Here is a 257,387-nt window from a genome sequence, read left to right as displayed (position 1 = left end):
TCTGATGAAACAAAAATATAACTGTTTGGCCATAATGACCATCGTTATGTTTGGAGAAAAAAGGGGGAGGCTTGCAAGCTGAAGAACACCATCCCAACCATGAAGCACGGGGGTGGCAGCATCATCTTGTGGGGGTGCTTTGCTGCAGGAGGGACTGGTGCACTTCACAAAATAGATGGCATCATGAGGCAGGAACATTATGAGGATATATTGAAGCAACATCTCAAGACATCAGTCAGGAAGTTGAAGCTTGGTCACTAATGGGTCTTCCAAATGGACAATGACTCCAAGCATACTTCCAAAGTTGTGGCAAAATGGCTTAAGGACAACAAAGTCAAGGTATTAGAGTGGCCATCACAAAGCCCTGACCTCAATCCTATAGAAAATGTCTGGGCAGAACTGAAAAGCGTGTGCGAGCAAGGAGGCCTACAAACCTGACTCAGTTTCACCAGCTCTGTCAAGAGGAATGGGCCAAAATTCACCCAGCTTATTGTCAGAAGCTGGGTGAAGGCTACCCAAAACGTTTGACCCAAGTTAAACAATTTAAAGGCAATGCTACCAAATACTAATTGAGTACGTAAACTTCTGACCCACTGGGAATGTGATGAAAGAAATAAAATCTGAAACAAATCATTCTCTCTAATATTATTCTGACATTTCACATTCTTAAAATAAACTGGTGATCCTAACTGACCTAAGACAGGGACTTTTTACTAGGATTAAATGTCAGGAATTGGGAAAATTGAGTTTAAATGTATTTGGCTAAGGTGTATGTAACCTTCTGACTTCAACTGTACATATTAATGTTAGCTCTCTGTGTACATACAAGGGCCAGCCGTGCTGCCCTTTTCCGAGCCAATTGCAATTTTCCTATGTCCCTCTTTGTGAAACTGTACCGACTGACTCTCTGTACACACTTTGTTTCAATAAAGTATTTTGTTAGCCAGTAGTCCAGGTGTGACAAATCTAGGGCCTGTTGGACCTGCCTTGTTGATAGTGCTGTGAAGAATGCAGAGCAGTGCTTTATTATGGACAGACTTCTCCCCATCCTAGCAACTGTTGTATCAATTTGTTTTGACCATGACAGTTTTCAATACAGGGTTACTCCAAGCAATTTAGTCTCCTCAACTTGCTCAATTACCACTGTATTCATTACAAGATTTAGTTGAGGTTTAGGGTTTAGTGAATAATTTGTCCCAAATACAATGCTTTTAGTTTTTGACATATTTAGGACTAACTTGCTACTAAGCTTTTTACTATCATTCTTCATGTCATCTATCTTTGTTTTATAGTGTAGTTTCTTCCTCTTTTTATTCAGTTTAGTCACATGATTTCTCAATTTGCAATACATTTGCCAATCGGTTGTACAGCCAGATCTATTTGCCATTTATTTTGCCTCATCCCCCTTAACCATATAGTTTTTCAATTACTCATCAATCCACGGGGATTTAACGATTTTTATCAGTAATTTTCTTAATGGGTGCATGCTTATTAGTAACTGGGATAAGCAATTTCATAAATGTGTCAAGTGCAGCGTCTGGCTGCTCTTCAAAACACACCACGCACCAACAAATATTCTTCACATCAACAACATAGGAATCGCTACAAAACTTATTCTATGACCTCTTATACACTATATTAGGCCCAGCCTTTGGAACTTTGGTTTTCCTAGATATGGTTACTATATTGTGATCACTACATCCGATGTATTTGGATACTGCTTTCAAACAAATTAGTAAAATGTGATCAATACATGTTGATGATTTCAGCCCTGTGCTGTTTGTAACTACCCTGGCAGGTTCATTGATAACCTGAACCAGTTACAGTTTGAGTGAGCAGCCTGATGAAAGCCAGTCAATATTTAAATCATCCAGAAAATATACCTCTCTATTGATATCACATACATTATCAAGCATTTCACACGTTATCCAGATACTGACTGTTAGCACTTGGTGGTCTATAGCAGCTTCTGTTAACACCACAACATGATCAAAACCATTGGATGTAGCAAAGTGAAAAACAGCTAATAATTATGTGGAAAAAACCATTGGTGACACTTTCTGTGGAGCTTCTGTTTCTGTGTCCTATCCCAGCTAGCACATGACGTTCTGAGAACCATATGTTTCTTAGCTTGGTGAGAGTGTGGTTGTCCTATGGTTATTTTGCATACAACCTTCCCACAGTGTTGTGGGAATGGTGCTGGATACACAGCTAGCACATAACATTCTGAGAACCATATGTTTCTTAGGTGGGAATTTTAGGCTACAGGTTTCCTCATGGTTCCATTTAAAGTAATGTTCTCAAATTATTCTGAGAAAGTAAAGAAACAACGTCCTTCTGTAGGGAACATTTTCCGCAGGTTTCCTCACTGTTCTATCTAAATAATTTTCTCAGAACATTAAGAAAACTTTCTGTAAAAACTGCAAGAAAACATTATTAACGTTCATATAACATCCTAAGTATGTTATTTAAAAACATACACATTCCGTTCTCAGCATCAACAAAACTCTCTTTATCCTATATCTTGTTAAGTCTTAATCTTAATGGGTGCTTGTTTCCTTTGAAATGGGGTCTGTTTGAATGAATTAAAATGTGATTGACTGGCTCAAAACGGTCTTATGTAGTAACGTTTGAAATTATGTTTTTTACATTTGGTAAAAGTAGAGACTCAGGGCTACAAAATGGTATATCATACACTACATTTGAGGAACAATGGGAAAGTAATTCTGCTTTGAAAGTTGATAAACTTGTAAACTCACTTTTGAGAAAATTGCCTTTGAATGTTTTGGCACTATTATTGTCTACACCCATTCAGCATCTTTCACACCCTCTTAAGCTTTAGCCCCACCCATCTCTTTAAGGATTGATCCAAGTGTTCTGTACTAACAACAGCAGTCAAGCACCCAAGCTAACTTGCTAGCTGCTTCCAGACACAAATGAGAGAACAGCTCACTGAACATTACTCGCCCTAGCAGAGCTGGTTAGGCTGTTATGTTATCCAGAGCGTTTTTGACTGCAACTGTGCTGTCTGTTCGCAAATTCAATGCATCATTCATGGACGGACACGTCTCCTGTCGGATGCCATGGCGGCCCTTAGTTTGAAGATGTAATCCGGAGACAGGTGTTTTCTCCATCTCTTTAGCTATCATTCTCAAATTCCAGAAAGTGGAGAGGAACACTTGTGCAGTTTTACTATACAATACATTTTTTTAAAAAGCAGCGTTAGACAGGATTACCTAGACATACTGACCAGCTCAAATAGACAGACGCGTGCTATACTCATCTCTCGGCATGTCCAGCCCATTCATTATCTCAGCCAATCATGGCTAGTGGGAAGGTTGCTGACTTCTTCTGTGACTAAACCAACTAGGCTCGTAATTTAACAATTTTATTTGTATTTTCAGATGACATACAAGTTTGTTATTAAGGCGCATAAAACTTCACATGTTTGAGAAGTCATTTCTGCCCAAAAACGCATTTAGATTAAAAAGAAAAAAATTACATTCAAATGACTCTCCTGTGAAGTAGTGACCCGTGAAGTATGACTCTCCTGTGACTCTCCTGTGAAGTAGTGACATACACTTAGTTCCCTGAAACGGGTCACAAATTAACACCTTTGTATATGTAAAAAAAAAATAATACATGGCATGCTAGCTCCATCCTGGTGGCGCAGTGGACTAATTCCATGGATAGAGAATATAAAAAGTTTTAATCATGTCACAATAAAAAATAATTGTGTTTGCATGATTAATTCCTCAGCAAATTAATTTCCATGTTACACAGGCAGCCCAATTCTCATATTTTTTTCACTAATTAGTCTTTTCACATCAGATCTTTTTCAGAGCTGATCTGATTGGTCAAATGACCAATTAATGAAAAAAATATCTGCCTGTGTAAACGCAGCCCATGTGTCCTGTTTGTGCTTGGAGTTCAAAACGGTTAACCCAATCTAAGCTAACAGTCTTATTGAAAGATGTTCTCAGAACATTTAATTATCTTCAAATAACCTATGATTCCTGTTCTCAGAAGGTTAATACAACCTCCTAGGAAAACTTCCAGGGAACCATAGTAAAACGTTCTCAGAACCTCCCTGCAACCAAATCATTTTTGTTCCCAGAACAGGCGTAATTTTCACTTCTGTTCTCAGAACATTTAAAAAACATACCATTTAATCGGTCAGGAAACGTATGGCTTCGTTCCCAGAACCAATGGGAAACCAAAAACGCACATTCCCTCAACTTCCAAGGAACCAAATGTGCTAGCTGGGATGTGACAATCAACCCGCTGGGCACACACTGGTTGAATCAATGTTGTTTCCAAGTAATTTCAATGAAATTATGTTGAAACAACGTGGAATAGACATTGTATTGACGTCTGTGCCCAGTGGAAAATGTAACAACAGGGTTGTATTGATTTGTGCACACCATAGAAAAACATATCAAAATAATTGTTTCTTTTTGGATGAGATAGTTTAGATAGCTCCTCCCTGTTTCAGTCCATTTTCTTCCACTTGGTACCTATTGAATACAACCCAGATGTAATTTTGAGGGTTCAAGAAAGTTGTCACCAAATTCTCGGATCTAACATCATAACAATCACATATTGTTGTGGATCTACAGTGGTGTGTGTGTGTGACTCACTCCAGGTTGTTCAGGAGGTAGTGGAGGACTCGTATGTATGGCTTCAGTCTGTGTGTGTGTAGTGTAATGTATATGTTTTAAAACTGAATTAACTGTGTGTGTATATGTCTCTTTCTGTGCAGTATGGCTTTACTCTGATGCGTCGGCGGGCCCTCCAGTTAGAACAGCTGATTCTAGGTCAAGACCCAGGAACATTTCCCAGTCAGCGTGATCAAAACAATCTTGAAGTGTGGATTCCGATTGGTCAGACCAGCGTTGAATGGTTCTAGTCACGGGTACATCCTGTTTGAGTTCCTGCCTATAGGACCGTAGGAGAAAATGGAGTCTGGGGAAGGCCTTGTATGCGTCGCTGAAGTTATAGCAGTGGTCCAGTGTATTGCCCGCATGAGTGCTGCAATCAATATGCTGATAGAATTTAGGTAGCCTTGTTCTGAAATTTGCTTTGTTAAAATCCCCAGCTACAATAAATGCAGCCTCAGGATATGGTTTCCAGTTTACATAGAGTCCAGTGATGTTCCTTGAGGGCCGTCGTGGTATCTGCTTGAGGGGGGGGGGCATACACAGCTGTGACAAACCAACGAGAATTCTCTTGGGAGATAATATGGTCAGCATTTGATTGTAAGGAATTCTAGGTCAGGGGAACAGAAGGACTGTATGTTGTTATGATTACACCATGACTCGTTAATCATGAAGCATACACCCCCACCCTTCTTATTCCCAGAGAGATGTTTATTTCTGTCGGCGCGACGCATGAAGAAACCCGGTGGCTGTACCGACTCTGACAACATATCGAGAGAGCCATGTTTCCATGTGTTACGTACACCTCTAGGAAAAGGGAACACAGCACCCTGCTACAACTCAACTCCCCGTGGAGTGAAAGGGGTATGGGATTGTAGGCGCGAGTAAGGAAGACAAAAGGCAGAGAATTTTACCAGTTACAAGGAGTTTATTCCATCACATGGTAATTTTGGGGCTAAAGGGGCTGAACGGAACCAAAGCAAAGAAAGTAAATGTCAAAGCCCCCTCTCCTACCTTAACTGCTTACCTAACCTGGTGCACTAACCAAAATACAGGGGGCGGTCCATCCAGGTCTTACCTAGTGTGCATAGACAGTGAATACGACGGGTTATGTATGCCCGCAAGCCTCTTGCCTAAGCACTCCCTAGATGCCTTCCCCTTCCCCCCTTGGAACAAATGAAACAGAATACAAACTACTTCACAAAAAAAACTGAGAAAAAAACTCAGGACATTAAAGAAGCTCTCTCTCTCTCTCTGAGCAACAAACTAACACAGAACATAATCAGCTCACTCAGCAACAACTAACATAGTACATACTAAATCTCTTTCTGCGAAACAACCAACATATGATATAACCCTCAGCTCTCTCTTACAAAGGAACACTGGCTTATATAGCTGGGGAAGGAGTCTGTAACGGGATACAGCTGGATCCTGATGAGGGGGCGGGGTCAGCTCCAATTGCCAATGGGGCCAACCAATCAGCTGCTTGGGGGAATTTCAGGAAGCCATCCTGAAACACACACATACAAAACCACAACACAGAAACTGGGGAATGTAACACCATGAAACAGAGAATGTTACAATCTCTGATGTCTCTCTGGAAGGCAACCCATGCCCTAATTTCGTCCACCTTGTTGACTGGACATTGGCGAGTAATATACTTGGAAGCAGTGGGTGGTGTGCACGCCTTCGAAGTCTGACCAGGAGGCCGCTCCGTCTACCTCTTCTGCGGCAACGTTGTTTTGGGTCGGCCTCTGGGATTAGATCCAATGTCCTGGGTGGTGGTCCGAACAAAGGATCCGCTTTGGGAAAGTCGTAATCCTGGTCATAATGTTGGTAAGTTGACGTCGCTCTTATATCCAATAGTTCTTCCCGGCTGTATGTAATAACACTTAACATTTTCTGGGCTAACAATGAAAGAAATAATACATTAAAAAAATACTGCATAGTTTCCTAAGGACTCGAAGCGAGGCGACCATCTCTGTCGGCGCCATCTTGCTGAAGAGCCAACTTTCCGGGACATAGACATATCTTATATGCGCAGAAAGCTTAAATTCCTGTTAATCTAACTGCACTGTTTAATTTACAGTAGCTATTACAGGAAAAAATAACATGCTATTGTTTGAGGATTGTGCACAACAACAAAACACTTTTATCACGGCAACTGGTTTGATACGTTCACCTCTGAAGGTAAATAATGTAGTCACATTTAGTAATCTTGCTCTGATTTGTCATCCTGAGGGTCCCAGAGATAAAATGTAACAGTTTTGTTTGATAAAATACATTTTTATATTCAAATGTAGGAACTGGGTTCTACAGTTTGACCCCACTGCTGTCTCTGGCTCCACACCCCCATCCCTTGGCCATCTAGATGTGTGAAAGTTAGTGTATTTTCTGTAGGGAAGCTAATGATCCATCATGTATGACATTCTTGGGAGTGTGTAAACTTAAATGTTTTATTACCATAGCGTTTTTGTATGTTCTCTATAGTTATGTACTTGAAAATGTATAAATTGACCAATTCGGCACATTTGGGCAAACTCCTGGCAGACTGATACAAAATATTGTGTAGTGAGGTAATTCTTCACTGGATCAGTCTGAAACTTTGCATACACACTGCTTCCATCTTGTGGACAAAATCTAAACTACAGCTAGGAGCCTATGTTAATGTGTGGCCTTTCTCTTGCATTTTAAAGATGATGAAAAAAAATTAAAATAATAGAAATTGCATGTTTTTTGGTTTGTATTATCTTTTACCAGATCAAATGTGTTATATTCTCCTACATTAATTTCACATTTCCACAAACTTCAAAGTGTTTCCTTTCAAATGGTATCAAGAATATGCATATCCTTGCTTCAGGTCCTGAGCTACAGGCAGTTAGATGTGGGTATGACATTTTAGGGGAAAATGGAAAAAATGGTCCAATCTTTAAGAGGTTCATGGAATTTCCCATACACATTACCCACCCACACCCACACACACTAAAGGCATACTGCAGAATGAGAGTGGCACAGTGCTCTCATGTGTCCTCACCATATGGCCTTTCTGGCGGGCAGTCTTTTGGCGAATCCTCACAGACCTCTCCTCAGTTTTTTGGCTTGCTCAAACCTGTTAACAGATGACTCATCAATCACAAAGCATTATTTCTTATAATACAGCATGCAGATATAACAACTTCACTTGAAACCCATCCACCCACGCACCAGGGTTTCTATTAGCCAGTAATTGTCAGATTTTCTCCCAAAAAATAAATGACAAGCCGATAAATAAAATGTGTAGTTGGCCAAATTGTCCGGGGCTGCCCTGCTGCTTATGAGAAGTAGAAAGCGAGAGAGGAGCCTTGGCCTAGGCTACTGTTGATTGCGAACATTTAGGCCTTTCACATTTAAGTAAAACGAAAGTGTCTGCCTGCCAGCCTCTGTACCTGTTCCGCTGGGGCCTGCTGCTGTGTCAAGTGAGCCACTCCCTCTCTCCTTGCCTGGGAAAAAAATGCTCCTGGAGAAAGAAAAGTGTTCGGATTGTATAACATTTGAAAATCTAATTGCTGGGAAAACACAGCTATCCTGTTAGATACATGGAGAGAGGATGTTCTCAGCTTTCTGTAGTTATACTTTTTATTGTTCAACCCCCATTTTGAGCTCAATAGCAACTATTTTACAAACAAAATATTTAATATGGCTTTGAATGCATACTGTAGGCCTAATAAAAAAAGAGACATATATTAAATGTACTATTAGACTAATACATGGCTACTATGAGTGCGTATTATCTTTAGAGTTAGTGATCTAGCTAATGTGTTTTGAGTTTTCTCTTCCTCATGTGGTGAATTAGCCCCAAATAAATGTGCCTATGATATTAGTGCACATAAAGAGGTAGGCAAGTTCATCTCCATTGAACAACAAAAATCGGAAAATTCAGGAGCCCTAGTTTAACCGTAAAATATAACAACAATAGCATAATTATCTACCCAAAATGCATGACTGTGACGACCCTCCCACTCTGTCTGCTGTATTCTCTCTCTTTGCTCTTGTTTCCTTATTAGGATGCCGGTGGGCAAAGTTGGGAGGGTCGTCAGCGACATGGCAAACACCTGGGCCAGGGTTTTGCATCTGATAGCAAAGATATATAAAACCTTGCAGAGAGCATATTGGAACGAAGACTTAAAAATAACTGATGTTAGCACAAGATGGAGGGAATGTTGGAGCACAACTAATGAAATTACAGTTAAAGAAAATGTACGCTTAATCCAGTATAAACTAATATATAGAATGTATTATACAAGAGACAAAATTCAAATTCTACAGCACAACGGCATGTCTTAAGTGTAAAACTAGCAATGACTCATTAATCCATGCTTTCTAGGAATGCTATAAAGTCCAAAAGTTATGGGTGGACCTAGAAAGTTGTCTGTCAGAAGTATTACAATGTAAACATACTTTGAATCTGTCTGTCTGTATATTTGAAGACATGGCATATGGGGGTGTAGCGGTATACCCAATGGGCTGGATGATTCTCTTCTCATCTTGAAAAGACGTATAATGACAACTTGGAAATCAATCAAATCGGCCATCATTAACACAATGGAAAAATCAAATGATTTATGATTTAAATATTGAGATAGCATGGGCGACCGAGAAAAATAAATTGGTACAAAGTGGCAATCAATAATGCAGGCACTAGGGATGGTGGTGTGAGCATGCGGGTCTGGGCAGGGGAGATGTAGTCATTGTTTGTGTGTGTATGTTTGTATTTGGTGTGGGGAAAAATAATATGCATTCCTTTGGGGGGGGGGGGGGGGGGGGGGGTATGTACGTTACTCAAGGTGATTTGGCCTTTTTTTAAATACTGAACCTCCTGTAATAACAATGGAATATCAGTTTGACACCCGCCTGGTATTTACTGAGTTTGATGTCAGCTGCCAGGCATTATGTGTTGATGACACTCTTCACCTCTCTGGTGTTCTGAGGGTCCAGGTGGAGGGTGGGCCACAGTCTGGAGAACAACATTCATATCACACAATCACTACATAGGCCACAATACATGGAAATGACATAGGCACTACATATTCCCAAAACACAAACTGTAGATACATATTACTATCAGGTTTGAGGTAAGACCCAAGTGCAGACTGTGTTGAAGTATCAATGTTTATTGTAACAACAGGAGCAGTCAAATGACAGGTGAAGGCAGGCAGGGGTTGATAATCCATAGTGGGGCTAAAGTACATGACGGCAGGCAGGCCCAGGATCAGGTCAGGCAGAGGCTGGTAATCCAGAGTAATTTCTCCCATGGGCAAAAAAATTCAAAAGGTGTGATGATATTAATTAACAGTAATTTTGATCCAGATATGCAAATTGTCCAAATAGATCATCAAGGTAGATGGATTATTTTAAATATGTTGTTGGACAATAAACAGATATGGCTTATTAACCTATACAGTACAAATAATGATGATCCAAGCTTCTTTGAAAATATACACTTGTCACGACTTCCGCCAAAGTCGGTTCCTCTCCTTGTTCGGGTGGCGTTCGGCATCACCGGTTTTCTGGCCATCGCCGATCCACCTTTCCATTTATCTTGTCTTGTTTTCCTACACACCTGGTTTCAATTCCCTCAGCATTAGACGTGTATATAACCCTCTGTTTGCCCCTTGTCTGTGTGTGGAATTGTTTGTTGTTTCGTGTATGGACATGCTAGACTGGTTTGCGCCGGGTTATGTCAACCCATATTTTGTTTCGTGTTCTTAGCGCCGTGTGTTTTTGTTCGCCAAAATAAAAGGCTCCTTTGGCTACCCAACTTCTGCTCTCCTGCGCCTGACTCCCTTACAGCCAGTTACGCATACCTAACAACACTACCATTCAAAAGTTTGGGGTCACTTAGAAATGTCTTTGTGTCTAATGTTGTAAGTTACAATTGTAGCTGGAAACGGCTGATTCTTTTAATGAAATATCTACATAGGCCCATTATCAGCAACCATCACTCCTGTGTTCCAATGGCAAGTTGTGTTAGCTAATCCAAGTTCATCATTTTAAAAGGCTAATTGATCATTAGAAAACCCTTTTGAAATTATGTTAGCTATGCTGTAAACTGTTGTCTTGATTAAACAAGCAATAAAACTGACCTTTAGACTAGTTGAGTATCTGGAGCATCAGCATTTGTGGGTTCGATTACAGGCACAAAATGGCTAGAAAAAATACTTTCTTCTGACACTCATCAGTCTATTCTTGTTCTGACAAATGAAGGCTATTCCATGCGAGAAATTGCCCAGAAACTGAAGTTATCGTACAACGCTGTGTACTACTCCCTTCACAGAACAGCGCAAACTGGCTCTAACCAGAATAGAAAGAGGAGTTGGAGGCCCCGGTGCACAACTGAGCAAGAGGACAAGTACATTAGTGTCTAGTTTGAGAAACAGACACCTCACAAGTCCTCAACTGGCAGCTTCATTAAATAGTACCCGTAAAACACCAGTCTCAACGTCAACAGTGAAGAGGCGACTCTGGGATGCTGGTCTACATACATAAACACAGACAGACAGACGGACAAACGCACACACTCGGACAGACACACAAACACACTCTACCAATTACTTTCCAACAAGCTTGCAGCAATTTATCCACAAGGGCTATGGTGTGGGTTAGCGTTCTCTGACGTCATAGTCTATATGATTCTGTACCAGGTGTGTGTGTGGCGTGGCCTAAACAATATCTCTCATCTACTAAAGACTGTACACATGTTCATATACCCAAAACATACAGTACATATAGATTCACAACCAACTGAGACACCAAGGCTCAAATAAATACACGTGTGATGATCCAACCCATGCTTACCTCTGCTGACTTTGGCAAACCGGCCCTCAACATTACACAAGCTGTGGGCAAACTCCGGTGCTCTGAAGGGCTACTGCAGTTGCATCATGCTGCCCATAGAGGGCTCACTGCCCAATACTCCACCACCCCAGTAGTCAAACTGAGTCCCTACAGTTTGAGACAGGCAAAATACAGACAACTGCGTCAGCTTTTTGAGTAACTTACATTCGAGGAATTTAGAGGATTGTTAAAGTGTTACTTGGTTGATACTTTGACAAGTTTTAAGTAAACTGTCCAGCAATTAGTTTTATTTCTGTCAATTCAGGATTTTTTATAACTTGAATTGCAATATTAGTTTCCCAATTTAACTGCATTGAAATACTGGATAAGAGAATTGCCACACTCATTCCTATGTGGCTCTGCAGGTGTGGAATGATAGGTTGGTCTTAAGGACAATAAACACCATAATTAACGATGGCTGTGTGCATTAGATCACCTGCTGCGTGTCGATGAACGGTGGTGAATCAACATGCAGAATTCTCTGGAAATGAACCAAAAATGACACCCGCTGCTTTTTATTTTTACCCTTTTTCACGGTATCCAATTGGTAGTTACAGTCGCTAAAATAGAACTTAGTCCTATTTGTGACGCTTGACGCACTGCAAGTCCCACCTCTCCCATCTCCACATTTGTTTTTAGGAGCATATACCCACGTGGGTGATTGAAAGAGTTGGTAGTGGTAATGCACCTTGAAGTTGGTTGCCAACTGCCACATAAATGCCAAAGAAGAAGAAGAAGCCTGAAGGATGAGAAATTACTAGAAACAAACTCGGTTTACCCTTTTATCTGTGGATTAATTGTCGGAGTAGAGGACCCTGTGCAATTCAGGTAAAATAACAACCCAATGTTTGTGTCCCAAATTGCCATAAATATTTAATGCTTTTCGACCTGTCCCCAAATTAATATAGTTGATTCAGAGTTATTTTTTATATTTCAACCTGTGTGTCCTGACTGTGTCTGGTGTGGCTGGAGGAGATCAACATGTGTGCAATGGCGCACGCGAACGGTCTGGTCAGCATGTAACAGTGCAACAGCTATCGAAAGTATTCAATAAAAACGTAGAAAGAAAAACACAATCCAAGTACAAAAGAGCATAGAAGGCATGCAGGTAAAAAGTACTGTATATGAAAATGTTTTATATGTGTATACACAGTACTGTAAGTACAGTACGTATTTAAACATGTGCGGGGAAGTAGGATAAAGTAGAATAAGTGGACATTTAGAGATTGTTATGGCTTCATAAAGATAAGCCGTAACAGACTTGAGATTTAAAGGTTAATGTCAAGTCCTGCATGTTTTTTTTCAAATGTCTCATGGAATGTAGGCCTATATTGAACACCATACACTGGCAACTAATGTAGGTTAAATGACAGAACAGCTATTTCCATGTTAAAATGTTATGGGATAGGCCTCTGAAGTGGCGCAGCGGTCTAAGGCACTGCATCTCAGTGCTAGAGGCATCACTACAGATCAGGGTTTGATCCCAGGCTGTGTCGCAGCAGGCCATGACCGGGAGACCCATGAGGCGGCACACAATTGGCCCAGCGTCGTCCGGGTAAGGGGAGGGTTTGGCCGGCTGGGTTGTCCTGTAAGGTGTTTCCTCAGACACATTGGTGTGGCTGGCTTCAGGGTTAAGCGGTCAGTGCGGCTTGGTGGGTCATGTTTTTTGGAGGACGCATGGCTCTCGACCTTCGCCTCTCCTGAGTCCGTACAGGAGTTGCAGCATTGGGACAAGATTGTAACTACCAATTGGGGGAAAAGTACACCCCAAATGTTTTTATGGGATGCATTTTCTCCATTGTTTTTGATGGTAGGTGACTCTGGTAGGCCTACATTATGATCAAATAGCCACAGTAACCTACATGGCCACTTTTAAAACTAACTTAAAGCGGGTACAACCTCAGTGTTCTCAGTAAACGCGTGCTGGAAGTTGCACCGAATTTTCAATGTCCAAGTTTGCATTTAGCAGACGTGAAATGTTCTCAGTGCCAAATGTTTTTTGAAGGAACATTGTTTGTGGGTATGATTGATTGACTGATATGTGTTGGTTGATTGATTTGATTCCCTCTTTTGACCTGCAGGAGAATAAACACACAGTGAAAACAAGGTAAGTGAACTGCCTCCTCTCTCTCTCCCTCTCTTCTCTCCCTCCCTCATCTGTGGTTCTGAACCACAGCAGCCGTGACTCCAGAATGTTCTTCCAGTGACCAATGTGCTGCTGTTCCAGATCCAGAGGTGGTCCCGGCAGGGCTGGTTGTGGACAAAGAAGAGCTGGTTGACGAGGCCAAACACCAGGGAAACCTGTGCTTCAGTGTGTGGGGGAAAATGAAGGAGATTGCAACCTATAGTGAGTATCAATTTATAATCTTACTCTGCAAAATGCAGGGTTAACAGATTTAATCATACAACAGAACTGTAGCTTATTCTGTTTGCAGTCTTGCTTAATCCTATGGTTGTTTTCATACGTGACAATGGCGATAGGAGTTGGCAAGACCACACAAACAGATCTGAGACCAGTGGGGTATACTACATAACGGGTTTGAGGCAATAGAGGAGATAACATTGGTAATCTCTGAGTTCAACTCAGGATACCTGGTCATATGAAAGTGGCTCACCTTTTAGCGAGGTAATTTTCTATGGAAATTAAACCTTCAGAACTAACCTGCTCCGGGGCAGGCTACCTTCTATTTGTTTTCCACGTAGATCTTTTTGGGTTGAAATGACGTGGAAACAATGTTGATTCAGCCAGTTGTTGCCCAGTGGGAAGTGTCCAAACTATGTTTTTCAAGCTATTGCATTTTGAAATTTGCCCAAGGCAAACCAACCATAGACATATCATCAATACTGTAGATGGCAGTTCCCATTCAAGTCAGGACTGGCAGCCATTGCTAGTGTACCCATGAGTTTAACAGTCAAATTGACAGGTTTACAATTACCCTTCTATGGGTAATATGTCTATGGCCACCACAACGCAAATATTCCGCATATAGAAGGAGCGATAGGAGTGGGAAAAAGGTGCTTGTGAATTAATAAGTACACCAAAGACGGTATTAACGATAAGTAATAAAATAAAGATGGCACTTCTTCAAGTTTTTCACACAATAGCCTGCTGATTTTGCAAGATAACTTTCCTTTTGATTTTGGCACTGACTTGACCATGGATTGATGTTTTAGCATTGTCTCAATTAATAATTCAGCATTCGACTAGCCTTGTGCGACATGCATGCGCAGTTACAAGCCTGCTAGAGCTCGAGGCAGGTCGGAAGAACAATATCCGCCGTCGTAGTATGGATGAAGCCTGAGATGGAATGTGAAGCTAATTGAAGCTGGCTAGCTTTATAAAAGCCTGAGTAGATCTAGCTTGCTTCGTAGTATACCACTCAGGCTAGAATTACTCTATTACAATCATAGGTTCTAACTCAGCATACCCTCTGATATTTTCCCTCAGCTCCTGTGGTTCTGGACTCCAACACTGCCCACCCATTATATTTGGAGTCTGATGTGCCTGGGATTTACTTCTTCAAATACGAGCTGGGCTCGGAGGGCTATGACTCTGGGACACACAACTGGGATGTGGATGTTGGTGGCCAGGAATACTGGAGGCTGGGTTTGACCGACGGAGCAATGGAAGGGCCAGGGGACCAGCCAGACTGCTGTCTCTTGCACATGCTTTAATGTTGTCAATGCTCAGTTCATGTTAGCAATCAACAAAAAAGATACACAAACTAGCCTAACTAGAGAAAGGGGAAGTAATCAAGCCTTTCCAGTTTCTTTATTCAGCTCTGATGATGGGGATACATTTCTTGCATTCTTCTTTGGAGATTATTTTGACCTCCTTTGCATATGGAATACAGTACCGAATGAACGTATGAAGTTAAGACAATAGACAATATTACATTTGACAAAACTATAAACAGACATTTCATTTGAGCAACATAGCTCCTGCTAAGTGGCCTAGGCTCTGCTGTTTAAATGACCTTGTCAATCTTCTTTTTAGTCCTCTCCTGCGCTGTGTTGTTTGAGGGCATTCATTTAAACTAAAAGGAAAGAAGTGCTCACAGGTTGAAGACATTAAGGAGACTTTTTGTTTGGAGGAAATAAAGTTTGTTTTCTGGCATCTTTTTATGGGATACTTATTATACCCACTTTAACTATTTGGGAGAAAGTAATGCCATGAGTTTTTCATTCATTTTGTTGTTACATTTCACTTTTTCCACATTTTGTTATTACAGCCTTATTCTAAAATTGATTCAATACATTTTTACCTCGTCAATCTACACACAAATCTCCATAATGACAAAGTGAAAACAGGTTTTTAGACATTTTGCAAATGTATTAAAAATAAAAACTGTAAGACAAAAGTATTCAGACTCTATGCTATGAGACTCAGGTGAGGTCAGGTGCATCCAGCTTCCATTGACCATCCTTGAGATGTTTGTACAACTTGATAAAAGTCAACCTGTGGTAAATTCAATTTATTGAACATGATTTGGAAAGGCACACACACACACACCTGTAAATATAAGGTCCCACAGTTGACAGTGCATGTCAAAGCAAAATCTAAGCCATGAGGTTGAAGGAATAGTCCGTAGAGCTCTGAGACAGAATTGTGTCGAGGTGCAGATCTGGGGAAGGGTACCAAAAAAAGTCTGCAGCATTGAAGGTCCCCAAGAACACAGTGGCCTCCATCATACTTAAATGGAAGAAGTTTGGAACCTACCAAGTCTCTACCTAGAGCCGTCCGGCCAAACTGAGCACTCGGGGAGAAAGGCCTTGGTCAGGGGAGGTGACCAAGAACCTGATGGTTACTATGACAGAGCTTCAGCCATCTCTGCAGCACTCCACCAATCAGGCCTTCATGGTAGAGTGGCCATACGGATGCCACTCCTCAGTAAAAAGCACATGACTGCCCGCTTGGAGTTTGCCAAAAGGCACCTAAATACTGTCAGACCATGAGAAACAAGATTCTCTGGTCTGATGAAACCAAGATTGAACTCTTTGGTATGAATGCCATGCGTCACGTCTGGAGGAAACCTGGAACCATCCCTACGGTGAAGCATGGTGGTGGCAGCATCACGCTGTGGGGATGTTTTTCAGCAGCAGGGACTAGGAGACTAGTCAGAATTGAGGGAAAGTTGAACAAAGCAAAGTATAGAGAGATCCTTGATGAAAACCTGCTCCAGAGCACTCAGGACCTCAGACTGGGGCGAAGGTTCACCTTCCAACAGGACAACGACCCTAAGCACACAGCCAAGACAATGCAGGAGTGGGTTTGTGAGAAGTCTCTGAATGTCCTTGAGTGGCCCAGCCAGAGCCCAGACTTGAACCCAATCGAACATCTCTGGAGAGACCTAAAATATATGTACAGTGATGCTCCCCATCCAACCTGACAGAGCTTGAGGATCTGCAGACAAGAATGCTAGAATCTCCCCAAATACATGTGCCAAGCTTAAAGCGTCGTACCCAAGAAAAATCGAAGCTGTAATCGCTACCAAATGTGCTTCAACAATGTACTGATTAAAGGGTCTGAATACTTATGTACATTTTATTTTTCAGCTTTTTATACATTTGGAAAAATGTCTAAAAACCTGTTTTTGCTTTGTCATTATAGGGTATTGTGTGTCGACCGATGAGGGGGGAAAAACTATTTATTCCATTTTTGAATAAGGTAGTAACGTAACAAAATATGGAAAAAGTCAAGGGGTCTGAATACTTTCCGAATGCACTGTATGCACAGCATTTACAAGAATACCTTGCATACAGATGGTAAAACAACCTAGAAAGAAACTTTATTTTCATACAGGGCCATAGGCCTGCCAACCATTCTTATGTACTGAAAGCCTGTATTGCTCAACACCACAATGCTATCATACCGTAGGATTCAACACTGAACATTATCACTGTAATATTAAATTGTCATTGAATCACTTGAAGCATACACTTTTTCCAAGTCTCAGAGCAGGAGGAGTACTGACCTAGGATCTTAATGAATAAGATTATGGACAGGGTGAACCTGACACTAGATCTCCCTTGTCTATACAGTACAGCTGAAGCAGTATACTTTGATAAGTCCTTGCCAGAAAGAAATATATAATAGGATCCAACACTCCACTCACACAGGTTAGTGCGGAAGTGACTTGATTGGCTAGTGCCAAAGCCTTAATGGACGCAGTTCCTATGTCGCTATGAGTGTGTCTCTCAATGTAGATGGAATGGTTCACGTGATAGGGCACAAAAGCAACCAGGAAGTTCACCATGACGAGTATGATCATCCTGATAGCCTTGTCTCCAACTGGTCTCTCCTGTTGCTTGACGCCCTTCAGTTTCAATAGGATTAGAACATAGGAAACCACTATGGTGACCAGAGGAATAGTAAACGCCACCATGGTTGACACCAATGCTTTGGGAGAAGTATTTTCAGCTGGTTACACATGACCACGGTCGTGTTGTCAACCTGAATGGTCATCGTTTGGTCTTTGGAGAATAGCAAGGGAGTCATAGACACCGTCACTGTGACCCACAGGCTTACCACGACTGCTCTGGCATATGCGGTCTTCCTCATTTCCCGCGACTTAAGCGGTAGGACCAGGGCCAAGAGGCGGTCCAGGCCGATGCAGGTCATGAAGTAGAGACTGCAGTACATGTTGAGGTAGAAGAGAAACCCCACCAGGCGACAGGGGACCTCTCCAAAGGGCCACTGGCTGTCGGATAAGTGGTAGACCACCCGCATGGGTAGGATCAGCACGTAGGAGACATCTGCTATGGCCAGGTGCCTCAGGAAGAGTTTGGAGGGTGAGGCGACGGCCTGACGACAGAACACCCACAATGCCAAGGTGTTGCCAGGCACGACCACGAATACCAGGCGACCACGAATACCAGGATGTAAAAGCTAGCAAAAATGATGTTCTCGCGGTGGGATGCTTTGGTGTGTAAGCCATGTATCTCCTCCTCAGTGTAGTTCATAATCGTGCAGTGGACTCTTAGCCTATAGGACATAACAAAGACACAAAGTCAAGACACTGTAGTCTACAGAGATGTGAGATCTCTGCAGTTGCTACTAGTGAGTTGTGAAGGACTCTGTTGTTACACATCACTGTGGTTTCATTTGTGGGGTCTACATTGTTTCAGCACACATACCTACGGTCTAGAGGATTTTAACAGAATAACCCAAGGCTGTTTCTCAAATGGCACCCTATTGCCTATGTAGTGTACTACTTCTGACCAGAATGGAATAGGGTGCCATTTGGGAACCACCCCACGTGATTTCTATAGCATCAACAAGATGGAACAAGTATTTCAGTAATGGGCGCAATAAGTCCTCAATAAAAGATTGGAATAGTTTAGAAAAATGTATGTTACTTATAGTTGAGTAGCATAAGATTCATTCATCAATAAATGTACATGCAAAAACATAGATATTGAAACAAAACAATTCTAAACCTGCAAGAGAGAACGCTGGGAAATATGATAGTGATGGGCGTGGTTTTGGTTCAACTCTGGTTATTTACACCAACACTGGGGCTCTTTTACACCACTGAGTGGTAGTTTAAACATTTTACATTTAAGTCATTTAGCAGATGCTCTTATCCAGAGCAACTTACAGTAGAGTGCATACATTTTATAACATTTTTTAAATACTGGTCCCCCGTGGGAATCGAACCAACAACCCTGGCGTTGCAAGCGCAATGCTCTACCAACTGAGCTACAGTGGGACTAAACCTTTACAGTGTTAATTTAATTCCTGAATCAACACTAGAATGTTACATTGGAAAATGTACTGTGTTATCTTTCACTTTTCCCAGTTCATTTAAATCAATTTAACGAGGCAATCTGCAGTTCAAACAATAACAAAGTGTCAACCCTGTCACTGATTTGGTAAACAGCTGAGGGCTGGTGAAATGTAACCACTCTCATATTCCTAGACAGAAGCTATGGATGTAAGGACTGACCATCCATAAGATCAAAATGATAGTTTTAACAATGTTTTGAGGCCTTACAGTGTTGGTTTACAATGACATTGTTTACACAGCGTATATAGTGGGTTCTTGATTGGTTAAGACAGTTGAACTAAGCTCATGAGGCATTTATAAGTTACATTCTTCAAGTATCAATGGGTACACCATTCATTTAAAAGTCCAAAAAATGTATGTGTCAACTGCAGACTGCCCCTTTAAACTTGAAATTGAAATCAAATGAACATAAACTTTCATTAAAGATAAGAAATGATCATATATGAGTAACAGTAAAGAATAGTAAATAACCACTTCTAATGCATAACTTACCAGTAGGCCCTTTTCCTTCAAGGCGTAATGCTGGATATCTCTTTTCAGTGGATTACAGACACATTAATGTGGTGGTGGTTGTTGCAGACTGGGATGAGAGTCGTTCTGTTGTCTCTACTACTTAGAGATGTAATTCTCATAGGTTAACTTCCTCTTACACAGTTCTCACACCCTCAAAGCACTGGTCACTTTCCAGACTGACCACATTGCAGACGTGGCAATTGCATCAACCAATGGTTACGTGCCACTTCATTGACTGCGTAGTCAAGCATCCGATTGCTATATCATATGATGTGGTTAACTGATACGACAAACACCTTTGCAGGGGTTTTGAGATCTGGCTTGCATCTGCAACTTAGTCAGCCTGGAACGCAGCCATTATGTGGCCTGGACACTCACTGACACCTCCTTGTCAAGTAAATGTAATGAATCAGTTAATACAGAGATCAATTCTGCTTGGTACGTGGTTGAAGCTGTGTACAGAGTTGACAGCAGAACAGGAACTAAACGTGACTAGAACTTAAATGCATTACAAGCATGCAGACCTTTATTGTTTTTATTCCAACACAATTCTTTACCACATCGCTTTTTATGTAGTATGGTTTAAAGCTTTACAAAAATGAGAGCAAACCAAATATTTACAAAATCTATCTGTGCAAACTTATTTCTTCTTTTAACATGATCACTCTCCTAAAGTATCTTAAAGGCATGCATACAAATAAACTTTGGTATGTTAACAAAGCTACTGAAGTTCTTATTAGAAGCATTTATGTACACTTGCTAGACCATTTTGTGAATTTCTTTTGTTTTTAGTACTGTATACATTTAGACATCAATAAACATTAAGTTAAGAAACATAGACCTCCAGTCAAGCTATTGAAGGTAAAGACTTCAGCCATCACACCTTGAGTGTATGTGTAGAGTTTCCACTTGGTATGTCATGATTACAGTAACACAGTCAGGAAATGACATAACTTTGGCAAGTAGGCACAATAACTACAGAAATAACTGTCATACCTCATAAATCTCCTAAAAATACATTGGCAGTGCATGGATAACTATATGAGAAAATATTCTTAGCAAAATAGAAGTCAAGTCAACGCAATTCCACTTTAAACGTCTGTATACTTACAGTATACATTCATAAAAGGCATTTACAAGGGCTATGCTGAATGAGAACACAAGAAATAATGTAAGATGAAGATATACTATGGTTATCCAGTCTCTGGTTTTCAAAAATAAAACACATTTTTTACACGGTAATAGTGATTGTACATCAACTGTTTTTTCTTAGATAGTCAGAAAAATCGTCTTTTTTAAATCTTTAAAATCATTTCCTCAGTACTCTAATACACCTTTTTAAAATCCAGGATTCAAGTTCCACGCATCAGCCAAAGGAAAATGCAACTTAAAACGAAGTCAAAGCATCAGTGTGAGAATGCCAGTGACAAATCAAATTGAAATATGAATGGTTGGGGAAGTGCATCCATTACCCTTTTTACAACAAAATACAAACCAAAACTGAATAGATCTAGCTCCTGAGAGAGAGAGAGAAGAGAGAAGAAGAAGAGAAGAAGAAGGGGAGAGGGGAGAAGGGAGAAGGGAGAAGAGAGAAGAGAGAAGAGAGAAGGGAGAAGAGAGAAGAGAGAAGGGAGAAGGGAGAAGAGAGAAGGGAGAAGAGAGAAGAGAGAAGAGAGAAGAGAGAAGAGAGAAGGGAGAAGGGAGAAGAGAGAAGGGAGAAGAGAGAAGGGAGAAGAGAGAAGAGAGAAGAGAGAAGAGAGAAGAGAGAAGAGAGAAAGAGAGAAAAAGAGAGAAAAGAGAAAGCGAAAGAGAGAGAGAGAGAGAGAGAGAGAGAGAGAGAGAGAGAGAGAGAAAACGGGACTACTGTACTAAGTGGAGTCCTTGGCTGCTGTGGCGGTTGGGATGCAGGATTTGCCGCTGCTGCCATTCTGGGGCCTGTAGCTGGTGAAGCTGGGGGTGTGTATGGTACGGATGCTCTTCACACCCGGGCCCAACGGGGTGGGCGACAGAGGGGAGGGGGAGGAGGAGGAGAAGGAAGAGGAGGGTGCTCGGCCGTTTTGAGTCTGCGAGGAAAACGAGAGAGCTTTACCTGTGTGAGAGGGCTTGGGGAGTTTGAGGGAGGAACCGTTAGAGAGGGAGGGGATGTGGGAGGAGGTGGGGAGGGCTGAGCCAGGGTGGCGGGGGGCGTAAGGGGACGGGATGGAGGACTTGGTGGTGTGGGGGAAGGAAGAGGAGGAGTTGGAAGAGGGGAAAAGGTTAATAGGGTTAGTAGCATCTGAGTTTGGAGCAGACTGGGAGGAGCTGCCTTTAGCAGAGCTAGGATAAAAAGCAGGAATTTTAGAGGCAGGTATAGTAGGGGAAGTAGTTTTATGACCCTCCCCTGCTCTTTTAGCGCTTCCGTTAGCCTGCAAACAGAGATGCCAGAACAAAGACTGGTTGTCAAAATGGGAACTGGTTATTAAAGTAACAAATGTAAAAAAAAAGGCAAGACAACATTGACTTAACTAAAGTTATAGACAAGAAACAATCACAAAAACAAACTTTGCTACTAAGAGAACTAAAAGACACACAAAAAGGCTCAAACTAGCTACAGTATCTATCTTTACTGGGTTACTTGAGGTAACTGAGAAACACACTGTTAATTAAAAAGGAGAAAAGAAAAGATTGAAAGGATGGAAGGAGGGATGAATTAAGTTTGAGTTGGGGGAGGGGGCACTGCTTGGTGATGCCTGTGTGTTAAGAGTGATTGTCAAGCTTTCTGAGAGGTGGAGACAAAAACTGAGGGAAAAAACAGGCATACATCTTGGTTGGGGAGGAAAAAGGAGTATGTTAGATAAAAGAGGGGATATTTTTGAGGGTAAGACAGATAAAAGTGCATATCTGGAGAAGTAAGGGTGAATATTCCACTGACTGGTACTGCAAGTGCAAGGGGGAGAGATGGGTGGTAGAAGAGCATCCTTCAGAGAAGGGCCGGATGCAGCCTGGTGGAACCAGTCTGATTGCTGCATTCACCATTCTATTTAAGTGGAATATAATGGTGAACGAAGCGATCAGGCTAGTTCCAGCAGGCTAGAAGGGAGGGGTATTAAAGTGTGGTTTAGTAGCTGTGCATTGTGAAAATAAAAGAGTGTATCAGGTAGACTGTTTGGGTTTAATAGATGTGCATTGTGGGTAGGAGGGAGTGTGGCTAATCAGAAATATTGGTTTAGTAAAGCATCCTGAGGTTGGTTGGCAACACTGTTTAGGAACTCAGCTGTGATGGAAACTGGGGATGTGATGGAGAACTCAGTCGATGACAGGATGCATCTGGACTATTTTTCTTTCTCTTTTCTTTTTCTCTTTTTTTCTTTTTTCTCGTAACCAACACAGCAAAAGCTGCCATGAGCAGTGTGGACCATGCAGAAGCATACGGTGATGTTATAAGGGTAACAGTCAAGAGTCAAACATGCCTTTCAGTCAGAGCAGATTGAGAGAACATAAACAGAAGCCAAAATGGCCACCTCAATCCCATTTAAACAAAACACTTGAACTCTCGCAGCTTTGGTTGTTTTTATATTTTTTTCCCTTAACACAGGTCTCTTGTTGTCTATACCCTGTTCACTATACAAGTTTATTCCCTCTAGTCCCTATGGTCTCTGGTAAGGCCCTATAGTAAAACTACCTGTCGGAACTGCCTCTGAGCGCTGTCCTGTAGCTTTTGCTGTTTTCCTGCTTTGTCAGTAGTAGTCCCTGGCGACTGCCTGGACTTCGCAGACATGGGCACTGGCATCCGACTAGTAGGGGAAGCGACACTGGTTGCGTTCTGCAAGAGGATCCAAATGAAACAAAACAAGAAAATAAAAGAAAGAAAAAAACAGAACACCATATTGGAGGTATGACAAACTGATAGAAGCAAGGCAATGACAGGTCACAAACCTGTTTGTTCAAGATTACCACTAACCGTTGAAAACTTAACACCAGTAAGAGCACATGCACCGCCTGTACCGTAGTAGCCTATACCAAAATGTACAACCCTACAGTTAATGCAGTCCAAGGACAACAGATTTAAGAAACCAAAAGTGTAATCAACATTGAGTGTCATTGTCTGAGTAAAAGTCTGCCACTCGCTGAAACCCCGGTTAGAGTTTGAGCAGCCAATCGAAGTAGAGATATGAGAGACAGGACGGGACCCACTGAAAATGCCACTCCCCAATCATTTTGGACCATGGAGGGAGAAAGCAACAGAGAAGGGCTCTGTCATTTCCAAAACACCTGGGAAGTGATTAATGAGTGTTTGGTTTGTAAACCACGTGGTTAGGATGGAGTGAAGGGAGGAGTAAAAAGGGGACCCAAAGCCTCCAGACGGACAAGAGCTTAGAAAGAGACCTGTTGGCTGGGGGTGATGGTGGCGGTGGGGAGGGCGGCTGGCCTGGGGAGGAGCTGAGGTTTGGTCTTCTTCCTCAGAGAGGAGGGCTTATTGGGCTGGGGGACCTTGGGGAGTGAACTCTTAGAAGGGAGTGATAAGGACCTCTTCAGGCCTCCACTCTCCCCACTCGAGACACACCCAGGCTGGGGCTCCACGCTGGCTGCACTCCTCACTGGTTCCTCCTGGTGGGGCCTTGCGGGGCCCATCTCACTGATGGTGGTCTCTAGCTGCTTGATGGTCTGCTCCAGGCTGTCCAGGGTCTTGTAGGTGCTCTTCCGGATCTCGTCCGTCCTGCCTTGGGAATCTGAATGCTCCCGCTTTACTACAGCTGGAGCCTGGGCCTTGGGTGACATGTCTGATGGTAGAACAGATTGTTTGGAGCGGCTTTGGATCTCAAACCTCTTGGCCTCCTTGTGCTGTCGGACCGTGCCGTCTGACTCCTCCTCGTCCTCGTACACCACCACCTGCAGCGTCTTCTTACCTGTCTTGGTGCCTGTGCGGATGGCTTGCGACAGAGCGGCCAGCTGCTTCTTGGGAAACTTGAACTTGAACTTCTTCTTCCCGTCTGGCTTGCCGTCGCTGGACGATTCGGTGAGCTCCGCAGACGAGGAGGAAGAGTGCGACAAGCTACTACTGGAAGAGCAAAGAGCGCCGCTGGGGGCCTTGACGGCCATGGGACCAGCCGCCCTCTCTCCCCCCTCGGGCCTGACCTTTACCTGCAGTCCGCCGCTGCTCCCCCATGTCTCTTCCGACTCCTCGTCCTCCTCGTCTATGCGCTCCGCGGCCAGCATGCTCTCCAGCTCCTCCTCACACTCAAACACCGTGGACAGGCGCTTGTAGGCCGAGCGGATGTCCATGGGCTCGTCAAAGATGATGATGACCGGCTTCTTGTTGTTGAAGCTGTCGTCCTGCGACCCCACCGAGCTGCCGCCGTCGCTGCCCGGGGTGGTGTGGGTCATGTCCCGGTTCCCAGGTCCCCCCCCCACAGTCACAGTCTGGATGCCCCGTTTGGCATTGACCAGCTCCTGGTATTCCCCACAGGACAGGGCCTGGACCTTGGTGTTGGTGATCATGAAGGCGATGTTGTCTGGGGGCGGAGGGCCTTCCTCACCAGGGAGGTCAGGGCTCAGGAAGGCCTCCTCTTCCATTTCCTCATACTTGGGTCTGGGCTGATCTCTGGGTTGATTGGTGGCCTCACTAAGGGCCTTCTCTGTGGGAGACACCACTGCCTTAGGAGCCTCTGCTATGGTGATTGGTGGAGAGACTTTAGGCAATGCAGCGGGCAACACAACACTCTTACTAAGTGAAATGCTGGACTCCTGGACGACTGAAGACACATGTCTCTTGACTGTGCTTATCTGAGGCTTATCTACAGTGTTGGCGGTTGGGCGTTTCAGAACCCCTTCTACCACTCCTGGGCTGGTCTTCAACGATTCTGAGCTCACCACCTGTTTCTGAGACAGAGGGCTGGGGCAATTCAAGAACAGAGGCTTGGGAGATATAGGTGGCCCTAACTGCTGGGGTTTCGGTTGCGGCTGCTGTGGCTGCTGTCTTGGAGAATTGTCATTAGCATTCACATTTAACACCTGTGAGGGGGACAGTGTTGGGTTGTCTCTGCATTCAGGAGCCTCCTCCACTGGGGCCAGGGGTGGTGGCTGCTCTTTGGAGATCTGCCCAGTTACGTAGTATATGACCTGCAAATAGCAAAGGAAGGATGAGAGAGTACATGTTAAAAACTACAACACATGACAAGACTATCAATAAGAGAAAATATATCATGACATGTAAGGCACGCGTTTGGCCTTCATACGGCCCATATAACATGCCTTCGTAAGGCCCACATAACCATGCAACATGCCTTCGTAAGGCCCACATAACCATACAACATGCCTTCGTAAGGCCCACATAACCATACAACAGTCCTTCGTAAGGCCCACATAACCATACAACAGTCCTTCGTAAGGCCCACATAACCATACAACAGTCCTTCGTAAGGCCCACATAACCATACAACATGACTTCATACGGCTCATATAACCATACAACATGACTTCGTAAGACCCACATAACCATACAACATGACTTCGTAAGACCCATATAACCATACAACATGACTTCGTAAGACCCATATAACCATACAACATGACTTCGTATGGCCCATATAACCATACAACATGCCTTCATACGGCCCATATAACTATACAACATGCCTTCATACGGCTCATATAACCATACAACATGCCTTCATAAGGCCCACATAACCATACAACATGCCTTCATAAGGCCCACATAACCATACAACATGCCTTCATAAGGCCCACATAACCATACAACATGCCTTCATAAGGCCCACATAACCATACAACATGACTTCATACGGCTCATATAACCATACAACATGACTTCATAAGACCCATATAACCATACAACATGACTTCATAAGACCCATATAACCATACAACATGACTTCATACGGCTCATATAACCATATAACATGACTTCATAAGGTCCATATAACCATACAAAATTACTTCGTAAGGCCCATATAACCATACAACATGACTTCATACGGCTCATATAACCATACAACATGACTTCATAAGGTCCATATAACCATACAAAATTACTTCGTAAGGCCCATATAACCATACAACATGACATTTGTAAACATTTCAAGGCACGTTTGGAACTTTGGATGCCAAGATTAATGTTAGCATCATAAATGCCCTGAGATTTTGACTATGAAGTTTTAGCGGTGAAAATATGGTACTCGTACCCCAGGGCTCTGACGAAGAGGGGTGGTGTTTCCGTTTTCATCCGTGTTGGGATCTTTGTCCTCACGGGTGTTCTCAGAGCTCTGCTAGGACAGTTTGTGAAGGGACAGCATTATTGTGCAATTGCACTCTATGGGTGAACTCTAACATGGATTCTCTCTACTATGCAACAAAGCCTATTTTGATTGAGTTTCAAGATACGTGCTTATAACATATTAGATACCTTATAGGATCATACATGCAGACACAAGTGAATAGTTATGGTATGTTATGGCTATTATGTAAAACCTTTAAAGGGACAATCTGGGATTCAAACAACAAAGCAGTCTATATATCATTGATTTAAAAGTTTAAAAAAATATCTACCAATCCCAAATTGGCCCCTTTTACTAAAGAATTAGTTACCAAACTAATACTCTAATCTGAGGTATAGACTGACACCCATTTTACCAACAGACTAGCTAACATACTACGTTCAGTGTTGCGTCACGTTTTTATATATTCTCAACGTTGTTGGTTTAAAAGAACGTTTAATCAATCATTCCCATTTGGTGAGTGGAATGCAATGTTGTATGACTGAAAATGTGTATGTAGGAATAACATGACCAATGCATTGCTGGTGTGTGAGCTGAACATTGTGTTTACCAGGAAAAGATCTTATCTGACCCACAGAATAACTGGATCTCTCATACAGTCCATGTACAATATCTTGTGACATGATTTCTGAGCGAGTTAGAGAGGAGCATGAGATAAAGGGTGCATCCAAAATGGCACCCTATTCCCTTTGTAGTGCACTACATGCACTCTTAGAAAAAAGGGTTCTAAAGGAGTTCTCCAGCTGTCCCAGGTAGAACCCTTTTTGGTTCCAGGTAGAACTCCTTTGGGTTCCATGTAGAACCCTTTGGGAAAAGGGTTCTACAGTGCATGGAAACAAATAGGGTTCTACCTGGAACAAAAAATTGATATTTAAATGGTTCTCCTAGGGGGATAGCCGAAGAACCCTTTTAGGTTCTAGAAAGCACCTTATTTTCTAATAGTGTACTTTTCAACAGGGCCAATATGGCTCTGGTCAAAAGTAGTTCACTATATATGGAATAGGGTGCCATATGGGACGAATGCACTGTAGTTCCCTGTTCTCCTGTGGACAACAACCATATTAGGCATCCGTTTTGGTATTAAAATGAATTAGAAGATAGAGTTAAAGTTATATAGAGATTCAGAGATATAGTAAGGTATCATTCCCAAGAAATAAGTCAGGTAAAGAAATTGGTCCCAGTGACCTAAAGTAAACCAGGTCTGCAAAAACAAGTCTGTGACCTAGGTAACAAGTAATAAAACCTCATTCAAAGTACTTTCCTATAGCAAAGTCTATAAGCAAATTATTATTTGAATAAAGGGCAGTTATTCCCAAGAAACAGACAAGACCATTCGATTAGGTCTGGATGCAAGATAAAGGATTAGTTTATTGATTGGATCAAGCAAGACAAACATAACGTAATCAAAAATCAGTAGCAACAAGACACCATTCATTTGTTGGATACACACAATACACTTTTCCAGACATTTTCTGCAGACTTAGCCAGAGAAAAACAAGTCCAAGCCATGAGTTCCATTGAAATCAAAAAGGGAAAAAGAGAATAAGTCAGAATCAGAAGGGATTTTGGGTAGTGGAGTTGTTACAGTACAGATCTCTTGATGGAGGCAGAAGCAGGGAGGTGTGAAAGGCACAGAGGTGGTTAAGGTACAGCCATCGAGCGTTAGCTGGCATCACACATTGGGCAGAAGCAGACAGTTAGGAGGACGGCTAAACGGCACCACGTCCTTTACCTTTTTCTCTTTGAGGGGCAATAAGGCCTCGGGTCTTAGCTCTCTGATCTGGGGCTCAACTCGAGTAGGGTGTGTCTCTAGCACACTACTTTTCACCCCTACATCCTTAACTGTGCACTTCTGGAACACCTGGGGAGTGAAGATATGTTAGGGGATTAGGGTTTAGGGCCCTGAGGGCTAGAACCTAACTATTCCTGCCATTTGTGAGGTGATAGTCTATTAGAAACACCTACAGTCATGGCCAAAAGTTTTGAGAATGACACAAATATTAATTTTCACAAAGTTTGCTGCTTCAGTGTCTTTAGATATTTTTGTCAGATGTTACCATGGAATACTGAAGTATAATTACAAGCATTTCATAAGTGTCAAAGGCTTTTATTGACAATTACATGAAGTTGATGCAAAGAGTCAATATTTGCAGTGTTGACACTTCTTTTTCAATACCTCTGAAATCTGCCCTGGCATGCTGTCAATTAACTTCTGGGCCACATCCTGACTGATGGCAGCCCATTCTTGCATAATCAATGCTTGGAGATTGTCAGAATTTGTGGGTTTTTGTTTGTCCACCCGCCTCTTGAAGATTGACCACAAGTTCTCAATGGGATTAAGGTCTGGGGAGTTTCCTGGCCATGGACCCAAAATATCGATGTTTTGTTCCCCAAGCCACTTAGTTATCACTTTTGCCTTATGGCAAGGTGCTCCATCATGCTGGAAAAGGCATTGTTTGTCACCAAACTGTTCCTGGATGGTTGGGAGAAGTTGCACTCGGAGGATGTGTTGGTACCATTCTTTATTCATGCCTGTGTTCTTAGGCAAAATTGTGAGTGAGCCCACTCCCTTGGCTGAGAAGCAACCCCACACATGAATGGTCTCAGGATGCTTTACTGTTGGCATGACACAGGACTGATGGTAGCGCTCACCTTGTCTTCTCCGGACAAGCTTTTTTCCGGATGGGGATTCATCAGAGAAAGGAAAGGGGATTCATCAGAGAAAATGACTTTACCCCAGTCCTCAGCAGTCCAATCTCTGTACCTTTTGCAGAATATCAGTCTGTCCCTGATGTTTTTCCTGGAGAGAAGTGGCTTCTTTGCTGCCCTTCTTGACACCAGGCCATCCTCCAAAAGTCTTCACCTCACTGTGCGTGCAGATGCCCTCACACCTGCCTGCTGCCATTCCTGAGCAAGCTCTGTACTGGTGGTGCCCCGATCCCGCAGCTGAATCAACTTTAGGAGACGGTCCTGGCGCTTGCTGGACTATCTTGGGCGCCCTGAAGCCTTCTTCACAACAATTGAACCGCTCTCCTTGAAGTTCTTGATGATCCAATAAATGGTTGATTTAGGTGCAATCTTACTGGCAGCAATGTCCTTGCCTGTGAAGCCCTTTTTTGTGCAAAGCAATGATGATGGCACGTGTTTCCTTGCAGGTAACCATGGTTGACAGAGGAAGAACAATGATTCCAAGCACCACCCTCCTTTTGAAGCTTCCAGTCTGCTATTTGAACTCAATCAGCATGACAGAGTGATCTTCGAGAGAATCACTGACATGATGTCAGCTGGTCCTTTTGTGGCAGGGCTGAAATGCAGTGTAAATGTTTTTGGGGGATTCAGTTAATTTGCATGGCAAAGAGGGACTTTGCAATTAATTGCAATTCATCTGATCACTCTTCATAACATTCTGGAGTACATGCAAATTGCCATCTTACAAACTGAGGCAGCAGACTTTGTGAAAATGTATATTTGTGTCATTCTCAAAACTTTTGGCCACGACTGTAGAGTACCCGGCAGTTAAGTGGAAAAAATGCTTCTCCTAAAGTCACTGAGCCTGGTGCTGGTTTGATACTGCTCGTATACTATTAACCTAGTGCTGTGGTGGCCGAATGGTTAAACTTTCTAGGGGTAAGACCATGGCTAATTCTGATTTTGTAAAGGACTGCGTCCATCCTCTGCCAAGTGAAGGTAACCCAACCACCAGGAAAGGAAGGGAGAGAGGACCCACTCCCACAGTGAAGGAGAGATACAACAGTCATTAGTGTGGATGTGGATGTATTTCCCAGTGGTCCTATTTGATCAATATAGTATCGTATAGTATGAAGTACGTGTGTGTGGGAGTAAATGTACAGCAGCTGTTGGATGTATGGGTCTTACCTGGAGCTCTGCCATGATTTTGTCCCCCTCGTCGTCCTCCTCCTCCTCCTCCTCCTGGTGGATGGCTGAGACAGCAACGGGGGCAGGGGTGGAGGGTGTGGTCTCTGGGGGGATCTTGGTGGGTTTGCGCTGGGCAGCTGGGACTGGGACCTCAGCCTCCTCTTCCTCCTGGTTTAGATGGGAATGGGGAAGCGGGTTAATAGCTATATTTAATATGACTCAAATACTAGCATCACTGTTATTTACCACAAGAGTCAGATCAACAGATCAACATTGCCCATTCCAAGGTATATAAATGATATTGCTTTCAAATTGCTTGATAAAACTGTCCTTAAACTGTCCCCTCTCCCCATGTCGCTTATAGGTCAGGTCTGGACCACACAAGTAGAAGCCATGTCTGTGGTTTACCACTCGCTCTGGTCCAGAACGTTACTTGCGGCTTGCTGATGCTGAAGGCTGTGTTAGCAAACCCCACGTGATGCCCTGGACCAGTGCTAGTTGACCGCAGACTTGCCTGCAGCCAGACTACATGGCAGACTGACCTGTCCCGAGGCAGACTCATTCCTGCTGGTGTAGACCACCTCTCCAGACCGAGTGGTGGTCATTCCAGAGCTGGAGGTGGGGAAGGTCTTTCTGGGCGGAGGAGGGGGAGGTGACTTGCTGGCCTCCAAGCTGACTTTGCCCACTTTGTCTGAAGGGGTGGTGGGCTTGGTGGTGGGCTTCTCTAGTACCGGCTTGGGGAGTTTCTCAGGACCAGCAGGCTTGGCTATGGCTGGTTTGTCTGAGCTGGGCTCAGGCGGAGTCTCTTCTGTAATAGACAAACACATATAAGGTCAACAATAAGGCCTACATGAAAATTACAAAGGGTCATTTTCCTGAAGAACAATTATATGCTTGCATAAAAAAAGATGTCCAAATGTATTTTTATAGTAGTGGAATATGTTGAGTGTGTCAGGTAGCTTCATAAAATACCCCTCCCTACCTGTGGTTGGTGCCACAGGCTTGGGGGAATCCACTTGGTCCTCCAGGGCAGCAGGGATCACTGTAGAGGCCTCCCCCTCGCTCGGCACCTCCAGACAGGGGATGCCCTTCATCATGTTGGCCTGGGCCTCATCCAGGATCCTCTCAAACTCCCTCCCATCATAGTGGCCCATGTTCTGCCTCCGCTCCTCCCACTCCTTCTCTGCTGCCTGTGGAGGGCAAGAGAGAGGAGGGAAGATTGAGAGAGAGAGAGAGAGAGAGAGAGCAGTGGAGGGAAGAGAAACAGACAGTGCTTTCAATAACCCTTAGGGGAAATCTGATATGAGATATCATAGATCATAGATTGAAGACTGAAGCACACTATAACTTCCATAGGGCTTACCTTTATAGACATGGCCCTGTTTTTGCTCTTGCTGCTCTTGGTGTGAATCTCCTCGATGAAGAAGTTCCCTGTCCCATTGCTGCTGTTATTGACCGGAGCCTGGGTGGGCAGCTCTTGGTTGGCAGCAGCAGTGGCAGCAGGGGTCTTCTTCTGCTGGGCAGGGCTTCCCCCCTGGCTGGAGGGGTTGGAGTTGGAGGACGAGGCGGTGCCTGTGGAGCCCTTGGCTGAGCTTGGGGAGTCCCGGCCCTGGCTGTGGGTGGGGGTTGTGGGGGGACTGGGCTGGACCAGCAGGGCTGCAGACTGCTGGGACTGCTGAATATGGACCGGAGCACTCTGAACGTGGTGGATGACCATGGGGCAGGAGGGCATGACCACCTCGGACCTGATGGAGGAGAGCTGGGGTTTGGGCAGAGCCGAGGGGGAGGCTGAAGGCTCCGCTGGGGGGTCGGGGTCCACCATGGTGGTGGTGGCTGGGCTGCTCTCTATTGGGGTTGTAGCACATCTGTAGGGCAGAGAGGGCAGGATAGACTTAATATTAAGGTTACACAATTCAGGTTACTTTCCCAAAATCCTGGTAGCAGAATTCTGGATTATGTGTTCACTCCTGGAATATTCAAACCAGGATTTCTTTTACATTTCCAAGTAGATTTTCCCCCCAGAATTTGGAGAAAGTTTGGGAAGGTATACTGACCACAAACACTAGTTAATCCAAACTGCAACAATTGGTATCCCACTAAGGTAAAACATACCTATGATGACATATTCCATGCTGCCATGAACGAATGCTTCAAATCTCCTAACCTCATAACACAGAACAGCGCATACAGAACTTCAGAGTTTGATAGAACTACTTTACCACCCTGGCTTGTCTAGCCTGAATATACTATAAACCTCAGTGTATTTGGCCCAAATCCAACACCAAAGTGGGTGTAATCATCTCTGACCTGCGGGGAGAGAAGCGCACTAAGGGGACGAGGTAATGTAGATGAGTTTGGCCGCGTGGTGCAGTGTGGTGCTCCCTGGGTAAAACTGATGACGTTTATATTTATATTGAAATGGGATGCTGCAGGGAGTCGCGTTGCGCCCAAATTAATTCACTTATCAGTTCAGAGCTTAATCAAGATGGACGCCACCTCCGTCCATTCCGCATGACCCATCGGATAGGATCGGAGCCAACCCCAGGCCAGCGTAATCAACGGTTAGCGTCTCATACACTATTATCATATGCCCCACTGTCTGACTTCTCTGGAAGCTTCTGTTTTCAATCAACTCTCTCTTAACCGCTCCCCATCACTCCACGGTGTCGGGCCACCAAGTTTTTATTTATTTTCACTTTAATTACTTCGATCTGACCTTTATTTTATTGTTCTGTTTTCATCCAATGTCTGGCTACATTCCAATTCTCTCTATTTTTTGAAGTGTACACTCCTCCTCGTGGATTTAAAAAGAATGGACTGGTGTGAGGAAAGCTTGCACCAGTACAATGCTTTTAAATGCACGAGCAAGGTATGAACGAGTGCACACTTCAGGTGAAGGGTGGAGGATCGGAAGGCCCCCCCCTGCCTCCCTCCCTCCGTCCCGCCCTGGTTCCTGTACCTCCTCAGGCTGCTGAGAGTCTCCGTGAGGCTCTTGACTCTCTTCAGCATGCTGTCCAGTTTGTGGGGCTCCTCCTTGAGGAACTTAACTGCCTCCACCTCCACCCTCAGGACCGAACGCATCCTGGTCTGCAGCGGCGGGAACTCCCCTGTGAGAAAACATGTAAAAAAATATATATACTAGAAAAATATAGAGAGATTTTTTAAATTCTCCACCACCCTTCATTGGAGGACAACTTTATTAATGTGCTGCTTTGGCAGAACGCGACTGCTATTCAACAAAGGAAAATGCACATTTTCTCGTTGTAGTATTGTGTTATTCAGTTAGAAATGATATTATCTTACTTATTACTTTACCTGTAACTGAAAACCATAGCACTTGGAAACCTATGGAATCCATGGCAATGCACATCATCTAAGATATTGTGTCTTTTTAAAGTAGACTACACTGTACGGGCAGTCTTACCTCTGAGTCCTGCCAGAGATTCTCCCACTCTCCTGAGGCTAACAGCCCCCTCTTCCACATGCTTCAGTGTCACAGCTCTGTGAGCCCCCGCCGAGCTGGTCTCCCTCTTCAGAGTGTCCACATAATGCTCCAGTTCCCTACACACACACACACACACACACACACACACACACAGAGAGAGAGAACATTCTAAACACCACTCCTAATTGGTATATCACTCCTCACCTCTCCACTATACTAGCTGATGTGTGGTGAGGTTTGTGGCACAACTGGTTGCCGTGCATCACCCAAGTGGTTGCCGTGCATCACCCAAGTGGTTGCCACCCATTGGTGGTGGATGAGGTGAGTTTCCCTCTTACTATGTAAGCGCTTTGAGCATCTGGAAAAGCCCAATCAATCGTTACCCTAATTTCATCTCCACAGCTACCAAATGAGATAAGATGGCACCAACAAATCCCTGACATACTGGTGATGCTAACATATCACTATAATAGACATGAGATTGCATGCTTGATGTGTCACCTGAAACACTGACTACACACCAACACTAGAGGGCAGACAATACTCATTTAACCTTATTGGCACACAGTGAGCTCTAGTTTGAGCTGAATGACAACTGAAAAGTGAGAGGGCAAACAGATCAAATCCAACAATGTTCATATTCTAAAAACCATCTGGGCCGTAGGGACGTGGGCCCTTTAACCTTAATGACCAAAGTGGACTTTCTCAGTCAGACCACACTGCACGTCCTCTATGTGAGTCCGCTCCGACTGGATTGGGTTACTTCCCAAAACCTCAACTGTGTACACATGGAATCTGGGCTTATTTGTGCAACAACTTTACTACGTAGAGTCCCTATTGTTTTGAGAACACTGTACTCTGTATTCTGAGCAGTCAACTCCAAGAGGAAATGTGTTGGGTAGATGATAGCATTGTGTGGCGCTTTGAACTGCATGAGAACAAAACATTTAGATTCTTTGTGACCGGATTCCCTTGAGAAGAGTACGTTTTTTTTGTACAGCTGCTGTCAAAAGAGAGAGTTCCACTTATGTGAAGAGCCTCTTCATGATGACTATGGAAAAATTCAACTGAAGAGCCAGCGGGGGGCGGGGGGGGGGGGGGGGGGGGCGCGACTCTTTCTTCTTAAAAGAACTATACAGGACTTTAGAAAGTAATGTCTGTAATGTGAGTCGATGAAATGTTGCAGCATTAAAATACACTTCTAAAGATGGCTTGACAAACATGCAAGATATCCCAGGGATCATCTATTTGAGGAAGCTTAATGGGCACTCAACTCTCTCTCATCTTTCTCTATTGCTCAAGGGTAGTAGAATCACCGGCTGAGTGCTGACAGCTGGTTCAGATCTAGACTCCTTGGCAGGCTAATGATAACTGGTGAACGGAACTGACTGGAAATAAATAGGAATGGCTAGGGACAGACTAGGACCAGAAATCCCCCCCCCCCACAATGGGCCCCCCAAACATTTCCCCCCTTGAGGCCTCCATTATTAGACAAATAATGGTCATTCTGTAAAAAATCCCCACCTGAGACCGGCCCAGCGGGCTAAAGATGAACCAGCCCATCTGGCTTTTGCATGAGCCGCCCTATGGCCAGTCGGTTTCGAGCCAAGGAATGGGAATGCAGGAAAAGCACGTGTTCAGAACTACGGAAAACCCTATAGGTCTACTGACATTTGTGAAAAGTAACGCAAAACACAACACCTCCACTGTCCTTCCTTTGAAATCCTCCATGTTAGCAGCATCCTCATGTTACAGCCCCTTAGATTTAAAGGGCCTTGTTACAGCAGTGCTAACAATGATAAACAGTCCTATTTGAACCTTGTCGTTTGTCGCCTCATTTCTTCCCAAAGTATTTTTTTTAGGAGGCCCAGACTCACTCTCCCAGGTCATGTTAAATTGGGTTTTCTCTCCGGAGAAGAAGGCTGCGTCTTTTCTCACCACAGTCCCCCCTCAGCCAAACAGAGCTCATTAGCTAGCCTTATTTAAAATACTACTGCAGGCCTTTGCTGAGTAAGACCTGGCAAAGCACCAAGGAAAACACTGAGCTGAATCCAGCGCTCAACGCCCTGCGCATGTCTGATTCCCCAGAAGACCAACGTTCAGGCAACGCTCCTATCGTGATGTAGATCAGGGAATATGTTTACCACTGTCTACCCAGGCAGGACTCTGACCTTGCCTGTTAAACAACGGAATTAAAAGGATTAAATTAATGTTCCCAATTGGCAAGCTGCGATGAGTGAATTAAATTAAGAGAACGCTGTGAATAATTGCCTGCCCAGGCTGCCTGGTCTTATTGTTCAGTGACTGCTGGGCTCCAATGAGAGACAGACATGGCCTGCCTGTTCAAACCTGTGGGCAATTTGGAGGGTGTGTACTTGCAGTTGCCAATAACACCTGGGTTGTATTCACTACACTGTAAAACCCGTAACTTGATTTTATGTTATCTTACCGGCAGCCAGTTACCTGTAAGTTGCTGTAAAAAAAAGTACAGTATGTTACCGTAAATTTCAAATAAACTTTGCTTTAACAATACATTACTGTAAAGAAGAGTCCAAATCCCAAGTGAGGTTGACTCCTAAGTAATCAGCATCATACTGTCCCTTACATCAATAATACCTTATTCCGGCTCTAAAAAGAAAGTAACTTTTTGTATATTTACCATATTTTCACTGCAACCAGTAGCCGGGACATTTTTTACAGTGTAATGAAGAACCCTCTGACTGGAACAGTGTAATGAAGAACCAGACAAATGGGTATACAAAGGCTTATTCAAATAACCGATATAAAAAGGTTCTCCACAGCCAAAGAAAGGGTTCTCCTACAGCAGTGTGTCTCAATCCTGGTCCTGGCGACCCAAAGGGGTGCACATTTTTGTTTTTGCCTTAGCAGTACACACCTGATTCAAATCATCAAAGCTTGATGATGAGTTGATACTTTGAATCAGCTGTGTAGTGCTATGGCAAAACACAAATTCAAACCCCTTTGGGTTCTACAGGGACAACATTAAACTTTTTTATACTAACAAGCACTTTTTTGTTTTAGAGCATATTATCTGCAGTACTTAATATAACCCAGTAAACAATTCTAAAGCTGTCGTGTGGTAGTCAGGAAATGGGGTTCTAGTGGCTGGGAATGGTTGATGTGTTTGTTGTTGACCCGCCCCTTCCCCCTTACCCTAGCTGGTTGAATACCCTCTCCTCCAAGCCCAGGTACTTGTGTCTGTCCTCCTCCACCAGGGCTCTCTGTCTCTGGACTGGGTCTTCCAGACGTTTCATTGCCTCCACCAGCTTTACACTGATCTCCTGCTCAGCCCGCTTCAGCTGCACACATAGAGCCTCCTGGTTCTGGAGCTAGGTAACACACACATACACATGAATACACACACACACATCTCAAGGAGCGAACACCATTCTATGATTGAATCTGGTGGCATAATTCCCTTCCATTGATTAATGAGAAAGAAAGAGTTCTGTTTCTTAACCAATCCAAATAGAGGGGTGGATTGACAGCTGATATCAAATTCACAGCCAATAAAAGTAGATAGGGGCTCCAGAGTGAAGTTTACCCTAGGTACAGATCTAGGATCAGCTTCCCCTCTCCCAATCCTAACCTTAACCTTTAGTGGGAAAAATGCAAAATGTACCCAAGATCAGCGTCTAGTAGAAACTTAATCCCACTCCTAGATAGAGCATCACTGCTGTTACCTGCAGCTGTCTCATCTGATGGAGCTGCAGCCGAAGGTCCGAGACATTCTTCTTGAACTGGAACAGGTTGGCCTGAAAGGGGGCAGAGCCTGGTAGTGCAGAGGTGGAGCCACTCTCAGAGGGGAGTGCGGCACTTTTGGGTGCTAGGATAGGGGAACCTCCTGAATGACATCAAATCAAATAGCCACATTTAAAACCCCTACGAGCTAGTCAGTTGAATAACGGTGATAACAAAACTGCAAAGAAAATAGAGTTGGATAGACGGCTCACTTTCCATAAAGATGAGCCCTCTATCCAGATTTATGAAAACTGATTTAGAACAATGGAATCAAAACAATGTGAAAATGCATCCAAACCCATATCATTGAATTATTCATAATGTAGGCTATGCTGTATGCATCCACAAGTACAGTGAGGGGAAAAAGTATTTGATCCCCTGCTGATTTTGTACATTTGCCCACTGACAAAGAAATGATCAGTCTATAATTTTAATGGTAGGTTTATTTGAACAGTGAGAGACAGAATAACAACAAAAAAAGCCAGAAAAACACATGTCAAAAATTTTATAAATTGATTTGCATTTTAATGAGGGAAAAAAGTATTTGACACCTCTGCAAAACATGACTTAGTACTTGGTGGCAAAACCCTTGTTGGCAAATCACAGAGGTCAGACATTTCTTGTAGTTGGCCACCAGGTTTGCACACATCTCAGGAGGGATTTTGTCCCACTCCTCTTTGCAGATCTTCTCCAAGTCATTAAGGTTTCGAGACTGACGTTTGGCAACTCGAACCTTCAGCTCCCTCCACAGATTTTCTATGGGATTAAGGTCTGGAGACTGGCTAGGCCACTCCAGGACCTTAATGTGCTTCTTCTTGAGCCACTCCTTTGTTTCCTTGGCCGTGTGTTCTGGGTCATTGTCATGCTGGAATACCCATCCACAAACCATTTTCAATGCCCTGGCTGAGGGAAGGAGGTTCTCACCCAAGATTTGACGGTACATGGCCCCGTCCATCGTCCCTTTGATGCGGTGAAGTTGTCCTGTCTTGCATGGAGCCCCAGGCCGAGGGAGATTGACAGTTCTTTTGTGTTTCTTCCATTTGCGAATAATCACACCAACTGTTGTCACCTTCTCACCAAGCTGCTTGGCGATGGTCTTGTAGCCCATTCCAGCCTTGTGTAGGTCTACAATTTTGTCCCTGACATCCTTGGAGAGCTCTTTGGTCTTGGCCATGGTGGAGAGTTTGGAATCTGCTTGATTGATTGCTTCTGTGGGCAGGTGTCTTTTATACAGGTAACAAGCTCGTTACCTGTATAAAAGACAACTGGGAGCCAGAAATCTTTCTGATTGAGAGAGGGTCAAATACTTATTTCCCTCATTAAAATGCAAATCAATTTATAACATTTTTGACATGCGTTTTTCTCGATATTTTTGTTGTTATTCTGTCTCTCACTGTTCAAATAAACCTACCATTAAAATTATAGACTGATCATTTCTTTGTCAGTGGGCAAACGTACAAAATCAGCAGGGGATCAAATACTTTTTTCCCCCTCACTGTACATAAATCTCTTTCACAATGTGACGGAAACTTGAGCAACACTGCAGACTTTGGAGGAAATAGGCAATACATTACTCCCTCATTAACTGAAAAGGAAATACCACACAGTCAAAAGTGCACAGGCACGTTAAAATGTAATTCATCTCCTCCTCTGCGATTGAATGGAGGGAGTAACGGAGTAATGTTTTCTCTCCTCCTTTCCACCTTCTGCCTTATGTCTGTCTACGTCCCAAATACCATCCTACTCTCTATGTAGTGCAATACTTTTGACCAGGGCCCATAGGGAAGCAGGTAATACATAGGCGCCCAGGTCAAAGGTAGTGCACTATATAGGGAATAGGGTGTCATTTGAAACGTAACCTCTGTGAGTCATTGGCCTGGCTAGCCCTCACCTCACACATCTCCGAACACATTTCCCATGCTCACATTGGGTACTGATTTAATATTTCTAATGTTTAGTAATAAGGGCATGTGCTTCCTGTGGCGTCTGCCAAAAGAAGCACACGGCCGACCACCAAACTCACCATGTCTACATCCCAAATGGCACCCTATTCCCTATGTAGTGCATTACTTTTGACCAGAGACTTTAGGGCTCTGGTCAAAAACAGTCCATTGTATTGGGAATAGAGAGGCATTTGGTACGCAGACCATTTCAATCACTGTGAGTAATGGGAGACAGGAGACGGGTTTGCCCGCCGTTGAAAACAACCACCAGTCATGTCCTCTGGCCTCAAGAGGCTGTCAGACTGACAAGATAATTACTCTTTACATGCTATGCCCTCTGCAGCCTGCATTGACGGTAACTCAAGTTGAATAAAATGACGCTGTTCCTCACATTCAGAGTGTAGTAGTACAACCTTTTAATACTGACAGAGGTCAAAGTGTGTCTCTTGGGCGCTTGTTGTGGGAGTGGCACTTTAAGTTCCAATGCTGTGTTGTAAGCCACTAAAGTCCCTTAGCGGAAGTGAAAAAGTCCCTGTCCAGTGTCAGAACAATGAAAAGACTGGAATGTTGCGAGTGAATGAAAGAGAGAGAGAAAGAGAGAGAAATAGAGAAAGTGCACTCTAAGCTCCCTCCAAACAGAGTAGATCTACATCCCAAATGGCACCCTATTCCCTATATAGTGCAGTACTTCTGACATGGCCCATCAAAAGTAGTGCACTATAAAGGGAATAGGGTGCCATTTACACACATAGTACAGCCCTGCTGTGGGGCTAAAGAACACACTGCTATTGTCACTGTGTAATCCCCCTCCAACATTCACCACAGTCCTCTCATAGTGGATGACACTATCACAGACCTGAAGTGCAGGTTCGGAAGAAAACAGTTCCTGTGTTTTACTGTCTGCGTACCAAGTGGCCCATAGGGCTCTGGTTAAAAGTAGTGCACTTTTTAGGGAATAGGGTGCCATTTAGGATACATCCACTGTTTGGCGACTGAGAGGGTGTTTTTGTGATGGAGATTATGAAGTAACAACAAGAGACTCTGAGGAATCAAGAGAAATATGTAAATTCTTCATGTATTTGATACGGGGGAACGATAAACGAAGGGAAATCCTGTGAGACATGAACAGTCTTTTTGGTGTTGTAGAGATTGAAATTCACTCACACACACACAACGTGACACAGCAGATTGTATCAGCGTGGTGTAAGAAGAAGAAGAAGAAGAAGTGTATCGCTAAGATGTAAGGAACTGCTTCAGCAGCAGACAGATAAATACTGCTCTGTTTTCGTTCCGCCGCCCTCGAGATTGCATTTCTTTTATCGAACCCACATCTGCACAGACTGTTAGCCAGACGAGATTGAATCATCTTGGCGGGGATCGAGAAATAATACATCGCTCTTGTTTTTCAGCAGCACATATTAGGTTTGCTGTTTTTGTATGAGAAGAGAGGATTTGAAGGGAATATGAGTTGGCGAAGAGTAAAGAAGCTGGTCTGTGACTGACTCACTGACAGTTTTAGTGGAGCGGTAGGGGAGAGCATATGGCAGACTGTTGAGTGACATTAACATGAGAGACTTGTCTGTGCAATGCATCATGGGGAAAATGTGGATATGCAACAGAAAACTGTATTGTGAAGTAGATAATGGTTGCATCCCAAATGCCAACCTATTCCCTATATAGTGCACCATTTTTTACCAGGCTCCATAGGAAAGCCCATAGGGTGAAAAAGTGAAAAAGTAGGGCACTATATAGGGAATAGGGCACTATATAGGGACAGTTCATGATGTGATACATGCAGAAGGGTAATAGTGGTCCAGACCTGCACTGTGTGCACTCTGAACCGGAGATGCTTGTCTTGATGTCTTCATGGGTCGTTCGCTACACACACACACACACACACACACACACACACACGCACACACACGCGCACACACACGCACACACACGCACACAAAGAGAAGGAGAGAAAGAGACCTATGAATTATGTTGAATCACGATATAAGAGTTTCAATAAAAACCCGGGGCACTGTCCTTGAGTTAGGGTTGATACATATTAGTAAAAGCCGTATAGACGTATAGACAGCCATACAGTATGGTTGGGCAGACTGACATAGAGGAACATGTTAACATGATGGCTGTTAGGAGCAGTCTGTTCCCATAGTAAGTCATCCCATGTTCATTCCAGTCATCGTGCATTCATTGAGATGGTTAATTGTAAACTCAAGCAAACACAGTTAGCACAAGATCTCCACAGAGTAGGCTGAAATGCAAAGGTCAACTGCAGCCAAATCAACCTATAGAGGCAGCCATTTTGGAGAATAAATGGAGATAATATCAGACCCCTTGTGCACCCTATTTCCCCCTGACAATGTTCTGTTAACCTAGGCTGGCTCAGATGGCTAAAAGTGAGAGCTAGTTTATCTGCTATTATCTTTTTCCACTTTGGCTGGGGCAGCCTGGGCTTATCTCAGAGAACTCAATATCCCAAGCCGCCTCACTTCTTCATCTTCTTGCTTACCTGAGAGCCTCGTTGGTGCCACTAGTGTTTGGGGACTTTAAAAGTGCATGCTGAACAAGACCAGTCAAGCTGGCAATCTGTTGCTCCATAGCCTTCATTCGCTCTCTGCAGGAAACATCAGAAAATCAAGCTTTTAAAAATGGGGCATACTAGGAGGTGGCATTTTTTACATTTAAGTTAAAAGTACTTTTTAAGTTAGGAGTTACTTCCTAAATACTACCTGCATTGTTTCCATGCCAGACGTGGTTGCTTAGAAATCAAATTAGCGATGTAAAATTAAAAACACAAGGAGTAAGTCATGTACTGGATATTGAGAATAAAAGTTAATTTTATGAATACTTTTATAAATACTTAATTGATTTGTCAAATAGGGGCTTCTGCTATATAAACAACAGTTAAATGCACTTTTAAAGCAATATCTGGCCAAAAGTAAGTGTTTCAAGCTGTCAAAATACTGTGCTAAGGTAGTGAAGGCTCCATTCAGGCAAAAATAAACTTTATATCCCAGCTTATACGGTGTAATAAATACAACCACTTTAGAATGCCTGTTTTGCCCTCCCGGAGTCTGCCTGGAATAGTCTAGAAAAACAAGAGTGGGCCAGTCTGAATTTGTGAATACAAGACATGGCTGTCTAGTAGATTTAGCCCAGCGGTTGAGATGAGTTGGACCTTAGTGAGCACATTGTGGATAAAACAATAGACTGTTACTGGTGGCGGGCGCCTGGACGAGAACGAGAAGACAAACTCATCAATTCTCATATTACTCTGGCAGGACCGGTAATGTGAAGAAAACCAAGCACAGGGTTGAATAGGGATCCTTATGCTTGGTGATTGCTTGTTGACCAGTGAGGCTCAGACAGAGGAGCACTGTCTTTTCACATGTCATCACATATCTAATGGCACGGGAGGGGAGGGGAGGTGAGAGCGCTGGATGGGGCTAGATGAGGACAAGAGAAATGACTGTGATCCTGATAGTGCTGTATATTGCGCCCAGGCAAAGTACTGTAGAGAAACAGACACTTAGCTATGTCTCCCCCGGGGGACTGAAATGCAAAGCCAAAGAGAAAAGTTTCTTGTGCCTATATAGCCATTATAGAGCACTGTGCTTATACGGAATAGTCTTTGTGCATGTAAGTACAACTCATGCTTGAAGGCCACTCTGTAGTTATAGAGTATAAAGTAAGTGAACAAAACTACCCTGTTTGTTATACATGAAGTACCTTTCCACAGAAATTCCTTTACTCCTTTTTCCCAGACCCATTTAAGATTGGAACGTCCCAAATGTATGTTACATTTGAGTCTCTTATCCAGAGTGACTTACGGGAGCAATTGGGGTTAAGTGCCTTGCTCAAGGGAACATTGACTGATTCTTCACCTAGTCGGCTTGGGTATTCAAACCAGTGACCTTTTGGATACTGGCCCAACGTTCCTAACCACCAGGCTACCTGCCTATGCGGGCCCTGGTCAAAAGTAGTGCACTTTAAAGGGAATAGGGGGCCATTTGGGACACAGTCATGGTGTTTGTGCCATGCAGGTGGTCCTAGTGATCTCTTCCCCCTGATTCGGCTTTCAGGAAGCCCAGGTCTTATCCAACCTGGACAATATTTGCTTTGGTTTTCCTGAGCAGTACACAAATAGCCCCCTCACCCCCATAGCCATCCGGTCTAATGCATTCCAATGAAACCACAAATTATTGTATGGCTGGAGTATGTCCCTCACGCCCTCTCCTGTGTTTGTGTGTTCTGTCCTTCAGTGAAACAGAACAAGCCAAGTTGAAATAGCCGCAGAGATAACTGCTGGAGTGCAGGGCTAACAGACGATGTACACGGGCATGCAGACAGAGAGTTATTGATATACAGTCTGGATAGGGGGCTTGAAGCGCTATTCCATTACTGCATTGGCCTGGTTTACAGAGTCAACTATGTAGCACTGAGTAAACCAGCCCTCTTCAACTCTTCACTCCAAGGTTTTAGGACTAGGAATAAGCTATTCATATCAACAGAGCTGGTCACACACACGGCCCTAATTGATCTAGATAAAAGACAATAACTATATTCATAACCATAATACAGTGTTATAGCCCACTGTGCTAAATGTGATGACCTTGACAGGGCAGACCAGACACGCAGTGTGTGTGTATCTGTGAGACAGGGCAGACAACTGAGATGTCTCTGCCCTGCAGTGGTGATGATGAGACACAGTCTGAGCTAAGATTAAAACAGAGCAGCCCACGGTTACTGTTAGGGTGGTAGAAGGATGCAGTGTTAGTTCATCTATGTCCCCATGCAGTATCATACCCTTTCACTGAGCCCCCGCCCCACCTCAGGTCCCCCGGGTTGGCTTACCGTGTCTGGGGGTCGTTGGCTGGCGGGATAGGGCCGTGACCACCCTGGAGGTCTGGGACAACTGGAGACGCCATGCTGCTTCTGCTTTTCACCACTTCCTCCTTCCTGAAGGACTGGCGAACGGGCGAGGAGCGCTCTTGGGGAATGCCGCTGGGAGGGGGTGGCGCCCCGTGGATGTCAATCATCCTCACCTCTGCCATCCTGTGGGGTGAGGGGGGTGGGGTCTTGGAGCCCAGCGTAGGCAGCTGGCTGTCTCCGTACTTCCTGGACTTCTGGCGGTAGAGTGACGGTTGTTCCATGGCCTCGGTGGGGCTGGGCCCGCTGTAGGAGCCTGTAGAGCGGATAGAGACACGGTGGTATCCAGCCAGGCTGCCATGGTCCACAATGTCCCCAGCAGGAGGGTGCCCTCCATGGGCAAGGCCGTGGCCCATCCTCCCCTCGTTGAGGAGCAAGTATGGGTCGGCATACAGCCCCTCTCCACCCCTCAATAGGCTGGGACTCATAGCACTCAGGTCCTCGTCGGGCTTGACGTCCCGCCTCTCCAGGATGGCGCTGGGGCAGGGGGACACGGATCGTGCGGGAGGGGTGGCGTTGGAGATGCGCTCCCGTGGCATGGTGGCAGTGCCGGGCATGGACCCCGGGCGCGGGCCGAAGGGGATCCGGGAGGGCGAGGGGGGCAGGGAGTGGGCCGTGGGTGGGGACAGGGAGCCCTGCATGGGGTGGTGTGGAGGGGGGCCCATGGAGAGCTGTCGCATTGGGGGGTGCTGGCCATCTCTGCTGCCATACATCACCTCTCTGTGCATCTGGAGGAAGAGTGGAACCAAAAACACCAAATCACGTTATTACTACGTTACACTTAAGTTAGTTGACCATGTTTACCAAACGTTGTCGAGTGTCACAGCTCTCAGGTAGTCGGCCATGACACCTCCGTCTGAGCGTTTAGAGCTCTGGTCTGTTGTATACCCTGCATCTCTGGAGAGAGGTCACCAAACACACCATGCCTGCATCCCAAATGGCACCCTATTCCCTATGCCCTTCACTAGGACTCCAGTAAAGGTAGTCGAATAAATAGGGATATGGTGGCATTTGGGATGCAGACCATTATGCTCTAAGCCAGCCAGGACGGTTAGTTTTCATGTCTAGAGAAAAAGAATGTCGCATCAGCACATTCTCAGAGTGAGAAAACATCTTAAATCCTGCTAAGGCCACAGGGATACTATCCCCCCCTATCAATATTTTACTAAGATTTCACAGACACCCCACATTGCCTATACCCTTTGGCTTATAAAATATGATTTGACATGATAACAAGTTTTTTTGGATAAGTGTTTTGGATAAAATTCCCCTCACAAGCAGGATATTCACATTAACTTTAAAGCTAGGTGATTACCTTGAGGGTTTCTTTAAGGCTCATACTAGCTTGTGAGCTCAATTGCCACTGGTTTCTGATAACAGTGTACCTTTTAAAACAACCAGCATGTGAAAACCCAGAGAGAATGATTTCAACTATGTGCCTACAGGCAGGAAAGAAGTATCTGGTAAATTAGCAACAGGTTCCGTCGTCTGACACAAAACAGCAAAACAAGCAGCTGGGACTGCATTGAACCACACATAAAGGACCCCAGAGTACCTGTGGACAAACTATGAAATCACTTCATTCAGCTACAGCTGGGTTAAAGGAGAGGCATGACTGGAGCAGATTTAGGGAGTTAAAAGTCAAAACGTGGAGGGCAGAGAGTATGCGGAGATCTTTACACAAAGGAATGCATGGTTAACTCACTGCCAGGTTGTGAGAGTGAGTTCATTTCTTCCCTATGCACTACTTCTACTGTGGTTCAGTGGTTTTTGTGGTCAGCCACCTGCTTCGGTAGAAGCAAAATGTATGGTCTAACCTCAATGTAATTATCTAATCCGTTGCGACCCTGCTATTTGTATACAAGCGTGAAAGTGTTCACAACTACCTGTTTAGTGTGTCAATACCAGCAATCCCAATATTATGCTCTCAGAAGTCATGTTTTGTACACATGGCCAAAAGGGTGGCTATTGGAGCTGTTTTGTATCCAGTGCTTTCTTCGACTTGGCTACTATTGTGATCTCACTCGCCGTGTTTTGTCGTTCGTAATCGAATAATCCACTTTCACCCCCCTGTTATCTTTAATTCATTATGAATCCCACTATTTAAATGATTTCATATGGTGACTGTTTGAATCCCCACCTATGACCATAAAGAGTCAGACAGTTCAAATTTGCCCCTGCCAAGGTGGTAGTCATTGTATAAGAGAGAGAAAGAGATATTGCCCATAAACCGACATCATAACAATGAAAATCCTTATTACCTCATCCAAGGACTGCAGTGGAGACCAATACAAATACAATAAGTCTCACTACTTCTCCATCAGAACTCCTGATTCATGTGGGTGTGTATCTAGCCTGGTGCAGGACTCTAATAGCCTCATATGAAACTGGATTGAGCCGACTTTATGAGACCCTCCTAGACATACTGTCCTTCTAATGAGAACCTTAAGGAGGCAGTGGAAAGAGAGAGGTCTCGGAGCCAAAAGTCCACATGAGCCAAACTCAAACCAAATGTTCCCCATTTTGCCGCTAGTTCTCCTCACATCTTCAGATGTGTTTGTTTATTTATTAAAAAGGCAATGTTTTGTATGTCTGCGGACAAACCTGGACCTCCTGCATTATAAAGTCACGCTATTGAAAATGCAATGTGGTCTTTCAAGAGGATGAAAGGAATGCATAGTTTCAGGTATAACATCTGTTTATGATTGACAAGCCATCCCAAACAGCATAGAACAGCTGTGCTCAACTTCATACAACTACATACCTGTTGCTTTTCCTTTGTTAGGACATATATGCAGTACTATGTCCACCTTGTAATAATCCTATCAAACCAAAACAGTTTTAACATTGCGCATTTCCATAAGAGACGTGTGAAAATATTTGACTTCGAAAGTTTTTGAACTGCTTTTCCTTTCTCTCTATTACTGTTGTGCCACTGCCTTTGAAAAGAAGATTACCGGCCAGAATTTCCTTTAACATATTTATAGAAAGTGGGTTTTCACTAATCAACCAATGAGTTTGTCTTTGTTGTCGCGGTGTCAGATTTTAAAATAGCTTTTCGGCGAAGCACATTTTGCAATATTCTGAGTAGATAGCCCGGCCATCACGGCTAGCTAATTTGACACCCACCAAGTTTGGCCCTCACCAAACTCAGATTTACGATAAGAAAAATTGGATTACCTTTGCTGTTCTTCGTCAGAATGCACTCCCAGGACTTCTACTTCAACAACAAATGTTGTTTTGGTTCGAAATAATCCATAGTTATATTGAAATAGCTCCGTTTTGTTTGTGCGTTCAGGTCAGTATCCGAAGGGTGACGCGCGAGCGCATTTCGTGACAAAAAAATTCTAAATATTCCATTACCGTACTTCGAAGCATGTCAACCGCTGTTTAAAATCCATTTTTATGCGATTTTTCTCGTAAAATAGCGATAATATTCCAACCGGGCGACGTTGTATTCATTCAAAGAGAGAAAGAAAAACATGGACAATTCACATGAACGCGCATCTCCAGTGTCACTGTTCTCAGCCTGACCACTCACAAAATCTCCTGCTGTTTTTCGCCCAGAGACTGGAGAGACGTCGTTCCACTTTCTTGCGCCTTCTGAGAGCCAATGGAAGCCTTAGAAAATGTCACGTTACAGCAGAGATGCTGTATTTTTGATAGAGATGCCCTAGAAGGAGAACAAATTGTCAGACAGGGCACTTCCTGTAAGGAATCTTCTCAGGTTTTTGCCTGCCATATGACTTCTGTTATACTCACAGACACCATTCAAACAGTTTTAGAAACTTTAGGGTGTTTTCTATCCAAATCAAACAATGATATGCACATTCTAGTTTCTGGGCAGTAGTAATAACCAGATTAAATCGGGTACGTTTTTTATCCGGCCGTGCAAATACTGCCCCCTACCCTAGAGAGGATAAGGAAGGTCATGGTATATAAAGAAGTGGTCCAAGGCAGCTGCCCTGCGATATTCCACAGTTTAAAGCATTAGGGGAAGAAAATGAACCATTGATATACAGTTGAAGTCGGAAGTTTACATACACCTTAGCCAAATACATTTAAACGCAGTTTTTCACAATTCCTGACATTTAATCCCAGTACAAATTCCCTGTCTTAGGTCAGTTAGGATCACCACTTTATTTTAAGAATATGAAATGTCAGAATAATAGTAGAGAGAATGATTTATTTCAGCTTTTACTTCTTTCATCACATTCCCAGTGGGTCAGAAGTTTACATACACTCAATTAGTATTTGGTAGCATTGCCTTTAAATTGTTTAACTTGGGTCAAACATTTCGGGTAGCCTTCCACAAACTTCCCACAATAAGTTAGGTGAATTTTGGCTCATTCCTCCTGACAGAGCTGGTGTAACTGAGTCAGGTGTGTAGGCCTCCATGCTCGATTCAGTTCTGCCCACAAATTTTCTATAGGATTGAGGTCAGGGCTTTGTTATGGCCACTCCAATACCTTGACTTTGTTGTCCTTAAGCCATTTTGCCACAACTTTGGAAGTATGCTTGGGGTCATTGTCCATTTGGAAGACCCATTTGAGACCAAGCTTTAACTTCGTGACTGATGTCTTGAGATGTTGCTTCAATATATCCACATAATTTTCCTTCCTCATAATTCCATCTATTTTGTGAAGTGCACCAGTCCCTCCTGCAGCAAAGCACCCCACAACATGATGCTGCCACCCCCGTGCTTCACAGTTGGGATGGTGTTCTTTGGCTTGCAAGCCTCCCCCTTTCTCCTCCAAACATAACGATGGTCATTATGACCAAGCAGTTCTATTTTTGTTTCATCAGACCAGAGGACATTTCTCCAAAAAGTACACTCTTTGTCCCCATGTGTAGCTGCAAACCGTAGTCTGGCTTTTTTAATGGCGGTTTTGGAGCAGTGGCTTCTTCCTTGCTGAGCGGCCTTTCAGGTTATGTCGATATAGGACTCGTTTTACTGTGGATATATACTTTCGTACCTGTTTCCTCCAGCATTTTCACAAGGTCCTTTGCTGTTGTTCTGGGATTGATTGGCACTTTTCCAACCAAAGTACGTTCATCTCTAGGAGAAAGAATGTGTCTCCATCCTGAGCGGTATGACGGCTGCGTGGTCCCATGGTGTTTATACTTGCGTACTGTTGTTTGTACAGATGAACGTGGTACCTTCAGGCGTTTGGAAATTGCTCCCAAGGATGAACCAGACTTGGAGTTCTACAAAACAATTTCTGAGGTCTTGGCTGATTTCTTTTGATTTTCCCATGATGTCAAGCAAAGAGGCACTGAGTTTGAAGGTAGGCCTTGAAATACATCCACAGGTACACCTCCAATGGACTCAAATGATGTCAATTAGCCTATCAGAAGCTTCTAAAGCCATGACATCATTTTCTGGAATTTCCCAAGCTGTTTAAAGGCACAGTCAACATTCTCTATGTAAACTTCTGACACACTGGAATTGTGATACAGTGAATTAAAAGTATAATAATCTGTCTGTAAACAATTGTTGGAAAAATTAATGTTTCATGCACAAAGTAGATGTCCTAACCGACTTGCCAAAACCATACTTTGTTAACAATACATTTGTGGAGTGGTTGAAAAACTAGTTTTAAATGACTCCAACCTAAGTGTATGTAAACTTCCAACTTGAACTGTAGGTGAACTGCTTCATGTCAGTTAGATATGACTGTACCCAATTCAATTGAAATCTAGAATTGGCTTCCTATTTCGCAACAAAGCATCCTTCACTCATGCTGCCAAACATACCCTCGTAAAACTGACCATCCTACCAATCCTCGACTTCGGCGATGTCATTTACAAAATAGCCTCCAATACCCTACTCAACAAGCTGGATGCAGTCTATCACAGTGCCATCCGTTTTGTCACCAAAGCCCCATATACAACCCACCACTGCGACCTGTATGCTCTCGTTGGCTGGCCTTCACTTCATAATCGTCGCCAAACACATTGGCTCCAGGTCATCTACAAGACCCTGCTAGGTAAAGTCCCCCCTTATCTCCGCTCACTGGTCACCATAGCAGCACCCACCTGTAGCACGCGCTCCAGCAGGTATATCTCTCTGGTCACCCCTAAAGCCAACTCCTCCTTTGGTCGTCTCTCCTTCCAGTTCTCAGCTGCCAATGACTGGAACGAACTACAAAAATCTCTAAAACTGGAAACACTTATCTCCCTCACTAGCTTTAAGCACCAGCTGTCAGAGCAGCTCACAGATCTCTGCACCTGTACATAGCCCATCTTTAATTGAGCCCAAACTACTACCTTTTCCCCTACTGTATTTATTTATTTTATTTATTTTGCTCCTTTGCACCATATTATTTATATTTTTAACTTTCTTCAAACTACAAATCTACCATTCCAGTGTTTTTCTTGCCATACTTTATTTACTTTGCCACCATGGCATTTTTTTGCCTTTACCTCCATTATCTCACATCATTTGCTCACATTGTATATAGTCTTAATTTTTTCTACTGCATCATTGATTGTATGTTGTTTTACTCCATGTGTAACTCTGTGTTTTTGTATGTTGTCGAACTGCTTTGCTTTATCTTGGCCAGGTCGCAATTGTAAATGAGAACTTGTTCTCAACTTGCCTACCTGGTTAAATAAAGGTGAAATAAAATAAAAATAAATAAAAAAAATGCTACCTCCTTAAAACCATAATGCATTCATTTTGTCCAAATTATTTCACGATCCACTAAATCAAATGCTGCACTAAAATCTAAAAATAATACACCCACAAACCTGCCATTATCCATAGCATTGAGCCACTGGTCAGTCATGTCAACCAATACAGTGGTAGTGGAATGTTTTTTTCAATAAGCATACTGATTTCATTCTTTTCCATGTACTCCCATATTTGTCTCCTCGCAATACCCTGCAATATCTTACTGAGTGAAGGGAGTAGACTAATTGGTCGATTTTCGGCAGGAGTAATGGGTTCTTTGCTGTCTTTCGGAATAGGACACAGTTTAGCATGGTTCAATACATTTGCAAACATCCCCTTTTCCAGTGACCAATTAAATATGTATTTCAGTGGAGCTGCAATCTGAGGAGCAGCATAGCGAAGTAAAAAATTGTCCATAAGATCATAACATACAGATTTACCATCGGGTAATGACTTCAATAGGTTTAACACCTCCTCTACTGACACCATTTGTAGACTAAAAGAGCAGGTCTTGTTGCTCATAATATGATCATCAATCCATTGGAGAATAGCTTGTTTTGAAGAATGTGTGTTTATATTATTGCTCAGTAAATACATTTTCTTTGTAAAAAAAAAGAATACAAAAAAAAAATAATAATAAATAAATAAAAAAAATAGGCAACATCAGCTGGTTTTGTGATTTTTCTCCTGTCAACCTCCACACTAGATGGGCATGATGGGATAGATGCACCAAGTAAGCCCTTAACTGTTCCATACCTTTTTACAATCATTTTTACAATCAATAAAAGCGTTGTTGTAAAATAATGTTTTTTTCTTACGATTCAATTTAACCGCATAATTACGTAATGTGGCTCAGTTGGTAGAGCATGGTGTTTGCAACGCCAGGGTTTGATTCCCACGGGGGACCAGTACGGAAAAAATGTATGAAATGTATGCATTCACTACTGTAAGTTGCTCTGGATAAGAGCGTCTGCTAAATGACTAAAATGTAATGTGAAATGTTCTATAATTCTGTTCATCAATTTCTAGTTCAGATTCGGCTGCTAAGACTTGTGCCATATTTCTTTGACAAAAAGCCTCACCCAGTTCAACATCAATCCATGGAGACGGACGAGCCCCAACTGTACTCTTTCTTACTGGGGCATGATTGTCCATTTAATCAGTAAGCAAATCAATAAAACATTCTGTAGCGTGGTTTAAATCATCCTCTAGATAAATCAGCTCCCAGGGTACAGCAGCCAAAACCTTTTGAAATAGCTCATGATTAAATGTTTTAAAATTTCTCTTGACCACAATCCTAGGGGGTTTCTTTGGAACCTTGGTGTTCATGGTTATGGTCACAATATTATGGTCTGTCCAGCCCACTGGCATTGATCTGGCTTTTAAGCATCGCAAAGGTATATTACAGGAGATCAGATCAATGCACATGTCTGAACGGTGACCCAACTTTGTTAATGATCAAATAGTATCATTAACCATTTGTTCAAACCACAGTTCTCGGCATATCATCAATTTAGTTCTATTCGAATGATTATGATTCTTCCAATTTATATTAAAATAAAGATAAATACATCTCTGTTGCATCTGTGGCCTGGTCAAACCCAGTGCATAAGTCATCCAGATAGGACACCTTAGAGCTAGGAGGTCTATACACTCATCCTACCAATATAGGTGCCTGGCGAGGCAGATGTACTTGAGCCCATAGTGTCTCTATTTGACATACATTAAGGTCATCCCTCCTCTTAAAAGGTCCTGTCCCTTCTCAGTAGACTATATCCATGGATGTTCATTTGCCCATCATTTACAGACGCATCTAAATGCGTTTTGGTCAAAGCCAAAATATGAATATTATTTATGTTGACCAAGTTAAAAACCTCATGTATTTTGTTAGGAAGGCTACATACATTAACCTGAGCTATATGCAGCCCTTTCCTTGTCAAGAGGAGATCAATAGAGCATGTATTCGTTGTAGTTGAAGTTGTCATGATACACTACAACACACAAACTCTGATTTGAACATTGAATTAATATAGCCAGGGAGTTACTCTAGAGTCCGATACAGTTGCCCGTTGATGTAAAGTTTATCCATCACCATGGAGACTCGTTGATTCAGGCAATGCTTTTCCTTCATGATGGGATAAAAAAAATATATATATCCTTTCATTGATCTCGGTGGGGAAGTGATCATTCATTCCTAAATCAGTGTTTCTGAGTTCTCTGCCCCTGCTGTTCGTCATTTCCTTTCGCTTAAATTTGTCAAAACATGCAATAATAGCCCGTGGCCTATTTCCAGAGGCCTTACCTATTCTATGGACTCTGGAGAAAGTGACATTACGCACGACATCAATGGACAGTTTCAGTTGAGTTGACATAAAGTCTCGAACAGTGTCCTCACAGCCTCTGCTGTTGTCATTCTCCGGTATCCCTGAAAATATTAGATTGTCCCGCATTGATCGACACTGTACATCAAGCAAGGTTTTTTTACATTGTTTGTTCTCCCTTTGAACCACCTCCACCTTGCTATGAATAGAGTCTACAGTACCTGTCAGCTCTGTGTTCTCTTTCCTTAGATCATCAATCTGACGTTGGCTGAATTCTAGACTGGCACATAATGCATTGATGTCCTCTTGTAGTATATCCAAGATATCAAGTTTGGCAAGCCGTTCATTGATGGATTTTAACAAGTCAACATCCAAAAACCTCTCTCCACACGCGCCCTCTTGCTTGGGGATGGTTTGGTGCCATCGTTGATACCGCTGGGCCAACTTGGATTTGGTTCGTTTTGTTTATTAGGTTTGTTGTCCTTAACAATGCTTGAATCCTCCGAAACCAGCGACATGTTTCTTTGAGTTCGTAAGTATCTCTCGTCAATGAATCATTCAAGCTCTTCAATGGATTCTGAATCATCCAGCGTGTTAGCAGGCAGAGTAGAAAAACAAAAAAAACATCTACGTTAACTTAGCTAGCGTCTAGTCAGTATCTCCAACTCGATCTCATGGCAGTTTGTTTGTTGCAATGAGACTCAGCAGAAATGATTTCTCACTGACTTTACTATGGATAGACATAATCAATGCAGTGTGTGTATCTGATTATTTCTTTAGAGAAGACAGGACACTGCTTATCCCTACTGAGGCGTGCAGCAGTGCTCTTCCACTCCAATCAAAACATTTTGTTCGAACAGGTGCACCACTCATTTGGTTATTGTTCTGCATTTGCCCTTTTCCTAGTATGCCAGGTTTTGGTTTCACAGCGAAGAGAAGCTGCTAACGCGAGGAGGCATAAGAAAGGCTCTTTTGTCTCGCAAATGTTCTAGAAAAACATCTGCACTCTTAGCTTCACATCTGTCAGGAATAAAGCCACTGTTTACCTTGCCTGTGTGTGTGTGTGTGTGTGCTTCAGTATTAAAAAATGTATGACTTTGCACAGTCTGCATTTAAAAGGGCAACCTGCCATAAGATAATGGCTTAATGGCATAGAAACAACAGTTAATTCATACAAGCATACAGTCATTATACAGTAATGATACAAAATTGGCATGGATCAATGTTGAATGAATTTGATTACTTTGTCAAATTCAGGCAGAAAGTATTTGCTCACCAGCCACTACAAATATCCACTTTATTTTTCAGAACACTACAGTGCATTCAGAAAGTATTCAGACCCCTTGACTTTGTGTTACATTACAGCCTTATTCTAAAATTGATTAAATTGTCCCCCCCCCCACCTCGTCAATCTACACACAATACCGCAGAATGACAAAGCAAAAACTGGTTGTTAGAAATGCATGCAAACTTATAAAAAAAAACCCCCCAGAAATATCACATTTACATAAGTATTCAGACACTTTACTCGGTACTTTTGTTGAAGCACCTTTGGCATCGATTACAGCCTTGAGTCTTCTTGGGTATGACGCTACAAGCTTGGCACACCTGTATTTGGGGAGTTTCTCCCATTCTTCTCTGCAGATTCTTTCAAGCTCTGTCAGGTTGGATGGGGAGCGTCGCTGCACAGCTATTTTCAGGTCTCTCCAGAAATGTTCGATCGGGTTCAAGTCCGGGCTCTGGCTGAGCCACTCAAGGACATTCAGAGACTTGTCCTGAAGCCACTCCTGCGCTGTCTTGGCTGTGGGCTTAGGGCCGTTGTCCTGTTGGCAGGTGAACCTTCACCCCAGTCTGAGGTCCCGAGCGCTCTGGAGCAGGTTTCATCAAGGATCTCTCTGAACTTTGCTCTGTTCATCTATCCCTCGATCCTGACTAGTCTCCTAGTCCCTGTCGCTGAAAAACATCCCCACAGCATGATGCTACCACCACCATGCTTCACCATAGGGATGGTGCCAGGTTTCCTCCAGATGTGACGCTTTGCATTCAGTCCAAAGAGTTCAATCTTGGTTTCATCAGGCCAGAGAATCTTGTTTCTCATGGTTAGAGTCCTTTAGGTGCCTTTTGGCAAACTCCAAGCAGGCTGTCATGTGCCTTTTACTGTCATGTGCCACTTTTTAGGAGTGGCTTCCGTCTGGCTACTCTACCATAAAGGCCTGATGGGTGGAGTGCTGCAGAGATGGTTATCCTTCTGGAAGGTTCTCCCATCTCCGCAGAGGAACTCTGGAGCTCTGTCAGTGACCATCGAGTTTTTGGTCAACTCCCTGACCAAGGCCCTTCTCCCTGGATGCTCAGATTGGCTGGGCGGCCAGCTCTAGGAAAACTTCTTCCATTTAAGATTGATGGTGGCCACTGTGTTCTTGGGGACCTTCAACGCTCCAGACAGTTTTTGGTACCCTTCCCCAGATATGTGCCTTGACACAATCCTGTCTCAGAGTTCTATGGACAATTCCTTCAACCTCATGGCTTGGTTTTTGCTCTGACATGCACTGTCAACTGTGGGACCTTACAGGTGTGTGTCTTTCCAAATCATGTCCAATCAATTGAATTTACCACAGGTGGACTCCAATGAAGTTGTAGAAATATCTCAAGGATGATCAATGGAAACAGGATGCACCTGAGCTCAATTTTGAGTCTTATAGCAAAGGGTCTGAATACTTATGTAAATAAGTTTTTTTTTTTTTTTTTTAAATACAATTGCAAAAATGGAAGAAAAAAAACAGTTTTTGCTTTGTTATTATGTGTGTGTAGATTGATGAGGAAAAACATTAATTTAATACATTTTAGAATAAGGCTGTAACGTAACAAAATGTTGAAAAAGTCAAGGGGTCTGAATACTTTCCGAATGCCCTGTATACACTATTATAGCTGTATCACTTCATGAGCATGTATTTAAAGGGGTGATCTGGGATTGGTACATCCATTTTGGGACTTAAATCAAAATCAAATCAAATTCTATTGGTCACATACACATGGTTAGCAGATGCTATTGCAAGTGTAGCGAAATGCTTGTGCTTCTAGTTCCGACAGTGCAGCAATATCTAACATGTAATCTAACAATTCCACAACAACTACCTAATACACACAAATCTAAGTAAAGGAATAAGAATATATACATATAAATATATGGATGATCAAATTTAAATGAAATAGAGCCATTGATTGTTGAAGAATCTAACCGCTTTGTTGTTGTTTGAATCCCAGAACAACTTATTGCAAATGTCATATTTCTGTTACATGTACTGTACTTGAAATACATATTTGAATGACTGAGTATTTTTTTCTTTGAATTACACTGGGCTGAACTACACTCCAATGTATTTTGTATTTTCAAAATACTGTAAGTTGTATACATTTTGTGGCCCTGCTTTTCCCCTGCATTGGTATCAAAAGTATTTTTTTTTGGTAACCGTTACTGAGAATGTTGTTGCTGTTCGGGCCAGCTACCTGCAAATGTATTTTTGTATTTTAATTGAATACATTACAAAATACAGCCCAGAGTAATTCAAATGATAGAACACTTGGAAGTAATTAAAATATGTATTTCAAATACAAGTATTTTGTAGTTTATTTTGATACATTGATCTTTATGGCATTTTGTATTTGTATTTTATAATTGTATTTTGTTATTTTTGCCCATCCCTGGATGAGACCATATGAGTTAGGCTATGGACTTTGGTCTGTTAAAGGGACAATCTGGAATTCAAACATCATCAAAGCGGTCACCGCCTTTTAAAGAGACAGGCGGCTTCAACTCAATCGCACACCAGTGCCTAGGCAAGAACAAATAAACTCAAACCTGTGCGGGTGTGTGTGTGCAACCTGTGCGTGAGTGAGTGTTTGTGTGTGGAAGACAATGCCCATAGGTCTCCTGGAGTAGTCCAGTAGTCTAGAGAGACAGAATGAGTGTGTGAATTGCTCCTGAGGGTTAAACAATGACAGAACTGATAAGACAGCTCATGAGAACTGGGTTGCGTATTCATGCAGTGTGTGTGTGTGTGTGTGTGTGTGTGTGTGTGTGTGTGTGTATGTATGTATGTGGGTGGGTGGGTGGTTGAGTGTGTTCACTTTTTACAACACTGCTTCCTGTTAAACAATCAACAGTAGAGCAATCAATGGTTCTTTCTTAAATGTTCTGCCGTGCATGCAGTAGTTGTTATAGAAATGGTGGTTTCTCCTTGGTATCCTATGTGTTCGATTCATTTCAGTAAAATACTATACTATACCACACAGTGTATGCTTATACGGTAGGAAATAGAGGCAGACTGAAGCACAGTTTCATAAATAATAGAGAGAATCAATCAAAAGTAGTCCCTAGACTTAAGACTCAATGATACTTTACTCTGCAACTAAAGCAAAACACTACAGAATCTGACAGCACACTCCACTTCCCATAAAGCAAAGCTGCCGTCTCTCTACAAAGACACAATACATGATGCTGGGCTCATTGAAAGGGTTGTTGTGATTGTAATAACTGCAATAATACTCCTGTTTTGCATCCCAAATGGCACTCTATTCCCTATATAGTGCCCATCTTTTAACCAGGACCCAATAGGGCTCTGGGCAAAAGTACACATGGAGACTCCTCTTGGCTAGATAGATAAAGCATCCAAGAGGACTAGGGAGGATAGGGTTCAGATGATCAGAAAGGATTTGGGGTTAGAACACATGAGGAATGAGGTCTTTGCGCGTTAGTTCCGTTACATCAGCAGGAAACCAACATGAGGAGAGCAGGCAACAGCCTTGTGGGAGAATAGCAGAAGATTTGAAGAAGAATGGACAAGGAAAAGCCCCATGAATGTAGTTAAATTGTTTCCGGAGAACTGCGCTAAAGCACACACAAGGCTCCCTCGATCCCCCCAAAATGAGGCACGGAGAACAGAAGACCCCCATAAACAGATTAAGGAAGACGGGGAGGTTGGGGGGGGGGTCATTCCTCTACGTAGATGCTGAGAGGGAGGGATAATAAGTAGGAGAAGTGGGTAGAGGAGGAGAGGAGGAGAGGGGAGAAAGGGGTAGGGCCCCCATAGACGGTGTTATTTATACGTTAGACTGACTAGAATGGCCTATTCCGTACTGGAGCGGTTTCCGTGGGAATGGCTGGCATGTTGCATATAATTATACCCGTCGTAAATACTGTACTTTTTTTTTTTTTACAAAAGCACCACAGTAGGGATGGACTTAGAAATAGACCCTCTATATTCCTTTGCTCAGACAGGAATTAAAGATGCACTATGCAGAAATTGCTCCTCCATTTCCTGGTTGCTAAAATTATAATAGTTCGCCTAATTTCAGTTTATGTGACAAAACAAGCAAGTATAGTGTAGAGAATCATTGTACCATCTAAACCGCTGTGAAATATATTTTCCATAAACAAAAACATTGTATTTGAAGCTGTTTGAAGCTGGTGAACAAAACCGAAAGTAAAGTACTCACCCTGGCATCGCCGTTGGTGGGTCTTGGGCCGTGACTGAAGGCTTGTGCGGGGTCCTTGTGGTACACCTTCAGGCAGGAGTGATCCGTGATATTCCTGTAGAGAGAAACATCCGAAGTTTGACGAGGTGCCCAGATTATATCACTATCGGACAGTGGTCTGTCTCTAGCTGCGAGACTCCTATACCGAGACATTGGTGTGTACTCTGACAAGGCTATGTCATACACAGTCCGTGGTCTGGTGTACTGACCGTACACTGGCTGAGACATCACGGTGCTGTGTCAAAGTGTCTAATTAGTCCAAAAATGTTATAGTAGTGTTATGGTAAATAGTTTTCCTCTAATAAATAAAGCTCCTAAGTAAAGCTCTCTCTGTCTAGATGTGTTCTGAGTCAGCTAGTACTCCTGCGCTCTACCGTACCAGTCTGCGAGGAACGAACATGTGATAACTTTTACAGCCCTGATAAAAAAAGATGACGGCTAGTCATAAAGTAAACATCCCACCACCGCAAGAACATTACAGATAGAGAACACTTGTTTTTCCATTTGAGCCTTCAAAATTGAGTATAATTGTCCAGTGTGACGAAAGCTTGTACTCTACAGAAATTCAAATATACTAAAATACAATATAGTCACTAAACAGCTTCTGTTTGCACTGTCAAATCATTCACTGGGCAATCTGTATACAGTGCATTCGGAAAGTATTCAGACCCCTTGACTTTTTCCACATTTTGTTACTTTACAGCCTTATTGTAAAATGGATTCAATAGTTATTTTTCCCCCTCATCAATCTACACACAATACCCCATGATGAAAAAGCGCACCCTTTACTGAGTACTTTGTTGAAGCACATTTGGCAGCGATTAGAGCCTTGAGTCTTCTTGGGTATGATGATACAAGCTTGGCACACTTTGTATTTAGGGAGTTTCTCCCATTCTTCTCTGCAGATCCTCTCAAGCTCTGTCAAGTTGGATGGGGGGGCGTCGCTGCACAGCTATTTTCAGGTCTCTCCAGAGATGTTCGATTGGGTTCAAGTTCGGGCTCTGGCTGGGCCACTCAAGGACATGCAGAGACTTGCCCCGAAGCCACTCTTGCATTGTCTCGGCTGTGTGCTTAGGGTTTTTGTCCTGTTGGAAGTTGAACCTCTGCCCCAGTCTGAGGTCCTGAGCGCTCTGGAGCAAGTTTTCATCAAGCATATCTCTGAACTTTGCTCCGTTCATTTTTCCCTCGATCCTGAATAATCTCCCAGTCCCTGCCGCTGAAAAACATCCCCACAGCATGCTGCTGCCACCACCATGCTTCATCTTAGGGATGGTGCCAGGTTTCCTACAGACGTGATGCATGACATTCCGTGATGCATGACATTCAGGCCAAAGAGTTCAATCTTGGTTTCATCAGGCCAGAGAATCTTGTTTCTCATGGTCAGAGTCCTTAAGGTGCCTTCTGGCAAACTCCAAGCGGACTGTCATGTGCCTTTTACTGAGGAGTGGCTTCTGTCTGGCCACTCTACCATAAAGGCCTGATGGGTAGAGTGCTGCAGAGATGGAAGTCCTTCTGGAAGGTTCTCCCATCTCCACAGAGGAACCCTGGAGCTCTGTCAGCGTGACCTTCGGGTTCTTGGTCACCTACCTTGGTCACCTCCCAAGGCCCTTCTCCCCCAAATGCTCAGTTTGGTTTGGCGGCCAGCTCTAGGAAGAGTCTTGGTGGTTCCAAACTTCTTCCATTTAAGAATGATGGAGGCCTCTATGTTCTTGGGGACCTTCAATGCTGCAGACATTTTTTGGTACCCTTCCCCAGATCTGTGCCTCGACCCAATCCTGTCTCGGAAAATTCCTTCGACCTCATGGCTTGGTTTTTGCTCTGACATGCACTGTCAACTGTGGGACCTTATATAGAAAAATGTGCGTCTTTCCAAATCATGTCCAATCAATTGAATTTACCACAGGTGGACTCCAATCAGGTTGTAGAAACATCTCAAGGATGCTCAATGGAAACAGGGTGCACCCAAGCTCAATTTCGAGTCTCTAACGAAGGGTCTGAATACTTTTATAAATAAGGTACTTTTGGTTCTTTTTCATTCACAAAAGTTTCTAAAAACTTGTTTTCGCTTCGTTATTATGGGGTATTGTGTGTAGATGAAAAATGTAATTGAATCAATTTTAGAAAAAGGTTGTAACGTAACATAATGTGGAAAAAGTCAAGGGGTCTGAATACTTTCCAAATGCCCTGTATATATGGTTGGACTTTATGAAGTGTTGTCTCCCATAAACACACCCATAATACCAGGAAGTGGGTGATTGGTGACGTGTGTGTGGGGATGACTGTGAGGGCAAGAAACCCTGGTCAGTGTTGTCTTACAGAATCTCACTGGTGTTTGTTTTCCTCTCTGTGTTAAAAGAAAGGCAGGCTAACGCTAATGCTACATGTGCCTATGCAAAGAGACACTTAATATGCGTCCCAAATGGCACCCTATTCCCTACATAGTGTATTCCTTTTTACCAGAGTTCCTTTGTGCCCTGGTCAAAAGTAGTGCATCAAATAGGGGATATGGTGCCATTTGGGATGCATAATAAGTGTCTCTCTGCACAGACTGTGGCCACCTTTGATACAGCTCTCTCACTCACTTTAAATCTGTGGCTCTGGAAGAAACAAGACTGTTTATGGGTTCCTGTCCAATCCTTCTGTCCTGCCAACTGAGCAGGAAGGACACGTGTAAAAACACATGAAGTCGCCCACAATAGAACTTTCCACTTTCCATCACGTGGGACAAAATTAGAGAAAGTAGAGGCTCTAAAACTATGCTCACGACCCAAAATGGCACCCTAATGTCTATGTAGTGCACTACGTTTGACCCGGGCCCATAGGCAAACCCAAAGTAGTGCACTAGATAAGGATTGGGGTGTCATTTGGGACTGTGTTGTTTGGGTTTGTTTAGGTGTTGGTGGAACTAACGCGTCCACTACAGTAGGGCTCCACATCCTGAGGCCTTTCATCCACACAGCTATTGGGTTGACAGGGACGTGGAGAGGGTCACTTCCTGTGTTGCGTAAGTTGAGCTCATTAGACAGGAAGAGCCTAAGGAGGGGAGAGAGGAAGGCTGCTGGGTAACCCTGAGGACCTTACAGGGGTGAGACTGAGACATAGGGAAGAAAACCCCAAATTACCTGCTCTATCTAACCCAGTTTGGGAAAATAGCGACATAACACACACACACACACACAAACACACATTTACCTGACGTCAGTAAGCTCGTAGTACATGTTCCTCATGTCATCTTTGACATAGACGGCCACACTGGGAGACTCCAACATCTTCATGGTGAGCTGCTGGGGGAAGGCACTCACAAACAGAGCCCTGATGGTGTCGCCACTGGTGATCTCATTGGGCATCCGGATCTGCTTGGTCTCCTCTCCGTACTGCAGGTACAGCACGCCTGGGAAGTAGAGAGGAAGGAAAGAGGGTTACCAAAGAGTTAATGATTGGTTGATGATGATCTGGTGGCTGTTAACCATGTACAGGAACATGACATCAGTCTTACGGGCCACGATTCTAAGTTGTGCACTATATAGTGAATAGGGTGCCATTTGGGACGCATACTTTGTGTACTGTGGGGCCACATGAGTTGTACGCAGTCGGACATACAGCACAAACACTATATCTTCGGTGTATTTCCACTGAGTTAAAGACCAGACGGTTCCGGTAGTATAATAAAGATCCTATAGGCTCCATTAAAGAGAGAGAGGATCCAGGAAATAAAGTGCTGAGCCCCTCTATGGTACATACATCTCCGGCTCTGTAGCTAATAGTAGGGGTTCCTTGTAACAACGTAGTCAGTTGGTGAACTAACTCGCTCTTTCCCTGGTGTACTGTTATGTTAGCAGTTAGCCACTAGCTTTTCATTATGATGAAAGACCTTGCAGATGATCCTAATGCCATGTGTGTTATTTGATGACTGGTCATGCGTTGCAAATGGAACACTATTCCCTTGATAGTGCACTACTTTTGACCAGGGCCTACGGGGAATAGGGTGCCATTTGGGACACACACTGGGCTTCATATTCTATTTCACATGCAGCATTTGTAACATTCCCTAAAAAACAAATTTTATTAGCTCCGGAGACTTTAGACAGCTCCATTCTAAGATAGAGTCGGATTGCAGGACTGTATGTAGTTGCTGATTGTCTGGTTTCACTCTTAAATCAGAACCAAATGGCGTGGCTGCACAGCAAATGGACAGAGAAGAATAGACTTTGTTTGTTTGACAAATGGCACACTAGGAACTAAATTTGAGCTAGATTGCTACAGCAGGAAAATAATCCTTCAGCAACAGGAAATGTACATTATTATGTGGATTATAATTAATTTACATTTCTGTAGGGGTTGATACATATTCTGGGAAAATCAAGTCTGGAATTTCAAAGTGAAAATTACAAACTTCAGATACTCAAATACACTACAAGTTTGACATTTTCTGCATTGCAGGAAAGTTCTCTTGCAACCGGGTGATGAAATTAAGACCGTACATCTGTATTCCCAATATAGTGCATTATTCTTGAGCAGAGCCCTATGGACTCCGGTGAAAAGTAGCTAACTACATAAGGAATGAGGTGCCATTTGGGATGCAGCCTTAGTTTCTAGAGCTTGCAAGGCTTTACCACAGTCAGATCCTATTCAACACTCTACTCTAACGCTTCTCCAAATGGACCCAAATCACCTTAAATTACATTCACTTCAAATGCAGAATAAAGAGAGTTCTTTAAAATTGCCATGCTCCCTCGCTTCCACAAAATAAAACACAGTACAGCAACAAATATCTAAAAGTTATTCCAAAACAACTACTACTATACTGTAGTATAAGCATAATGTTGCACTTCTACATATAAAGCTATATGTAACATTGAGAGAATACAGAAACTCACTTGAATAGAGTAATTCCTAATGTAGATGTCAGCGACCATAGCTCCAATGTTGTGTTAAGGAGTCCTCTGACTGAAGGCACTACTCCTACTGGCACAGGGCTCTTAAGGAAGACCAGATGTCTCTGGGGACAAGACTGTGGGTATGTGTGTGTGGGAGGCTACGGGGTGAAGTTTGCCCTAGGTTCAGATCTAAGATCAGCTTACCCTCGCTCAATTCTAGCCTTAACCATTAGTGGGGAAAATGCCTAACTTGCCTAAGATCAGTGTTTAGGGGCAACTTTCACCCTACTCCGTATGGGACGGCCACCAGAGGAATGCTGGGTAATGCGCCCTTCATCACCCCATCACCCTTGCTGCTAGCATAACGCTTTCTCGTGCGGTGTCCGCAAATGTCTGCATTTCAACCTAAGCAAGAGGCCTCTTTTGGCACAGAACAGCGTGCAAAATGACTTCTATTAATTTTCACGCTGGTCAAAGTGGTGTGGTACCCGAATGTAAACAACACAAATGTATGAAATGACAAATATTCAACCTAAAGTCACTTCAAACTAAGATGTGTCCTTTGCTTACGTTTTCAAAGAACATTTTAAGAAGCAAAATCCTGAGAGGCTGACTTTGTGATTATGAGAGTTGTACTGTAGCACTCTCTCGGTTTAGACCTCCCTGTGACTCAGTTGGTAGAGCATGGTGTTTGCAACGCCAGGGTTGTGGGTTCGATTCCCACGGGGGGCCAATGTATGAAATGAATTGAAATGTATGCATTCACTACTGTAAGTCGCTCTCGATAAGAGCGTCTGCTAAATGACTAAAATGTTTAAAAAAAAAACAGAAAAAAAAGAAGGTCAGCAAAGTTAAATGACTGGCTCTTAGAAGAACCACCGTGACATTGCTACAGCCTATTAATGCAACTATTTCCACCCAACTGAAGGCGTTTTGCATACTGATGCAAATTAAGTGCCCTCTGCCTTGATAGCAAAACACCAGTTCTAATCCTGTCAATACCCATACGAAAAAGAAAAATACATTTCATTTTAACGTCACGTAAAATGATTTTCTAAAATTCATGTAATGCCTTAAAATGTATTCCAGAGATGCATGTACATACATTTGCATCTTTTCTCAAGTGCATGCAATGCCTGACCAATATTACAGAAATGCATAGCTATGACATCTACAGGGGGGGTCAAAGTGAACCTTATTAATTATTTTTACATTTTATTTTACAGGCCATTTTGAGCCTGTAATTGAACCCACAAATGCTGATGCTCCAGATACTGAACTAGTATAAAGAAGGCCAGTTTTATTGCTTCTTTAATAAACATAACAGTTTTCAGCTGTGCTAACATAAATGCAAAAGGGTTTTCTATAATGATCAATTAGCCTTTTAAAATGATAAACTTGGATTAGCTAACACAACGTGCCATTGGAACACAGGAGTTATGGTTGCTGATAATGGGCCTCTGGACGCTTATGTAGATATTCCATTAAAAATCAGCCGTTTCTAGCTACAATAGTCATTTACAACATTAACAATGTATTTCTGATCAATTTGATGTTATTTTAATAGACAAAAAAAATGTGCTGCTCTTTCAAAAACAAGGGAATTTCTAAGTGACCCCAAAGTTTTGAACGGTAGTGTATACTGAACAAAAATATAAAACGCAACATGCAACAATTTCAAACTGAGTTACAGTTCATATAAGGAAATAAGTCAATTGAAATAAATACATTAGGCCCTAATCTATGGATTTCACATGACTGGACAGGGGTGCAACCACGGGTGGGCTTAGGAGGGCTTATTTTGTTGAAAAATTGATGGTTCAGGAAAGAATCTGTCTTTTTAATGCTGGTAACCCGTTGTATAAAATAAATAATATACTCGAGTCCATGTGTTTTGACATTTTTACCATGGCTGCGATGGTCTACGCCACTCGGTTTCGCCACTCGTGCTTTTAATATGCCCAATGATTGCTCAACAATTCAAGTGCATAGGCAAAGGTAGACAGGCGTCAGCGTGTCACACTTTATTCATCGTTAGAACCTTCATAGGGCGCATCATTCAATCTCAGAGCTGTTTCCTAAAACCATCGTTATTAACGTTGCACTAGAACATTTGTGTAATCTAACGCCTGCCTCAGACCACTTGTAGAACAGCTAAGTGTGCCCACTTTATACACAGAACATAGAATCACACGGTTTATCCGTCTCTCTGTGACCACCAATAACTTCCGAACAAAGTTGAATTCAAATACAATGTTGCCAACGCCTTTGTAATTGATTTTTATAAAAGCGACGTATAGGCCTATTTCAATCATATTTAAATATATTTCATGTTCAATCGAGTTGTATTTTGTTGTATTAGGCTGCTGTCTGTAATTTGTCTATATATTTCATGATGTCTAGTCTATCCAGGCTGTATCACTACCGGCCGTGATTGGGAGTCCCATCAATTTGCCCAGCATCGTCCGGGTTTGGCCGGTGTAGGCCGTCATTGTAAATAAGAATTTGTTCTTAACTGACTTGCCTAGTTAAATAAAACATTTAAAAAAGTGCTCAATGATGTGCCAAATCTGTGATTTTGTGCATTTTTATTGGGTAAGCATTAGAACAGTTATTCCAAACCCTGGGGTACACGCAATGCCGTCGGGGGTATGCCAAAGAAAAATGCGATTCACATTAAAAAAAAAAAACTAATAATTTTTGTTCACATTTCAAAACAGTGCATTTATATTTTCCAACGGGGCTATACATTTGGGGAGAGTTTTTTTTCCTCGCCTGAGTAGCCTCGTTTCACTGGCAAAAATGTTATTAAACCATCTAGTTTTGGACTCTACAGTGAAAATGGTTAACTTTGTTAAAGCAAGGCCCCTGAACTCTTGTGTATTTTCTGCACTATGCAATGATATGAGCAGAGACCATGTAACGCTTTTACAACATACAGAAGTGCGCTGGTTATCAAGGGGCAAAGTATTGACACGTTTTTTGAACTGAGAGACGAGCTTAAAGTTCTTCACTGACCATCATTTTCACTTGTCTGACCGCTTGCATGATGACGAGTTTCTCACACGACTGGCCTCTCTGGGTGATGTTTTTTCTCGCCTGAATGATCTGAATCTAGGATTACAGGGACACTCCGCATTACATTCAATGTGCGGGACAGAATTGAGGCTATGATTAAGAAGTTGGAGTGCTTCTCTGTCTGCATTAACAAGGACAACACACAGGTCTTTCCATCATTGTATGATTTTTTGTGTGCAAATGAACTCAAGCTTACGGACAATGTCAAATGTGATAGTGCGCAATTACGCAGGTACTTTCCCAAAACGGACGACACAAACAACTGGATTCGTTATCCCTTTCATGCCCTGCATCCAGTCCACTTACCGATATCTGAACAAGAGAGCCTCATCGAAATTGCAACAAGCGGTACTGTGAAAATTGAATTTAATCAGAAGCCACTGCCAGATTTCTGGATTGGGCTGAGCTCAGAGTATCCTGCCTTGGCAAATCGCGCTGTTAAGCCACTGATGCCCTTTGCAACCACACACCAATGTGAGAGTGGATTCTCGGCCCTCACAAGCATGAAAGCTAAATACAAGCACAGACTGCGTGTGGAAAATTATTTAAGACTGTGATTCTCTCCAATACAACCCAACATTGCAGACCTGTGGTGAGTTATTCACAATTTTTGATGAACAAATAAGATTTTATATGTAATATGGTTAAATAAAGAGCATAATTATTGATTTTTATTATATTATTATTTGTGCCCTGGTCCTATAAGAGCTCTTTGTCACTTCCCACGAGCCGAGTTGTGACAAAAATTCTTATGTTTAATAAATGTATCAACATGAGAGTGCGCTGACCCTGGTGCTAGAGGGGGTACGAAGCTGGAGGTTGAATGTTTGAAGGGGTACAAGACTATAAAACGTTTGGGAACCACTGCATTAGAAGAATAAGCCGCCTCAATATTTTCAGTGGTGAATCTCTCGAGGAGCTGATCCGACGTCAGTATTGTTAATTATTTCCCATTTTAAGGAAATATTTTAATGGAGAAAGCTGATCCGAGAGCAGCGCTTCCTTTCTTTCGATCCCATCAGTATTGACACATGCTCCAACGACGCGCTTATCTGAGTGGTGTTTTGGGAAACGTATGTTACATCTTCGGCCGTTGTAAGAAATATGCATCGTTAAAAACACCTGTAAGCCTAAGTTCCATCGCTATCAGGAAACCGGGCCCTGATCTGTTGCATCAGCCTCATTGCTTTTTAACGTTTTTTTGTTATGTACTGGTTCTATGAATTTGGGATCCATCTTCCCACAACTGTTCCAGAGTCTGTTTGGAATAGGCTATTTCTTTCTCACACTAATGACAAGCTGACCAACAGAATAGGTAAACTTTCGTACCATGGGGGATAGTAGAATGACATAGGCTAGTGATCTTGCTGTTCGTTACTCGTCTTGTCTTCTGAGGAAAAGTTTAAAAAAATCTTCAGCGTGCACATCGGAATTCGGTAAGAAGGACGCACGCTGTTGCATCCTCGGGTTGCATGTTCCGGTAAGATGAATAACCATAATCTAAATGTGAATTCTGTCATTCTGAACACCGTGGGTGGACACCCTAACCATGTTAAGCACCCTATACATGTGGGTCCATTACATTTCTCAAATGTCTGGTAAATTAAAATGCTGCCGGTCAAATGTTCAGAAACCCTGGTAAGTGTGTGTGTGTGTGTTTTCTTTCTAAAGAGATCCAGGCTTGGTTATGCAAGCTGTGCCTATCTGTGTGTGTGTGTGTGTGTGTGAAGCAGTTCATGTTCTGGTCCCCTACCTAGCGAGCGGTCCCTGGTCTGGTTGGTGGAGCGCACTACGGGCAGGCTGGCGCGGGAGCGGCTGCCTCTGGTGAAGGTGGTGGGAGCATCAGCCTCTGACATGGTGTCCAGAGACTCCAGGGAGGCCAGGGAGAGGTGCTCAGCCTGGTCCCCTACACTGGAGCTGCTAAGGCCGTGTTTAGGGCTTCTGCTCTAGAGGGGAGAAGAGGAGAAAGAGGTTCAACAAGAGGGGATCACGATACACAGGAAAAGGGCTAAAAAAATTCCGGTAACTTTCCCAAAATGCCCCCCGCAAAATGTATTCTGGGAAGGTTACTGGAATTTTGCAACCCTACAAAAGAAGCTTACACAAACTGAAATACAATTTCCCAGTGCCATTATGTGACATTCTAGTCATGCATTCCAGTCTATTTGGGTGTCAATTGTTTGTATCAGTGCAGACACACAGACCGACACTGCCTGTTATAGGTTGTCACACAAGCACACACACACACACCATGATTTTCCATGTCACAGTTGCTAAAAATGGAAGAGGGGGCAGTAATTTGGTCATGCTGGGTATCCCCCTCAGTCCATTGACTAATGTGGAGCAGGCAGTGATTTTGGCAGGAGTATACAGATAAGGTGAGGTGAGGCAAACATGACACACCCCACTATATTTCACACAAGCACACACACTATGATTTTCCATGTCGCAGTTGCAAAAAAAACTAAATGGTCCCTAGGCCTTATCACGAAATAGTAATACGTTTCTCTTTTGACAAGCGTCCCACAACTTGAGAAGTGAAGAGTTAAACACACACACAAACACCCATGCTTTTTTCGCTTGTGGTGCAGGTAGTTACAGCCTTCCGGTCAGAGAGATTTTTCAAGCTTTGCACAACAACCAAGGGAAAAGGTGTAGCGAGGCTGATTAAAGCCACTAATGAGTTCACCAGGCAGGCAGTCCTGTGGGCCTGGCAGAGTGTTAAAGGCTGTGGAGCTCATTGAGAAGCCTGGTAATATTGTAAGGTTATCTGTGCCAGGGTGACAGTTTGACTAACATTGAGAGGTCAGCACACAGAGAGCCCTTTATCAAGCTAACCGTTCCTTCGGACACACCCAGGTGCACACACAATGACAATTTTGACATAAATAGCTTCTCCTTTTCCGTTTATTGAGAAGTCATTGAAAATAGACGCCCTTTTTTTTTCAATCATTGAATTGGAATTTCAGTTGTTTACTTCCTGAATTGACTGCCTTCAATTCAAATTGATCCCAACCCTGACAGACAGGTTAGCTGGGATGCAGACAGTCACAGGCCCAATCATGATGCAGATAAGATAAAAATCAGACTAACTGTGTGGAGAAATTGGATTTTCAGCAAGTACCTCTGAATGTCAAGCTCAGAATGGAGAGAAGACAACATGCCCTGTAAGGACTGATGGAAGAGAGAGAGAGAGAGAGAGAGAGAGAGAGAGAGAGAGAGATGTGGGGAAAGGGAGAGGTGTGACAGATGTCAAGAAACATGTCAAGAAAACAAGGCAGCAATTTGAATAGAACTGTGTGAGATAAAAAAAAAAAGAAATTGTTGAGATTATACTGTACTGTACCGTATCTGCTTTCCAATAGATCCAACAAACTATAGTCTACTAATCCTTTGCTATAAATAGCTGTATGATTGTTTTTATAGTCATCGCCCTCCACACCATCGCCCTCATTATTATCCAGACTAGCTCTGTGCCGAGTCTTCTCGCATGACATTGTTGAGTGGATGAGACATGTCACCTTCAGTGTCATCACCCCAGGAGTGACCTGTCACCTGACATTGCAGCAGTATCCTCTGGGCATAGCTGGGGCTGCATCCCAAATGGCAGCCTATTCCCATACGGCCCTGGTCAAAAGTAATGCACTATATATGGGAATAGGCGGCCATTTGGGACGCAGGCCTGATGACCCGAGCACTACAACTCTATTGTGTAGTGAGTGGAAAGGTAAGGTCTTTTGTATGCATGGCCCATGATGGGACAGTCACATGGAGGGCCAAGTTCAGTTGATGTGTCATCCGAAACCAAGGAGCCTGTTCGGTAATTTGAACTGAATTGGAATTATTTATGAGTGAAAAGTAATTATTTATGAGTGAAAAGTAATTATTTATGAGTGTAACCAATTATGTTGAGGTAGATACAGTACCAGGCTACTCTGAAAACCTGGCAGTGTTAAATACATAGTCACATGTGGTAGAATACATACTGAGCAAGATGGAGAGAGACGCTCGAGACAATCGAGGTTCTTCAGTGTGATTGTATTATGTGGACAAAATGTCAAAGACCTACCACCTCCCTGTGGATGGTGGTAATAAAGTTTACACATCAACACCAAAAATGAGGAGGTGTCTATTGGATGAGCTTAGCAAGTTATGCTCCTTCTCTCTCTTTCACACATGCGCACACGCATGCACACATACAGACACACACACACCCTCCCTCTCTCTTTCTGACAGGCACTCCATTTGGCACCCCTCTATCACAGAAAAGCCACTTCCTATCCCAGCTGAAACCACCTAAATTACACATATCACCCTGTGTGGTTTAGTTAGCTATGACAGTCAATGGTAACTATAGAGCACCTATTATTTCAGCACTGAGTAGGCTATCATATCATTCTATGTAGGTCACTTACAACAGATGTGATGAGTTAACATGTGGCACTGAGAAGTGAACATGTTTGAGACAGTTACAGTAAAAGTGATACAAAATAGAAAAAAACAGCTTGAAGGACTTCAGTACACAAGATGATAATGATTATGACCGTTGAGAACAAATTAATCAAACGCATTCCATCTGAATGTTACTACTTTATCAAGGTAATTCGATATCGTTCCTAAACGTTAAACTATTTATTATTCCATGAGAACATGTTCTGTTTAAAGTCTTTACAGTATAATAAAAGATCCAGCATGCCTTTCAGTTGCAGTTTCGCCATTGTTCACGTTTAATTTCCAAAATGGTTTCTTTCCAGGGGTGGTGTCCATTGCAGAAAGGGGGGGGAGGTATCTAGTCAATTGTACAACTAAATGCATTCAATTGAAATGTGTCTTCTGCATTTAACACAACCCCTCTGAATCATAGAGATGCTGGGGGCTGCCATTATCGACATCCACGGCGCCCGGGGAACAGTGGGTTAACTGCCTTGCTCAGGATGACAGATTTTTACCTTGTCAGCTCAGGGATTCAATCCAGCAACCTTTTGGTTACTGGCCCAACGCTGGCCCACTAGGCTACTTGCTGCCTCATTGGGGGTTTGATGTCTGTTTTGTTATACTCATTGAATACGTCCCTTAAAATTCCTTTATTATTCTATCTCCGTCAAATGCATGAACGGTTTAGCTGCTATATGAGTTTTTATTTAGCAAAAGTAATATTTTGTAGAGTAGCATTTTACTTTGTGTGCATAACAGTGCTTCTGTCCCTCTCCTCGCTCCGACCTGGGCTTGAACCAGGGACCCTCTGAACACATCAACAACTGCCTCCCACGAAGGATTGTTACCCATCGCTCCACAAAAGCTGCAGCCCTTGAAAGGGAAACAACTTCTTCAAGATCTCAGAGCGAGTGATGTCACCGATTGAAGCCCTACTTGAAGCCCTACTTGCGCGCACCGCACAGCTTGCGCGCACTGGTTACGTGTGTGTGTGTGTCTTTCGTGCCTTGAAAGATTTTCAGGAGTGTCAAATCAGGTTACATTTGCATACAATTTAGGTACATTTTCTGGATTCACAAATGAGCAGATATTCTTCAAAAACGGATAACATTGTTATCCAACTGAATGTATTCACCTGAAATGTGTCTTCGGCATTTAACCAAACCCCTCTGAATCAGAGAGGCAGGGGGCTGCCATAATCAACATCCACGTATTCAGCGCACAGTGGGTTAACCGCCTTGCTCAGGGGCAGAACAACAGATTTTTACCACGTCAGCTCGGGGATTCGATCCAGCAACCCTCCAGTTGCTGGCCCAACGCTCTAACCACTAGGTTACCTGCCGCCCCATTGTCTAAACATCATGATGGTTGTGGCGTCTTGGTTTCAGACAGATGATCAGAGGTATAGTACAGTGCTGAGACGTGGTGATTAAATTGAATTATGATATTTAAAAATAATCACTGCTTCTATCAAAAGATAGTGGCAGACATAGAACACTTTATGGAAAATATAGCCATGCCTGCCAGGGGGCAGGGCTTATTTCTGCAAAACAGAAGCAACTTCACAAGTAATGTTTTCTAGTCATTGTTTAAGAGCGCTTCAAGCTTCAGGTTGTGTAGCACAGAAATAGACAAACTTAAATTGATCTAATGTCAAGGAATTGTTCTCAATTCCTCATTTTAAGAGTTGAATAAGAAGCAAAGACTATTTACTCCGTCTAGTCGGCAACTAGGTCTTTCTCTCGCCAAACATTAAGGAGTGTGGACTTCTGCCAGGAAGCAAAAGCTCATCATGGTTTAGCCCCCACACTGGTGATGTCAGCAAGCCTTTTCACTTAAGATGCTAATTGTGTTGGCTCTCTCTCTCTGTGTGTGTGTGTGTGTGTGTGTGTGTGTGTGTGTGTGTGTGTGTGTGTGTGTGTGTGTGTGAGTGTGTGAGAGAGAGAGAGAGAGAGAGAGAGAGAGAAGCTACACGGAGTTCCAAATTGAGCAGCAGCTGCTGAAAAAATGAGCTCCTACAAATATTGAAATGTACATGTTTTTTAGAGTGAAGTACATCGGAAAAAAGCAAAATAAAACGGCAAGACTGAATAGGAGACAAAACAAGCAACAAACAAAGACGATAGGCTATTGAAAAAGTAACTATTTTTCATTATCTTAGCTAGCTGAATTGTTTACCAGTTGCTAAGCCGTTGCTAGGGACTCTCCTGGAAGAAGCTAGCTAGCTAACAAAGAATAACAACAAATATCTAGTTAACAGAAGAAAAGAAAGACAAAATAAGGACAGAAGAAAAAGGACATCAAAGTGAAACAGTCCTCTAAAGACACAATAGACAATAATACAAGAAACAATGCTTCTATTGCAACATTGTAGCCAACATCACCAGCGTTGCTATGGAAATTGTTTACCCACCAGACATCCAAACAGAGAAAGCTAAGAAAAGTTTCAAAGGTTTGTTGATGGGACAGAACCATGAATGCCTGTTTGCAGATCTTACCAGTTGCAAAACAAGAGCAAATTTTATTTTTAATACCAAACGAGGGCACATATGGAAAAGGGTTATTTCCCTTTCTCAAAAAAGAGGAATCAGCCAAGGATGTCAGATAAGCATTTTTTTTTTAAAGCTGACCAGAGCAACACGTATCAAACAGTAAACTTATATAATAATGGAACTGTATTGATACAAGGCAATGATTCAAACCTCCAGGCTTTGAGAAAAGGTTTGCTACCCTAAAAGCAGAAGCTGAAATCATCTCAGAAACTGAGGAAAAAGTCAAGGAGGGAGATGGAGAAAAGCAGGCCCCAACGATCTCTGTGACCCAGCAAGAAGTCTCAGTCTGCTCCAGCCCAGGTCAGCCAACCAGCCACCCTGTCTGCTCCAGCCCAGGTCAACCTACCAGCCTCTCAGTCTGCTCCACCCCAGGTCAGAATACCACCCTCCCAGTCTGCTCCACCCCAGGTCAGAATACCAGTCTCCCAGTCTGCTCCAGCCCAGGTCAGAATACCAGTCTCCCAGTCTGCTCCAGCCCAGGTCAGAATACCAGTCTCCCAGTCTGCTCCAGCCCAGGTCAGAATACCAGTCTCCCAGTCTGCTCCAGCCCAGGTCAGAATACCAGTCTCCCAGTCTGCTCCAGCCCAGGTCAGAATACCAGTCTCCCAGTCTGCTCCAGCCCAGGTCAGAATACCAGTCTCCCAGTCTGCTCCAGCCCACGTCAGAATACCAGCCTCCCAGTCTGCTCCAGCCCAGGTCAGAATACCAGTCTCCCAGTCTGCTCCAGCCCAGGTCAGAATACCAGTGTCCCAGTCTGCTCCAGCCCAGGTCAGAATACCAGTGTCCCAGTCTGCTCCAGCCCAGGTCAGAATACCAGTGTCCCAGTCTGCTCCAGCCCAGGTCAGAATACCAGTCTCCCAGTCTGCTCCAGCCCAGACAATCACCCACAACTGCAATCCTTATTGATTGAAATGGGAAGTTCTTAGTCCAGGAAAGATTATTCCCTAGACACCAGGTGTATAAATTCTGGTGTCCTACAACTGACAGTGCAATGCAGCTACTCAGTCAGACCAGCATTGACACCCCCGACAACATCATCATCCACACTGGCACAAACCACCTTCATGCCAAAGGTGAAAATGTATCTGGGGCAGTGAGAAGAGAGGCACAAAGGCACAGGCTATGTTCCCAACAACCAATATAGTTGTGTCCACTCTCCTACCAAGAAAAGACTTCCCAGGACAGTTGATGGACAATATAAATCAAAAGATGACTGTGGACTGTGCCTCACTGCTCAACGTCAGAACGGCTCACCACCCCACTCTGACATGTCAACACTTATACCATAATGTACATCATGATCAGGACAGTATCAGAACCTTTGCCAAGGACCTAAAAGATGCAACACTTGGCAGGGACCCACACACCCATCACCCCAGCAACAGAGGTCCCCCGCCCCACATTCTGAAACAACAGTACCTCCACCATCCCCAGGAGAAAAGAGCCAGACACGGCTTATTACAGCACAGCTCTACTAGACCAGGCCCAACACAGCACAGATTTACCAGACCAGACCCGCCTCAGGCCAGCACGACTAGTCCCATCCCATCACAACACAGCTCTACTAGACCAGACCCGCCTCAGGACAGCACGACTAGACCAGGCCCATCACAACACAGATTTACCAGACCAGACCCGCCTCAGGACAGCACGACTAGACCAGGCCCATCACAACACAGATTTACCAGACCAGACCCGCCTCAGGACAGCACGACTAGACCCATCCCATCACAACACAGCTCTACTAGACCAGGCCCATCACAACACAGCTCTACCAGACCAGGCCCATCACAACACAGCTCTACTAGACCAGGCCCATCACAACACAGCTCTACTAGATCCAGCCCTTCACAACACAGCTCTACTAGACCAGGCCCATCACAACACAGCTCTACTAGATCCAGCCCATCACAACACATCTCTACTGGACCAGGCCCATCACAACACAGCTCTGACCACTACTCCAGGGTCGGACAGAACACTGTCCTTCAGAGTTCAGAGAAGTACACCACATGATGCAGTCCATACCATGTATCACTCAGATCATCAGCCTACATATGCTGAGGTAACCTCTGGCAAAAGAAACCTAGAACAATCAGAGATTGGAGAGGTGCGCTAACTACTGCAACTAATATGCAGACTACTGTGCTAGACAGACCCTTTAATTCACACGCACACACAGGGTTGCAGATTGCACAAATAAGTACAATGCAATCTTATTCCATTCTTATTAATTTGTTTACAACTATTCTTAATTTTATTGGCACCGGGATTATAATAATAATTATATGAAATGGTGTGTGTATGCGCACGTGTGCATGCATGCATGTATATTATTATTATATATTTTTTTCAATGTACTTTACTCAAACCAGTGAATATCACTTATTATAAATGAGATCCTTAACCATCAGCTCTTGGATTATCCAGGGCCTATACTCTTCACATTTTGGTTATAAAACAACAAATCCAGAATTAATTAAAAACATCAAGGGACAGGACATCATAAACCTACTGGAAACATGGTGTCGTGGAGACATAGATACTCAGTGTCCCTCAGGCTATAGAGGAAGTTTACTACCATCAATCTGTCACATCCTGACCAGTAATAGGGGTTATTTGTTATTGTAGTTTGGTCAGGACGTGGCAGAGGGTATTTGTTTTATGTGGTTCAGGGTGGTGGTTTGTTTAGTAGGGTATTTGATTTATGTATTCCGGGGGTTTTTGGGCACTGTTATATGTTTGTGTATTTCTATGTTCTGTCTAGTCTTTTGTATTTCTATGTTTTGTTAATTGGGGTTGGACTCTCAATTGGAGGCAGGTGTTTTCTTGTTGCCTCTGATTGAGAGTCCTATATATATATATATATATATGTGTGTGTTTGTTGAGTACTTTGTGGGAGATTGTTCTGTGTATAGCCTTGTGCCTTACCAGCCTGTGAATAGTCGTTGTGTTTTCTTTGTGTACGTGTTTATTTTGGTTCTCCTTCTTGTCCGAATATAATAAAGAAGATGAGTACACATAACCCCGCTGCGTATTGGTCCGACAATGACTTCTCTTTATCCTCAGACGACGAAGAGTGTGACACAATCAAACATAAAAATGTTAAACGGGGCGAGACTCAGGTGGAATCAAGCAGGACTTAGCACTGAATGAAATGAAAAAAAGGTACCAGTCACATTTGGCGAAAACTTAACAAAGGTACAATCTATTGTGACTAGAGGTCGACCGATTATGATTTTTCAGCGCCGATACCGATTATTGGCGGGCCCAAAAAAGCCGATACCGATTAATCGGCCGATTTTTGGAACTTATTTGTAATAATGACAATTACAACAATACTGAATGAACACTTATTTTAACTTAATATAATACATCAATAAAATCTATTTAGACTCAAATAAATAATGAAACATGTTCAATTTGGTTTAAATAATGCAAAAACAAAGTGTTGGAGAAGAAAGTAAAAGTGCTATATGTGCCATGTAAGAAATATAACATTTAAGTTCCTTGCTCAGAACATGAGAACATATGAAAGCTGGTGGTTCCTTTTAACATGAGTCTTCAATATTCCCAGGTAAGAAGTTTTAGGTTGTAGTTATTATATGAATTATAATACCATTTCTCTCTATACGATTTGTATTTCATATACCTTTGACTATTGGATGTTCTTATAGGCACTTTAGTATTGTAGCAGTATAGCCTCCGTCCCTCTCCTCACTCCTACCTGGGCTCGAACCAGGAACACATCGACAACAGCCACCCTCGAAGCAGCGTTACCCATGCAGAGCAAGGGGAACAACTACTCCAAGTCTCAGAGCGAGTGACGTTTGAAACGCTATTAGCGCGCACCCCGCTAACTAGCTAGCCATTTCACATGGATAACACCAGCCTAATCTTGGGAGTTGATAGGTTTGAAGTCATAAATAACGCAATGCTTGAAGCATTGCGAAGAGCTGCTGGCAAAACGCACGAAAGTGCTGTTTGAATGAATACTTACGAGCCTGCTGGTGCCTACCATCACTCAGTCAGACTGCTCTATCAAATCATAGACTTAATTATAACATAATAACACACAGAAATACGAGCCTTAGGTCATTAATATGGTCAAATCCGGAAACTATCACGTTTATTCTTTCAGTGAAATACGGAACCGTTCTCCGTATTTTATCTAACAGGTGGCATTCATAAGTCTAAATATTCCTGTTACATTGCACAACCTTCAATGTTATGTCATAATTACGTAAAATTCTGGCAAATTAGTTAGCAACGAGCCAGGTGGCCCAAATTGTTGCATATACCCTGACTGCGTGCAATGAACGCAAGAGAAGTGACACAATTCCACCTGGTTAATATTGCCTGCTAACCTGGATTTCTTTTAGCTAAATATGCAGGTTTAAAAATATATACTTCTGTGTATTGATTTTAAGAAAGGCATTGATGTTTATGGTTAGGTACATTCGTGCAACAATTGTGCTTTTTCGCAAATGCGCTTTTCTTAAATCATCCTCTGTTTGGCGAAGTCGGCTGTCTTTGTTAGGAAGAAATAGTGTTCACACAGTTCGCAATGAGCCAGGCGGCCCAAACTGCTGCATATACCCTGACTCTGTTGCAAGAGAAGTGACACATCTCTTGTTGCAAGAGAAGTGACACATTTCATGTTAGAAGGCAATATTAACTAAATATGCAGGTTTAAAAATATAAACCTGTATGTTGATTTTAAGAACGCCATTGATGTTTATAGTTAGGTACACGTTGGAGCAATGTGTACCTAAGCGATTATATGCAACGCAGGACAGGCTAGATAAACTAGTAATATCATCAACCATGTGTAGTTAACTAGTGATTATGCTTGATTGATTGTTTTTTATAAGTTTAATGCTAGCTAGCAACTTACCTTGGCTTCTTACTGCATTCGCGTAACAGGCAGGCTCCTCGTGGAGTGCAATGTAAAGCAGGTGGTTAGAGCGTTGGACTAGTTAACTGTAAGGTTGCAAGATTGAATCCCCGGGCTGACAAGGTAAAAATCTGTCGTTCTGCCCCTGAACAAGGCAGTTAACCTGTTGGGGCTAGGGGGCAGTATTTGTACGGCCGGATAAAAAACGTACCCGATTTAATCTGGTTACTACTCCTGCCCAGTAACTAGAATATGCATATAATTGTTTGATTTGGATAGAAAACACCCTAAAGTTTCTAAAACTGTTTGAATGGTGTCTGTGAGTATAACAGAACTCATTTGGCAGGCCAAAACCTGAGAAGATTCCAAACAGGAAGCGCTCTCTCTGACCATTTCATGGCCTTCTTGATCATCTCTAACAAAAACAGGGGATCTCTGGCATGACGTGACATTTTCTAACGCTCCCATAGGCTCTCAGAAGGCGCCAGAAAGCTGAATCGTGGCTTTGCAGCCCATGGCTGAAAAACATTAGTGCATTTTGATAGTGGTCGATCTGAGGACAATGGGACGGGGCGCGCGTGCCCGAGTCGACTCCATCCCCATTAGCAGACATGTTGGACCATTCTCCAGCCCCAGGACTCACACTATTTGACACAGAGGTGAAATACCTGCTATATGCTGATGACTTGGTACTTCGATCACCAACCAAAGAAGGTCTTCAACAGAACATTAATACTCTAGAGCAATATTGCCATAATTGGGCCCTGGCAGTAAATTTCCAAAAAAACGAAAATCATGATTTTCAAAAAAGAAAAACAATGTCAGAAACACAAATATAAATTCACCCTGAACAACACCATAATTGAACACACTAAAAATTACACCTACCTTGGTCTGACCATATCTGCATCGGGAAACTTTAATATGGCAGTGAATGCAATCAAAGAAAAAGCCCGCAGAGCATTCATTGTATGCAATAAAAATGAAATTATTCAAAATCAACATCCCAGTTAGAATTTGGACCAAAATATTTGACAGTGTAATCCTACCAATAGCTCTTTGCAGAAGTGAGGTTTGGGGGCCACTCAATAAACTGGACTTTAAAATGTGGGACAAACATCCAATTGAAGCCCTACATGCAGAATTCTGTCAGAAAATCCTACAAGTCCAGAGAAATACACCAACTAATGCATGTAGGGCAGAATTGGGACGCTTTCCAGTTATAATGAAAATACAGAAAAGATCATTAAAATTTTGGCTACATCTAAATTCAAGTCCGCAATTTAAAGCACTTCAAACCCGAGAGCTGAGCACAGAAACGAGCCCTCTCAGTCAGCTGGTATTGGACCTCACCAACAAAGCTGACGCCAGCACTGCTTCAAAAGAAAGAATTCAAATAAACAAAATCATGAACCAATCAAAGGACTCATATTTACAACATTGGAAAAACGAAACAAAATCCCAAAGCCGACTAAATTGCTATCTGACCCTAAACAGAGAATATGAATTGGCTGATTATCTCTACTCTGTCAGAGATACGAAGCAGAGACAGATCCTTACCAAGTACGGCTGAGTGACCACCGATTGGCAATAGAAACCGGCAAACATAAAAAGACATGGCTCCCCAAAGAGGAGCGTGTATGTGGTCACTGCACGACAGGGGAGGTAGAGACAGAGATGCACTTTCTTCTTTACTGTGATAAATATTCCTCACAAAGAGATTCATTATTCACAGAAATGACTACATTTATTCAAAATTCAAACTTATTAAACCCAGAGGAAAAACTAAAAATACTCATGGGCGAAGGAGCAATGGCTCCTCTTGCAGCCAAATATGTATTTGCCTGCCACAGCCTGAGGGACACTGAATAATAACACCTGCATAGTAAGCAGTAACTTACTTATTATTACTATTATTGTTATTTCTATTATTATTGTTGTTTATCATTCCAAATAGTAGAGGTATGGGTAGTAATGGTAATGATAGCAGTTTAGTGATGGTGATGGTAGTAGTAGTGGTAATGATGATAGTAGTTGTAGTACTGATGTAATGGTGAAGATGACCGTTATTTAGTTATAAGTTAGTTATAGTTTCATTTTCCATATTTAGATTTTTATATTTATTACATTATACTATTGACTGTTACCATTTTATTATTATTATTTTTGTATTTAATTTTGTATTATTATTTACTGCCATTTTATATTATTATTTGCTATTGTTTATAATTTTATTACAATACAATTGGCAATAATGACACAATGTTTTTCATGCCAATAAATCAGCTTGAATTTGAGAGAGAGAACCATCCCTCAGCCCCATGTAATTAACTGGCCTGATCTGTATGAGTATCACACATCTGGAGTCCCTTAACCATGTACACTCTGTCTATGTACTGTACTTCTACATGCTGCTAACCCTGTACATCATGGGAAGACAGCAAGACACACTGACGAACCACCTTCTCTAACCCTAACCCGAACTGTACATCTGTGTGTTAACAGAGTGGCTCCTCAGATTGGACAGGGTTATCTGTATGTCTACATGGCCCAGCAACAAAAGGATAGACGTTCAGCTGGATATGGTAAGCCACTTTATGGTCCAAATTTGGGGTCCTGAGTTTTTGCTGAATACCCGACGAGGAAAAACGCAAGATCTGTTACTTTATGGTTCACAACCAAACAGACAGACATGGCATTGGTTTACTACTCTAAAGACCGTGGTTTGAATTCCCAGATCATCTCAGAGATGGCTTCATTTCTGCTCACTGCATTCAGTATACTCGTGTCTGTCTGTGGGTCTCCAACTCCTCACGGTCTTTTGTATCATCCAGGCTGTGTCCCAAATGGCACCCTATTCCCTAGGTAGTGCCTACAGGGCTCTGGTCAAAAGTAGTGCACTGTGTTGGTAATAGGGTGCCATTGGAACACAACCCCAGTGTTAATGACATTATACACTAGTATCCCCTTGTCATCCATTCCCATTCATTACGGCTGTGTCCCCCTCCCTAACCCCTCTCCTACTACATTCCACCTCTAATCCCCTCCCTCCAAATCATCACATGACCTTTTACAGACAGACTGCCTGCCTGGGGCTGGACAGAGTGGGCTAATTGGTTCGTTAAAAGGGGTCGACTTTACAGTATCAACAATCAAAGCCAATCACGCGTTCCATGGAGAAGGGCTATAATCTGTGGACTCGAGGCGGTTTGCACTGTGGTTGCACATTACGGCATATGAAATTCATATTTATTCTCTGTTGGCAATAAATATGTTTTTATTAGGTAATAACTGTAGTCAAAACAGACACATCAGACTTACACTGCGACAGACATATTACGGTATATCAAATTCCTATGCCCTGTCATCAATAAATGTTTTATTGTTATGTGATTGCTGTATATAAAAGTACCATGTATGTAAAATGTATGTGTATGCAGCAGCAAAGCAAAATGTAAAATATATAAAAAAATAGAAAGTGGATAGGTTAATGAAAAAGGATAGGTTAATGAGAACACATGACAACAGGTCCATTGACCCCAGAACCTACGTTCAATCGGTTTCAGCAACTTTGAAATGTGCACAACTGATTTGGCCCAGCCATTCGATTAAATTCACTCAGGCAGACCTCAATCAGACTCGCACACAGACCTCCGTGTGCCCTGCACTGAGAGAGCCAAAACAAAACATATTACATTTTAGTCATTTTATATTAGCCTGAGCACACAAACATAGAGGGTTCGCCGACAACAAACTCAGACTACTGTACTTTCACTAGCCAAACGTACTCTTACGAGCGATGCAAATGGAAGGTTGGAGACTTACAGAACGTTGACGTCCTGAAAGTCCACATATTACAATGCGCTTTGTGGCAATCAATATAGTGTCGCTCAGAGGTTACTGTTCATCCGACCAACTTACTACAAATACTGAATCAATATGCTCTCAATTTCCACCTGTACATAAGAGGCATACATGCCCAATCATCATAGTCACAATCCTGATCATAAGCAGAATTAAATAGATTTTAAATATTTCCCTCCTAGTTTGAAGACATTTAATAGAATAGAAGATATTTACAGTGAATTACCAGCACGGCGATTATCTCCCTCCTGCAGAGCTTCCCATATCCTAGTCTAGTGGAAACTCCCCTGGTCTGCTGAACACACACATCCTGCTGTTATTCCAGCCCCACTGTTCTGTTCTGTTCTCCCCTAGACTGGATAGAAGGATGGTGGTGACTTCCAGTCCAGCCTGCCCAGGATAAACTCACATCAAAGTTCTATCACCACCACAGTGTCAGGGGAGAGCAGTCAAGGGATGTGGGTGTGTGTGTAGAACCAGGGCAACCACATACGCATGTGGACGCGCACACACACAACACACACTCATCAAAATCACACTTGTTTTATCTCTAAGTCATGCATTGAAAAAAAAGAGAGAAAATTGTGCACCGAGACAAGATTTATCTGGGAGCAGTAAATCGATTTACAAGTTTGACAGTGTGTTTTAGATAAAATGAATAGCTCTGAAATGTCCCAAATCCCCTTTGGTATTTACAGCCTCCCATCTCATGAGGGCTGGAAGAAGCCAGAAAGATGACACCGGTCCCCAGAACAGATAAGACCTCAGCCTGCTAGGCAAAACCTCACTGGTAATACTGGTAAAACTTAATCAGTGTCTCTGAGAAACAGACTAGCCATAGGGCAGTTTGGGAAAATGCCAGATGGACCAGTCCATCTTTAGCCAAGAGCGACAGTCTAAATATAATTTTTTTGTTGCACAGAATAATCATTTTTTGAATAATAATGGGGGCCTCTAGGGAAAAAAATGGCCTGGCATATTAGAAATGCCCGGGCCGATTTCTGGTCCCAGTCAACCCCTGGTCTCTCCCATCGCAGAATGGGTCAGAGACCCTAACGACCACTCAAACGGTCTCTCTCTTCACCATAGTTGTACAACTAAATTGCTAGTATGTCTCTAAATAGCAAGTAAAGTGGTATTCCCTTACGGAAAAAAAAATTACATTCACGTGAAAAATCCCATGAAGTTTCACGTGAAACCATATGGTTTTGGAACACTTTCACATGTGATTATATTTCACATGAAGTTTAACATGTGGATATTTTTCATGAGATTTCACAGGCGATGCCCTACAAATATTTTTTTTTCCTTAAGATATCATCAATTTACATATCTGATTACATTGTGTAGGCTTATTTATACAGTAATTATTCTTCAACATGTCCTCACGTGGGATTTGAACTCACAACCTCTTGGTTCACAGCATTCCAAACTTCCTGCTATGCCACCATGTCTGTGGCAATAATTGACTTCACCTGTGTCCCTACACTTTGGACTTCAAAGTAAATCTTAAAAAATACAATATTTTTTTTCTTGAGTGTATTGTATTGATCATGGTGATTCAGGAGTAACATTAAAACTGAATAATACGCCCCACCAACATTAAACTATACAGAAAACCCTCAAATTGCTGAAAATGTAATTAATGATGAGAGAATAGTCAGATTATTTGCTAACTTAAATAGCAGTGCAGATGGCACTATTTTTCTAAGTGCAGAGATGTGTTATAGGTAATGAATCTGTAGGGGACTTTGGTATTCTACAGACTTTGTGGCCCAAGGTTGTGAGAGATCAAGTCCCAGGTTAGGGCATATTGAAAAGTCAGCACTAAGTGATCATGTCAAATGTAAATCAGATTGATTAAAGATGTTTACAATATTTTAGCTGAACAGCGTACCACTTAACTTAAAAAGAAACATACCATTTCATTACTTCCCGTAAAAAAAACAAACACAGGAAATGTGCAATTTCACATGTGAAAACATAAGAGACATGTGAGGTCAGTTGTTCACATGTTACATTTTGAGTTCACATGTGAGGAGCATTTTCACATGTGAAAATCTAATTCTCACATGTGGAATTAAATTTTCACGTATGAAAAACATTCACATGTGAAAATAGAATGTGCAATTTTACATGTGAAAAACTGTTGTCAAATGTTGTCACGTGTAGTTTCATGCTATCACATGTTGCTTTTACATGAGATCACATGTGAAACACGTGTGATCACGTGCTTTTTCCGTAAGAGTTATGTTGCACGGCATTTAAGTTACAGGTGATTACATCAGAAGATAAAACGTTGGAAAACCTAGAAAAAGGTTGGAAATAATATGAGATTGTTAGCCATGGAATACCTTGCACGCTTGCAGGGTCATTTTACTGGTTCTGTTTTGCACTGGTGCCTGTAACTGTCATGCAATTTTGGGATTGAGCAAGCCAGAGTTTAACAGGTCTGGGCTAACCAGGTCTTAACAGATAATTTACCCATTACTGTACTTTCCACACACACACACACACACCACAAAGTATTTGCTGACAGAGCTCTGGCATCACGTCCTGTCTAGACTTGTTCTTTAATGTCATAACATTAGTACTCCGAGTATGATTTATCCCTTCTGACGCTTCCGGCTTTCCCGTAATAACAGCTCTGCTGAGTTTCATTCTAAGGGGATCCATACCCGCACACACACACACACACACACACACACACACACACACACACACACACACACACACACACACACAGAGAACACACTCTCTTCCAGAGAGTTTGTCCTGGCCCGTATAACCGTCAGGTCTAATTTGAGCCTCTCTCTCTCTCTCTGTGTGTGTGTGTGTGTGTGTGTCTGGTGACAGTCAGGGAATTCAACTAAGGTATATAAACAACAACATATCAGCCATAGCAAGTACGATTTTTTTGTTACTAAGAATGTGATTGTTGTGAAGGCGTGTAGTTAAATGTATTTTGTTATTCGAACAATAAAAAAAAGTATTCTGTATTTTATTTTGATCCATTGGTAACATTTTGTAATTGTAACAAGATAGTTTCTTTCCCCATCTTTGTCTGAATACATTAAAGACAGCATAGCAAAGAAACGGGAGAAGGTAAAAAGAAATGTGAGATAAGATATTACTTAAGTAACATGTGGTAAGAAAAGTCTTCTTAGCATAACATCTCCCACATTCTCTCATAATTAAGCTAACGTCTGAGTGTAAGTCACAATGGATGCTCCCGCAAATGGCACCCTCCTCCCGATGTGGTGCACTACATTCGACCAGGGCCCAAAGGTCAAAAGTAGTCCACCCATAAAGGGAATAGGGTGCCATTTGGGACAGAGGTAAGGTGTAGTTTCTTCAGAGTGAGGAAGAGTCGCAGGGCCCTGATCTCCATTATGAAAGTGTTATACAGTGAGAGAAAAAAGTATTTGATCCCCTGCTAATTTTGTACGTTTGCCCACCGACAAAGAAATGATCAGTCTATAATTTTAATGGTAGGTTTATTTGAACAGTGAGAGACAGAACAACAACAAAACAATCCAGAAAAACACGTCAAAAATGTTATAAAATGATTTGAATCAGGGAAATAAGTATTTGACCCCTCTGCAAAACATGACTTAGTACTTGGTGGCAAAACCCTTGTTGGCAATCAGAGGTCAGACGTTTCTTGTAGTTGGCCACCAGGTTTGCACACATCTCAGGAGGGATTTTGTCCCACTCCTCTTTGCAGATCTTCTCCAAGTCATTAAGGTTTCGAGGCTGACGTTTGGCAACTCGAACCTTCAGCTCCCTCCACAGATTTTCTATGGGATTAAGGTCTGAAGACTGGCTAGGCCACTCCAGGACCTTAATGTGCTTCTTCTTGAGCCACTCCTTTGTTGCCTTGGCCGTGTGTTTTGGGTCATTGTCATGCTGGAATACCCATACACGACCCATTTTCAATGCCCTGGCTGAGGGAAGGATGTTCTCACCCAAGAATTGACAGTACATGGCCCCGTCCATCGTCCCTTTGATGCGGTGAAGTTGTCCTGTCCCCTTAGCAGAAAAACACCCCCAAAGCATAATGTTTCCACCTCCATGTTTGACGGTGGGGATGGTGTTCTTGGGGTCATAGGCAGCATTCTTCCTCCTCCAAACACGGCGAGTTGAGTTGATGCCAAAGAGCTCAATTTTGGTCTCATCTGACCACAACACTTTCACCCAGTTGTCCTCTGAATCATTCAGATGTTCATTGGCAAACTTCAGACGGGCATGTATATGTGCTTTCTTGAGCAGGGGGACCTTGCGGGTGCTGCAGGACTTCAGTACTTCATGGCGTAGTGTGTTACCAATTGTTTTCTTGGTGACTATGGTCCCAGCTGCCTTGAGATCATTGACAAGATCCTCCCGTGTAGTTACGGCTGATTCCCCACCGATTCCTCACGGTTCTCATGATCATTGCAACTCCACGAGGTGAGATCTTGCATGGAGCCCCAGGCCGAGGGAGATTGACAGTTCTTTTGTGTTTCTTCCATTTGCGAATGATCACACCAACTGTTGTCACCTTCTCACCAAGCTGCTTGGCGATGGTCTTGTAGCCCATTCCAGCCTTGTGTAGGTCTACAATCTCGTCCCTGACATCCTTGGAGAGCTCTTTGGTCTTGGCCATGGTGGAGAGTTTGAAATCTGATTGATTGCTTCTGTGGACAGGTGTCTTTTATACAGGTAACAAGCTGAGATTAGGAGCACTCCCTTTAAGAGTGTGCTCCTAATCTCAGCTCATTACCTGTATAAAAAGACACCTGGGAGCCAGAAATCTTTCTGATTGAGAGGGGGTCAAATACTTATTTCCCTCATTAAAATGCAAATCAATTTATGACATTTTTGACATGCGTTTTTCTGGATTTTTCTGTTGTTATTCTGTCTCTCACTGTTCAAATAAACCTACCATTAAAATGATAGACTGATCATTTTTTGGTCAGTGGGCAAATGTAAAAAATCAGCAGGGGATCAAATACTTTTTCCCTCACTGTACGTGTCTAATGAATGCTTACTGGGGACCACTCACACCCCTTTACTCTACCCACACCAAATGATCCTCTACCTCCCAAAGGAGAGGGAGGGGTGAGCGGGCAACATAGCGGCACAAACAAACACACTCTTAGTCACACACTGAACTTTTCATTAGATTTGACATGACTAAAGCAAATGTTCATCTCTCTTTCATGTGCGTTTTCACCTCCTCTAATCCCAGCATGTACATACACTCGCGCACTCACACATACACTCACATCAACACACACACGTACATCAACACGAAAGGTTCAGACAATCTTATCAGACCTGGATTTGTTTGATTGACCCATGCAAATAGGGAAAATATTGCTCCTTTCAACTCTACAGTTGCCCATCATCATCATGCCTTCCTATCACTGTCCTCCATCTGTTCCTGTCTTCTTTGACCTTTGTCGTGTATGCTCCTCACACACCATTGAGCCTAGCATTGTTTTTTCTTTGACCTCCTGGATGTGCTTATATCAGTTATATCAGATACTACGCCGCACTACACAACTCCAGCACACACGCTGATATTACAGTACACTAAACTCATGACTCGAGCTCTTTCTCACACACACACATACACACACAACCTGCTGGAGAGAGAACCTGTTTGTATGTGGCTGCTATGAAAGTGAACTGTGTTTGTGTGATCAGGGGTGTATTCTTTCCGCCGATTCTGTTAAAACGTTTCTTAAACAGAAACAAACGGAATGAAATGGGGCCAAACATACCTGAATTTGTCTAATAGAAACTCTTGTTTGCCACTGTTGGACTAATGATTACACCCTAGATCAGCTAAATGCAGGCAAAAGTGTACAAAGCAGTATTGAATGTGTCAATGTCTGTCACATTGATTACTCAAATTTCTCTCAACCTGTGCACCTACGTTGTAAACTTTGATTCATAAGCTAGGTTGTAGCAACCTCCTGATGGGTATAGGGAAAATGTGAGAATTACGAGGTAGACTAAACCTATCGATTTTACATTGAGCTGGGTGAATGGAATATGAATGACAGACAGTCATCCAATATGTTGTAATAGAAATAAGGCCATGCTCAGCAAAAAAAAAAATGCTAATCTTAAACGGTACCGACTGCCACTTGTTTTTACGTCATCTCAAGGGAGGGGTTTGGTATGACATACACTCAATTCTAGATGTGCTGGGTGGTACTAGAGGTCGACCGATTATGATTTTTCAACGCCGATACCGATTATTGGCGGACCAATCGATTATATGCAACGCAGGACACGTTAGATAACTACACATGGTTGATGATATTACTAGTTTAACTAGCGATTATGTTAAGATTGATAGTTTTTTATAAGATAAGTTTAATGCTAGCTAGCAACTTACCTTGGCTTCTTGCTGCCCTTGCGTAACAGGTAGTCAGCCTGCCACGCAGGCTCCTCGTGGAGTGCAATGTAAGGTAGGTGGTTAGAGCGTTGGACTAGTAACCGGAAGGTTGCAAAAACTAATCCCCGAGGTGACAAGGTAAAAATCTGTTCTGCCCCTGAACAAGGCAGTTAACCCCCGTTCCTAGGCCGTCATTGAAAATAAGAATGTGCTTTTAATCTGACTTACCTAGTTAAATAAAGGCAAATCGGTGTCCAAAAATACTGATTACCGATTGTTATAAAAACTTGAAATCGGCAATAATTAAATCAGCCATTCCGATTAATCGGTCGACCTCTAGGTGGTACCATCTCAAGGTTTACTATAAAAGTAGGTGACAGTGTGCCTTATTTGGCAATGGTCTTGGTAAGTGGAGTGTGCCAATATATTTTGCATGCTTCCTTGACTAGACTACTGCTTCTACACAAAATTCAAAAAGGCAGTAAGGCACATTTCCGCATATGACAAAATTCAAAGTTTTTGCTTACAGTTTCAAACACATCTGTGCTTTTATGAAGAAAAAAAACATGTAGGCTATGGGGATTATACATTTATGTTCGTAGCTACATCCATTGTAACAAGAAAAAGATGACAATGGTGGGCATGTCAAAAAAATACTTCCTCAACAGTTAAACAGAAATACCTTATTTACATAAGTATTCAGACCCTTTGCTCAGGTGCATCCTGTTTCCATTGATCAGCCTTGAGCTGTTTCTAAAACTTGAAAGGAGTCCACCTCTGGTAAATTCAATTGATTAGACATGATTTGGAAAGGCACATACATGTCTATATAAGGTTCCACAGTTGACAGTGCATGTTAGAGCAAAAACCAAGCCATGAGGTTGAAGGAATTGTCTGTAGAGCTCCAAGACAGAATTTTGTCGAGGCACAGATCTGGGGAAGGGTACCAAAAAAATGTCTGCAGCATTGAAGGTCCCCAAGAACACAGTGGCCTCCATCATTCTTAAATGGAAGAAGTTTGGGACCACCAAGACTCTTTCCAGAGCTTGCCGCCCAGCCAAACTGAGCAATCGGGAGAGAAGGGCCTTTGTGAGGGAGGTGACCAAGAACCTGATGGTCACTCTGACAGAGCTCCAGAGTTCCTCTGCGAAGATGGGAGAACCTTCCAGAAGAACAACCATCTCTGCAGCACTCTATCAAAATCAGGCCTTTATGGTAGACAGAAGCCACTCCTCAGTAAAAGGCACATGACAGCCTGCTTGGAGTTTGCCAAAAGGCACCTAAAGGACTCTCGAACATCTCTGGAGAGACCTGAAAATATCTGTGCAGCAACGCTTCCCATCCAACCTGACAGAGCTTGAGAGGATCTGCAGAGAAGAATGGGAGAAACTCCCCAAATACAGGTGTGCCAAGCTTGTAGCGTCATACCCAAGAAGACTAAAGGCTGTAATCGCTGCCAAAGGGTCTGAATACTTATTTAAATGTGATATTTCAGTTTTTTATATTTAATAAATGTGCAAAAACATCTCAAATCTATTTTAAAATAAGGCTGTAACGTAACAAAATGACTCTGAATACTTTCCGAAGGCACTGTATATACACTTCCTAGTGTTAAAAAACTGAAGTGTTATTGCATAACACTAAACGTGTTAATTCCCTAACACTGACAAAGTATAACAGTGTCAGTACTAAGCAGTGTTAATTTAACACTGAAAAGTGTGGACCCATACATTGAACACTGTCAGTGTTGATTCAACACTGAATCATTTATGTGTACTTTCAAGTGCACACAGAGTAAGACCTTATGCAGGAATTAGTAGAAGCACAGCCATCCTGTCCCTCTGTAGCTTTTAAGACGTAACAAATCATGTCACATCAAAACACTGTCTAATCAAATATATACAGTATATCACCAATGATATCATCCATAAAGCAGTTTAAAACTAACTTCCTTTAAAATACTTTCTCCAAGCTTCCAGGTGTAGCCCCTTTCTTATTCAATGAGAAACGCTTGCTGAAGCGGGCAAGGGGGATTTGGATCAACGGATTTGGATCAACGGGACCAGATGCTCGGAGTAAGAGCTCGGAGTTTGTCAGTGGTGAAATCATCCTGCGTGCTTTGAAGATAGTCAGCCACGTACCTTTGGGCCAAGGTGGAGTCCAGATGTTGGGCTTGCTGCATGCGAAGGCATGCCGGGAGAGGATGGAGGTGGTGATTGGTGAACACCCCTCTACTGCTCACTGTATGGATAGAGGTCAGGTACTGTAGTTGAGAACTGGGAAACTCATCAGCTATACACTGACAACACTGTTCCAAGTGTCACCCTATTCCCTATACCTGGTCAAAAGTGGTGCACTTTATAGGGAATAGGGTGCCAGGTGAGACACAGCCCAGGACAAGGACAGCCTCTGGGGTTCTATCAGGATAGGTTAACGGGCAGATACTGTTGATTTGGTTGTTGACCCTCTTATTTACAGGCTGAATTGATCAACATTTGCAACCTGGACTATTTACATTGACACCCCCTTTGTTTTTACACTGCTGCTACTCACTGTTTATCATCTATGCATAGTCATTTTACCCCTACCTACTGTACATGTACAAACTACCTTGATTAACCTGTACCCCCGCACATTGACTCGGTACCGGTACCCCCAGTATATAGTCTCGTTATTATTTTTTTTGTGATACTTTTTATTTAAAATAATTTAACTTTAGTTTATTTAGTAAATATTTTCTTAACTCTATTTCTTGAACTGCATTGTTGGTTAAGCATTTCACAGTAAGGTCTACACCTGTTGTATTTGGCGCATGTGACAATTAAAATTGGATTTGATTTGAAGATGAGTTGGGTTGAACCTTTGTAACTCTTGCCAACAAGACAGATTGGCAGCTTAGATGGAATATTACTATTGTAACATAATATTATTAATCATCACTACAGTAAATAGCATTCACATTTAGGTCAATTAAAATATGTCATTATAAACCGTAACCTGTCTCCCCACAGACGCATTGTTGAGTGACAATTTAAATTTTTTATAACCTTTATTTCACTAGGCAAGTCAGTTAAGAACAAATTCTTATTTACAATGACGGCCTACCCCGGCCAAACACTCCCCTAACCCGGACAATGCTGGGCCAATTGTGCACGACTCCAGATCACGGCCGGTTGTGATACAGCCGGGGATCGAACCCGGTCTGTAGTAACGCCTCTAGCACTATGATGCAGTGCCTTAGACCGCTGCTCCAATCGGTCGGAAATAACAATGCAATTATTTCATATCCAAACCCATGTGTTAATTTCTGGCTGTGAATATCGATTGCCCTCTTACACATTCCACATAGAGAAATGCTGCAGGAACCTGACCGGAGGTAAAAACACTGAAAAATATTCCTCTGGGGAAGGTTTTGCAGGTTGCGCCTGGCCTGTCAAATAGCCTAATTGTACCCACTGGAATGTATGTGTTTAATATTAAACTTGTTTTTTCTCCCATTTCATTGTCATCTCTTTCGAAAATAAGAAATCTGCTCCTTTTATTCTCTGTCCCTAATGCACTAGACGACCAGTTTTGATAGGCTTTAGCCGTACCCTCACCCTACTCCTCCTCTGTTCTTCTGGTGATGAGGAGGTTAACCCAAGCCCTGTGTGCCAGGCGCTCTCATTTGTTGACTTCTGTAACCGAAAAAGCCTTGGTTTCATGCATCTTAACATCAGAAGCCTCCTCCCTAAGTATGTTTTACTCACTGCTTTAGCACACCCTGCCAACCCTGATGTCCTTGCCGTGTCTGAATCCTGGCTTAGGAAGACCACCAAAAATTCTGAGATTTCCATCCCCAACTACATTTTCCATCAAGATATAACTGCCAAAGGGGGAGGAGTTGCAATCTACTGCCTGCAAAGTTCCGTCATACTTTCCAGGTCTATGCCCAAACAGTTCGAGCTTCGAATTTGAAAAATGAATCGCTCCAGAAATAAGTCTCTCACTGCTGCCGCCTGTTATAGACCCCCCTCAGCTCCCAGCTGTGCCCTGGACACCATATGTGAATTGATTGCCCCCCATTTATCTTCAGATTTCGTTCTGTTAGGTGAACTAAACTGGGATATGCTTAACACCCCGGCAGTCCTACAATCAAAGCTAGATGCCCCCATTCTCACACAAATTATCAAGGAACCTACCAGGTACAACCCCAAATCCGTAAACATGGGCACCCTCATAGATATTATCCTGACCAACTTGCCCTCCAAATACACCTCTGCTGTCTTCAACCAGGATCTCAGTGATCACTGCCTCATTGCCTGCATCCGCTATGGGTCCGCGGTCAAACGACCACCCCTCATCACTGTCAAACGCTCCCCAAAACACTTCTGCGAGCAGGCCTTTCTAATCGACCTGGGCCGGGTATCCTGGAAGGATATTGACCTCATCCTGTCTGTCGAGGATGCCTGGTCATTCTTTAAAAGTAATTTCCTCACCATCTTAAATAAGCATGCCCCTTTCAAAAAATGTAGAACTAAGAACAGATATAGCCCTAGGTTCACTCCAGAATTGTCTGCCCTCGACCAGCACAAAACACCCTGTGGCAGACTGCACTAGAATCGAATAGTCCCCGAAGGACTATTCAGGAACCAATACACGCAGTCAGTCAGGAAAGAAAAGGCTAGCTTTTTCAAACAGAAATGTGCATCCTGTAGCTCTAACTCCAAAAGGTTTTGGGACAGTAAAGTCCATGGAGAACAAGAGCACCTCCTCCCAGCTGCCAACTGCACTGAGGCTAAGTAACACTGTCATCACCGATAAATTTCAATAAGCATTTCTCTACGGCTGGCCATGCTTTCCGCCTGGCTACCCCAACTCCGGCCAACAGCTCCGTACCCCGCGCAGCTACTTTCCCAAGCATCCCCAGCTTCTCCTTCACCCAAATCCAGATAGCAGATGTTCTGAAAGAGCTGCAAAACCTGGACCCGTACAAATCAGCTGGGCAAGACAATCTGGACCCTCTCTTTCTAAAATTATCAGCCACCATTGTTGCAACCCCTATTACCAGTCTGTTCAAACTCTCGTATCGTCTGAGATCCCTAAAGATTTGAAAGCTGCCTCGGTCATCCCCCTCTTCAAAGGGGGTGACACTCTAGACCCAAACTGTTACAGACCTATATCCATCCTGCCCTGCCTTTCTAAAGTCTTCGAAAGCCAAGTTAATAAACAGATCACTGACCATTTTGAATCCTGCTGTACCTTCTCCGCTGTGCCATCCGGTTTCCGAGCTAGTCACGGGTGCACCTCAGCCACGCTCAAGGTACTAAACGATATCATAACCGCCATCGATAAAAGACAGTACTGTGCAGCCGTCTTCATCGACTCTGTCAATCACTGTATTCTTAACGGCAGAGTCAACAGCCTTGGTTTCTCAAATGACTGCCTCGCCTGGTTCACCAACTACTTCTCAGATAGAGTTTAGTGTGTCAAATCGGAGGGCCTGTTGTCCGGACCTCTGGCAGTCTCTATGGGGCTACCACAGGGTTCAATTCCAGGGGCGACTCTTTTCTCTGTAAATATCAACGATGTCGCTCTTGCTGTGGGTGATTACCTGATCCATCTCTACGCAGACGCCACCATTCTGTATACATCTTGCCCTTCTTTGGACACTGTGTTAACAAACCTCCAAACGAGCTTCAATGCCATACAACACTCCTTCCGTGGCCTCCAACTGCTCTTAAAACGCTAGTAAAACTCAATGCATGCTTTTCAACCGTTCGCTGCCCGCACCCGCCCGACTAGCATCATTACTCTGGACGGTTCTAACTTAGAATATGTGGACAACTACAAATACCTAGGTGTCTGGCTGGACTGTAAACTCTCCTTCCAGACTCATATTAAACATTTCCAATCCAAAACTAAATCTAGAATCGGCTTCCTTTTTCGTAACAAAGCCTCCTTCACTCACGCCGCCAAACATACCTTTGTAAAACTGACTATCCTACTGATCGTAGACTTCAAAATAGCCTCCAACACTCTACTCAGCACACTGGGTGCAGTCTATCACAGTGCCATCTGTTTTGTCATCAAAGCCCCATATACCACCCACCACTGCAACCTGTATGCTCTCATCGGCTGGCCCGGTCATCTATAAGTCTTAGTGTCACAGATTATGTCGTGGTGTTGCAGGGAAGACCAAAATGCAGCAGAGTTGTGGATACTCATTATTTTAATTCACAAAAACAAGAGTAAAGCATCCACAGAAAAAACCAAAACAATAAACGATACTCACGACACCAACAGTTTTGCAGGCTATACTAACGCAGTGCATAAACAATTCCCCACAAACACACAGACAAACACACCCAACTAATATAGGACTTCCAATCAAAGGCAACACCACACAGCTGCCTTCAATTGGAAGTCCACCCCAATTAACTCTACATAGAAACACCCAACCTAGACAGAACATAGAAAACAACTTCTTCTGCCACGCCCTGACCAAAACTATACACCTACTCCACCTGCTGGTTAGGACGTGACACTTTGCTAGGTAAAGCTCCGCCTTATCTCAGCTCACTGGTCACGATAACACCCACCCGTAGCACACGCTCCAGCAGGTATTTCTCACTGGTCATCCCCAAAGCCAACACCTCCTTTGGCCGTCTGTCCTTCCAGTTCTCTGCTGCCAATGACTGGAACGAATTACAAAAATGGCTGAAGCTGGAGACTTATATTTCCCTCACTAACTTTAAACATCAGCTATCTGAGCAGCTAACCGATCGCTGCAGCTGTACATAGCCCATCTGTAAATAGCCCATCCAATCTACCTACCTCATCCCCATATTGTTTTTATTTACTTTTCTGCTCTTTTGCACACCAGTATTTCTACTTGCACATCATCATCTGCACATCTATCACTCCAGTGTTAATTGCTAAATTGTAATTACTTCGCTACTATGGCCTATTTATTGCCTCACCTCCTCACGCCATTTGCACACACTGTATATAGACTTAATTTTTTTCTATTGTGTTATAGACTGTACGCTTGTTTATTCCATGTGTAACTGTGTTGTTGTTTGTGTCGCACTGCTTTGCCAGGTTGCAGTTGTACATGGAACTTGTTCTCAACTAGCCTACCTGGTTAAATAAAGGTGAAATAAAAAATTAATAAAAAAATGTCAGTTATGGTGAATCAGCGATTCTGACAGGGAGGTGAATCAGAACAAAAACCTATCTAATAACAACAATGATCTGTTGACTTCCAGTGTGACTCAGACTTGTGTTGTAAGTAAACTATGCCTCTGCAAACAATGCTGTTGTGTATCATACCGGAGAATCCTGCTACATCAGAAGATTAGCTGGCCAGATTAGCTGAACTAGTCTGATTTCCATGTGTGCATTGTGAGACTTGTGTGTGTAAAGACTGTTGTCTGTCTTGGGGTGTTTTCAGGTTTGGTTCTGTCAAAAAGGCTTATTCCACAGCCCTCATCCTGTCTCCCCGTCACCCCCCTTTCCCTCAGGATTAAACCCCCGGCACGGCGCCAATCTATGGGTCACTTGTCCCCTCAGCATCCCATCAACCCCAAACCTCCAGCCCCCACTTTAACACCATCCACCTCCCGGGATGGCAGGTCTGCACGTGTCTGTCGTTAACTCCTCAAGCCCTGCGGCTGTCGTTTGTTTCAGTCCGAGGAGTCATTCTGATCTGAAAGCGGCACTTGTGGAGGAGTGGCTGGAGAGGACCTGAGCAGAGACCAATAAATAGCCTCAGCTCCTGCCTCCTGTTCTGACAGCCGTTGAGACTGCTGAGAGGGGCTGATTAAAAACAGATGTCTGGACGGACACCTGCTACACTGAGGTGATTGTGTGAATGGAGACACACAGGAATTAGAGCCATGACATGTCTCTTTATGAAAATACCACAGTATCTCTGTTAGAGGGTTTGGAGGGATAAGAATGTGTTGCCTTGTCTCATTCAAAGCTTTGGGGAGAAAGTCAAAATATATGTCCAATATGATTGGTTTTAACCAGTCCGTTAACATTTCAGTGTCACAACGAATTTAGCATTACAGCATAGTAGACTTGCAATCGTGTAAGACTTCTGTAAGGGACCTAGATTCCAAACTATTACATCATCTCTGTTGACCGTACATTCACGTTATTAAATATGTTAACACAGCAATAAAACATCTGAAGAACATAGTACACATTCCAACTCTGAAAAACACTGAGTGAATAAAATCACATTTCAACTTTTTCCTGCATGTTGTTCGTGTTAGAGTTGAAGTAAAAAATGCAGAGGAAGCATTTCTTTCGCTTTCAGTGGATGATCGCAAATTCCAGCCAGAGAGAGAGCTGCTTCTCACTGTTATCTAGGTGACCTTGGAGTTAAGGAATAACAGTGTAGCTGGGCCAGAAGCCTGGGGAGAGAGGTATGCAAGGGATCGGCCAAATGTTGCAAACATTGAAGTCTTTCACAAGTCTCTGAGGGAAGGGAGAAGATATACTCACTGGTATGAGTCACTCAATGAGTTTTATGGATTGTGATTCTGAATGTGACAGGTGGTAACCCATGGAGCTTCCAAAGAAAATATACAGACCCTGGCCTGTGTGGTCTAGAGGTTAGTGCCTTAGACCATGCCACACAAGTCTGCATGGGTTTGAATCCAACCTATGCCCGTTATCAAATACTTTTGTATTATATTTTGGTAAAAATTTGTCATGAACTACTCCAGTAAGCCTACCTGTTGATTACCAAGTGGCTGTCCACAGTGTTTATTTTGCCACCAAAACAAACCAGAAGGAATAGAGAGAGTTACTATCACAATGTGTCCACCACGCAACTGTGTTCAAGTCATTTTGTGTCCACCTGTAATGTGACCCCCCGCATCTGCGTCTAAGTAATTTCGTGTCCACCTTGCGACTGTGTCGGAACCATCCAGTGTATCACGTAACGTAGAGTGGCCTGGCCTGGCTGCGCACACAGCTCCAGACAGCTGTCCTAACATGGCGGCTGTAATCTCTCACACTGAGGACCAGGCCAGCCGTGGCCAGCCATGTCACAGGTCAGCTCCCTCATTGGGAGAAGGGTGTGTGTGTGTGTGTGTGTGTGTGTTTGTCTGCATGTGTGTGTTTGCATGAGACTGTGTGGGAAGGGAGAGGAGTGGTTAAGCGTGCTCGTCCAACACCAAGAGGAGAGGATGGGGCCGTGGGCAGCCATCTCATCTCCCTTGGATCTAGGTCTTTAAAGTCCGGATGAGTAGAGGAGGAAATTAAACCCCTCAGGTTTTGTTAGGAATCAGAGAGCGAGAGAGAAATTGAGTGCGAGTCATTCGGTACAGGGTTATCCACTTCCACTGTGCACAGAGAGGTATCTTCCTGACCGCTGTTTAACCTTGAAAAAAGCCCTCCTGTGAAATCTCAACCCAAAGTGAGATTACAAAGTATGTGCTTGCCGCTTCGCTATCCCGCACCGTAGCCACGGTTGTTGCTCTTCTTGTCCGGACAACGATGTGACAACAGTAGCGTGGGAGAGAATGGCCTTAGTGGCTTTTACATTTACATTTTACATTTTAGTCATTTAGCAGACGCTCTTATCCAGAGCGACTTACAGTAGTGAATGCATACATTTCATAGTTTTTTTGTGTGTTTTTTTTCCTGTGCTGGCCCCCCGTGGGAATCGAACCCACAACCCTGGTGTTGCAAACACCATGCTCTACCAACTGAGCTACAGGGAAGGCTAGTGATTTTTCTAGTCTGCACTGCTTTTCACAACAACAGTAATGTCGGACTAAGGTAGAGTAATGACGTGATAGTTAATGAATGAGAGGGTTTGTGGTAGGGATGCACGATATAAAATCGGTAAGCATATCTGAATTGGACGATATTAGCTAAAAATGCCAACATCGGCCCGATGTCTAGTTTAACGCCGATGTCAAAGCTGACGTGCATACCTATATAACGTAGGTATATGAAGTAATGACGCCACGAAAAAGACAGTGCGGCACGTGCAACACAGAATTCCTAACCTAGCCCACAATGTCTGCTATGTGGATCTATTATGAAGTTTCAAAGGAAGATAACAAAAAGGCTATAAGCAACGTTTGTGCTGCTATTACTTCCTGAGGAGGGGAGAAAGTGAAATCTTTCAATCCCACAAACCTAATTACTAATTTGAAAGTGCATCGCCCCCAAACGATCAACGACTACAAACGATCAACGACTAACAAAAGCAGTAAAAAACGAAGTGCACACTTCCAAAAACTAAACAAGTTCAAGTCGAGCAGTCATTTGAAAGAGTAAGAACATTTCAGCGAGACAACTCAAAAGGTGAAATCCATTAACGCCAAGATAATGGAATTCATTGCTCTTGACAACCAACCGTTCTCCGTCGTGGATGATGTTGGCTTTCGCCGACTGGTCGAGCACCTCGAGCCCCGGTACACACTACCAAGTAGGCGCAATTTTTCAGATGTTGCCCTACCGGAGTTACACAGTATTGTTGAAACGCACATCCATGAGCTACTTGCTATGGGCGTCACTGCTATTAGATTCACGACTGACATTTGGACCAGCAATGTTAGCCCCGTGAGCATGTGGAGTCTGACAGCACAGTGGGTCGACGAGGATTTCGTGCTGAGGAAAGCCGTATTGTGTGCTCAAGAATGTGCTGGTTCTCATACCGCTGCTGCCATTTCAATGGCATTTGAGAAAATGTTTGAAACATGAACACACTCCTAGGTCCATTCGAACAATGGACTCGAGAACTAAGCTCATCAACTACATCTGCAGCAGATGTGATACCTTCTGTCATGGAATTGAAATGCCTGCTCAACAAAACTGCCGACACAGACCATGGGATTAAAACTTGCAAAACTACTGTACTAGAGGCTGTGAACAAGCGATTCAGTGACATTCTCTCTGAGCCTCTTTACTGTATCGCTAACATGCTCAATGCTACTTCAATGCAGACAAGGTTTACGTGAAATGTTACAGACGCAGCTGGACAAGATGGAAACGGACACAGTGATCAGTGCGCACCGTGGAAGAGGACCCACAACAGAAGAGGCCAAGGACAGACAGAGCTGGAAGTTCACTGCTTGACATGTATGCTGAAATCCTGGTTGAGAATGAAACAACTGAACATATGAATAACGAAACAGCAAGTAAGTGAAATAAATAGATTATGTTTTAATGGTAATGGAGACATATGTAAATGCCATCAAAACAACTTTGTGGTCAGTATGTGTGTGTGTTTCAACTATTTAACTGTACTAGAATGCATAAAAGGCCACAAAAATTTTTAATATTGGTTATCGGTACAAGGTTTTTTGGCAAGGAATATATCGGTATTAGACAAAAATTGCCTCTTTTAGCTCTAATTAATATGTAGGAGTGGTAGCTCATTAGAATATTTTGGGGCGTGGTTTATGGACAGCTCTTTTTGTGCAACCATGAGGGAGCGTGTCATTCCAGTTTATGTAACCTGTTGTGTTACGCTATTAAATAGTATATATGATTATGGCTAGTGATGGTGATTTGTGAAAGATTAATGTATGGCCTTGTGTTAATTGAGAATAGTTGATTAAGTCAGTAGTTCTTAATTTTCTCTTAAGTGACCCCTGACTGTTCCAGAGGTAACACACTTGATGTAATTAGTTAACAAACACAATAATAAAGACCTATGGAATTGTATATCATACAACAATACAAAACCCTGTATGGTTCTACCAAGAACCATAAAAAAGGGTTCTACATTGCCCCCAAAAAGGTTGTAACCATTTCTTGGTGATATATAGAACCTTTATGGTTCTTTATATAAACATTCAGGTTCCATTTAGAACCTTATAAGCATGGTTCTTAGTAGAAACGTTTTAAAAAAAGGTTCAGCTATGGTTGCAAGCCAAATAACCCTTATTTGGCACTATATGGATCCATTTGATTTTAGAGTGTACTAATAAGTAGAAACAAACACAACACACATATTTGTTGACTTGTCAAAGTTGTACTGAATCAGTTTGACAGATGCGCAACCGCAAGATTGTAGGGCCACAAGTGCATGAATAATTATTCCAATGGTGTAACAGCCAAATTTAACAAGAGTGCACCAAGCTACTCAGCCTGGTCTCATAGACCAGACGTAACACAGTTAATGTAAATCTGGGACACATCATATAATATGTTACATTTGGTATGGTTACATCAGACAGATGGTTACTTAAGGCAAAAACAAAAGTAGGGTGGTTAGTCCTGATGGATGTGTGGGCGTATAACGCGAATGTCTAGCAACCCAAAGGTTGTGAGTTTGAATCTCATCACAGACAACTTTTGAATTTTTTATAATTAGCAACTTCAACTACTTACCACTTTTGATCTAAACTCAGCAAAAAAAGAAACATACCTTTTTCAGGACCCTGTCTTTCAAAGATAATTCGTAAAAATCCAAATAGCTTCACAGATCTTCATTGTAAAAGGGTTTGAACACCGTTTACCATGCTTATTCAATGAACCATAAACAATCAATGAACATGCACCTGTGGAACGGTCGTTAAGACACTAACAGCTTTCAAATGGTAGGCAATTAAGGTCACAGTTATGAAAACTTAGGAAACTAAAGAGGCCTTTCTACTGACTCTGAAAAACACCAAAACAAAGATTCCCAGGGTCCCTGCTCCTCTGCGTGAACGTGCCTTAGGCATGCTGCAAGGAGGCATGAGGACTGCAGATGTGGCCAGAATAAATTGCAATGTCCGTACTGTGAGACGCCTAAGACAGCGCTACAGGGAGACAGGACGGACAGCTGATCCTGGATCTCAATCCCATTGAGCACGTCTGGGACCTGTTGGATCGGAGGGGGAAGGCTAGGGCCATTCCCCTCAGAAATGTCCAGGAACTTGCAGGTGCCTTGGTGGAAGAGTGGGGTAACATCTCACAGCAAGAACTGGCTAATCTGGTGCAGTCCATGAAGAGGAGATGCACTGCAGTACTTAATGCAGCTGGTGGCCACACCAGATACTGACTGTTACTTTTGATTTTGCCCCCCCCCCCCTTTGTTCAAGGACACATTATTCCCTTTCTGTTAGTCACATGTCTGCGGAACTTGTTCAGTTTATCTCTCAGTTGTTGAATCTTATGTTCATACAAATATTTACACACGTTAAGTTTGCTGAAAATAAAACACAGTTGACAGTGAGAGGATGTCTTTTTTTGCTGAGTTTACTTTGCAACTACTTAGCATGTTAGCTAACCCTTCCCCTAACCCTAGCTAACCCTAACCTTAAGGTTCAAACTCACAACCTGTGGGTTGCTAGACGTTCGCGTTATACGCCTACACATCCACACCGAACAACCACCCTACTTTGATTTTGCCTTAAGTAACCGTACCAAACGTATCATAACATACTAATATCGCTTTCCAGATATACATGTACTATGTTACGTCTAGTCTATGAGACCAGGCTGGGCACCTACTACCATACCCCGTTCAAAAGCACTTAAATATGTTGCCTTGCACATTCACCCGCTGAGGCAAGGCTTAAAAATCATTCTTTAACCGGTCTCCTCCTCTTAATCTACACTGATTTAAGTGGATTTAACTGATGACATCAATAAGGGATCATAGTTTTCACCTGGTCAGTCTGTCATGGAAAGAGTAGGAGTTCCTAATGTTTTGTACACAGTGTTTAGCAATTCAATATCAGTCCGCATGATGACGATCTCACGTCTCTTGCGGTCATAAAGGTATTGAGAATCTCCAGCGCACCACAATATTAATACCGTAGCCTGCATTTGCATGAATATGATTAATACAAAACCAAACTAGAACGTCAGAAAATTGCTTGTTCCAGCTTTATTATAAAACTCAAGTGCCAACTTTTTCCAACATCCGATTCCGCCCCCGTGTGAGCACCTGATAACCCACCATTCCTTGTCTTGGTTCAAGTGTGCACCACGGTTCAGATAAAATAACATTAGAATGTTACAAACTATTGCTAAATGAGCGCATTCATAGATTCTACCGTATTCGCATAACATGCAAGTTTCAAGAGGTACAGTGCACGGCCGCATGTTTGAATTGATCTAAGAATGCGAAAAAACGCGCACAAAACATATGAAAGAGAATAAATAGCCTACCTTTGTTCAAACTGCGAAGACGAACGTTTATTGGTGCCTTTGTCAGAATGTGATTATTTGCATTTCCATGAAGAATTCAGATAGGTGAGAAAGAGCCATGATTTCGGACAATCCTCTTCCATGCAACTTCAGTGAGTTCTTACGTTATTTCATTTACATACGAGCTCCACTCTCTCGACTCCAACAGGCACCTACATGAAAACTGAGCCTCTCAAGCTGTAACATCATGAGTCTTCAAAATAATTTTAACTCCACCCATTTCAAAGCTGAATTTACCTGTATGACTGCAATATCTGAAAATGTGTTTCCTTTCCTATTTTAAGTTAATATATATGCAATGTAGGGTTAAATGTAAAAGTTGTAGTGCATTTGAGGTATAAAAAGGTTTCTGAAGTTTCCACTTTGACATTTCAGACTTGATTTTCCCTTATGAAAAATGTCCATTAATTATAATTCACATTTCCTGTTGCTGCAGGATTATCTTTCTGTTGTAGCAAACTGGCTCAAATTAAGATCTTACATCTGTAGATAGGCAACTAGCCTCATGTTGCTGAAATATATATTAGGCTTCGCTCTCTCTCTCTCTCACTCACTCACCCCTTCACCCCCTCACTCAATGACACACACACACACCTGTCCCAGTATTGTAACATTAACCCTAAAATAAAAACAAAGGCCAACTACTTCTAAAAATAAGCGACTAAAACTAAGTGCTCAGATGCATATGATTTCCAGTGGATCAACATTGCTGCTCAGGGGTTGAGTAGAGCTGAAGATGGGACTAAAAACAAACAAAATATAACTATTGTAAACTATACTGTGTCCGTAAATGTATATAGTATGGACAGTGCATTCGGAAAGTATTCAGACCCCTTGACTTTTTCAAGCCTTATTCTAAACTTGATTCAATAGTTTTTTCCCCCCCTCTTCAATTTACGCACAATACCCCATAATGACAAAGCAAAAACAGGTTGTTAGAAATGTTTGCAAATGTATTAAAAATAAAAAACAGAAATATCACATTTACATAAGTATTCATAGCCTTTACTCAGTACTTTGTTGAAGCACCTTTGGCAGTGATTACAGCGGCGAGTCTTCTTGGGTATGATGCTACCAAGCTTGGCACACCTGTATTTGGGGAGTTTCTCCCATTCTTCTCTGCAGATCTTCTCAAGTTCTCTCAGGTTGGATGGGAAGCGTTGCAGCAATGCTATTTTCAGGTCTCTCCAGAGATGTTCAATTGGGTTCAAGTCCGGGGTCTGGCAAGGCCACTCAAGGACATTCAGAGACTTGTTCCGAAGCCACTCCTGCATTGTCTTAGCTGTGTGCTTAGGGTTGTTGTCCTGTTGGAAGGTGAACCTTCACCCCAGTCTGAAATCCTGAGCGCTCTGGAGCAGGTTTTCATCAAGGATCTCTCTGTACTTTGCTCCATTCATCTTTCCCTCGATCCTGACTCGTCTCCCAGTCCCAGCCGCTGAAAAACATCCCCACAACATGATGCTGCCACCACCATACTTCACCGTAGGGATGGCGCAAGGTTTCCTCCAGACGTGACGCTTGGAATCTTGGAATTCAGGCCAAAGAGTTCAATCTTGGTTTCATCAGCCCAGAGAATCTTGTTTCTCATGGTCTGAGAGTCTTTTGGTGCCTTTTGGCAAACTCCAAGCAGGCTGTCATGTGCCTTTTACTGAGGAGTGGCTTCTGTCTGGCCACTTGACCATAAAGGCCTGATTGGTGGAGTGCTGCAGAGATGGTTGTCCTTCTGGAAGTTTCTCCCATCTCCGCAGAGGAACTCTGGAGCTCTGTCAGAGTGACCATCGGTTTCTTGGGCACCTCCCTCACCAAGGCCCTTTTCTCCTGATTGCTCTGTTTGGCTGGATGGCCAGCTCTAGGAAGAGTCTTGGTGGTTCCAAACTTTTTCCATTTAAGAATGATGGAGGCCACTGTGTTCTTGGGGACCTTCAATGCTGCAGAAATCTTTTAGTACCCGTCCCAAGATCTGTGTCTTGACAAAATCCTGTCTCGGAGCTCTACGGACAATTCCTTCAACCTCATGGCTTGTTTGTTTTGCTCTGACATGCACTTTCAACTGTGGGACCTTATATAAACACGTGTTTGCCTTTCCAAATCATGTCCAATCAATTGAATTTACCACAGGTGGACTCCAATGAAGTTGTAGAAACATCTCAAGGACGATCAATGGAAAGAGGATGCACCTGAGCTCAATTTCGAGTCTCATAGCAAAGTGTCCGAATACCTATGTAAATAAGGTATTTCTGTTTTTAATATTTTATACATTTTCTAACATTTCTTAAAACCTATTTTCCCTTTGTCATTATGGGGTATTGTGTGTAGATTGATGAGGAAAAACATGTATTTAATACATTTTAGAATAAGGCTGTAACGTAACAAAATGTGGTAAAAGTCAAGGGGTCTGAATATTTCCCGAATGCACTGTTTAAGCTGGAAGTAGAAGCCTAAGAGTTGTTGTCCATTAGTTTACTCCAATTAGGGGAGCGATGGTAGAGTTAGGGGAAAATAATAAAGGAAAATATATTAAAAAATATATACAGTATAAATATTATATATACAGTACCAGTCAAAAGTTTGGACAAACTTACTCATTCAAGTGTTTTTCTTGATATGTATTATTTTCTACATTGTAGAATTGTAGTGAAGAAAAACTATGAAATAACACATATGGAATCATGTAGTAACCAAAAAAGTGTTAGAAAATATATTTTGATTTGTTTATTTGAATTTATTCAAAGTAGCCACCCTTTGCCTTGATGACAGCTTTGCACACTCTTGGCATTCTCTCAAACAGCTTTATGAGGTAGTCACCTGGAATGCATTTCAATTAACTAGTATGGGCTATGTGGGACGGTAGCGTCCCACCTGCGGGACACAGCCAGTGAAATAGCAGGGCGGCAAATTCAAAACAGCAAAAATCTCATAATTCAAATTTCTCAAACATACAACTATTTTACACCATTTTAAAGATACACTTCTTCTTAACTAATTATTATACTTACTCAGCTGCATCTAGATGTAAGAGGTTAATCCAACCACATTGTCCAATTTCAAAAAGGCTTTACGGCGAAAGCAAAACATTAGATTATGTTAGGACAGCGCCTAAAAAATAAAAGCCACACAGCCATTTTCCAAGCAAGGACAGGCGTCACAAAAAAAACAGAAATACAGCTAAAATTAAGCACTAACCTTTGATGATCTTCATCAGATGGCACTCGTAGGACTTCATGTTACACAATACATATATGTTTTTCTCGATAAAGTTCATATTTATATCCAAAAACCCCATTTTACATTGGCCCGTAATGTTCAGAAATGCTTTTCCTCCGAAAACTTCCAGTGAATGAGCACATACATTTATAGAAATACTCATCATAAACGTTGAGAAAATATTAAACTGTTATTCAAAGAATTATAGATAAACATGTCCTTAATGCAACCGCTGTGACATTTCAAAAAAGCTTCATGGGGAAAGCACACTTTGCAATAATCTGAGTACAGCGTTCAAAAAACAACATCAGGCAATACAGATACCCGCCATTTTGGAGTCATCTAAAATCATAAATAGCATTATAAATATTCACTTACCTTTGATGATCTTCATCAGAATGCACTCCTAGGAATCCCAGGTCCACAATAAATGTTGTTTTGTTCGATAAAGTCTATCATTTATGTCCTTTTTGTTAGCGCGTTCAGTAAGCTAGTCCAAATGTAGAAAGCGCGCAGAAAACTTCACGACGAAAAGTCAAAAAAAGTTATATTTACGTTCATAGAAACATGTCTAGTTCTGTTATACTCACAGACATCATTCAAACAGTTTTAGAAACTTCAGAGTGTTTTCTATCCAAATCTACTAATAATATGCATATCCTACGTTCTGAGCCCGAGTAGTAGGCAGTTTAATTTGGGCACGTCATTCATCCGAATTTCCAAATACTGCCCCCTGTCATTAAAAAGTTAACAAGTGTGCTTTTTTAAAAGTTAATTTGTGGAATTTCTTTCCTTCTTAATGTGTTTGGGACAATCAGTTGTGTTGTGACAAGGTAGGGGTGGTATACAGAAGATAGCCCTATTTGGTAAAAGACCAAGTCCATATTATGGCAAGAACAGCTCCCGAGTGGCGCAGCGGTCTAAGGCACTGCATCTCAGGTGTCACTACTGGTTCGATTCCAGGCTGTGTCACAACCGGCTGTGACTGGGAGTCCCATAGGGTGACACACAATTGGTCCAGAATCGTTAGGTTTTGGCCGGGGTAGGCCGTCATTTTTCTCTTTAGTGACTTGCCTAGTTAAATAAAGTTTTAATAAAAAATAAAAAGCAAAGAGAAACGACAATCCATCACTACTTCAAGACATGAAAGTCAGTCAATCCGGAACATTTCAAAACTTTTAACATTTCTTCAAGTGCAGTCGCAAAAACCATCAAGCGCTATGATGAAACTGGCTCTCATGAGGACCACCACAGGAAAGGAAGACCCAGAGTTACCTCTGCTGCAGAGGATAAGTTCATTAGAGTAATCAGAAATGGCAGCTCAAACAAATGCTTCACAGAGTTCAAGTAACAGACACGTCTCATTATCAACTGTTCAGAGGAGACTGTGTGAATCAGTCCTTCATGGTCAAATTATGGCAAAGAAACCACTACTAAGGGACACCAATAATAAGAAGAGACTTTCTTGGGCCAAGAAACACGAGAGCAATGGACATTAGACTGGTGGAAATTTGTCCTTTGGTCTGATGAGTCCAAATTTGAGATTTTTGGTTGCAACCGCCGTGTCTTTGTGAGACGCAGAGTAGGTGAACGGATGATCTCTGCATGTGTGGTTCCAACCGTGAAGCATGGAGGAGGAGGTGTGATGGTCCTTTGCTGGTGACACTGTCAGGGATTTATTTATAATTCAAGGCACACTTAACCAGCATGGCTACCACAGCATTCTGCAGCGATACGCCATCCCATCTGGTTTGCGCTTAGTGGGACTATAATTTGTTTTTCAACAGGACAATGACCCAACACACCTCCAGGCTGTGTAAGGGCTATTTGACCAAGAAGGAAAGTGATGGAGTGCTGCATCAAATGACCTGGCCTTCACAATCACCCGACCTCAACCCAATTGAGATGGTTTGGGATGAGTTGAAGCTCAGAGTGAAGGAAATGCAGCCAACAAATGCTCAGCATATGTGGGAACACCTTCAAGACTGTTGGAAAAGTATTCCAGGTGATGCTGGTTGAGAGAATGCCAAGAGTGTGCAAAGCTGTCATCAAGGCAAAGGGTGGCTACTTTGAAGAATCTAAAATATATTTTGATTTGTTTAACACTTTTTTGGTTTAACACTTTTTTGGTTACTACATATGTGTTATTTCATAGTTTTGTCTTCACCATTATTCTACAATGTAGAAAATAGTAAAATTAAAGAAAAACCCTTGAATGAGTAGGTGTGTCCAAACTTTTGACTGGTACTGTATTTACAAAAAAATATATGGGGGACTGGAAATGATGCAGACAACTACATTGATGGAAGCCTCAATCTATCTCCAATATTAATGCTGTTCTCCCCCACCCCCCAAAAAAATTAACATTGCGCCTCAAATTGTTGAGGTTTGTTGTCTTGAATTGCAATGATTGCTGTCTCATAAAATCTTATTCATGGAGAATCAATCATAATGGGCAGAAAATGCAGAATGCATACCAACACGCATGCACACACACACACACGCACAGCCAGTACACCCTTATGACTTAGTGCCCGGCTCACATTTATCTCTATTGTTTTGACTATAAAGCCAGGTGACCACGCCCTTTTGTCTCCTCTGAACCAGAAACAGAGAGGCCAGGTGAACCAAAGGTCTGAGTTTCTACTGATCCTTCCCCCAAACCTTCTGCTCGGCCAAGTTGCCCCAAGGGTGATATGGCAACATACATTCTTCATTGTCTAATGCAGGGATGTCAAACCGCATTCGGTCATCACTGAGGTCTGGAGGGCCGCACTTAAAATGTTATATATTTCCTCGCCGTGAAAATGTGCAAAACATTTTCCTCTATCCACCGCGTTTGGAATTTTTGATACTATACAGTGCCTTGCCAAAGTATTCAGACTCCTTGGATTTCTTCACATTTCATTACAAACTGTTACAAAGTGGGATTAAAATTGAGTCCATACAGGTTAGAAACACCTTTGGCAGCAATTAGAGCTGTTAGTCTTCTTGGGTAAGTCTCTATGTGCTTTGCCTATTATTCTTTTAAAAACTCTTCAAGCTCTGTCAATGTTGGGGATCATGGCTAGAGATAAAGGTTCGAGTCTTGCCATATATTTCAAGCAGATTTAAGTCAAAAAAGTAACTTGGTAAGGAACATCCACTGTCTTCTTGGTAAGCAACTCCAGTGTAGATTTGGCCTTGTGTTTATTGTCCGGCTGAAAGGTGAATTCCTCTGCCAGTGTCTGGTGTAAAGCACACTGATTTTGGTTTTGCTCTAGGATTTTACCTGTGCTTAGCCCTATCCCGTTTCTTTTTTATCCTGAAAAACTCTCCAGTATGTGCCGATGTCAAGCATACCCATACCATGATGTTTGAAAATTAGGAGGCAGTTACTCAGTCATGTGTTGTGTTGGATTTGCTCCAAACATAGGGCTTTGCATTTAGGCCAAAAAGCACATTCCTTTGCCATGTTTTTCTTTTTCAGTATTACTTTAGTGTCTTGTTGCATACAAGATGCATGGTTTGGAATGTCTTTATTTTGTATATTATTGTTCTTCTTTTCACTCTGTCATTTAGGTCATTATTGTGGAGTGACTACAATGTTGTTGATCCATCCTAAGTTATCTCCCATCCCAACCATTGAACTCTGTAGCTGTTTTAAAGTCACCAATGGCCTCATGGTAACGTTCATTCCTGTCCTGCAACTCAGTTCAGAAGGATAATTGTATCTTTGAGGTGTCTGGGTGGTTTAATACATAACGCACAGCATAATTATTAAGACATTCAATGTCTGATTTGATATTGTTACCAATCTACCAATCACTTCCCTTTTTTATGAGGCTTTCGAAAAGCTCCCTGGTCTTTGTAGCTGAATCTGTGCTTGAAATGAATGCCAACCCCTATTATTTCACACATAGTGAGACCATGTACTTTTTATGTGATTTTTTAAGCCAATTTGTCAAAGTGGAAGATCTTTTTTTTATTCATAAAAATGTAAATAACTAAAATATAGTCATTGCACAAGTATTTTACTCCTGAACTAATTTAGGCTTGCCTAAAAAAAGGAGTTAAATACTTGTGCAATGACTATATTTTAGTTATTTACATTTTTATGAATAAAAAAAAGATCTTCCACTTTGACATTACAGAGTATGTTGTGTATATTGTTGACCACAAAATTACAATTAAATCCATTTTAATCCCACTTTGTAACACAATAAAATCTGAATACTTTTGAAGGCTGAGAATTGCCAGGGACCTCACGACAATAATGATCACTATACTTTGGTGCTGATACGATATGTATTGCGATTCTCACGAGTCTATACATTATGTATTGCGATTCAATACTGTGATTTTATTGAGATTCCACGGTCCAAACATATTGCTCACCATACAGTATGTCTGTAGCAGAGGGACAAGAGCGAGCCATGAGAAATAAAAGTGCTGAAAACAAATTGGCTCCCTATTTTAAAAGAACATGGAGAACAAGCTATGCAGGAAAGATACTCAAGTTTTGGTGCAGGTACAGCCAACTAGCACATAAAATAATATTGTGATATTGTCTAAATGATACAATACAATAGATTGCCAAAAATAATATTCTGATATGTAACTTTAGCGATTTTTTTCCCCCATCACTAATATATATATATACTGTATACAATTTCTCTTTACTCAAACACCCTGCAGGCCATATTGAATGAGCTTGCAGGTAAAATGTTGAACATTTTACTGCAGTGGGCTGAATCAGGGTCACAGAGTGTTCCTTGGTAGTCTTAAACAAATCTACTTTGAAACAAAAGTATACACCTCACACACATGGTTATGGACTTTAAAAAAGAAGACACCTGTACCATATCAGATATAGAGTTGAAATGTATTACATTTTGAGTTTGCATCCCAATATTACACTTTTTTAATATATATATATATATATATTTTATTTTTTTATTATACATCACAGAAGCCTGAAAAATGAAAAAGAAAATTGACATAGAAAAAATAGATTTTCGTCGTAAAAAAAAACTCTAATTATGGAATTATGACAAATATTACCCATGAGTCTAAAGAGTGTGCTTTTGGTCAATGACAGCAGGAAAGGGCTACCACACCTGGTCTAAAGACTCTCAGTCTGAGTCCCAAAGGGCTACCACACTCTCAGCCGTAGAATAATGCTTATTGAAATTCTCGATTATCGTAGATTTATCGGTGGTGACAGTGTTACCTAGCCTCAGTGCAGTGGGCAGCTGGGAAGAGGTGCTCCTTCTCTCCATGGACTTTACATTGCCCCAAAACTTTTTGGAATTAGTGCTGCAGGATGCACATTTCTGTTTGAAAAAGCTAGCCTTTGATTTCCTAACTGACTGTGTGTATTGGTTCCTGACTTCCCTGAAAAGTTGCATATCGCGGGGACTATTAAATGCTAGTGCAGTACGCCACAGGGTGTTTTGGTGCTGGTCAAGGGCAGTCAAGTCTGGAGTGAACCAAGGGCTATATCTGTTCTTAGTTCTACATTTGTTGAAACGGGCATGCTTATTTAAGATGGTGAGGAAAGCACTTTTAAAGAACAACCAGGCATCCTCTACTGACGGGAGGAGGTCAATATCCTTCCAGGATACCCGGGCCAGGTCGATTAGAAAGGCCTGCTCGCAGAAGTGTTTAAGGGAGCGTTTGACAGTGATGAGGGGTGGTTGTTTGACCGCGGACCCATAACAGACGCAGGCAATGAGGCAGTGATCGTTGAGATCCTGGTTGAAAACAGCAGAGGTATATTTAGAGGGCAATATGATATTTATGAGGGTGCCCATGTTTACGGATTTGGGGTTGTACCTGGTAGGTTCCTTGATAATTTATGTGAGATTGAGGGCATCTAGCTTAGATTATAGGACGGCCGGGGTGTTAAGCATATCCCAATTTAGGTCTCCTAGCAGTACAAACTCTGACGATAGATGGGGGGCAATCAATTCACATATGGTGTCCAGGGCACAGCTGGGATCTGAAGGGGGTCTATAACAGGCAGCAACAGTGAGGGACTTATTTCTGGAGAGATGGATCATTAAAAGTAGAAGCTCGAACTGTTTGGGCATAGACCTGGATAGTATGACAGAACTCTGCAGGCTCTCTCTACAGTAGATTGCAATTCCGCCCCCTTTAGCAGTTCTGTCTTGACGGAAAATGTTGTAATTGGGGATGGAAATTTCAGAATTTGTGGTGACCTTCCTAAGCCAGGATTCAGACACGGCTAGGACATCAGGGTTGGCGGAGTGTACTAAAGCATTGAATAAAGCGAATTTAGGGAGTAGGCTTCTGATGTTAACTCTGTTGGGAACAGAGAATAAAAGGAGCAGATTTCTGGGCGTGGTAGGATAGATTCAGGGCATAGTGTACAGACAAGGGTATGGTAGGGTGTGAGTACAGTGGGGGTAAACCTAGGCATTGAGTGATGATGAGAGAGGTTGTATCTCTGGAGGCGCAGGTTAAGCTAGGTGCGGTCTCCGTATGTGTGGGGGTGGGACAAGGGAGCTATCTGAGGCATGTTGAGCAGGACTAGGGGCTCTGCAGTAAAATAAAACAACGAGAGTTGCCTAAACAACAGTATACAAGGCATACTGACATTAGAGAGAGGCATAAAGCAATCACAGGTGTTGATTGGGAGAGCTAAGACAACAACGTGTGAGACAACAACGAGTAATTGGCGATAAATGGGCAGAGAGGATCAGTTAGCTACACATAGGGCCTGAGTTCGAGGCTGGGGCCGATAGATAAACAAAATGAAGTACCGTGTTAATGAACAGTCCAGCGAGCATCAGTTGTGTCACCGAGTGATCATAGGGTCCAATGAGCAGCAACAGATGAAACAGGGAGCCGTCTAAAGACTCTCAGCCTGAGTCCCAAAGGTCTACCACACCTGGTCTAAAGACTCTCAGTCTGAGTCCCAAAGGGCTACCACACCTGGTCTATCGCCCAAATTGTACCCTATTCCTTGTGACCAGGGACCATTTAGCATCACTTTAACTCTATACTTAAATCACTCTGTTTTTGTGTGTGAGCAGAGGATTCTGATGATGAATCTGTGGTTATTTAGCGGTCATTATTAATGAATGACCAACATGCAATAAGTAGCTAATGGTAGATGCAAAGTTTGTAGAGTTTGTGAAATATTGAATATGAATAGTGGGGGCCAGTTTCCCAGATACAGATACATTTTTAATTTTGGTGCAGACTAAGGAGAAAAAAAGGTGACAACATGATTTATGGAATGGACTTGTGGCAAAACAGGGAGCCTGTGGCAAAACAGGGAGAAATAGTGTTGCAAGTGGACTGTAACCTGACCCAAACAAGACAAATACAAATTACTTGTAACACCCCAGGTATAAAAGAGTAGTCTCACATTCATTGATAATTTGGACCAAAGAAGTTGATTAACTAGGAAAAGTGTCACAATAGATGCCAAGTGAAAGACTGGCAGTAAAGGTAGGAAGAGATGAGAGAGTGTGTGCTAGAATAGCAGTGGGTCGGATTCGGTCCCACGCTTTCACTGGTACATGTATTCTGGTGGCAGTGGCTTAGACCGCCAGTAGGAAACACAAGTAAAAAAATATGTAATGAAATATCTCCACTGTCACTAACCTGTTCGTCACTAACCTGTTCCCGGAGCCTCTCCTGGTGGCCCATGATGGCTGAGGCGTGGTGAGGGTACTTCTGTTTCAGGTGCTCCAGGAAGGCCTCCCTCTTCTTGTCCATGTCCGAGGGCTGCATGGCCAGGATCTCTCGGGAGCTGCGTGTCCCCCCTAACGTGTGCCTGCGGGGGACGTTGCGGCTGCTGTTACCTTTGGGGTCCTGGGCCCGGGTGGGGGTCCCATTCGGGGGGCCCTGCCTCCTGCTCAGGTGTTCGGAGTCCTCCGGGGAGGTCACCTTTAGGTTGCTTTTGGTTTGCTCTGGAGAGAGAGGGAGAGAGGCTGGGTCAACATACAGGTACTGTGGCACTATTCTTACAGTGTGTGGGTGTATGGTTTCTCCTGGGCCAAAAAGGGGCTTAGGAGGTGGGTGTGGCAGTGGGCAGGGAAGTGGCACCCAAGAATGTACTATGCAGGAACAAACAAATGTGTGAGTGTGAGTTTAAATTTTTTTATACATTTGCTAAAATTAAATTACATTTTTTTTTGCTTTGTCATTATGAGGTATTGTGTGTAAATTGATGAGGGAAAAAAACTATGTAATACATTTTAGAATAAGGCTGTAACTTAACAAAATGTGGAAAAAGTCAAGGGGTCTGAATACTTTCCGAATGCACTGTACATACTATACACATTTTACGGACACAGTATAGTTTACAATAGTTATATTTTGTTTGTTTTTAGTCCCATCTTCAGCTCTACTCAAGCTCTGAGCAGCAATGTTGATCCACTGGAAATCATATGCATCTGAGCACTTAGTTTTAGTCGCTATTTAGTAGCTTAGTTTTGGAAGTAGTTTTCCTTTTGTTTTTATTTTCTACAAACTGGGACAGTATTCTTTTACTGTTTATTCTCACACTGTGTGTGTGTGAGTGTGCATGTCCTTATGTGCATTGTCAAACCTTTAGGGCATACACATGACTATAAAACTATAGTCTAAGTCAGAGACCTAACCCTAAACACCAGTGGACCAGCCAGACTGGGAGGGGTTCAAACAGCAGAGGTTCAAACTGTAGAACCCAGTTCCTACATTTAAATATAAAAATTGATTTTATCAAACAAAACTATGCTCCATTTTATCTCTGGGGCCCTCAGGATGACAAATCAGAGCAAGATTACTGAATGTAAGTACATTATTTACCTTCAGAGGTGAATGTATCAAACCAGTTGCTGTGATAAACTTTTTTTTGTTGTGCACTCTCCTCAAACAATATTTTTTCATTGTAATCGCTACTGTAAATTGGACAGTGCAGTCAGATTAAAAATAATTTAATATTTCTGCCCATATAACACATGTCTATGTCCTGGGAAATGTTTTTGTTACTTACAACGTCATGCTAATCACATTCGCACTCTAGCTCAACCGTCCCGTGGGGGGGACACCGATCCTGTAGAGGCGAGACCAAAAATGATGTATCTGCAGATCAGACCTGGGTTCAAATACTATTTGAAATTAGGCCAAATGTTTTATCTGCCGTTTGATTGAGCTTGCCTGGGGCAATGGAACAAAATATTGGCAGAATATTCACCCTCGAACGATACATGTCCCGAATGGACATGTACTGACATAGCCAACCGCTCTTGTTTAGTACACACAGTTCCATCTGGGGCTCAAGCTGAAAAGATCATTAGTTCTCTACTCAATGACAGCATCAGCACAGAACTAAGCATCCAAGAAAATTATGAGAATCATTTTTCTGTTATATAATCATTTATCTGAGGGGAATTTTCAATAAATCTAGCCATAGGAAACAACCTTCAAGCTTCATTGTATGAATTATCATAAAATCATAAAGTGGCATATTGATATCTTCCAGGATAGGAAGCATCCAGTACTGCAGACTAGTCCCCATGTGTGTCCCAAATCACACGCTATTCCCTATATAATGCCCAACCCTGGTCCAAAGTAGTGCACTATAAAGGGAATAGGATACCATTCAAGATGCACCCCCCCATCTCATCACGTAGTCATGTTGTTGCTTATTTCAGTGATCAGAACTCCAGATTTCATGTGACAGAAACAATATCAGTGATGAAAACATCAAACTGAAGCAGCTGTTCACTTTAAACTCTCCCCACTTTCAAAAGCCTGAGCAAATATTCAAAATATGTCTAGGAGAGAGACAGAACGTTATCCAGAGAATTGGGAAATGAAATCATCACAGTGAACAGAAGTCGCTGACTACAAATCATTCGTACGTCAAAGTAAATATTTTCAGGAGGAAATGTTATTCCTTCCAGTAGCACATTAGGATGTTTGAAAAAACGGTGGCCATCTTGAGTTGGAATAACACCATTCTCTAAAGGGATGTCCTGTCTTCCTCTCAACTGTGAACTTTGATACATCATGAACTTCCAGGAAAAACAGAAACCATATGTCTAGTTAAAAACATAAATATTGAAAACCATTCAACTTCATTTTAACACATCAACATAGTGTTAACTACCCAATATATCAACGTGACATTCAATCTTAAAGAGGCAGTCCGGGATCTTATACACTTACAAATTCGTAACATATTGTACAAATTTAATTCGTAACATATCATAGGAATTGCAATTTAAAAAAAATGCATTGCAAGGATGTTGTAGTATATAATTGTGCACAATGATATACTGGCTGAAATTATACAAAAGCTCTGGAGCATCACTAAAGAGAGAATGAGAAACATTTCCTTTAGTTCAAGCTCTAAACACTCTATTATCTTGTTATAAATCAATCTGTTCCTTGGGACTGGGCCATAACACTACAAATCACTACTGTCAATTACTATTTCACTACTACAGTGTGCTATATAGGGAATATGCCATTTGGGATGCATCCAGTGTGTTTGTGACAGCGAGGGGCTTGCTGTGAGACTGAGAGCTATCCCATGGGGCCGTGTGCTGACACAGACTCTTTTTCCCGTGCTGTAATTCTTCCAGGCTGTTGGTTCTGCATAGGGCTGGGGCGTGGAGGATAAGAGAGGACGAGAGGACGAGAGGAGCGGTGGAGTGTGAAAACACAGGGCGAGAGTAATAAAGCATGCTGATCTGTTGGCTTGTTTCTCTAGACTGCAGGTACAGCCATAATGTGTACTTTTCAAAGGCTAATGGGGAAACATAAGGGTCTGGCTATGGCTAGGGAGGTTACCTCAGGATTTGTCTCTTTCTAGGTCAAGCACACAGCAGAGGAGATTAGAAAGCGGGCATTTCAACCGATACTTTTCACTGCTTCAGTTTAACGGGGCAATCTGGGATTGGTACATCAAAATCAAAGTGACAGGATGTTGTTGTTTGAATCCCAGATTGGCCTTTATGTCTTTTCTTTTCAATTATAAAATTCTTAAAAATAATTGTAAAGGGGTGCTTGATCAGCTCAACGGGGAAACAAGCAAAACCATTATTTTCTGTACATCTGTTCACAGGGTCTTGAAATGGGAGATTCCTCAGGCTTTACAGTGAGGCCATACCACGCAGGCATTGAAGAGACGAGGCTTCTCACAAAACACACTGACGGTGGTGACAAAAAGTCATGAATGTCGGGAATGCAGAGAAACGTCTACAAGATGCACTCTCTCCATAACACCAGCTCTCTCCATAACACCAGCTCTCTCCATAACACCAGCTCTCTCCATAACACTAGCTCTCTCCATAACACCAGCTCTCTACATAACACCAGCTCTCTCCATAACACCAGCTCTTTCCATAACACCAGCTCTCTCCATAACACCAGCTCTCTCCATAACACCAGCTCTCTACATAACACCAGCTCTCCCCATAACACCAGCTCTCTCCATAACACCAGCTCTCTCCATAACACCAGCTCTCTCCATAACACCAGCTCTCTCCATAACACCAGCTCTCTCATAACACCAGCTCTCCCCATAACACCAGCTCTCTCCATAACACCAGCTCTCTCCATAACACCAGCTCTCCCCATAACACCAGCTCTCTCCATAACACCAGCTCTCTCCATAACACCAGCTCTCTCCATAACACCAGCTCTCTCCATAACACCAGCTCTCTCATAACACCAGCTCTCTCCATAACACCAGCTCTCTCATAACACCAGCTCTCCCCATAACACCAGCTCTCTCCATAACACCAGCTCTCTCCATAACACCAGCTCTCCCCATAATACCAGCTCTCTCCATAACACCTACAGCACCATCTCCAAGCTCAACGGCAGTCATGTGAAAAGCGTCCAGCCACAGTATATCATCATTGCTGTGTTATGTTCCCTCCCTCACCAAACAAAAGCACATGGGTGTAACACGACTTTCAGTTCCAGCATTGTATTTCAGTCGCTCTGCTTCGCTCCCACACAGTAGTGTAACTTATCACATGGTGTTTTGGTCTGTCAATTACTGTCACCCAGTGTGACCACTTACTTCATCAATTGCTAACACACACATTACTATTTCTATGTCTAAAAATACATTAAAGTGTTCTGTTAATAAGTGCCTTACTAAAAGTCACATCCGAATGATGACTCATTGAACTTGAAACTCTTGTTTGAATGAACAGGAAATACTTCAGTGGAAGGGAAATGGCAATAACTATTTGGACTTGTTTAATTAACATCTGTGATAAAAGATGAAAGAAAACCATTACAACGGTATTTTGGAGACCTTTGTATTTCATTGACAGGATGTCGTCTCAGAGAAGAGATCTAAGAGTTTGACTCTACACACACCCACTCACATACAATCATCATATACGCTGCTGCTACTAAGCATTCAGACCCCTTGACTTCATTTTGTTACGTTACAGCCTTATTCTAAAATTGATGAAATCATTTATTTTTCTCATCAATCTACACACAATACCCCATCATTTGTTTTTTATTTTTTGATCCACTTTAGAATAAGGCTGTAACGTAACAAAATGTGGAGAAAGTCACCGGGTCTGAATACTTTCCGAATGCGCTGTATCTACCTCTATCGATCCAGTATCCCTGCACATTGTAAATATGGTACTGGAATTGACACGGCATATAGTATGCTTACTTACTTTATCGCGTTCCTCTTATTTCTTATTTTATATAATGTGTGTTCTATTCTACCTTGCTTTTTTTTGTCGTCCTATTGATTTCTGTGTTGTTGGAGTTAGAGCTTGCAAGAAAGGCATTTCACTGTACTTGTGACATTCAAACATGAACACCAATAGAACTGGTAACGTGCATTCACATGGATATATCCACCTACACAACTCACAGTAAAGTCTGTCTAGATCAGTTAAGCACTGTTAATGGGGGTGTAATGTAGGTAGGAACATACCAGCAAACCATGCCGCGGGACGGGTAATGAAAGATATCCCGCCGCCCTTACCCTTCCTCTAGTTGAGTGTTGCAACATGGCTGACATATTTACAGGCCTATTTTTAACTCCCAAATTACTTAGCTACTGTATCTACACAGAACACTACAAGAAACGTTAAATCAGCCAATTCTATTTCAGTTTCAGGTTCCTTACCTTCCACAAGACTTGAACATTCTAGAATAGAATAGAATACATCCTCCTCTCCTATCTCTTCAAGTCCTCCTCTCCCTTCTTCCATTTTATCAACAACCTGGGAGCGAGGAAAACGGTTCGGGAGAAATAGAAAAACAACACAGGCAACTGTTGACTTCCAAATTGCAGACAGGGCTCAAATGAAAAAGGGCCTAGAGATCCGCCCAGAACCACACCGGTGACCAGTAGGGATTTAGAAAACAAACTGCATTCTAGGACACACGAGGGACAGCAAGCACCTCTTCTCTGCCTCAGGCCAACCACTCACTGACTGCTTATTTGTGTAAGGTTGGATATGTGTGCATGTGTACGTGAGAGGGAGAGAGAGTTTGCATGTGTGTGCAAGTTGCCTCCTCTCTATAGCCATCTAAAATAGGTTACTGGCATCGTTCAGTGAAGAGAGTGGGCCCCAGCCCAACAGGTGTCTGACCCACTCTCTATCACACATACACGCACGCACACAGACACACACATGGCCCTCTCTGGTCTTTGTCACTACAGTATGTCTTATATGAGCTGACTCCTACTAAGCCATTCCCTCTGATCTCATAGGGAACCTGACAGTGACAGGCTTGTGTCCAAATGGTACCCTAATCCCTTTATAGTGCACTACTTTTGTCAAAAGAGAGATGTAACCAGGAATGTGTCCTACTTCTGGATTACAGCCAGTTTACATTCATCACACAAGGCTCTCAACTTATCTTTGCTCAGCTGCTTTTTAAGTGATCGGCTGCCATTATAAGTACAGTCATGAAAATGGTTTTGTAACATATGCCACACATATGCATAACCTAACAACGCTGACCTGCTCAAAAATCAAAAATAATTATTCTCCATATTTAGATTTGTCTAAATGTGTGAGTGTACTGTTGACTTGAAACATATATGTTTGCTATAAAGGATTGCAAACATATACACAACATTTTGGGACTTGTGTGTGTGCATGTGTGTCTGAGCACACAAAGCTGAGCCAGATAAAAGATCATGTCAAACAAGTGGAGAGAAGTGGAACTGCCACCCACTTACTCCCAGACAGCCATCAAACCGTTGACCCAGAATCCCTATAGCGTAGTATGGACACTGAGTGTACAAAACATTATGAACACCTTCCTCATATTGAGTTGCATCCCCCCTTTTGCCCTCAGAACAGCCTCAATTCGTCGGGACATGGACTCTTCAAGGTGTCGAAAGCGTTCCACAGGAATGCTGGCCCATGTTGACTACAATGCTTCCCACAGTTGTGTCCAGTTGGCTGGGTGTCCTTTGGGTGGTGGACCATTCTTGATACACACTGGAAATTGTTGAGCGTGAAAAACCCAGCAGGGTTGCAGTTCTTGACACAAACCGGTGAGCCTGGCACCTACTACCATACCCTGTTTAAAGGCACTCTAAATCTTTTGTCTTGCCATTCACCCTCTGAATGGCACACATACACAATTCACATCTCAATTGTCTCAAGGCTTAAAAATCCTACACTGATTTCCTACTCACGCACTCAACCAAATAGACCCTATTGTGAACACCCAAACGGAAAATGACCACGTACTCTGAGAAAGTCTTCAGAGGTGGCAAAAAGTGAAATGTGTCTACAGGCAAGTATCTAAAGAATGCCCTCTCTCCCATTTGCCACTCTTAAGTAAATGATAGACCCGTGCTTTTGTCGTCTCCAGTTGCTCCATGTACATGGTCCCAAATGGCACCATCTACTCCCGATATAGTAAAAAAAAAATAGTGCACTACATAGGGAATAGGTTGCCATTCGGGACACATCCCTTAGTCATTTATGGAGGAATGTATCAGGCACTACTCCCACTCTTCTGGTATGACTTATCCATTAACATGGAACAAAGATCTGCAGTGTGCTACGACAGCAGAGCCCACATAGGGCACTACTATGAATACGACAATCTGTAGTCCCCTGATGATATGGGATACACAATGTCCATTCTTACGTGTTGAAAATGTTGAGCATAAGATCTGGATTATCAGTTGTCGAAACCCAATCCAAAGGTATAAGGATGTTTTCTGCCTGTACCTTCTGGAAGAGAATTCTGTTCAAGACCACTGTCCACATGATTCATATCTCCCTCCCCTGCTCTCACAATGCATCCCGGTCACATTTTTCACACACAATCTGACACACACACAGGAAACGTTTGAGCCCTCAACTTTTGGCCCCTGAGTGTATCTGCTTCACTTTGTGCACGTTCCTGTCGTAAAAAGATTTCCGTACATGTCGACACTTCCAACTTTCACAAAGTATTTGATCCCCTGCTGATTTTGTACGTTTGCCCACTGACAAAGAAATGATCAGTCTATCATTTTAATGGTAGGTTTATTTGAACAGTGAGAGACAGAATAACAACAAAAAAATCCTGAAAAACGCATGTCAAAAATGTTATAAAATGATTTGCATTTTAATGAGGGAAATAAGTATTTGACCCCTCTGCAAAACATGATTTAGTACTTGGTGGCAAAACCCTTGTTGGCAATCATAGAGGTCAGACGTTTCTTGTAGTTGGCCACCAGGATTGCACACATCTCAGGAGGGATTTTGTCCCACTCCTCTTTGCAGATCTTCTCCAAGTCAGGTTTCGAGGCTGATGTTTGGCAACTCGAACGTTCAGCTCACTCCACAGATTTTCTATGGGATTAAGATCTGGAGACTGGCTAGGCCACTCCAGGACCTTAATGTGCTTCTTCTTGAGCCACTCATTTGTTGCCTTGGCCGTGTGTTTTGGGTCATTGTCATGCTGGAATACCCATCCACGACCCATTTTCAATGCCCTGGCTGAGGGAAGGAGGTTCTCACCCAAGATTTGACGGTACATGGCCCCATCCATTGTCCCTTTGATGTGGTGAAGTTGTCCTCTACCCTTAGCAGAAAAACACCCCAAAGCATAATGTTTCCACCTCCATGTTTGACAGTGGGGATGGTGTTCTTGGGGTCATAGGCAGCATTCCTCCTCCTCCAAACACGGCGAGTTGAGTTGATGCCAAAGAGCTCCATTTTGGTCTCATCTGACCACAACACTTTCACTCAGTTGTCCTCTGAATCATTCAGATGTTCATTGGCAAACTTCAAACGAGCATGTATATATGTGCTTTCTTGAGCAGGGGGACCTTGCGGGTGCTGCAGGATTTCAGTCCTTCACAGCGTAGTGTGTTACCAATTGTTTTCTTGGTGACTATGGTCCCAGCTGCCTTGAGATCATTGACAAGATCCTCCCGTGTAGTTCTGGGCTGATTCCTCACCGTTCTCATGATCATTACAACTCCATGAGGTGAGATCTTGCATGGAGCCCCAGACCGAGGGAGATTGACAGTTCTTTTGTGATTCTTCCATTTGTGAATAATCGCAACTGTTGTCACCTTCTCACCAAGCTGCTTGGCGATGGTCTTGTAGCCCATCCCAGCCTTGTGTAGGTCTACAATCTTGTCCCTGACATCCTTGGAGAGCTCTTTGGTCTTGGCCATGGTGGAGAGTTTGGAATCTGATTGATTGATTGCTTCTGTGGACAAGTGTGTTTTATACAGGTAACAAGCTGAGATTAGGAGCACTCCCTTTAAGAGTGTGCTCCTAATCTCAGCTCGTTACCTGTATAAAAGACACCTGGGAGCTAGAAATCTTTCTGATTGAGAGGGGGTCAAATACTTATTTCTCTCATTAAAATGCAAATCAATTTATAACATTTTTGACACACGTTTTTCTGGATTTTTTTGCTGTTATTCTGTCTCTCACTGTTCAAATAAACCTACCATTAAAATTATAAACTGATCATTTCTTTGTCAGTGGGCAAACGTACAAAATCAGCAGGGGATCAAATACTTTTTTCCCTCACTGTAACCACATCTCATCTCCTCTCTGACTGTATCTGCTTCCTCTAGGGCTTTTCATTAAAACGTAGTCTCCACCGCCACAACTCAAACTCCATTTACTCTAGCACCCTATTCCCTAATTATTAAACTACTTTTGACCAGGGCCTATAGGGCTCTGGTCAAAATTAGTGCACTAAATACACTGAGTGTACAAAACAACGCCGGTTCTTTCCATGACATAAGACTGACCAGATGAATCCAGGTGAAAGCTATGATCCCTTATTGATGTCACTTGTTAAATCCACTTCAATCCATGTAGATGAAGGGGAGGAGACAGGATGAATAAGGATTTTTAAGCCTTGAGACAATTGATACATGGATTGTGTATGTGTGCCACTCAGAGGGTGAATGGGAAAACAAGATGTAAGTGTCTTTAAACGGGGTATTGTAGCAGGTGCCAGGCTCATCGGTTTGTGTCAAGAACTGCAACGCGGCTGGGTTTTTCACGCTCAACAGTTTCCTGTGTGTATCAAGAATGGACACAACTGTGGGAAGCATTGGAGTCAACATGTGCCAGCATTCCTGTGGAACGCTTTTGACACCTTGTAGAGTCCATGCACCAACACATTGAGGCTGTTCTGAGGGCAAAGTGGGGTGTGCAACTCAATATTAGGAAGGTGTTCTTAATGTTTTGTACACTCAGTGTATATCTACACCTAGCCCTTCAATCGAAATGGAAGGCTAATTATGGCAATTCTACATTAAGATGTCTGAGAGAGAGAACGCAAACCTGACTGACCAGAGTTTCCTGTCTTCAATAAACAGATAGAGACATGTCTGCCAACCTGGATAGGCTGGGTACCAAAAGAGAGGAGCTAGATATGATATGAACCACTGTGATAGCCAGACTGTGTGTGTGTGTGTGTGTGTGTGCGTGTGTGTGTGTGTGTGTGTGTGTGTGTGTGTGTGTGTGTGTGTGTGTGTGTGTGTGTGTGTGTGTGTGTGTGAGTGCATGCATGCGTGTATGTGAGAGATAGATAGAGAGGGAGGCTGAGAGATCAACAAAACAGAAAGAGATAGATACAAGATAAAATGCATATTAACACAATGCTACAACACCAGTGGCCATCATATTCCAGTGAGGTACTTCAACTAAACAAATGATGCATTTACATGAATTTATTGGTGATCGATGGAATGGAATAGCTCATTTTGAGTTGGTACACCTGTGTGTCTTTAACTCGACCGCAAACTTAATATTCTCCCATTTGGAAAAGGCGGTGAGCTCCAATAAAGTCACACAAACAAGTTTTATTTCCTCTGTGAGAGAGGCCCTGCTAGCCAATAAGCCTTATCCTCTGTGCGGCATAGGCCCTGCTATCCAATAAGCCTGATCCTCTGTGTAGCAGAAGCCCTGCTAGCAAATAAGCCTGTGTCTTTATGAAAACAGATCATACTTTAGATCTGACTCAAAAGAAAATGATTCAGCTAAAAAGAAACAGTCCGTATCACAACAAATTGCTTAGTAGATTTAATTTGTCATGCATTACCCACAACTCCCTCCCTCCCTCACTGTCTGTCTGTCTGTCTGTCTGTCTGTCTGTCTGTCTGTCTGTCTGTCTGTCTGTCTGTCTGTCTGTCTGTCTGTCTGTCTGTCTGTCTGTCTGTCTGTCTGTCTGTCTCTCTCCCTCCTTCTCCCAATCCTCCCTGTTCCTGACAAACAGAGAGTCCAAACAGCTCTGATGTTGGCTCTGTCAGTACTAATGAATGCGTCCCGATGGCTTTGTGGAGGAATAGAACCAACCGACAGCTCTCTCTGTTATTGCCTAGCTCCACAGAACATCATCAACCCACGGTGTTTGTCTGCTGAATGCTGACACAATGTGCTGTTGGAGTACCCCGAGACATCAGTCAATTCCCCTTCTCCCCCCTTACTCCTCCCTCCCTCCTTCAGTAAACATCCATCCATCATTCCATTTGTGTGTATGCGAGGTTGACTTAACAGGTGACAAATGCACGGTGAAGTTTCCCCTAGGTGCAGATGATGGATCAGCTTGCCCACCCTCACTCCTAACCTTAACAATTAGTGGTGGGAAATGCTAAACTGACCCAAGATCAGCATCTAGAGACACTTCACCCTACTCCTGCACATATGAAGTTGACATACACTCCCTTGAACACTGGGCAAGTCCATGCACATGAACATGTTCTACAACAGGGGGTGCTGTTTGCTACAATCTAATAATACAGTTAAAGTCATGCAGAAAAATGGGTTAAAACCTGACAAAAGTGGAGAGAGAGAGTGTGTATGTGTGTGGAGGGCCTGAAATGGGACAAAGTGCTTCTATTGCTCTTCCTCACTCAGTAATAATCTCAGAACACCTATGCATAAGTCTGAAAACGGGCGCATATGTGCCTGCTTGTGTGCATATTATTACCAACAACCTCCCCATCACTGTTATTCTCTCTGCTCAGCCATGGGTGGACTAACTCAACCCAACCCAAACCTTGCCTCAGGCCCTCCCTAACACAGCCCAGTCCAGACATCTGCTGGTCTCCCTCCCTGCTCACCATCTATCTCTCATCGGACAGGCCCACAGCATCCTGAGGGGATGAGAGGAGGAGAGGAGGAGCAGAAGAGAAGAGAGGAGGAGGAGAGGGGCATCGCCTGAGATCAGATGTGACTGGGACATCCTGCCAGGAGAGAGAGAGTGGGGAATGCCTCTCACTCTCTTCCCCTGATTTCCTCCCTGACTCTCCCTCTCCTTCCCTTGCTAGTAGAGTTGTTCCTGGGGCTGTGAGTCACTCAAGGCTGGGCCCCGGCCTCCAGACCTCCAGAGCAACCACTAACATAGCAGAGAAGTTGCCTCGCTGGGTGCTACTGTGTATGAAATGGATATTATCCCCTCCTCTGCATGTATCGCTGAGACTGAGCACTATATATGAAGTATCAGAGGAGTGGGATATCTTACCCACTAAATGGACAGATTTCAAGATCATGTTCATGACTTCCTCCTGCAAATACAATATGTAGTCATTATAGTTGAACATCATGGTGGGAGGCTTAAAGGTCCAATGCAGCCATTTGTATCTCGAGATCAAATCATTTCTGGGTATCAGTTAAGTGCCTTACTGTGATTGTTTTCAATTAAAATGATCAAAAATTGCTTCAAAGCAAAGAGCACTTTCTCAAGCAAGACTTTTGCTAAGACTGTCTGGGAGTGGTCTGATTGGGGAGGGGAAAACTGAATATTAGCTGTTATTGGCAGAGAGATTTGGAACTCTCTTTTTTACTGGCCTATTAACTAATTTAATGCCTGGTGATGTCACCAGCAAGGCCAAAACTCCATCCCACCAAAACAACATTTCAGGCGTTTTTTTCAAACAGCTCTTACACTAAAAACCTAATAGTGTGGAAATATATATAAAACATAGAAAAATAACATTTTTGACTGAACTGGGCCTTTAAGACTGTAATAATGAATCCCAAACTAATCAACAACTGCTTACAGTACAGAGAACTGCATGCTCACATACTGTATACACCTCTAGAGAACAAACAGAAAGACAGTGTATGGCATTGATCTGTCTATCAGTCCATCTGAGTGACAGTTGAGACTTGGTGGTTGGACAGTTGAGGAACCTCAGTAACAGCCTATGATGTCGCCAAATTTAAAATTGAATCCAATGTACTGTATTCCTTGTCCCTGCTGATGCCTGACAAGTATTGCTAGCCTAATATCCCCAGAGAAGCCAATCATTTAGTGAGATCTTGGACCTAAAACACTTCACTAACAAGCCGCCAAGTAGTCCACAGAGGTCCACTGAGGCTGAGCCAGAAGTAGTAAGTCAACAATCATAACAATATAAAAAGGTTTTGTATAGCAGACGTGTTTGTTCTTGGTGATAACATACCTCTTATCTTTTGGCAGGAGGCGCAAGATTACGCCCCCCCCCCCTCTCTCCCTCTCTCCTTCTGTCATAACTATGAGGGTCGTAAAGACAGGAGGCATGTCACAGGGATAAGTTGAATTTCAGGAGCGGGCCCAGTGGACATTAGACTGGATCAGCTGTCCACATAAGAATAAACTTGTGACAAAGACAGGGAAAAGAGAAAGAGAGAGAGAGACTCACTCACAAAGACTTAACTTTTCTAATCTATACAGCTGTGGTAGGTGGTGCACATAGTTTATGCAGCTTCCATATTGGTTCTGTTTTAGTGTGTCTTCTAATATGACGGTCCTTGCAGTCAAGTTTACTTAAAAGTGATTGTGCTGCAATTGGTTCTCTCCATAGTGATAAGCAGCTTAAGGGCCCTGACTTGCCAGCCAGCCAGCCAGTCAATCACACATTCATTACTTATTTTTACTTATTTTCCTCCAGTTGCGTCCTCCAGGCTGTCATAGTTCTGTCTGTCTGTCTGTCTGTCTGCCTGCCTGCCTGCCTGCCTGCCTGCCTGCCTGCCTGTCTGCCTGCCTGCCTGCCTGCCTGCCTGCCTGCCTGCCTGCCTGCCTGCCTGCCTGCCTGCCTGCCTGCCTGCCTGCCTGCCTGTCTGTCTGTCTGTCTGTCTCAAGAACATTTGAGAACTACCAAAGTGCACATAAACTGCGATTTGCATTACGTATCCCAGTTAATCTTCTGGGACAGTCCATGATATAAACACAGAGGATTGTTGGCACTGTTATCTAGCTAGGTGTGTTGACATGAGGACTAGTTGAGTTGATAAATGATGCAGGTGGCAGAGCGTTGTGAAATACTCCGCGGTGGAGCAAATCACACTGAGAACACTGGAGTGTCTGTCTCAATGTTTTTCTGTGAAACTTGCTGTGCGTGTGTGTGCGTGCGTGCGTGTACATGGGAGGGAAGGAAGGATTCCTGAGCACCAGCTAGACTATTCAAACCTGGAGGCAGGCAGGTCTGTAAATGCACCCCAGTTAACACATTAGACTTCCCCGGATAAGTAAAGGTAAATACAATTCAAATAATTCCCCAACTACCAAAGCAATGACTAGAAATGGGATTCAGAATTGTGAAGCAAGAGCGTTAGTAAGTTGACGGTTCTTCATATGTGTGGATATGTATCTGGAGTGAATCCCCCTCCTGCAGAGACATTGTTCTGTAGCTCGGGGGTGAAAGTCTCCACCAACAACAGCCTGAGGTCAGAGAAACCAACCAGGTGGCAGAGCATTATCAAATACCCTGTGGTGGAACAACACACGAAGAATCCTAGCTTCTGTCTCACTGTTTACTCACTGCTGGGTGTGTGTGTGTGTGTGTGACCACCTAGGCATGGGTTGTATTGAGGAGTAAGGGGTTGGGGGTGTGTTTGATGGCAGGCTGCCCATCTCTAGTGGGAGTGATGGAGTAAAGGAGAGATGGAGGGATTCCTGAGCACTGGCTAGACTGTTCAAACATGTTAGTACGTTACATTCCCCAACTATCAATAGACATGGGTTTCAAAAACAAGGGCGTTAGTAGGTTGAAAGTTCTGCATATGTGTGGGCATGCATACTGAGTGAATCCCCCTCCTGCAGAGACATTGTTCTGTAGCTCGGGGGTGAACGTCTCCACCAACAACGTCCTGAGGTCAGAGAAACCAACCACACCTTGAATAGCTTCCCAAGTTTACACAGCAAGCGTGGGTGAGCTACAATCACAAAACTGGTGTCACTTGTAAAACCCAAAGGTGGCCCATGCAATAACAGTTTACCAACACGAAACAGATACAAGTCCCACTCCCATATAAAACCTCTATGTAAGTGATAGAGGAGGTCTAATGGTGAAGGGAATAAGAAGCTTTGTTCCCACCAGAGAGGGAAAGAGCCACCACAGACTTTAACTGGCTCACCAGAGCGGAGCCAGAGGCTTTGTCCCAAATGACACCCTACTCCCAATTTAGTGCACTACCTTTATTCCATTAAATAGGGAATATGGTGCCATTTGGGATGTAGACAGAATCCACAGTCAAGCAGGAATGAGATCATGTGATGTATGGCGGGAGAGGACTGAGATGGAGTGAATGGCTCAGTGGCTGGCTCTGTCTAACCACACTGTCTAACCACACTGCTGCAGTGTCAGTTACTGATGTTACTGCCTGGCTGTGATAGTTACTCCTGTGTGGGTAGCGCCCCCCAGTGTTAGGGACATAGGAGTGTCAGAGAGAGACTTTATACACTGCTCAAAAAAATAAAGGGAACACTTAAACAACACATCCTAGATCTGAATGAAAGAAATAATCTTGTTAAATACTTTTTTCTTTACATAGTTGAATGTGCTGACAAGAAAATCACACAAAAATAATCAATGGAAATCAAATTTATCAACCCATGGAGGTCTGGATTTGGAGTTGCACTCAAAATTAAAGTGGAAAACCACACTACAGGCTGATCCAACTTTGATGTAATGTCCTTAAAACAAGTCAAAATGAGGCTCAGTAGTGTGTGTGGCCTCCACGTGCCTGTATGATCTCCCTACAACGCCTGGGCATGCTCCTGATGAGGTGGCGGATGGTCTCCTGAGGGCTCTCCTCCCAGACCTGGACTAAAGCATCCACCAACTCCTGGACAGTCTGTGGTGCAACGTGGCGTTGGTGGATGGAGCGAGACATGATGTCCCAGATGTGCTCAATTGGATTCAGGTCTGGGGAACGGGCGGACCAGTCCATAGCATCAATGCCTTCCTCTTGCAGGAACTGCTGACACTCTCCAGCCACATGAGGTCTAGCATTGTCTTTCATTAGGAGGAACCCAGGGCCAACCGCACCAGCATATGGTCTCACAAGGGGTCTGAGGATCTCATCTCGGTACCTAATGGCAGTCAGGCTACCTCTGGCGAGCACATGGAGGGCTGTGCGGGCCCCCAAAGAAATGCCACCCCACACCATGACTGACCCACCGCCAAACCGGTCATGCTGGAGGATGTTGCAGGCAGCAGAACGTTCTCCACGGCGTCTCCAGACTCTGTCACGTCTGTCACGTGCTCAGTGTGAACCTGCTTTCATCTGTGAAGAGCACAGGGTGCCAGTGGCGAATTTGCCAATCTTGGTGTTCTCTGGCAAATGCCAAACGTCCTGCACGGTGTTGGGCTGTAAGCACAACCCCCACCTGTGGACGTCGGGCCCTCATACCACCCTCATGGAGTCTGTTTCTGACCGTTTGAGCAGACACATGCACATTTGTGGCCTGCTGGAGGTCATTTTGCAGGGCTCTGCCAGTGCTCCTCCTGCTCCTCCTTGCACAAAGGCGGAGGTAGCGCTCCTGCTGCTGGGTTGTTGCCCTCCTACGGCCTCCTCCACGTCTCCTGATGTACTGGCCTGTCTTCTGGTAGCGCCTCCATCCTCTGGACACTACGCTGACAGACACAGCAAACCTTCTTGCCACAGCTCGCATTGATGTGCCATCCTGGATGAGCTGCACTACTTGAGCCACTTGTGTGGGTTGTAGCTTCCGTCTCATGCTACCACTAGAGTGAAAGCACCGCCAGCATTCAAAAGTGACCAAAACATCAGCCAGGAAGCATTGGAACTGAGAAGTGGTCTGTGGTCTCCACCTGCAGAACCACTCCTTTATTGGGGGTGTCTTGCTTATTGCCTATAATTTCCACCTGTTGTCTATTCCATTTGCACAACAGCATGTGAAATTTATTGTCAATCAGTGTTGCTTCCTAAGTGGACAGTTTGATTTCACAGAAGTGTGATTGACTTGGAGTTACATTGTGTTGTTTAAGTGTTCCCTTTATTTTTTTGAGCAGTATATAAACGTTGGTAACAATTTAAAATAAAGGCTACCTTATTGTAAAGCGTTACATAAACGTTTTATATTGTGACCCATCAAAATCCTTCAGAGTTTTCTTGTGATCTACAATGTTGTCTAGGCTCAAGCCACAACAATAAAATTCAAGCCCCCCCATTAGGGAAATGCTGCTTTAAAACATAGCTATAAGACTACCTCAGCTCTTGGTGAAGTTAGTCTGTTTAAATGACATTGCCACCATTGAACACAACTTATTTATACTATTTTCTACATTGTTGAATAATAGTGAAGACATCAAATGATGAAATAACACATATGGAATCATGGAGTAACCCAAAAAGTGTTGAACAAATCAAAATATATTTTAGATTTTAGATTCTTCAAAGTAGCCACCAGCTTCATGAGGTAGTCACCTGGAATGCATCTCAATTAACAGGTGTGCCTTGTTAAAAGTTAATTTGTGGAATTTATTTCCTTCTTAGTGCATTTAAGCCAATCAGTTGTGTTGTGACAAGGTGGGGGTGATATACAGAAGATAGCCCTATTTGGTAAAAGACCAAGTGCATATTATGGCAAGAACAGCTCAAATAAGCAAAGAGAAACGGCAGTCCATCATTACTTTAAGACATGAAGGTCAGTCAATCCTGAAAATGTCAAGAACATTGAAAGTTTCTTCAAGAGCAGTAGCAAAAAACATCAAGCGCTACAATGAAACTGGCCCAGAATTACCTCTGCTGCAGAGTATAAGAGTTACCAGCCTCAGAAATTGCAGCCCAAATAAATGACTCACAGAGAAAGAGTAATCGACACATCTCAACATCAACTGTTCAGAGGAGAATACGTGAATCAGGCCTTCATGGTCAAATTGCTGCAAACAAACCACTACTAAAGGACACCAATAAGAAGAAGATACTTGCTTGGGCCAAGAAACACAGGCAATGGATATTAGACTGGTGGAAATCTGTCCTTTGGTCTGATGAGTCCAAATTTGAGATTTTTTGTTCCAACAACTGAGTCTTTGTGAGATGCAGAGTAGATAAACGGATGATCTCCGCATGTGTGGTTCCCACCGTGAAGCATGGAGGAGGAGGTATGATGGTGTGGGGGTGGTTTGCTCGTGACACTGTCAGTGATTTATTTAGAATTCAAGGCACACAACCAGCATGGCTACCACAGCATTCTTCAGCGATACGCCATCCCATCTGGTTTGCACTTTGTGGGACTGTCATTTGTTTTTCAACAGGACAATGACCCAACACACCTCCATGCTGTGCAAGGGCTATTTTACCAAGAAGGAGAGTGATGGAATGCTGCATCAGATGACCTGGCCTCCACAATCCTCCAACTTCAACCCAGTTAAGATGGTTTGGGATGAGTTGGAGCGCAGTGTGAAGGAAAAGTAGCCAACAAGTGCTCAGCATATGTGGGAACTCCTTCAAAACTGTTGGAAAAGCATTCCAGAGGAAGCTGGTTGAGAGAATGCCAAGAGTGTGCAAAGCTGTCATCAAGGCAAAGGGTGGCTACTTTGAAGTATCTCAGATATAACATATATTTTGATTTGTTTAACACTTTTTTGGTTACTACATGATTCCATATGTGGTATTTCATTGTTTTGATGTCCTCTATTATTCTATTAATATTCTACAATGTAGAATGTTTTAAGACTAGCTGCTACTCCAATATGAGTTGATGGGGCACTATAACAACATTGGAGTTAAATTGGTACAGCATTCTCACTCACGGTTGCAACAAATATAGCCTCTTACAAAGCACACCTCAAAATATGTTAATGAGCCAGAAACAGCAATATCATGCACCCACTAGTGGTCAAAAGGTTTTTGGCGCACCAAAGATATGGTGTGGTACTGTATTCTGTGGGGTGGAAAAACAGCAATTTTCCCACAATGCACCATCATTTACAGTATGCTGTAATAAAATGTTTCATAGTTTTTTTTTTACTGTTGATAATACCTAAAATTACCATATAAATTACAGTTTTTCGTAACAGTGTAGGAATAGAACGAGTAATTTAAATTATTTTTTCTTCTCAGCCTTGAACATATAGATATAGAAAGACCCAAACCAAACAAGGTAAAGTTGAGACCTGTTCAGTTGCGCAGAATAACAGATTCTTGCTTTGTGTTAAATTAGCTAAATGCTAATTCTCTTAGCGAACTAGTGTGTAGCGACATATTTACAGCGTTACATGCTCTGGTGGAGAGAGGAGGCTACAGTTACACTCTTAGCAATGAGCTAGAGGCAGCTAGGGGGTATAAAATAAGACTACTTGTTTAAAAAAAAGAGAGAAAAGGCTGTAATTTTAGAGAAGCTTGAGAGCGAGAGAGCGAGAGAGCGAGAGAGAGAGAGCGAGAGAGAGAGAGAGAGAGAGAGAGAGAGAGAGAGAGAAAAAGAGAGAGAGAGAGAAAAAGAGAGAGAGAGAGAAAAAGAGAGAGAGAAAGATGGGTGATTCTAACTGTTTCAGAACTCTGGGAACAGTGGCTAGCAGACCTCACGGGATAGGAGCAATCTGATTTGCTCCTGATGACATCATTAAATCACAGGCCCCATCCCAGTTGTGCGATGTCATCAGTGCTGAGGTATGTCAGTGATGTAATGATGGGAAGGGCCGTCACACCACAGACAGTGGGGCTGAGCAGAGCACCCCTCTTCCCCTCTCCTCTCCTCTCCTCTCCTCTTCTCTTTCATTTTCTCCTCCTCTCCTCTCTCTCTCTCTCTCGCTCTCTCATTTCTCTTCCAGACTCTTCTCCTTCAACTCTTTTCCCAGCTCATTGGGTGTTTATTAGTCCTTAAAAATGCAGGACCCAAACTGTACCATTTATCCTCCAGCATATCTCCTTTCATGCCCAGAGAAGGGTGACACAGCAGAGGTGTCAAATCGGTTAAGCCCCCTTCCTGTCCATCTCTTATGGAGGTTTAATTAAAATATGGTTCACAGATCCTAAGTCTCTCCCGCAGGCTGAGGCAGGGAAGAGGAAACCATGGCAACCACAAAGCAATGCTGCTGATTATGTCCCAAGATCAGCTCTCTGGCCTCTACCTCACAGGGCTACAGCAGACACTACACGCTTCAGACACGCACACGCACGCGCACACACACACATACTGTGGTCTTCTGAGTAGAGACTCTGGGCAGTGGGCGCTAAGCACTTGTATTTCATTCCAGTTTAATTTATTTACAGAATTTTTGGATGATGGATAAGCATATCTGATTTTTAATCACACACTTTGTGTGCGGTGTGTGTCTGTGTGTGTGCACGTGTGGGCAACACGTGCATGCATGTGAATTCCCCCGGTATGTGTGTGTGTGTGTGTGTGTGTGTGTGTGTGTGTGTGGGTGCACGTGGTGTGTGTGTGTGTGTGTATGTGTGTGCGCGCCCAGGGAGGACAGCCTAAGCTCAAGCGGATTAGTGTAGAAACTTTGGCCATAATCAACGAGCGCCACAGCAGCGCTGAGTCCAGATTACCGGCCCATAGATAATACTAAATGACCACATACAGTGAGCTCCAAAAGTATTGGGACAGTGACACATTTTTAGTTGTTTTGGCTCTGTACTCTTGATTTTAAATGATACATTGATGATGAGGTTAAAGCGCAGACTGTCAGCTTTAATTTGGTCCATATCGGGTGAACCATTTAGAAATTACAACACTTTTTGTACATAGTCCCCCCATTTTAGTGAACCAAAAGTATTGGGACAAATTCACTTATACAGTGGCTTGCGAACGTATTTACCCCGCTTCGCATTTTTTCTATTTAGATGCCTTACAACCTGGAATTAAAATAGATGTTTGGGGGGTTTATATCATTTGATTTACACAACATGCCTACCACTTTGAAGATGCAAAATATTTTTTATTGTGAAACAAACAAAAAATAAGACAAAAAAAACAGAAAACTTGAGTGTGCATAACTATTCACCCCCCCAAAATCAATACTTTGCAGAGATACCTTTTGCAGCAATTACAGCTGCAAGTCTCTTGGGGCATGTATCTATAAGCTTGGCACATCTAGCAACTGGGATTTTTGCCCTTTATTCAAAGAAAAACTGTTCTAGCTTCTTCAAATTGGATGGGTTCCGCTGATGTACAGCAATCTTTAAGTCATACCACAGATTCTCAATTGAATTGAGGTCTGGGCTTTGACTAGGCCATTACAAGACATTTACATTTTCCCCTTAAACCACTCGAGTGTTGCTTTAGCAGTATGCTTAGGGTCATTGCCCTGCTGGGAGGTGAACCTCCGTCCCAGTCTCAAATCTCTGGAAGACTGAAACAGGTTTCCCTCAAGAATTTCCCTGTATTTAGCTCCATCCATCATTCCTTCAATTCTGACCAGCTTCCCAGTCCCTGCCGATGAAAAACATCCCCACAGCATGATGCTGCCACCACCATGCTTCACGGTGGGGATGTTGCTCTCGGGGTGGTGAGAGGTGTTGGGTTTGCTTCAGACATAGCGTTTTCCTTGATTGCCAAAAAGCAAAATTTTAGTCTCATCTGACCAGAATACCTTCTTCCATATGTTTGGGGAGTCTCCCACATGCCTTTTGGCGAACACCAAATGTGTTTGCTTATTTTTTTCTTTAAGCAATGGCTTTTTTTCTGGACACTCATCTGTAAAGCCCAGCTCTGTGCAGTGTACGGTTTAAAGTGGTCCTATGGACAGATTCTCCGCTGTGGAGATTTGCAGCTCCTTCAGGGTTATCTTTGGTCTCTTTGTTGCCTCTCTGATTAATGCCCTCTTTGCCTGGTCCGTGAGTTTTGGTGGGTGGCCTTCTCTTGGCAGGTTTGTTATGGTGCCATATTCTTTAAATTTTTTAATAATGGATTTAATGGTGCTCTGTGGGAAGTTCAAAGTTTTGGATATTTTTTCATAACCCAACCCTGATCTGTACTTTTCCACAACTTTGTCCCTGACCTGTTTGGAGAGCTCCTTGATATTCATGGTGCCGCTTGCTTTGTCGTGCCCCTTGCTTAGTGGCGTTGCAGACTCTGGGGCCTTTCAGAACAGGTGTATATATACTGAGATCATGTGACAGATCATGTGACACTTAGATTGCACACAGGTGGACTTTATTTAACTAATTATGTGACTTCTGAAGGTAATTGGTTGTACCAGATCTTATTTAGGGGCTTCATAGCAAAGGGGGTGAATACATATGCAAGCACCACTTTTCCGTTTTTTTCTTTTTAAATAAAATATATATATATATATATTTTTTTTTTTAATTTCATGTCACCAATTTGGACTATTTTGTGTATGTCCATTACATGAAATCCAAATAAAAATCCATTTACATTACAGGTTGTAATGCAACAAAATAGGAAAAACAACAAGGGGGATGAATACTTTTGCAAGGCACTGTATGTGCATTAAAGTAGTGAAAAGTTTAGTATTCGGTCCCATATTCATAGCACGCAACGACTACATCAAGCATGTGACTCTACAAACCTGTTGGATGCATTCGCTGTTTGTTTTGGTTTGCGTTTCAGATTATTTTGTTCCCAATCGAAATTAATGGTAAATAATGTATTGCGTCATTTTGGTGTCACTTTTATTGTAAATAATAAACACTTCTACGTTAATGTGGATGCTACCATGATTACGGATAGTCCTAAATGAATCTCAAATAATTTTGAGTGAGAAAGTTACAGATGCACAAATATCATACCCTTAAGACATGATCTCCTCTCACCATTACAATAACAGGGTAGGTTAGCATTTCTGTAGCGATATGATATTTATGCCTATACACTTTATCCATGGTCTAAATGGTACTTATTACATACATAGCCAAGCTTTTCTCAACTCCACCATGTGCTGTGCATCACATCAAAGGAGTTGAGCAGAGACAACTGCGGGTGGAGACGACAGTGGGTGGACTGAACCTCCGACAAATGATCGATAGTCGCTGTCAATCGAACCCTTACCGTGTACCAGTGTTTGTCCTCTGTAGCTGCGTGCCTTTCTTTGTTTGCTGAAATCCATACTTTTTAATAAAACTTTAGTCAAATACAACCACCGACTGTTTCCTCGTATCGACTGACAGCGGCTCGATGCAGTTGGAGGTACACTCAGCCTTCAGTCGTTGCAACACAACTCTACCAACGTGTACATATCGTGGAGTTGAGAAACCCAGCTAACATGGACACCGTCAAACAAAACACAACATGTTATGCAATACTATCTCACACACCAGCTATAGGTTGAATGTTACAAAGAGTGTACAAAACATTATGGACACCTTCCTAATATTAATTTACACCTTCCCCTTTTTGCCCTCAGAACAGCCTGAAATTGTTCGGCATGGACTCCACAAGGTGTCGAAAGCGTTCGACAGTGATGCTGCACCATGTTGACTCCATTGCTTCCCACAGTTGTGTCAAGTTGGCTGGATGTCCTTTGGGAGGAGGACCATTCTTGATACACACAGGAAACTGTTGAGTGTGGAAAGCCCAGCAGCGTTGTAGTTCTCGACACCTGGCACCTACTACCATACCCCGTTCAAGGGCACTTCAATCTTCTGTCTTGCCCAATCACACTCTGACTGGCACACATACACAATCCATGTCTCAGTTGTCTCAAGGCTTAAAAAACCTTCTTTAACCTCTTTCCTCCCCTTGATCTAAACTGATTGAAGTGGATTTAACAAGTGATCATAGCTTTCACCTGGTCAGTCTATGTCATGGAAAGAGCAGTTTGTACACTCAGTGTATTTCTCATCTCATATCCCCCACAACACCTCTCAACACACATAACACTACGTGTGGCTGGTCCCAGCAGGAATTCAACCCACAGTCCTGGCATTGCAAGCACCATGCTCTACCAACTGAGCCACACGGGACCATTTTGACTATAGTGAATGATATGCAGTTATATTGAGTCCATCTAACTGGGGCTCATCAATACTTGGAGGACGACACCCATCCATTATGGATGCAGACAGTCTCTATAAATGTAGATTGAGAAAGTGGACATAATTAAACTCATTAAGAGCCCTCCATCATGATCCCCATGCTGACAGAGGGTTCGTCCCAAATGGCACCCTATTCCATACATGTGTGGCATAGGGTACCATTTGGCATGCGGAGTCCATCAAAAGCAGAGACGCCGGCCCATGACTGCCATCCATATGTCAGGGGCTAATAGATATTCGGTGGCCACTGGTTAAAAACAAGAGTTCATTTCAAACTGACTTCAAATACCGATTCCTAACTTCACTTATGTTAGAATCGAATGTTAGGATAAGAGTCAGATCGTCGTTGCTTTACATTCAAGCGGTCCTCAGAACCGGTCCGGTTTATTGGGTTGGCGTCTAGTGAATGGACGGACAGTGACGAACTCAGGCCCTAGAGAGTGAGGTTGAGGGTTAAGTAAAAGTTTCATCGGCGCAACCGCCAAAACAGTCCCGACCCCTGGGTGGGTCCACAGTTCCATAGTTCTGATTCAGTGAGGTCATATAGTCAGTGAGATGTCTGGGATATCAGTGTCAGATATCAGGAGTCTTCCTAGGGAAGTCATCTCTCTCCTCACGCAATCAGCTGATTCAGTCCTACAGTTCCCTAGTGTTCAACCTGAGAGAAGTGAGATGGTTATTTGTGGTCCTTTTGTGGTTGGGCTGCGGTCATCCTCATCCTAATGGTTCTAGCATGTGCTCTCCAGTGGTCAAGGACCATGACCGCAGTGGTGAAATTAAGCAGGGTATTGTTGTTGTGCTTCTGGTGGGAAGGACATAGACGTCCTGGAAGGAAATCCAGATGGAAAGGGAAAGCAACTTTGAACAAAAGCCTTGAAAGGACACGAGAAAAGGCAAGGAGACCTCTCTCTCTTTCTTTTCCTCTCTCTCTCTCTCTCTCTCTCTCTCTCTCTCTCTCTCTCTCTTCTGGACAACTTCCTCTCTTCCTGCCATTATACAAACCAATGGAAAGGTTTGGAATTTTTCAGGAATGTTCTGTGGCCTTGACTTTCAAGGTGTAAGCTGATAGGAATATTTTCGGGGGATGGAAAAGGGGGAAATTAAGCAGCAGCCTCTCTCAGCAGTCTTTTAACAGGGGAGGCGAGCTCAGAAAGTCTGCATTTATTTCTTCAGTATCTACAGATGTGCAGACTCTCCGTTAGATATCAAATCTAATGATATTTAATCTAAATAAATGGATTTAATTCAAACCACCTTTTATTATTCTGAGGCCTCAGTGGATATGCTGAGATCCTAAAAGCAACTAAATGAAATATTCAAAATGAGAAACAAAACATTTCCAAATGAAATTCACACAGTGAGCAGAAAGCAGCAGTTCCCATCTTACTTCGCAATGTCTCCTTATAAAGGGTTTTACCATAACCGAAAATCGACAAAACAATGGAAAACCGTTTGAAATGACGAGGGGAAAAATAGGAAGAAAGCACTTTCCGCACTTTAAATGTCAAGTTTTACGAGGTGGGGTTTTGTAACTCAGGAGGGAGCTCTGGGTAGAGGAGTACTCCGGGTGTGTGAAGTGCATTGTGGTTATCATCACCTCTTTTCAGGGGGGATGGGTACAAATGTCAACTCTTCCAATCAGATTCTGCAACAGACTAGCGTCCTGTCCAGGGGGTGTACTTGTACATCATGCTGCCTCACACTACAGAAACAGGAGATAGGCTCCTGCCCTATGGGGCGTTCCGGCTCAGACAAGGCTTATAGTACTTTACTTCCTATCACTTTCTCCCTGCCTCGACATCTTTCACCTCTAAAGTATCCCAATTTGAAGAAACCCTTGCAAAAAGTGACTTTCAAACAGGACCTTTAAAAATGTACCTTAATCCCCCTCAAAGTGTGCAACAATTACTCAGAAAAGGATGGATTAAAAGGCATTTACTGTGTATGCAGATTGCCACCTGTAGTCTGGCTTCATAAAAATAATAATAAACATATTTTATATAGCGTTTTTTAATTATACAGATCATATCAAAGTCGCTTAAAAACAAAACACAAAAGTACATGTGGTTCTTGGGCTGGACAATGGTGTTCAACAATGGCCTTCATAGTTCCTATCCATAATTTTGAGCACACCCCTATAACTTTTCGTATTAAAGTAATGGACTAAATCATATGACAAAACCGATGTCTTCAGCACAGCTGTGGATTCAGAGTTGGGAATTCTGTCACACTCCAACCCAATCCCATGTTACAGGATTGATGCAGTGCCTTCACTGATCCACACAGTACAACATAAATAAAGCTTTAAACATATCACTCTCACTCAAAGTCATCATCTGAAACTATATTTAGGTTTATATGGATGAGACTCAATATTCACATTTTCAGGGAGAAACAGTATTTATTTTATCATGTCTGTTTTTGCTCAAGTAAAGTAGTGTGCACCCCAGTTGGCACCCTGTTCCCTATGTGGTTAAAAGTAGTGCACTATATAGGGAATAGGGTGCCATTTGTGACGCAGATGTAGAGTGTTATCATAATAGTTTAACCACCCCAAAGAGAGACAGTGGGCCAGTTTCCTCCAACTCTATATCTGTGTTACTCAGCATTACACTAACATCCTGTGTATTTCATACAACGGCGACGGCAATCTAATCTAACCAGCAAACCCAGGACACGCTTTCAAGAATATGTCCAAAGCGGGGACCTCAAAACATTGTATTTGCTAACGGAAAGTGTAATATGGGGTGCATCCCAGATGGACCAGGGTCCATAGGTTTCCATTTGGGGTGTTGCCATGGAGTCTGTCAGGCAGGCAAAGGGTAATTATAAATCACATTGTGATAATGAGTCATTAGCTTATGGTCACTGACAAGGATGGAGAAAAACTTGAAAAGAAATCATCCGAGGACGAGGGCCCAAGCTTTTCCAAAAAACGACTTACTGAGGTGGAATTTCATCCATATATCAAATATCGAACTAAAAACTTATCTTAATTAACAACTCTTCATAAGGACGGAGACAGCTTCCCGCTTCTTACCAACACAATGCTGCATCCTAAATGGCACCCTATTCCCTATATAGTGCACTACTTTTTACCAGGGCTCATGGAGCTCTGGTCTAAAGTAGTGTACTATAAAAGGGAAAAGGCTCCCATTTGAGACGGAGGCAAATACTCAAAAAAGGATTGAGAGAAGCGAAGGCAAATGGATGTCCAATTAAACCATCCTGATAGGAAAGGCACATCAAGGGCTTATCACAATGTTTCACCCGCTCATCATTTAGCCACTAATTCTGATTATCAGGGTGCTCCTCAGGTCATTTCATCGCTCTGTCCTCCCTCGCTCCTGACTCATTCTTGCTGTTTCATGCTGATATCTTGTTGCTTAAACCCTCACGTGCTGATATCATGCTGGTAAACCCCTTACATAACACTATGGAAGCAAGGAGGAAGAAGACACTCTAGGCAGAGTGTGATGAAGCTGATCTAAGGTTCAGGTCCATAGCGACAAACGTTGATTTGCCTATGAGCATATAGAGACAAACAAAGGGACGTTACACACAGTATCGTGTTCAGAACGTGTGACCTTCCACACACCCGACCAAACCAGACCGGTCTTGTATCTTTAAAGATGCTGTTTCTGTGGGGGGGAGACGACAATGTCTGCACAGGAATGTAAACAGTGAGAGGGTGAGTGCAATAATAGAAGCTGAGAGGGTCAGCGGAGGATGGTGTGTGTTTTCTATGGGAGGAGAGCGGAACGTTTGTCTTACCCCTGCTGGAGGGGGAGGAGATGGAAGAGGGGAGTCAACAAATTACTTCGCAAGTGATGAGGTGGAGTTCATCAATGTCTTTGGTTAAAAAGATGGGGGAATAAGGTTGAGGGATGTGTGCGAGTAGAACGTGTGTGTGTGCATGTGTGTGTTAGACGAGCACGTATTCAAAGACATTGACAATATTGATAAATGATTGTCCAAAAAATGAATAAATAAATAATTCAAACCAAATGGTTGACGCTAGTTTAGTTGGACCCATCCAACCCTTTTCTCTGGGTAAGCCACATTTACCCTCCCTTTAATACCCTCCCTTTAATACCTTCCCTTTAATACCCTCCCTTTAATACCCTCCCTTTAATAGAGGCTTGCTCCTCACAGCGCAGCCTCCTAAAAACACATTTCATGTCTTGACAGATTTTCCATAAACTCAGTGCCCAGCCTACGTCACCATAGGACAGGAAGCACATATTTAATCTATGGATAATCCCTGTCACATCCAGCATATAGGCTCCTATGAACTCCTTTAACTGCTGATGTCTTATGTCATTCTCTACCATGACCTAGCAATAGAATGACAAAGAGTATGGAAGACTGAAGATGTCAAAAAAGAAATTATGAAATAAATAAGTGAAATGTTGTAATGTAAAAGAGAGCACAGCATCAGTGAAAGAAGGATTGGCTGTCTTTATGCCAGTCCTGTTTTCTTCATGTGCCTCCCTTCCATCCTATTAAAACGGTTTTGTAACCACAGTAAATTACCACCAGAAAACCCCATTGTGTATCTCATCATGTTTATGTAAGTTGTGGACAACATTTCATATAACTGCTTCGGTCAAACAAATGTTCTTTCCAGCATTCAAGGATTATTGTTTTTGTCAGGATGTTGAATTACTAATATACTGTAGGGTTAAGATATAGAGGGAAAATGCTAGAACTACAGTATTATAAATAATTATTAGTTGAATAACTTTGAAATTTGGCACCCTACTACACTATTTTCTGCTAGCCTGTCACTTTTCCTGGCACAAGTATTTAAAATGCGGCCATTACAAGCTGACCGAAAGCTTTTTCAACTGCAACCAAGAGCAATACAAAACCATGATCTATTTGTGAAATGGGAATGGGCCTATCTTTGGTTTGTTTAAAGTGTCGACCGATGCGGTGCTCACTTACATCATGAAATGTTTTCAAAATTCACTCGTCCTGCCACCAAAGAAAGTGTTTTCCCTCCATTTTGCAAAAATACATTTTTTACCTATCCTCCATCTTTGGGGTGGCAGGTAGCCTAGGGGTTAGAGCGTTGGACTACTAAATGAAAGGTTGCAAGATCAAATCCCCGAGCTGACAAAGTAAACATGTGTCGTTCTGCCCCTGAACAAGGCAGTTAACCCACTGTTCCTAGGCCATCATTGAAAAAAATAATTTGTTAAATGAAGGTAAAAAAATTAAGGAAATGATTTGGTTCATGATGAGGTCACTAAGCAGTAGGGAGAAGTTGATTAATGTAATATGAGATAATCCCTTGTTATCATATCCACCTCAATTATACAAACTCTGTTTTTGCCAAAAGGACACCTCCCAGTCTTAACCCCAGATGATGTGTTGATTGATGGTAAACTACCTTGGGATGCTTCTCTGATATCGAGTTCAGGATGAAAGCCTGGTGGGGCTCACATGACTGCAATGATGGTAACTAAGATAATCGACTATGATCGCTATCTGGTTCCAAGTCACAAAAGAAGCCTTGTGTATGAAGTCAGAATACCCCCATCCCCCCCAGTCTTAACCCCAGATGATGTGTTGAAGAAACTCAACTCCAAAATCTTATCCTTACAAGATATGAATCAGCAACTTACAGTCTCCTAGAAGTGCTTAGCCTTTAGGGCATCATCTTAAGTCTTTGGTGGTGATTAAATGGACAGATTAATTGGTTGATTGATTGATGGTAAACTACCTTGGGATGCTTCGCTGATATCGAGTTCAGGATGAAAGCCCCCCCACACACACTCCACCAAAAACTCCACACACACATCTCCAAGAACCACACACTAACTTCCAATAATTGTATCCAGTGCAGCGTTTCATCTTATTCAACGCTCCGACTCAAAATATGACCTCATATCAGAAGTCCTTTAACAGGGTTTGATCAAGCCACAAACCCCCAATGAGAGCTGACATTACTGACTATGTTGGCTGAGGGCCCAATGAGGACAGACATCGCTGATAGCGTTGGTGGGTTAACACCTGGTCAGATCTTACTGGTCCTCATGCCGCTGGGCCAGGTGTGTAACATAGAGCGTAATCCCTCTAGACAGCCATCCAAATCCATAGCCACAGACCCTCATCAACTGCTAGATATGACCCAGTTTGGTGTTTGATCCCAGGCATGGATGTGGAGTGAGGCCCCCACTGGGACTTTCTCTCGATGGAGTGTAGTCACGTGGTCAAGAACTTATTCAGTCAGGAAGGACACTCGCATCACAATATCATAAAGGGCAGACATCTGGTGGCGACAATGATTGTGCTTCGGCTTGTTGATGTAGGTTACTGCCAAAATCCCTGCCCTTCCATGTGCTAGCACTTAGACAAATAGCTTGATATGGGTTCAACAGACAGCAAAGCCTTGCGTTACACTTAATAACAGTTTTCCATGCAGTTTTCATTTGAGTAAATTGGTGTCAATCCACAGCATCAGCAAGGAGCGGGCAAGAGAAAACTTGTGAGACGGCGGCCTTTTAGCATTGCCATGCAGCAAGCGCCGGGCGGGATGAGGGATGGGGTGTGGGGACGAGGTGCGAGCTCATGTGACGAGACGTTCCTCTCCCTACGGGGAGCGGGGCTTAATAAACAAACCGCTGAGAAAGATTCAACAAATCTCAAATTTCACCACAGTGGATGTCTCAGCATATTCAAACGGAACGTGTATGAATTTATTGCTTTTAAGCAGAACATCAGTCGGTTATTTTGACAAATCTATCAGTATTCTGTCCGAATTCTAAAATCTCAGCTATTGTTTTTATGGTATGAAGCACCTATTTAGCTAATCAATTGACTTGACTAACACCTTTTTTTAGGTTAATTTAAATCTGAATCTATTGCCTCTAAAGCAGTAGCAAGACATTTACTGGAGAGTGCTGCAGTAGAAAAACTAGTATAAAAATGACTGCAGAGAAAGTGCAGAGAAAGCAGTTACCAACTAACCCAGTGGAGTGATGCCCTGCCAATCAGTTATTAGGCTTATTAGAAACGTCATGCAAACAGTAGGTCCAGCTTCTAAACACATTATGGTAATTTACGGAAATAGAGAAAAAACTACGTTTACTGTGTAGACTTTGACGTTGAGTGAGATTCATGTCAAACATTTACGTGTGAATGCCTGTTGAAAACATTGTTATTCCATAAGGGTTCCACTCGGGCAACTGGCCCAACAACTCCAGATGTGAATCTATTTTAACTTGAGGAAAACGCTGAAAATGTCCCAGGGTATCATGAAGCCAGCCTGGAAAATAGACTTCTGCTTCTCAAACCAACAGCAAAAATACTGAACATATCACTTCAGTTGCAGTGGATCTTGATATGGGCCTTCATTTCATTTTCATTTTTTTTGCCAGGATAGTACACCCAGCCACAGTTATCCAGGGAGTCTTAGTTTCCATTGGCCTAAAATGTACCGTTTAAAATTGGCATACTTCACCGACCACAACAAACAGACATTTCCTACAGTATATAAAGTATATCAAGCATTACACTGTAGCAGATCAACGTGATGTGAGGCTAGGATAGCTTCTTTTCTACAGTGACACTGATGTTCACTTTGAAAATAAGAATGCATCCCCAAAAGCCTATTTGATCCAGAAAGCAAACAGCATTCATATTTTTTTTAACGAGGCAAGTCAGTTAATTAAGAACAAATTCTTCTTTACAATGACAGCCTAGGAACAGTGGATTATCTGCCTTGTTCAGGGGTAGAACGACAGATTTTTACCTTGTCAGCTCGGGGATTCGACCTAGCAACCTTTCGGTTACTGGCCCAACACTCTAAACACTAGGCTACCTGCCACCCAAAAATACATGGTCAAATCTAAATAAATCTGATACACAATTATCGATATCTCCCTAATAAGGAATAAGGAATCTCTCTGCTGTGATCTTGAAAAGCAAACTATGACAATACAGAAAGAAGCTGTCCACAACGTTGCCAGATCTGGTTCGATTTCAAAAGAGGGAGGGAGGACACCAGAAATGATAGCGAGTGAGCTTGAGGACAGTGTTGATAAAGCAACCATAATGCAACATTGTCTAAACTTCTGTCAATGTCAGTATCTCTTGGTGTATGACCCCAAACAACTCCTTCCCCATTGGTCTCATTAGACACACACAGCTATACACACATGACTCTCCCTCCAACATCCCACCAACTTCACACAGCCAACTTCACACACTGGCTTCGTTCCATAGCACCACACAACAGCAACAGACAACAACATCTTGCAGAGAGTTCAACACGTTTATACTTAGCATGCTGAAGGGGTAAGACAGTGGAGGCCTTAATATGTGATATTCTTCAACAATCAATGGTTCAATCAATCATTAGGGTTTAAAGCCCCAAAATGAATATACCAATCCCAGATTGCCCATTTTAAGACCACTTTTAAAGGAATATTTGAAAGTAATCAGGTGGAGTTAAAAACATATCACAATGTGCACAATACTCTAGAAATGACAATCAGGTAAGCAATAAAGTAGAGAACAGCTTAAGTGAAGTCTCACAAGCCCAGATTTGTCATGTTGTCCAGCTCCTACACTGGTCTGTGTGTAAGTGAGTGTGTGTGTGTATAAGCAAATGTATGTGTGTGTTTGTGAATATTTATGTGTGCGCTGTGCGCGTATATAGAGATGCAGTTACTCACCTCTCGGGTGCTCTGTCATTCGTCCGAAATCAAACGGGACAACCGTGTGGGAGCAGCGAAACTCCTACAGAGGGACAGACACTGCAGTAGAAAACTTTCCTTCTCCTTGTCTGTACACATCCAGTGTTCCTCCCTCCTTCTGTCTCTCTCCCCTCCCTCATTCCCTCACTTCAACACTTCCTGGGCTGTGTGTTTACGCTGGCTCCAATCAGCCCCTCCAAAGAGGTATGCCCCCCTCCCCTCCCCTCCCCCTCACCTCCTCCCTCAGTAAACAGCCATTGTTCAGCTTGCATATGTTCGGATGTGTGTGAGACTGTGTGTGTATGTGTGTGTGTGACCAAGTGTGTGTGTGCATGCATAGGTGTGTGTGTTGGTGTGCGTGTGAGTGCCCTCTTGAATAAGGTTTGTGTAACCTCTCGCCACTATCCAGAATTTGGCTCACCTCAATGAAACACTGTAAGTGAGAGGGGGACAGGGCTGGGAAGAGAAAAAGAGTGAGAGAGTGAATGAGTGAGAGTGAGAGAGAGAGAGAGAGAGAGAGAGAGAGAGAGAGAGAGAGTGAGAGAGAGAGAGGCGTTGGAGGCTAAAGGAAAACATGTGGACTTCCTGCTGGGTTGTCCTAGTGAGGCACACATTTTTAGAGTGGAGAGAGGGAGCAAGGGATGAAGGGAGAGGGTCTCAACCAAGGGGTGGGGGTGTGACTGGAACGTTCTCTCTAAATCCAACAGTTAGCTGTTACAAACCGCAGGCTTGGGCCATGCAGAGCTAACTGGGATCCAGGCTCAGTCTCAATACAAGGCATCTGCTCTGAGGCCTGGCAAAGATTTTCACCACTAATACCCCCCCTCTCTATCCCCCTACCCAAACCACAGCCATACCCCACCTCCAACCTAGCCCCTGACAGGCAGGGGAGGGGGAGAGTAAAGGGGTGAGAGATGACGAGGGAGAGGTGAGAGAACACAGGTTGACAGAAGCACTATAAGGAGACCTAGGCTGAATCCCAAATGGCACCATATTTCCCTGTTAGCTTTAGATTTTGAAGAAAATAAAACCGATCCGGTTTACAGCGCTTTGGTCTGCAATGCTTTATGCTAGAAACAAGCTGTAAAATACCCAAGAAAGACGTGACTCCGATGCATATGGGGCTATCTCAGTGTTTAGTTTCTTTGACATTGAGGCTTCTATAGCTGAGGATAAAAAAATGGGGAAGTAATCTAATTCTGTCACTATCAATTGATTAAGCTATTCACTTTCTGTACAACAGATTTTTATTTTACCAGGCAGGTCAGTTAAGAACAAATTCTTATCTTCAATGATAGCCTAGGAACAGATTTGGGGCGGAACGACAGATTTGTACCTTGTCAGCTCGGGGATTTGAACTTGCAACCTTTCGATTGCTAGTCCAACGCTCTAACCACTAGGCCACCCTGCCTGATGGTGTTTAAACCCAGACAGCTTTTAGGGAAACCCTTGTGACCTTCTCTCATTGGGTTGAGCCATGGAAGAAGAGTAACCAGCAGTTAAAGCTTCGATTATTCTGCGTCGGTCGGCCAACTCTGTCTGAGGTGGAAAGGTACAGTAGGCCTAACTTTTCAAAGTAGGCTACCATGCTCAGATTCCTAATGACGTCTCAGATTTAATTATTTGCAAACAGGGACAGTTTGGCTGCAAACAAGACCTGCAAATACGATGATCGATTAATGCAATGCTTTTACTATAAACAAGATAATTCCACCCCTACTCTTGTCCACGGTGGTCTGTGAACCCACAACCTTCCGGCCCGCAGCCCTGTGTGCTATCAAAATTCCTGAGTTGCCATGTAATGCTTACAATACGATTAAAACAGTTGGTAAAAATACATATCTAAGGCTATGGTCTGTCCAAGAAGTGAGGGTAAACGTGAGGGTAAACAGTAGGCATGTTCTCTGTTCTCCACTTTATGTTTTAATTATTATTTTGGGTCTAGGCAAGGGTGACTTGTTTTTTTTTCAAGCGTTCAGGGAGGATTTAGGTCAAATATATTTTTGCTAAAGGGAGGACCATCCATTTTCATTTCAGAGAGGTCAGATTTTCTCCATCACAGGAGGTTGGTGGCACGTTAATTGGGGAGAACGGGCTTGTGGTAATGGCTGGAGCGGAATAGTATCAAATGAATGGTACCATTCCATGACTCCCTTCCAGCCGTTATTAAAAGCCCTCAGTAGCCTCCACTGTTCTCCATGTAACCCTTATTATACATAACGTTCACTCTCTTAATTTAAAGCACAAACCAAAAATTCAAATTCCATGGTTTCACGATGGTCCAATGATGAGGCCTAGTACAATATGATACGTTTTAAGATTGTGCTAGAACATGTCTGCATGTCCCCTGTTCTTAATCGGTCACATCCAGATAGTACATCACCCCCCTCTTCCCATCATTCCTTTCCTTTCTTCTCCCTTCCTCAACTCACCTCTTCTATTCCCTCTTCTCCTGTCATCTACCCACCTCTTCTATTCCCTCTTCTCCTGTCATCTACCCACCTCTTCTCTTCCCTCTTCTCCTGTCATCTACCCACCTCTTCTCTTCCCTCTTCTCCTGTCATCTACCCACCTCTTCTCTTCCCTCTTCTCCTGTCATCTACCCACCTCTTCTCTTCCCTCTTCTCCTGTCATCTACCCACCTCTTCTCTTCCCTCTTCTCCTGTCATCTACCCACCTCTTCTCTTCCCTCTTCTCCTGTCATCTACCCACCCCTTCTCTTCCCTCTTCTCCTGTCATCTACCCACCTCTTCTCTTCCCTCTTCTCCTGTCATCTACCCACCTCTTCTCTTCCCTCTTCTCCTGTCATCTACCCACCTCTTCTCTTCCCTCTTCTCCTGTCATCTACCCACCTCTTCTCTTCCCTCTTCTCCTGTCATCTACCCACCTCTTCTCTTCCCTCTTCTCCTGTCATCTACCCACCTCTTCTATTCCCTCTTCTCCTGTCATCTACCCACCTCTTCTATTCCCTCTTCTCCTGTCATCTACCCACCTCTTCTCTTCCCTCTTCTCCTGTCATCTACCCACCTCTTCTCTTCCCTCTTCTCCTGTCATCTACCCACCTCTTCTCTTCCCTCTTCTCCTGTCATCTACCCACCTCTTCTCTTCCCTCTTCTCCTGTCATCTACCCACCTCTTCTCTTCCCTCTTCTCCTGTCATCTACCCACCTCTTCTCTTCCCTCTTCTCCTGTCATCTACCCACCTCTTCTCTTCCCTCTTCTCCTGTCATCTACCCACCTCTTCTCTTCCCTCTTCTCCTGTCATCTACCCACCTCTTCTCTTCCCTCTTCTCCTGTCATCTACCCACCTCTTCTCTTCCCTCTTCTCCTGTCATCTACCCACCTCTTCTCTTCCCTCTTCTCCTGTCATCTACCCACCTCTTCTCTTCCCTCTTCTCCTGTCATCTACCCACCTCTTCTATTCCCTCTTCTCCTGTCATCTACCCACCTCTTCTCTTCCCTCTTCTCCTGTCATCTACCCACCTCTTCTCTTCCCTCTTCTCCTGTCATCTACCCACCTCTTCTCTTCCCTCTTCTCCTGTCATCTACCCACCTCTTCTCTTCCCTCTTCTCCTGTCATCTACCCACCCCTTCTCTTCCCTCTTCTCCTGTCATCTACCCACCTCTTCTCTTCCCTCTTCTCCTGTCATCTACCCACCTCTTCTCTTCCCTCTTCTCCTGTCATCTACCCACCTCTTCTCTTCCCTCTTCTCCTGTCATCTACCCACCTCTTCTCTTCCCTCTTCTCCTGTCATCTACCCACCTCTTCTCTTCCCTCTTCTCCTGTCATCTACCCACCTCTTCTCTTCCCTCTTCTCCTGTCATCTACCCACCTCTTCTCTTCCCTCTTCTCCTGTCATCTACCCACCTCTCTCTCTCTCTCAATTAAATTTCAATTTAAGGCCTTTATTGGCATGGGAAACATATGTTAGCATTGCCAAAGCAAGTGAAGTAGATTCTCTCTCTCTTCTCTTTTGCTCTCCCCTACTCTCCTCTCTTTCTTCTCTTCTCCTCTCTTCTCATCTCCTCTGCTCTCCTCAACTCTCCTCTCCTCTCTTTCTTCTCTTCTCCTCTCTTCTCATCTCCTCCACTCGACCCAGCTCCACTCCTCTCTCCAGGTCACTCTCAGAGCCATGCTGGATAACCACACAGTCAGATCAGGTTTCCTTCATCATGCCACAGTGACGGCCGGCTCTGGAAACATTAATCATGTTGAGTCTGAGTACAATGTGTTGGAGCTAACTGTGAATGCTAACTTAGATAGCTAACTTAGATCAGCCCCTGTTGAATAAGTATAGTGACAGAAACAATATTGTATGAGTGAATGTGTTTTAAATGTGTTTTCATCAGTCTCCCTCTAGCTCAGGTGGGGGGAGATGAGAGGGAGTAGATACCTGGGTGTTTATGTGTCAGTCTTTACCCCGCAACCCATGAACATATGAGATGTGAGAAGGGGGTGAGTGGGGGGCGGATTGAGAAATTGATGGAGCTCAGATGTTGACTCTCTGAGCGAGTGATTTATGGAGCTTGGAGCAGGAAGGAAGTTGGATGAATGAGGATGATGCACAGAGTTGGGAGAGGGGGAGAAGACTCTGTGGTTACGTCCCAAAGGGCATCATATTCCCTGTATAGTCCCCTACTTTCGACCAGGGCCCATAGATTCAGCCCATAGGGCTCTGGTCAAAAATAGTGCACTAAATAGGGAAGAAGGTGCCATTTGGGACGCAAAACTCCGACGCCTCATCAAGCAGGAAATCCCTTTACCTCACTTGTCTTCTGTACAAACACACAAACAGGCCCCCTCTCATCTGCCTCCCTCGCCAGAGACAAATCCCAGCTGCCAAATCCCTCCACAGTCTTTGCAGAGCCCAAACAAATGGAAAGGAGAAAAGAAGGTGAATGGAGGGAATGGAGAAAGAAGGTGAAGCATACACCTGAAGCTATTCAGACATGTTATTTAGTCTGTTCTGAACCTTACACCTGAAGCTATTCAGACATGTTATTTAGTCTGTTCTGAACCTTACACCTGAAGCTATTCAGACATATTATTCAGTCTGTTCTGAAGCTTCTGCTATTCTTCTAGAGAGCTAAGCATTCTGGGATGCTAGTTGAATGATCAATCAAATGTATTTATAAAGCCCTTCTTACATCAGCTGATGTCACAGTGCTGTACAGAAACCCAGCCTAAAACCCCAATCAGCAAGCAATGCAGGTGTAGAAGCACGGTGGCTAGGAAAAACTCCCTAGGAAGGCCGATGCTAGTTGAATGAGCCACCTGTTTCATGTCACGGACTGCCTGACTGTGTGTGTGTGACTGCAGCAGCATCATTATATCCCTATAGTTCTGTTTTTAATGACTGTCTGGCTGTCCAGCTTCTTTTCATTTCTTTTCTTTTCTTTTTCTCTCTCTCTCTCTCTCTCTCTCTCTCTCTCTCTCTCTCTCTCTCTCTCTCTCTCTCTCTCTCTTTCTCTCTCTCTCTCTCTCTCTCTCTCTCTCTCTCTCTCTCTCTCTCTCTTTCTCTCTCTCTCTCTCTCTCTCTCGGCATTCTTCCTATTTTAGTATTAGGTGTAGGTTGGAGGGCATCATTCCACTTATTCAAAACAGGGCTAGATTCAGTCCATATCGCGGAAATTCAGCGCAATATCGCAATTTAAATTTAAAGGTGATTTCTGATTGAGCCGGGAACATTGCCTTTACATTTCAATCGCGCTATAGCGCTGAACTTTCACAACATGAATTGAGTTTGAGCCCAATGTGTCTAGTAGTGAGACTAGCGATGCACTTCCTGCGCTAGGATAAAGGGCACTGATCACCATAGAAATAGAATAACTAGAACAGGTGTCCCCATTCAAGTCGATGGGTCTGTGACGTGTGGACCGTCGGACATTTTGAACGCACAGCCATAGGGCGGCAGGTAGCCTAACAGTTAAGAGTGTTGGGCCAGTAACCAAAAGGTCACTGGTTTAAATCCCTGAGCGGACTAGGTGAAAAATCTGTTAATGTGCCCTTGAGCAAGGCACTTAACCCCAGTTGCATCTGTTGCATTGCTCTGGATAAGGAGTGTCTGCTAACATGCGAAGCAGATTCTACTTGTGATTCAGCTCAGATCGTGCAGACTTTTACAGTTATTTATTTCAGATCAACCAAAGCCTCACTGGGCTGGTCTCCTTTTTAAAGCCCATTTTATAATCTCAAACGTGAGGCGGCGGTGGGATAATGTTTCTAGTAGTTCTACTGCAGTAACATCATTTCAGAGTGGAAGTCCAATACATTGAAAGTAAAGGCTAATATTATAGTTAAAGACCAGCGTTATCGTCTTACTGCTGTATATTAAGGCTATGGATGCATCCCAAATGTAATAAATAAAACATAAAATCCTACACCATTAACAAAAAAATTGTTCCAAAAGGGAAAGGGAAAGAGAAAGGCGGATACCTAGTCAGTTGTACACCTGAATGCCTTCAACTGAAATGTGTCTTCCGTATTTAACCCAAGGGTTCTTTGCAGAGGAATAGGGTTTAACCAAGAACAGTTTTGATCAGAATAACCCTTTTTGGAAGACAAGGGTTCTTCGTAAGGCAAAGGGTTCTACCTAGAACCTTATTATCTTAAGAACCTTTCCTGGAATAAACAACGGGGCTGCAGTGGAGCAGGTTGATAGTTTCAAGTTCCTTTGTGTCCACATCACCAACAAACTAACATGGTCCAAGCATACCAAGACAGTCATGAAGAGGGCACGACAAAACCTATTCCCCTCAGGAGACTGAAAAGATCCTCAAAAGGTTCTACAGCTGCACCATCGAGAGCATCCTGACTGGTTGCATCACTGCCTGGTATGGAAACTGCTCGGCCTCCGACCGCAAGGCACTACAGAGGGTAGTGCAAACGGGCCAGTACATCACTGGGGCCAAGCTTCCTGCCATCCAGGACCTCTATACCAGGCGGTGTCAGAGGAAGGCCCTAAAAATTGTCTATGACTCCAGCCACCCTAGTCAGTTCTCTCTGCCACCACACGGCAAGCGGTAGCGGAACGCCAAGTCTATGTCCAAGAGGCTTCTAAACAGCTTCTACCCCCAAGCCATAAGACTCCTGAACATCTAATCAAATGGCTACCCAGACTATTTGCATTTCCCCCACCCACCCCTCTCCCCCTCTTTTACACCACTGCTACTCTCTGTTGTTATCATCTATGTATAGTCACTTTAATAACTCTACCTCTACCTCTACCTCAACTAACAGGTGCCCCCGCACATTGACTCTGTACCGGTACCCCCTGTATATAGTCTCAACATTTTTATTTTACTGCTGCTCTTTAATTACTTGTTACTTTTATTTCTTATTCTTATCCATATTTTTTTTAACTGCATTGTTGGTTAGGGGCTCGTAAGTAAGCATTTCACTGTAAGGTTTACACCTGTTGTATTCGGCCCATGTGACTAATAACATTTTATTTTATTTTTGATTTGATGATTCCTTTGGAAGGCAGGAAGGTTTCTTTGGAAGTCAAGAAAGGCTCAACATAGAACCATATATCATATTTCCCAGCATGCACCCAGCAGTGAGATGTTCAGATTTGTTTGTTTTACTGTAATATCTGTGTTTTTGCATGTAAATTGGTGGTTAATATATTTTATGCTACACAAAATTAAATAACATACAGTTTTCTAAACTAATCTAATCTTTTGGATTTATTGCACCCATTACTCAGATGGTTGTTCCGGTTTAAATGATTGAGGTAATCCCACTAATTAATCTTCTCTACCCTGGCAGTCATTCTGAATGGAGGTTGCTGGTGATTGACAATGCCTCTGGTTGGATACCCTAACTCCAGATTGATTCCAATAGGAATTACACATCACTTTGCCAGCCAGCATAATGTGACTTGCAGGCCTGATGTGGCGTGTAAACCAGGAGAGTCCTGACATCACAGTGTTAGGATATAACTAGGTATTCAAAAGAAAGGACTTATGACATACACAATATATACAAAAGTATTTGGACACCCCTTCAAATTAGTGGATTTGGCTATTTCAGCCACACCTTTTGCTGACAGTTGTATAACATTGAGCACACAGTCATGCAATCTCCATAGACAAACATTGGCAGTAGAATGGCCTTTACTGAAAAGCTCAGTGACTTTCCACGTGGCACCATCATAGGATGCCACCTTTCCATCAAGTCAGTTCATCAAATGTCTGCCCTGCTAGAACCAGCCTTGTGCCATCCCGGGATTGTCGGTAATACCAACACTGAACATGAGGGGTGCTGTTTTCAAACCACATTGAGCCTCTGTAATCTGAAAGTTAGTAATGCTAACAAGTATTTGAAAAATCCCATAGCGAATGATAGCTAAATGCTAATGTACACGTGCCAACAGTCTCTGACATAAACTAATTGCAGGACAGACATCCCAGCTCATAAAGTTAGAAAAGTAACAAAAAAATGCTACTCACAGCTTGATGCAGGCACAAAACAAATACTTGATTCAGGAGGGGATTATCTGCTGTTACCAAGAGAAGCTTGATTTAGCAAGAAGCTAACCACGCCTAGCTAGCTAGATAACTAACCAAATGCACAACTGCAGAGCATTTAGCACTATTAAACTGTCATTTAGACGGTTTACTTAATAGTTCTAAGATATCTAGCTGGCAAACAGTTGTGAAATCCATACTGTAAGTACATCACCTGGTGCATTCTGCGAGTGACTCACAAGGCTCCGGTCTCTTATCGTTGTGTGACTGGAGACTACTGGTAAGCTTCATAATGAAAAATAATGTTACAGGTGAAATGAAGAATGCAATCTGCTTCATCACCTAACATATTGAACAAGTTGACTGCAGGAATTTACTTAAAAGGTAGCTGCAAATATTCAAATGTATTAAATAACTTCAAATAAATATTTTCAGGCCTTCCGAGTGACGCAGTGGTCTAAGGCACTCCTTCGCAGTGCTCGCTGCGTTACTACAGATCCTGGTTTGATACCGGGCTGTGTCGAAGCCGGCCATGACCGCATTAGGGGAGGGTGTCGCAGCCGGCCACAACCCCGCCAACCCGCATGAGGGGAGGGTTTGGCCGGCCGGGATGTCCTTGTCCCATCGGGCCCTAGCGACTCCTGTGGCGGGCCGGGTGCATGCATGCTGACACGGTCGCCAGGTGTACGGTGTTTCCTCCGACACATCGGTGCGGCTGGCTTCAGCGGGCATTGTGTCGAGAAGCAGTGCGGCTTGGCAGGGTTGTGTTTCGGAGGACGCACGGCTCTCGACCATCGCCTCTCCCGAGTCTGTAAGGGAGTTGCAGCGATGGGACAAGACTAACTACCAATTGGATATGACGAAAAAGGGGGTAAAACACAGTATTGAAAAACCATCCCTTGGCTATTTACAAATACCCGGTATAAGGTATACCGCCCCCAGCCTACATCATATCCGGTATTTTGACCTTTGACACAATAACGCCAACAGCTAGTTCGTTATACAGTGATACTGCACATGTTTACGAACACATCTAGACAAGCAGATTGGATGTGTGTGTGCGTGCATGTATGCATGCGTGCATGTTCATTTGTCTGTATGGAAAATGTCACGGCCGTCGTTGAAGAGAGAAGGGGACCAAGGCGCAGCGGGTTGCGTGCTCATCATTATTTTATTTAATTATAGTAAACATGAAAACAAGAAACAAAGAACGACAGACCGACAGTTTCACAGGCTAATATAACAGCAGTGCAAAATACAACTACCCACAATGAGACAGGTGAAAACAAGCTCCCTAAGTATGACTCCCAATCAGGAACAATGATGTATAGCTGTTCCTGATTGAGAGCCAAACCAGGCCAACAAAGAAATACAAAACCTAGAAACCCAAAACAAGAACATACACATAACCCCCGAACCATATAAAACAAATACCCTCTGCCACGTCCTGACCAAACTACCATAACCAATAACCCCTATACTGGTCATAACCAATAACCCCTATACTGACAGTACCCCCCCAAAGGTGCAGACCCCGGATGCACCTCACAACAAAACCCCTCACAACAAAACGAACTAAACGGAGGGAAGGGAGGGTGGGAGCCGTCACCGACGGCTCCTGTGCTACACCCCCCCCTCCCCAAACCTCCTATAATGGAGGTGGCTCAGGCCTCAGTCCCCTACCTGACCCATCCACCCCCACTGAAATCTTCTGCCTGAGGCCATTCACTGATGACCCTGGACTGTAGGGCGACTCTGGGAGCTCCAGGCTGTAGGGCGGCTCACTCGGTGCCGGACTGTAGGCAGACCCACTCAGGACGAGGTACTGTTGCCGGACACTCTGGACGAGGTACTGTTGCCGGACACTCTGGACGAGGTACTGTTGCCGGACACTCTGGACGAGGTACTGTTGCCGGACACTCGGGACTGGGCTGACACAGTGGAAGCCTGATGCGTGGTGCTGGTACTGGATGTGCCAGTTTGGGGACACGCACCTCAGGGCTAGTGCGGGGAGCGGGAACAGGCTGAGTTGGACTGGGCTGACGCACTGGAAGCCTGGTGCTGGCTTGGGATGTCCCAGACTGGAGACACACACCTCACGGCTAGTGCAAAGAGCGGGAACAGGACATACTGGACTGGAGAGGCGCACTGGCGGTCTCGAGCGCAGGACTGGCACCGCCCGTACTGGCTGGATGCCCACTTCTCCCTGGCAAATGCGGGGCGCTGGCACCTCGCACACCGGCATGTGAATACTCGACCTAAACGCCATGCGTATCACCCCATAGCACGAGACCTGACTAATGACAGGCTGCTTCCTATAAGCGCAGGGAGTTGGCTTGGGGCTTAATCCTGGCCCCGCCAAACTACCCGTGTGCCCCCCCAAATGTTTTTTATTGGAGGTGCCTCTCAGGTTCCCGTAGCTCCCGTAACTTGTCCTCCCAATATTGCCGTTCATTCAGCCAGGTCCAACATTCAGGCCGGTGCTCCAATCCCCGCTGCTTGGTCATCTTGTGGTGTGTAGTTCTGTCACAACCATCGCTGAAGAGAGAAGGGGACCAAGGCGCAGCGGGTTGCGTGCTCATCATTATTTTATTTAATTAAAGTGAACACGAAAACAAGAACCAAAGAACAACAGACCGACAGTTTCACAGGCTAATATAACAGCAGTGCAAAATACAACTACCCACAATGAGACAAGTGAAAACAAGCTCCCTAAGTATGACTCCCAATCAGGAACAACGATGTACAGCTGTTCCTGATTGAGAGCCACACCAGGCCAACAAAGAAATACAAAACCTAGAAAACCTAGAAACCCAAAACAAGAACATACACCAAAAAATACAATACCCCTCTACATACACATAACCCCCGAAACATATAAAACAAATACCCTCTGCCACGTCCTGACCAAACTACCATAACCAATAACCCCTATACTGGTCAGGACGTGACAGAAAACAAAAAAGGATACAATTACATAATATAACTTCTATTTAATTGCTACACTTTCTTCACAGAACGTCCATGGTTAACGAACTAGACTTAATTATCTTGGTATATAATGATGCAACTATTTTCACATTTGATCTACTATCGTTATTTCTAACTGCATTGTCTGCTTTGTATCTATCTGCACTACACAATCCATTGCTTCTGGATCTAATTCTGCGATCAGGGGGATGTTACATACGATGCTCTACACTCTTAGAAAAAAAGGGTTCCAAAAGGGTTCTTTGCAGAGGGATAGGGCAGAGGGACAGGGTTCTACCAAGAACCATTTTCATTTGAAGAATCCTTTTTGGAAGACAAAGGTTCTTTCTAAGTCATAGGGATCAACCTAGAACCTTTCTCATCCTAAGAACCGTTTTTGGGAGAAAGGGTTCTTTGAGGATTCTTTGGAAGGCAAGAAGGATTCTTTGGAAGGCAAGAATGGTTCTACATAGAACCCTTCTGAATTTGAATAAGCTTTTCGATTATATTATTCTATTTCTTTAAAATAGTGTATATTAGTGTTTAGTGTGTATTAGTGTTTACCTCAGTGTTTAAATTTTAAATTTTAACCATACAGTTTACGCAGACGACACACAATTCATGTTCTCCTTTCCCCCTTCTGATAACCAGGTGGCGAATCGCATCTCTGCATGTCTGGCAGACATATCAGTGTGGATGACGGCTCACCACCTCAAGCTGAACCTCGGCAAGACGGAGCTGCTCTTCCTCCCGGGGAAGGACTGCCCGTTCCATGATCTCACCATCACGGTTGACAACTCCCTTGTGTCCTCCTCCCAGAGTGCTAAGAACCTTGGCGTGACCCTGGACAACACCCTGTCGTTCTCCACTAACATCAAGGCGGTGACCCGATCCTGTAGGTTCATGCTCTACAACATTCGCAGAGTACGACCCTGCCTCACACAGGAAGCGGCGCAGGTCCTAGTCCAGGCACTTGTCATCTCCCGTCTGGATTACTGCAAATCGCTGTTGGCTGAGCTCCCTGCCTGTGCCATTAAACCCCTACAACTCATCCAGAACGCCGCAGCCCGTCTGGTGTTCAACCTTCCCAAGTTCTCTCACGTCACCCCGCTCCTCCGCTCTCTCCACTGGCTTCCAGTTGAAGCTCGCATCCGCTACAAGTCCATGGTGCTTGCCTACGGAGCTGTGAGGGGAACGGCACCTCCGTACCTTCAGGCTCTGATCAGGCCCTACACCCAAACAAGGGCACTGCGTTCATCCACCTCTGGCCTGCTCGCCTCCCTACCTCTGAGGAAGCACAGTTCCCGCTCAGCCCAGTCAAAACTGTTCGCTGCTCTGGCACCCCAATGGTGGAACAAGCTCCCTCACGACGCCAGGACAGCGGAGTCAATCACCACCTTCCGGAGACACCTGAAACCCCACCTCTTTAAGGAATACCTGGGATAGGATAAAGTAATCCTTCTAACCCCCCCCCCCCCCCAAAAGATTTAGATGCACTATTGTAAAGTGGTTGTTCCACTGGATATCATAAGGTGAATGCACCAATTTGTAAGTCACTCTGGATAAGAGCGTCTGCTAAATGACTTAAATGTAAATGTAAATGTAAAAGGATGGGTGTGAGAATGTTTTAAACTGTACCTACAGGAAATGTACAGTACAAGTCAATAGTTTGGACACACCTACTCATTGAAGGTTATTATTATTATTATTTATTTTTTTACTAATTTCTATATTGTAAAACAAAAGTGAAGACATCTAAACTACGAAATAACATATATGGAATCATGTATTAACCAAGAAAGTGTTAAACAAATCAAAATATATTTTATATTTGCGATTATTCAAAGTAGCCACCCTTTGCCTTGATGACAGCTTTGCACACTCCTGGCATTCTCTCAACCAGCTTCATTAGGTAGTCATCTGGAATGCATCTCAATTAACAGGTGTGCCTTGTTAAAAGTTAATTAGGGGAATTTATTTCCTTCTTAATGCGTTTGAGCCAATCAGTTGTGTTGTCACAAGGTAGGGGTGGTATACAGAGATAGCCTTATTTGGTAAAAGACCAAGATCATATTATGGCAAGAACCGCTCAAATAAGCAAAGAGAAACGACAGTCCATCATTACTTAAAGACATGAAGGTCAGTCAATCCGGAAAATTTCAAGAACTTTCTTCAAGTGCAGTTGCAAAAACCATCAAGCGCTATGATGAAACTGACTCTCATGAGGACCGCCACAGGAAAGGAAGACCCAGTGTTACCTCTGCTGCAGAGGATAAGTTCAGTAGAGTTACCAGCCTCAGATTGCAGCCCAAATAAATGCTTCACAGAGTTCAAGTAACAGACACATCTCAACATTAACTGTTCAGAGGAAACTGCGTGACCTTCATGGTCGAATTGCTGCAAAGTAACCACTACTAAAGGACACCAAGAAGAAGAGACTTGCTTGGGCCAAGAAACACGAGCAATGGACATTAGACTAGTGGAAATCTGTCCTTTGGTCTGATGAGTCCAAATTTTAGATTTTTGGTTCCAACCACCATGTCTTTGTGAGACGCAGAGTTGGTTAACGGATGATCACAGATGACAATAGAGACTGGCAGTGGTGTGGAGGGGGGGGGCAATGTGAATAGTCTGGGTAGCCATTTGATTAGATGTTCAGGAGTCTTATGGCTTGGGGGTAGAAGCTGTTCAGAAGCCTCTTGGACCTAGACATGGCGCTCCGGTACCGCTTGCCGTGTGGTAGCAGAGAGAACAGTTTATGAATAGGGTGGCTGGAGTCTTTGACAATTTTCAGAGCCTTCCTCTGACACCGCCTGGTATAGAGGTCCTGGATGGCAGGAAGCTTGGCCCCAGTGATGTACTGGCCTGTTCGCACTACCCTCTGTAGTGCCTTGCGATTGGAGGCCGAGCTGTTGCCATACCAGGCAGTGATGCAAACAGTCATGATGCTTTCGATGGTGCAGCTGTAGACCCTTTTGAGGATCTGAGGACCCATGCCAAATCTTTTCAGTCTCCTGAGGGGGAATAGGTTTTGTTGTGCCCGCTTCACGACTGTCATGGTATGCTTGGACCATGTTAGTTTGTCGGTGATGTGGACACCAAGGAACTTGAAGCTCTCAACCTGCTCCACTGCAGCCCCATCATTAAGAATGGGGGCATGCTCGGTCTTCTTTTTCCTGTGATCCACAATCATCTCCTTTGTCTTGATCACGTTGAGGGAGAGGTTGTCCTCCTGGCACCACACGGCCAGGTCTCTGACCTCCGCCCTATAGGCTGTCTCATTGTTGTTGGTGATCAGGCCTTCCACTGTTGTGTCATCGGCAAATTTAATGATGGTGTTGGAGTCGTGCCTGGCTGTGCAGTCATGAGTGCACAGGGAGTACAGGAGGGAGCTGAGCACGCACCACTGTGGGGGCCCTGTATTGAGGATCAGCGTGGCGGATGTGTTGTTACCTACCCTTACCACCTGGGGGCGGCCCGTCAGGAAGTCCAGGATCCAAACTACCTGCCCTGCAGGACACCTACTCCACCCGATGTCACAAAAAGGCCAAAAAGATAACCAAGGACAACAACCACCCGAGCCACTGCCTGTTCACCCCGCTATCATCCAGAAGGCGAGGTCAGTACAGGTTAGAGGTCGACCGATTATAATTTTTCAACGCCGATACCGATTATTGGAGGGCCCAAAATATCTGATGCCGATTAATCGGCCGATTTAAAAAAAATAGATATTTGTAATAATGACAATTACAACAATACTGAATGAACACTTACTTTAACTTAATATAATACATCAATAAAATCAATTTAGACTCAAATAAATAATTAAACATGTTCAATTTGGTTTAAATAATGCAAAAACAAAGTGTTGGAGAAGAAAGTAAAAGTGCAATATGTGCCATGTAAGAAAGCTAACGTTTAAGTGCCTTGCTCAGAACATGAGAACATATGAAAGCTGGTGGTTCCTTTTAACATGAGTCTTCCATATTCCCAGTTAAGAAGTTTTAGGTTGTAGTTATTATAGGAATTATAGGACTATTTCTCTCTATACGATTTGTATTTCATATACCTTTGACTATTGGATGTTCCTATAGGCACTTTAGTATTGCCAGTGTAACAGTATAGCTTCCGTCCCTCTCCTCGCTCCTACCTGGGCTCGAACCAGGAACACATTGACAACAGCCACCCTCGAAGCAGTGTTACCCATTCAGAGCAAGGGGAACAACTACTCCAAGTCTCAGAGCGAGTGACATTTGAAATGCTATTAGCGCGCACCCCGCTAACTAGCTAGCCATTTCACATCGGTTACACCAGCCTAATCTTGGGAGTTGATAGGCTTGAAGTCATAAACAGCGCAATGCTTGAAGCATTGTGAAGAGCTGCTGGCAAAACGCACAAAAGTGCTGTTTGAATGAATGCTTACGAGCCTGCTGGTGCCTACCACCGCTCAGTCAGACTGCTCTATCATATCATAGACTTAATTATAATATAATAAACACACAGAAGTACAAGCCTTAGATCATTAATATGGTCGAATCCGGAAACTATCATCTCGAAAACAAAACATTTTTTCTTTCAGTGAAACCGTTCCGTATTTTATCTAACGGGTGGCATCCCTAAGTCTAAATATTCCTGTTACATTGCACAACCTTCAATGTTATGTCATAATTACGTAAAATTCTGCCAAATTAGTTCGCAACGAGCCAGGCGGCCCAAACTGTTGCATATACCCTGACTCTGCGTGCAATGAACACAAGAGAAGTGACACAATTTCACCTGGTTAATATTGCCTGCTAACCTGGATTTCATTTAACTAAATATGAAGTTTTGAAAATATATACTTGTGTATTGATTTTAAGAAAGACATTGATGTTTATGGTTAGTTACACGTTGGAGCAATGACAGTTATTTTTCGCGAATGCGCAGCGCATCGATTATATGCAATGCAGGACAGGCTAGATAAACTAGTAATATCATCAACCATGTGTAGTTAACTAGTGATTATGATTGATTGATTGATTGATTGTTTTTTATAAGATACGTTTAATGCTAGCTAGCAACTTACCTTGGCTTCTTACTGCATTCGCTTAACAGGCAGGCTCCTTGTGGAGTGCAATGTAAAGCAGGTGGTTAGAGCGTTGGACTAGTTAACCGTAAGGTTGCAAGATTGAATCCCCGAGCTGACAAGGTAAAAATCTGTCGTTCTGCCCCTGAACTAGGCAGTTAACCCACTGTTCCTAGGCCATCATTGAAAATAAGAATGTGTTCTTAACTGAATTGCCTAGTTAAATAAAGGTGTAAAAAAAAAAGGTGGCCAAAAAAATACGATTACCGATTGTTATGAAAACTTGAAATCGGCCCTAATCAAAGCTGGGACCGAGAGACTGAAAAACAGCTTGTATCTCAAGGCCATCAGACTGTTAAACAACCATCACTAACATTAAGTGGCTGCTGCCAACATACTGACTCAAATCTCTAGCCACTTTAATAATAAAACATTTTATGTAATAAATGTATCACTAGTCACTTTAAACAATGCCACTTTATATAATGTTTACATACCCTACATTACTCATCTCATATGTACTCTATACCATCTACTGCATCTTGCCTATGCCGTTCGGCCATCGCTCATCCATATATTTATATGTACATATTCTTATTCATTCCTTTACACTTGTGTGTATAAGGCAGTTGTTGTGAAATTGTTAGATTACTTGTTAGATATTACTGCACGGTCGGAACTAGAAGCTCAAGCATTTCGCTACACTCACATTAACATCTGCTAACCATGTGTATGTAACCAATAAAAATTGATTTGATTTGATGGTGTTGAACGCTGAGCTGTATTCAATAAATAGCATTCTCACATAGGTGTTCCTTTTGTCCAGGTGTGAAAGCAGTGTGGAGTGCAATAGAGACTGCATCATCTGTGGATCTGTTAGGGCGGTATGCAAATTGGAGTGGGTCTAGGGTTTCTGGGATGATGGTGTTGATGTGAGCCATGACCAGCCTTTCAAAGCACTTCATGGCTACAGACGTGAGTGCTACGTGTCGGTAGTCATTTAGGCAGGTTACCTTAGTGTTCTTGGGCACAGGCACTATGGTGGTCTGCTTAAAGCATGTTGGTATTACACTCGGACTGGGAGAGATTGAAAATGTCAGTGAAGACACTTGCTAGTTGGTCAGCGCATGCTCGCAGTACACGTCCTGGTAATCCGTCTGGCCCTGCGGCCTTGTGAATGTTGACCTGTCTAAACATCTTACTCACATCTGCTGCGGAGAGCGTGATCACACAGTCTTCTGGAAAAGCTGGTGCTCTCATGCATGTTTCAGTGTTATTTGCCGCGAAGTGAGCATAGAAGTAGTTTAGCTCGTCCGGTAGGCTCGTGTCACCGGGCAGCTCTCGGCTGTGCTTCTCTTTGTAGTCTGTAGTGGTTTGCAGGCCCTGCCACATTCGACGAGCGTCAGAGCCGGTGTAGTACGACTCGATCTTCGTCTTAGTCAATCTGTTTGATGGTTCATCGAAGGGCATAACGGGATTTCTTATAAACCTCCGGGTTAGAGTCCCGCTCCTTGAAAGCGGCAGCTCTAGCCTTTAGCTAAGTGTGGATGCTGCCTGTAATCCATGGTTTCTGGTTGGGGTATGTATGTATGTCCGGTCACTGTGGGGATGACGTCATCGATGCACTTATTGATGAAGCCAATGACAGATGTGGTGTACTTCTCAATGCCATTGGAGGAATCCTGGAACATATTCCAGTCTGTGCTAGCAAAACAGTCCTGTAGCTTAGCATCTGCTTCATCTGACCACTTTTTAATTGATCTAGTCAATAGTGCTTCCTGCTTTAATTTTTGTTTGTAAGCAGGAATCAGGAGGATAGAATTATGGTCAGATTTGTCAAATGGAGGGCGAGGGAGAGCTTTGTATGCATCGCTGTGTGTGGAGTATAGGTGGTTGCACATTTAGCATGTTGATAGAAATTAGGTAAAATTGATTTAAGTTTCCCTGCCTTAAAGTCCCTGGCTACTAGGAGCACCGCCTCTGGTTGAGCGTTATCTTGTTTGCTTATGGTGGAATACAGCTCATTCAATGCTATCAGCTACAAAGAATATAGATGAGAACTCTCTCGGTAGGTAATGTGGTCTGCAGCTTATCATGAGAAACTCTACCTCAGGCGAGCGATGGCTCGAGACTTCCTTAGATATCGTGCACTAGCTGTTGTTTACAAAAATACATAGACCGCCGCCCCTTTTCTTAACAGACGCTGCTGTTCTATCCTGCCGGTACATCGTATAACCAGCCAGCTGTATGTTGATATTGTCGTTGTTCAGCCACAACTCCGTGAAGCATAGGATGTTACAGTTTTCAACGTCCCTTTGGTAGTTTAATCTTCCCAATAACTCGTCCATTTTATTGTCCAGAGATTACATGTTTGCGAGCAGAATTGAGGGGAGTGGGGGTTTGTTCGATCTCCGCCTACTCATCAGAAGGCAGCCTACCCTCCGGCCTCTCTTTCTCCGCCTCCTCTTCATGCAGATCACTGGGGTCGGGGCCTGTTCCCGAGGGAGCCGTATATCCTTCGCGTTGGGCTCGTCAGAGTCGTGAATCAAGAAAAAGGATTCTGCTAGTCCGTGGTGAGTAATCACACTCCTGATGTCTAGAAGTTATTTTCAGTCATAAGAGACGGTAGCTGCAACATTATGTATAAAAATATTTTTAAATAAGTTACAAACCATGTAGATAAATGAACAAAAAACACAATCGGTTGGGGGCACGTAAAACGTCTGCTTTCTGCGCCGGCACCATTTTAACAGGTAGTCTCAAATATTACTTTCCCTACCTTGGCAGTCATTCTGAAAGCAGGTTTTGAGTGATTAAAAGTTCCAATAGTGGATATTCTCAATCGGACTGGATTCTAATTGGAATTATCAGGGAAGAATGACTGCCCCCTCTCATTGAAGCCACAAAGTTCAAGCCCGACCGCAGTACTGCAGGCATTGTTTGCAGAAAACAGGATCCACCCATTATAGTGAAGGCGAAAATGGCAATGTTCATGTAAATAAATAAAACATTCTAAGACAATCATGGTACCAATAATTACTTCTAATACACCAGATGTATGTCCTTGAACCGATTAGTTTAAAATCACACACAGAATAAGTTATAAGGATAATTGAGTAGCTAATGGCAGGCGGCAGTACCCTGGTTGGCCTTCAGCTTGATATACTCAATGAGAGGAGGCAGCACTGAGCTAGCCTCCAATGTCACTTTCTGGAGTAGCTAAAACTGCGCATGTTATGTCTACATAAATCTCCCACATAAGACGCCATCTTAACCAACTTCCTGGGCTTCAAATGCGCATTTGAATCTTCACATAGGAATGAATGTTGTCATGTGTCGATGGCTTTGTACATTCATATTCATTGGAAATTACAAGTCACTTTGCAAACCAGTATAATGTGACTTGCAGGGCTGAGGTGCCTGTTAAACAGGAATGTTCTAAAACCACTGTGTTAGGGTAAAACTAAACCGCTCAAATAAAGACCTTATGAGATATGTAATGTACAGTATTGTCATAAAGATTTTCATTTTAAAGGCTAAAAAGGCTGGTGGAACTGTTCATAGAGGGTTCTAAGAAGAACCCTTCAAAGATAAAAGGGTTATTGGTAGAACCCTTCATAGAGAGTTCTAGGAAGAACCATTAGATGATACAATGGTTATTGGTAGAACCCTTCATAGAGGGTTCTAGATAGACCCATATACAAGGGGATCTATGAAGAACCCCACATAGAGGGTTATAGGTACAACCCTCTGCAAAGGGTTTTACTTAGCACCAAAAAGGGTTCCACTATGGGGACAAACCGAAGAACCCTATATGGTTCTACTTAGCACCTTTTTTTCGAAGAGTGTAGAGATGGAGATGTGTTTTGAATGGCATCATCAGCAAAGTTCTTATCTAATGTCAGCCTTACATAATGGGAATGTATGATTTCATAAGGCCAGACAGAACGTGGAGGAGGACTAACTGAGATACAGAGGCTGACGAACCACAGACCCATAACATAAAGCAGGGGAATCAGGGTCAACTTTGATAAATGAAATGGTTGGAGGGAAGATAGGGCTTCACCATGGAGGCCTACATTATATTTTCCCAAATAGCATCCTGTTCCCTACATAGTGCACTAATTTTAACCAGAGCCCTATGAGGCTCATTACTGAGCCAATAGGCACTGAAAGAGTATTGTAATGTATTTGATCGATCCATTAGACTAAAATGTATTTTAATAATGTTGTTAAGTGTCTGTGTCTGTGTGTGAGTGTGTGTGTGTGCGTGCGTGCGTGCGTGCGTGTGTGTGTTAACGTGAAAACTCACTTACTCTGAGGGGTTTGGGTGGGGACGACCACCACACTAAATGACTGTGTGTGTGTGTGTGTGTGTGTGTGTGTGTGTGTGTGTGTGTGTGTGTGTGTGTGTGTGTGTGTGTGTGTGTGTGTGTGTGTGTGTGTGTGTGTGTGTGTGTGTGTGTGTGTGTGTGTGTGTGTGTGTGTGAGAGAGAGATTCTGTCCCTTAGGGAAGATGTAGTCTTGTTATCAGGGGCGTGTAAAACAGCTGCTGTGGTGAGTGATAGGGATGACATCTACAGCTCTCTAAAGACTTTCTCATCCCTGGTGCGATACAACCCCTTAACACCCTGGGCTGTCTGTCATCACCCTGTTGGTCAGTCAGTCACTCACTGTCCCTCTTCACTGACCCTCCTCAAGCCCCACAGCCATCTCATGCCCCCTCTCTCTGAAAGACTGGAGCTGCGTGGTCACCCTATTCCCTATATAGTGCACTATATAGTGCACTACTTTTGACCAGAGCCCAATTTGGGATGCAGTGTGGACCCTACACTCTTAGAAAAAATAGTTATTCGGCTGTCCCCATAGGAGAACCCTTTTTGGTTCCAGGTAGAACCCTTTTGGGTTCCATGTTGAACCCTTTCTACAGAGGGTTCTACATGGAACCCAAAAGGGTTCTACCTGCAACCCCCCAAAAAATATTCAAAGGGTTCTCCTATCGGGACAGCCAAAGAACCCTTTATGGTTCTAGATCACACCTTTTTTCTAAGTGTATAGCAGTGTCTTCTTGATCATATTGCATCTCAAAGTGTATCAGCTGAGATGTGTACTCGTGGCACTCTGGGGACAGCATTGTTTTAGAACAGCTACAGTACCATAGTGTGGCCATGTACATTGTCAACAGAATGTGATCAATGTAGTTGTTGTGTAATAGAGTAATCTGCTGAATCTTTGTCCTATTCATATGTAATGGTAAGAGAAACAAATGTACTTTCCCCTGGTAACTAGATATTGAGCTCGAGGAACTGTGTTCGTTAATGGACAGTTTGATTAACCAGTCAAGAGTTCTAAAAGCTTTGGTGTTAGCCAGTAGTATTGTGAAATGGGAGAAGAGGGGCGTAGCGCGGGAGGAGAGAAAAAATGGTGGAATGCGATGGTGCTGATGTGAATATGCTTGACACAGAAGACAACGAAAATGTTTAATAAATCCTGCCAGTACACACACTGATACACGTCAGGTCGTCATCGTTATAGTGAAAAATCCTGAAGCTCACCTCACTGCATCCAGTCGGGTAATACAGAATAGGAGCAGAGGTGAATTGTTTTGGGGACAGAGACCAAGATCGTTCTGTTATCTCAGCCATCCAGGGCAATAAAATGTTGAGTAAAACCCCTACCTAGGCGGACTAGTGTACCCGTCGTCACACATAGAAATCTACTAAGGAAATATAATTTTTTGAGTCCACACTGATGTTCTAATTTAGAATTTTAACTTAAGGATTTAGCGACTTTTTAATGATGAGCCTCGAGTCGACTAATTAGCAGGGAAAGGAGATGAAACACTGTGGTGTTTTGGTCATTAAATGATCTACAGAATTTAATTGAGGGAAGGTCACAATGCCCATGAACCCTAGGCTGTGGATGAATTAACATTCCAAATAGCTAGCCCGTTACTCAGCCATAATAAAGTCATTGATCATATTAACATGTTTATACTCCCGGGACACATAATTCTCAACTCTGACCTAATGTCAGTAGTCCAATATAAGTCAAAATAATCACCTTTAGAGGAATCAATCCAAACTTTTAGTTTTACCTCCTTACTTTGCTCTCTCGCTCTCTCTCTGCATGCTGGGAGTGTTGGTGCATGCTGGGAATTGTATGAGCGAGTGGTGTCTGGAGTTAGATCGCCTGTGTTTTCTTTTTTGTTTCATTTTCTTGGGGGTTTTCCTTTTTCTATGCATGATAAATATATTTTTTTGTGGTAGAATTAGGTATATTGTATTTCTTGTTGGAATTGCCCTGTGGGTCGCCATCCCTGTCACCTCAGTATGGCTTCAGGTGTGTTACTGTAGCTACTGTCACTGTGGAGGAGTTTCTGGTCGCCGTAAGAGCTAAGGTAGGCTATGAAAATAAAGCGATGAATAAAGCGATGGTGGTTTTTGTTTAAAGAAGGGTGTCTTGTCGATCGGATGGTTAACCATGGCGTACTTCTGAAAGGTATGTTTATTCAAGTTACACTGCTTTTTTCTCCGAAAACAAGGGTTTCAATGTCGGATGCACCGCCTTTTATTCCCAATGAGCTATTGAAGCGCTAGTTATTGCGGTTTTGGAAGTTTGCAAATTCAATGAAATCTTGCTGGGTTGCACACACCTGCCTCTGAAACAGGTTATGTATTTTTGGCAACAGGTGTTTATGTTTTTGGATTCACTGGAGCAGACTTTGGAATATCGTTTAAAATCAAGTATGACAACAGACTGTGTATGGCTTGTACGAGTACGGGTAGTCAACAGTGTTTTGAGTGTGGGGATGTTGGCCATAAGTGACATGCTTGCCCGAAAAGGGAGAACGTGGAGGGTGGGACGCAGGTGGTCCTTGTAACGCCTGGGCCCACTGATGTAAGGAGTGGTGGACCGACAGTGGTAGAGCAGCCACAAGCACCTGTTGCTGAGGAACAAGTTGTTTGTGTTGAGGGTGCTGAGTTGCAGCTTGTACCAGTGGGGAACATAGCATCTGATGTGCAGCAGAAAAATATTGTTGTAGGAGGTAATGATGGATCTGGGGAGCCATTTCACAAGACTGGTGAGGAGATGCCCAGTACAAGTGATAGGGGTATAGGAGGGGATTCAGGTGGGTCTAGTCTCCCAGGTAGTGGAGGAGATGTCCATTACAAGTAATTGGGTACAGGAGGGGGTTCAGGTGGGTCTAGTCTCCCAGGCAGTGAAGATGCCTGGTACGAGTGACGGGGTGCAAGTGGTGAGTGTTGAGAGGAATGTGGTGGAGGGTAGTCAGGGGTCTGTGGCCTCAGTTGAGGAGGATCAGGAGAAGGATATGGACATTTCTGATATCCCTGTTGATATGATAGCAGCTTGCGACGACTCAATTTACAATCTAGATGAGGTACATTGGTTCCTGGATCAGACTTCTGGGAAATCTGTTGATTTGGCAGATTTGTTTGATGTTGATAAGTTTGTGAGGTCAGCTGTGGTGTTACAGAAGACGGTGGGGTTAGACCAGTTGAGTGTGAAGAAGCATTTCCGCTTGAGGAAATTTGTTACTGCTCTCACAGCAGTAAAAGTTAGTGGGAATTGTGGCAAGGTTAAGATAAAATTAAAATGCCTCATAGGGTGTTTTTTTTCTTTGTCTGGTTTCTTTGTGGTTTTTTATGTTTTTACTTTCTCTTTTCTATATGGAGGTACTAAGGGTAGGTTCTCTGGTCTATTAACTGAGTTTGAGCCTTCTGATGTGGACATGCAAAAGTTAGGCAGTACACATGGCTAAAAGTTAATGAAGGTCACGTCAGTGCAGCAAGGTTAGACAGGTTGTATGCATCTGAGCACAACTGTGGGTTTTTCTGATCACCATATGTGACATTACTCCTGTGGGTTTTTCTGATCACCATATGTGCCATTACTCCTGTGGGTTTTTCTGATCACCATATGTGACATTCCTCCTGTGTGTTTTTCTGATCACCATATGTGACATTACTCCTGTGGGTTTTTCTGATCACCATATGTGACATTACTCCTGTGGGTTTTTCTGATCACCATATGTGACATTACTCCTGTGGGTTTTTCTGATCACCATATTGTTACTGTTGATATTCACTTGTCCTGTCCACGAAGGTCATCACCTTATTGATATTTTAATGACTAATTTTTACATGATGCCATGTTTTGTGAAAAGTTTTTGATGTTTTGGGAGAAATGGAGGGTTATTAAATGGAATTTGGAGTCCTTGAGACAATGGTGGGAGTTTGGGAAGGGCCAGTACACTGTTCTGTCTAGTATTGGAGTTAAAGAGACTATCAGGGCCCTTGAACAGGACATCAACTTGAATTGAAGTTGCTCACTCAGAATGACCCCAGACTAGTCATGAACTTACAGGACAAGAGACATGAACTGAGGTCGCTTTTACATGAAATAGTGAATGGTGCCTTGACTAGGTCTCGCTTTGCTACCCTGAAGGATATGGATGCTCCTAGCGGTTTTTTAACTTTAAACCTAGGGCAGTCGACAATGCAACACAAACAGATGATCTGCCTTCGTCTCCCTGATGAGGTGACCACGGATGACAGTGAGATGTGCCAATATGCCTTGAATTTCTACTCTGCACTCTATAAGGCGGAGGATTAAATACTTCTGTGTGCTGAACAGTTGTTACATGGACTTCCTCAATTGGGGCCTGAGCAGAGAGCTGCTTCTGACATTACTCTGCAGGAGCTGTCCACCGCAGTTATGCAGCTCTCATGAAGCCGAGCCCCTGGCATCGATGGTTTACCATCTGATTTCTATAAGCACTTTTGGGGGTCTATTGGGGGGGATTTTGGTGTGTGAATTTGTGGTGTGTGAATTTGTTCATGAGGGTTCTCTTACTGTATCCTGTCAATGTACTGTACTTTCATTGTTGCCAAAAGGGGGATTTGGCTCTTTTAAAAAACTGGCAACCTGTTGCATTGCTGTGTGCAGAATATAAAATTATATCTAAGTGTCTCTCAAACAGTAAAAAGAATATCTGGAGCTGTTGGTCCACAAAGACCAGTCTTACCCTCTACGGGCCACGGGGGCAGTATTGAGAATTTTGAAAGAAATATGTGCCCATTTTTAACTGCTTCCTACACCAACTCAGAAGCTAGGATATGCATATTATTAACACATTCGGATAGAAAACACTCTGAATTTTCTAAAACAGTTTGAATGGTGTCTGTAAGTATAACAAAACTCATATTGCAGGCAAAAACCTGTGAAAAATAGATTAAAAAAAATGAGAATTTTGTGACTGTACTATTTAGTGTCATTGTTTTAAAGATACCACAGTGAGAAAGGATTCAGTTCGCAACTCCTACTGCTTCCACTAGATGTCAACGATCTTTAGAAAGTTGTTGGAAGCATCTGTCATGAATACAGACCGAATTAGAAAGCTTACAAGTTGACACGTCATCACTTCATTTTTTGCGCCTGCACATGAATCTGAGAAGAGTGCCTTTGTCATTATCGTTTATTCTAGACACTTGATAGGTTGTGTGAAAATATTACTGATGTTTACTGATGTTTCACGTTAAAAATGGAACAAAAGATTAGTGCTAAACAACGTTTGACATGTTTAAACAAACGTAAATAGATTATTTACTAGGTTTTCTTTAGCTTTTCGACGTGACTTTACACTGCCCACCTCATTTTGTGGGAGCCTACTGAACGCTAACTATTTGGACATAAATTATGAACTTTGTCAAAAGAAACCACATTTGTTCTGGACCTGGGATCTCTGGCAGCGCCTTCTGATGGAGATAATCAAAGGTAAGGGGATATTTAGAATGTTATTATCGATATTAGATGATGCTAATGCTAACGGTATAGCTTAGCTTAGCTTAGCATATAGCTTATTGTTGTTAGCATAGTAGTCAGTTTATGCAAAATGTGATTTCCCAGTAAAGTTATTTTGAGATCTGGCCATTCGGTAGCAATTACGAGATGATAATATATTATTCTTTGAATGACAATATTATAATTTACCAATGTTTTCGAATAGTAATTCCGTGATTTGTAATGCTGGATTCACTGGGTGCATTCGAGCCGAAAAAAATTCTGAATTTCACCGCGACTGTAAATGCTGTTTTTGGATATAAATATGAACTTGATGGAACTAAAAATGCATGTATTGTATAACATAATGTCCTATGAGTGTCATCTGATGCAGATTGTCAAAGGTAAGTGCATAATTCTAGCTAGTTTTCTGTCTGTTGATGCCCTTCTTTGAATTGGCTAAACATTACACGCAGCTATTGTCAATGTACTCTCCTCACATAACCTAACTTTATGCATTCTCCGTAATGCCTCTGAAAATCGGACAGCGTGGTTAGATTTAGGAGATATATCTTTCAAATGGAGGAAAATAGTTGATTATTTGATTTTTTGAAATGATTACTCTTGCAGTTTTGAATTCCCCGCCATGGTCACATGACAATGAATCCCAATACCGGGATAAGATCGGGATAAGATCCTCAACAGGTTACTGTGTACCTGACCGCTCTATTTGATGACTTGTTTCTAATAAGAGATGTTATAGACATTTGTAAACTGTCTTATGTGAATGTGGGTTGGCTTGCTTTGGATCAGGAGAAGGCTTTTGACCGTGTGGACCAACAGTACTTGTTCAAAACAATGAAAGCCTTTGGGTTTGGGGATGTTTTTTTGTCTTGGATGAGCTTACTGTATGCTGGGTCCTCATGTATGGTGAAGGTGGGCGGTGGTTTGAGCTGCCCCATCCCCGTCCATAGGGGTATTAGGCAGGGATGCCCAATTTCAGGACAGTTATTTTGTCTGGAAATTTAACCAATGCTTTGTTTTTTAAGAGCGAGGCTTACTGTTTTCTCTGTGCCAGGGGTTATAAAGGGACCTACGATAGCACTGTCTGTGTATGCAGATGACGTGACAGTTTTTATTACAGGGGCTGAGGATGTTAAGGCTCTCTAAAACACTCTAAAGGTGTATGAGGGGGTCTCCTCAGCTAGAGATAATTGTGGGAAAAGAGTGAATCGATGTGGACAGGTCAGCTTCAGATAGGTTCCGCTCCACGGTTACCAGGGGGGCTTCAGATAGGGTCCGCTCCACGGTTACCAGGGGGGCTTCAGATAGGGTCCGCTCCACAGTTACCAGGGGGGCTTCAGATAGGGTCCGCTCCACGGTTACCAGGGGGGCTTCAGATAGGGTCCGCTCCACGGTTACCAGGGGGGCTTCAGATAGGGTTATAAAGGGACCTACGATAGCACTGTCTGTGTATGCAGATGACGTGACAGTTTTTATTACAGGGGCTGAGGATGTTAAGGCTCTCTAAAACACTCTAAAGGTGTATGAGGGGGTCTCCTCAGCTAGAGATAATTGTGGGAAAAGAGTGAATCGATGTGGACAGGTCAGCTTCAGATAGGGTCCGCTCCACGGTTACCAGGGGGGCTTCAGATAGGGTCCGCTCCACGGTTACCAGGGGGGCTTCAGATAGGGTCCGCTCCACGGTTACCAGGGGGGCTTCAGATAGGGTCCGCTCCACGGTTACCAGGGGGGCTTCAGATAGGGTCCGCTCCACGGTTACCAGGGGGGCTTCAGATAGGGTCCGCTCCACGGTTACCAGAGGGGCTTCAGATAGGGTCCGCTCCACGGTTACCAGAGGGGCTTCAGATAGGGTCCACTCCACGGTTACCAGGGGGGCTTCAGATAGGGTCCGCTCCACGGTTACCAGGGGGGCTTCAGATAGGGTCCGCTCCACGGTTACCAGGGGGGCTTCAGATAGGGTCCGCTCCACGGTTACCAGGGGGGCTTCAGATAGGGTCCGCTCCACGGTTACCAGGGGGGCTTCAGATAGGGTCCGCTCCATGGTTACCAGGGGGGCTTCAGTGGAGCAGAGATGGGATGAAGACTTTGTGGGTTTTTCTAGGCTTCGATGTCTTTCAAAAAAAAAAACTGGGAGGGTGTAGTGGAGAAGGTGTGTGCCAGATTGTCTAGGTGGAAATGGGTGCTACCCCAGCTGTCTTTTAAAGGGGAAGGGTGCTGGTAGCCAATAACCTAGCCGCCTCTACCCTGTGGCACAGACTAATGATTTTACAGCCACCGGGTGGCCTAATACAAGCGCTTCAGAGGACCCTTGTCAATTTGTTCTGTTCTGGACAACATTGGATTCAAGCTGCAGCCTTGTAGCTGCCACTGCACGATGGTGGGCAAGGCCTGGTGGACATTTCTTCTAGGATCATGGCTTTCTGGCTTCAAGCAGCCCAGAGACTGTTGTACAGAGACGGTTGTAGCTGGGTCGACACAGCCTATACATTGATGAGGAGAGCGGGCTGGTTGGGCTTAGACAAGCACCTTTTCCTCTTAAAGCTAGAGGGGGGTGATTTGTCTAGCGTGACTACATTCTATGAGTCTGTCACGCAGGCTTGGAGAGTTTTCGACATATCCCGTAAGGCCGGCACGCCACCAGGGAGGTGGCTTTTTGAAGAGCCTCTTTTTTATAACACTGTCACCCAGTCCCGTGCTCTGGGTTCAGCCAGACTACGTTCATGCCTGTTAGGTGTGGGGTGTACCAAGCTGGGTCAGCTGATGTGGCGTTCTCTTACTTAACTTTGTGTCAAGGGCTGTGGACGTGGTGGGCATGTTGGAGGGGATGTTGGCAGCGAGACTGAGGGTTGAATTTGCCTGTTACAAACTGGTTAGTAACATTGGGCTGTTTATGAGCATATGGGGTGTTTAGAGGTTGTTGTGTTTAGTTACTGTGGAGGAATATTTGGTGTTGCGTTTCTAACTGATGTGCAACCATGTTTTTGTTTGTTTGAGTGTTTATTGTGTTGTGGGTTCCCAGACCCAATAAAAAATGTTTTAAACTCAAACTCTCTTACCCCCCCTCCCTCTCTCTCTCTCTCTCTCTCTTTGCCAGGAAATTAGTTGTCATTGTGCATATAAGTGCTTCTCCATAATGCATATTTCATGAAAAAACGTGTTGGTTTTTGTCTGATTCTTCTAAATGCAATCCTGACAGACAGCTACATTGTTTTATATTCGTAAGAGAAAATGCTCTGGAACGTTCAAGGTTGTTTGAGCTACCAGACAGCTGCCAGTTTATCTAGTGTTTTGCATTCTCACTTAGCATCTGCAACTACAATCAATTATTCATTGGTTATACCTCTGTGGGAGATTACCTCTGAAAACCTTAAATCACGTGTCAAACTCATTCCACGGAGGGCCGAGTGTCTGCCGGTTTTCGCTCCTCCCTTGTACATGATTGATGAATGAAGGCCACTGATTAGTAAGGAACTCCCCTCACCTGGTTGTCTAGGTCTTCATTGAAAGGAACAACAACAAAAAACAGCAGACACTAGGCCCTCCGTGGAATGAGTTTGTCACCCCTGCCTTATGTTCAGCATCTCTCCAAGGTAAACTTTTTGAAATAAAACTATTTGCTCCTGAAGTAAAGCCCAATTCCCCCCCCACTGGGATTAACAAAGTACATGAATTAATATTTTATAACTATCTTGTTTCCTGAATATTCAAAGAAGTTTTGTCTCGGGCCCCTGAACATAATTATGTCATAATATTCCTATATTACCTCAGGAGACAGCCAAGTTGAGCAAAATGAATGTACCAACAACAGTGGAGGAGGGTGGGGTGATTCTGATGTGTTAAACACTTACTGTACACCATCTGAACTCACAACACAGTTGCGGGGGGGGGGGGGGGGGGGGGGGGGCAGGTAGCCGAGGGTTTAGAGAGTTGGGCCAGTAAACTAAAGGTTGCTGGATTGAATCCCTGAGCTGGCAAGGTAAAAATCTGGCGTTCTGCCCCTGAGTAAGGCAGTTAACCCACTGTTCCCCGGGCGCCGAAGAAGTGGATATTAATTATGGCAGCCCCCCACACCTCTCTGATTCAGAGGTGTTGGGTTAAATGCAAAAAACACATTTCAGTTGAATGCATTCTTTTGTACGAATAACTAGGCATCCCCTTTCCCAACTCCAGTCACTGAAAGAGAGATCATGTCTGATTCTCCAGTCAGGGCTCTGTATGTGTTGTGTCATTGGCTTTACTCTCATTTGAAGATAAGAGAACAGTTGCATCTGAAATGGCACTCAATTATCTATATATTACACTACTTTTGACCAGGGTCCATAGAGCACCATGGGCCCTGGGTTTGCCATTTGTGACTCAGCCTATGACTAGCAGTGTTATTGATCTCCTGCGTGAGGCGGTGACAGCCAGGCAGTGACTGTCATGAGAGAGAGAGAGAATGGAGACAGACGGAGAGAGAGGGATGAAGACAGAGAGAGAGAGCGAGAGAGAGAGCAGGTGGTGGAGGAGAGAAACCTTCCTATACTTTCTCTCCAGGGCACTCATGGGTAACCAGGTGGCGCGTGACATGTTCACCGCCCGAGCCAGCTGCGAGCTATAGGCTTTTCACCCTTCTCTCATCCCTCATCTTTCTATTCTTCGACTTCTACTTCTTCTCTCTCTCTCTTTCACTCTCGCCCAGTCTCTCTACCTCGCTACTGTCTCTCTCTCTCTCTCTCTCCCTCTCTCTTCCTCTCTGCTGTCTCTCTCTCTACAGCTGTCTTCCTATACCTTCTCTCTATTCCCTTTCCGTCCCTCTCTATCCTCCTCCCATCTTGACATTGAGCCTTCTGGCAGGTACAGAGTCACTGTAGTTTAGTTTCTGATGTTCAGTCAGATAGGAACTCCTGTGGTTCTATCAGAAAGCTAGTGTAGACGACGATTGGACTGTAGTGTGACACCTAGCGTTTGCATCAACTTCACTCTGAATAAAAATGCAATTACCAGACAAAGGCCAACGAGTTCACTAAACCTGACTTCATTCACGTGACTGAAAATGGGTGATAGATCTCTGAGCTGTCATAAGATAAACACAGAGAATTAGAGGGAGTTATTTGTCAGGGTCTTGTGATGTAGGAACAGTGTGGGTGTCTCCCTATATAGTACACTACATAGGGAATATGGTGCCATCTGGGACGTTAACTGTCATGCCCTGATCTGTTTCGCCTGTCTTTGTGATTGTCTCCACCCACCTCCCAGGTGTCACCCGTTTTCCCCATTTAGTCCCTGGGTATTTATTCCGGTGTTTGCTGTTTGTCTGTTGCCAGTTCGTATTGTCAAGTCAACCAGTGTGTTTTTCCATGCACCTGCTTTTTCTTATCTTTCTTTTGCTAGTCCTCCCGGTTTTGACCCTTGCCTGCCTTGACTCTGAACCCACTAGCCTGACCATACCGCCTGACCTGACCTCGGGCCTGCCTGCCACTCTGTACCTCCTGGACCGTGACCTTGTTTATGATATTTTGCCTGTCCACGACCATTCTCTTGCCTTCCCCTTGGATTATAATAAATATCAGAGACTCCAACCATCTGCCTCCCGTGTCTGCATCTGGGTCTCGCCCTGTGCACTTCTAGTAGACAGTGAGAAGCAGAACCATGAGTGGTAGAATCCCCTCAGGCGCAGACAACATGAAGCAAATCAATCAGGCCAGCTTTGTATCACTCTGGGACAACTTTCTACCAGGGCCTTTTCCTGCACTCCAAACTGGGCCTCAAACAGAGTCTTTATCATTAGGGCACACCGTCACAAAACCTTTTGCAACAACAATCATAAACAAGCATTTGTAATTGGACAAATTGAGGTAGTCCCTCCATATTTCAGTCTACTATCTTCCATTTGTTTGGTGCCTAGACAGCAAATTCCACAGTGTTAAATTAACACTGAAAGCGTGGACCTGTATTGACACTGAACAGTGTTGAATTAACACACTGCATAGTGTAAAGCTTTATTTGCATACCTGCATTTTCCAGAATGCCTTGCCTTTCGAGTGAATTGTAGAGTTACAACCCATGACTGAATTTGTTAGAGACATGATTGTTGCATACATACATTTTCAGTCCTCTGGACTTCACCAAGTGATATCCTAATTACATTATTTAACACAATACAAGGCCTTATTTTGAGAGTTACACGTAAGGTTTGTTTAGCTGATACAACTGTTGGGTTAGATTACATTTAAATTTGATACCGGAGCTTGTAGTCGTGCGTCAAAATCATCAAGAAACTTCAACTGTGCCGACGCGTGTATCGCTTTATCATAAGTACGCCAAAAATGACGAAAGCAGCTCTGTTTGATCACAAGCTTTTTCAAACCGTGTGTTGCAAGAGCTCACTGATTTACCTGTGGTTCCGGTGCTTTCTTCGACTGTAAAACTGCTTTCAAACACCGACCTCTACTGGACACCGTACTTACAAATATAGCTTGGATTTTCTGCATGTAATTTCACCTGACCGGTAGCTTAGCAGGTAGAGTAGGAAACTGTGGAGTCGAATCCCATTGAAGGCACACTATTTCGATTTTTTTTAAATGTGAAACCATACTTCCTGCACTGTTGTTCAAATCATTTGTTTTATTTTATTCATTCTTAAGCATCCTAAATAATGCCATAGATTCCGTTTTTGAAAAATAGCAAACTTGAAGTAAGAAAACAAAAGCATTATGCAAGATGCTAACCTTGTATTTCAACTGACTATAGGATACTAAAGCCAAGTTTTGACAAACAGTGGAGAACGAAAACAGTGGCGAAAGAAAACCTCTGACAATCGCATGCTGCTATTTATTGCTGTTGTTTTATTGCCCTAGCACTACACAGCTGATTCAAATAATCAACTAATCATCAAGCTTTGATCATTTCAACCAGCTGTGTGTGTTAGGGCAAAAAACTAAACGTGCATCCCTTGCAGTTTGGGAAATGTTGTATTAACCCCACGCACATTAATAGTATTAGATCAATATTCGTTTTTATCATCCACACACACACACACACACACACACACACACACACACACACACACACACACACACACACACACACACACACACACACACACACACCTTCCAATAAAATGGTTTTGTGTGTGTGTAGTCATAGAGAAAACATGTGCCCATTTACTGTAAAACAAAACAAACACTGAGGGCTTTCGAAGAACACACTTCAGTTATCCAATGTCTTTTTATTTATTTATTTTATTTTTATTTCACCTTTATTTAACCAGGTAGGCCAGTTGAGAACAAGTTCTCATTTACAACTGCAACCTGGCCAAGATAAAGCAAAGCAGTGCGACAAAAAACAACACAGTTACACCTGGGATAAACAAAAGTACAGTCAATAACACAATAGAAAAATCTATATACAGTGTGGGCAAATGGAGTAGGGAGGTAAGGCAATAAATAGGCCATAGTAGCGAAGTAATTACAATTTAGAAAATGAACACTGGAGTGATAGAAGTGCAGATAGATAGTGCAAGTAGAAATTCTGGTGTGCAAAAGAGCAAAATAAAGCAAATAAAAACAATATGGGGATCAGGTATGTAATTGGATTGGCTATTTACAGATGGGCTGTGTACAGCTGCAGCAATGGGTAAGCTGCTCAGATAGCTGATGATTAAAGTTAGTGAGGGAGATCTAAGTCTCCAACTTCAGCGATTTTTGCAATTCGTTCCAGTCATTGGCAGCAGAGAACTGGAAGGAAAGGCGGCCAAAGGGGGTGTTGGCTTTGGGGACGACCAGTGAGATATACCTGCTGGAGCGTGTGCTATGGGTGGGTGTTGCTATGGTGACCAGTGAGATGAGATAAGGCGGAGCTTTACCTAGCAAAGACTTATAGATGCCTTGGAGCCAGTGGGTTTGGCGACAAATATGTAGCGAGGGCCAGCCGACGAGAGCATATAGATCACAGTGGTGGCTGGTATATGGGGCTTTGGTGACAAAACGGATGGCACTGTGATAGACAGCATCCAGTTTGCTGAGTAGAGTGTTGGAGGCTATTTTGTAAACGACATCGCCGAAGTCGGTAGGATAGTCAGTTTTACGAGGGTATGTTTGGCAGCATGAGTGAAGGAGGCTTTGTTGCGAAATAGGAAGCCGATTCTACATTTAATTTTGTATTGGAGATGTTTATTATGAGTCTGGAAGGAGAGTTTACAGTCTAGCCAGACACCTAGGTATTTGTAGTTGTCGACATATTCTAAGTTAGGACCGTCCAGAGTAATGATGCTAGTCGGGCGGGCGGGTGTGGGGAGCGATCGGTTTAAGAGCATGCATTTAGTTTTACTAGCGTTTAAGAGCAGTTGGAGGCCACGGAAGGAGTGTTGTATGGCATTGAAGCTCGTTTGGAGGTTTGTTAACAGTGTCCAAAGAATGGCCAGATGTATACAGAATGGAGTCGTCTGCGTAGAGGTGGATCAAGGAATCACCCGCAGCAAGAGCGACATTGTTGATATATACAGAGAAAAGAGTCGACCCGAGAATTGAACTGCCAGAGGTCCGGACAACAGGCCCTCCAATTTGACACACTAAACTCTATCTGAGAAGTAGTTGGTGAACCAGGCGAGGCAGTCATTTGAGAAACCAAGGCTGTTGAGTCTGCCGATAAGAATACGGTGATTGACAGAGTCGAAAGCCTTGGCCAGGTCGATGAAGACGGCTGTACAGTACTGTCTTTTATCGATGGCGGTTATGATATCATTTAGTACCTTGTGCGTGGCTGACGTGCACCCGTGACAAGCTCGTAAACCAGATTGCACAGCGGAGAAGGTACGGTGGGATTCGAAATGGTCAGTGATCTGTTTGTTAACTTGGCTTTCGAAGACTTTAGAAAGGCAGGGCAGGATGGATATAGGTCTGTAACAGTTTGGGTCTAGAGTGTCACCCCCTTTGAAGAGGGGGATGACCGCGGCAGCTTTCCAATCTTTAGGAATCTCGGACAATAAGAAAGAGAGGTTGAACAGACTAGTAATAGGGGTTGCAACAATGGCGGCAGATAATTTTCGAAAGAGAAGGTCCAGATTGTCTAGTCCAGCTGATTTGTACGGGTCCAGGTTTTGCAGCTCTTTCAGAACATCAGCTATCTGAATTTGGGTGGAGAAGCTGAGGAGGCTTGGGCAAGTAGCTGCGGGGGGTGCGGAGCTGTTGGCCGGAGTTGGGGTAGCCAGGAGGAAAGCATGGCCACCCGTAGAGAAATGGTTATTGAAATTCTCGACTACGTGGATTTATCGGTGGCGACAGTGTTTCCTAGCCTCAGTGCAGTGGGCAGCTGGGAGGAGGTGCTCTTATTCTCCATGGACTTTACAGTGTCCCAAAACTTTTTGGAGTTAGAGCTACAGGATGAAAATGTCTTTTGAAAAAGCTAGCCTTTTTCAGTCAGTTAGCTAGCCTAACTGACTGTGTGTATTGGTTCCTGACTTCCCTGAAAAGTTGCATATCGCGGGGACTATTCGATGCTAGTGCAGTACGCCACAGAAAATAACGGTTCTATTTAGTGTTAAACCCAGTGTGCTTACATGAGTTGAGCTGAAATCCCCTTATTCTCTCAGGATCTGTCCCAAATGGCACCATCCTATCTTTATAGCAGGCGTCGTAAATGGTTCAGGGAACAGAACCGTCATTTTTCATGGAACGGAACCAGACCTGGGAACGAAAGTGATCTCTAATGTTCCGGAACAGAACCGTTATTTTCTTTTTAGTTCCAAAAATATTTTTCCGGTGAAGTTATAATACTAGAAGTAGCCTAAACACATTCCAATTCACGTCATGATGCTCAGGGCTTCAAGCCAAGTCCCCTCCAACCCACCCCTTTCTCTTGGGTTCTCCACACACGTGAAATGTCAGTCGCCAATCAAACATGTAAACAACTATTCTATTGTATCCTACAGCTTTCTGCTCTAGCAGAAAGCTGCTCAAATGAGCTAAATGTAAAGACAATGCTGATTTCACTGGTTACAAAAGGAACAAAAAGGAACTAACGTTATATGAACCGTTACTTTTTAGGGGTTTCGAACCGGTTCAGAACTTAATTTTCTGGTCGGGAACATTGGAACAGAATGAAAAAAAAGGGGTTCTGCTCATAACAGAACGATTGGGAAATGATTTCGGCTCCAACCCCTGCTTTATAGTGCACTACTTTTGACCAGGGGGCATAGGGTGCCATTTTGGACATATCCTCTCTACTCAGTGAGAGTCCTGGCGAAACGTTGTGTCAGTTGAATGATGGCTTTAGCCTCACCGCCTGGCTTCAAACATACATCTCTGAGGGGTGACTTCACATTGCTTTAAAACCATATTATTGCTCCTTTCCAAAATCCCCTGAATTATGAGGTGGCGGAATTTGATCCTGTGTTCCCTGGTGTGTGTGTTCCCTGGTGTGTGTGTGTGTGTGTGTGTGTGTGGTCATGTGTATTATATTATTCTGGGTTTCCCACAGTCCCAGCCTGAGAGGAGCAAAAGCTTCTCTCCATAATGTTTAAGGAGATGAGCTGACAGTGAGCTGGGTTTTAGCTGAGTCTTAATTAAACCCGTAGGTCTCTCTAGAGGATAAAGAGAAGCACATCAGACACTTACACAACGAGCTGGCCATACGGGAATCATTTTAGGGTCTCTGAAGAACCATAAATGGAATGGTTCTTTGAAGAACCATACAAAATCCAAAACCAGAAATGTTTTGGCCATCCAGGACCAGAATTGAATAGCCCTGTTGTAAGGTTTTAAGCTTTATTTGCATATTTCCCAGAATTTCTTTCGAGTGAATTTTAGAGTTATCAGTACCACCCATGATTTCGTTTGCCAGTGACAAAGACATATTTGCTGGAGTCATACATGTTCAGTCCTGTGGCATTCACCAAATAAGATCCTAAATGAATATGTTGTCATTGAAGTATTATTTAAGACAATACATATGTCATTAGGCCTTCTTTTGAGCACCTAGTTTAACTTGAATACAGTGGCCTTAAACACATTATGCTGGTTTCAGAAGTGATGTGTAATTCCTACTGAGACTCCTACTGAGCCAGAGTGGGAATATCCAACATTGGGGAAAAAATTCCCCGGCATTCAAAACGACTGCCAGAGTTGGGGAAATAAAGATATGAGACTACATTAAAAATCTAAACTGGAACAACCATTTCAGTAACAGGTGCAATAAATCCACGTAACAGATTGGAATAGTATGTTATTTGTATTTCAGTAACATAAGATGAATTAATCAATCAATCAAACAATGTACATGCAAAAACATAGACAGTGAAAGAAACAATGAAAAAAATCTACATGCTATAGAGTATGCTGGGAAATATGATAATGATGGTTGTGGTTTTGGTTCAACTATGGTTATTAACCCCAACACTGGGGTTCTTTTACACAAATGTAACTATTCACAGTGTTAATTTAACTATTGAATCAACACTATAAATGTTACACTGAAAAAGCAACCCTAGTTAACACTGGGCAATTTGCTGTGTGTTATGAAAGGGGACGCATCTGCAGGCTTCCATATATTTCAAGAACCTTTTAGAAGTCTGAAGAACTGTAGATGCCACGTCAAGAACCCCACACTTAACTCAGGTTCTTTATCAGGTAAGAGTTCTCCAAGGAACCTTAAGAGCTGAGGAAGAACCATTTAATAACTTTTATTTTGTTCAGTGTACGGTATGAGGGAGGTGTATTTCCCCGTAGTTTCTCTACCTGGCCTGCTGGGGACACTAACTCACCTATAACGATATACACTATGAGTCTTTAGAGAACTGATAAACACATACAGTATCTGTCAAAAGTTTTGACACACCTACTCATTCAAGGCTATTATTATAATAATTGTTTTACTATTTTCTACATTGTAGAATAATAGTGAAGACATCAAAACTATGAAATAACACATGGAATCATGTAGTAACCAAGAAAGTGTTAAACAAATCAAAATAGATGTTAGAATTGAGATTCTTCAAAGTAGCCACCCTTTGCCTTGATGACAGCTTTGCACACGCTTGGCATTGCGCATTTAGCAGATGACCACGCTTAACGTGAAGTAGATTAATCTAATTAGTTTGGTATTGACGGGCCTCAGGTTGCATCCCAAATGCCCTATAACGTGCACTACTTTTCACCAGAGCCCTATGGGCCCAGTTCAAAAGTAGTACACTAAAATGGGGAATAGGGTGCCATTTGGGATGCACATGAGAGAGGATTAGATTAGAACTCACTGTCAAAGATTAGGTTAGAACTCGCTGTCAACATGGGTAAATCCATTTTTCCAGGTTTACCTTTGATTGCATCTATACTTACTGTAGATCACATACAGTAGGTTACATATTGCCCTTCCAATGTAAATGCCCCTTGTCCAATCTGTTTAATTTCACATATACACATGAGCCACTGTGCAAATGGCCCTGCGGCTCACATTTAGAGGATAGAAAAAAGATATACGTTTGGCATCCGCCACTACAATTATCAATGAAAAAATAGTAGTCAGGATAGTTTTTTCATGTTATGTTTTCTATGAGGTAAGAATAGTAAAAAAATAATCATTCATCACAGAGACGTGGCTCCAAGGGCCACAGTGGCTAGCAGGAAGGAACCCATTGTAGCAGGGATCTAATTGGCTCATCCATTACACCAGTTGTCACCAACAGGTCGATCGTGATCAACTGGTCGATCTCCAAAGCATTCCTAGTCGATCACCAAACATTTCTGTTAAAAACAACAACGATAAAGCCTTGCGTTACTATTTTTAAACATTTGTTTCGCCCTGTTGGAGGTAGGTGCACCTGATTCAGCAGCCCTAGTGCCGGGAAGGCAAAGTGTTAAGCGTTGAGTATAAGCTTGCGTTGTTATTATTAGTGGCTCGTGTCTTTTTTTAATATCGAGGATTATTTCCCCTTCTCTGGTCATAGGAGTAACAACATGAATTGGTGCATGAGGCAGAAATAATGCAGTGTGACTTGAGTTTCGCTATCAGCTGGAAGACTTTCCCCTTTTCTCTGCGAATGGAGAGCGGAGGGACAGTGAGTGGGGTCTTCTGTTTTTTAAGTCATGTAGATCATGTGGATCTCGGCATGCATTTTGACTCAGAAAGTGATCTTGACTCAGAAAAGGTTGGTGACCACTGCATTACACTCTCTTAGACGCAATCCTTTCTGCTGCTTAACAATGTGCTCACTCAAAGGGATGCAAGCATACCAGTATTCTAGGCCCAAAATAGAACATTCCTGTTAATGAACAATTTTCAGGATGATATTGTTGTAAATGTACAACAGTTTCTTTTATATACATTTTTGGAAGCTTTGTTTATATAATATAATAACATGCCATTTAACACTTTTAAGCTTTGCCATCAGCGTGGCGTCAATGTGACGTTCTACCTGCTGCAGAGAGCACGTTGTTTTGAGAGCGGAAAGGAGCAGAGGGGAAGAGTGTCTTTAGTCCTATTTAAACCTACTGTACCATATTCATCGACTATGTGTAAGTACAATAGCTTTGTTCCACTTTTTTTCACATGTTCTCATTAGTTGCTTTTATTTACATTGTGAACATAAATGTAGCTACGGTAGCTAGTAGCTTCCTGACCGCATAAGTCTTAGTACAACCAGTGGTGTGTAGCTGAGGCCACATGCAACCAAAATCGACTTTTATTTCTCATGATTTAAATTCACATGATAGAATGAACATGGGCGTCAGCCATCGAGAATTGAACCTCAGCGATTCTTGAGTTTGGACACTGCCAACAGTATAACAGCTTTCATAGGAAGCAGGTCCTCATTTACATTTACATTTAAGTCATTTAGCAGACGCTCTTATCCAGAGCGACTTACAAATTGGCAATGCAGGACACCCGATAGCTATAGTGTAGCAGGGCTGTTACTTTTTCCGTTTATTTTTTATTTAACCTTTATTTAACTAGGCAAGTCAGTTAAGAACAAATTCTTATGTACAATGACGGCCTACCAGAAGGCAAAAGGCCTCCTGCGGGGACGGGGGCTGGGATTCAAAATATAGGACAAAACACACATCACGACAAGAGAGACACCACAACACTACATAAAGAGAGACCTAAGACGACAGCATAGTATGGCAGCAACACATGAAAACACAGCATGGTAGCGACACAACATGACAACAACATGGTAGCAACACGGCAACAGCACAACATGGTAGCGGTACAAAACATGGTACAAACATTATTGGGCACAGACAACAGCACAAACGGCAAGAAGGTAGAGACAACAATACATCACGCGAAGCAGCCACAACTGTCAGTAAGAGTGTCCATGATTGAGATGGAGATAAAACGGTCCAGTTTGAGTGTTTTTTCCAGCTCGTTCCAGTCGCTAGCTGCAGTGAACTGAAAAGAGGAGCGACCCAGGGATGTGTGTGCTTTGGGGACCTTTAACAGAATGTGACTGGCAGAATGGCTGTTGTATGTGGAGGATGAAGGCTCCAGTAGGTATCTCAGATAGTGGGGAGTGAGGCCTAAGAGGGTACCAACCCCTATAAAGATGTCAATTCATTATAATGCACATAATAATTCACATTTCCTGTTGCTGCAGGATTATTTTCCTGCTGTAGCAAACTGGCTCAAAGTATTTCGGGTTTTCATGGTCTTCACTCACTCACTGAGTCATGCATGCATACTTTTTTTACACATGGTCGGTTCCAGGAATTTGAACCACTATCCTGCTGTTGCAACCGTCATGCTCTACCAACTGAGCTACATTAACTTTGATGGGTTAATGAGATACTTCTCAAAAAGTACATGCAGGGACAGACCAGGACCATAAATCGGCCCAGGCATCAAACGTCACGTTCAAGTGATGTGCGCGCATCCCAACATCAAAAAGCTCTGTACAAGAATAGCTGACGCTGATGTTGGGACCTTGAGAAACTTGCAGTGAGTGAGTGAAGACCATGAAAACACAAAATACTTTACATTTGAGCCAGTTTGCTACAGCAGGAAAATAATCCTGCAGCAACAGGAAATGTGAATTATAATGTGGATTATAGGGGTTGATACATTTTTCATAAAGGAAATTCAAGTCTGAAATTTCAAAATGCAAATGACAAAACTTCAGAAGCCTTTTAAAACCTCAAATACACTACAAGTTTAAAATGTCCTGAATTGCAGGAAAGTTATCCTGCAACAGGTTGATCAAATTAAGATCCTACATCTGTAGCTATGTACAACCAGTATATTATTCTTCTGGCTTTATCTAGCTCTATTTGTGATATTTTACCTTGCCAAGAGTGTGCAAAGCTGTCATGAAGGCAAAGGTTGGCTACTTTGAAGAATCTCAAATATAAAATATATTTTGATTTGTTTAAAACTTTTTTGGTTACTAAATAATTCCACGTGTTATTACATAGTTTTGATGTCTTCACTATTATTCTACAATGTAGAAAATAGTGAAAATAAAGAAAAACCCTGGAATGAGTAGGTGTGTTTTTGACCTGTACTGTATATACAAAAAAGTACCCTAAAATGTGCCAAACAGTACCATGTGAGATCACTATGTGTACATTATGTGTATTTTGAACTTTTTGTACCCCAGGGAACAATACCGTACCCTTATTTCTAAGAGTGTGCAGAAAGTCTGTCTGAGTTGATTCTCTGATTCTCTCTCTGTATTCTAAATATTTCATGGTGTCACAATGCACTTTGTCATGTCATTTGAACAGTGTGTCGGTCAACATGATGCATTCTTAATTTCAATTTGGAAGGAATAGGCGTGACTCTCACTCACAAATCAAAACTTGATGTCACATCCTGACCAGTAAAGGGCTTATTTGTTATTGTAGTTTGGTCAGGACGTGCAGGGGGTATTTGTTAAGAGTGTTTAGGGGTTTGTTATATTATGTGTTTATGTAGAAGGGGTATTTGTTTAGAGTGTTTCGGGGGGTTTTGGGCTATGTGTTTATGTAGAGGCGTGTTGGTTTAGAGTGTACCGGGGTTTTAGGTTTAGGTTCTAGGTTAGTGTATTCTATGTTAGTTCTAGGTTGTTTACGTCTATGTTCAGTTTATTGATTTGACCTTCAATTGGAGGCAGCTGTTTCTCGTTTCCTCTGATTGAAGGTCCTATGTATAGGGGTTGTTTTGTATGGGGTATTGTGGGTAGTTGTAGTTGCATAGCTTTGTGTTTAGCCTGCATCCTGTTCGTTCGTATGGTTTCTTGTTTTGGTGTTCAATAAAAGTGAAATATGAGCACTCAACCCGCTGCGCCTTGGTCCAATACCTACGAAAGACGTGACACTTGATGTGGGCCATTAATATTCTCTAAATAAGTCTAGGCCTACTGTATAGTACACAAATCAACACTGTTTTAAGAGCAACCAAATAAATATATAGACAACAGTATAGCCAACCGCAGCCAGGTCTGGGACTGTATACCAAGCGTCTCAGAGTATGACTGCTGATCTAGGATCAGGTCTTCCCTGTCAATGTAATATTATTAAATATGATCTAAAAGGCACAACTGATCCTAAATCATCACTCCTACTTCGAGATGCATACATCCTCTGTATTTTAATTGGATTATACTACAGTGAAATGTTCCTATGAGAACCTTTCCTCCTGAAATGTAGGATGAACATACGGTGCATTGGGAAATTAATCAGACCCCTTCCCTTTATCCACGTTTTGTTACGTTACAGCCTTATTCCAAAATGGATTAAATAAAAAATTGTCCTCATCAACCTACACACAATAACCAATAATGACAAAGCGAAAACAGGTTTTTAGACATTTTTGCAAATTTTTTAAAACAAACAACAGAAATACCTTATTTACAGTAAGTATTCAGACCCTTTGATATGAGACTCGAAATTGAGCTCAGGTGTATCCTGTTTCCGTTGATCATCATTGAGATGTTTCTACAACTTGATTGGAGTCCACCTGTGGTAAATTCAATTGATTGGACATGATTTGGAAAGGCACACACCTGTCTATATAAGGTCCCACAGTTGACAGGGCATGTCAGAGAAAAACCAAGCCATGAGGTCAAAGGAATTGTCCTTAGAGCTCCGAGACAGGATTGTGTCGAGGCACAGATCTAGGGAAGGGTACCAAACAATGTCTGCAGCATTGAAGGTCCTCCATCATTCTTAAATGTAAGATGTTTGGAACCAACAAGACTCTTCCTAGAGCTGGCCGCACAGCCAAACTGAGCAATCGGAGGAGAAGGGCCTTGGTCAGGGAGGTGACCAAGAACCCAATGGTCACTTTGACAAAGCTCAGGAGTTCCTCTGTGGAGATGGGAGAACCTTCCAGAAGAACAACCGCAGCACTCCACTAATCAGGCCTTTATGGTAGAGTGGCTAGACAGAAGCCACTCATCAGTAAAAGGCATATGACAGCCCGCTTGGAGTTTGCCAAAAGGTTTGCCAAAAGGTACCTCTCCTCTCAGATCATGAGAAACAAGATACTCTTGTCTGTTGAAACCAATATTGAACTCTTTGGCTTGAATGCCAAGGGTCACTTCTGGAGGATACCTGGCACCATCCCTACGGTGACCACATGGTGGTGGCAGCATCATGCTGTGGGGATGTTTTTCAGCGGCAGGGACTGGGAGACTAGTCAGGATTGAGGGAAAGATGAACTGAGAAAAGTACAGAGATATCCTTGATGAAAACCTGCTCCAGAGCACTCAGGACCTCAGACTGAGGCGAAGGTTCACCTTCCAACAGGACAACAACCCTAAGCACACAGCCAAGACAATGCAGAAGTGGCTTCGGGACAAGTCTCTGAATGTCCTTGAGTGGCCCAGCCAGAGCCCGGACATGAACCCGATCGAACATCTCTGGAGAGACCTGAAAATAGCTGTGCAGCGCACTCCCCATCCAACCTGACAGATTTTGAGAGGATCTGCAGAGAAGAATGGGATAAACTCTGCAAATACAGGTGTGCCAAGCTTGTAGCTTGTAACGTCATACCCAAGAAGACTGAAGGCTGTAATTGCTGTCAAAGGTGCTTCAACAAAGTACTGAGTAAAGGGTCTGAATACTTATGTAAATGTGATATTTCAGTAAAAAAATATATATACTGTACATTTGCAACAATTTCTAAAAACCTGTTTTGCTTTGTCGTTATGGGGTATTGTGTGTAGATTGATTAGAAGAAAAAAAACCTTTCATACATTTTAGAATAAGACTAACGTAACACAATGTTGAAAAAGTCAAGGGGTCTGAATACTTTCCGAATGCCCTGCAGGATAAAGCTAAGATGAAAGTTTCTCTCAGCTTTAGCTGCATGACCGTCACACCATCAGAATCAGAGGAAAAACATTCTTCGGAGGCAGACTACTGGAAACTGGGACAGAACAGGGGAGTTTCACCCATCAGAGTGACATGCCTGTTATAATAGTTGGGCAGTTAGATGTAATACTGCTACAAAACATTGTAAGATGTACACTTATGGAAGGCAATTCATTTGGGGAGGCAGGTAGCCTAGTGTTTAGAGCTTTGGGCCGGTAACCCGAAAGGTTGCTAGATTGAATCCCCGAGCTCATAAGGTAAACATCTGTTGTTCTGCCCCTGAACAAGGCAGTTAACCCACTGTTCCCCAGTAGGCAGTCATTGTAAATAATTGTTCTTAACTGACTTGCCTAATTAAATAAAAAAATTCACCACACCCAATGTTGGTTGTTGCTGTCATTTTCTTACAATATCCTTGCACAAACCAAATCTCATTTAACAGCACCTTGCATTGTTGTTGCTGTTTACACAACTTTCTGAATTAAAGATAACTGTTATTAATATATCCTCACGGTAAGATGAGATCGCCAATTCATATTATTCAATGAATGGGAATTTTAGTCTGATGACCACTGTTATTTGGGTAACATTAACAGTCTCTTCAGGTCAGATGAGGACCTGTCAATAAACTTGCAGAGTGCCCCAAGTTAGCATTTTTCTGGACAAAAAGGAATGCTTTTAAGAGCTCTGTTTTATGGACTAGTGAAGAGCTAGCTCCGCATTCTTAGAGTGCATGTGTGCATTCAGTCTGCTTTTATCAGGCATGACTAGTGTCTCTAATCATTCAAATTGGACCATTACCATCCAGCGATGGCAGCGCACGGTGGGTTAACGGTTTATGCGTTAAAGGTGTTAAAGCTATTATCTATCTGAATCAAAAGGCTATCCGATCATAAATGGTCCTGGAATAACAGCACCACTCCTCCTCTTACTCCTCAAAATAAATCTGGAGTTGAGTGGTTTGGGATTTTGATTTATTTGACTTTTGGATCCTGGATTTTGATTTATCAACGGGTATTTATTTACAACAGCAAATATGGGCCAGAAAGAGGCCAAGAGGATGAGCTCTCTCTCTGCCAAACAGGGCTTTAGAGATTTACAGATAACGGCTAGCTGTAATAACCACGACGTAGTGTACAGGCAGAACTGATTCAAGTCATACTGTACATGCACAGTAGGATGTGTGTCCCAAATGGCACCCTATTCCCTATAAGGTTTATTAATGCAGTCAGCGAGTCAGGGGCTACCTCTGTGGGCCCTGGTTAAAAGTGGTGCCCTACTGTATATAGGGAAGAGGGTGCCATTTGGGACCAGTAATACAAACAGCAGGCATGCCTCTTCATGGTGATAAACAAGACAGTTAAATACGTTGGAAAACAACGTGTCGTCTAGCGTCCAGGAAACGTTACAATAATAGGAAGGAAATTCTATTAATTTCTGGAATGGTGGCTCACAGATCTAGTTTAGTCCTAAGAATAGATTCAATGGAACTAGTTTTCAAAGAATCCATTTTACCCCTCTTGAACTTAGGGCCTACAAATCCTGATTATGCAGGGCTGGAATTTCCTGGTCTTTGCTAATAAAACAATATAATAATATATGCCATTTAGCTGATGCTTTTATCCAAAGCAACTTACAGTCATGCATGCATCCATTTTTGCATGGGCGGCACAGCGGCCAAACACACAGCCCAATGTACTGTATATAGTACAACTGAAGTTTGTCTACAGTAAATCTTTTGTTTTACTGTATCAGTTATACCCTCAGTGGTATTGTAGCTAAGCCGTCTCACAAGACAGGGTCATCTGTCAGTGTGGACCAGCCTTTCCATCACTGAACATGATGCAGCTAATTCCAAGGGAATAAAGAGAGGGGAGATAGTTGCCTGAGCTGGAATCCCTCTTTAGATTACCATAGACTCTGGTCAAAGGTACTGCACTATGAGGTGCCAATTGGGACACAGCCCCCATTATGCTGACATACAAACATCACTGTCATAACCTTACACAAGTACTTTTCCACTCAATAATGACAGATGTTGAAATACGATTGAAAATCAACATCAAAATGAATGAATGAAAAGATTGATTTAAAACGTATCAATAAACTCAAACTTTGTGAATTTCCTCCACAGGAGCGCAGCCTGAATACCACACTGTAATAGCAACTGAACATGATCACAGAATTCAAATATTCATGAAAATCAACATCAGAAGGTTATTCCTTTTTCAGGAATAAAATCTAAATATCAGAGCGTCATAAAGACTGAATATTCAGTGCTAAGTTATGGAATACAGAGATCCATAACAACATGGAGAGAGAGCACTAGGTTACACACAAGTATTTATGTAGCCCCAGTTTTAATGAATCAGCGTGGTTTGAATGGAGGCAGAGGCGTATTGATTTCTCTGTCTGCTCTATCAGAGAAAATGCCTGGGGGAGAGCTAGCATCCACTGATATCTGCTTATTATCGCCAGTCAAGTGAATTAGCCATGATCGCTAAAAGCTAACAACATAGTCCATACATAAGATTGGGGAAAAACTAAAGTCTGCATAGGGCTCTGGTCAAAAGTAGGGCACTATGTAGGGAAAAGAGTTCCATTTGGGATGCAGCCACATGCAGTATGTGCTCAGTGCAGGATCTACAGGTTTCTGTTGGCGAGATTACAAGTTGCCGTAATTAGCTTTGGAGAAGGGCATAGATGGGGTACAAAGACGAGGGCTTAATAGCAACATCAATTTGTGTACACACTGTAACGGAAAACTGTGAATTATATAGAAATTTGGGGTATTATCAACAGTAAAATGTATTGTGGGAAAATGTTGTGGGCGGAGCAAAGAATTGCTGTATTTCGAATGGTACTGTAATTCCACCCCACAGAATACAGGCTAGCCCAAAAACGTTTGACCACTAGTGGGTGCATGGTATTGCTCATTAACATATTTTGAGACGTGCCTTGTAAGAGTCTATATTTGTTGAACCCATGAGAATGCTGTACCAATTTAACTCCTATGTGGTTATAGTGCCCCATGAATTTGTTTAGGAAACAGATTGGAGTGGCAGCAAGTCTTGAATCTGAAATGGTTGTGCATTTTGCCATGTCCTTTTGGTCTGTTTGCCCTGTAGTCACTGCCAGTTTGGAAGCCTTTGTAAAGCAAAGCTCAAAGTTCCATCATATGATGATTGACAACTGTTGAGTTCAGCTACTCTCTGGTAGCACTGTGACATGTGCAGCATTCGAAGTAGGCTTTGTATGTATGTACAGTTGAAGTCGGAAGTTTACATACACCTTAGCCAAATACATTTAAACTCTGTTTTTCACAATTCCTGACATTTAATCCGATTTAAAAATGCCCTGTCTTAGGTCAGTTAGGATCACCACTTTATTTTAAGAATGTGAAATGTCATAATAATAGTAGAGAGAATGATTTATTTCAGCTTTTACTTCTTTCATCACATTCCCAGTGGGTCAGAAGTTTACATACACTCAATTAGTATTTGGTAGCATTGCCTTTAAATTGTTTAACTTGGGTCAAATGTTTCGGGGAGCCTTCCACAAGCTTCCCACAATAAGTTGGGTGAATTTTGGCCCATTCCTCCTGACAGAGCTGGTGTAACTGAGTCAGGTTTGTAGGCCTCCTTGCTCGAACACGCTTTTTCAGTTCTGCCCACAAATGTTCTATGGGATTGAGGTCAGGTCTTTGTGATGGCCACTCCAATACCTTGACTTTGTTGTCCTTAAGCCATTTTGCCACAACTTTGGAAGTATGCTTGGGGTCATTGATCATTTGGAAGACCCATTTGCGACCAAGCTTTAACTTCCTGACTGATGTCTTGAGATGTTGCTTTAATATATCCACATCATTTTCCTCCCTCATGATGCCATCTATTTTGTGAAGTGCACCAGTCCCTCCTGCAGCAAAGCACCCCTACAACATGATGCTGCCACCCCCGTGCTTCACGGTTGGGATGGTGTTCTTCGGCTTGCAAGCCTCCCCCTTTTTCCTCCAAACATAACAATGGTCATTATGGCCAAACAGTTCTATTTTTGTTTCATCAGACCAGAGGACATTTCTCTAAAAAGTAGGATCTTTGTCCCCATGTGCAGTTGCAAACCGTAGTTGGGCTTTTTTATGGCGGTTTTGGAGCAGTGGCTTCTTCCTTGCTGCCTTTGCTGTGGATATAGATACTTTTGTACCGGTTTCCTCCAGCATCTTCACAAGATCCTTTGCTGTTGTTCTGGGATTGATTTTCACTTTTCACACCAAAGTACGTTAATCTCTAGGAGACAGAACACTTCTCCTTCCTGAGCGGTATGACAGCTGCGTGGTCCCATGGTGTTTATACTTGCGTACTATTGTTTGTACAGATGAACGTTTGGAAAATTCTCCCAAGGATGAACCAGACTTGTGGAGGTCTACAATTTTTCTCTGAGGTCATGGCTGATTTCCCCATGACGTCAAGCAAAGAGGCACTGAGTTTGAAGGTAGGCCTTGAAATAAATCCACAGGTACACCTCCAATTGACTCAAATGATGTCAATTAGCCTATCAGGAGCTTCTTAAGCCATGACATCATTTTCTGGAATTTACCAAGTTGTTTAAAAGTACAGTCAACTTAGTGTATGTAAACTTCTGACCCACTAGAATTGTGATACAGTGAATTAAAATGGAAATAATCTGTCTGTAAACAATTGTTGGAGAAACTACTTGTGTCATGCACAAAGTAGATGTCCTAACCGACTTGCCAAACTATAGTTTGTTAACAAGAAATGTGTGGAATGGTTGAAAAACGAGTTTTAATGACTCCAACCTAAGTGTATGTAAACTGCCGACTTCAACTGTATGTGCAGCTCGGTGGCAAGTAAAATTCTGTATTTCATATTACACGAAGTACTGTTTAATGACGTGTGTGACATCATTGTCCCCAGCACAAGGTGCATCTGTGTAATGATCATGCTATTTAATCAGCTTCTTGATATGCCACACCTGTCAGGCGGATGAATTATCTTGGCAGGAGAAATGCTCCCTAACAGGTATCTAAACAAATGTGTGCACCAAATCTGAGAGAAATAAGTGTTTTGTGCGTATTTCAGCTCATGAAACATGGGACCGACACTCTACATGTTGCGTTTCTAGTTTTGTTCACTATAATACACTGCCTCAAGCTAGAGCTTGAATGAAGTCCCACTAGACCAAACAAAGTATCCCACCCAGTCTCTCTGAAACACTCACACACTTCTTGCTCAGTGACCTGATTCTAGTCTGTTTGGATTGAAGGATGACACATAGGCATCCAGTCATTAGCGAACAACAGCAGAGCATGTCTCCTAGAGTTAAGAAGCAGGGCATGATGATGATCTCACACCATCCTACATTCTGAGACCCTTGGGCCAGTCAGGTACAGTTCTTCAGTCCACATGACTAAGGTAGACAGTGTGTTTTTTATTTTTAGTTAACTTAACTCAATTAAGAGAAAATTCTTATTTACAATGACGGCCTACCAAGAGGCCAAAGGCCTCCTGCGGGGACGGGGGCTGGGATTAAAAATAAAAATGTTGGACAAAACACAGATCACGACAAAAGAGACACCACAACACGACATAGAGAGAGATCTAAGACAACAACACAGTATGGTAGCAACACATGACAACATAGCATGGCAGCAACACATAACAACACAGCATGGTAGCAACACAACATGACAACAACACAGTAGCAACACAACATGGCACAACAGGTGACTGCCAACTGATGGATCGACAAATTACCTACAAATCCCCTTGCATCAAAACTAACTACACATTCTTATTTGTAGATCCGTTAGTCACAACTTACCGAAAATGCATCACATATTTGATTCTCTCAAACATTGCTTGTCTTTCCAGGTTGTCAACCTGGAAGCCATTTTCCCTGCTGCCATGGCGACCATGCAACCTCTTCTTCCCACAATCCACCATAAATGGAGGTCTTTGACTTCTAAATTGGCTGAGTTTGTCTGACTGAGATTATTTGTGTCTGGTGTCTATCTATATCTCCTCCTGTGCCAAAGTCTGACAATTATCTCAATCCTTCAGCACAGGCTTTTTTCATAACCTTCTTCACATCCCAAATAGCACCCTATTCCCTATGTATCGCACTACTTTTGACCAGGATCAATAGGGCTCTGGTCAAAAGAAGTGCACTTTATAGGGAATAGGGTGCCATTTGGAACACACATAATATATAATAATAGTTTTTCTCTCTGCATTACTTTATCTTGGCCAGGTCGCAGTTGTGAATGAGAACTTGTTCTCAACTAGCCTACCTGGTTAAATAAAGGTGAAATAAAAAAAATATTTAAAAAATTATAATTTGGGAAGGGCCCATAAGCATTTCGCAGTTAGTCTACAGCTGTTGTTTACGACGCATGTGACAAATACAATTTGATATGGTATTGTCTGTGACTCCCCTACCTATGTAATTCTCCTTTGGCAGACCGTTGTGTAAATATGTCCAAGCCACCGCTCAGTCAATGGAGCTAAGAAGTTCTATATTTATACAAACTCTGAGGCAAATTAAATTTCAAAACCCAGTGTAGTGAGAAATGTGTAATGAAAGATGTGGACCACAAATGAAGAATCTTTGAAGGCTGTCTGATCTGGGCCAGTGTGTTACGATGGTCTGTAATAACACTTATAGTCTTGCCAAAGTTTGTCAAGGTCGCCAATAGATAAACCAGAGGGCTTTCTGGGTAATGTTAGGCATTAATTAATCTAATCCTTTCTCGATTTTGAGGAAAGCGATCTTATCTCATGCTTAAAAAAAGTCATCACAATTAGATTGAACTTGTTTTAGCTCATTTAACCATAGTGCTTTTTTTCCCACCCAAAATCAGAAAGCGTCAGTCGAGAACAAATTAACAAGGAACATGTGTGGAATGGCTCAGCTTGTAAGGTTCAAGCCTGGAATAACCTGGTGCCAACTGTCATGGCACCATATTCTGTCACCCATGCTCCTGTGCCATCTGCCAGAAGTAATGTAACAAAATCTTGATCAGAAAAACAAGTATTTCACAGACCACTGAGAAAGTAGACACACACACACACACACACACACACACACAGTCTCAAAGTGCATCCTTATTGTCATCTCTGATGATTCACAGGAAACTGAAGTGAGTACCCTCACATTCATGTACAGACAAATCCCCTTACTAAACTCTCCTGTCTGTCTGCATGCCATACTGACACCACACAAGAACAACACAAGATGACTCCTTATACTGTGCAATGACCTGGATGACTAAGGATAACTGGAGACATTTGGGCTTTAGCTTTTCCCCCGTGCTGCTCTTGTCTCACCCGCCTTTACTTTACAAAACGACTGACAATGTTTACATGACCTATACACTAGTACAGATGAGAGAGAGAGGGGGAGAGAAGAAAAGAGGCTGTTTTGGCAATGTTAACATTTTTTCCAATGCCAATAAAGCCCTTAAATTGAATTGGTGAGATAAGACTGCATGGGTGCTTGGAGATAGACTAGCTGATGGTTGATAATGCAGCCTAGCAGTCTCTCTCTCTCTCTCTCCCTCCCTCTCTTCTTATCAATGCGTGTCTCAGACGTACAGAGCCTTAAAACTGCCAGATGTGTCATTAAAGAGGCCAGCTTAGACCACTGGCCTCTGGCACACTGCATGGTCCACTCCATTGTCTCCTCTGATGAAAAACTGATTTCCACACCAGCCAAGGCAGAGGGGACCACAGTAGAAAGTGGACGCTGGGATTGAAACCCGGTCTCCGGTGGGGAGCAGTAGGAACATGATTGGTCGGGTGTGTTACCGCTAGACCAGGTTACAGCAGCCAGGACATCAGCTGACATCTTTAAGGGCAAATCAGAGCTTTTATTTCAGCTTCAGTCAAAGTCCTGGCCCTGTGGCTTACGTCAACACTGAAGACTTAACAGATGCTGGAAATGTCACCTGTCACACACGCTTATCATCCGGCCCCAGTCACGCAACATCAGCGCTAGACCGACCTCCGTGCCCCGGCTGCAGCCATGGTCTGTCTCCCAAATGGCACCATATTCCCTATATAATGCACTACTTTTGACCAGGGCACTATAAAGGCGACAGGGTGCCATTGGGGATGCACATTGGTCATGGCCCATGCCTGGCCTTAGATGCTATAGCTTGACCTATTAAACCAGCACAAAATGGGACCTGAACTTGATCTATGAACCTGTATTGGTAATCTCTGTTCATAAAGCTGAGGTGAAACACATAAGGTTATGACGATAAATTAGCCTTATCCGAGCCAGAATGGCACATAGGGCAGAAGCCTATTTCCTATTTTCCTATAAAGATTTAAATTAAGTGAAAAATATGAGGTTACGGTGATGCCAGTAAAATCACATCAAAGTTTATTTGTCACGTGCGCCGAATACAACAGGTGTACACCTTAAAGTGAAATGCTTACTTACAGGCTCTAACCAATAGTGCGGAAAAAAAGGTATATGTGTGTGTGTGTGTGTGTGTGTGTGTGTGTGTGTGTGTGTGTGTGTGTGTGTGTGTGTGTGTGTGTGTGTGTAGTTAAGTAAAGAAATAAAACAACAGTAAAAAGACATTTTAAAATAAGAGTAGCAAGGCTATATACAGACACCGGTTAGTCAGGCTTATTGAGGTAGTGCGAATAGTTATTTGTTTAGAGAAAATTGCGGAATCATTAAAGTAACTTCCAAATAAAGACAGACAGATAGTGAATGAGGGCTCTCGACAAACAACAAAATCACCCAAAATAGCTCTACAAATTGAATATCTACAGCGTTTGTATGTGGAGCTGCTTCGAAGATTCAGGCCTCAGCAGGAAATGTGGAGAAAGTCCTGTTTTTGTCATCATCACTCCGATTCACATAGAGAAACATTGAGTCCTCCAAGCCTCCATCTGCCACAATACACAGATCATGTATTCTGTTTGAAAGTCTTTTGAGAGAGAGTGTATGTGTGTGGGGCGGTGGCATGGCGCAAAGTAATTCTTCAGTTAAGAATAGCAGTGGGTAGAAACTCTGTACATACTGCGGTAGAAACGTGAAAGTAAGGTATAGAAAGAAAGAGGGGGAAGCAAGAGAGAAAGATAGAGACAGAGAGAGAGAGAGAGACATAAAGAGAGAGATAGACAGAGACAGGGATAGACAGAGACAGATGAAGAGAGGAAGATACAGAGAGATACAGAGAAATATATAAGTAAAGAGAGAGAAAAAGACACAGAGACAGAGAAGATGTGTGTGTGTGTGTGCATAGGAGGGGCAGGAGTCCTCCTGGCCAGTGGTCTGTTTGTGTGAAGAGGTTGGAGGGAGCACACAGAGCCACAGACTGGGAGACATCTGGTTTCCAGTACAGACCTGCCCCTCATAACCCACAACAAGACTTTTTACTGCAGGTAAGAACAACTGACACACACACACACACACACACACACACACACACACACACACACACACACACACACACACACACACACACACACACACACGGCTCCAGACCTGCAGACTTCCCAGCATACCCTGCTCACATTCCTGACCTCCTTCTGTCACCCGAAAGTTTGACTCACGCCCACAGCTCACCTCTCTCCTCCCACCGTCCTTCCCCCTGCCATAACGCTGTCTGTCTCCCCTGTCTCTTCCCCTGTCTCCCCTCCCCCAACTGACTGTCTCTGAGTTAGACAAGAAACACATAACTCAGACCTGACACGAGGATGAATGGTATCCACCTCGACGGGGCTGTAGTGGAGTGGGTCGAAAGCTTCAAGTTCCTCTGTGTCCACATCACTAAGGAATTAACATGGTCCACACACACCAACACAGTCATGAAGAAGGCACGACAACGCCTCTTCCCCCTCAGGAGGCTGAAAAGGATTTGGCACGGGGCTGCAGATCCTCAAAAAGTTCTACAGCTGTACCATTGAGAGCATCTTGACTGTCTGCATCACCGCTTGGTATGGTAACTGTTTGGCATCCGACTGGAAGGCGCTACAGAGGGTAGTGCGTACGGCCCAGTACATCACTGGGGTCGAGCTTCCTGCCATCCAGGACCTCTATACCAGGCGGGGTCAGAGGAAGGTCCTAAAAACTGTCAGACTCCAGCCACCCAAGTCATAGACCTGCATGGCAAATGGTACTGATGCACCAAGCCTGGAACCCCGTGTATATAGCCAAGTGATCGTTACTCATTGTGTATTTATTCCTTGTGTAATTATCTTTCTAAAATTGTTTTTCTGTTTGCATTATTGGGAAGGGCCGGTAAGTAAGCATTTCACTATTAGTGTACACCTGTTGTTTGTTTACAAAGCATGTGACAAAACATTTAATTTGACACCCCCCCCGAACGTGTGTGTGTGTGTGTGTGTGCGTGCGTGCGTGTAGGTGTGTGTGTGTGTGTACTTGGCAGGGAACATCTTAATTGACAGAGGGGATAGATAGTTTAAAGGGATAGTTTGGGATTGTGGCAATGAAGCTCTTTATCTACTTCCCCAGAGTTATTATTAACTCAAGGATACAATTTCTTTAGAGGTAGTTTCACGAGCCAGTGCTAACAGTTACCATAGACTTCCAGTCTTTGTGCTAATGCTAGTTAGCAATTGCACAAACGCAAGTTAGCAACTTCCTTCAAGCTGCACCCAGAGATGTAAAAATGGTTATCCACGAGTTCATCTGACACTGGGAATGTAGATAAAGGGCTTCATTGCCAAAATCCTGAAGTATCCCTATAATGAAAACATGTGTTTACCGGTAATCACCAAATACTTCAAGACAATGACACTACAAAACCAAGGGTAGGTTTAGGGTGCATACCAAATGACCCCTATTCCCCATATAGTGCACTACTTTCGACCAGGGCCAGGAAATAGTAGTGCATTATAAAGGGAATAGGTTGCCTTTTGGGACGCGGCCAACTCGCCTACTGTGTTTAATCTAAGCTAACTAGGGTGAGGGAATGTGATGATGGGGCCAAAAGTGAGTGATCAGACCCCCTACTCCCTTCCATAATCCGCACCCCACGAAGATGGGATTGGAAAAACATCAACGTGACATGGGATCCAGTCATGTGATCAGGTGAGGAATGCCTTCGACTCCGAGGCACGGAAGCAGAGCGCTGATAGGACGATCTAATGCTGGACTAGGGTTGTCAATCACAATACCAGTATCACAATCCTACGATACTCAATTCTCCAAATCGAAATAAGGGAAATACTAAGCAGTTTAAATTCTTTAAAAACCTGCTAAAATTGTGCGTGCTAAAGTTAGAAACACATTTTGTCATGTTTGTTTATTTTTCTATGTTTCCAACATTAGGACTGTTTCCTCAAGAAACAAGAAATTAAGTCTGCTTCATGTTTTGTTTGCTTGTCATGACACTTCTGAGTATTGGAATACTGATATCACAAAAACAACCCTATCGTGAACCATACACAACACAACGCAAAAGTCTGACTGATGAACAGGACAGGAAGCGGAGCCCGGAGATCTAATCCCACAACAAGCCGGTTTGACCGATACACACAAAACAGACAGATAACACACTGATCCCCTGTAGCCAACCACACACATGGCAAAACAAACCTGCAAACTGAGTAGCGTGGGAGTAAGGAAAATGGCTTGGTGGCTAACATGGGACTAGTGAAACTAGTCTACCACCCATACACTGTAACTACTACAATTACTATACTACTATTACACAGTGGTGTAAAGTACTTAAGTAAAAATACTTTAAAGTACATTTACATTTACATTTTAGTCATTTAGCAGACGCTCTTATCCAGAGCGACTTACGGTAGTGAATGCATACATTTCATAAAAAAAAATTCTGTGCTGGCCCCCGTGGGAATCGAACCCACGACCCTGGCGTTGCAAACACCATGCTCTACCAACTGAGCTACAGGGAAGGCTGTACTACTTAAGTACTACTTAAGTCGTTTTTTGGGGTATTTGTACTTTACTTTAATATTTATATATTTATATTTTTGCCAACTTTTACTTTTACTATACTACATTCCTAAAGAAAATAATATAATTTTTACTCCATACATTTCCCCTGACACCCAAAAGTGCTTGTTACATTTCGACAGGTAAAATGTCCCAATTCACACACTTATCAAGAGAACATCCCTGGTCATCCCTACTGCCTCTGATCTGAAGGACTCAATAAACACAAATGCTTTGTTTGTAAATTATGTCTTAATGTTGGAGTGAGCCCCTGGCTGTCCGTCAATAAAAAAAACACGAGAACATTGTGCTGTCTGGTTTGCTTAATATAAGGAATTTGAAATGGTTTATATTTTTACTTTTACTTTTGATACTTAAGTACATTTTAGCAATTCCATTTACTTTTGATACATTTAAAACCAAATACTTTTAGACTTTTACTCAAGTAGTATTTTACTGGGTGACTTTCACTTTTACTTGAGTCATTTTCTATTAAGGTAGCTTTACTTTTAACCAAGTAGGACAATTGAGTATTTTTTCCATCACTGCTACTACACAAACCACATAGTATCTAATGACACTACAGCACATGAGGTTGGTGGCACCTTAATTGAAGAGGACAGGCTCACGGTAATGTCTGGAATGCTGGAATGGTATCAAATACATGAAACACATGGTTTCCAGGTGTTTGATTCCATTCCATTCGCTCCAATCCAGCCATTATTATGAGCAGTCCTCCAATCAGCAGCCTCCTGTGCACTACAGTACAAGAGTTACTACCAAAAAAACTCCACAGAATAGCAGAGATGCTTCACCATGGAAAGGTAAATACCTGTCTATTTGTGGAAAAATCACCCTGATGAACTCTTTAGTCATATCTAGGTTTACCTATTTGCTTATGGTCTTACCTACACCTAGCGAACAGTTTTTTTTAAATTATATTTATTATTTGGAAAGGCAAGCCAGAAAAAATGTATATAATAAATATGAATTCGGATGGCAGAAATGATTAAATATTAAAGCATTAGACCTCTCACTAAAGGCTTCAATCATACAAAAGTTAAACTTAAATCCGAACTGGTTTTCTAGCAAATGAGTAAGAATGTCTCACCCTATGTTCAAGAATGGCCTTTTTCCTGTTACTTTATTCAGACCTCTCACTTTCAGTTAGTTGAAAAGGAAATCATCTCCCAAAATTCGCTATTTTTAAAACAAGCCATAGAAAGTTGGTTGCAATTTTATAATTTTTGGAACCTTTACTTAACTAGGCAAGTCAGTTAAGAACAAAATCCAATTTACAATGACGGCCTACCCCGGCCTAACCCTAATGACACTGGGCCAATTGTGCGCCGCCCTATGGGACTCCAAATCATGGCCGGTTGTGACACAGCCTGGAAATGAACCAGGGTCTGTAGTGATGACTCTAGTACTGAGATGCAGTGCCTTAGACCACGACGCCACTCGGGAGCCCCATAAATTACTGAATAAATAATACAACAAATATTGTGGTTAAACTCAAATGCTCTTCCCAAAATGACAACCAACTAATTGCAGCATTACCGCAAAAATGGAAGACGAATGTGGAAGGGGGAAAAAGTAAGGAACTTGACTGTCGGCCATTTTGAGCCTGCAATCAAACCCACAAATGTTGATGCTCTAGATACTGAACTAGTCTAAAGAAGGACAGTTTTATTGCTTCTTTAATCAGAACAACAGTTTTCGGCTGTGCTAACATAATTGCAAAAGGGTTTTCTAATGATCAATTAGCCTTTTAAAATGAAAAACTTGGATTAGTTTACACAACTTGCCATTACATTTACGTCATTTGGCAGACACTCTTATCCAGAGCGATTTACAGTAGTGAATGCATACATTTCATAATTTTTCATAATTTTATTTTGTACTGGCCCCCCGTGGGAATTGAACCCTGGCGTTGCACACACCATGCTAGCGTTGCAAACACCATGCTCTACCAACTGAGCCACAGGGAACACAGGAGTGATGGTTGCTAATAATGGACCTCTGTACGTATGTAGATATTCCATAAAAAAATTGGCCATTTCCAGCTACAATAGTCATTTACAATATTAACATTGTCTACACTGTATTTCTGATCAATTTAATGTTATTTTAATGGACAAAAAACGTGCTTTTCTTTCAAAAACAAGGACATTTCTAAGTGACCCCAAACTTTTGAACGGTAGTGTATATATAAGTGACCCGTTTCAGGAAACTAGCCATATGTCACGGGTCACTACTTCACATGAGAGCCATTTCAACGTAATCTTTTTTTTAATCAAAATGCGTTTTTTGGGCAGAAATGCCTTTTGGAACATGTGAACTTTCATGTGCCTTAATAACAAACTTGTATGCCATCTGTAAATATGAATACATTGCTAAATTATGATCCTAGTTGGTTAACCTGTTGGGGATAGGGGGCAGTATTTGCACGGCCGGATAAAAAACGTACCCGATTTAATCTGGTTACTACTCCTGCCCAGTAACTAGAATATGCATATAATTGTTTGATTTTAATAGAAAACACCCTAAAGTTTCTAAAACTGTTTGAATGGTGTCTGTGAGTATAACAGAACTCATTTGGCAGGCCAAAACCTGAGAAGATTCCAAACAGGAAGCGCTCACTCTGACTATTTCTTGGCCTTCTTGATCATCTCTATCCAAAACAGGGGATCTCTGGCATAACGTGACATTTTCTAACGCTCCCATAGGCTCTCAGAAGGCGCCAGAACGTTGAATGGTGACTTTGCAGGCCATGGCTGAAAAACAGTAGCGCATTTGGATAGTGGTCGATCTGAGAACTATGAGACTGGGGCGCGTGCACGAGCCGACACCATGTTTTTATTTTTTCGTCTTTGAACGAAAACAGGGTTTCCCGGTCGGAATATTATCGCTTTTTTACGAGAAAAATAGCATAAAAATGTATTTTAAACAGCGTTTGACATGCTTCGAAGTACGGTAATGGAATATTTTGAATTTTTTTGTCACGAAACGCGCCGGGCGCGTCACCCTTCTTTACCCTTCGGATAGTGTCTTGAACGCACGAACAAAACGAACAAGCTATTTGGATATAACTATGGATTATTTGGAACCAAACCAACATTTGTTATTGAAGTAGAAGTCCTGGGAGTGCATTCTGACGAAGAACAGCAAAGGTAATCCAATTTTTCTAATAGTAAATCTGAGTTTGGTGAGTACCACACTTGGTGGGTGTCAAAATAGCTAGCCCGTGATGGCCGGGCTATCTACTCAGAATATTGCAAAATGTGCTTTCACCGAAAAGCTATTTTAAAATCGGACACCGCGATTGAATAAAGGAGTTCTGTATCTATAATTCTTAAAATAATTGTTATGTTTTTGTGAACGTTTATCGTGAGTAATTTAGTAAATTCACCGGAAGTGTTCGATGGGAATGCTAGTCACATGCTAGTCACATGCTAATGTAAAAAGCTGGTTTTTGATATAAATATGAACTTGATTGAACAAAACATGCATGTATTGTATAACATAATATCCTAGGAGTGTCATCTGATGAAGATCATCAAAGGTTAGTGCTGCATTTAGCTGTGGTTTGGGTTTTATGTGACATTATATGCTAGCTTGAAAAATGGGTGTCTGATTATTTCTGGCTGGGTACTCTGCTGACATAATCTAATGTTTTGCTTTCGTTGTAAAGCCTTTTTGAAATCGGACAGTGTGGTTAGATTAACGAGAGTCTTGTCTTTAAAATGGTGTAAAATAGTCATATGTTTGAGAAATTGAAGTAATAGCATTTCTAAGGTATTTGAATATCGCGCCACGGGATTCCACTGGCTGTTGAGTAGGTGGGACGCAAGCATCCCACTGGCCCAGAGAGGTTAAGCCACAGAAAAAGTGAGCAACCTTCCCGCTAGCCATGATTGGCTGAGATAATGGGTGGGCTGGACATGCCGAGAGATGAATTCGGATTGGTCTGCCATATAGCACGCTTCTGTCTATTTGAGCTGGTTAGTATGTCTAGGTAATCCTGTCTAACGCGGCTTTTAAAAAAATATATATTGCTTAGTAAAACTGCATAAGTGTTGCTCTCCGCTTTCTGGAGGACCGAGTTCTGAAATTAGTGGAATTAGATTATGATAGCTAAGGAGATGGTGAAAACACCTGTCTCCGGATTACATCTTCAAACTAAGGGCAACCATGGTATCCGTGACAGGGCGAAGCGCCCAACCATGATGTATACGGGTAAGATACGGTTAAGATAGTCTAGACGCCACTATGCAAGTAGCCATTTCAATACAATGTCACTGCGATAACTGTTGATAGACGTAGCTGGTAAATTCGCTCTGGTTATCTACTCCAATTTCAGACCACGGTTAAGATAGTCTAGCTAGCTACAATTTCAGATATTACACGTTTCTAATTTTGACAAAATCTTTTAATTTCAAGTTAAAGTGTACTGTTAGCTAGCTAGCCAACGTTAGCTGGCTGGCTGGCTCGCTAGCTAACATTACGTGTATTATTCATATCTCGGAGCCATTTGCATTGCTTGTTATAGCCTAATGTTAGCTAACTAACATTGAACCTGGTTGGTTAACTATCTGCATATTCATGCAGGGTGGTAACGTCATGAGTTGTGATTATGGTTAATTGTTTAGCACGCTAGCTAGCTACATGTCTCAACAAAAGGCTCCACTATGCAAGTGTCCATTTTAATAGAAAGTCATTGCGGCAACTGTTAGCCAGGTAGCTTGGGTGCTTGACTGCTGTTGTCAGGACAGAACGCTCGGATCAACCCTTAAAGAGATTTGTGGAGCTAAAGTTTAAGAAGGTGTGAACAATGCTCAATGGGTGTAGACAAAGAAGAGCTCTCCAGTAGATAACAAAACATTTAAAGGCCATTTTCTTAAAAGTGAGGTTACAAGTTTATCAACTTTCAAAGCAGAATTACTTTCCCATTGTTCCTCAAATGCAGTGTATGATATACCATTTTGTAGCTCTGTGTCTTGGCTTTTATCCAATGTAAAAAACACAATTTCAAATGTTGCTACATAAGACCGAATCAAGGCGGTCGGTGAAATATTTGCAAAAAACATATATGGGGGATTGGAAGTGATGCAGACATTTGCATTGATTGAAGCTACAATCTATCTGCAATATTAAAGCTAATCTACCCCTTAAAAAATAAAAGATGCTCATAAACACATGGCCACCGGTGTCACAGTGGAAAAGCAGCATGACTGTAGTCCAGTACTCACTGTGCATAGAGCCCTGTGGAAGGGCTGAGGCTTTAGGTGTGCTGATTCTGCTCTTGGGTTGGGCCACCATGTCCATAGTCTGTGCCTGGCTTTGGGACTGGGTCTGAGTCTGAGACTGCATCTGGGGCTGCTGTTTGTCCGCCTGTTGCAGTGCAGGTGGGGCGGCTGCAGCCAGGGCCCTCTGCTTGGTCAGGGTCCCGTCGCTGCCGGCCCTCATCAGCTTCTCCCCTACACTCACCACCCGGGCTCGGGCCCCACCAGGAGCCTCCTTACGGGAGGACGACAGCTTGGAGCCAGCCCCGGCGGAGGATGGTCGAGCCAGCCGTGAAGCTTTAGACATCCTGCTGGAAGTCAGTGGAAGGCTGGGTGTCTGGGACTCTCAGTCTATCTGTCTCTCTTAGATTCTGTTAGTGCCAGGTCCGTGGTAAACAGTAGAGTATTCCAGCTTCTCGGTGTGTGTGTGTGTCTCCCACTGGGCTCTGCGAGTCCTGACTGGAGCAGGTAGGCTGGGTTGGGCAGCCAGAGGGAGGAGGGTACATTTGAGAAGGCAGAAGGGGAGAAGGAGGAGAGAGAGAGAGGGGGGCTGGAAAAGTTAACAGCTCCCTGGAAGGTGTACTCTTCTCCTGACAGGGCCTCCTGGGCTGTGTGTGTGTGTGTGTGTGTGTGTGTGTGTGTGTGTGTGTGTGTGTGTGTGTGTGTGTTTGTGTGTGCTCAAACCTGTGGCTCGGCAGAAGGTGCTGGGCCAAACGCATATATAAACAACCAGGTCCTTAATGTCAGCGCATTCCAGCTCTATAACCCACTGTTTCCCTCTCTATCCCCCGCTCTCACACTCTTCTCATCCCCTCCTCCTTTCCTTTAATCTGCTGTACTCCCTCTCTCATTGACTCTCTGTCATACAGAGACAGTCCCGCACTCCCTCTCTGTCATACAGAGACAGTCCCGTACTCCCTCTCTCATTGACTCTCTGTCATATGCAAACAGTTCCGTACTCCCGTTTTCTCTGCTCTTCTCTTCCTTTTCGGTTTCCTCTTCCACTGCTTTGCTGATGCTCAGTGTGAAACTGTTGCGGTGCTCTGGCGAGCACAGACAAAACACGAGAGAGAGGTAGAGAGAGAGAGAGAGAGCGCGCGAGTGAGTGAGTGAGTGAATGAGTGAGTGAGTGAGTGAGTGAGAGGAAAAAAGAGCATGAGAGAGAGAGCGGGAGAGAGAGAGCGGATGATTTGTGATCCCTCCTCCTCAGGTGCAGCTGCTGAAGCCGTTCCAGATGTGTCAGTTGCTTCATGTCACCGCTCAGCTGCCCAACACACACACAGCCACTCGCATTCCTGCTCACCACTCCATCGACAGATTCACCTCAAACTCCCAATCCTCTCTCTCCCTCTATCACTCTTCCTCTCTTTCCTTCCCTCATTCACACTGTCTCCTCATGCGTGTGAAAAGATGTTGTCCTGATACTGGAAGCAGCTGGAAGTAACAAACACACACATTCTCTCTCTCACACACACACACACAGCGACCCCTTCACCGGAAGAATTTACAGAGAATTAAAGAGCACAGAGGAAAGAAGGATTACTGTAGAACGCAGCATTCTTCTCTGGACAGTGAGTGTGTGTTTGTGTGTGTGTGTGGGTGGCCCTGATTGGCTGCCACACTGAGCTTTAGATGAAAGAAAGAGAAAGAGAGAGGAGAGAGAGAGAGATAAAGAGAGAGAGATAAAGAGAGAGAGCAAAAGAGTGAAAACAGTGCAGCTTGAAGGTGAGAGAAAAATGGAAAAAGACGAAAGGAGCTCATTTGTGTATCAGAGAGCTACAGAGAGGCATTCTCCTCCCTCTCTCCTCTCCACCCTCTCTCCTCTGAGCCTAAACAGAATGTTCTGTACATCTGTACACACAGCTCATCCTCACACTCAGCACATCCTCCTCTCCTGAGGTAAGATAGGCTGCATCCCAAATGACACCCTATTCCCTATATAGTGTACTTCTTTTGAGCAAGGTCCATAAAGCTCTGGTCGAAATTAGTGCACTATATACACTCTTAGAAAAAAAGAGTTACAAAACGGTTCTTTGGCTGTCCCCATGGAGAACCCTTTTTGGTTCCAGGTAAAACCCTTTTTGGTTCCATGTAGAACCCTTTCTACAGAGGATTCAAAGGGTTCTCCTATGGGGACAGCCGATGAACCCTTTAAGATTCTAGATAGCACCTTTTTTTCTAAGAATGCAGGGAATAGGGTGCGATTTGGGACAGAACCATAACAATCAACTCAGACTTCAATATGGGTATGAAACAAAGATGCTGACAGACCCAAGGTCAGGTTGTCCTCATTCCAAAGACATTATCTCCAAAAGAAGGAACAAAAGAACTGATCTGGAGTAGCAAAACAAAGACTAAGTTAACTATGGATGTGGCAAATGACAGACAGTAACAGAATCCCTGAGGGAGATTCATTTTTTTAAGGGTTAACAGTGAGGCTGATCATTTTCAGGCAGGTTACACATACGGTGTGACTCACATATGACTACGAACCGAGGTCATGCCACAATACGTGTATTAGCTGGTGACATACAACACAGTTTACAGGCTACCCACCATAGATGTTTTATGATACATGTGCTCAGTTTCATTATGTGGCATGTGGCTGGCATGTGAAGTAGAAGCGTGTTAGCTATGTACAGTATGCACTTTGTTCAGTGCTGAGAGATTTAACACCACACAGAGGATTATGGTTAGCGCAGGATCAACAAACTATGAGAAAAGTAAAGAGCAGCCAACCAAGCCAATGGACTATAGCACAGGAGAGGGGGGACCACCACATACAAAAAATACAACAGAAAACTTCACCAATTGCTTAATCAGTGTTATCTGTGAGTTGGGTGGAATTCAGAAGGAAAAGAAATTGAGCTAATGTGTGAAAGTTTGTTCACTCAGACTTTGCTTATAGTGAGCTGAATGCATAAAAACATGGTTTTGCCTCCAGCATTTTAAGCCTATCCCAAACCTTAACCCTTTCATTAACCATTTGGAGTTAATGCCCAACCTTAAGAATTTGGAGTTAATGCCTAACATTAAACCTTTATCACTTCAAAACGTGAGTTGAATTACAAATGAATGTTTGCCTTTGGAGCTCCCGAGTGGCGCAGCGGTCTAAGGTACTGCATCGCAGTGCAAGAGGAATCACCAACCTGATGGTTGGTTTACTGGTAAAAACGAAGACTGTGTGGAACATAATGGAAATCAATCAATAATATGCTTGTATAATGCAATACTGTTACAGACATTTTCATAAAAATATTGGAGGAGATGCGCACACACACACACGCACACACTCACACATACGCACAGATGCGACAGTATTCAGTCGCCATGCGATTTGTAATTACTCCCCCATCCCAACCGCCACCCCGGTCCTCCATTACAAGACTTCTAGGCCATCTGGACCTGACAGACCAATCAACTTATAGATATGAAATAATCATATCAACACATCAGTGGAATGGGTTTAGAGCAGAAGGAAAGCAGATTGACCTATATAATGTCCAGGTCCCTAAAGCTCATGGCTAAGAACCTCTAGGATTCCCTTTGTGTGTCTTGGTGTGTGTGTCCCAAATAGCACACCATTCCCTAAAGAGTGTACTACTTTTGACCAGGGGCCATAGGGAAACCTATAGGGCTATTGTTGAAAAGCAATGCACTAAATAGGTAATAGGGTGCTGTTTGGGATGCAAACCTAACCTTCCATATGCGAATGTGAGGAGAAAAAGTGACATTTCACTGTGAATAAAGGAGAGTAATCGCAGAAACATCAGATTATATTGTAGAATTCAAGTGTTATGAAGGAAATAATGTATACAAAAGCAGTATCATGCCTTTGGCTAAGACGTAGTACACAAACTCTGACACACACTCCGATATACACACCATTCTGTAAATATAGGAACAAACATAAACACAGACTCACTTATATGAGCTGCAGTGAACCAATGCCCAAAGCAGTTATAGTGCATTCAGAAGGTATCCACACCTATTTACTTTTTCCATTTTGGTGTGATACAGCCTGAATTTAAAATGGATTCAATTAAGATTTTAAGACCTTACAGATAATTATATTTGTGGGGTACATGCAACTTATTATGTGTTGTTAAGCACATTTTAACTCCTGAACTTATTTAAGCTTGCCATAACAAAGGGGTTGAACACTTTCATTTTGTATTATTTTGTAAAAATGGCAAAAAACATAATTCCACTTTGACATTATGGGGTATTGTGTGCCCATAGGGAATAGGGTGCCATTTGGGACACTGCCTTGGATACAGAATGGCTATCCAGAATTGGGTCACATTCACAGCACTACAGTAACAGAGATGTCAATGTCTCTCACCATATGTCTGCCTGTATGTGTGATCAACTGTGGGAGTAATTTCTTGACAGGAACAGGAAGGAAGGCCTACAGGGTTGGAGCCAGGGATATAGGGGATAGAAAGTAGAGAACGAGGGGAGGGGGGGGGCTACAGAGGTACGCAAAGCTCAAAATCACTCATGTGAGGAAGGAGTACGAGGTTACTCAGAGGTTTTAGTAAGAGAGGAGGTGGAGGGGGGGGGGGTTGTTAAGGAGGGTCTGAGTGCTTCTGTGGTATTTGTGTAATTAAGTAGTAATTCCCTCGCTAGAGTGTTATTAGGAGCAGGACAGGGGCACCTGAATAATAACTGCCTCTATATGGGATGGGCACAATGCCAGACTGGGCTCTTTTACTGTTCTACTCAGAGATGGGCAGGAACATTTCATCAGTTCAAAGTGGAATCCATTTCTTTGAGGGAGTATTGATACAAAGGCCTACTACAGTATTATTGTGAAGTTCAGAAATATGTGAAAAACCTGAATGTTGAATCATTTAAATGTTATTGGGCTATACAGCATACCACAACAAAAAACAGACTACACAGCCCTCCCATCACACAAATCTTGAAGTTGGCTTTAAGCCAGGTGAAATGAACTTATCAAGCAAGTCATTTATTAACTTGGTCTAAGTGGTCAGTGAAGATTACGGCTACTTTGTGAGGCATTTCCAGTCAGATCCATCATGAAATTTAAATGGGGGATTTCCAAATACACACAGGTGTACTTAAACTTCTACACTGCACTTTTAAAATATCATTCCTGACCATTTCCCAAGAGAGTCATAACAGGATGAACCAGAGAAAGACTGGAGGACATTGCCCTTCCAAGAGATCTGGTTTAAGGCACAGGGGGGAGGACAGGGGGTTTGTGTGTGTGTGTGTGTGTGTGTGTTGTGTGTGCGTGAGTGCGTGCATGCATGCGTGCGTGCTTAAGTGTGTGTGTAAGTGTGTGTGTGTGTGTAAGTGTGTGTTTAAATATATGTGTGAAAGGGGCAGGGAGATAAAGCTGGCCAGGGTCTTGTGTGTTTTCACTTGCCTGACGACTCAAACTGAATTCTTCAGCTGCTCTATGTTCTCTACATACCTCCGTCTGAGACTGCCATCGTTGAAGCGGTTTGTGGTTATGTCAAAACGAGGGGTGTTATACAAAACAAAGTAATCAGTGATTGGATCATCTCTAACCAATCAGAGTATCAATGCCAATGACGAATTTTCAAAACGTCGCTTTACCCATGTGTGTTCAGGCTCTGTCCCAACCCATCGGATTCTGGGACCAATCAGAACGGTTAGAATGTGTTTGTGGTCTAAACTAATGTCCGTGGGCGTGGCGTAGCGTTTGGCCGGAGCAAGGAGTTTGGGTAGCCCTAGAGGGTACTTTCTCTCACATTCCAGCCCACAGTTACCCCAGCCCAGACTGACAAAACCACGAGTCATGATGGATGACAATACAGCTCCCCCTTCAGGCACAAAGAAAACATATGCACACAAACAAACATGTTTCCTAGGTTTTGACTGGATTATAAAGATTTCTGTCATATAGAATAGATTCGTTTTTTTCAGTTGCTCAGCTTTCTACAGTTGAAGTCGGAAGTTTACATACACCTTAGCCAAATACTTTTAAATTCAGTTTTTCACAATTCCTGACATTTAACCCTAGTAAAAAATCTCTGTCTTAGGTCAGTTAGAATCCCCACTTTATTTTAAGAATGTGAAATGTCAGAATAATAGTAGAGAGAATGATTTATTTCAGCTTTTATATCTTTCATCACATTCCCAGTGGGTCAGAAGTTTACATACACTCAATTAGTATTTGGTAGCATTGCCTTTAAATTGTTTAACTTGGGTCAAACGTTTCAGATAGCCTTCCACTAGCTTCCCACAGTAAGTTGGGTGAATTTTGGCCCATTCCTCCTGACAGAGATGGAAAAGCACACGCTTCTGCCCACAAATTTTCTATTGGATTGAGGTCAGGGCTTTGTGATGGTCACTCCAATACCTTGACTTTGTTGTCCTTAACCATTTTGCCACAACTTTGGAAGTATGCTTGGGGTCATTGTCCACTTGGAAGATGCATTTGCGACCAAGATTTAACTTCCTGACTGATGTATTGAGATGTTGCTTCAATATATGTACATCATTTTCCTCCCTCATGATGCCATCTATTTTGTGAAGTGCACCAGTCCCTCTTGCAGCAAAGCACCCCCACAACATGATGCTGCCACCCCCGTGCTTAATGGTTGGGATGGTGCTCTTCGGCTTGCAAGCCTCCCCCTTTTTCCTCCAAACATAACAATGGTCATTATGGCCAAACAGTTCTATTTTTGTTTCATCAGACCAGAGGACATTTCTCCAAAAAGTACGATCTTTGTCCCCATGTGCAGTTGCAAACCGTAGTCTGGCTGTTTTATGGCGGCTTTGGAGCAGTGGCTTCTTCCTTGCTGAGCGGCCTTTCAGGTTATGTTGATATAGGACTCGTTTAACTGTGGATATAGATACCTTCGTACCTGTTTCCTCCTGCATCTTCACAAGGTAATTTGCTGTGGTTCTGGGATTGATTTGCACTTTTCACACCAAAGTATGTTAATCTCTAGGAGACAGAACGTGTCTCCTTCCTGAGCAGTATGACGGCTGCATGGTCCCATGGTGTTTATACTTGTGTACTATTGTTTGTACAGATGAACGTGGTACCTTCAGGCAATTGGAAATTGCTCCCAAGGATGAACCAGACTTGTGGAGGTCTATAATTTTTTTTCTGAGGTCTTGGCTGATATATTTTGATTTTCCCATGATGTCAAGCAAAGAGGCACTGAGTTTGAAGGTAGGCCTTGAAATATATCCACAGGTACACCTCCAATTGACTCAAATGATGTCAATTAGCCTATCAGAAGCTTCTAAAGCCATGACATCATGTTCTGGAATTTTCCAAGCTGTTTAAAGGCACAGTCAACTTAGTGTATGTAAACTTCTGACCCACTGGAATTGTGATACAGTGAATTATAAGTGAAATGATCTGTCCGTAAACAATTGTTGGAAAAGTGACTTGTGTCATGCACAAAGTAGATGTCCTAACTGACTTGCCAAAACTATAGTTTGTTAACAAGAAATGTGTGGAGTGGTTGAAAAACAAGATTTAATGACTCCAACCTAAGCGTATGTAAACTTCCGACTTCAACTGTATGTGGCTTCTGCATGCCCTGGGGCTATAGTACAAGTTTAATCTTCATCGCAACAGTCATACTACCCAGAAAATAATCTATATTTCATTACAGCCTTCAAGAGTAGAAAAAAATTAATATTAAAAGCCATGTTGCAAGTAAATTTGCCAATAAAAATAGAATCTACACTACTTGTAGATGGCAATACCAAAAAAATATGTTTATCCCCTTATGCGAGGGGAAGCTATCCATCTGATTGATTAATTCAATGTAAAAAATGTGCTACTGTAGCTAGCTAGATTGAAACTGCTGGGGGAAAGCTAGCTAATATTACCTAACTTACACGACCAGTCTCTGAGTTTACCTTAGCTAGCTAGAGTACAGTAGCAAAGTGAACTGTAGCAAGGTTTCTAGAAAATAACAACTATTGTAAATTGCAAATCTAAAAGGGTGAATGAGAATATGTACATGTAAGTATATGAATGAGTGATGGACGAGCAGCATAGGCAAGTTGCAATAGATGGTATAAAATACAGTATATACATGTGATATGAGTAATGTAAGATATGTAAACATTATTAAAGGGCATTATTTAGAGTGCATTGTATAAAGTGACTAGTGATCAATTTATTAAAGTGGCCAGTGATTGGGTCTCAATGTAGGCAGCAGCCTCTCTGAGTTGATGGCCTTGAGAAAGAAGCTGTTTTTTTGTCCCAGCTTTGATGCACCTGTACTGATCTCGCCTTCTGGATGGTAGCGGTGTGAACAGGTAGTGGCTCGGGTGGTTGATGTCCTTGGTGATCTTTTTGGCCTTCCTGTGACATTGGGTGCTGTAGGTGTCATGGAGGGCAGGTAGTTTGCCCCCAGTGATGCGTTGTGCAGACTGCACCACCCTCTGGAGTGCCTTGCGATTGAGAGTGGTGCAGTTGCCATACCAGGCTGTGATACAGCCCAATAGGATGCTCTCGATTGTGCATCTGTAAAAGTTTGTCAGGGTTTTGGGTGACAAGCTAAATTTCTTCAGCCTCCTGAGGTTGAATAGGCGCTGTTGCGCCTTCTTCACTACACTGTCTGTGTGAGTGGACTATTTCAGTTTGTCTGTGATGTGTATGCCGAGGAATGTAAAACTTTCTGCCTTATCCACTGCTGTCCCTTCTATGTGGATAGGGGGGAGCTCCCTCTGCTGCTTTCTGAAGTCCAAGATCATCGCCTTTGTTTTGTTGACGTTGAGTGAGAGATTGTTTTCCTGACACCACACTCCGAGTGCCCTCACTTCCTCCATGTAGGCTGTTTCGTCATTGTTGGTAATCAAGCACACTACTGTTGTGTCGTCTGCAAACTTGATGATTGAGTTGGAGGCGTGCATGGCCATGCAGTCGTGGGTGAACAGGGACAAGGCATTTTGCTTGTTTGATTGTCTTGCGGAGAGAATATCTACGCTGTTAATATTTAGACATATTCCCAGACCTCTTTCCATGGTTAAATGCGGTGGATCACGCTTTCAGTTTCGAGCGAATGGTTAGGGTAGGTTTTAATAGTCACAGTGGGTACAACATCACCAATGCACTTCTTTATAAACACACTCACCGAGTCAGCGTATAGGTCGATGTTGTTCTCTGAGGCTGACCGGAACATATTCCAATCCGCGTAATCAAAACAATCTTGAAGCATGGCTGCCGATTGGTCGGACCAGCGTTGAATGGTTCTCGTCACTGGTACATCCTGTTTGAGTTTCTGCCTATAAGACGGACGGAAAAAGATGGCGTCGTGGTCGGAATTGCTGAAGGGAGGGCGGAGGAGGGCTTTGTATGCATCGCGGAAGTTAGAGTAGCAGTGGTCGAGGGTATTGCGCATGGGCGTAGCGTAATCATTATGCTGGTAGAATTTAGGTAGACTTGTTCTCAAATTTGCTTTGTTAAAATGGGAAAACCCAGGTGCCAAATGTTATTTCAAATATTTTACTTTGAAAAGCATAATTAATCAGATTTCCATCCAACCTTTTTATGTGAGTAAAGTACATGTCAGATAAGAAATGTCTTGACAAACCTGCTGGAGACAGAATATTTGTTGGTAAACTTTCCAAATGTTGACAAAACAAAATATGCTAGAAAAGGTGAGATATTTTTATGTCGGTAAAATGTATTAAATCAAATCAAATTTTATTGGTCACATACACATATTAGCGGATGTTATTGCGGGTGTAGCAAAATGCTTGTGTTCCAGTAGTATCTAACAGTGCAGTGGTATCTAAAACAATTCACAACAATACACACAAATCTAAAAATAAAAGAATGGAATTAAGAAATTTTGAAATATTAGATTGAGCAATGTCGGAATGGCATTGACTAAAACACAGTAGAATAGAATACAGTATATACATATGAGATGAGTAAAGCAGTATGTAAACATAATTTAAACATTACTAAAGTGACTAGTGTTCCATTATTAAAGTGGCCAGTGATTCCAAGTCTATGTATATAGGGAAGCAGCCTCTAAGGTACAGGGTTGCGTAACCGGGTGGCTATTTAACAGTCTGATGGCCTTGAGATATGTTTTTCAGTCTCTCGGTCCCAGCTTTGATGCATCTGTACTGACCTCGCCTTCTGGATGATAGCAGGGTGAATAGGCCATGGCTCGTGGGGTTGATGTCCTTGATTATCTTTTTGGCCTTGCTGTGACATAATGTAGTTGTCCTGGAGGGCAGGTAGTTTGCCCCCGGTGCAGTTGCCATACAAGACAGTAATACAGCCTGACATGATGGTAATCAAGCATACTACTGTTGTGTCATCTGCAAACTTGATGATTGAGTTGGAGGCAGGTGTTGTTTCCTATCTTCATCACCTGTGGGCGGCCCGTCAGGAAGTCCTGGACCCAGTTGCACAGGGCAGGGTTCAGACCCAGGGCCCCGAGCTTAATGATGAGCTTGGGGGGTACTATGGTGTTGAATGCTGAGCTATAGTCAATGAACAGTATTCTTACATAGGTTTTCCTCTTGTCCAGACGGGATAGGGCAGTGTGCAGTGCGATGGCGATTGCATCGTCTGTGGATCTATTGGGGCGGTAAGTAAATTGAAGAGGGTCTAGGGTGTCAGGTAAGGTAGAGGTGATATGATTCTTAACTAGCTTCTCAAAGCACTTCATGATGACAGAAGTGAGTGCTACAGGGCGATAGTCTTTTAGTTCACCTTTTATTTTTTGGGTACAGGAACAATGGTGGACATCTTGAAGCACGTGGGGACAGCAGACTGGGATAGGGAGAGTTTGAATATGTCCGTAAACATTCCAGCCAGCTGGTCTGCGCATGCTCTGAGGACACGGCTAGGGATGCAGTCTGGGCCGGCAGCCTTGCGATGATTAACACGCTTAAATGTCTTACTCACGTCGGCCACGGAGAAGGAGAGCCCACTGTGCTTGGTAGCGTGCCGCGTCGGTGGCACTGTGTTATCCTCAAAGCTGGCGAAGAAGGTGTTTAGCTTGTCCGGAAACAAGATGTCGGTGTCCGCGACGTGGCTGGTTTTTCCTTTGTAATCAGTGATTGTCTGTAGACCCTGCCACATACGTCTCGTGTCTGAACCGTTGAATTGCGACTCCACTTTGTCTCTGCACTGACATTTTACTTGTTTGATTACCTACAGTTTGTATTTGGCCATATTCCCAGTCACCTTGCCATGGTTAAATGCAGTGGTTCGTGCTTTCAGTTTTGCGCGAATGCTGCCATCTATCCACGGTTTCTGGCTTGGGTAGGTTTTAATAGTCACAGTGGGTACAACATCTGCTATACACTTCCTGTTGAACTCAGTAACCATATCGGAACATATCCCAGTGATCAAAACAATCTTGAAGCATGGATTCTGATTGGTCAGACCAGCGTTGAAAAGACATTAGCGCGGGTACTTTTTTTTTTTGTTCCTGCCTATAGAAAGGGAGGAGGAAAATGCAGTCATGATCAGATTTGCCGAAGGGAGGTCGGGGGATGGCCTTGTAGGCATTTAGAAAAGTTGAGTAGTAGTGGTCCAATGTTTTTCCAGCGCGAGTACTACAGTCAATGTGTTGGTAGAACTTTGGTAGTGTTTTCCTCAAATTTGCTTTGTAAAATCCCCAGCTACAATAAATGCGGCCTCAGGATATGTGGTTTCCAGTTTGCATGAAGTCCAGTGTAGTTCTTTGAGGGCCATTGTGGTATTGGCTTGAGGGGGATTATACACAGCTGTGACTATAACCGAAGATAATTCTCTTTGGAGATAATACGGTCGGCATTTGATTGTGAGATATTCTAGGTCGGGTGAACAAAAGTACTTGAGTTTCTGTATGTTATCACAATCACATCATGGGTAGTTATTCATGAAACATACACCCCCCGCCTTTCTTCTTCTCGGAGAGTTCTTTATTCCTGTCTGTGCGATGTACTGAGAACCCAGATGGCTGTATGGACGGGAACAGTATATCCCGAGAGAGCCATGTTTCTGTGAATCAGAGTATGTTACAATCCTCGCCCTGAGCTCGTCTACTTTATTATCCAGAGACTGAACATTAGTGAGTAACATACTCGGAAGTGGAGGATGGTGTGCACGCCTCCCGAGTCGGACTAGAAGTCCACTCCGAATACCGCTTCTCTGCCGGTGGTGTTTTGGAGCAACATCTGGAATAAGTTAAATTGCCCTGGGGGGTACGAAAAAAGGAAAAGTCATATTCCTGGTCGTAATGCTGGTGAGTTACTGCCGCTCTGATATTCAAAAGTTCTTGACAGCTGTATGTAACAACACAAAAAAATCTGGGCTAATGTTAAAGAAAATGTTAAAGGTCAGTATGTTGCCTGGGTCTCAACCTCACATGGGATTTGAACTCATAACCTCTTGGTAGCTACCTGAAATTCCTGCTGTGCCACCAGGTCGGTGCAAATACAGGAGATTGGCAAGAATACATTTTTGCACTTTGACTTAAATTGCAGTAAAAATTTATAAAGTAAACATATACAACAGCCAGTGGGGAACTGTCAGGGCCCTCTACGCCCTCAGAGAGGGCCTAAGGATAGATACTGTATAGATGTGTATATATATATATATATATATATATATATATATATATATATATATATGTATATAATCTGTATAGATTTTTATATATTATAATTTGTAATTTTGTTTTAATTGATTTAATCTTGTTTTGTCTTAATTGTAATGATACTCCTATTGTCACGCCCTGACCAGTATACGGGGTTATTGGTTATTGTAGATTGGTCAGGACGTGGCAGGGGGTATTTGTTTTATGTGGTTCGGGGTTTAATGGGATATGTATTTATGTAAGAGGGGTGTTTGATTGATGTGTTCCGGGGTTTTTGGGTAATGTTCTTGTTTTGTATTTCTATGGTTTTCTATGTTGTGTATTTATTTGTGTTGGCCTGGTATGGCTCTCAATCAGGAACAGCTGTACATCGTTGTTGCTGATTGAGAGTCATACTTAGGTAGCCCTGTTTCACCTGTCCCTTTGTGGGAAGTTGTTGTTTGCATAGCTGTGTGTTTTAGCCTGCAATCCTGTTCGTTCGATCGTTTTCTTGTTTTGTTTGTGTTCAATAAAAGTCATTATGAGCACTCAACCCGCTGCGCCTTGGTCCACCATGTACGACGACCGTTACACCTGTTGAATTTCTTCAGTTTATTTTGTAAAAAGAAAGGTTAATATCCAAGAGAAAGAAATATCCAATCAGAATTTTCCTTGGTAATCTCTTGGTAAAAATTATCTAGCTGGGCTCAATGCTCATTGGCAAGGCCCTCAGGCTTTGAATAGAAGGCACCAACCAATGTCATTGACATTGACTTCAATTAGAGCAGCATTTTGGAATGACAGTCAAATCAACCAATCACAAATTGTCTTGTAATAGGTGGGACAATTGTATGATGCCTCAAGGCCCTCTAAGTATACATCACTAATTCAGAGCCAATAGCGAGCCTTATCTTGTTTTCTCACACTTGAGCCTAGTTAGCTGGCTAGCTTTTTGCAGTGAGTGTATGTAACGATGATGACGGCAACTGCAGAGAGAGCAATCGAGGACGATGTGGTGGCTAAATTGTTAGCATCGCCCTTTTCAAGATTAACTTTTAATGAAAAGTTAAATCTTCTACAGACCGGGAGACCAACTCCTGCACTGCCTGATTTGGTGCAATGAGGAAAGAGTTTTGAAAGGCATTTTGAAGTTAATAATTATGAGCGCTATCCGTGGATAGCTATCCATGGATACTCTTCTGCACCGATAATAGCTCAACCTAGACAACTGGTTTCAAAGATTTAGCCTGTTTGACAAAGTCAGCACTTCGACACCAAAACTCAACTTCACACCTGCGAGCTACAGTGAGTTTAAAAACATTTGGGGAAACAAGAGTAGACCTTCTTCATAACGAGCTGCGGTGCAATGAGACACTTGCTCACAATGATAAAGTCAGGCACAACAGGGAGATTCTCAAGCGCCTTATTCATACGGTTGTGTTTTTAGGCAAGCAAGAATTAGCATTCAGAGCACATGATCAGAATCAGCCAAAAAGGGAAATTACTTGGAAATACTGGATTTCTTGGCTGAGTATGACAGCAAGTTAAACTGCCATTTGGCTATGGCTACCGTGTTCACAGGCACTTCCAGTAAAATCCAAAATGACCTGATGCACACGGTCGCGAATGTAATGACAGATGTCATGAAGGAAGAATTGAAGAAAACCCCCTTTGTAACCATCATGGTTGACGAGACGACAGACATCAGCAATGTAGCCCAAATGTCTTGTGTTGCGTTACACTACCGATGGTGGTGTGAAGGAAAGACTTTACAAATTTGAGGAGGTAACTGAGGATAAACTACTCTAAAAAGCTGATAATTCGGGCAGCAACCACTTCTGCCCGAATTATCAGCTTTTTAGAGTAGTGTAAATGCACGGCCAAAGTTGTGGCACAGTGTTACGATGGGGTCATGGCCTCTGGTATGAACAGAGAACAAGCCAAGGTGAAAGAAACTATCCCGCAAGCTCTGTTCATTCATTGCTATGCGCACACTCTTAATCTAGTGGTCACAAGGTGCTGGTAAACTAAAAGAACGCAAGATTATTTTCTTCTCATCTTGGTGGCCTAGCAGCGTTTTTCTCCAGATCTGTCAAATGAACAAAACTACTGGATGAAATATGCCAGCGAAGACTACCCAGAGTGGCGCCAACAATATGGAACTTCTCCTCACGCTTAGTTTGCATTGTGTATGGAAGAAAAGGCAGAACTCATTGAACTCTTTGAATACATAGTGGACCATCCTGCTGACTTTGATGAAGACGCTGTTCACAGCGCAGATGGATACATGATGCACCTGACAAGCTTCGAGTTCTGCTTCCTGCTATCCGTATTCTACTCCATATTTGCATACTCCAACGTGCTGTTTGGAATATTGCAGAACACGGAGTTTGACATGCAGTTCTTCTTGTCCAGGGTGGATGACTTCTGCAACACCACAGAGAGGGAAAAAGGAAAATTCGATTCCATCTACGAGGACACTGTGAGTGAGACCGGAGTTCCAAGGGGGCGCAGGACACATATGCAAGGAGACGTTCACGGGCAGTACCAACAGCTACACAGTGCGATCATCGACAACATTGTCATTCAGCTATGAAACAGGTTCAATGACCATGAAAGGCTCATGTTCCTTGCCCTCCTTGACCGACAAAAGTTCCCAATGTATAGGGAAACGCCAAACTTTCCAAACGCTGCGATCTCAAGTCTCGAGGAAAGCTATGGCCCTAATTTTGATTTGCCGCGGCTTAAAACAGAACTCACCGTTACGTACTCAATGTCTGACTTCAAGGGTAACAGAGCCCGGCTGATCTGCTCCACTTTCTCCAGCAGAAGAGACTAATTGATAGTATGCACTAATTGTGTCTAGTTTTGACCATTCCAGTGTCCACTGCATCAGTAGAAAGAACATTTTCTGCACTAAAAAGGATCAAGACATATTCCAGGAACACCACTGGACAGGCCCAACTGTCAGCCCTGGCTTTGATCTCAAACGAAAAATAACTTCTTTAAGATTTAAAATCAAAAGACAAGCTATATGAACCTGCCATTGCCCACTTCATAAAGCAGGACAGGAGAATGGACTTTTAAATGATAATCATAATGGTGAGTGGACTTCTTGTTTTCATCTACAGCTTGCTTTTTGTTGTTATCTCGTTCATATAATTTGAATACAATGTGTAAAATATTATTTCAACTTTATATCACTGGTTGTGTGGTAAAAAGAAAGGTAATGACGTTGCAATTGGAAGTACTGCATACATGACATTTCGTGTTGTGGTGCATTTTTTTTATAGTTGCAATTTTTTTGTTGTCGAATACAGCGCAACTTCTTTCTCTCTGACAGCACATACTGTCTGTGGTCTTGAAACAATGTGAGTAGTTGTGTGGTTGTATTTATTCCGCCACTATTTGAGTGACTGTTTGTTTTGGCAAATGTTTCTTTAAAACGACGCAACCATATTTTCTTCTAACGTGGTTCCTGCTATTGATATTTGCAACCGTTGTGTACGTGTGCTGCTTCTGTGAGCCACAGCCGAGGCATGGCTTAGGACCGTTTGACTCTGTCATCAAAGAATTGCTTTTCCTACATTGGTCTGCAAAAGAAAGAAAGGTGGCTCCGTGCATCAAAGACAGGCTAAGAGACGTGATTGATGTGGTACATCGACTTGGGAAACAAAGATCTGATGGACCCCATCACAATATCATCTTGCGCTTAACTATGCGCCATTACAGGGACATCATCTGGGAAATGGCCAAGGGGGACAAGTTTCTGGACGAGAAGAAGCTCCGCATCAAAGAAGCTCTAATATCGCAGGATCAGGCTGCCAGAGAGAAACTGTGGCCGCTTATACAGAAGGCACGACAAGAGGGAAAGAAGGCTTGGTTCAAGGGCCCACACGCGTTTATCGAAGGAAGAATGATTACTGGGTAACTCGGTTGACATTAACCAAATTGGAACTGTGAGTACTACCATGAGTACAGTTAAGGTACTGGCATGAATCAATGTACCTTTCCAACTACAACTGATGAACACTTGCCAACTAAAAGAAAAAAACGAAGTAAATAGATGTGCTATTCTGTTAACCACCGCTACCTCAGCTGAGCATAGTTTTCCGTCGAAGTAACCCTCTCAAGATTCACTGTTTGTTTTATTGTTCACATTACTACTTGTGTTATCTAATTTGTGTTCTTTTTTAATGCAGATGTTAGTTTTTAATTCACTCAATATCGTTAGTTTGAATGCTAGGGGTTTGAGAAATCTTACAAAAAGGAAAGCTTTATTTTTATATTGTAAACGCAGTAACGCAGATTTTGTCCTTCTTCAGGAAACTCATTCGGGTGAAAGTGATTAGAAATTTTGGAAAGCACAATGGGGAGATATGGCCTATTTCAGTCATGGATCAAAACACTATGCTGGTGTTTTGACACTTATTCACAAATTTAAAGGTGACGTTCTAGAATCCACATCTTCACAAGACGGGAGATGGGACATAGTAACTGTTAAACTTGACAATGCTATTTTCATCATTTGTAATGTTTACGGACATAACTCACATGCTCCTAATAAGACCATTTTTAGCCAATTTACCAGGAAAGTACAGGATTTAAGCAACAAATACTCAGAAGCTTTTCTAATTACTTCAGGGGATTTTAATGAAACACCTGATGCATCTGCTGATTGTTTTCCTCCTAGAACGAGTCAAAGCCCTCAAAATAGTAATATTATCACTACATTATGCAAGGATCTCTGTATTGAGGATGCTTGGCGTTATTTCAATCCGGATGCAAAGGGTTATACCTGGACCAGCAAAACTATGTCACGTAAATCTAGAATAGATTTATTCCTAATTTCTCCTTTTTTGCTACAATTTGTTATAGATATAGATCATCAGTTGGCTCCCTTTTCTGATCATCACTTGATTTCCCTGAATTTACAAGCTACTGTTCTGCCTGCAGCTATGGAACCCTGACCTGTTCACCGGACGTGCTACCTGTCCCAGACCTGTTGTCCCAGACCTGCTGGAACCCTGTCCTATTCACCGGACGTGCTACCTGTCCCAGACCTGCTGTTTTCAACTCTCTAGAGACAGCAGGAGCGGTAGAGATACTCTCAAAGATCGGCTATGAAAAAGCCAACTGACACTTACTCTTGTGTTACTGACTTGTTGCACCCTCGACAACTACTATGATTATTATTATTTGACAATGCTGGTCATTTATGAACATTTGAACATCTAGGCCATGTGCTGTTATAATCTCCACCCGGCACAGCCAGAAGAGGACTGGCCACCCCTAATAGCCTGGTTCCTCTCTAGGTTTCTTCCTAGGTTTTGGCCTTTCTAGGGAGTTTTTCCTAGCCACCGTGCTTCTACACCTGCATTGCTTGCTGTTTGGGGTTTTAGGCTGGGTTTCTGTACAGCACTTTGAGATATCAGCTGATGTAAGAAGGGCTATATAAATACATTTGATTTGATGTACTAAAAGATCAAAAGGTACTCGAGGATATTGGAAATTAAACAACACTTTTCTTAAAGATACTACTCTCATTGAAAACATCAAATTGTTAGCAAAATATATTTTTGCAAGAAAAGACTTGGGTCATGGAAGTAGATGGGAATTTTTCAAATAGAAAGTCAGAGTGGTAGCCATTAAACGCGCCAAAGAGCTGATGCAATTAAAGAACCTTAGAGAAAAGGAGATGATGAGCAAGCTTGACAGTTTTCTAAAGAAAGATAATCTATCTGAAGAAGAGGAGTCTGTATTCTAGTCTTTACAACTAGAATTAGAACAGCTTTACACAGATCTGGCAAATGGTGCCTTTGAAAGGTCAAGAGCAAAATGGATTGAAGAGGGGGAAAGAAACACTAGTTACTTTTTTGCACTTGAAAAGAGAAACTACAAAAGAAAATCTATAACTGCACTCAAAATTAACAATGTTTTATGCAAAGATCCCATTACAATATCATAATTTGTCAATTCCTTTTATGAAAACCTTTACAGCTCTCAATTTCAGGAAGATGGTTGTGAAAGCTACATTTGCCACATTCAGAATTATGTCCCTGTAATTGAGGATGATTTCCACTCAGTTTGCGATTCACCTGTGTCAATTGAAGAAATTAGAGAGGCTCTGAATTCAATGAAAAAAGGGAAATCACCTGGCCCTGAAGGCCTGTCAGTTGAATTCTATAGACAGTTTTGGGAGTTACTAGAAGACCCGATTTTTAATATGTTTCAAGATTGCATTAAAAGTGAGGAAATTGTCTGCGCTATGAAACAGGGCCTTATTCTATTGATTCCGAAGCCCGATAAAGACCCTTCTCTCATTGACAATTGGAGACCATTACTTTATTAAATATTGATTACAAATTGATTGCTCTGGTTTATGCCAAAAGATTAAAGAAAGGAATCGATACCATTATAAATGAGACTCAAACAGGATTTATGAAGGGCTGTCACATAAACTCTAACATTCGTTTAGTCTTGGACCTTATAGATTATTCAGACGCAATTGACTCAGATGCGGTTGTTTTATTTTTGGACTTCTGTAAAGCCTTTGACACAATTGAACATTAATTTCTCTTTAGGTCTCTTAAACTTTTTGGATTTGGTGAAAATTTTATCAAAGTAATTTGCATGTTTTAAAAATATATAAATAGTTCTGTGTTGCTAAACCTTGAGGACAGACGTTCCGCAAGCGGAACGCCTCGCCAATATCCAATGGAAGAGCGTGGCGCGAAATACAAAAACCTCAAAAATGCAATAATTTCAATTTTTCAAACATACGACTATTTTACACCATTTTAAAGATAAGACTCTCGTTAATCTAACCACATTGTCCGATTTCAAAAAGGCTTTACAGCGAAAGCAAAACATTAGATTATGTTAGGAGAGTACATAGCCAAAAATAATTTACTAAATTACTCATCATAAACGTTGATAAAATACATAACAATTATTTTAAGAATTATAGATACAGAACTCCTTTATGCAATCGCTATGTCAGATTTTAAAATAGCTTTTCAGCGAAAGCACATTTTGCAATATTCTGAGTACAAAGCTCAGCCATGATGGCTAGCTATTTTGACACCCGCCAAGTTCGGCGCTCACTAAACTCAGAATTAGTATTAGAAAAATTGGATTACCTTTGCTGACCTTCGTCAGAATGCACTCCCAGGACTGCTACTTCCACAAGAAATGTTGTTTTTGTTCCAAGTAATCCATAGTTATGTCCAAATACCTCTGTTTTGTTCGTGCGTTCAGGTCACTATCCAAAGGGTAACGCGCGAGCGCATATCAAGACAAAAAAAGTCAAAATGTTCCTTTACCGTACTTAGAAACATGTCAAACACTGTTTAAAATACATTTTATGGTATTTTTCTCGTAAAATAGCGATAATATTCCAACTGGACAATAGTGTATTAATTCAAAAGAGGAAAAGAAAAAACGGCGTGCACGCGGGAACGCACATATCCAATCTCTTTGTCCCCCTACTATACTCTGCCCAGAGACAGAAGACACCTCAATCCGCTTTCTGAAGGCTTTAGAGAGCCAATGGAAGCCTTAGAAAGTGTTACGTAACCCCACAGATACTGTAGTTTCGATAGAGAATCAAAAGAACTACAAATTCTCAGACAGGCCACTTCCTGCTTGGAATCTTCCCAGGTTTTTGCCTGCCATATGAGTTCTGTTATACTCACAGACACCATTCAAACAATTTTAGAAACTTCAGAGTGTTTTCTATCCAAATCTACTAATAATATGCATATTCTCGTTTCTGGGCAAGAGTAGTAACCAGTTTAAATCGGGTACGTTTTTTTCATCCGGCCGTGAAAATACTGCCCCCTATCCCAAACAGGTTTAATACTTCCAAAAGATTCAGTATCAACAGAAGTGTACGACAGGGATGCCCAATTTCGCCATTTTTATTCATTTTGGTTGTGGAACTTCTATCTATAGATATTCTGAATAATGCAAATGTGTATGGCTTAACCATTTTTAACAAAGAAATCAAAATTTCCCAACTGGCTGATGATACTACTCTTTTCTTAAGAGACAAAGACCAGGTTGCCCATGCCCTTAATGTTACAACTGCATGTTCTATTGTATCAGGATTAAAACGGAATGTTTATAAATGTGAAATCTTGTGTTTATTTGACTCTGATGATAAAGAAATAGAAAATATTCCTGTAAAGGACTGTGTGTCACGCTCTGAGCTAGGAGAGCTGTGTTTTCTCTGTTTAGTTAGGTCAGGGTGTGATAGGTGGGTGGGCATTCTATGTTTTGTTTTTCTATGTTTTGGCCGGGTATGGTTTCCAATCAGAGGCAGCTGTCTATCGTTGTCTATGATTGGAAGCCATACTTAGGCAGCCTGTTTTTCCCTTTGTTTTTGTGGGTAGTTATTTTCTGTTTCGTTTAAGTACCTGACAGAACTGTCAGCTGTCATTTTGTTTATTATGTAAAGTGTTCGATTTTTCATTAAACTTCAACTTGAGCACTCAACACGCTGCGCCTTGGTCCCCTTTATATGACGTCCGTTACACTTTGTTAAATATTTAGGAATACATCTGTCAAAAAAACACTTAGTCAGACAACATTTGAATTTCTCTCCTAAAATTAAGAGAACCAAAAATATATTTAATAATTGGCTACAAAGAGATCTTTCTACACTTGGGAGAGTACTTCTGTCCAAGGCAGAGGGACGTTTTGTGTAGCCCTCATTATCGTTATGTGTAAATCCTGCTACTTGTAAAGAGATCAATAAGACCTTTCTTGACTTCATCTGGAAAAATAAGTCTCACAAACTAAAAAAGTCAGTCCTTTCTAACATAAGAACTGAAGGCGGTCTAGAAGTGTTGTACTTTGTTGACATAAATAACACTTTCAAGATAAACTGGTTGAAAAGATGTTTGATCAATACTGATTCAATATAGTATTTCATTCCAAATAATGTGTTTAATAAGTTGGGAGGTCTTCAATTTTTTTTTACTGAAATATAATTATATTCCTGAAAGATTACCTGCTAAATTGGCTAGGTTTCACCAACAAGCTTTAATGGCCTGGAAAATGTGTTTCCTGCACAATTTTTCCCCACATAAAGCTCTTTTGTGGAAACATTCATGCATAACTGTAAGGAATAAGCCATTGTTCTACACCGGCTGGCATGAGAGGAATATTGACTTTGTTCTTGATGTTTTCGACAACAAGGGTAATATTCTCACATATGAACAATTTATAACATTGAAAGAGTTTCCAATACCTTTCAGAGAGTTTATTTCTGTGATCAAAGCCGTTCCCAGTGGTCTAACTACACAAATGAAAACTCATCTTAGCTTTGGTAATGATCACAAAGTTTATCCAGAACTCAGATTGGAAGGCGTGGGCTTACTTGAGAGATCTTGTTGTAATAAATATATGAGACAAATTCTTCATTCACAAAACCAACTTACACCGAGAGGAAAGTTTTTCTGGAACATGCTTATTCCTGACATTGTCTGGAAAAATGCATGGTTAAGGCTTCACAAATATTGTATACCAAACAAAGTTAAGGAAGTGCACTTCAAAAGTTTACAAAAGATATAGCCATGTAATTCTATGATATCCAAATTGGTGGCTATTGACGATAACTGCAAGTTCTTTGAATGTAAATTTGTGTCAGAATTTTTGGGAAAATTTCTTATTTACCATTATGAACACTACCTATGTTTTTGACATGAAAGATATAATATTTATTTTTATTTATTTATTTCACCTTTATGGAACCAGGTAGGCAGTTGAGAACAAGTTCTCATTTACAATTGCTACCTGGCCAAGATAAAGCAAAGCAGTTTGACACATACAACAACACAGAGTTACACATGAAGTAAAACAAACCTACAGTCAATAATATAGTAGAAAAATAAGTCAATATACAAAGTGAGCAAATGAGGTGAGATAAGGGAGGTAAAGGCAAAAAAGGCCATGGTGGCAAAGTAAATACAATATAGCAAGTAAAACACTGGAATGGTAGATTTGCAGTGGAAGAAAGTGCAAAGTAGAAATAGAAATAATGGGGTGCAAAGGAGCAAAATAAATAATACAGTAGGGGAAGAGGTAGTTGTTTGGGCTAAATTATAGATGGGCTATGTACAGGTGCAGTAATCTGTGAGCTGCTCAGAAAGCTGGTGCTTAAAGCTAGTGAGGTAGATAAGTGTTTCCAGTTTTAGAGATTTTTGTAGTTCGTTCCAGTCATTGGCAGGAGAGAACTGGAAGGAGAGGCGGCCGAAGGCAGAATTGGCTTTGGGGGTGACCAGAGAGATATACCTGCTGGAGCGAGTGCTACAGGTGGGTGCTGCTATGGTGACCAGTGAGCTGAGATAAGGGGGAACTTTACCTAGCAGGGTCTTGTAGATGACCTGGAGCCAGTGGGTTTGGCGACGAGTATGAAGCGAGGTCCAGCCAACGAGAGCATACAGGTCGCAGTGGTGGGTAGTATATGGGGCTTTGGTGACAAAACGGATGGCACTGTGATAGACTGCATCCAATTTATTGAGTAGGGTATTGGAGGCTATTTTGTAAATGACGTCGCCTAAGTCGAGGATCGGTAGGATGGTCAGTTTTACGAGGTATGTTTGGAAGCATGAGTGAAAGATGCTTTGTTGCAAAATAGGAAGCCAATTCTAGATTTAACTTTGGATTGGAAATGTTTGATGTGAGTCTGGAAGGAGAGTTTACAGTCTAACCAGACACCTAGGTATTTGTAGTTGTCCACATATTCTAAGTCAGAACCGTCCAGAGTAGTGATGCTGGACGGGCGGGCAGGTGCAGGCAGCGATCGGTTGAAGAGCATGCATTTAATATTACTTGTATTTAAGAGCAGTTAGAGGCCACGGAAGGAGAGTTGTATGGCATTGAAGCTCGTCTGGAGTGTAGTTAACAGTGTCCAAAGAAGGGCCAGAAGTATACAGAATGGTGTCGTCTGCGTAGAGGTGGATCAGAGACTCACTAGCAGCAAGAGCGACATCATTGATGTATACAGAGAAAAGAGTCGGCCCAAGAATTGAACCATGTGGCACCCCCATAGAGACTGCCAGAGGCCCGGACAACAGGCCCTCCGGTTTGACACACTGAACTCTATCAGAGAAGTAGTTGGTGAACCAGGCGAGACAATCATTTGAGAAACCAAGGCTATTGAGTCTGCCGATGAGGATGTGGTGATTGACAGAGTCGAAAGCCTTGGCCAGGTCAATGAATACGGCTGCACAGTATTTTTTCTTATCGATGGCGGTTAAGATATCGTTTAGGACCTTGAGTGTGGCTGAGGTGCACCCATGACCAGCTCTGAAACCAGATTGCATAGCGGAGAAGGTGTGGTGGGATTCGAAATCGTCGGTAAATTGTTTGTTGACTTGGCTTTCGAAGACTTTAAAAAGGCAGGGTAGGATAGATATAGGTCTGTAGCAGTTTGGGTCAAGAGTGTCCCCCCCTTGAAGAGGGGGATGACCGCAGCTGCTTTCCAATCTTTGGGAATCTCAGACGACACGAAAGAGAGGTTGAACAGGCTAGTAATAGGGGTTGCAACAATTTCGGCAGATAATTTTAGAAAGAAAGTGTCCAGATTGTCTAGCCAAGCTGATTTGTAGGGGTCCAGATTTTGCAGCTCTTTCAGGACATCAGCTGACTGGATTTGGGAGAAGGAGAAATGGGGAAGGCTTGAGCGAGTTGCTGTGGGGGGTGCAGTGCTGTCAACCGGGGTAGGGGTAGCCAGGTGGAAAGCATGGCCAGCCGTAGAAAAATGCTTATTGAAATTCTCAATTATAGTGGATTTATCGGTGGTGACAGAGTTTCCTATCCTCAGTGCAGTGGGCATCTGGGAGGAGGTGCTCTTATTCTCCAAGGACTTTACAGTGTCCCAGAACTTTTTTGAGTTTGTGTTGCAGGAAGTAAATTTCTGCTTGAAAAAGCGAGCCTTTGCTTTTCTAACTGCCTGTGTATATTGGTTTCTAACTTCCCTGAAAAGTTGCATATCACGGGGGCTGTTCAATGCTAATGCAATATGTTACTTAACATGTTAAAGTGTTACTATTGCAATGATAACAAGACCACTGAAATTATTGTGAATTTTTTTATTCTTGTTGCCAAATACTTCATACACAAACAAGAATTCCAAAATTCTATACCAAAATTACACATATTTTTGATTGAATGTAACTATTTTATTAAAACATTAACCCTAGTGAACAATAACAAGAATAACATTTTCCTAAATCATTACAATAAGATTTTTTCAGAGTGATTACAATTGCACTAGAATTGTTTTTTGTTTTTTTAATATTTTTGGTTTGTTCCAGTATTTTCTCATTAATACCTGAGTTCTGTTTTGTATGATGTAAGAATGTAAGAATGTAAATTGTTGATCTGTATTTGAATTAAAAAATGTTAACATTTAAAAAAAGGTCTGCAAAACACAAGGTCTCAAGTCATGCTCTGTATTCACAGGCATCCGAGTTCTCTACATATACGTATGATGTCAGATCTTTTTCTGCAGCTGAGGGCCTAGCTCCAATAGTCACGGTTCGTCACTGACAACAACTATAAGGTGTTATTTCTATAAAATGACAGTATGCTACTGTAATCTGATTTCAACTGCTGTAATTTTTTTTTAATGTGAACACAATTGGGACTTAGCCTTAAATTGGATTAAAACGTATGACCTCTTAGTCACCAACAACCTGAAATGTCCTGTTACAGTGAAGCTACACCACCAGATCTGTGAGCATGAAAGAGATACGGCCACATGTGAAATATCATCACATGTGAAGTGTTCCAAAAACACATGGTTTCACATGTGAAAATCCACATGTGAAACGTTTTGCAAAATATCATCACATGTAAATTGTTCTAAAAACCCATAATTTCACATGTGCAAAACATGGAAATGTCACATGAAATCATATGAATTTCCACAAGTCATGTGTTGTTTCCAGAAGGGTAGCTATACTTTAAAGATTAGTTACTGACTTTTGAACACGTTTAGCCTAACTACTTCTCTCCCCTGCCTGTTTAATGATGCATTTGGTGGCTGAAAAAGTTGTCAAGAAAGATTCCCCTCTAGATTTCACTACAAATAAGCAGTGTTGTTTTGGTGTAATTTGGCAGAATAGGCCTGTGTACATTTACATGACTGTTTCATTTGTTAGCTAAAATGACTGACTGACTGTTATTGGTGTTTTTCGGTCAGGTGGTGGGCCTGTATTCACAAAGCATCTCAGAGTAGAAGTACAGATTAAGGATCAGTTTTACCTTTTAGATCAAAATGAATGATTACATTGACAAAGGGGAGCTGGTCCTAGATCACTATTCCTACTCTGAATACGCTTTGTGAATATGGGCCCGGGAAGAAAGCTGTTGCCTAATACCTTGCACAGCAGTCGTTTCACCACAGGTCCCTGGAGGTATTACAGTCAATGCTTATGAACCGAATATTGTATGTACATTTCTAAATATCAATGACACTAACAGAAGGGTTGAATTGTTCAGCAACATGTGCAGTGAACGCTAACATAGCTTTGCTGATGAAAGGTATATCAGGAATTTATTGTCATCTCCCAATCAGGCCACAAGGCTACATGAGGTGTGATACTATGATTTGAAAAAGTCGCAAAAAAAGGCATGCGCTGTTTCTTGCCTTACTGCACAAACTGGGCATCATTCACAAGTGATATATCATTCACAAGAGAGAGGCTAATATTGTCACCCATCAGACTATTCTTAATTTAATCTTGTCATTACATATACTAAAGAATATACGTGTAAAATTTGTTTTGATTTAGAATGGACCATTATCATGCACCTGTCGTGAAAAAGGGGTATGGGAAAAAAAATGCATGTATGCACTGAAATAGCAATGGAGGACGCTTTTCCCGTGGTTAATTTTCAAGCCAGCCAGGTAGGCTACACTCCTGTTGTAAATAGAAGCAATGTGCTTAATATTAGGAAAGTTGAGAAATAAATATAGTAGGCCTAGCCTATAAAAAGCTGATGGGATCCTACTCTTTTTAATAGAGGCCATCAAAACTGTTTTCTGACGCATGGGCTCTCATGAAGTGTTTGATTAGATTCCCAATGACATTTGCATTGATGTCAAGAGTGATTAGAGGGACAATAGAGTGCTGAGTACCAGGCAGTTTGTCACACCCTGATCTGTTTCACCTGTCTTGTGCTTGTCTCCACCTCCTCCAGGTGTAGCCCATTGTCCCCATTATCCCCTGTGCATTTATACCTGTGTTTTCTGTTTGTCTGTTGCCAGTTCGCCTTGTCTCGTCAAGTGTTTTTCCAGTACTCCTGTTTCTTGTTAGTTCCTGTTTTGTAGTTCTCCAGATTTTTGACCATTACTGACCCCTGCCTGCCCTGAACCAGAGCCTGCTTGCTGTTCTGTACCTTACGGACTCTTCCCTGGATTACTGACCTCTGCCTGCCCTTGATCTGTCATTTGCCTGCCCCGTTTTGTAATAAACTTTTGTTATTACGAACTGCCTGCATCTGGGTCTTATCCTGAAGTCTGATACAGTTAGCAAGTTTGGTAGGCTACTAATGACCATAAGCAGCATCAGAGCTTGGAAAAACCTTGTTACCGTGACTAAACCGTCACGTAGAATTTGACTGTGGTCATAACTCGTGGCCGCCGGTGTGGAAGTAATATGGTCACCGTAACAGCCCTAGCTGTGGAAAGCAATGGCATCAACATGGGCCAGCATCCCTGTGGAATGCTTTTGATGCTTTGTATAGTCCATGACCCAAGGAATTGAGGCTGTTCTGAGGGCAAAAGGTGTTGGGGGTGCAACTCAATATTAGGAAGGTGTTCCTAATGTTTGGTATACTCAGTGTATATTTCAGTTGACCCATCTGTGTGATGTGTCTGATATGTCCGACACTCGTCTATGGACGTTTCTCTTTGCCTGGATATTGTGCGTAAACAGAGAACAATGTTAAGCTATTTGGTTATTTATATTGTATGTTTCATAGGCATATTGTCTATATGAGAACATGATGGCAGACACTAGGTCCCTATTCCCTATTTAATGCACTACTTTTGAACAGGCTCTGGTCATTTGAGATGCAAAGTAGAGGATGAATGGAGCCTCCAGACGACCCCTAAGACAGTCAGAGGCTATTCATCTTAATAGCCTTTGCATGTCATTTTAGCAAGCCATGACACCCACCATCTCAGAATATTCTGAAATTCTTTCTGTAGTTAGAAACAGATACAATTGGCACTCCTGAAACATATACTGTATATTTTTTTGCTTCCACTTGTCCTGGGGCCCTTGAATGGTCTAAGATCCGTCCAATGTGTTCTCCAATCTCATAACACGTTTTAGAAAAAGGCCGGAGTATTGAAAACAGGGGTGCCAATCATCTTTTCTCTTATTTTTGCATTACTTGTTCAACAAAATCTATATATCTGAGCAATTGTATTAGCATAAAATAATAATATATTTTTTTAAATTGCATACAGTATAGCTCAGTATTTGTGTTATTTATTTTACAGTCTTTTTTGCTCATCTTTATCCAGGGATCCAATAATGTTGTACCCCACTGTATATAGAGCCAGAATAGAGCCCAGAGGGACCCCTTGTGTGATTGGATTTGATTCATAATTGCCAAGTGTCACAAATGATCACCTGACCTCATTCCGAGTTAGTTCATGACAGGGACGATGCTGACCAGAACTAGATAGATAATGGTCACTTAAAATAATCACTCTTACACTTAAAGCTAAATCTCTTTTAAGAAATGCATTGCTGTGAATTATAATTGAATCATTAATGCTTAACTGCAAGGGTTCCCAAACTTTATCGGCCAGCGACCACATTTTGATATCCCAAAAATGTGGCAACCCCATCATGTAAAAAAAAGGATGTAACCAACGCCCAATGTTAACTATTTTAATTGGGGTCATGACAGTCTATCACAAATCAGTCGGACAGTACTTTAGACATTATTTAAATCTGAAGGAAGTATGGTTTGAAGTGACTGAAATGCATCAGAAAGTTATTTTGAAGTTCAGAAGATAGTGCCTGGTCTTGTCTACTCTGTTTCTAATGAATCCTGTGCGGCTTGTGGGAAACAGACACATACGTATTCCTGAGAGTCTTATCTTTCAGTGTGGGGGCCTTAATATTTTGTAGCTTAAACCGCTCAAAAGACAGAGACATATTTGACAGAAGAAGCCAATCTGTTTATTACAACCGCATCTAGCGGCTAACAGAGGTTACTGATGTAACTTTTTTCAGTTTCTCTCTTGAGCCCGTTTTCAAAATCAGGGGTCGCGACCCCTAGTTTGGAAAATACAGATTAATTGTAATGAGCCTCTTAAATCTAAACTGGAGGATGCGGACACTAGATGCTGTTGTCGCTAGTTGTAGTGAATGATCAGGTTCATTCAGAGGACAGTAAAATACCACAGCGCTCCAGGAATAAAGTCATAGGCTTCTGTCCCAAATGGCACCCTATTCTCTACATAGTGCACTGAGGGCCCTGGTCAAAATTAGTGCACTATGTAGGAAATAGGGTGCCATTTAGGATGCAAACATAGCCTTGATTTGAGTTCAAGGATTAAATGTTGCTTCTGTCAAGAAGGTTCTGATATAATTTGCAAAATAATAAAATAAACAGAATGTCTCTATTAAAATGAACAACAAACAAATCATTCACAACATAACCAAAATTGAGAAAGTTCCTTCACAATCAAAGCCACTAAACAGTCCAAATGCATCAAGATATTGTCACATTATAATCAGAAAGGCAGTCTTGACAGAGGCAGGGGGACGTGGAGTGTTGTATGGCTGTCTTTTCAAGTACTTCATCTATCCTTGTTTGAGCTTACCAGGCTTTATTGACCAAAATAATATCCCGGACATGGAGGGTGGCACTCCAGACATGCTAAAGAAAACACAAAGTATTTGCAAGATTTTAAATAGTATTTAAACTATGCCAGGTGACAGACTCTGTATAACATTCTGCTTATTGGAGGCAGTCCAGAAGACTCTACCCATGGCCTGTCTCTGAGGCCACCCAGTGGCCTTATGGCTTACTTCTCCTATGTATGCTACTCTAGGCTTAGAGACACATCTATGGACATCAAGCACAAACAGGATAGTTTAGACAATGTTCTACAATACAAGCATTTGGATTGGCCTATTTCCCATGACATTTAGTACAAAAGGAGCACATGCATATATAGCATATCTATCTTTCAAAGAGTCAGTCCCTGTAAATTCAGTGGTAAACAAAATAATTTATTTTCTTCAGTGGCTCAGGATTAAAAGAGAGTCTTGGCTAATATTTTTGAGAGAGAGAGAGAGAAATATAGAGACAGAGAGAGAGAGAGAGAAATATAGAGACAGACAGAGAAGGGGAGAGGGGAAGAGAGTGAATCACGTTCTCAGACGATGTAAATAAGAGTCTGTCAGTCTATGGATTATTGACTTATAGTTCACTGCCTAGAAAGAGAGAGAGGGAGAGAGAAAAAGAGAGAGAGGGGAGAGAGAGAGACAAAGAGAGAAGTGAGAAGTGAAGAGAGATATATGGGGGAGAGAGAGATGAGAGAGAAGCCTCTTGGCCAAGCCTGAAAACAACAGCATATTGGTGGGAATAGCAGCCAGAAGACAGCATAACCACAAACTAAGGAAGAGAGGAAGGGCAGGCTCACGCTATTTCCCAGTAGCCCACAACTCATGACACACACACACCCACACACACACACTGGGGGACTTCCACTAGGCCTAACAAAACCTGTCCATCAAAACTGTAAGTATGTCAGTTTAATTACAATGGCATAATAGAACTGCTAAACTGGTCAAGGTGAAAGTAACTGGCGTATTACCTTGTCACGTGATGATCGTTATTGTCTTGACGCTTTGATCACATTTGCATGAAATACAGCTTACATGTATAATTATCCCTACTCTCTCCTTGACATATAGCTCTGTTGTTCAGGCAGGACAACTAAAGGAGTGAACGGCGTGACCGTCTGAAGAGGAATCAGTCAATCAGGACCTGAGGTGTCCCAAAAGGTACCCTCATCACTACATATACACTCTTCTAAAAACAAGTTGCTAAGTATAACCATACTGGGTTCTTCGGTTTGTCCACCCTTTTTGGTGCTAGATAGAACCCTTTTCAGTGGGTTATATCTAGAACCCTCTATGTAGGGTTCTTCAAAGAACCCCCTGTACAGTATATGGTTATACCTAGAACCCTCTACGAAGGGTTCTACCACAAACCATTTTATCATCTAAAGGTTCTTCCTAGAACCGTCTATGAAGGGTTCTACCGAGAATCCTTTTATCTTTGGAGAGTTTTTCCTAGAGCCCTCTATGAAGGGTTCCACCAGCCTTATTAGCCTTTAAAATTATATTATTTATGACAATACATACAGTACCAGTAAAAAGTTTGGACACACCTACTCATTCAAGGGTTTTTCTTAATTTTTACTATTTTCTACATTGTAGAATAATAGTGAAGACATCAAGACTATGAAATAACACATATGGAATCATTGAGAGAATGGCAAGTGTGTGAAAAGCTGTCGTGAAGGCAAAGCGTGGCCACTTTGAAGAATCTCAAATATAAAATATATTTTGATTTGTTTAACACTTTTTTGGTTACTACATGATTCTGTATATTTATTTCATAATTTTGATGTCTTAACTATTATTCTACAATGTTGAAAATAGTAAAAATAAAGAAAAACCCTTGAATGAGTAGGTGTGTCCAAACTTTTGACTGGTACTCTATAGCTTAAGGCCTTTCATTTAGGGCCTAGTTATACCCTGTAACGGCTGTCTTCAGAAATGAACCAAGGCGCAGCAGGTATGTGAATACTCATATTTAATTACAAAATAAGGAGTAAAGCATCCACTTAACAACACAATAAAGGTGACAACGGCTACAGTTCTGCAGGCTATAAACGCAGTGCAAAAACAACCACCCACAACACCAAAGAAAAACACACACACCTATATAGGACTTCCAATCAAAGGCAACTCAACACACCTGCCTTCAATTGGAAGTCCCACTCAACAATACAAACATTCCCATACACAAAACTGTCACGTCCTGACCCCAAAACTAAAACAATAGCTCCATCTGCTGGTCAGGACGTGACAGTACCCCCCCCCCCTCAAGGTGCAGACCCCGGAATGCACCTACCAACAGAAAACCCCAACAAAAAACCCATAAACAATAACCCCTAAACAATAAAGGGAGGGAAGGGAGGGTGGCTGCCGTCACCGACGGCACTGTGCTACACCCTCCCTCCCCAACCCACCTATCCTGGAGGTGGCTCAGGTGCAGGACGTGGACCTCGCTCCACCTTTGGCGTCGCCCACTTTGGTGGCGCCGATAGCTGCGCCGGGCAGACGGGCCACCCGGGCTGGGTCGGAAGACATGCGGGCCACTCGGGCTGGGCCGGAGGGCAGGAGGGCCACTCGGGCTGGGCCGGAGGGCAGGAGGCCACTCGGGCTGGGCCGGAGGGCAGGAGGGCCACTCGCGCTGGGCCGGGGGGCAGGAGGGCCACTCGGGCTGGGCCGGAGGGCAGGAGGGCCACTCGGACTGGGCCGGAGGGCAGGAGGGCCACTCGGGCTGGGCCGGAGGGTAGGAGGGCCACTCGGGCTGGGCCGGAGGGCAGGAGGGCCACTCGGGGTGGACCGGAGGACAGGAGGGCCACTCGGGCTGGACAGGAGGGCAGGAGGGCCACTCGGACTGGGCCGGAGGGCAGGAGGGCCACTCGGGCTGGGCCGGAGGGTAGGAGGGCCACTCGGGCTGGGCCGGAGGGCAGGAGGGCCACTCGGGCTGGGCCGGAGGGCAGGAGGCCACTCGGGCTGGGCCGGAGGGCAGGAGGGCCACTCGCGCTGGGCCGGGGGGCAGGAGGGCCACTCGGGCTGGGCCGGAGGGCAGGAGGGCCACTCGGACTGGGCCGGAGGGCAGGAGGGCCACTCGGGCTGGGCCGGAGGGTAGGAGGGCCACTCGGGCTGGGCCGGAGGGCAGGAGGGCCACTCGGGCTGGACCGGAGGACAGGAGGGCCACTCGGGCTGGACAGGAGGGCCACTCGGGCTGGACCGGAGGACAGGAGGGCCACTCGGGCTGGACCGGAGGACAGGAGGGCCACTCGGGCTGGACCGGAGGACAGGAGGGCCACTCTGGCAGATCCTGACAGGCAGGGCACCCTGGCAGATCCGGGCAGGCGGGCACCTCTGGCAGACCCGGGCAGTCGGGCCACTCTGGCAGAACTGGGCAGTCGGGCCACTCTGGCAGAACCGGGCAGTCTGGCCACTCTGGCAGAACCGGGCAGTCTGGTGACTGTTGACTGGCGGGCAGCTCTGGCGTCTTACGCCTGGCGAGGCTGGGCTGACGCACTAGACTCCTGATGCGTGGGGCTGGTACCGGGCGGACTGGGCTGTGCATCCGTATAGGCGAGATGGTGCGTACCTCAGCGTAACATGGCGCCCTCCACCTCATACGCACCTCCCTGTAGTCACGGGTAGCTGGCTTACGGCTCTTCCCTGGCCTGGCCAAGCTACCCGTGTGCCCCCCCTCAAAAAAATCTTGGGGCTGCCTCTCGGGTTCCCTTAGCTCCCTTAACTTGTCCTCCCAGAATTGTCTTTCGTCCTGCCAGGTCCATTCCTCCATTTTTTCCTCCCGTGGCTTCCTCCTCTTCTGCTGCTTGGTCCTTTGGTGGGTGGTTCTGTAACGGCTGTCTTCAGAAATGAATCAAGGCGCAGCAGGTATGTGAATACTCATATTTAATTACAAAATAAGGAGTAAAGCATCCACTTAACAACACAATAAAGGTGACAACGGCTACAGTTCTGCAGGCTATTAACACAGTTCTGAAGGCCACATCAGGCCTGCAAATCACATTATGCTGGCTGCAAAGTAATGTGTAATTCCTATTGGAATCCATCCAGAGTTATCCAACAAGTGGAATTGTTAATTACCCGGAACTTGAATTCAGAGCGATTACCAGGGTAGTGAATAATTAATACTGAGACTACCTCAATCATCTAAACTGGAACAACCAGCTTACTAATGGGTGCAATAAGTCCAACAGATTGGATTAGTTTAGAGAACTGTATGTTACTTATCTTTGTGTAACATCAAATTAATCAACCAATCAATGTTCTTGTAAAAACACAGATATTATAGTAAAACAAGCAATTCTGAAAATCAATAGAGCATGCTGGGAAATATTATATATGGTTCTATGTAGAACCCTTCTTGCCTTCCAAAGAATCCTTCACGCAGTCCAAAGAATCATCAGAGTACCCTTTCTACCAAAAACGGATCTTAGGATGTTGAAGGTTCTTTGTAGAACTCTTAGCTCTTGTCTTCCAAAAAGGGTTCTTCTGATCAAAATGGTTCTTGGTAGAACCGTATCCCTCCGCAAAGAACCCTTTGGAAACTTTTTTTTCTAAGAGTGTATACATAGGGCTCTGCTCAAAAGCAGTGTACTATGTAGGGAATATGGTGCCATTTGGTATGCCATTTGGGATGCACATTAGGATTTAGAAATGGGTTTAGTAGACACAAAGGTATTCAGCTGCTCAGTGAACACTATTCTATTACTCTGCCACATCGAGGAGACGATGTTTCTGAAGAATCAGCTCTGGTAGGTCTGTGGGTGTACTGTATGTGTTATTTGTACAGTGCACTCCTCTTCAGCTTGAGGGAAAACCAAAAGTCAGGAGAAACATAACAACCAGCATGCATTCCAAATGTTTATCGAAGATATTCATCAAATAACTTTCGAAAGTCAACCTTATCGCCTACATATTCAGTAGCTACAAACCTGGCAAGAGGGCTTAGTGAAATACTTAATTTGTTTAAAAAAAAAGTTTTACTTACGATCCTCAATAGCAGGACACAAACAAATGACGCAAAACGACATCAGAATGGAAATACGACTGAAACACAAGGCTGGATAAGACATGAAGAATACAGTCATTCTGAAAGTGGAGTCCCACACAACTCCTGAGTTATTTGGACAAGCCTCACCCTGGTGTTAGGAGACAAGGCAGTACATGGGCCATGTAGATCCAGAGTTCCCTAGAGTTCTTCCTGACCTGATGACCTGAGCAGGGAAAACCCAAGGTCCAGGTAATTTAGGACAAACACTGGAAAAAAGTTAGAGGGAACACACACACAAAATGTCCCCATGGAGATAATAAAGCCTATTATCTACATCTACTGGGTGCCGGGTGTTTCATTAGAGCTGGTCTCCCCCCCAACCATTCCCGGTGCCTGTTGGCTCCATGCTGGGAGAATCATTTAAACAGCTTGAGGAGCTAAAACACAGTCTTTTTCATCCCACACTCATACATTATGGAGAGAAAATGCTCCTTTTACACTGAGACAGCTACAGTGTTGTGTCTCGAAGCACTTCTGTCAATACTAGGGTTGCAGAATTCTGGTAATTTTCCTTACACCTCCAGGCTGTGTAAGGGCTATTTGACCAAGAAGGAGAGTGATGGTGCTGCATCAGATGACCAGGCCTCCACAATCACCCAACCGCAATGGTTTGAGATGAGTTGGACCGCAGAGTGAAGGAAAAGCAGCCAACAAGTGCTCAGCATATGTGGGAACTCCTTCAAGACTGTTGGAAAAGCATTCCAGGTGAAGCTGGTTGAGAGAATGCCAAAAGTTTGCAAAGCTGTCATCAAGGCAATGGGTGCCTACTTTGAAGAATCTAATATCTAAAATATATTTTGATTTGGTTAACACTTTTTAGGATACTACATGATTCCATGAGTTATTTTATAGTTTTGATGTCTTCACTATTATTTTACAATGTAGAAGATAGTAAAATAAAGAAAAACCTTTGAATGAGAAGGTGTGTCCAAACTTTTGACTGGTACTGTACGTTTTCACATGATTTTCCACATGTGAAATCATGCGATACGGAGCATTTGATATAGGCTATGAATCCACAGACATGAACTACCATAAAATGACATATGTGCATGAATTATAGGATCTCTGTGTGAACTACAGGTAACTGCTAAAATAAAGGAAACACGAGGAAATTAGGAATACAAAGTATATTGAAAGCAGACGCTTCCACAAAGGTGTGGTCCCTGAGTTAATGAAGGAATTAACATCCCATCATGCTTAGACTTTGAAAGAGGGGTCTCAAAGGAGCATGGGGGGTTTAAAGTGCATGTGTGTGTGTTTGTCAATCAGTCACCAGATCTCAACCCAATTTAGCACTTATGTGACAAGAATGGTGTTGCATCCCTCCAATAGAGTTCCAGACACTTGTTGAATCTATGCCAAGGGGCATTGAAGCTGTTCTGGAAGCTCGTGGTGGCCCAACGCCCTATTAAGACACTATGTTGGTGTTTCCTTCATTTTGGCAGTTACCTGTACATCTTCCATCTTCTCACACAATGGTCCCTGGGATGTAGCGTTTCATATCAATGTGTACTTTAAACCCATTTAGTATCTATAACTTACAGCTAGTGTTTTTACATGCCATTTTCCATTTATGACCATTAACATGAGAAAAGGCTGTTAGCTTAAGAACTCTCATGAGAGATGGGAGGAATCTGTGTGTCCAGGGTTTGTCTGTGTGTGTGTGTGTGTGTGTGTGTGTGTGTGTGTGTGTGTGTGTGTGTGTGTGTGTGTGTGTGTGTGTGTGTCTAACCCTCCAAAAGGATACCATACTTCCACTGAAATATTTGTTACACACAGACATGTTTGAAGCTACATTCCCCCTCCTCATCATAACTTCAAAAGTTATAGTAACGTAATCGCTACGCCATATAATAGTAATGTTATCTCCCTAAACTGGCATGGCAAAATGGTCTGCATTGAGTGGAATAAGTGTGCTGAACTAGGATCAGGTCCTCCCTATCATCATCTTATTCATTGTGATCTAAAATGCAAAATTGATCTTAGGATTCCTGCTTGAGCTTCATTGTGAATACGGGCTTAAAAGCACCTTTAATTAACCCTGATAATGAGTGTAATCTGTATAATTTAAGAGAAGGTCTGTACAGGGAAGACAGATATTCACACACACACACACACACACACACACACACACACACACACACACACACACACACACACACACACACACACACACACACACACACACACACACACACACACACACACACACACACACACACACACACACACCATAGATCTCCATTGATCTTCATAATGTGGACCCAGGGAAGCTGCTGTGTGTTCATGCCTAGGTGAACATTTCTGCCCCCTTCTGGTTCATGTTTATTCAACACTTACATGAATATGAATACGAGCTGTGAATATGAATACGTGTTTCATGCCAATAGGGGAAACATAAATTGTTCTGATGAGTTGAAAACGTGTGTTTCAGTGTGGTAGCTGAAGTATATAACAAAGAGAGAGATTAGGGAGTCAGGGATAAGAAAGTGAGAGATCACCAAATCGTTGGACCACTAGTAGGACCACTGGTACTCGTTGGACCACTGGTACTCATTGGACCACTGGTACTCAACTTTTCTAAATGCCTACAAGGCCCTCCCCCACCCTTCCTTCAGCAAATCTGATCATGACTCCATTTTGCTCCTCTCTTCCTATAGGCAGAAACTCAAACAGAAAGTACACGTGCTAAGGTCTACTCAACGCTGGTCTGACCAATCAGAATCCATGCTTCAAGATTGTTTTGATCACATGGACTGGGATATGTTCTGGCTATAGAGCGAGAGAGAGAGCGAGAGAGCGAGAGAGAGGAGAGAGAGAGAGACCAACCAGAGTAATAACATTGCTACCTATGTCTTTCTCAGTATTTCATTATTGTCCTCTTCATTAATTTCTCCTTGTAATTTTTTTGGGGTGTTATTACATGCAGCCGGAAATAACTTTTGGATATCAGAGCGGCGGTAACTCAGCATTACGACGATGAATACAACTTTCCCGAATTGGATCCTTTGTTTGTACCCCCCAGGGCAATTGTGCACCGCCCTATGGAACTCCCAATCACGGCCGGTTGTGACACAGCCTAGAATCTAACCAGGGTCTGTAGTGACACCTCTTGCACTGAGATGCCTAGTGCCTTAGACCGGTGCGCCACTTGGGAGCCCGTACGTGGCAGGGTCTACAGACAATCACAGACTACAAGCCACCAGCCACGTCGTGGACACTGACGTCTTGCGTCCGGACAAGCTAAACACCTTCTTCGCCTGCTTTGAGGATAACACAGTGCCACGGACGCGGTCCGCTACCAAGGACAGTGGTCTCTCCTTCTCCGTGGCCGACGTGAGTAAGACATTTAACCCTCACAAGGCTGCCAGCCCAGATGGCATCCCTAGCCACGTCTCCAGAGCATGCGCAGACCAGCTGGCTGGAATGTTTACGGATATATTCAATCTCTCTCTATCCCAGTCTGCTGTCCCCACTTGCTTCAAGATGTCCACCATTGTTCCTGTACCCAAAAAAGCAAAGGTAACTGAACTAAATGAATATCACTTCTGTCATCATGAAGTGCTTTGACAGGCTAGTCAAGGATCATATCATCTCTACCTTACCTGACACCCTAGACCCACTTCAATTTGCTTACCGCCCCAATAGATCCACAGACTATGCAATCGCCATCGCACTGCACACTGCCCTATCCCATCTGGACAAGAGGAATACCTATGTAAGAATGCTGTTCATTGACTATAGTTCAGCAATCAACACCATAGTACCCTCAGCGCCTCTTCAACCTCGGGAGGCTGAAGAAATTTGGATTGGCACCTAAAACCCTCACAAACTTTTACAGATAAACAATTGAGAGCATCCTGTCGGGCTGTTTCACCTCCTGGTATGGCAACTGCACCGCCCGCAATTGCAGGGCTCTCCAGAGGGTGGTGCGGTCTGCCTAACACATCACCGGGGGCAAACTACCTGCCTTCCAGGACACCCACAGCACAGGAAGGCCAAAAAGATCATCAAGAACATCAACCACCCGAGCAATGGCCTGTTCACCCCACTATCATCCAGAAGGCAAGGTCAGTACAGGTGCATCAAAGCTGGGACCGAGAGACTAAAAAACAGATTCCATCTCAAGGCCATCAGACTGTTAACTAGCCATCATTAGCTTGGCTTCCACCCGGTTACGGAACCCTGCACCTTAGAGGCTGCTGCCCTATATACATAGACTTGGAATCACTGACCACTTTAATAATGGAACACTAGTCACTTTAATAATGTTTAAATACTGCTTTACTCATCTCATATGTATATACTGTATTCTATTGCACTGTATTTTAGTCAATGCCACTCCGACATTGCTCAATCTAATATTTATATATTTCTTAATTCCATTGTTTTACGTTTAGATTTGTGTTGGAGCTAGGAACACAAGCATTTCACTACACCCGCAATAACATCTGCTAAATATGTGTATGTGACCAATAAAATTTGATTTGACTTTAGTGTCCTGTTAATTGTTGATCATTGATTTGATATGTGTCTATGTGTTTGCTTTGGCAATGTATGTAGTAACACTTTCCATGCCATTAAAGCTATTTGAATTTGAAAGAGAGAAAGAGAGAGAGAAAGAGAGAAAGAGAGACAGACAGACAGACAGACAGACAGACAGACAGACAGATCAGTAATGCGTTGTGGCATACAGTATGTTCCAGCGAGCTGCAGTGACAGCAGGGTCGTATTCAGTGCACCCCGTAGCAAAACACTTCACAACATGAAACAAATGTTTCAGGTAGTCATTCCCTCTTTCAGTTTGTTTGCTTCCATTTGGACCAAGTTAGCCGACTAAACTCAACTCCATGATTTACGATGGAGTTAAGCGGTGACTACTGTGGGTGGACTAGAGCTCCAACTTCATATAAAATTACGTTTTTATTAAAACCAGAAATCCAGTGCTGAAATCCAGCATCCTCCATACAGTCAGAACCAGGAAGTTACCTCTCTCCCACAAAACATTTCACAGGAAACAGCAGCATAGCCTCCAGTCCACAACAAGCCTTCAATCACCATCCCAGATTTCCAGATCTCTAACATGCACAGAGGAACCAAAGCACGGAGCACACTGAGTACACACATCCCAGCTAATATCACACACATGCAAACCCACAAACACAGAAACGTTGGAAAAGCACATACATGCACATCCACACACACACGTACTGTAGCGTATAGCCTTATAGATTTCTGGGTTAAGTGATAGAGAGGAGGACCGAGAGGGTGCACTGGAGAAAGAACGAAGGCAGAGGGCAGTAAAGTAAAGATGGAGCTCTCATCTCGAAATAGGTTTGGTGGAAAATCAAATCAGAGCATTAGCCAGAAAGCCATTAAAGCCTTGTGAGTGTGGCTCAGTCGTTAGCAAAGGAGAGAGCGAGAGAGAGAGCGAGAGAGAGAGAGAGAGAGAGAGAGAGAGAGAGAGAGAGAGAGAGAGAGCGAGAGAGAGAGCGAGAGAGAGAGCGAGAGAGAGAGCGAGAGAGAGAGAGAGAGATAAAGAGAGCAAATGTACTACAAGCTGGGCTGGGCTGTGGAGCGATGCTTTCTTTGAGGGGGACTGGACTGTAGACTCAGGCCCAGCAATAGGGAACATATTTGGGTTGAGTTGATACATTCCCCCCATTAAGTAATGGACCAACGAACTGCAGGTTCTGACAGGGACAATGAGCTCACATATCTTTGGGGTTCTTCTTGGGGATGGTATGTTCAGACTCGTCACAAAGCTCAGAATAAAACCGAGCTGCATTACTGATAAATAACATGAGCATGTCTACATTTGCTAAGCTGCTAAGCTTCCCAGTAAAGCAATGAAAACAATCAAGCATCCCAGAAAATAGGCCACGTTAACATACAGTTGAAGTCGGAAGTTTACATACACTTAGGTTGGGGTCATCAAAACTCGTTTTTCAACCACTCCACACATTTCTTGATAACAAACTATAGTTTTGGCAAGTCGGTTAGGACATCTACTTTGTGCATGACACAAGTCCTTTTTCCAACAATTGTTTATAGACAGATTATTTCACTTTTAATTCACTGTATCACAATTCCAGTGGGTCAGAAGTTTACATACACTAAGTTGACTGTGCCTTTAAACAGCTTGGAAAATTCCAGAAAATGATGTCATGGCTTTAGAAGCTTCTGATAGGCTAATTGACATAATTTGAGTCAATTGGAGGTGTACCTGTGGATGTATTTCAAGGCCTACCTTCAAACTCAGTGCCTCTTTGCTTGATGTCATGGGAAAATCAAAATAAATCAGCAAAGACCTCAGAAAAAAATTGTAGACCTCATCAAGTCTGGTTCATTCTTGGGAGCAATTTCCAAACGTCTGAAGGTACCACGTTCATCTGTACAAACAATAGTACGCAAGTATAAACATCATGGGACCACACAACCGTCATACCGCTCAGGAAGGAGACGCGTTCTGTCTCCTAGAGATGAAAAAAGTGCAAATCAATCCCAGAACAACAGCAAAGGACCTTGTGAAGATGCTTGAGGAAACAGGTACAAAAGTATCTATATCCATAGTAAACTGTCATGGTCAAAACATGTTGATAGAACAGTTATTTGTAAGAACACTATCAACAATGCAGGTTCTATAGGCTCTAGTTTTGTCGCACCTGGACTACTGTTCAGTCGTGTGGTCAGGTGCCACGAAAAGGGACCTCGGAAAATTACAATTGGCTCAGAACAGGGCAGCACGGCTGACCCTTAAATGTACACAGAGCTAACATTAATAGTATGCATGTAAATCTCTCATGGCTCAAAAGTGCAGAGAGATTGACTTCATCACTACGTGTTTTTGCAAGAAGTGTTGACATGCTGAATGCATCGAGGTGTCTGTTTAAACTACTAGCCCACAGCTCGGACACCCATGCTTACCCCACAAGACATGTCTCCAAAGGTCTCTTCACAGTCCCCAAGTCAAAAACAGACTATGTGAGGCGCACAGTACTACATAGAGCCATGGCTACATGGAACTCTATTCCACATCAGGTAACTGAAGCAAGCAGTATAATCAGATTTAATAAACGGATAAAAATACACCTTTTGGAACAGTGGGGACTGTGACGAGACACACATACACATGATAATATACGCACTCTATACACACATGCACATGATAATATACGCACTCTATACACACATACACATGATAATATACGCACTCTATACACACATGCACATGATAATATACGCACTCTATACACACATGCACATGATAACATACGCACTCTATACACACATGCACATGGATATAGTATTGTAGATATGTGATAGTAGAGTAGTGGCCTGAGGGAACACACTTAATGTGTTGTGAAAAGTGTTATGAAATGTAGTCATGTAATATTTGAAATTGTATATAACTGCCTTAATGTTGCTGAACAGCAGGAATCCTTAATAAATACAAATACAAAAATAATACAAATGACCCCCAAAATAACTTTGAAAAATCTTTCTTTGGAGACAAATATGGGAGTCTTTGAGTTGGACAGATTATATGTTGAACTAATAACCTTTAAAGAATGTATAGCCTATCCTGCTTGTCCGTTACTGGCTTATGGTGACAGTGTGCACCCCAAATGGCACCCTATTCCCTATATAGTGCACTACTTCTGACCAAAGCCCTATGGGCCCTGTTTAAAAGGAGTGCACTATAAACCTCAGAGTTTCTATTACAACTGGCTCGGACAGGAAGTGATTGTCAGTAACTTGGGCCAGTAACCGAAAGGTTGCTGGATTGAATCCCTGAGCTGACAAGGTAAAAATCTGTCGTTCTGCCCCTGAACAAGGCAGTTAACCCACTGTTCCCTGGGCGCTGAAGACGTGGATATTGATTATAGCAGCCCACCGCCCCTCTCTGATTCAGAGGGGTTGGGTTAAATGAGGAAGACACATTTCAGTTGAAGGCATTCAGTTGTTCAACTGACTAGGTCTGTATCCCCCTTTCCTTTCAGCAAAAATACTCTATGATTTTGTAAAAAATGCATGAGGGGCAGAAATGTTCACTTAGGCATACCATAGCCATGGCATCACACATGTTTTTGATTGACCTTATATTTCAAATGTGGGGTCAGAGTTCAGACTGGCTCGTCCCTCTCCCCGAAGTCCCCAACGTGTGTACACACGTGTTTCTGGGCTCTCCTGGAGCACGCACCCCCGCTCAGTGTGCTTCCTGTGTCATACATCCCTCTCAGTCACCTCCACCACTCCCACCCCCCTCTGGCCCATCCTACCCCCCTCAGCCCCCATTCCCAAAGGTGCTCTTGAAAACTTCGGACTTCAGAGAGAGTCGTCCTTCACAAGGCTAATTCATCTGGGCTAAGTCCTCCTTAATGAACTGATGAACTCACCAGGGAGGAGGACGGGTGCTGAGGCTACTGTGATTAAAGAGAAGAGTGGGAGAAGAAATAAAGAGAGGGAGGAAGGGTGAGAGAGGTAGAGAGGAGAGGGAAAAAAATTACAAATCATTTTATGGTGGCTGATGGGACGGGTCCCCGAGCCATCCCCGTAGTGGGGTTCGGCCAAACACCCCTGAGTCTGATCCTTATTAAAAGCACCAGGGAACATCAAAGAGCAGGCAGCATAAAAAGTTTTATCACGAAGTATCACCTGGAATCCTCCTGATATTAAAAGTCTAAAGCTTTGCCATTCACCATGGAGCTCTGGGGCTAACTCAGTAACTCAGGGAGCGGCGGGACTTAAGGTCCTGAAGGTCGTGGAAAGTTTGATGAAAATTCTCTTCACTAAGTTATAAGCAGGTGGGCTGGGAAGACAGACATTTGGAAAAGGGGGGCACCCATGTCTCTGTTCCCTTTATGACCAATGAGTGAGTAACAGAGAAAGATCCAGACCTGCAGCCATCACACCTCTCACTCACACAATTACCCTGCATTTGAATGGAACAAGGAGATATGAACCAGGAAGAAACAGAGCACAGGACACCCTCCACGCACACATGCGCGCGTGCGCACGCACACACGCGCGCACACACGCACACACGCACACACACACACACACACACACACACACACACACACACACACACACACACACACACACACACACACACACACACACACACACAGCCAACTGTTCAGGGTAGATGACTCAGGTCACCGTAGCAGAGCGAGATAGAGCCTCCTTCCATTTCTATTACTAGACAACGCAAGCAAGAAACACATACACACACACACACACACACACACACACACACACACACACACACACACACACACACACACACACACACACACACACACACACACACACATACACACATACATATATGGATACACACACACACATACACACACACACACACACATACTGTTAACTCCTTCTTTTGGCATTGTAGAGACTTGACCCAAAAGATAGCTCCAAGACTCCAAAGGCAAAACACAGAGACCTCCTTCCATCTGGTAATCATTGTCTCCGTCCTCAGACACTGACAACACATTTGAAATACAATGTGACTCAAAACAGAATTCCAAATCCATATAAATGTCAATACATAAGGCATACCTCACAAAGGCTCATGAAATGTGTCACTATGAAGGCTTTGACACCACTATCGTCAATGACCAACCGTGTCTAGGATTGCAAAGGGAGGGCTGTACTGTAAACGTTTTAAGTTTACCAGTAAACTACCAGAATTTTGGTATATCTCAAGGATTTTATGTAATCTATCACAAGATGTCTAGCGGTCCTTTTTGGGTACTTCAGATTATCACAGGTGTCTGTAATTATCTCTGTGTGGCCTTATCACATGTAAAATACATGAGATAATGAAGTAAGATGGTTTTAAACCAAAAAATAGAATGGCAAAGCTGTAAAACATTATCCTAAATATAAACCATTAACTTAGTGAATAGCGTTGGTGTTTAATATGAGGGTTTCAGCATAATATTTTTTATATTTCTTTTTACACATTTATTTATTTTACTATGTCAGTGTCATAACTCTCCCGTGAAGATCTGTGTCACGGGCGTCGTAAGGAGTGGACCAAAATGCAGCGGGCATATTGATCATCTTCTTTACTTTATTAAAGAGAAGAACACTTAAACAAAACAAACGACAAAAACAGTCCACTAAGGTGCACAGACTATACTAGGAACAACCACCCACAAACACAAGTGAAAAACGAACACACTTAAATATGGTCTCCAATTAGAGACAACAACAACCAGCTGCCTCTAATTGGAGGTCATTGAAAGAACACAACATAGAAATAGAAAACTAGAGTAAACATAGAAATAGAAAATAAAGAACATAAATCTAAAATCCCGAAACACACAAAACAAACACCCCCTGCCACGCCCTGACTAAACTACAATAACAAATAACCCCTTTTACTGGTCAGGACGTGACAGTACCCCCCCCCCCCCCCCCCAAAGGTGCAGACCCCGAATGCACCTCAAAACAAAAACCCCACAACAATTAACCCCAAACTTAAAGGGAGGGAAGGGAGGGTGGCCACCGTCAATGACGGCTCCCGTGCTACATCCCCCTCCCCAATCCTCCAACTACGGAGGTGGCTCTGGCTCCGGGCTTAGTCCCCATTCTAACCTGCCCACCCCCACTGAAGGCTCAGGGCTGTAGACCACTGCTGAAGGCTCAGGGCTGTAGACCACTGCTGAAGGCTCTGGGCTGAGGTGCGTTGCTGGAGACCTCGGGCTGAGGTGCGTCGCTGGAGACCTCGGGCTGAGGTGTGTCGCTGGAGACCTCGGGCTGAGGTGCGTCGCTGGAGACCTCGGGCTGAGGTGCGTCGCTGGAGACCTCGGGCTGTGGGCCGTCTCTGCAGGCTCCGGACTGTGGGCCGTCTCTGCAGGCTCCGGACTGTGGGCCGTCTCTGCAGGCTCCGGACTGTGGGCCGTCTCTGCAGGCTCCGGACTGTGGGCCGTCTCTGCAGGCTCCGGACTGTGGGCCGTCTCTGCAGGCTCCGGACTGTGGGCCGTCTCTGCCGGTTCCGGACTGTAGGCCGTCTCTGCCGGTTCCGGACTGTAGGCCGTCTCTGTCGGTTCCGGACTGTAGGACATAGCCGGAAGCACTGGACGGGGAACTGTCGCCGGAAGCTCTGGACGGGGAACTGTCGCCGGAAGCTCTGGACGGGGAACATGTCGCCGGAAGCTCTGGACGGGGAACGGTCGCCGGAAGCTCTGGACTGGGACTGCGCACTGAAGGCCTGATGCGTGGAGCTGGCTTTGGTGGCACCAGACTATTGACACGCACCTCAGGGCTAGTGCGAGGAGCAGGAACAGGACGTACTGGACTGGGCAGGCGCACTAGAGACCTGATGCGTGGGGCTGGCTTTGGGGGCGCCAGATTAGTGACACGCACCTCAGGGCTAGTGCGAGGAGCAGGAACAGGACATACTGGACTGGGCAGGCGCACTAGAGGCCTGATGCGTGGGGCTGGCTTTGGAGGCGCCAGAACAGTAACACGCACCACAGGGCTAGTGCGAGGAGCAGGAACAGGATACACTGGGTCTTGAAGACGCACTGGAGGCCCGTCCTGGTTGAGTTGTCACTGTAGCCCTGTACGGGCGGAGTGCTGGCACAGGGCGAACTGGGCTGTGCTGAGGAATGATGGCTGCCGTGCGTAGAGCAGGGTAGCCTGGGCCTAGGAGACGCACTGGTGGCCAGATATGCTGAGCAGGCATACTCCTTCCTGGCTGAATGCCCACTCTAGCACGGGCATCCAGCCCGTGGTGCGTGTTACTGTTCTGGCGCCTCCAAAGCCAGCCCCACGCATCAGGCCTCTAGTGCGCCTGCCCAGTCCAGTATGTCCTGTTCCTGCTCCTCGCACTAGCCCTGAGGTGCGTGTCACTAGTCTGGCACCCCCAAAGCCAGCCCCACGCATGTCGCCCATCCCCGGACTGTGTGTGCGGATGGGCGAGACCGTGCGCACTTCCGCATTGCATGGTGCTCTCCACGCCAAACGCTCCCCATAATAAGCACGAGGAGTTGGCTCAGGTCTATTCCCTGACTTCCCCCAACTCCCCGTGTGCCCCACCCCAAACATTTTTTGGGGCTGCCTCCTCACCTCCTGAAATGGAGGATATAATGCCTCATACCTCCGTCGTTCTGACTTTGCTGCCTCCAATTCCTTCTTCGGTCGCCGGTACTCCCCAGCCTGCCTCCAAAGTCCCTTTCCATCTAATATTTCCTCCCATGTCCATGACTCCAAGTAGCTCTCCTTCTGCTCCTTCCTCCGCTGCTTGGTCCTTCTTTGGTGGGTGGTTCTGTGTCACGGGCGTCGTAAGGAGTGGACCAAAATGCAGCGGGTATATTGATCATCTTCTTTACTTTATTAAAGAGAAGAACACTTAAACAAAACAAACGACGAAAACAGTCCAGTAAGGTGCACAGACTATACTAGGAACAACCCCCCACAAACACAAGTGAAAAACGAACACACTTAAATATGGCCTCCAATTAGAGACAACGACAACCAGTTGTCTCTAATTGGAGGTCATTGAAAAACACAACATAAAAATAGAAAACTAGAATAAACATAGGAATAGAAAATATAGAACATAAATCAAAAACCCCCGAAACACACAAAACAAACACCCCTGCCACGCCCTGACCAAACTACAATAATAAATAACCCCTTTTACTGGTCAGGACGTGACAATCTGAAGGATCAGGTTGCAGTGGGTCCACTCAACAGCGCCCTCTCTCTCCCGCAGAGGGAGAGGGGGGCGCTTTATGGCGGTCGTAAAATACGCTGCCTCTTTGCTCTGTAGTGTTCGAGGTTGGAATGTAAACCGTGGAACACAGAGAGATACGTGAACATCAAAAGTTTTAATAATTTAACAGTATTTATGTATTCCAAGCAGTTGAAATGGTCCGTGGACACTTAAGGAACAGTCATGTCGAGTTTGTTTCATTTGGTGACCTCATGAAGGACAGGAGACACACATTACTGTTTTTTGGTTGTATACACTTCTCAATTTTGGGGTCTGCATCTGAATGTTGTATAAAATAAATGATTGAGTATAGGAATACTTTTGATAAGATGAAATGTGATGTTAGCCTTCTAAATGAGAGTATGGGTTTTCATATAAAGTTTTAACTAGTCAGTGACCAAATCTCGTGAGTAGAGACATCGGCGTCATGGAACACCGCCTTTTATACTATAGTATAATAGCCACTTCCAACAAAATTTACATTAGACCAGAAAATATAGAGCTGTCACTACATGTTGAAATGGTTGGCAATTTAAAAACTATAGTCAAGATAATGCCGGGCCGAGGTCCCCCCGTTGGAATGGCTATCACTCAAGAGACCAAAACATGCCGGGTGAAGCTGGTGTGTGAAGTGGTTCAAACTACAACTCTACCAAAAGACAAGACCAGAGAACATGGAGATAATTCCCACGCTGAAATAGTGAAGAAATCTACAAACTAAAGACCAATTATTCAGGCTGCAGCTGCTTAAATACTTCAGTCTGGTAAATGCATCCGATCTAAGAACATTTCCGAATTGTACTCTGAAGTATCCATAATAACAACTACGACGGACTTTGATCTCTGGTGGACAAACCAGAGGCT

General features: G+C 43.0%; 1 protein-coding gene and 1 pseudogene across 4 annotated transcripts; both read right to left on the bottom strand.

Annotated features, from left to right (window-relative positions):
• Positions 1-17,298: 17,298 nt before the first annotated feature.
• On the bottom strand, positions 17,299-18,681 carry LOC115148340 (uracil nucleotide/cysteinyl leukotriene receptor-like; annotated as a pseudogene).
• Positions 18,682-21,612: 2,931 nt separating this feature from the next.
• Positions 21,613-210,418, bottom strand: LOC115154356 (sickle tail protein homolog). 4 transcript variants are annotated; one of them, XM_029700514.1, is made up of 21 exons: positions 209,244-210,418; positions 114,673-114,980; positions 69,310-69,502; positions 62,794-62,992; positions 59,563-59,656; positions 44,998-45,800; positions 42,653-42,757; positions 41,954-42,012; positions 38,134-38,294; positions 37,604-37,779; positions 34,409-34,545; positions 33,944-34,091; positions 32,348-32,849; positions 31,967-32,174; positions 31,527-31,792; positions 30,985-31,152; positions 28,841-28,969; positions 27,016-27,099; positions 24,200-25,933; positions 23,496-23,636; positions 21,613-22,239 (listed from the first exon to the last, which is right to left on the bottom strand). In XM_029700514.1, the coding sequence occupies exons 1-21, from the start codon at positions 209,581-209,583 to the stop codon at positions 21,703-21,705; spliced, it is 6,492 nt and encodes a 2,163-aa protein (XP_029556374.1). In that variant the 5' UTR covers positions 209,584-210,418; the 3' UTR covers positions 21,613-21,702. The 4 variants fall into 4 exon arrangements, with proteins under 4 accessions (XP_029556374.1, XP_029556382.1, XP_029556393.1 ...); XM_029700522.1 differs by lacking the exons at positions 114,673-114,980; positions 209,244-210,418 and adding exons at positions 91,836-91,935; positions 103,813-104,036; XM_029700533.1 differs by lacking the exons at positions 114,673-114,980; positions 209,244-210,418 and adding exons at positions 91,836-91,935; positions 103,813-104,036 and having other exon boundaries at positions 69,310-69,497.
• Positions 210,419-257,387: the final 46,969 nt, after the last annotated feature.

Source organism: Salmo trutta, chromosome 2, assembly GCF_901001165.1.
Source record: "Salmo trutta chromosome 2, fSalTru1.1, whole genome shotgun sequence".
In the NCBI taxonomy this organism is placed as follows: Eukaryota; Metazoa; Chordata; class Actinopteri; order Salmoniformes; family Salmonidae; genus Salmo; species Salmo trutta.
Note: the sequence above shows the minus strand (reverse complement) of the source record. Positions and strands in the feature narration are given on the sequence as shown.

What these genes read in the sequence shown, in the direction of transcription:
- LOC115154356 (XM_029700514.1), bottom strand. Translation starts at nt 209,583, where the DNA reads ATGTCTAAAGCTTCACGGCTGGCTCGACCATCCTCCGCCGGGGCTGGC. An exon ending in ATCAGATGAGACAGCTGCAG is followed by an intron (nt 37,780 to 38,133) that starts GTAACAGCAGTG and finishes TGTGTTACCTAG; the next exon opens with CTCCAGAACCAGGAGGCTCT. An exon ending in CTCTTCGTCAGAGCCCTGGG is followed by an intron (nt 25,934 to 27,015) that starts GTACGAGTACCA and finishes TGCTATTTGCAG; the next exon opens with GTCATATACTACGTAACTGG.